Here is a 288,358-nt window from a genome sequence, read left to right as displayed (position 1 = left end):
AAGTCTTATTTCTATTGCAGGTAGTACATATGTCGCAGAGAGCCGGATCGGACCACTATATCTTAAGGCTCCCATAGGAATATTCAAACAAATATAAGAAAATTCATTGTAACTTTGTAGGAAGTAGGCGTTTTGATTCTAGACTACTTAAAAACAAAATTTAAATAAATAGAAACGCTGAGTCTGGAATCCCTGGAACTGCACCGAGTGAGCACTCTTTTATCTACAAGGGTATATAAGCTTCGGCTGGCCAAAGGTAGCTTCCTTTCTTGTGTATTTTGTATTTCATCAATAAAAGTGAAAAAAAATAACGTTTGGACTTTCCGTATTTTTTTTTTTTTTAATAATTATTTAACAACTTGGCAATTTCCACGTTCACAAGGGTTACCAAATAATCCCACGGCATCCACGGGTGTCGCAAAAACTTAAACCACAAAAAAAAAAAAAATACATTTTTTTCTTCAGTAAATTTTCGAAAAAAAACATAGCTGAACAAGCCTGGGAAAACTGCCCCAGGCGATATTGCAAAATTTTAGATGAGGATTGGTAGATAGGAACCTAATGGATAAGAATTCCAGTTTTCAAATATTTTCGCTTATGTACGATTTTAAAAATCTCAATATTTCGGAAAGGTAAAAATGCAGTTTTATTGTGTTTATTAATACCTATCGAAATGTAGAAGAAATTTTTTAAATCGGAAGTTACGGCGGATCAAAGTTTTTATCTCCATCTCCTTCGCACTCCCTTTAGCTGAGTAACGGGTATCTGATATTCGGGGCACCCGACTATAGCGTTCTCTCTTGTTTTAATGTTGGCATACTGCGAAAAGTTTTAGAAGATGATAGTTATATATGTATTATTAGATTGTTTGAGTTAGTCATTGCATAGACAAAATATTTGCGAGTTTTTATTTCCCTTAGTAAATAAACTCTATGTTAATATGATCAGAAAACCCCCCTCAATGTTGAACAAAAAACACGAACACACACAATAAATTTTTTGTGAACCGAACCGAATATCAAAAAAAAAGTTCCGGTTCGGTTCCAGTTCAATTATAAAAAAATCGGCGCTCCGGTTTACGGTTCTAAAAAAAATTGAACCGCTCCAGTTCGGAGTGGTTCAGCTCCGGAGTGGTTCACAGCCCTGATTAATTTTACTAAAAATATGTGCCCTGCAAAATCAAGCAAAATTTAAAAACGTTCTGTTCGCTTGCTGTGGCAGACTTTAATAGCTGTTAACTTAGCATTTGCAGTATGTAACTTTTCATTTTGATCCATTCTTAATAGGTTTTCATTAACGTTAAAAAAATTTGAATACTTGTAATAAAACACTTATGCCAAAAAAAACAGGCCAGTTGACTTCTAGAGAAGCTTGATTTAGTGTGTTAGGTCTCCCTCAACAGCATAAAAACAGTTTATTGGTTTGTCTTGTCTATTTAAAAATTGCTGATATCAAACAAATCAAGAGAGAACGCTATAGTCGGGCGTTAGTGGGGCGTGGCGCTCGGCGCTTTTGTAGCTTTCGAGATCTCAGCGTTCATACGGACAGTAATTCGTAAAAGAGAGTGTTGAAAGAAAAGAGTCGCGTTTTTGCAGAGCTCCCGAAACACTAGCTAAAAAGTCGAAAAATATCTAAAAACATAAACAATTTTTATCGGAAGATAAACCGCCTGGGGTCTGAGATCATTTAGCGGTCAAATCGTTCGTCTAATCTCAGCACTTTTGTATAAAAACACTTAAAACAAGAAGAAAAAAAACTTCCACACACATAAACTGCAGTGCATAAAGACTGAACAACTACCGAAAACACACACAAATCAATAACTAATACAATTACACAAATCACTCAAACTCAAACATTTTATTAAAACAACAACATTATGAGTGCATCTAAGCGACTAAGGAGTGAAAAATCGAATACCGACATCAAGGTAGCTCGCACGTCGGACACACAATTGCTGCAACAAATTGAAGAAAAATTCTCGAGTCAACGGAAGGAAATTAACATGGAACTGTTGCAGCTGATCGATGATAAATTCGCGGAGCAAAGGGAGTCACTAGGCTCAGAGTATCGAAAGAGCGAGGCCCGCTTTCTTAACACTCTACAGGCCAAATTCGATGCAATGAACACCGAAATACAGAATCTTACGAAACGAGTGCGAGAGCTGGAAACCGAGGCAAAAGAGGTGAATACACTGAAACAACAAGTGTGTGAACTGGATGCTCAACTGGCAGCGAAAAGCAATGCAGAGGAGGTCGCGGATGTTGCATGCAACCTTCGCTGGCATGGTGTGCCGCAAGTCGAGGGGGAAAATCTCACCACTCTTTTCAATCGCCTTTGTTTTTCACTACACCTGACCCCTCCTCCGCGAGTTAGGTCTATTTTTCGAGTCCGCCCGCGCCAAAGAAACTCACTTGTTGATCCAATAATAATAATAAAAATGGATCACGTGCGCGAAAAAGCTGCGCTGCTGCGGGCGATTGGAGTGCACCGACGAACAACCAAATCGCAGCTGAGCTTACAGTTGATCGGTTTTGACTCGCCGGCATTTATATATTTAAACGAGCAATTAACAAAAACAAATTATGAAATCTTTAAACATGCCATGCGACTCAAAAAACAAAAACGGGTTGCGGCCGTCTTTACTCGCCGTGGAGACGTATTTGTCAAGCCTATAGACGGAGGAGAGGCTTACTATGAGCTCTAATGAGCTTTCTGATCTGAGTAGAGATGCGGGCGAAATTATCAATCTTCTGTCAGATATTACAGTAAACTTTACTGATGTAATCCTTGCGGGCGATTTTAATAGTAATATTCTGAGGGAATCTCATCTTACCAGCAACATGGAATCGCTAGGTCTGAAACCAGTGAATCTCTCATTTCCAACCCACTTCAGCAGAACACGAAACACATTATTAGATTTGTTTGTATGATCAGCTAATCGTTCCGTCCTTTTCAAAACATGACCTTATATACCTGACCTATAAGTTTGACCTTAACTACACTGACCATACAATAGTATTTTAAGAATATTAACTATATACTGCTGAGGGAAGCATTTGACCTGTGTATATGGACAATACCCTGCAGGAAACGGAATCAGTTTTGGACTATTAAAATACTAGTTGGGTCAAGAAGGTCAACTAGTTCAAGTTATGTCCATTTCCTTGTAATGAAGTGGTCCATTTTTCATATGCTTGTCGTCGGAAACAACTAGTCCATTTGCTACTAGTTTTGAACTAGTGACTGTTAACCAATTTACGATTACAGCTGTTAAACTACACTCAAAAAAATATTTTCACGAAAAAACTAAAAATAAATCTCTAAACCATCAAGTGATTGAATTTCACTAGTACTTGACGATGCCTAACTTGACGCTCTCCTAATTTAGTATCCAATCAATAGGCGCGGTCCTTAGAGAATTTCTGATAATTATTATGTAATCAAATACAGTAAATGATAATTAAATGGAATTAAAACCAACTTACTTTTTTTGAGGCAAGTCGCCCTCTCTAGGACTTGAACCCGGGACCTTTGGATTTGCACGCATCACTTTTTGTAATGCCCTAACAAGGTTTATGAATTTTAGTGTGACATAATTCATAAACAGTGATTTTTCACATATATATTGCCTCGGACAGATTAAACAAAGTTTAAAATAAAACTAAAGCATCACCTAGCAAACAAAAATAAAAAAAAAATGTACAGAGACTGGGGATTGAACCGAGGACCTCGAGTATTTGATTTGTTTATTGTTAAATTTCCCAAGACATTTACCCTCTAGGCTATATTTTTGGATCATATGTGTTTCATTTGCAACTAGTTAAATTCCAGTTGCCTTTTAACTAGACCCTAACATGTATTTGTTCTACCAGTTAAATATTTTTAAGGTTTTTTTTGTCAGAAAGGTACTAGTCCGAGACAAGTTTATTTTTTACTAGTTTTGTATTAATCATTTTTTCGACTAGCACAAATTTTCTAGACCCTGTGTAGTCCAAATGCATTCAGACAAATTCCGGTTGCTTTATATTAGTTATTTAACTAGTAGTTTTTCAGACTAGTTCGCATTTTTCCTGCAGGGTATTTACAGTCTTCCAACAGTTGATCTTCAACTCAACCTTCTTCAACTTAATATTAGCCACTTATACGATAGTTTTGTTCCAGTCAAAAGTAAAACAATTCGACCGTCCGAAAAACCATGGTTTAGTAATAATATAAAATTGGCAATTAGAAAACGAAATGAAGCATACCAGAAGTGGAAAAGATACAAGACACCGCAACACCATAGCACGTTTGTAACGGCACGAAAAACGGTTACCAAACTAATCGATTCTGCAAAATCAAACTTTTTTAGGCAAAGATTTAAAAATGCAACCTCTTCGAGTCAAACATGGAAACAAATTAAAGCTCTAGGGATAGGTAAACAAAACACATCACAGGATCTAGATGTTGACATAGATGAACTCAACCTAAAACAAGAGAGAACGCTATAGTCGGGTGCCCCGACTATCAGATACCCGTTACTCAGCTAAAGGGAGTGCGAAGGAGTAGGGGATAAAAACTTTGATCCGCCGTAACTTTTTAACGAATGGTCCGATTTAAAAAATGTCTTCTACATTTCGATAGGTATTCATAAACACAATAAAACTGCATTTTTACTTTTCCGAAATATTGAAATTTTAAAATCGTATTTAAGCGATTGTGGGCGTTAGAGGGGCGTGGCACCCTTTTGAAACAAACTTGCGCTGATCCTGATCAAGAATATATATAGTTTATAGGGTCGGAAACGCTTCCTTCTACCTGTTACATACTTTTTCACGAATCTAATATACCCTTTTACTCTACGAGTAAGGGGTATAATTAGCAGACTGCACAGTTCCTGAATTCAGTACCTGAAAACATCTGTGATACTAGGTTTAGATTTATGTGTGTTGACCAATGTGATGTCTTAGATAATATTCTTAAAGTTAAGTCTAACGCAGTTGGGCCTGACGATATTCATCCTAAATTTATAAAAATTCTACTTCCTAATCTTATCCCCTACCTTACGCACACATTTCACACGGCCCACGGCTCACGGAAAGTGAGAAGTTGGTTTTTGTGTTCTTGAAATTCTGTTCCTTTTTGCAGGCGGCGGTGTGGGGATAGATAATTTCTGAGCGTTAAATGGGGGTGGGTTTCTGAGTAGCATCGCTATCAGGCCACTTATGCGCTGTGTGATTTCTATGGCACTACGATTATAATTCTTTTAACAAAAAAAATCACCAACTTATAATATTAAAAAATCCTATAACTTACACCAAAACCAAAAGACTTGTTCTCACATTTAGTTTTAATTTTTAGTAATTTTAAAATTCGTAGAAAAAATATTAATCATTGTTAATTAACAAAATTAAACTATATAACATTATTATCATAATGTCTATAATGATAATATTAATTTATTTTACTCAACATTTTTCAAATAATAATAAGGATGAATGTGGGATTCAACCAAATTATAGAGAAAAGCCACGGTAAGACGATTAAAATAATTGATCACATTTATCAAGGAATTACATTAAATTACAAAGAAAACTATTGTTGTTTTTTACATTTTTAAACATTTTCTGTGAAATAAAATAATTTGTTCGTCAGATCGTGGCCTAAGCCATTTTTAAGTGTTGTTAAAATATAAAAATTCGTTTTGGTGGTATTGATAACACGAAAAATGCCTAATATACCTATAATATACGTAATCTTTAATGATTACGGTCCCTGAAAAGTATTGTTTAAATATTTATTCGGCGCCAAAGTGTGACCCAACTTTACAACGAAATTTACCCCACATTTATCTGCATTTTGTATGGTATTATCAAGAATATAATGCAGGGTCACATCATTTTTAAATTTGTTGGAAAAAGTGAAAAAAAAAAAGTGAAAATAGTTAATTTTAATCTAAAAAACAATAAAAAGGTGAGTGATAAAATGAATTTTGTCTTTTTATAACCTTTATTTCAGCGTTACAAAGGTTAGTATCACAGATATTTTCGCCATTAATAAATATACGCCTCCGGATGCTATCTTCAACACAAATTCTGCATTTCAGTGACACTTGAAATGTTTTTAATCTTTATCAGTGGTAAATGGTGTGAGGTGTTCATTAAATGGTTGTATAAATAGTACTTCAGTACTAACTTAGTTGTTTAACTTAATCAAAATATTACATTTATTTCAGCCAGGCCGACTGAGACTTCTTGGGACCAGAAGTGTTGCGCCTGCGTTTGTCATATTTTATTTTTTCTTCTCATAGTTTTTGATATAGATACCCGACATATAACAACTGAACAGAGGGTAAATGATCGGCCATGGCAAACCAGTCATAATTTCTGGAGAGATCCTTTAATTTTGTGCGGAGACCTAATAATGGTAATTATTCTTATTATTATTCCTGTTCTTACATTCATATCTAAATTATTTTTGATATTTTCAGAATACAGACAAGAAATGGATATCTAAGAACTGCATTCGGCCAAGCAAAACCCGGGAATGCTTCATTAAAAATTTGTAGTTCCAATGCTTCGATAATAAATACACAAACAAATATTACAAAAAAACATGATTTTTAGTGTGGAAAATCAGATACTGCAAAGCAGTGCAAAACCAAAACTGCGAGGGTCTGGAAAAACCAAAACTGGGAGGGTGTAGAAAAACAGATATTGCAAGTGGAGGAAAACCATAACTGGGTACGTGTGGAAAATCTATAATGCGGGAAGTCGAAAAACCAGTGGATTTTGTTCTGCATTCTTCTGCCAGAGATCCAGATAGAAACCTCATTTCCCCCTTACTTTTTGAGTCACCCCCGTGTATTTTGAAACCAGAGATGGAAGAAATGTAAGGGGTGAATGAGGTTTAGTCCCTTCCGCTTCTATAGAAAAACCTCTTGAAAATATGTTATTTTCCAGAGGAATTTTCCCGGTGGGTATTTACCAGAAATCTGTATTTATGCACCGGACAAACCGCATTCACAAGTGCATATGCCAAAATAACCCCCAAATTTCTATTGCATCATTTCGTCAGTAACCGAAATTTGCTTTTGTTGCTTCTTTTTTTCTAGAAGTAGCAGCAAACGCAATCGTAGGCTAAATGAAAATTCTGACTGTTAGTAGTGCATTTTTATATTAATTTCTAACAATTTTTTTTCTTGTTTTAGATTGAGAACGTCTTTGAGATCCAGCTTCCGCAAACCACTTTTCGCACTTTTTAAAAGCGAAAGTAAGGGAATAAAACTGCTCAAATCTTTGGAAAGCCACGCTGAAGGTATGTGCTTTTTCTCTTTTTCTTTTCTCATTCAATAAATAGACTGTTTTTATTTAATAGAGATACAATCAACTTTAATTTGGCTTGCGATCCATTCAGTGTTGGTGCGACAGCAATGACAAAGAAGGACGGCGGGAGCAAGAACGCGAAGCACACCATTGCGGACACGCGAAGCCGTTTCTTGGTTTGGAAGGCTACTGTTGGGGAACTGCAAACACATCTAAAGGCATTGTCGGAAAATTGCTAATCCGGAAAGCCGAAACTGAAACCATTTAGCTGCAACGTGGGAACAAGCCCTTTTTGACCTTGGTGAATTTCCAGTTTACTTATCAGAGGTTTTTTTATAGAATGCGAACCTTATTGAAAAGTATTGATGTGTGCTTCAAAATATTTTTTGTTTTAAACCACGACATTTATCCAAAAAATGTTTTATGAAATTCATTTAGAGTCTGATAAGAAAGGTAAAGCTTTATCCGAACTCTTGAAGGATTATAAAACCTTAAAACTGTAACTATTTTAAAGAAACAATCTGTTCATTCCAAAAAAAAATATTATTTCTATGCATTCAATTAGAAGTAAAATTTGATAATCAGTACTTATTGTAATAAACCTTAAAAGACCTAAAATTCCCTCCGGCGATGTAAGGGTCTCATTTCCTATTTTTAGGGCAATTAGCTTTGAAAATAGAAAAATCGCCCTAGATCTACGAAAAATCGCCCTAAATGTGTGACAAATTCACCAGTATTTTTAGGGCAATTTGCCCTAATTTTGTTGCCTAGTCGCCATTGACCCCCGTTTTAGGGCGATTTTCCTTGTTTTTAGGGCGATTTTACCGGAAAATTTCTATGAGTGTAGTCTCTCAGTCTCTCTAGCTTCCTTTCTTGTTAAAAAAAAAAATTGTTTAAAAAAATAAAAAAAAAAATTAAAATTTAATAATTTATTTTATTTAATTAAAAAAAATATTTAAAAATGTTCAATAAATTACATAATATGAAAAAATAAGAAATAAAAAAAATTTTAAATTATAGTTTAATAAATGGACGGGTCAATAAATAACACTATGCAGCATCAAAAATTAACCTCGATGAATGCTATATTTTTTGATTCGTTACGAATTCCCAAGTTAAACTGCGTTTTCCAAAGAGTTCCCCGACGCAAGGATTCTTAGCAAAAGGACCTCAAAATTCGAAAAATGCTGAATCCCACATTCATTCTTATTATTATTTGTAAACATTTTGAGTAAAATAAATTAAAATCATCAATAAATATTATGATTATAGACATTTTGATTATCATTTTTAAAATTAATTTATTTGATTAAAAATTAATAATATTTTTTCTACGAATTTTAAAATTACTAACAATTAAAACTAAATGTGAGAACAAGTCTTTCGGTTTTGGTGTAAATCATAGGATTTCTGAATATTATAAGTTGGTAATTTTTTTTGTTAAAAAATATTATAATCATAGTGCCACAGAAATCACACAGCGCATAAGTGGCCTGATATTGATGCTACTCAAAAACCCACCCCCATTTATCGCTCAGAAATTATCTAACCCCACACCGCCGCCTGCAAAAAGGAACAGGATTTCAAGAACACAAAAACCAACTTCTCACATTCCCGCTGGGCGGCATTCTAAAAATAGACTGAATACGTGTGAGTCGCATTTGACAAAAATTACGCTGCCTCCGTACAGTTTCTTGCTCCTCGTTACACATCTTAGTGTTTATAATATCTTTGGTCCGATCATAATGAGTGATACAGCAATCGAAAAGTATTGCAAAAACTTAAAGGATTGCATACCAAGACTTTAAGAAAATCAATTGGCTTGGGATAAAGAGCGGTGAAAGTGAAAAAGTGCAAATTTCGAAATGTGGAGCTGTTGGGGCCGGTGAGGATAATTGCCCCCTCGTATTGTTTTAGTTGTGTTCCTATTGAAAATACCCGTCGAGTCATATGATAAAATCGGACGCTTCGTTCAAAAGTTATAGCCAAAATAAGATTTTCTTCGTCTTCCCAAAATGAAAATTTAATTTTGTTTGTCAGTTTGTCCAAAACATTTTATCATTTTTTGAAAATTTGATATGGCGTTCATCACATCGATATAAAAAATTTTTGTTCTATCACTTTTGGAAAAACTCGCTAGTTTAGCGGGAAAACAGCTATAAATAGCTAAAATTTGGAATACTATAATAATAACTTCTTTACTACTAAAGCTACAGACTTGTGCTGCATCTCGTTTGAAAGGTATTTTTAAATGCTATAAACGCCTTCTCTTTGCACTTTGTGTAAATGTAATAGTTAAAAAGATATAAACAAAAGACAATTTTTTAAAACTTTTTTTAAGCTTTTTTTATTTTTCTCAAAAACGGCTCTAACGATTTTATTTAAAACTGTAAAATTATTCATTATAAAATTTATTCATTCGGCACTCTACAACAGTAAACTTTCGTGTAAATATTAAATATTTGCTTAAGCGGGCCGAACGAGTAAATTTTAAGTAGCGTACTTATTTAGTCGCATCTAAAATCATTTTTCGTCACAAAAGTTGATATTAAAACTTTTGTACGTTGAAGGTGCGATCGTCACTAGTTTTTTACCTCGTTGAGTGGTGTTTTTATTTGATAAAAACTTAGTTGCACTAGGTAAAATAAATAATTTGTATACATCTTTATTGGACTTTTTGGAAACTACTTTCTTATGAATACAATATACCCTTTGCTCTACGAACACCGAGTATAACTACTTATTATTACGAACAAAACAAAATACTTTTGTTAAAAAGAAAGAACGGGAATCATTATAAAATTACGTGGATTAAAATATTCCTTAATCTTTCGGGGCAAGAGCGCAAAGCTTGAAATTTTTGAATACACTAAAATCGCTATTGCTATTAAACTCGAACAATGGCTCTTAGTCAACCGTAGAATTGCTAATGCTAACAATGTTTATTGCTAATCAAGGCCTACAATTTAAGCCGTTAGTCAAAAAATAGATGTCTTGGGAAGATGTTTATTTCAAGTTTTAAAGCGAACGACAGCGGCGATTTGCCCACATATTATTTTTTAAGTTTAAATTCGAGTATAATATTCAAGCATTTACGTTTTTATAACATACCAACAGCTTTTATACATACATACATACATACGTATTTATGCATGTGTACATTAGGGTGGACTTATTTTGTATGAAATTTCTAAGGCCATGCTCTCACCCCTTCATATATAACCTTTTTGTATCCTTAATCCATTAAAGAAAGAAAAAGTAAAAAATAATTAGTTTTAGGCGGTGCGCAACGGCTTTAAAGTTTATTACGCATATTTCAGATTCATCTAGATGCCGTAGACTTAATTTTATACTTTGACAGTATTTAAAAAAGTATCTTAATCACTTTCCCGAGCTTTTTGACAAGGGATGAAGTCGTTGATAAAATTCGAGTCCCTGGGAGGCAATTACAACTTAAAAATAACAATAATAACGAATAATCAAGGACTTTTAGAGTACAACTTATAAATATTACGGACTCTGAAAAATAAGAGTTTTCTTCTTTGACGAAAATTTTTATTGGCGAACGCAAAAGTGATAGTTAATCTTTAAAATTGTAAAATAGAATCTCTATTTCATTGTGGGTCGCAAAAAAAAAAAAATGGTGAGTCGGGGATCGAACTCGCTCCTTTTTGTTCGGAGACAGAAGCTCTACTGGCTAGGCTACGTCCAACTGTTAATATTCATGAAATACATTTCTACTTGACTCTTTTATTCGAGCGAAATTAAAAAGTTGACATGTTAAAATCTGACAAGAAATGGAATGGGGTAAATTCCTAGTTTTACACTTAATTTTTAGCGAAACTTTAAGGCCATTGCGCACCGCCTAAACGATGAAATAAAATTTTTCTGTTTTCGCATAAATTTATTGGACACAGAAACCTACCATTTAAGATGCTGAGCTCAGTTGACCTTAAAGAAGTCCACCCTAGTGTACATGTATGAAAATATTTGTTAAAACCTACCTGAGGGTGGAAAATCTGTAAATTTTTATAGAGATGTTGATTGTTGTAATTCAAGTACCTTCAAGTTATTTTTTACTTTTACCACCTGTGTTCACAATTATTTCGTTTTAACTAAACCGTTATTTCCACGAAGTCTAAAGGTTCAGACTTATAAATGTGTAAAATTCACGATAACTAAACAGAGCGAATAGGGTTGCAGCCATGTACTATGTGAATGACAATAGGAAAACATGTTATAATCAGTAAACACATCAATTTCTTTGTTTTGGGTATTAGCAAAAACACTTTGATTTATTACTCTTATCAGACAATTTATTTATTATCAACGTATGTAAAAATTCGCTTAGCTTTCTGCTCTTGAAAAATAGTTAAGTCTACAACGGTATCTTTACTACCCCTTATGAGAGTACTTATCGATTTTCGATAGTATAAGCAGCACTGACAATGGGTTATTTTTAATTTTGAAACATGTGAAAATGGCACATGTCGGAACGAAACCAATGTTTAATGGACTACCATGCAATTCCCGAACTCAGACCGAGCGCTAAAGTAGCACTGATAGCCTCTTTCCATAGAGTCCATCCGTTAGAAACGGTTGGGATTTTTGACGAATGTGAAACTCGTGTTCCCACAGAACTCCATCCACCATCTACCATCCAATAACAGCTGACTGAAGAGCAGTTGCTCAGCTCAACATTAACGAAGGGGGATTTCAACTCGGGAAAACTGTTGTAAAATTGCGCTCTCCTAATTTTACTGTAGAATAATATAATAATTAGATTAAGAAAATAGTTTAAAAACATATCTGAACGTTTATAACATATCCTACAACGAGTATGCATACATATTGCTGACAGGGGGGAGCCTAACCTCTCGTACCCCACACTCCGGTCTAACTACGCCTCTGTCTAGCCAATATTAATCTGGCACATTTGTAAAAAAAACCAAATTTGTGCTGTTTTGGTAATTTATAGCAACTTTGGAACTTTTTAGGAGTACATAGTACCCTTTTAATTAGTATTAGTTATATTTACGAAGTGCAGAACATATTTTGACACTTTGCTGCAAACATTGATATTTTCGTACGCACTTTTTGGCCCACACATAGCAACCTGCTCGCGAACGCTTTTCCGCTCATAACAAACTACAAATAATTCAAAAAGACCCAAAAAACAATGAGCTGAAGCATTATTTCATTTTCTCCCGCTCGATTTGATTTGTTCTCGCAGTCATCGTTCCAATTTTCACAGTCAAGAGGAAGAATTCAGAGTTGCACCGAGAAAACATCGCCCAACTATCGCATAAAAGAGCCCGTCAAAGTCCGTCAAAATTGGATGGCGGACTAACTGGGAAATTTTCGGAACGGCAAAACCTTACGGACCATCCGTTCAACGGATGGTAGATGGTGGATGGAGCTCTGTGGGAAGACCCTATGAGTCGACTGCGACGCCGGCAGAACCTTGGCAGAATCGACTCTCTCACGAACCCGCTTTTTCTCAATCGCTCTCTTTACGAAATTAAGCTTCTGAAATAGCAGTGAATAAGCGCCTACAAATGGTGAGGAACAGGTAAAAATTCATCACAAAATCATCCCTAGGCCGACAGTGTCGCCGAGGCGTTGTTGTTTTGGTAAGTAATTTTCAAGGGTATTTTGGGTTTCTTGTCTAAATTATTATAGCTTCTCATATTTCGAATATGTATGCTATATTATTAATATTTTTAAGTCAAGGTGCATAAGCAATATAATTTCAGATGAGATCATTTTCACCGTAGTTTGTAAAAATTGAAATTAAAAATTGAAGCCTCGGGAGTAGGAAATTTGGTCTTCTCAGTATAAGACCATATTAGAACACATTTTGAAAACATCTGGGTACAAATTATGCCTCAAAACGAGTTGGACCTTCCAACAGAATAACTATCCTAGGCATACGCCTCATATCGTGAAGGATTGGCTGCTGAATTATACTCCTTGTCAAATATTTTCACCACCACTAAGCCGGTACATAAGAATTATAGACCAGGATTGGGAAATATTGAAGCAAAAATATCGAAAGTTCTATGTAAAAAATCGTCAGTGCCATTTTTAGGTTTTTTGTTTATAACTCTTTAAGTTTTTGTTGTATAAGAATGAAATTTTGGTTTTTGAGTAATAATAGATGGCATCATTACTTTTTCTGTAAAAGCTAAAGGAGTGGTAAAACTCACAAAAAGGGGGTCGTATGTAGACTTTTGTCCGCCACTGTAACTAACATCTAACTAAAAATTAAAAAAAATACTACTCCGGAAGTATATATATATACCCTTTTCCCACAATGTCCATCTGTCGGAAACAGGTCGAATTTTTCACAAAAGTAAGTCTTTTCTTATAGTAATGTGAAACTTCGATTCCCCCAGAGCACTTCCGATAATCGCTATCTTGAAGATGAGTTGCTCATCTCAACACAAATGAAGGGGGATTTCAACTCGGCGAATATGCAATAAATTTTTTTTCCTGTCTTTGGCTAGCACATAATAACATTGAGATGTGGTGAGCAAAACTAATTGTTGACTGTTTCGATTATTTATAGATTATTTAGAATATAAAAGCAGATACCATAATTTTAATGAGTATTAATTATTACGTTTTGTAAAACACTTTCTGAGACTTGTCAGCCAAAATTTGTTTTCGGGTGCAGAACAGCCTAAATTCTGGTCCACACATATCAACCTTTCTTGCATTTTTTTTTTTGCTAGCAACAACCAAAACTTTTTGAATATCAATACATATTTGCCTCTCGCTTACTGCTATGCTAGCATTTTTTTTTTAAACTAGACTTTCTGGCTTTTGTAGTTATCGACATCTCAGCGTTCATACAGACAGAGAGACACTCTGAATTTGACAAAAATATTTTTTTATGATAGGCTTAATAAAAACGTAATCGATTAAATCAGAGAAATTAAATTATTAATTAAGCTAGAATTAAATCAATAAAAGAATAAAACTACAGCAATACATTGCATAAATGTACGTTAAATTTCTAAAGATTTCCTCTGTTTGTTTTTACTTTGTTTAATTTTTTTACACTATTCAGCAGCTTTTGCAACATCTCCGCACAGTGCATAATACAACATTTTTTAACTTCAACTCTTTAAACGTATGTGTCAAAGAGATATTATGCGAAATATATTATTATAGGGTCTTCCCACAGAGCTCCATCCACTATCCACCAATCGTTGAACGGATGGTCCGTAAGGTTTTGCCGTTCCGAAAATTTTCCAGTTAGTCCGTCATCCAATTTTGACGGACTTTGACGGGCTCTTTTATGCGATAGTTAGGCGATGTTTTCTCGGTGCAACTCTGAATTCTTCCTCTTGACTGTCAAAATTGGAACGATTACTGCGAGAACAAATCAAATCGAGCGGGAAAAAATTAAATAATGCTTCAGCTCATTGTTTTTTGGGTTTTTTTGAATTATTTGTAGTTTGTTATGAGCGGAAAAGCGTTCACAAACAGCTTGCTATGAGTGGGCCAAAATGTAAGCTGTTGTGCGACGAAAACATTAATGTTCGCAGCAAAGTCTCAGAATATGTTCTGCACTTTGTAAATAATAACTATTATTAATTAAAAGTTTACTTTGTACTCCTATAAAGTTCCAAAGTTGCTATAAATGACCAAAAACAGCACAAATTTGGTTTTGTTTACAAATTTTTCATATTAATATTGACTAGATAGAGGCATAATAAGAGCGGAGAGTGGGGTACGGGGGGTTAGGTTCTCCCCCAGTCAGCGTATGCATACTCGTTATAGGATGTGTTATAAAAGATAAGATATGTTTTTTAACTATTATCTTATGCTATTTATCGTTTTCTTCTTTAATAAGATTAGGAGAACGCAATTTTACGACAGTTTTGCTAAAGTGAAACCCCGCTTCGTTTATGTTGAGATGAGCAACTGATCTTCAGTTCAGCTGTTATGGGATGTGGATATTGATGGAAACTCTATGGGAACACGAATTTCACATTTGTCAAAAATCCCAGCCGCTTCACACAGATGGACGCTATGGAAAGAGGGTATTAGATACCAATGCTAGTTTGAGGTGGAGGTGAGCCGGATGGTATATTATACACGGTTAGGACACGGTCACATTCTGGTCTGGTACTCTTTGTTCGCTCTGAAAAATTGTGTATTCAAATATAATTGTACAACGTATATTTTTGAAATGATTAAATTTTAAAACTGAGAAATACCACTTTATGCAGAACAATAATTAAAGTTCAATGTTAAATTCATTTTTAATCTAACTGTTCGGAGTATGTGCTTAGCGGTGTGCAATTTGTGTATGTATGCATGTACATTCATATATAAAAATTCAGTGTTGACAATATTCCTAAAGTGATTTTATGATATTTTTAATATGTGACATGCATAAGAAATTACAAAGTATTAAGTTGTCATAGTTCTTGTTTTGCTAACGCTTTGCAACTGTTCGTAATAATGTGCATCTTCATAGAAAAACAATATTTTCTTAATGCTCAACTAGTAATTATATGGTTTGTTTATTTTAGCCTACGAAAATACAGTTTTAAACATATAAAACCCAAACAAAACTTGTAATGGACGACAGCTCCCTAACACCAATATAAAATTTTCGTCGGCAACGAGTGCAATAAAATGCTACCATAAAAAACAATAAAAATATAAATAAATGCATGATATGACACACATTTAAGTCAGCGCCTTTGCATTTAAAACTTAAGAAATATAATTTTAGCTGGGATATAAACTTATTTTGATGGATAGCAAGTCCATGAAGATGAAATTCTGTCAATGCTTAATAAGGGCGACGGTATGGCGAAGATAAAATATAACACATACACCTGAAAGGACAAATATTCAAACTACAAATCGATTCGTCTGAAACACTATTACATCGAGGAATTCCGAAATTATAATATAATTACGTATTACAAACGTATTTGAATTATAGAGAGCACATCGAGATAATATTTCGCTGAATATTAATGCATACATACCCTTGTGGGTCAGATTCAAAGGCTAATAAACTTAACCAAAAACTAAAGTTTCCAGTACCAATTACGTCAAAAAGGAAAAAGACAAATTAAAGTATTCTCTTTAACTAGTTTGTTCAATAACATACAATAAATCGAGTACTTTGAGTCCACCCAAAATAAGAGTAAAACTATATGTATATTGATTAAAAGGTTTTAATTTTTAAAAATTAAAACATAAATAAAATAAATAAGCATAGTCATCCCACTATGGTTGGCTCTCAGAAAAAAAAAAATCATATCGAACTATCTAAAACACAGGCATCAAGCAAAACTAGCACATATACCGGTGAAAGTAATTTGAACAGTACCCCTTTGGAGAGCATACAAATCTCAAAAGCACTTTCGCCTCCCATATCCCTACCTCAGCAAAAAATTCAGATGATTAACCAAAATTCTACTCAGACTGGCATCACACAAACTAATTCTCATAATTCAAGTAATCACCCTTGTCGGGGCAGTGGATTACAATATTTCAGTAGTAGTTATGGATCATCGGCAATGCTTCATGATAGTAAAGACGAATCAGAACCGCAGCTTTCAAATAAGTTTACCAAATTTACTGGAGATGACAAAAATTTACCCACATCCGATGGATGTGAACTTTCCGAGTCCTTTCAAGGTAACCGAAAATTTTCAAATAAATTAATTAAAATATTCTTATTACATTTTGTTAAATATTTTAGCAATTTCTCTGCCTAATGTAACGACATTTTCAAAAAAGACAGATGTTCCCGGCTTACATTTAGGTGCTATTTCAGGCAGTTCTAAATCAAAATCGGAAACGGAATGTGAATCGCTAGTGTTATTCAAAGAAACTGCAGTAATGGAAGATACTTTCTCATTTCACGAACAAATTATAATGTCTGGACAACAAAAAAGCGAGCTCCAGGAGAAACCAAAAGTTCTTGTCGTTTCCCCACAACAAGTAATGATTTTGTACATGCATAAGCTGACTCCCTACGAACGTACGGAAATACTCACTTATCCTCAGATTTATTTTATTGGTGCCAATGCAAAGAAGCGCCCAGGAGTCTACGGCCCAAATAATTCTGACTACGATAATGAGCAAGGTGCTTATATTCATGTACCGCATGACCACGTAGCATATCGATATGAAATGCTAAAGATAATCGGAAAAGGCAGCTTTGGACAGGTGATTAAGGCGTATGATCATAAGACTCACGAGCATGTTGCCTTAAAAATAGTACGCAATGAAAAGCGGTTTCATCGACAGGCCCAAGAAGAAATTCGCATACTTCATCATTTGCGTCGCCACGATAAATATAATACTATGAACATTATACATATGTTTGACTACTTTACATTTCGCAATCATACTTGCATTACATTTGAGCTGCTCAGCATTAATCTTTACGAATTAATTAAGAAAAACGGATTTAAAGGCTTCAGTTTGCAGTTGGTACGAAAGTTTGCTCACTCTCTTCTTCAATGTTTGGATGCGCTTTATAAAAATGACATTATTCATTGCGATATGAAACCAGAAAATGTGTTATTAAAACAACAGGGCCGTTCTGGTATAAAGGTGAGTTTAAATATTAAATTAGTAAAACTAATTTAAAGTTATGAAATGTGGCTACTGCACACGTTAAGCGGGTGCCGTTAATCTGTCATAACTTCCAAAATACTTTAAATTTCTTCGGGAAGCTTAAATGACATGTTGATTCGTATTACATTCTTTTCTTCACTGGGATATAGCTTTTCTTTAACATTTCAAAATTTCGAATTAAATTTAACAAAAATTCGGACGTCTGTATTATATAGGTCTAAATTTAATGTTTTTGTAAGTTAATAGGAATGATCTGCAAGGGTATATAAGCTTCGGCTGGCTGAAGCTAGCTTCCTTTCTTGTTTTTCGAGTGAATCTCACTAAAATAGAGATTCCGTTTTATATTAGCGTTCGTCAATAAAAGTTATAGTCAAAGAAATGCTGACTATTATTTTTAAGTTATATTTGTCTCCCAGGAACTTTTATTAACGACTTCATCCCTTGTTAAATAGCTCGGGAAAGTGATTTAGATACTTTTTGAAGCACTGACAAAGTATAAAATCAAGTCTAAGGCATCTATATGAATCTGAAATATGCGTAATAAACTTTAAAGCTGTTGCGCACCGCCTAAAACGATTTTTTTTACTTTTTCTTTCTTTTATGGACTAAGGATACAAAAGGGCAATATATGAAGGCGTGAGAGCATTGCCTTAAAAATTTCATACATAAACAAAAAGGAAGCTACCTTCGGCCAGCCGAAGCTTATATACCCTTGCAGATACAGTATTGCTCACTCGGTGCAGTTCCAGGGATTCCAGATTCAGCGTTTCTATTTTTGAATTTTGTTTTTAAGTAGTCAAGAATTAAAACGCCTACTTCCTACAAAGTCACAATGAATTTTCTTATATATGTTTGCATATTCCTATGGGAGCCTTAAGATATAGTGGTCCGATCCGGCTCGCTCCGACATATGTACTACCTGCAAAAGAAAGAAGACTTTCGGGAAAGTTTCATCGCGATAGCTTTAAAACTGAGAGACTAGTTCGCATAGAAACGGACAGACGGACAGATGGACAGACGGACAGACGGACATAGCTAGATAGACTCGGCTATTGGTGCTGATCAAGAATATATATACTTTATGTGGTCGGAAACGTCTCCTTCACTGCGTTGCAAACATCTGACTGAAATTATAATACCCTCTACAAGGGTATAAAAAGTCCACCCTAATGTACACCAATATATATAACTCAGGCCGACAAAATGTGACATGGGTCGATGTCCAGGCCCGCCACCATTTTATTTCGATAAATTAGGCTTTTCTAAGCATAAGTTGCCACTACGCCTATAGTCCATCAGCTCTGGTATTTGCGGTATCTTTAAATTAAGAAAATCACAAATTTTCTTCGTCTTTTGGGATATATCTTCAAGAGTGGTCAACCAATTTTGGTAATCTTTTCGGAATTATATAGTTACATGTCTCTTTTATTCGGTCGTTTTGGAAAATTCAATCTAACTCAACCACAAGAGAAGGTGGGCGCATTCAAAATTTTAAAGTCACAGCAAAATTTAAAAATCTTAATTTGTGAACAGCGTTTAAAAATTAAATAAAAATATTTTCTTCTACGATGCATTTTTGATCCAAAGATGTCCTTAATTTTTAGGTCACTCATCAGGTTTTTGTGAATTGTTTTGGAATTTTTAAAATTGTTTTTCTTACTTCCTTCACAGTGACAATTCACAAACAGTGCCCAAACCTGTCACTATTTTACGTAACGCATAACTATTTTTGAGCACAAGTGACCATTGCTTTAAAAATGTTTATACATGGGTAAAAGCTGGAGGGGGATTACAATTCAGTCATTTCAGCCCCCAAAGATTAGTAGGCTACGCTCATGTGCTTATATTCAAAGCAAAACAAGAGAGAGTCGGGTTGTTGTCCCGACTATCTAATACCCGTCACTCGGCTAAAGGGAGTGCGAGGGAGATGGAAATATACCATTTTTTTGATTGCGTATAACTTTTTATTGAATGGTCCGATTTGAAAAATGTCATTTCGATAGGTATAATTATACACAACAAAATTGCATTTATACTTCTCGGAAATCTTTAAAGGTGTGGGCGCCAGACACATTTTAAATTTGTTAGTGGGCGATTGTTGGCGTTAGAGGGGGCGTGGCGCTCGGCTCAAATAAACTTGCGCTGCGTAGGAAGCCCAAGAATATGTGTGGAAAATCTCACAGACGGACATGTCTAGATCGACTCGGCTAGTGATCCTGATCAAGAATATATATAGTTTATGGGGTCGGAAACGCTTCCTTCTACCTGTTACATACTTTTGCACGAATCTAATATACCCTTTTATTCTACGAGTAACGGGTATAACTACTTAGATCGTTTAGAAATATGTTATTTAAAATTGTGACAGGTTTGGGCACTGTTTGTGAATCGTCACTATGAAGGAAAGAAGAAAAACAATTTTAAAAATTCCAAAACAATTCACAAAAACCTGATGAGTGTCCTAAAAATTAAGGACATAAGGTGTCTTTGGATCAAAAATGCATTGTAGAAGAAAATATTTGTATTTAATTTTTAAACGCTGTTCACAAATGAAGATTTTTTAACTTTGCTGTGACTTTAAAATTTTGAATGCGCCCACCTCCTCTTGTGGTTGAGTTGGATTGAATTTTTCAAAACGACCGAATAAAAGAGACATGTAACTATTTAATTCCGAAAAGATTACCAAAATTGGTTGACCACTCTTGAATCCCAAAAGAAAATTTGTGATTTTCTTAAATTAAAGATACCGCAAATACCAGAGCTGATGGACTATAGGCGTAGTGGCAACTTATGCTTAGAAAAGCCTCATTTATCGAAATAAAATGGTGGCAGGCATGGACACCGACCCGTGTGTTGGACAGACAGACGGACAGACGGACATGGCTAGATCGACTCGTCTAGTGATGCTGATTAAGAATATATATACTTTATGGGGTCGGAAACGTGAAGGAGTGAAGGAGACCACTGCGTTACAAACTTCTGACTGAAATCATAATACCCTATGCAAGGGTATAAATATTCTGGGTATTCCATAAACTGTTGAATTGCTGAATTTTTGAACTTTGGTCAGCTGTTAATCAGCTGTTCCATACAAAGAAGACATTTCAGCAATCCAACAGCCTCGAGGCTGTTTAAAATTTTGTTGAATCGTTGAAAACCAGAGTTGTCACATTTTTTTTTATAAAAAGTCTTCGCAACTCTGTACCATTTTAGAATCACCAGTAGGGGAGAGTGGGGTAATTTCGTCACAGGGGCAATTTCGTCACCTGCAATATCTCGGAATCCATAAGTCTTACAAATATATAATTTTTTTTGTTTTAGTCCCTCAAGATGGCATGGCACAACCAATGCTTTTTTTTTTGCACAGAAGGCCAAGATAATTAAGCTATAATATTAAATGTGTTTTAACAGTTCAAAAGCTACATTTAGTTCTCGACGAAATTTTTTCTGTATGCCACAATTCAAAAGGAATAAGATACACGATTTTTTATATAATACACAGTGCTATAATGTGCATTTCTGCGTTAGTGATTTTTAACTTCGCGCCTAATTTCGGAAGAAAAATAATTATTTCTAAAAAAGTACTGTCTGGGGAAATTTCGCCACCCTATGCTTAGGGTAAATTCGCACCTATTTTAAATATATATCTTTTTATTTGAGGAGCTGGCTAACGAACAGACTACCGGCAGCAGCAACAAATATAGGACGTCAACAAAAATGGTACGCTTGATCAGTGTAGCATACTTACAGGCGTAAAGTTCCCTACATTTTTCAGGTGACGAAATTGCCCCAATGGTGTGGCGATTTTACCCCCCTATGTGGCGAGATTGCCTCAGTATATTGGTTTTACTTTTTAATTTTTTATAAATCACCCAGGTAATTCAAAAAATTGGGGAATGTCACATTTTAAAGCTTGGTGCTAACCGCATTCAACAATAAAAATAGAAATATGATAACGTGTCTCCAGATGGACAAAAAATAGCTTAGAAAAAATGCTGACGAGATTACTCCACTCTCCCCTACCCAGTATTTATTTCAAAGTCAACTTAGAAAGCATATTTTCTTTTTACCTTGGTAACAATTTAAGACAGTAACTAGCACTAATAAATCAAACTTTACATTTACATTACTTTTCAACAAATAACAGCTGTTTGAATATTCAACAGGAACCATTGGAACCATTAACTGTTGAAATTTTCTGTTGAATTTTCAACAATTCAGCCATTCAACAATTTAAGGAATATCCTGATTATCACAACTGCAAAGATTTAGTTGTGTTTTATAGTTTACAACAATATATATACAAACTCATTTTAATATTTTTGAAAAGTATCAAATGTATACATTTTTGTTTTTTTATTTTCAAAGGTTATTGACTTTGGGTCATCCTGTTTCGAGAATCAGCGTATATACACATATATACAGTCACGCTTTTATCGAGCTCCAGAAGTAATTTTGGGGGCGAAATATGGCAGAGCTATCGACATGTGGTCGTTGGGTTGTATTCTAGCAGAGCTTCTCTCAGGACACGCATTGTTTCCTGGTGAAAATGAAAGCGACCAGTTGGCTTGCATTATTGAAGTCTTGGGAATGCCAAATAAAAATATATTAGCCAGTTCGAAGAGGTCAAAATCGTTTTTTAGCCCAAAAGGGTATCCACGCTATTGTACTGTTCGAACCATGTCTGATGGAATGGTGGTCCTAATTGGTGGACAGTCACGTCGAGGTAAACCCCGTGGCCCACCATGTTCAAAGAGCCTATCTAAAGCGCTGGATGGATGCAAAGATCCACTCTTTCTAAATTTTATACGTGGCTGTTTAGAATGGGATGCAGACAAACGATTGACGCCTTCCGAGGCTTTAAAACATCCATGGCTTCGCCGTCGCCTGCCAAGACCACCAAGTAGCTCTAGTGGCTGTGGTGGGGTGAGTGGTGTTAGTGGGAACCAATCCCCAGTAACAGGTAAAAGAGATATACAGATTTAGGGTTTGTTTTATAACTTTTGTTTTCAGGACAAAATAAGAACTTGTCGAACGAAGTAACACCAGCGTCAACGTCTGCGACATCTATATCTTTAACAATTAAAAGGGATAACAGCCATTCCAGTCTTCGTCTTAAACATGGTGGTGTTACAGAAACGGACTTCAAACTTGCAAAATGCGTTCCGGAGGGATCACTTGGTGCCACAAAAGCACCCTTGATGAACACGGATATTTTAGTGGATAGCTTCAGAAAAACTACTGTTGCGTCACCCCGTTTACCTTCAACGCATTCGGCTGACTCTGGCGGAATAAGCGGTCTTAGCACTCTGGACGTCGGGGCATCTAGATATTATCCGTCTTCACTATCATATTTACCGCATATGAATAATAATGAAAATAACCGTAAATTATCAGACTGTACTCTATATATTGAACCCTTGCCAACTTTTAAATATTTTTCAGGACTATTAAAATTTTCTGGCTCGTTAAACAGCTCCGCAAACTCATTGACACAACTGGAACAAGTCACAAACTTAGATGTTTTGGGAGAATACTCAGCCTCGACCACACCAAATTTACCTGCGACAGATTCTGGCTATGCGTTTGATTCAGGTTCAATGGCCATAGATATTGCACAAGAGTCCTTGGTTAACCTAGCAAGCACGTACGCTATGGATAAATCTATTGACATTATTGGAAAAACAAATTTGTCGCTTCATTCTAATAAGATAAAAGTACAGTCTAATGATATGTAGCTAATTTTTGACAATATTCAATACGTCATGTAAGAGATTAGAAGCAGTACTTCATGTTGTTATCTGATAAATTGACAACGCACTGCCATACAAGTGATAAACTAAATATGTCTTGGCCCTGATTTCTATTGCTCTAGTATTGAAATCGCACATGGACAAAAGAGATCTCACAAAGTAAAATTAAAATTAAATTAAATTTATGCATTTTAATTACAAAAAGCGTATACCCGTTATTTGAGTAAAGCTTATTGAAAATGTTAGGAAATTTTGTTTAATGTTGCAAACTTATTTTATTTCATATAAATAAAAACCATAATACAAGATTGTATACATACATTGCCATCTATTGTGGGGTTTTCTATTGGGAATACAGAATGCCTCTTAATGGACTTTTGATGCCTCCGTAGGCGCCTTGATAAATTTATATTCAAGGTTTATGTATGTACATCACAACTAGCGACTGAATCATTTAAGTTAAAAAACAAGAGAACGCTATAGTCGGGTGCCCCGACTATCAGATACCCGTTTCTCAGCAAAAGGGAGTTCGAGGGAGGTGGAGATATAAAACATTTTAACGAATGGTCCGATTTGAAAAATTTCTTCTACATTTCGATAGGTATTGTTAACACAATATAACTGCATTTTTACTTTTCCGAAATCTTTAAAAGTGTGGGCGCCAGACACTTTTTAAAATCGTTTAAGGCGATTTTGGACGTTGGAGGGGGCGTGGCCCTCGGCTGGAACAAACCTGCACTGCGTAGGAAGCTCAAGAATATGTGTGGGTAATCTAAGACCTACCTAAAAAAGGATTTGACAACTTTCTTATTTAGCTGAAAGCTTCGTTTCTATTGAAATTTGTATGAAAATAATGCTTTTCGACGAAGTAGTTATTTGTTTGGTTATAGTATGGTCCATTTTTCATGAAAGTTAACCGATTTTTATAAGCGTTACCTTATTTTGTCGGTTGCTAAATGCACTTTTAGACCAAAGAGACATTAAAAAATAATTTTTTAATATTTTCTAAGCTTAAAATTAAACTTAAATATTAAAATACTTTGGAGTATTGGCATGCCAAACGAATACTTTTGTTAGGCATTATTTTTTGGTTTTAATCGTTTAATACAGAAATGAAGCCACTTTTGGTTCATTTTTTATTTTATATAACTTAAATATGTGTTGAAACTGATAAAATTAATAAAACTATAAATTATAAATTAATAAAATATGTTACGTTAATGTTAAGAAAACTCAATTTCTTTGTGAAATACCTTGCAACGAATACTTTTGTGACTGGCTGTATCTTGTTTTTAGTAAAATCACCTTTAATACAGACACATTTCTAGATTTAAAGGTAAATCAAGCCGTGGTTTGTACAATTGTAAAATTGTGTAAAGTAAAAGCAGAATGGAAATCCGAAATTTTTTTGGAGGAGATACAGTGGTCACCGCAAAACGTTTTTTTTTATTAGTGTTCCAGCAATCGCTTTGCCACCGATTTATTAGCCGAGAGTATCGGCTATAAAAATTAGTGGATGTTATTTAAATGACACTTTATAATATACAATTGGTTTGAATTAAATCCATCCAACCAGTTTTTATAGAAAAAATCGCAAAGATACTTGATTTTTTCATGCCATAGACCCTACCCCCCTTAAAAGATATTGCTTAAACAAAAGATTTTAATTTTTACTAATCTTTAATTAAACAAGAAAGCAAGTAAACTTTTACAAGCCGCGGTTTGTACCATTGTAGTTTTTCGTTTTTAAATTGTCAAGAATCAAAAAGATCAATTAAAACAAAAAAAAATTATAATGTCATTCTATTGCTATTCATTTTTCTGATAAAGCAGTTGATTTTGGATGCTGAGATCTCGGAAACTATAAAAGATAGAGGATTGGCATTAAGCAAGCAGGTTCCTACACAGCGCAAGTTTACTTTATCACTTTACTGAAACTTGTCAGAATTTACTTGCCATTTATTTGATTTTTTTCCTACAGTTATAGCTTTATTTTTCTTTTTACAACCTCTAAAGTCCGTTGTCCAATGGTATCGGTAAGTGTTTTTGCTTTACTTTAGTATACATTTCAACTTAAAGTCTATAGATATCTTCTATCCACAGTGCAAACAAAAGGGCAGTTGCAAAATTTGAGGTTATGATCTAAAAAAATAAATTTCTCCAAGAATCGTAAAAAATGTATTTTCTGACTACATTCATTTTGAAGAGAATTCCTTTCTCTTTAATTTGCAAAGGATTGATGGATGGACTCCCTTGGAATCGCTTTGTATCTCTATTTAAAAATTAGTTTTCTTTAAAAATATTCGTTTCCATTTATAAATTGTTATTGGCACACCGCACAAACACAGCCAAAGATCAAATTTTTTATTCTTTGGGCCGCGGCTAAAGGCGTTCATCGGAATTCATCCGCTAAATCTAGTATTTTTTGGTATTTCCTTACTGTTTCCTTTGCTCAACTGAGTACCGCGGTGGAAAAAAGTCCCAGCGTAAGGCCTTAGCCACCTATTTGCCTCTCGCTTACTCCTATGCTTAGCTAGCAGTTTTCTTCGTACTGAGTACTAGGCTTTTATCTAAAGGCGTTCATCGGAATTCATCCGCTAAATCTAGTATTTTTTGGTATTTCCTTACTGTTATCCTTAGCTGAACTGAGTACCGCGGTGGAAAAAAGTTCCAGGTAAAGGCTTTAGCTACCTATTTGCCTCTCGCTTACTCCTATGCTTAGCTAGCAGTTTTCGTCGTACTGACTACTAGGTTTAAACATTTAAAGTTTAGAATATTAAAAAATAAAAATGTCTTCCAAGCAAAGCCTAGTACTCAGTACGACGAAAACTGTACTCAGTACTTAGTGGTAACGGCTTGCAGGAATATAACATGTAAATATGCAAACTTTATTAAAAATAGAGTTAGCACCATAGCTCGCTCAACTCTAGTGAAAACTTGGACTCAAAGTCGTATATAGTTGTATCCTTTTGTATCGTGGAATAACCGAAATAACCGAATAAGAAGCTGCTATTCACGTCAGCTGTTGTCTGTAGAAGTTGGAGTTTTATAGGTTCTTCCCACATAGCTCCATCCACCTTCCACCATCCGCTGAACGGATGGTCCGTAAGGTTTTGGCTTTCCGAAAATTTCCCAGTTAGTCCGCCATCCAATTTTGACGGAATTTGACGGGCTCTTTTATGCGATAGTTAGGCGATGTTTTCTCGGTGCAACTTTGAATTCTTCCTCTTGACTGTGAAAATTGGAACAATGACTGCGAGAACAATTAAATATTGCTTCAGCTCATTGTTTTTTGGGTTTTTTGGAATTATTTGTAGTTTGTTATGAGCGGAAAAGCGTTCGCAAACAGGTTGCTATGAGTGGGCCAAAATGTAAGCTGTTCTGCGTACGAAAACATCAATGTTTGCAGCAGAGACTCAGAATATGTTCTGCACTTCGTAAATAATAACTAATACTAATTAAAAGGGTACTATGTACTCCTAAAAATTACGAAAACAGCACAAATTTGGTTTTGTTTACAAATGTGCCAGATTAATATTGGCTAGACAGAGGCGTAGTTAGACCGGAGTGTGGGGTACTGGAGGTTAGGCTCCCCCCTGTCAATAATATGTATGCATACTCGTTGTAAGATATGTTATAAACGTTCAGATATGTTTTTAAACTATTTTCTTAATCTATTTATTGTATTATTCTACAATAAAATTAGGAGAACGCAATTTTACGACAGTTTTCCCGAGTTGAAATCCCCCTTCGTTAATGTTGAGCTGAGCAGTCTCTTCAGTCAGCTGTTATTGGATGGTAGATGGTGGATAGAGTTCTGTGGGAACACGAGTTTCACATTCGTCAAAAATCCCAACCGTTTCAAACGGATGGACTCTATGGGAAGAGGCTATTAGATTTGTCAAAACTTCCAACTATTTCTCAGGGAATTGCTCAGTGGCATTAGATAGTTTCAGTTTTGTGTCTCTGTTCCATTGTTTCAAAAAAGCCCATTTTAATACTATATTTTTTGATTCTGGTATTTTATTTATAATACATTCTTTAACACCATTTTTTCTCTTTTTAAATGCAGTCTCACTAATCGAATGATTTACACGTCAATTTACTTAACGAAAAAAGCCTACAAAAAATATAGCACTCCTATATAAAAAATGGGACTAACAATATCTAGCCTTCTAACACGTCTATTTGGAAAAAAACAAATGCGTATTCTTATGGGTAGGTTGTTAAAAAAAAAGTGATGCCTGATTTTATTCGGTGCCTTTATCCAAAAACAGTCATGTAAATATTAGCTTATGATTCACGTATATGTTCTGTAGTATTTGCAAATTGTGCACAAATCTTTACATATCTTTATATACAGTTGGCTTGGATGCTGCGGGAAAAACAACTATACTGTACAAACTTAAGTTGGGAGAAATTGTAACCACCATACCAACCATCGGCTTCAACGTTGAAACTGTGGAGTATAAAAATATATGTTTCACCGTTTGGGATGTTGGTGGCCAAGACAAAATTCGTCCGTTGTGGCGTCATTATTTCCAAAATACGCAGGGGCTGATTTTTGTGGTGGATTCCAACGATCGCGATCGTATTAATGAAGCTGAAAAAGAACTACAGAACATGGTAATTGTTTAAATATAGGCAAATTTGTGTACTTATATGTTTACCAATACCATATTTTGTTCTCGGCTTCAGCTTCAAGAGGATGAGCTTAGAGATGCCGTACTGTTGGTTTTTGCTAACAAACAGGATCTACCAAACGCAATGACAGCTGCCGAGCTAACAGACAAGTTGCGCCTTAACCAATTACGGAATCGCCACGTATATATGAGTTTAAATTTCTTTTTTACTAGTATTTACTTTTATTTTTTTTCAGTGGTTTATTCAAGCTACTTGTGCTACCCAGGGTCACGGACTATATGAAGGACTTGATTGGCTTTCAGCTGAATTGGCTAAAAAATAATTCAAAAATATTCTTTAAATGTAAGATAAGAATTCGTATTGTCCTATGCTGAAAACTAGACCATAAATAAATTTGTACATGTATATAAATTCGTTTTAAATTTTGTTGTCCCATTGAGGAATTCAATTTCAATTTTTGTACAGTGCAGTTTTGGGAGGCAACTTGTGTCTGGGGCTGGACATGCCATCATAAAATATTCAGCTTGTTAAAAAATCGACCGAAAACACCTTTTTCCGAGGTAAAATGTCTTAACGGTATTGGCGTGACGATTTTTACTTCGTTTAGAGCTGTTTTTGTTTAATATCTGAAGCTTTTGCTTTAAACCAGGGAACGTAAAAATGAATATTATTTATTCTGTAAATCAGATGTGGCTCTCGGAAAGAAGTCCTCAAAAATTTGTATGGGGACAACAACGATTTTAGATGTCATTTTGGGAAGTTATTTCATTTTTTGGGAAAAATTGTTGAGGAAAAATTAGGGACCTATTTCATATGCAATAAGTCCCCAAAGAGCAGAAAATAGTGCCATCAGTTAAATTTAATCAGCTTTTCGTAATACCTGCGAAAGGTATTGATTATTGTGCTTATGCAACTTTATAAAATATTATTTATTTTGTAGGTTCCCAGAAGATACAAAAACATTGAGTTTGGCAAAATTCGACGCGACTTACAACATGTCGCCAGCCAAACCTTTCTAACTTTGTCACAACTTCCTGTGCAAGTTATAAAGACATTCAATTTGAACACGTGTGGACCTTCTTTGGTTTAACTAAGGATATCGCAAATTCACTGCTATTCCTCACGGCTTGTTTTTCGAGGAAGAAAAATCCGATATCATTAAAGGTGTGGGCGCCAAACACCTTTTAAACTGGCTTAAGGCGGTTTTGGGTGTTAAAAGAGCGTGGCCCTCGGCTGAAACGAACTTGCGCTGCGTAGGAAGCCCAAGAATGTGTGTCGGTAATTCTAGCTTTTGTAGTTTCCGAGATCTCTGCGTTTATCCGGACAAACAGACAGACAGACATGGATAGATCGACTCAGCTATTGGCCCTGATCAAGAATATATGGGCAATTCTCTCGGGATGTCAACCAAGCCAAAAAGCGTAAAACTTGAAAAAAACATATTTCTATATGATTTTGCACTGATATTTGATACTAGTTAGATGGATCCTCAACTAAGCTAAGTAATTTAAGTATCCTTGGATAATTTTCCAGGACAATACCTGTTATATGGACAAAAAAGTCATTTTTTGGTATTTTTTAAAGTGGCTCTTAAACGGTTTTTTTGACGTTAAGGTTGCAGAAAATGACGGAAAAAACTGTCGCGTGCGACATGTAGCGGGTGACAGTCACTTCGATACCAATAAAAAATTAACCACGCAATATTTTAAATTCAAACCAAATACATTTTAAAGGAGAAAGATCAAGGAACACTATGAAATTAACTGCATTAAAATATTCCTTTCCGTTTCGTTACAATCGAAAGTTGAGCAGGAAGTCAAAAAACACTGCAGGAAAAATGCGAACTAGTCTGAAAAACAACTAGTTAAATAACTAATACAAAGCAACCGGAATTTGTCTGAATGCATTTGGACTACACAGGGTCTCGAAAATTTGTGCTAGTCGAAAAAATGATTAATACAAAACTAGTAATAAATAAACTTGTCTTGGACTAGTACCTTTCTGACAAAAAAAACCTTAAAAATATTTAACTGGTAGAACAAATACATGTTAGGGTCTAGTTAAAAGGCAACTGGAATTTAACTAGTTGCAAATGAAGCACATATGATCCAAAAATATAGCCTAGAGGGTAAATGTCTTGGGAAATTTAACAATAAACAAATCAAATACTCGAGGTCCTCGGTTCAATCCCCAGTCTCTGTACACTTTTTTTTGTTTGCTAGGTGATGCTTTAGTTTTATTTTAAACTTTGTTTAATCTGTCTGAGGCAATATATAAAATCACTGTTTTTGAATTATGTCACACTAAAATTCATAAACCTTGTTAGGGCATTACAAAAAGTGATGCGTGCAAATCCAAAGGTCCCGGGTTCAAGTCCTAGAGAGGGCGACTTGCCTCAAAAAAAGTAAGTTGGTTTTAATTCCATTTAATTATCATTTACTGTATTTGATTACATAATAATTACACTATGCAGCATCAAAAATTAACCTCGATGAATGCTATATTTTTGGATTCGTTACGAATTCCCAAGTTAAACTGCGTTTTCCAAAGAGTTCCCCGACGCAAGGATTCTTAGCAAAAGGTCCTCAAAGTTCGAAAAATGCTGAAATTGACCAACTTTGCGGAGCTCTCAGAGGCAAATGGATGCATGGCTTGGTTCGAAGTTAAAGTTTTTTAAAAAATACACCCTTTTTCTTACAAACCACATAACATAACATAGTTAAAAAACTGAAAAACATACAGCTGCGGTCAAAATAGTAGCAGTGTTGCCGCCTTGTGTTTTTAAAAGTTTGATGTTGTAATTTTTTCTTATCCAATTAGTCTAATAGTAAAATTATAATCTATACAATATTACCAGGAAAAGATCAATTACAACAACAAACTTTTAAATACACAGGGCGGCAACACTACTACCATTTTGACCGCAGCTGTATACTTTTATGTTTTTTGACTATGTTTTCTAGAATTTGTTTCTGACTTAAAAAAAATCTTAAAAATTTTTTAAGTATGGGGTTTAAAAGATAAAGGGTGTATCTTTTAAAAAACTTTAACATCGAATCAAACCATGCATCCATTTGCCTCTGAGGGCTCCGCAAAGTTGGCCAATTTCAGCATTTTTCGAACTTTGAGGTCCTTTTGCTAAGAATCCTTGCGTCGGGGAACTTTTTGGAAAACGCAGTTTAACTTGGGAATTCGTAACGAATCCAAAAATATAGCATCCATCGAGGTAAATTTAAAAAGCACTAAAAATGCTGCACAGTGTTATCAGAAATTCTCTAAGGACCGCGCTTATTGATTGGATACTAAATTAGGAAAGTGTCAAGTTAGGCATCGTCAAGTACTAGTGAAATTCAATCACTTAGGGCCGGTTTCTCGAGTCCCTGTCAAAGTCCCTGATAGCTATCTGTTCGAAAAACTTAAAGACCAGATAAACTGTTCGTAAAAGCAAATCCGCTTTCTCGTGAAAATATTTTTTTTAGTGTAGTTTAACAGCTGTAACCATAAATTGTTTAACAGTCACTAGTGCAAAACTAGTAGCAAATGGACTAGTTGTTTCCGACGACAAGCATATGAAAAATGGACCACTTCGTTACAAGGAAATGGACATAACTTGAACTAGTTAACCTTCTTGACCCAACTAGTATTTTAATAGTCCAAAACTGATTCCGTTTCCTGCAGGGAAGTAACTTCTATTGGTGTCGCGTGCGAAAGTCTTGGTTTTTTTATATACCTTGAAAACGAAAAATGACCCAAAGTCAGCCCTAGCACACATTTTAGTGCTATTCAAGACTTTTAATTTGAGCCTAGTGCCAAAAGAAAAGAAGTACCGGAAGATAGTTGTTTTCACCTGCAAAGCGTACGAACGTCGCGTGCGACAGCAGAGAATTGCCCATATATCTTATATGGTCGGAAACGCTTCCTTCTCCCTGCTACATACTTTTGCACGAATACAATATACCCTTTTACTCTACGAGTAACGGCTATAACTGTTGATGGCCTGTGACAAATTTTGACATTGAGGATTTCATATTTACTTATCGGTAATCATATAGACTCTTTCTGTGGCGGATACAGAATTGCGTTGTGGGGCGTGATATCAGAAAAATTTTTTTTCCATACTTTTTAAATACCAAAATTTATTTAATTTTTTACACGAGTGGGGGTTGTATATCCCCCATCAAGAGTCATGGATCCCCGCATGGACTCTTTGCTTTTTAAAAGTTCACAGAAGTTGACAGTGTTATGACACACGCCAAGATTGATTAATTTAACATTCTTAAAGCATTTTACCTTTTCTTCTTAGGTATTTCCTCATTGCAGAAAACTTGTTTAAAATACTATGCAAGTCTTAATTTAATTTTAAATAATTAAAAAAAACGTAAATTACACAAATAAAAACACCTAACACAAATTTGGGATGTTATTTTATTTTATTTTAACACAAATTTGGGATGTTATTTTATGTTTTTGAATTAGGACTCATATTTCATATGAAATAACTTCCCAAATTGGGGGGCACTGTTTCATTTTTATTTGGTGGATTTCTTTCCAACATCCATTTTCTCTACTGACTAAAACGCAATCAATTAACACAGGTCGCCAAAAGAGCATTTGACATCAAAAAATCAACTAACTTTTCGATTTATTTAATTCATCGGCTAACATATCGATGACAAAGCGATTGCTGGAACACTTAAAGCAAGACACTAACTTCGTCCAGCCGAAGTTTATATACCCTAGCAGATCATTCCTTTTAACTTACAAAAGTATAAAACTTTGAAATGTTAAAGAAAAGCTTCACCCCATAGAAAATCAACAGAGATATGTATAATTATAACCGTTACTCGTGGAGTAAAGAAAATTTGTAATTATAAAATAATAATTATTTATTGATTTTTATAAAAAAAATTGCAAAATAAGTCTTATTCTCCAATTTTTATAATAAAAATTTAAAATATATCTTATTCTCCAATTTTTATTTTAAAAATTGAAAATAAGTCTTATTCTCCAATTTTATTATAAAAATTGATAATAAACATGTTTATTAGTTTATGCAAAAAGAGACAGAGGGACAGGTGCAATTCGACTGGGCTATTTAATCTTATCATTTAGAATTTCTGGTACTACATGGTTTTTATACCCTTGCAGAGGGTATTATGATTTCAGTCAGAAGTTTGCAACGCAGTGAAGGAGACGTTTCCGACCCCATAAAGTATATATATTCTTGATCAGCATCACTAGACGAGTCGATCTAGCCATGTCCGTCTGTCCGTCCGTTTCTACGCAAACTAGTCTGCCAGTTTTGAAGCTATCGGCTTGAAACTTTCCGAAAAGTCTTTTTTCTATTGCAGGTAGTATCAAAGAGTATAAATATATAGAGAGGACATGTCATACAAAGGAGTCTGTCGTATGGCGGGTTCTAGCGGTGGAACCCGCATTTTAACAGTAGAACCCGCACTGCTCGATTCTACTTGGAATCTAGTTGGCCCCAGCACTGCTTGCCATTTGGCCCAGTGGATAAGACATCTGACTACCAATCTAAGCGGTACGGGGATCGAATCCCGTTGTAGAATTTCGAAGTTTAAAAAAAAAAACGCTTCCCTGAGGGCGGGTTTTTTTTATGCAGAAAAATATGCGACAAATTTAAAAACGATCGGTTGAGCCGTTTAGAAATGCCGATGAACACGGACTTTAAAAAACGTGCTTTCGAGAAAAACATTTCACATGTAAAACACGTATAGAGCACTTAAAAAAAAGACGTTTTGCGGTGTTCACTGTATCTCCGCCAAAAATTGACGATTTTCCATTCTGCTTTTACATTTCGATTAAAGAATAGAAAAAACCCGCCCCCTGGGAAGTTTTATTTTTTATTTTCTTACTTTAAATATTTTATTAAGCCGTTCAAAATCAAAAATTATTTTTTTATCCTAACTTCCAAAGTTGTTTTTGATTGACTTAAAACTTTTTTGTATAATCTTAAGATGTTAATCTACAAGAAAAACTATATTAAAAATTTTTATTTTTTTTTGCAAGACCCTACACCTAAATAGATAGATATTCAAAAAATATTTTCGCGAACTAAAATGTTTTGATTTTTTAGTCCTGTTACACTCTTTTCTTATTTTAAAAATTAAACTTTTTTTTATTCATTAATTATTTTTTAGCTTAAATAAAATAAAAAATATATATTTCGAGACATAAAAAAAAAAACTATATTAGAAATCGTCTGCCCTTTGCGGGGATCGAACACGCATCGACATCGCTGATCAACGCTTTAACTAGCACGACCATAGACCGAGTTGAAAGTATTTGACAGAAAACCCTATTCGACTTTTAAAAGTTGTTGGCCCTCGATTATCAAAATTACAAAAATGAAATTTTGTCGAAAATGTGTTGCCACGTTCTCGCACACATACACACAAAGCCCACTTACACTTATGCATTGTGTACTCAATAAACGAATTCTAAAAATAGAACAAGCCCTTTCCCCCTTTTCCCCTTGCCGACAACAGTTTGAACAGAAAGTCAGAGTTATGCCCTCTCTATATAATGTATACTCTTTGGTAGTATATAAGTCAGAACCGACCGGATCGGAAAGGGTCGGAAAAAAAATCGTTAAAAAATTATAGTTTCGGTGTTTTTTGATATATTACGTTCTACTCTTGGAGATGTTCTTTTTTAAATATTTCTGAATTTCGAATTAAATATTTAAAAAATCGGACGGCTATATCATATAGCTGCCATAGGAACGATCGGAAAATTAATGGAAAAGTAATAGGAAATAAATTCTAGCTTCCTTGGTTTTTATTGTATTCTCTTCTACTCTAGGATATAACTCTTTTTAAATATTTTCGAATTTTGGGAAATTAATTGGAAAGAAAATATAGCTCCATTGATTTTTACTTCTACTCTTGGATATGATTTTTTTTTAATATTTCGGAATTTCGAATTTTGGAATTTAACAAATGTCGGATGACTATATTATATAGCTGCCATAGGGAAGGATAGAAAAATTAATGTCAAAACAATACGAAAGTTAAAATATTTGCGATTTGCAAGTTACTATGAATGATCTGCAAGGGTATATAAGCTTCGGCTGGCCGAAGCTAGCTTCCTTTCTTGTTTTGACGTCATACGAAACATATCTCATTTTTTTAGTCGTTTTATCTACTATCAAAGAAAAAATAAAAAAATTAAGAATTTAGGTTTTAACTATTTTTTTTAAATTAAAACCGCATGTAACTTTGGTTTTTCACAAGAATTTACCTCATTTTTTACGGTGTAAGTACTAAATTTTTTCCAAATCGATTTTATTTATTAAGAGTAGTATTTTTAAAGAAAATTTAGGAAATTACAAGACATACTTAAGTGTTAAAGTTCCTTTTAAGCTGCAAATCAGATTTTATCATGGATAATGACTTTGAAGTAACCAAATCCAGGCTTGGAAACTTTTTGAATCGTCAAATTGGCCCAGACTTCTTATAAACATGATGCTTACTTAAGATAAAATACTAACCGTAGCCCCATTCTAGTTTTAATATTTTAAAAAATTATAAGTTACACAAGTTTACTTATTATTTTGACCACACCAAAACCGACCTTTCGCACAAATGTATGGCTAACATGGAATACAGGTTTTACTGTATCCATTGTTTATTAAAATATTGCAGGACAGAATAACCTTTCAAAATAAAAAGGTTTGCGAGGTCTGGCCTCAATAACTATAGAGATATCTCTTAGCAAGTGAGGATGTAACGTGTGTACTTATTGTTTTGACCAGTAGTGTATATTCAATAAAACAAAAAGATAGAAGTGAATAAAGAATAGAAATAGAGTGTAAAATATTGAAGAATTTCGTCTTCAAAAGCATATTCTATTGCAGCGTGCCGAATGAGAATATTTTATATAGGTTATTAGTTACAAGTATTTTTTGTCACAAAATGTGATATCAGAACTTTTGTATGTTGATGGTGCAATCGTCACTTCTATTTTACCTCGTTAAGAGGTGTATTTGTTGTATATCAGAAGTTTTTGCTTTGCACATATATTTTCCTTATACCTTAAAAATATCTAATAAGAATTTGTTCCTATCTAATTGGTTTTTGGGCATTCAAGTAAGCATGCAGTGTTTTCCAAACTAAACTGAAACGGATTGCACTTTTCATGGCTGAATTACATCCAAACGCGCATTTTTATGACAAAAAGTGTTATATATCAAAAGTTGAGGAATCTTAGGAGCTATATAGTATCAAATTTAAAAAGAAATCGTTGGAGCCGTTTTGGAGAAAAAAGCCAAAAAATAATTTTAATACATACATAATACATTTTAAACTATTGCATTTAGATAATTTTCTAGCGGGTTTTTCCAAAAGTTGTAGAACAATGGATTTTCATATCCTGATGATAAACACAGTAAAATTTAGTTCAAGATCCTAAAACCACGATTTGATGCCCACAAACAAAGGGAAAAATTATTTCTTTTTGGGAAGAACATTTTGTTTTTGGTATAACTTTTGAATGGAGCATCGGATTTTGCGATATGACCCCTCATATTAAGCACATTTTTAGTAAGAATACAACAAGCATATTGCGAGAGTTATTCACACCGGCCCCAACAGCTCCAATTTTCTAAATTTTCACTTTCACCGCCCTGTCTCCCAAACAAGTTAAAATTGATTAAGGGCCGTTTTCTCGTCCGCCTGTTAAATTTAAAGTAGGCTTAAAACTCTGATTTCCCATACGATTTCAAGGTTTTAACCCTACTTTAGTAAAAGGCTACATGTTGCGTTTCGGAATCCAAAATGCGATGATGACTGTACTGCAACCGAAAATTTTCGACATTAAGGCGTGTCACTTTATTTAAATTTTGGTAGTACATACATACATTTTTAAAAATGTCAAAGAGAAAAAATTAAAAAAAATACATTTTTTTTGCAACTTATCACTTATTTTAATACGTAACACATTTGTCAATGCTAATACAAATATTTATCACAACAGTTTAATCGAAGTGGCTTTTTAATAGAAGAGGATGAATGCAACTAATCATAACTAAAACAACTTATTTTTTGTTTTTGAAAAAGAAAAAATAAAAGTATTAATAAATGACAACCTTGTTTTTTTGTATTATTTTGATATAGTTTTTTTTGTATTATTTTGATATATACACACTTTAGAAATCGTGGTAGGGTTTCCGTCAAGCTTAAGCTTGAATTTAAACTCAAATGGCAAAATAATTATCGCGCGGATCAGTGTAGGCACAACCAAAAACTTAACAATTTTACAAACTGGATTTTACATATCGGTATATTATGTTTATGTCTATATACCTTTTTGGAATTAAGTATTTATGTATTGTTTGTATCTTTACAGTCCACAAGTTTCCTATTTTTTAAACTTAAGTAACAAACATAATATATTTTTAGCGGTTATACCGGTTATAGATTACATTAAAGTTTAAGTTTCCATCATATAACATTTAAACTAACAAAAAATAACCGGTCTAATTATATTATTGAGCGTTTTATCTTAAAACATCCTCAGAGTCTATAGTATTTTAAAACTTTAAGACACTTGATTGAATCGTATGTATCCTTCAGAACTTACGTTTGCAAGATACTCCTACAATATGTAACAAAAATACTAAGAGCGTTCCTACATAAATTTTAAATTTTGTTAGTTTACAAATCAATATCTAAGGTGTCAGGGGTGAGAAGCATGGGCTCACTGTGGTTGTCATCTACCAAAGAGGAAAGTGAGTCGTTTATCATGACCGCAGACATATCAACAGAACTATGTTGATCTTCGTCTACTGTGCCAAGAGACCTATGGGAAGATGACAAAATTGGATCATCGCAATGTTCAAGTCTACTAAACTCAGAGTTTTGGACTGAATCGGATAAACTATGAATTCCCCTTAAACTAGGGTGTTGGCAATGATTTCGGTGACCCTCGTGTGTTGACTGGTGCTGAATATAGCATGAAGTACCGCAATTTATACTGCAACAGTCATCTGCTACTAAATTTGACTTGCCTCTAAAAAGGCCTGGATCAGCCTCCAAGACAATCTTTGGTTCAAAACTTGCACAATTTAATTGCTTTGGAGATAGTGATTCTGAAGCGGTAGGCATGTGGCTATGCGAAGACAACATCGGGTCGCCGCCTTGTACTGGGTGCTTGCAATCCTCCATGAGTTCATCTATCTGATTCATTGCCATATTTACATCAGGACTGTTCATCACCTGTATTTTTATAAATACGTTTATTTTTATAATTGGTAGAAAATACATTTTTATATCTTATAGCTTACTTTTTTTTCCACTGGGAGGTCAAAAAGTGATCGACGACTTCGAGAAACCGAAGGCGAAAGACTTGAACTTTTAAGATATGCGTTAGGTTGGGTAGGCGCCGATACTGAGGTTAAGTGGTATTCTGATAAAGAAATTCCGTGAGACTTTGCCTGTAGTTCCAACTCCTAAAAAAGGAAAATGTTAAGTAACAATACCTACTACTGAAGGTTTATTATACCCTTATCCGAGACATGAGTTTTCGATTTTGCAACTCCACTTGACGTTGACGACACTCATTTTGTCTCAAGCGGGTCACCTCGTGCTTCAAGCATTTAATGTAGTCAACAGACGACTTTAAGATTGTTCCTTTGTTTGGACGAATATCACGAACAACTTCGTAAAATGCATCACTGCCCTTTGGCAAAAGTGTACCAAGCTCTTTGATTCTGTCATTAATATTGAAACGGCGTCTTCTCTCGACTAAAATAAATGCAATATAATTATATAATAATTTCTAAATAAATATCGTTAAATGTTATATTTACTCATATTGTGGTTATCCTTCTTTTGTCTGTCTTTTGCCATGGCATTCATTTCAGCGTCAGTTAAATTTTGAGGCTCCTGTTTAATTGAAAGCTCAGAGTTGAAATTTTTATCAAAGTTAAACGAGTCATTTTGTAAAATATCATCAAAAAGGTCATCTGGCTGAAACGAAAATAATATTTAGTTTCAAATAAAAGTTAACAAGAGAGAACGCTATAGTCGGATGCCCCGACCATCAGATACCCGTTACTCAGCTGAAGGGAGTGCGAGGGAGATGGAGATATAAGACGTTGATCGGGCATAACTTTTAAACGAATGGTCCGAATTGAAAATTTGTGTGGGTAATCCCAACTTTCTAGCTTTTGCACACAAAAAAAACGGAACAATACTCGATTGATATTGTCTCCTTAATTTGTACATATCAATTTTTCCGTATAAAAGTAATACGAAATAAAGTAAAACAAGAAAGGAAGCTACCTTCGGCCAGCCGAAGCTTATATACCCTTGCAGATAAAGTAATACTCACTCGGTGCAGTTCTAGGGATTCCAGATTCAGTGTTCCTATTTTTGAATTTTGTTTTTAAGTAGTCAAGAATTAAAACGCCTACTTCCTACAAATTAACAATAATTTTCTTATATATGTTTGAATATTCCTATGGGAGCCTTAAGATATAGTGGTCCGATCCGGCTCGCTCCGACATATGTACTACCTGCAATAGAAAGAAGACTTTCGGGAAAGTTTCATCGCGATAGCTTTAAAACTGAGAGACTAGTTCGCATAGAAACGGACAGACGGACATGGCTAGATAGACTCGGCTATTGGTGCTGATCAAGAATATATATACTTTATGTGGTCGGAAACGTCTCCTTCACTGCGTTGCAAACATCTGACTGAAATTATAATACCCTCTACAAGGGTATAAAAAGTAATACCAAATCATAACAATTAAAATATTAATAAAATAATATATTAATTTGAATACTTGAAAGATTAATATGTTTTTCATATCAAATGGGACATCGAAAAGTTTTCGATAAAGTAGTGTGGCTGAGAATTCTCAATCTGTGAGTACTTATGGTATATCTTATGGTATTAAATGCATTTCTTGTGTGATTCGCCGCGGTTACACTGACATTCTACGAAAAACGTGAAACTACCCTGCAGGAAACGGAATCAGTTTTGGACTATTAAAATACTAGTTGGGTCAAGAAGGTTAACTAGTTCAAGCTGTCCGTCTGTCTGTCTGTCTGTCTGTCTGTCTGTCTGTCTGTCTGTCTGTCTGTCTGTCTGTCTGTCTGTCTGTCTGTCTGTCTGTCTGTCTGTCTGTCTGTCTGTCTGTCTGTCTGTCTGTCTGTCTGTCTGTCTGTCTGTCTGTCTGTCTGTCTGTCTGTCTGTCTGTCTGTCTGTCTGTCTGTCTGTCTGTCTGTCTGTCTGTCTGTCTGTCTGTCTGTCTGTCTGTCTGTCTGTCTGTCTGTCTGTCTGTCTGTCTGTCTGTCTGTCTGTCTGTCTGTCTGTCTGTCTGTCTGTCTGTCTGTCTGTCTGTCTGTCTGTCTGTCTGTCTGTCTGTCTGTCTGTCTGTCTGTCTGTCTGTCTGTCTGTCTGTCTGTCTGTCTGTCTGTCTGTCTGTCTGTCTGTCTGTCTGTCTGTCTGTCTGTCTGTCTGTCTGTCTGTCTGTCTGTCTGTCTGTCTGTCTGTCTGTCTGTCTGTCTGTCTGTCTGTCTGTCTGTCTGTCTGTCTGTCTGTCTGTCTGTCTGTCTGTCTGTCTGTCTGTCTGTCTGTCTGTCTGTCTGTCTGTCTGTCTGTCTGTCTGTCTGTCTGTCTGTCTGTCTGTCTGTCTGTCTGTCTGTCTGTCTGTCTGTCTGTCTGTCTGTCTGTCTGTCTGTCTGTCTGTCTGTCTGTCTGTCTGTCTGTCTGTCTGTCTGTCTGTCTGTCTGTCTGTCTGTCTGTCTGTCTGTCTGTCTGTCTGTCTGTCTGTCTGTCTGTCTGTCTGTCTGTCTGTCTGTCTGTCTGTCTGTCTGTCTGTCTGTCTGTCTGTCTGTCTGTCTGTCTGTCTGTCTGTCTGTCTGTCTGTCTGTCTGTCTGTCTGTCTGTCTGTCTGTCTGTCTGTCTGTCTGTCTGTCTGTCTGTCTGTCTGTCTGTCTGTCTGTCTGTCTGTCTGTCTGTCTGTCTGTCTGTCTGTCTGTCTGTCTGTCTGTCTGTCTGTCTGTCTGTCTGTCTGTCTGTCTGTCTGTCTGTCTGTCTGTCTGTCTGTCTGTCTGTCTGTCTGTCTGTCTGTCTGTCTGTCTGTCTGTCTGTCTGTCTGTCTGTCTGTCTGTCTGTCTGTCTGTCTGTCTGTCTGTCTGTCTGTCTGTCTGTCTGTCTGTCTGTCTGTCTGTCTGTCTGTCTGTCTGTCTGTCTGTCTGTCTGTCTGTCTGTCTGTCTGTCTGTCTGTCTGTCTGTCTGTCTGTCTGTCTGTCTGTCTGTCTGTCTGTCTGTCTGTCTGTCTGTCTGTCTGTCTGTCTGTCTGTCTGTCTGTCTGTCTGTCTGTCTGTCTGTCTGTCTGTCTGTCTGTCTGTCTGTCTGTCTGTCTGTCTGTCTGTCTGTCTGTCTGTCTGTCTGTCTGTCTGTCTGTCTGTCTGTCTGTCTGTCTGTCTGTCTGTCTGTCTGTCTGTCTGTCTGTCTGTCTGTCTGTCTGTCTGTCTGTCTGTCTGTCTGTCTGTCTGTCTGTCTGTCTGTCTGTCTGTCTGTCTGTCTGTCTGTCTGTCTGTCTGTCTGTCTGTCTGTCTGTCTGTCTGTCTGTCTGTCTGTCTGTCTGTCTGTCTGTCTGTCTGTCTGTCTGTCTGTCTGTCTGTCTGTCTGTCTGTCTGTCTGTCTGTCTGTCTGTCTGTCTGTCTGTCTGTCTGTCTGTCTGTCTGTCTGTCTGTCTGTCTGTCTGTCTGTCTGTCTGTCTGTCTGTCTGTCTGTCTGTCTGTCTGTCTGTCTGTCTGTCTGTCTGTCTGTCTGTCTGTCTGTCTGTCTGTCTGTCTGTCTGTCTGTCTGTCTGTCTGTCTGTCTGTCTGTCTGTCTGTCTGTCTGTCTGTCTGTCTGTCTGTCCGTCTGTCCGTCTGTCCGTCTGTATGAACGCTGAGATCTCAGAAACTACAAAAGCTAGAAGGTTGAGATTTCCCACACATATTCTTTGGCTTCCTACGCAGCGCAAGTTTATTTTAGCCGAGCGCCACGCCCCCTCTAACGCCCACAATCGCCCACTAACGATTTTAAAATGGGTCCTGCGCCCACATCTTTAAAGCTTTCTGAGAAGTATAAATGCAATTTTGTTGTGTATATTTATACCTATCGAAATGTAGAAGACATTTTTCAAATCGGACCATTCATTAAAAAGTTATACGCTTTATAAATTGTCAACATATATCTATCTCCTTCGCACTCCCTTTAGCTGAGTTACGATTATTAGTCGGGACACCAACCCGACACAGCGTTCGCACTCCCTTTAGCTGAGTGACGGGTATTAGATAGTCGGGACACCAACCCGACTATAGCGTTCTCTTTTGTTTTTTACTAGTTTTGTATTAATCATTTTTTCGACTAGCACAAATTTTCTAGACCCTGTGTAGTCCAAATGCATTCAGACAAATTCAGGTTGCTTTATATTAGTTATTTAACTAGTTGTTTTTCAGACTAGTTCGCATTTTTCCTGCAGGGTACAAAGTGAAAAATTGTGTGCTACGAAAAACTACGAAACTACAAAGTGAAAAATTGTGTGCTGTTTATTATATTTTGCAAATGGTTAGTATGTGTAATTCAATTCAATTTACTTGATGTTTCTTTAACTGGCATTTGTTTACTTTTTAGAAACTGGAATGCGATCTTTGGGCTCTGTAAACGCCATTGACCGAATGAGCCGGACCCCCGGGAACCTCTGTCAAATGGCAGGCCAGGATGCCAAATTGGGCAAGGTATACTGCCCGCGATTAGCTGGAAGTTATCTAAAGAAGAAGGACTCTCTGGCGCTAATCAAAACGGGATACTTGTGGAATGCGGATTCAGAGTGATAAGCGACCTTTTATAGCTAAGTTCTCGATACATGTTAATTATTCCAATATTTGTAAAATAAATCATTTATTTGAATTTACTAAAGTTTTGGACTCATTTAATTACAATAAGCTAAAAAAATCAAATAAATTTACATAATGAGATGAAAAGCCGTATCCCTCTGATATGAAAACCATATCCATCTCATATGAAAGAAAATCCTTTTGATATGAACAAATATCATTCTGGTACTACATTAAATGTAAATCAATAAATTTACATAATGAGATAAAAAGCCGTATCCCTCTGATATGAAAACCATATCCATCTCATATGAAAGAAAATCCGTTTGATATGAAAAAATATCATTCCCATAATTTTGTAGCAAAATTTGATATGTGCGGATAACAATCTATTATGAAAAATACCACATTGATATGTTCGAAAATACAATGGGACCGAAATTGATATGGAAAAATACCAATTTTGATGACCAATTTTGGTATTTTTTTCTCAGTGTAGTTTCCGAGATCCTAGCGTTCATACGGACGGACATGGCTATATCGACGGCTAATCCTGATCAATAATATATATACTTGATAGGGTCGGAAATATTTCCTTCTGGCTTGTACATACTTTTACGCGAATACAATAAACCCTTTTACTCAACGAGTAACAAGTATAAACACAATCAAGCATTTACTTAAGATGACATGGCATTTTAGTGACCCCTAATATACTTACATCGCTGTCGAATGATGGTAGCTGCAAATAATAATTGACAAGTTATCAAAATATTATCAAACAATTAAATTATTTTTAACAAAAATAAAAGAAACTGAAAAATTTAATGACAGATTTGCTTAAAAAAAGGTGAAGGTGAAGAGAATGAAAATTATTATATTACATTAAAATTTCAAAGAACATTAAAATTAAGAGAACGCTATACTCGAGAGCTTCGACTATCAGATACTCGTTACTCAGCTGAATGGAGAGCGAGGGAGATGAAGATATGCAGTCATCAAAGCCACTGGCGTCATCTAGCGGCTGTTTCAATTTTTGATGGCTCCATTTAGCGGCTGTTTCAATTTACGATCATAACTTGTTAATAAATGGTCCGATTTCTTCTATATAGTATAAGTTATTTTTAAACAAATTAAAATTGCATTTTTAATTTTCCTATATCTTTAAAAATATAAATGAGCGACAGACACATTTAAAAGTCCTTTAATGCGATTGTGGGCGTTAGTTTCCGAGATCTCAGCGTTCATACGGACGGACAGACAGACGGACATGGCTATATCGACTCGGCTAGTGACCCTGATCAAGAATATATATACTTTATATGGTCGGAAAAGCTTCCTTCTGTCTGTTACATACTTTTGCACCAATACAATATACCCTTTTACTCTACGAGTAACGAGTATAAATACTAAGTGTTAGGGAAGAAATTCCTTAAAAAGTATAATTAAAAATGTCCTTAGACGGTCAATTTCGGTTTGCATAAATGCAGGTCATGCTCCACGAGGATCCCACCAAAAATCAGTACGAATAACTTTAGCTTCTTTCAAGCTATAGTTATAAGTAAAATAATTGTTTGTGTTTTAGGGTCAAATTTTAAAAATTGTTTTGATGCAATCGGAAAGATAGCACTAGCTTACAAAAAAAAAAAAATGGGCTGCAATTTAATTGAAGACAACCTAGAAATGGACACTTATAATTATTTTTATGGTGTCCATTTTTTTTTAAATATGTAAAAAACGTTGTTGGACCTTTTTTATTTTCTGTATTTTGTTCTGGTAAACCCATTTTGGTTATCTTAGACTTATTTTACAGGTAATAGAATGTCCTTTAACTTTCTTATACACAGCATTGGGTGCGTGACATAACGCCCGTAGGTGTGTGTCATAAAGCCCGTGGGACTTATGACACTTGCGAGTGTTATAACGCACTTTCAAAAAGTCTCATTATGCCCGCTGGCGTTAAGTCACTTTTAAAAGTGTAATAACGCCCGTAACTTAAAACAGCGCATTCAGAATCAATGAGATTGCCGAGAAGAGAAGTACCGCTTCTTATGTTTAAAAATTTTAAAACTGCGTTAATTGCTCTGCCCGTACTGCAGACAGATAGTTGAAAATCATATACAAGTGTTTCAATACAGCGCAAGCAAAAAATGTTTGCCTCCTGCGCTTTAGAAGGACCCTTCCATTCTTTCTAAATCTATTTGTAAACTAGTAAAAATATAATAAAAAAAATATTACTAGGAGAAAATAATTTACAAAAACAGACCTTTAAGAGGCAACACTATTACTATTTTCACCCCTCCTGTATGCTGTTATGTACATGTCATAACGTCCGCGGGCGCTATGACGCACTCAAGTGTCATAACGCCCGCAGGGAAAATATATTTCATAACATGTATGGCTTTGATTTCTTTTAATATTTTCTCCCTTAAAAAAATCTTATTATTATTTTGAGTATGGAGTTTGAAAAATAAAGAGTAGCACTAAAAGACTTTGTAACTAATTTAAATTTATCGCATCCATTGATGAACATTTTAGATGTTATATTACAATATATTTTGTAATTAAATATATTTTCCCTGCGGGCGTTATAAGGCCCACAAAAAAGTGACAGCGCCAGCGGGCTTTATGACATCTCGTATTGCGCTAAATCAATTTAGGTGATAGTTGTCTTTAATTAAACTTTTAAGTCACCCTTTAGCTTTGATAAATTTATAGAATACACTAAATATATTGTCAGCTACAGGTCGGCAAGGTCTAACTCTATCAGGAACTATCATCATCCCTCTTGGTGTATTTTGACTGTAAACTAGTGTTATTATAGCCTCTGTTAACAATTTCGTTCTTTTAAAACTTTTTGTATCTTGCTAGAGCTTTTCTTATAGATATCTCTTTCAACGGATTTTGGTCGGAAAAAAATTTCTGTGAAAGATGGTTTTATCAAGGGAGAAAACGTTTTGGGGGCGTGGTTAGGGGTAAGAACTCTACCCGAATCCCGAACGAAAAGATTTATGTGGGAGCCCCGTATGTATACTACTTACTTACTTATACTACTCTTACTTACCTCAGACGCACTTGTTGCAACCGAGCTTAAACTCGGCGAAATAGGTGCTGAAGTAGACTGCAACGAACTTGCTGTACTAGAAATCCTTATTGAATTAACCATTCCTGAAGAAGTGCGCGTTGTGGAGGAACTAAGGCTTGAATTAGTTTTAACGTATCCCAACTGGTTGGTTTTTTGTGCCATAGGTGACTCTCCAGAAACTTGGTTAACACGCTCAGTGGTATTTAAGTTATCATTTCTTGAAAAACTGTTCCCAAATGTGGAATTGGGCATTGAGTCTTCAGAATGCATAGATCTTTTAGCACTAACAGCCGTATCACATCCGTAACTGTTTGTACGCTCCAATTGAAGGCCTTTGTCTAAAGACGAACTCTGAAGATTACCTGTCGACGCAGAGTTATTTGCCATTTTTATCTACGTTTTAAAAAAAAAATATCTTAATATATTTTTATATTTCACTCAAACAAGGCTAACGACTTACTTCGCTGTTATGACAGCCCCATATAGATGGCTTAAAGGATTCACTAAGATATTGTCTCACTTGATTCTTTTGCTTTTGAATAACGTGATATCTTGTTGGGTTTTCCAGCACTGTACTGACCTGAAATTTATTTTTGTAAAGTTCTATATTTTAAGCCGGAGAATATTTTTTTACCTGCAGCACTTGGGGTGGCACATCTACACCAATACTTTGAAGAGGAACTTTAAGTTTAACTGCACTTGACGACTCAATTAAATTATCCATTTGCACTAATTGTGACATTTGTTCTAGACTAGATGACCCGCTGCCACAAGCGCTGGTGCTACCGCTGTCGATGAATTCCGATTCCATTGATCCCTGTCCACTGCCAAACAATAGATGCAATTTTGGGTCTGGCGAGTCCAGAATCTGTTGCTGTATCATCATTTGCTGTTGTTGCTGTTGATGTTGTTCCCGTTGTAACTGAAGCTTCAGTTGGGTTCGTGACGTGGGTGTGGCAGTTTTGAATGTTGGTCTGTAAATTACATATTCATTTTTAAAGAATTTTACAAAACCAAAAAAATTGTGTATGACCGCAATAAAAGGTCAATATACCTACCCACCCGAAAGTGGAGGTAAACCCACTATGCGCGGCTCTGTAGCTTCGGCAATGCTAATATCACCCAAATCTACAATACTCGGATCCATTTCAAGAATCATTTCTAAATCTTTATCGATACCAACTGTTACTCGTATATTTGTAGTAGCCATAGGCATATAATCACATTCATTTGAACTCGGAACTGATGAAGGATTTGCTTTACCAATATTATCAGCTTCTGGTATTGTCGGCGGTTCCTCCCCGACTTCAATAGATGTGAAACTAGGCAGATTGGGCTGATGGAATATTAAGTCTTGGTTTTCGTTTGGCTCAATATGTGACATCTGTAACGTCTTAACACGTCTCAGAAAGTCTTGAAACTCTAGGACATGCTTATCTGTGGTTTGCTGAGCAATTTTATGCTTATCCATTTTTACTTCTGTTGGTAAAATATTTTCACATATAGACATGTCTTCCTCAGTCTTTTTCCTTTCAACATTGCTTGTCATATTTTTTTTGCTCCAGTAAGAAAACATTTTTTACAGTCGACAACTATTTAGAGTATTACAAAGACCTTGATCTTGGACCTAGCAGACAAATGTGAATAGAGGGCCTGTTGTACGCATGCTTTCGCAAAATAATACCAAAAAATGATCCCAAAAATGTAAGGTTCCTCAATTTTCAATCTACTTATAGCTGGCTCTCTAAGAAAATGAGCAGAGGTTATATATAAATTAAATTAATATTATTGGGCGGCTTTATTTATTGCTAAAGTTCTTACACGAGTTATAAAAAAAATATTAGTTTGTTTCTATAACTGTAAGTATAAAACATTATAGAATATGAGTTGACCGAGAGTTACCTCTAAGAATAGAAAACCACCTTACAATATTGTATTCATTCTATATATGTACACATGAACGTACTCTGCTTTTATAAGAGTAAACAACTAATATGTATACAAGTTTGTTTTATAAGAAGAATATTTAGATATAAATTTCATAATATACAATCGTACAATGTACATAAATAAATTCTAATAGGGTTAGATAGATTTATAATTATATTATTCCAGTTAGAATACATTTCTTTACAGTCGACCACTATTTAGAGTATTACAAAGACCTTGATCTTGCACCTAGCAGACAAATGTGAAAGGAGGGCCTGTTGTACGCATGCTTTCGCAAAATAATACCAAAAAATTATCCCGAAAATGTAAGGTTCCTCAATTTTTAATTTACTTATAGCTGACTCTCTAAGAAAAGGAGCAGAGGTTATATATAAATTAAATTAGTATTATTGGGCGGCTTTTAAATTATAAATTAAACAAAATAAATGATGAAAATAAACAAAAGAAGAACTCATGAGAGTGCAACATATTCATACATACATAAATACACATGCACATTCATATGTGTGTATGTTGATGATCATCATAAACTGCAACCCAGCCAGCATTTTTAACAAGAGAGGAAGCTAGCTTCGGCCAGCCGAAGCTTATATACCCTTGCAGATCACTCCTATTAATTAACAAATCGCAATAATGTTAAATTTCCTCTTATTTCTCTTTATTTTCCGATCGTTCCTATGGCAGCTATATGATATAGTAGTTCGATTTTGATAAAATTAAAATCGAAATTCGGAAATATTTAAAAAGAGTCATATCCCAGAGAAGTTTATGATGATTTCTTTTGTTTATTTTCATCAATGTTTCCGCCATCGATGTATGTATGTACGCTTACTTTTTATTTTCTTTTTATTTTATGCATGCACATATGAATGCAAATATGTACATTTGTATCCATAGCCCATCAATTTCATTTATAAAAATATAGTGATTTGTTTACGCTTTCTAATCAGAGGCAAATAATGTATCTCGTAAGAAATATATCTCTAGTATTAAATCAAGTTGTTCTTAAACATATATATGTATGTACACATATATTATTCACTTAACGTAGACGACAAACTATTAAATTTCACATTCTTATGTACATATGTACGTATGTATATACATTCACACTTTCAGTTTGTATGTACATATACATACACACATTTGTATGTCTGAATTTTGTGTTTTGGGTATTATACATATATGTATGTACATATGTCTATGCGTACACATGCATACATGTCCATATGTTTGTCTGATAAGATTATAAAACAGCGCTAATCATACTTCAAATATCAAGCTTACATACGTACAGATACATTGTACGTATGTATGTATGTATGTATGTATGCATGCATGTATGTTCACATGTACTTCAATATAATACATATATAGATACACCGATCATGAAGATATAAATTAACATGCGCTTACGCGTTGACAACGTACATACATAGATTATACATTAGTTTTCAATATAAATACATACGTATACCAATTACAAGCTACTTACATTTCATCCGACCGTAAACAGCGAGTTGATGACTTTAATTCATAGAACTCCATATTCTCAGAACTGCCTGCTACAGTAACATTTGGTAGGAAATCCATATTTTCGTTATCATTTAACAGGCTAATATTTAGATCGAACTCCATATCGAAGCCCAAATCGATTCCAGATTCCGTCATATTTGCAATGGAGGAACTCGACAAATGCTCATTTATTTTTCAAATGAAAATTTTATATTTCTAATAAGTAAAGTAGACAAATTTTATGTTTTCTTAATTTTCAAATCCACATATGCACGCGTCATTGCAGCCGAACAGGCGGATCCACTTATGAATACCTAAAATTTCATAACATGGCTAGAGCTTTCAATAGTGGTGAGAAAATGACAGTAAGTGATCGCACGTATGTACATATGTATGTATTTATATCGTGCTTTTAATAGCGGTGAGAAAAATGCCAGTTAGTAATCGAATCAATATCGTGTCATCAGGGAAATATATGTATGTATATAGGATTAGAGTCCTGCATGAGTACACTCGAATTGACAAACAAGTCCATTTTTTTTAAATAAAGTGAGTGAGTTTAAGTGAGTTAACTTGGATCACTTGATCACTGGTAAGGAAAAACAAGTGTTGCAAGCACAGAATAAAAGTGAGTGGGAGTGATAAAATTACTAAGCCTTAGTAATTAATTATTTAGGTGATTCTAAATTATTTTATATTTATTTATTTTATATTAAATAAGTTGTTTTTCCTTAAGGAAAAATCAAATAAAAAAAAGTGATCCAAGTTAACTGAAATTAAACAAGAAAGAAAGCTAGCTTCGGCCAGCCGAAGCTTATATACCCTTATATACTATGTTTATACGATAGCAATCACGATTTCTTGAAAGCGCGAAATAGAAATAACCCCTGTTTATACGACAGCCGAGAATTCATGCTTTTATTCACTCTCAGCTGATAGGGATGCCGGACCGGTAAAAATATCTAATTCTTAATACCACTGATTAGAGAAATGGCCTATAAAAGGGCCTTCAATTTCTAGCAATCTGGCAACGTTGATCATTTTTTACAGAGTTACCAGATTACTTATCACCAAATCACGCTTTTGGGCTGAAATCATATACTATGTTTATACGATGAGATTCACGATTTCTTAAAAGCGCGATCTAGAAATAACCATTGTTTATACGACAGCCGAGAATTCATGCTTTTATTCACTCTCAGCTGATAGGGATGCCGGACCGATAAAAATAGGTGATCATTTCTAGAGAAATAGCCTATGAAGGGCCTTCAATTTCTAGCGATGTGGCAACGCCGATCATTTTTTGAAGAGTTACCAGATCTGCCTATCACCAAATCACGCTTTTAGGCTGAAATCATAGTCAACTTTCGTGTGTTGCTGAATTCACGAAATGGCGTTTATACAAGCACGAATCGGCCGAAAGCGTGAAATGATAGCGTGAATTCGGCATCGTATAAACACAGTAATAGATCGTTTCTTTTAACTTACAAATCGCAAAAATTTCAAATTTCGTATTGTTTTAACATTATTTTTTCTATCCTTCCCTATTGCAGCTATAGAATATAGTCGTCCGATTTTTGTTAAATTTAATTCCAAACTCGGAAATATTAAAAACAAGAAAGGAAGCTAGCTTCGGCTTGCCGAAGCTTATATACCCTTGCAGATCATTCTATTAATTTACAAATCGCAAAAATTTAACATTTTTGCTGTTGTTTGTTATTATTTCACATTAATTTTTTTTCGATCGTTTCTATCACAGCTATATGATATAGTAGTTCGATCTTTTAAAAATTAAAATCGAAATTCGGAAATATTTCAAAATAGTCATGTCCCAGAGTAGAAGGGAATGTAATAAAAACCAACAAAGATATAATTTTTTTCCCATTAATTTCCATTTAATTTTTCGACCGTTCCTATGGCAGCTATATGATATAGTGATCCGATTTAAAAAACAAAAAAACCGAAATTCAGAAATATATAAAAAAAAATATTCCCAAGAGTAGAAGGTAAAATTTCAAAAAACAACGGAGCTAGAATTTTTTTTCGTTTTTTTTTTTGATCCTTCCTATGGGAGCTATAAGATATAGTTGTCCGATCCGGTTGGTTCCGACATATATACTACCTGCAATAGAAATACGACTTTTACGAAAGTTTCATCCCGATAGCTTTAAAACTGAGAGACTAGTTTGCGTAGAAACGGACGGACAGACGGACAGACGGACATGGCTAGATCGACTCGTCTTGTGATGCTGATCAAGAATATATATACTTTTTGGGGTCGGAAATGTCTCCTTCACTGCGTTGCAAACTTCTGACTGAAATCATAATACCCTCTGCAAGGGTATAAAAATCATATCCTAGAGTATAAGAGAATACAATAAAAACCAACGGAGCTATAATTTGTTTCCAATTAATTTCCCATTAATTTTGCGATCGTTCCTATGGCAGCTATATGATATAGTCGTCCGATTTTGATAAAATTAAAATTCGGAAATATTTAAAAAGAGTCATGACCTACAGTAGAAGAGAATAGAATAAAAACCAAAAAAGCTAAAATTTATTTCCTATTACTTTCCCATTAATTTTCCGATAAATATTTTATTCGAAATTCGGAAATATTTAAAAAATAATATTTCCGAGAGTAGAAGGTTTTATTTCAAAAAACACCGAAGCTAGAATTTTTTTAACGTTTCCTTCCTATGGGAGCTATAAGATATAGTTGTCCGATCCGGTCGGTTCCGACTTATATACGTCCTGCAATAGAAAGAAGACTTTTGGTAAAGTTTCAAGCCGATAGCTTTAAAACTGATAGACTAGTTTGCGTAGAAACGGAAAGAAAGACGGACATGGCTAGATCGACTCGTCTAGTGATGCTGATCAAGAATATATTTACTTTATGGGGTCGGAAAAGTCTCCTTCACTGCGTTGCAAACTTCTGACTGAAATCATAATACCCTCTGCAAGGGTATAAAAATGACTTTCAAGTACACTCATGCAGGAGTCTTATATAAGGTGTGTTTCAAAGTTATACGACACCATAAATTTCTTAAATATTTTTTTTATTAAAAGTCGTATTAAGGTGATTGTGTTTGAATTTAATCGGTATAACAAAACAAAGAATTTCATGTGAAAACAATATAATATTTGCCTCCGTGTCATAAGTTATAACAAAATCTTAATTTTAAGGTGTTTCATAATTATACGACACCATTGATTTTTTCCGGTTCCAATGAACAAACTTACCCGAAATTTTTTTCTGGTTAAATATAAACTAAAAGATTCGATTTTGAGAGTAATCCAGCTTTGGGCTGGATCTTTGATCCTTCTAATCTTCGGCCCATACATAAATATTGAATATTTCTCTCTATACCTTAAAAAAAGTTTTTTTTCGAAGTCATATCCCCCAATTCGTCTTAACTTATGCCTGGTCAATATTTTTAACACTTTGGAATCAAATATGAATCCTGCTCAGTGTATTACGTGCACGAAACAGACCTCAAAAATCATTTTTTAAAGAATTGCCCTTTTGGAACCAAACTGTTTTATTCTAAAAATATTTGATTTTGGGCGATACTTCCTGTCAAAATGCAAAAATTTGTTCTTCAAAACCTTAATAAACTTTCCATATTTCACGATTGGAACATTTGAAATGCGATCCCCAGTGATTTAGGGCTCTAACACTAACAGAATTGTAAGTCAATTGCTGTGAAGCACTTCAAAAATATTTTTTTGTAAACTAGTGTAATTTACCTGAGTTAATATTATTATTATCCTACATTTAAAACATGTTTGAATATTTTGGGTTACGGTTAACTGCTAGTACTCTCAAATATTTAAACTGAGGTTAAAGCAGACTGACAAATATTTTTTTTACATACGCTAACATGGGTAGAATAGATTAAGATAGATTGGCTCAGATACTCGTTACTCAGCAGTAAGTGCAAAAACTATGGAGATATGCATGCTCCAAAGCGACTGCTTCCACTGCTTGAATGCCATTGTTTGCTTATAACTTTTCAATGAAAGGTCCGATGTAGACATTTATGCCGTCGAGCCACGCCACCGCCGATTTTTGTGTTTTTTGACCTCCATGCCGCCGCCGACGATCAAGCCATCGGCGTAAACCTCTAGTCGGATTTGAAAAATTTCTACATTTCGATAGGTATTAACTCATATTATTAATTTTTTTTTGTGTTTTTTGTTTGTTTTTAATTTTGTAAGTTCTAAAAGAAGAATCATTTTGAGCAAATCTTTTAAATTCATTACTTTTGAATTAAAAGTTTATGAAATACGCATCCGAGTTTACTTTTATAATTTTATTTAATTTTTAATTTTTATTGAAGTATACAATTTAAATGCAATTCAGGGACTAAAAATAACAATAATTTTATTTTTTAAACAAAAAAGCAAGCCCACAATCCCTAGAAAGAAATGATTTACACCGAAATCATTCAATCCATTAATTGTCTTTACCTTTCTTTCAATTTAAAAAAAAAATATATTCAATGAACAATGTTGATTCAGCAATGTGAAATAGATTTGCTGAGAACATAAAGTAATAAAATATAATAATTAAATATCAATTATAAATAAATTTTCTACATTCCGTTCCTTTTCGAGCGTCTCAATTGCCTGCGTACGCCAAGCCCGATCCTCTCGGTCTTGTTATTTCAGGAAATGTCTAAAAGTTCATGAATTCGCCGATTGGTTTGCAAAATCATATTTTAAACAACTGGTCGAAATAATATAGTGATTGGACATAAATTCGTTTCACACAAAAATAAAACAATGTTTGCAAATGCTAGGAAAATACGAAAATTTAATGGAAAGGTAACCAGCTAATAGATTGTTTGGAGGACCTTTAAAAGTCTACCATTGAAATCTATGATGGTACCGTATCCCGCAAGTCCTGTCAAAAATTTGATCACGTATTGCAATCAATACTACAATCATGTATGTATAGTTTCCTCATTCCCTATTGTATAAACCTGAAAACACTAATAGTCTCTTCCCATAGAGTCCATCCGTGTGAAACGGTTGGGATTTTTGACAAATGTGAAACCATCCACCATCCAATAACAGCTGACTGAAGATCAGTTGTTCAGCTCATCCTTAACGAAGGGGGATTTCAACTCGGGGAAAAACTGTTGTAAAATTGCGTCCTCCTATTCCTTTTGTAGAATAAGTTAAAAAACAAATCTGAACGTTTATAACATAGCCTATAACGACTATGCATACATATTGCTGACTGGGGGAGAGCCTAACCGCTCTTACTACGCCTCTGTCTAGCTAATATTAATATCACAAATTTGTAAACAAACCCAAAATTGTGCTAATTTATATCAGCTTTGTAACTTTATAGGAGTCCATAGTACACTTTTAATTAATATTAGTTATTATTTATGAAGTGCATAAAATATTCTGAGACTTCTGCAAACACTGATGTTTTTGTACGCAGAGCAACTTAAATTTTGGCCCATTCATAGTAACCTGTTTGCGAATGCTTCTTCGCCAATAACAAACTACAAATTGTTTAACAATAGCCAAAAAACAATGAGATGAAGCATTATTTAATATTATCCTGCCATCGATTTGATTTGTTCTTGTAGTCAACGTTCAATTTTTCATAGTCAAGAGGAAGAAGTCAGAGTTGCACCGAAAAAACATTGCGTGACTATCGCATAAAAGACCCGTCAAAATCCGTCAAAATTGGATGGCGGACTAACTGGGAAATTTTCGGAACGGCAAAACTTACGGACCATGCGTTCTTCGCCCATAACAAACTACAAATAGTTTAACAATAGCCAAAAAACAATGAGATAAAGTATTATTTAATATTATCCTGCCATCGATTTGATTTGTTCTTGTAGTCAACGTTCAATTTTTCATAGTCAAGAGGAAGAAGTCAGAGTTGCACCGAAAAAACATTGCGTGACTATCGCATAAAAGACCCGTCAAAATCCGTCAAAATTGGATGGCGGACTAACTGGGAAATTTTCGGAACGGCAAAACCTTACGGACCATGCGTTCAACGGATGGTGAAAGGTGGATGGAGCTCTGTGCGAAGACCCTATAAATCTGCGTCTCGTTTTGGTTTCATACTTTTCTATTAGACATATTTGAAAAAATTTAAATCTTGATTACACATGTATAAAAAAAAGTTAAAGACATTATTTTTATAAGAAGTTTCTGGTTTGGGGCGGCTTCTTGGGTATGTTGATTTTGGGCTTAAAACTTTTGTTTTAGGCTTAGTACTCAACCCAACAAAAAGTCGTCCAAAACAAAAAACTTCATATGAAAAACAACGTCAAAAAATGTTGTTTCATATGAAGTTTTTGTTTTGGACGACTTTTTGTTGGGTTGAGTACTAGCCCTAAAATACAAAATTAGTAAATAGGGTTGTTTTTCTTATACTAGTGTATATAACACCTTAAGAGGCTGTGTGCAGCGGGTATTACAATGAACCAAAACCAAAAACCGGTGTGTGTATCGATAAGTGAAACACCAAATACATATCTGAATTCATCGATACAGTTTTTCGTATTATAAATTTATGTAAACTATAAATTGTTCTCTGCAGAAGCAAGAAAATACCCTATAAAAAATCGATAAAAAAATAAAATACAGTTTTTTTACCATTGTTACAAGTAAACTTAATTTATTATGAGAGCGGTGTGCTTTGAGTTTTAAGAAAATGTAATTCATACGCGTATAGTGAAGTACTATATATTGTTAATATATGTACATGCATACACTAGTAAACAAATTGCATTCGATGACATACATATGTACATTTTACATATTTTCATTCGTTAATTGGTTTTGTAAAGTTCTCTACATTTTAAGCGAATGTACTTGAACATATATATTTGTGTACATACATATGTATTCGCATGCATATATTGCGATGTTTGGGGAGTCATTTCTATGTGACTAACGTTTTTTCCAAATTTTATTTGTCTTATGTTAATGTTTAATCTATTGTATATTCTAAGCCGCATAAGCCAGCCCAAGTATGGATAAAAAGATCTCATCGACATCGCAGCCCCGCATTTTGAAAAAGAAGCACTTTAGGGTGAAGCATCAAAAGGTTAAACTATTTAGAGCCAATGAACCGATTCTAAGTGTGTTTATGTGGGGAATAAATCACACAGTACGTAAACTATTTTCAATTAAGGAAGCAAAGATCAAAAAATGTTGATTAATTTCAGATTAATGAACTAAGTCATGTAAACATTCCTGTAATGCTTCTGCCAGACGACTTCCGTGCTTATTCAAAAATTAAGGTTGATAATCACCTATTTAACAAGTAAGAAAATTAAAAATATAATACATTTTTAAAGATTAACAGTTTTTTGGTGCTATTAAATATTTTAGAGAAAACATGCCGTCACATTTTAAAGTAAAAGAATATTGCCCCCTTGTGTTTCGGAATTTGCGGGAAAGATTTGGAGTTGATGATGTTGACTACCGCGAGTCGTTAACGCGATCCCAACCTATACAAATAGACTCGTCTGGAAAGTCAGGGGCACAATTTTATCAGAGTTATGATAGGTTTTTTATAATTAAAAGTTTAACATCTGAAGAAATTGAGCGTATGCACGCATTTTTGAAGCAATATCACCCGGTGAGTTAAGACTTATTATAATGATATAAATATCTAATATCACCATTTTTAGTACGTTGTTGAAAGGCACGGAAAGACGTTGTTACCGCAATACTTGGGAATGTATCGAATCACTGTTGAAAGCGTGCAATATTACTTCGTCGTCATGAGGAATGTTTTCAGCTCGCACCTAACAATTCACAAGTATGGAATATATTGCAAATTATTCTGACGATATGTATAGCATATCATTTGTTTTATAGAAAGTTTGATTTGAAAGGTAGTACCGTGGATCGGGAAGCATCGGATAAGGAACTTGAAAAACATTTGCCGACTTTCAAGGACAATGATTTCATTAAACAAAAAGTGAAATTGGACATTGGAAAGGAAGCTAAAGAAAAGCTAATGGATACCCTTAACAACGATGTGGATGTAAGTTCAAATAAGAAAAATACTTTTTAAAAATTTCATGACAATATTCTTGATTAGGGCCACTAGCAGACTCACGTGTTCATGCTCATGATCCAAGTTTTTAGAAGTGTAAATGGAATTTTATTCTTTTTCTAACACATTTTTTAAGCTAGAGAGTTAAAACTACACATGCACATTCTACTAGTGCCTCTGAAAATAATCTTTGTTTTAACCGAGTGCCAAAAGTATGTGGCGCCCACATTTCCTTTTTTATTTTTTTTTAAATTTATTTTTAACGAAAAAAACTTTTAGAAAAAACTGTATGTATAATCCAGGCTAAACCCATATTTAAGCTGTGGCAGTCGTTTACCATTTTACAAAAAACAAGTTTTTATACCCTTGTAGCGGGTATTATAATTTCAGTCAGATGTTTGCAACGCAGTGAAGGAAAAGTTTCCGACCACATAAAGTATATATATTCTTGATTCAGCACTAATAGCCGAGTCTATCTAGCCATGTCCGTCTGTCCGTTTCTATGCGAACTAGTCCCTCAGTTTTAAAGCTATCGCGATGAAACTTTCCCGAAAGTCTTCTTTCTATTGCAGTTAGTACATATGTCGGAGCGCCGGATCGGACCACTATATCTTAGGCTCCCATAGGAATATTCAAACAAATATAAGAAAATTCATTGTAACTTTGTAGGAAGTAGGCGTTTTGATTATTGACTACTTATGTATAAACAAAATTAAAATAGAAACGCTGAATCTGGAATCCCTGGAACTGCACCGAGTGAGCATTACTTTATCTGCAAGGGTATATAAGCTTCGGCTGGCCGAAGGTAGCTTCCTGTCTTGTGTTTCTACATTTTTATACTCGTTACTCTTCTCTACGAGTATGGGCAATTCGCTGGGGATCCTTAACTTAGCTAAGTAATTTGAGTAACCTTGTTATATGGATAAAAAGTAATTTTTTTGGTATTTTTTAAAGTGGCTCTTAAACGTTTTTTTTTTGACATTAAGGTTACAGAAAAAACACCTAAGAAAATGACGGAAAAACTGTCGCGTGCAACATGTAGCGTGTAACTGTCACTTCGATGCCAATACAAAAACAAGAGAGAACGCTATAGTCGAGTGCCTCGACTATTAGATACCCGTTACTCAGCTAAACAACTTAATAGAAATATGCTTTCTTATATGTTTTTCGCCGCTCGATTTTTACCCAGGGATCTCCTTTTAGAAGAGGCTTTCTAGAACTTTCAATTCTAGAATTTTTAATTCTATAGCGCAGGTGAATGCACTTGTGAAAAACGTACACGAGCAAAAAGAGAAAATGCGCGCCCCATTTCAAATAATTTACATTTTGCATTAACATAATGTCAATTAGAGTGACCACAGAAAAAAAGGCAGCTTTTTTCCAATGCCATTTCCTAGATGGCGTTAGTGTTTATTGTATTGCGCCATCTACCGCCAGATATTGGTACTACTGGTGATGAAAGGCGGAAATGTAGGCACTGGCCCGGTTTAAGCGTTAATTGGGTTTGTGGGCGTTAGAGTGGGCGTATAAAGTTTTTACTTGGCCAATCGATAGGTATCAGATACATATCAGTTACTATTTTCATAATAGCTTCAAAACTGTGGGCGTTAGAGGGGGCGTGGCACCTTTTTGAAACAAACTTGCGCTGCGTAGGAGCTCCTACAATCTGCATGCAAAATGCCAATCTTCTAGCTTTTATAGTTTCCGAGATCTCAGCGTTCATACGGACGGACAGACAGACATGGCTAGATCGACTCGGCTAGTGATCCTGATCAAGAATATATATACTTTATGGGGTCGGAAACTCTTCCTTCTAGCTGTTACATACTTTTGCACGAATACAACATACCCTTTTACTCTACGAGTAACGGGTATAACAAGAAAGGAAGCTAGCTTCGGCCAGCCGAAGCTTATATACCCTTGCAGATAAAGTAAATACCTATATTTTAATGCTTACTCGGTGCAGTTCCAGGGATTCCAGATTCAGCGTGTTGTTTTGTTTTTAAGTTGTAAAAAATTAAAACGCCTACTTCCTACAAAGCTACAATGAATTTTCTTATATTTATATTATCAAATAAAAACACCTCTTAACGAGGTAAAAAACTAGTGACGACCGCACCTTCAACATACAAAAGTTCTGATATCAACATTTGTGACGAAAAATTATTACACTCGTCATTAAATAGACTTTCTAATCTTTTCTCATTCGGCCCGCCCTAGCAAACTATTCCAGCCTTTTTACCTTTACAGGCATTTTCTATTGCAGCGTGACGCTAAAGTAGCGGCTTTTTCCAAAAGTCGTAGAACAAAAGATTCCTATATGGAACTCTTAAGTGCAAATTTACTGATTCCATGACCCTAAAAAACAGTTCGGATACCCTCCCACAAAATTCAATACTCAGGGAGCGTTAGTTGTTCTGAGCTGGCAAAAGTGGCTATTTTTGTTTCTGAATAACTTTTAAACGCGATTTTTTACATAAACATGATATATACCAAAATTTAAGGAATCTCAAGGGCTATACAGTTTAAAGTTGTAAGAAAAATCGTTAGAGCCGTTTTTGAAAAAATAAAAAAAAAGCTAAAAAAAAAGATTAAACAAATTTTCTTTTGTTCATATCTTTATAACATTTAAAAATACCTTTCAAACGAGATGCAGCACAAGTCTGTAGCTTTAGTAGTATAGAAGTTACGGCTTTCCGAATTTTAGCTATTTATAGCTGTTTTCCCGCTAAACTATCGGGTTTTTCCAAAAGTGGTAGAACAAAAGTTTTGGTAATAGTCTAGAAGAGCGGCCTGAGCACCAAAAACCGCGAAAAAATTACCCTCGATGGACCGCGATTTCTTAGGAATTTACGTGCAGAAGATTATTTGCGGAAATGCATTGTTCTCTTGTAATTGCATTTCAAAGTTGCGTGTTTTGCTATAAAAACAAAGTAGGATTTTGTAGGATTTTGAGGTGTTTTGTGTCATTTTGCTATAAAAAACATATGGGCTTTCCGTTTGTTGTCAAAATAATAAGCGTTCGAAAAAATTCGACAAAAATGTGAAATTGTTTTTATAGCATGCCAGACCCCACAACCGCGAATTAATATCCTCGATGGACCGTGATTCCTTAAGAGCTTGGGCGACCATGGATGACCAACATATACATTTTTAAGATGTGTCTTAAGAAATCGCAATCCGAGGAGGATCAACCTTAGTCTTTATCAGTACCTCCTTATACTTGTAACTTATTTGTAATAGTAAATAAAATGCTATATAAAACTATGGTTAATGATTGGACAGTAAATATTTATTTATAAAAAATGCTGGTTAGTGGTACAGATTAAGCCTATTCTTTTTCATTGTCCGTATCGGTGGATTCCTGAAATTTAAGATAGTTAATTGTTAGTATTTAAAAAGAGATGGGAAATGCTAAAAAAGCGCCGGAGGCAAAAAAATTAAAAAAAAAAATCGCGCGATTTTTTTTTTTAATTTTTTTGCCTCCGGCGCTTTTTTAGCATTTCCCATCTCTTTTTAAATACTAACATCGCGTTCAGGATTAAACAATTCGCCCATTGCTGAGAAAATTGCAATTATACTTGCGCCGGCCAATTTTGGTTTCGTCAATTTCGACGGTTAAACCGTCTCCACCTATTATTTGTTTTGCGTTCTTCTTCGTCCAGCTAAGATAAATTTCCCGAAGAAAATTACTCCAATCAACCACCGTCTGTTGGGACCAGCCTAGTTCTTCCCGAAGGAATGAGATTGTTGAACCCTTCATCTCCCAAACCACAAAATTACAGGCCTGTTCAATGCCAACGTGGGACTTGCTGAAGAATGTCCGTTTGATGGCGGATTCCTTACAAATATAATTTAAAGCAATATTTTTTTTAAATTAAACAATTGTTACCTTAAAGGAGCATTGAACTTTTCTTAATTTTCGTTTCTGTTGATGATTACTTATCATCCTGCGGCACCTCCAAAATGGCGTACTAATCGGTCTCTTCGCATTGAAAGACAATGTTGCGGGCTTACTGCAGTTGGGACAGTCCTTGCTCTTTAGAACAACTCCATGTCTCTGCAGAAATGCAAACACTTCTTCTTCGTCCATGGCAAGAAAGTCTTTATAAGAAATAGTGCACCCGTTGCAGGAATCCATAGTAAACAAAAATCAAAAGTGCCATTTCTGATTAAGCAACAAAAGCCTACTTGTTTTTTATAGCAAACCCATAAATTCCTAGAAAATGCTACATTGTTTTTATAGCAAAATGACACAAAACACCTCAAAATCCTACTTTGTTTTTATAGCAAAACACGCAACTTTGAAATGCAATTACAAGAGAACCATGCATTTCCGCAAATAATCTTCTGCACGTAAATTCCTAAGAAATCGCGGTCCATCGAGGGTAATTTTTTCGCGGTTTTTGGTGCTCAGGCCGCTCTTCTAGACTATTACCAAAGTTTTTTATATCGATGTGATGAACGTCATATCAAATTTTCAGAACTTAAAAAACATATTTTGGACAAACTGACAAACAGAATTAAATTTTCATTTTGGGAAGAAGAAGAAAATCGTATTTTGGCTATAACTTTTGAACGGAGAGTCGGATTTTGACAAATGACCCCTCGGGTATTTTCAAAAGGAATACAACTAAAACATTGCGAGGGGGCATTTATCCCCACCGGCCCCAACAGCTCCAAATTTCTAAATTTTCACTTTTTCACTTTCACCGCTCTCTCTCCCAAGCCAATTGATTTTCTTAAAGTCTTGGTATGCAATCCTGTTAGTTTTCGCAATACCTTTCGATAGGTGTATTATTCATTATGATCGGACCATCACAGTAGATTTTCATTTCTTCGTGTATATATAGTAGTCGCCTTCGCACACTCTCCTGGTGCGCTTCGTCACTACATGGACTGCCGTCCATAGTGATACGTTTTTCGTTATGTAGTAGGCATTTTGATTTCTGACATTTTAAAAACTAAATTTAAAAAATGGCCAATATACATCTGATATACCTGAACAGGACCCATCGAGATAAAGCGTTTGAAGCTCTCAAAGAAGTATGTATTTGAACTGCATGGGTATACAAACTTCGGCCTGCCGAAGCTAACTTCCTTTCTTGTTTAGTACTTAAAACCTCTATTTTAATCAATTATTTCTAGACAAGTACAACAGATTTATATACACAGGCTGGGGTGTTTGCAGGGCTTGCTAACTAATTTGTATGGAAATTGTTGTTGAAAACGCCTACACTTTTACACTTTTTAAACGTTTGCAACGCAATTGAATACCCTAAATGATTTTAATACCCCTGCAGAGGGTATTATATTTTCAGTCATAAATTTGAAACGCTGTAAAGGTTACGTTTCCGACCACGTCAAGTATAGATATTGTTGATCAGGACCAATAGCCAAGTCCATGTCCGTCTGTCCGTTTATATGCGAAGTTTTAAGGCTATCGTTATGAAACGTCATGAAAGAATAGCCCAAAAAATGATTTGAAAAAAAATTTTAACTTTATATGAAGTAGCCGTTTTGATTTTTGACAATTTAAAACCAAACTTAAAAGGCAATTATATGTCTGGAATCGCAACAATAAAGCGAGCATTAAACTATAATTATTTATTTTAACTTCGGCTTCTGAAGTTAACTTTCATTCTTGTTGGAAATAACAAAACTGTAATGCTCAAGAAGAATCGATTTCCAAAAGCAGGAACCCGATAATAACATCTGTATTAGAGCCCTGCATGGGTATACAAAATGGGTTGTTTGGGTACCCAAACGAAATTTCAGGTCAAGTAGGTCAGGCTTTCTTTTACAAATTTACCTACCCAACACGACCCCAAAATTTTCGGGTCGTTTGTGTTTGGGTAAAATTTTACACATTTACCCAAATACCCAAACCCAAACGACCCAAGTCAAATGGGTTTCAAGTATATCAGTTCAGGTTTAAGGTTACCCAAAGAAAAAAAATTGATTTTTAAATAAGACCATGATGACAATTTTCACAGCTCATCGACCCGTCGCGAATTCTAAAGGTCAAGATTTGTTTCCACTTCTTTTGCCCATGCGAATTCTTTTGATCTTTAAATATTACAGATGTATGATCCACAGAAACATATTCTTTTGCTCTAAAGAATTCGCGGTTTTAGAAAAATAAATATGGAATATATAATTAGGTTTCTTAGTTAAGTTATGTATGATCCACACAAATAAATACTATTGTTCCTAAGAATGCGCCGTCATTGAAAAATCGATATAGAATATATCATTAGGTTTCTTTATAATATTATGTTCTATATTGATTTTTCAAAAACCGCGAATTCTTTAGAGCAAAAGAATTTGTTTTTGTGGATCATACATCATTTGAAGACCACAAGAATTCGCATGGTCGGAGGATGTGAAAACAAATGTCGATATATCGTATCCTTTTATTTTAAATATTATACACAAGTAACCATCTTGACCTTAAGAATTCGCGACGGGTCGATGAGCTGTGAAAATTGTGATCATTAGACATCGGATTATATGTTTTTCTTAATTTTTGCTTCAAATACCGCCAAATTTTGGATTTAGGCACTATATTAAATTGGTATTCGAATGACGACGACATATCGCAAATATGCATTTTTTTATGCAATGGAATATGCAAAATATGTCGAGAATATGCAAAATATGTCGAGAATATGTAAAATATGTCGAGAATATCCAAAATATGTCGAATATGTTTCTGTCTCTTACAGGCACATATAGTTCGAGCTTAATGGTAAAAATGTTTAAAATGTATTTCTGTAGCTGACAGAAGGGGTATAAATAAAAAAAGCTACAATTGCACCACCGTATCTTAAGAAAATCGGTTTCAAAAATCGTGTTAGTTTGTGAACATTTTCATCAAACTACTGCTTATTTGTATAATTTAAAAAGTTGGACCAATCAATATAATTTTTGAAAACTGTACCCGCCACATTAGCCGATCCACAGGGAAATTAAAAGTGCAAAGCCCCAATTCGGCTGGAATTGGTTTTAAACAAAAAAAAATTGTTGAAAACCACACGCAACAAATTTATATATTCGCCATTACACCAAAAAAATCAGAAAAATTACGTATTTAATATGAGTGTATTTAGTGCTTTGGGGATCACGCTAAGCAATAGTTAGGATGTTAAAGTACATTTTAGTTGTAATTTTGTTTACAATATGTGACCAAAATTTTTTCTATATTTTCAACAGTTAATTTTGTTCTTTTGTCTGTGAGTAAAAGCTTGAATGCGGAAAAGCTTCTTTCAACATCGCACGACGTCAATGGAGCATATTTATATTTATAGATTTTTTCCATGTTTAAATCGTCAATCGAATTCATTCCATCTATGCTGTTAATTGAGTCATTCAGTTTTTCAATCGTTTTAAAGTACGGGCTTTTCAATAGTACATCCTTTAATTTTTTCTTTAATATATCTCCCAAGCTTTCTGGAACGTCATTTATCATTTCTTGAGCTTTGCTCAGCAGAACCATATTTTGCTTCAGAGAATTGGACCCTTTTTCTAAATTTTCAATTATTGACGGCATGGTGCAAAAGTAATTCTGAATAGTTAGGAGTTCCCTTTTTACAGTTAAGTCCTTTATGCTCCTGAACATTTTGAATAGCTTGAGCATCGTCGCTTCCTAGAGAATTTACAACCTATAAATATATTTAGTAAATAGTTACTGTCAATAAATAAGAATAACCTACACGACTGATTCCATTAAAGTTTGTAGCATGAAAGCATGCAGCCTAAATCCAAGTTCCCCATTCAATATCTAGCATCAATTTGTATTGGGCGCAACGGTGGGGAGATTTCAGAAATATTTTTTTAACGTCCGATATGTATTTGTTGACTTTTGGGAAATGTCCTCGAATAGTTTCTGCGACACGATGCAATCCGTGGGCCAAGCATGTCACATGTATCATGTTGGGATAAAATACCTTCAAGTTTTGACCAGCCTTTATCATATAAGCAGCTGCGTCTGTAAGCATAAGCAGTACATTTTCTTCATTTAGGTCTGGCCATAGAGATCTCAATCCATTGTTTACAAATCTAGAAATTGTACTGTTGTTGACTTTTTCTATTTGACGACAAGCAATCAAATATGGACGCGTTGACTTCTTCTCATCCAGTGATCCAGTTATTAAATTTGCTATATAACGTCCATTCCTGTCGGTTGTCTCGTCTACTGATATCCAAATTGCGTTATTCCCTATATCATTTTTAATTTCTTGGAGGGCTTTTTGATAGCTTCTGTCTAGATAGTTTTTGCGTATGGTACTTTCGTCTGGTATGTTTTGATTTGTGTATTTGTGTAAAAAAGTTCTAAAAATGTTGTTGTTAATTGATTTAAATGGTAGGTTAACTGCTATCATGGCTTCACACAGATTGGAAAAAAACGGAGTTTCTTGTTCGTTTCTAGATGTTATACTATTTGGCTTTTGCTTATGTAATTCTGTTCTTATGTGTTGTATAAGTTGCGACTTACGATCACTACCAATCTAGGACATTAAATTATAAGATAGAATATAATTTAATATATTTACATTTCTTACATGTTTTTGGCAGGACTTGCAGTATAGATTGTCGTCAATTACTGTAATGGCAGACTCGTTAATGTCTTTCAACCATTCCTTAAGCCGATCACCTTTCTTTTGAGTTTTCGGCATTTTTTTAATAATCAACTCTTCACAACAAACTCTCTTTGAAATGATTTTTTGAATACTTAAACATTCTGACAAAAGCCTGCTTTGATAATATGTCGTAAAATATGTTTGATATGTTCTTGATATGCTAGATATGTCGGATATGCAAAAACAACATGGCCTTAATCTTATTATTTTAACGTGAAACGAATTTCAGTCCAATCGAAATTTGATTTCGACAAGCCGTTAAAAATATGATTTTGCATATAATCCGATGTCTAGTGATCATCGTCTTATTTAAAAATCAATTTTTTTTCTTTGGGTAACCTGAACTGTTCTACTTAAAACCCATTTGACTTGGGTCGTTTGGGTTTGGGTAAAAATTGACTCACTTACCCAAATACCCAAACCCAAACGACCCAAGTCAAATGGGTTTCAAGTAGGTCTGTCGGGTTTAAGGTTTGGCAAACAAGTCAGGTTACTTGTGCAGGGCTCAAATCTGTATATCTATTAAGTTACTTACTATTTATATATTTTTTATAGCTGCTGACCAAATTGCACATCATGGACTATTCTTTATTGGTAGGCGTGCACGATTGTGTGCGTGCTGAGGAAGAAGCCCTACAAGGAGATAATAATCCAGCTGCCGGTCGCAGTGAGAATAGTGAAAGTGAAGAATGCGATAGCGGCGAGCGGTAAATAAAAATGTTTTAGTTTAAACACTGATTTTTTAATAATATTTGTTGTTGAAGGTGGACGTATAACACGCCCCCCGATTCCCCAAGAGGTGCACAGTATAAAGAAGTTGTTTACGAAGTTGATATATATGACATTCCAAGTATTGAAGGTAAATTTAGTTTAAACATTTATTTTTCCTTTCTAATAATTACTCGTAAACCAACAAAAAATTAAAGAATTTAATGACCCTAGTAGACGATAATTTTTTTTGGTCAAAAATTGCCATTGAAAACAGTTTAAAAATGCAAATTTGGTACTAAACTAACGAATTTATGTGTTGAAATGTCTACACTTTTTTTAACGAGAGCGTGGAAAGATATGGCATCGGACGCAACGCCTCTGTGAAAATATTCCAAAAAGTCACAGAGTATTGCCAAGGCAAACTATTCAAGATACCCGAGTTCGAAGAAAAATTTTTTTATATGCACACTTAATCGATAAAGACGTCCGATCGGTTTTCTTACTACATTTTGGTATAAATATATGGTCGTAAACGTCTCCTTTTGACTGAAATTATAATACCATCTGCAAGGGTATACAAAATATAGTTATACAATATGCGCGGTTGCCTTTTTACAAGATTTTTAGTAAGGTATATAAAACACGGTTAGAATGTTTTTTTTTAATTATTTCATTTTTTCAAAAATGTCAAGAAAATGGATGGTAGACGGCGAACGGTAGATAATGACTAATTTGAATTGGCTTTTAGTTGTATTTTTTTTATAATAATTTAATTATAATTACAATTATCTAATATGTTTGGTTCAATGTTAATAAAACATGTTTAAACTATATTGCAGAAAAACGCGAAATTTACTTTATAGCAATTATTGACGTTCTCACTCAATATGGCGTAAAAAAGCAGGTATTAATAAATAAATATAATCCAATGATATCTGAACTTAACTAACAGTATTATCTATTTCAGGCAGCTAAAGCAGCCAAAACCGTTAAATATGGCAGTAATGTTGATGGTATATCGACATGTGACCCTGAACAATATGCCAAACGATTCTTGGAGTTTATGGATAAAGCTATAGAATAAAGTATTATAATCATATTGTATTTGCCACATTCAAAATGTCAAAAATGTATTTATATAAGATATATAAAATATAAGATATTATTTCGAAGCTTCTAGGGGATCCGTTTTATCCGTGAAGTACGCTTTATTTTTAGCTTTGCTTTTGGCTTCGTCGGTATAGGCCATCAGGCAATCATCGCGTTACTAAAAGAAAACGATAAGTCTAATATTTTGAATTCATTTTGAACAAAACATACAACAAAACGTTTTATTTGAGTTTTCGGCGCGTTCTCCAGTTGAGCTGCAGAATTTTTCATGTTCTCAAAGCGTTCCCGAATTCTGAAATTAAAAGCACATTATCATTAAATTTTTTTAACGCATCATCATAAAATCTCACGTTTTTGCACTTTCTATAGACTCATTTGAAATTAGCTGTGAGCTGTGTGTGTCTACACGTCCTTCGCTGAGTTCGCGTTCTATTTCGTTAATTTGCCACTTTTCAAACTTCGCTCGCAATTGTTTAGCACGTGCTGCATTTTGAGCCTGTAAAACGATAGAAACCATTACTTTTCATTACGAAAATGTATAATTGCGATCTAGCCATGTCCGTCTGTACGTCCGTCTGTTTGTTTCTACGCAAACTAGTCTCTCAGTTTTTAAGATATCGGGTTGGAACGTTCCCAAAGTCTTCTTTCTTTTGCTAAACAAACCGGATCGGACTACTGCATCATACAGCTCCCATAGGAATGATTGAGAAATTTTTTTTTTTTTATTGTTTCGGTGTTTTTTGACATTATATTCTCTTCTACTCAAGGATATGACTTTTTTTTTAATAATTCCGAATTAAATTAAAAAAAAATTGGACGACTATATTATATAGCTGACAAGGATAGAAAAAATAATGTCAAAAATAAGCCGAAGCTAGCTTCCTTTTTTGTCTTCATATATATAATATTGCTTTATGTTTTTGGTTTTAAAACTTCGGCTTTCCGAATTCAGCTATTTATTACCTCGTAAAGACATTGATCTTTGTTAGGAGGCACATTTTCAAGGCTCCTTTCGTCGTCATCACTATTCTGCTCGCTATCACTATCGTTTTCTTCTTCCGTATCTGATCTGTTAAAATTGTTACCAATTTCAGGTGGTGGAGTAAAGCATTTTAATGGTTTCGGGTTTCTTTCCTGGTTTTTATCTTTAATTTTTTGTTCTTCCATTTCCCGAAACTTGCTTAGAATTGTTGACGTTGTTTTTGTTTTCTTTAAAACGTTATCATTGAATAAAGGCGGTTGAATTGAACTCTCGTCGTCGAACTCAGGAGAGGGCATCTTTACAACACCCTCACGGGGCGGAGTAATGCGAAATTTTTTTTTTTTATTTTCGGTAGGGGCATATGTTTCGAAGAATTTAAATCGTTCTGATAATTCTTCAGTGGTGAGTTTAACTTCTTCTGCCTTTGAGTCGCATTTAATAACGTCAACATCAGTACTCTGTATTTTTTAAGATATGTTAACTATAAAACGTTAGTATATTTAAAAAAATGAACTTACCTCTTGACACAATTGATTACAGCTCACAATTTTTTTATCGGGACGTTTGATTTGCGGAAGGCTGTTGCTTACACTTGAACTTATATTTGCATCTAGCTCCATAAAGATACTTCGCGATGCTTTGCTTATTCCTGCATTAGTAATAAAGCATATGTATTAAACATATTTAATTATTATAATATAACCATACCCGATTCAAAAACATCCGCATCTGCCTGCATACCACAAGTGGATTCTTTTGATTGATCTTTATTGTCGTTAAAAACATCGCCACTCTCAAATCTATCTTTGATTAGATGAGTGGGTTTTATGACATTAATATCTGGGGTCTTTCCTACCGATGTAACGCCCTGTTCTGATTCAGCGACAGCTAACTGATACATCTCTTTTATTTTTGCTTGTTTACCCAGGAATAATCGAGAACGTATGCTCTGTATTTCCTGTTTCCTTTCTTCGCGACGTTCTTCTTTTGTCATCACATCGCCTTGTTCAAATTTTGATCTTATATCGTTCATGGCTTCTCCCAAGCCCACAGGTCTTTCCCTTTCAATATCTTTTCTGGAGCACAAAAGATCCAAATCGCTTTCGTCATCAGTACCCAACTTTTCGACATCGCTGTATTCGACATCATCTAATTTTTCCAGTTCTGAATTAAGTATCCCGAGCTTATGAAGTTTGTTTAGCGTAGACCGAATTGACTTGCTGTGGGTAATTGAAGTATCTTGTCGATCTTGTAAATGATTGACTTGTTCCTTACGACCATTTTCGAAAACCTTAAATTTTGAGCGCACATCTAGCTGTTGAAGTTCGTCTAGTCCAAGACTTGGTTTGTCGGATGCTGCAATATTAAATACTCAAGTTTTAACTATTGTCCGTTATCCACTATATCGAATTTTTAAGACGTATTACATTAGTTTACAAAATAATTTTTGAAAATTCACCAAGAAGGATGATTATAATTCCTGGTAGACTTGGATCCCTAGATCACAAAAAAAGAGTCTGCCGTTTTGAATTGAATATATATACCCGTTACTCGTAGAGTAAAAGGGTATATTGTATGCGTGCAAAAGTATGTAAGATGAACGTATGAACGCTAAGATCTCGGAAACTACAAAAGCTAGAAAGTTGGGATTACCCACACATATTTTTGGGCTTACTACGCCCGTATTCTTGGGCTTCCTACGCAACGCAAGTTTATTTCACCTAAATGGATACGGTCGATCTCCCGGAAATCATAAAAACAATAGTGTTCGTCAAACATAATTAAAAGTATAACAAGGAAAAACTGCAATGTTTTTTATTGTTTTACTAAATCAAATAAAAACACCTCTTAACGAGGTAAAAAACTAGTGACGATCGCACCTTCAACATACAAAAGTTCTGATATCAACATTTGTGACGAAAAATTATTACACTCGTCATTAAATAGACTTTCTAATATTTTCTCAATCGGCCCGCCCTAGCAAACTATTCCAGCCTTTTTCCCTTTACAGGCATTTTCTATTGCAGCGTGCCGAATGAGAAAATATTAGAAAGTCTATTTAATGACGAGTGTAATAATTTTTCGTCACAAATGTTGATATCAGAACTTTTGTATGTTGAAGGTGCGATCGTCACTAGTTTTTTACCTCGTTAAGAGGTGTTTTTTTTTGATATCAGAAGTTTTTGTTTGTTTACATTTGCTCTCATAGGAGCTAATATATACATTTAAATTTTAAATTGGTCAATCATAATTTGTAAGCCATTGTATTTAAACGAATTAAGTTAGAAAGGCGATGAAGTATATCAAAATACCTTTTAAACGAGGTATAGCACATGTCTGTACCTTTAGTAGTGTAGAACTTACTAACTAACAAAATGTAGCTATTTTTAGCTTTTTTCCCGCTAAAGTAGCGCCTTTTTCCAAAAGTCGTAGAACAAAAGATTCCATGACCCTAAAATACAGTTCGTATACCCTCACACAAAATTCAATACTCAGGGAGCGTTAGTTGTTCGAGCTGGCAAAAGTGGCTATTTTCGTATAAAAATAACTTTTAAACGTGACTTTTTACAGTAATGTTTTATATACCAAAATTTAAGGAATCTCAAGGGCTATACAGTTTAAAGTTGTAAGGAAAATCGTTAGAGCCGTTTTTGAGAAAATTAAAAAAAAGCTAAAAAGAAAGTCTAAAAAAATTTCTTTTGTTCATATCTTTTTAACTATTACATTTACACAAATTCCTAATAGATGGCGTTTATAGCATTAAAAATACCTTTCAAACGAGATGCAGCACAAGTCTGTAGCTTTAGTAGTATAGAATTTACGGCTTTCCGAATTTTAGCTATTTATAGCTGTTTTCCCGCTAAACCAGCGAGTTTTTCTAAAAGTGGTAGAACAAAAGTTTTTTATATCGATGTGATGAACGTCATATTAAATTTTCAAAACTTAAAAAACATGTTTTGGACAAACTGACAAACTGACAAACAGAATTAAATTTTCATTTTGGGAAGAAGAAGAAAATCTTATTTTGGCTATAACTTTTGAACGGAGCGTCGGATTTTGACATATGACCCCTCATTCGACGGGTATTTTCAAAAGGAATACAATTAAAACATTGCGAGGGGGCATTTATCCCCAACGGCCCCAACAGCTCCAAATTTCTAAATTTTCACTTTTTCACTTTCACCGCTCTCTCTCCCAAGCCAATTGATTTTCTTAAAGTCTTGGTATGCAATCCTGTTAGTTTTTGCAATACCTTTCGATAGGTGTATCATCATTATGATCGGACCATCACAGTGGATTTTCATTTATTCGTGTATATATAGTAGTCGCCTTCGCACACTCTCCTGGTGCGCTTCGTCACTACATGGACTGCCGTCCATAGTGATTATGCAGAAAGTAATGGAAGTCGGATAATGAAACTTTCAGGGGCCAACAAGGATTACTCTGTGTCACAAACTTATTGCTTTTTACATTTACCTCGCTGGATGCCAAAAATTTGAATTCGTTACGAATTCCCAAATTAAAAGTTCTCCGACGCAAGGATTTTGAGAAACAGGACCTCAAAGTTTGAAAAATTCATAAAATTGTCAATTTTCCAGGCGTATTACAGGCAAACGGATTCTTAGTTTGTTGTGGTGTCAAAGCATTTTAAAAGTGCAAGTGCTTATCTTTTAAACCCCATACTCAAAAAATTTTAAGTTTTTTAAGGGGGAAAAAATAAAAGAAAACATATCTATAAAACATAAAAACATACAGCTATGTTCCCTTTGTTTTTAAAGGTTTTTTGTTGGAATTTATCTTCTTATGGTAATATTTTATTGATTACACAGGAACACAAAGCTAAACTTTGTGAAATTTCTACGGACCATTTCTAGTTTTCCATGATAATTGCATGATCTTGACTAAAAGTCTCATACAAACTTATGTCCCATCACCTACAGGTTCCGCGGTATAGCTATGAATACAAAAAACTGATGTTTGCCGACTTCGAATTCGAATTATGTGGAAATATACCTTACCTTAATTATTTTCGCTGAAATCTACTCTCAATACAACTCTGCATTCCTAAAAAGTGGTTTTTCTATTATTTTTTGATTATTCCTATGGAAGCTATAAGATATAGTGGTCCGATCCGGCTCGTTCCGACATATGTAAAAGGTGTTTTTTTTAGAGGTAAAACACTTTAAGTTGGCATCACTGTTCAAGATGGAGACCGATTTGGTTTGGTTTGGTTTGGCAATTCATCATGAATAGACTCACGCCTGAACAACGCTTGCAAATAGTGCAATTTTAATCGATTTATTGAAAGACGCGTTTGGTGACCGCCTAATTTCACGTTTTGGACCTGTAAATTGGCCTCCAAGATCTTGTGACTTAACACCGCTAGACTACTTTCTGTGGGGCTATGTAAAGTCATTGGTCTATGCGGATAAGGCACAAACGCTTGACCATTTGGAAGACAACATTCGCCGTGTTATTGCCGATATACGGCCGCAAATGTTGGGAAAAGTCATCGAGAATTGGACGTCCAGATTGGACTACATCCGAGCCAGCCGTGGCGGTCATATGCCAGAAATCATATATAAAATGTAATGCCACAAGATTATATTTCGAATAAAAAAAAATTCATGTCAATCGAATAATCCATCGTTGTTTTATTGCAACTTAAAGTTCTATACCTCTAAAAAAACACCCTGCAATAGAAAGATGACTTTTGGGAAAGTTTGGACTAGTTTGCATAAAAACGGACAGACGGACATGGCTAGATGGACTCGGTTATTGATGCTGATCAAGAATATATATACTTGTGGTCGGAAACGTCTCCTTCACTGCGTTTCAAACATCTGACTGAAATTATAATACCCTCTGCAAGGGTATAAAAATTATATCTTTGTTGATTTTTATTAAATTCTTTTCTACTCTGGGATATGACTATTTTTAAATATTTCCGAATTTCAATTTTAATTTTTCAAAGTTCGAACTACTATATCATACAGCTGCCATAGGAATGATCGAAAAATTAATGTGAAATAATTGGAAATTTAACATTTAACACCACATAATTTAAAGCTATAAATGAATTAAACAAAAATATAGTATCGCCGTACCTTCGCTTCTATCAAAAAGAATTTTTTATTTGTTTAAAAATCCAATTTGGGACAGCAATTTCTTAAGAACTATCATTACCATTGATGACCACATGTTTATTTTTATTATAATATTACGTATATGTAAATTTGCATACGTTTTTTCTAAAAAATATTTTTATACATTTTTTTTAAGTCCTACATTTTTTTATAGGAACTCATATAATTTTTTAGGAACTCAATAAATTATAATTACTTTAAAAATTACTATTAAAAATTCAATTACAAGAGAACCATGGCCGAACGTAAATTTTTAAAAAATCGCAGTCTATCGAGAGTAATTTTTTTGCGAACTTCGGGGGTGAGTCCGCTAATCTAGAGTATTAACCCAAATATCACCTAAATTGGGCAAACGCAACTCTAGATATAAATGAAAACAGGTACATACCAACAAAAATTTATTAAACTATACCAGGAACTACCAGCGTCCTACTTAATGTAAGTTGACTGTAAACTGGTGTAATTCATAATAATACTTATTTTTGCTTATTTTATTTATTTATTTATTTTGTTTATTTTATTAGTAGTACAACGACACCTTCTTTAAAATGCGATCGAAATGCCTTGCGTCAGGCTAATCGACTTCTTCATTATAATTTAAACAAGAGAGGAAGCTAGCTTCGGCCAGCCGAAGCTTATATACCCTTGCAGATAAAATATGTACCTATAGTTTTATGCTCACTCGATCGGTACAGTTCCAGGTATTCCAGATATATTATGACTATTTAAAATATTGTTTATAAATTCTCAAAAATCAGAACGCCTACTATCTACAAAGTTAATGTATTTTGTTATATTTGCTTGATTATTCCTATGGGAGCCATAGGATATAGTGGTCCGATCCGGCTCGTTCCTACATATAGAAGGAAGACTGCCATAGAAGGAAGACTTTTGGGATAGTTTCATCACGATAGATTTAAAACTGAGAGACTAATTCGCATAGAAACGGACAGACGGACTTGGCCAGATGGACTGGCTATTGGTGCTGATCGACAATATATGTATATACTTTTCACTGCGTTGCAAACTTCGGACTAAAAAAGAGAGAACGCTATAGTCGAGTTCCTCGACTACTAAATACCCGTTACTCAGCTTAACAACTTTAATATAAATATGCCTTCTTGTATGTTTTTCGCGCGCCCCATTTCAAATAATTTACATTTTGCATTCACATATTCCAAATTAGAGTGACCAGCTTTTTTCCAGCACCAGCAGGAGGTGTTGAACACGCGGCGACGGCGCTATCTATGGCACCGAATTGGTACTGTTTGTAAACAAAACTGTGGGCGCCACGGCTTTTTGCGGTTTGTGGGCGTTAGAGGGGGCGTAGCACCATGATAAAATAAACTTGCGCTGCGTAGGAAGCTCAAGAATATGTGTAGGAAATCCCAACCTTCTGGCTTTTGTAGTTTCCGAGATCTCAGCTTTCATACAGACAGACAGACGGACAGACAGACGGACATGGCTAGATCGACTTGGCTAGTGATCCTGATCAAGAATATATATACGTTATGGGGTCGGAAACGCCTCCTTCTAGCTGTTACATACTTTTGCACGAATACAATATACCCTTTTACTCTACGAGTAACGGGTATAAATATAAATACCCTCTGCAAGGGTATAAAAAATCGTCGAGTAAATTCGACTGTGGATGGCCTCTTAACTCTTCTCATGTAGGTTGCCAACTAGTCGCAAGATGGTGAGGGCCACTTTCTCGTACGCCTTTTAAATTCCAAATATGCTTTGAACTCTTATTTCCTATACGACTTCAAGACCATCACTCCTTTATTTGGGGATAAATTGTATCCTTCATTTCGTGAACTTCAACTTTAAAGGACGGGTGAGAAAACAGCCCTTAATCTGTGCGAAAGTTTTATTCTTATAGATACCATAGGAACAATATGGTCAAATATGCAAAAATTATATATTTTACCTCTTGCGACATCTGGTGGAAGTTCTATTGGTTGATTTTCACGTATTATGAGCTCTGGTTTTCGTGGAGTAAATTCTTCATAAACTATCTTTGGTGCGAAGATTAATTTGAAGTGCATAGAACAGTATAGACTTCCATCATGAACGTTATAGCTATCAGGCCTATAGGAATGTAACAACAGATATAAAAAGTCACGAACGGTATTTTTGAATAGGACATTTTTTTGGTTAGAAGTTCAAAATATCAAAATATTTAAACGTAAAGCTAGAAAGTTGGTCGAAAGGATACAACTTAATTGTTATTAGCTTCCCAAGTCCGTCCTAGTTTTCAAAATTGTCCACCTGTTTAAAAGCGTAGACCTTATTCGGGGGTGTCACACAAATCTATTTAAGCCCTCTTTTTAAAATAGAACCTTAACATGGCTTTGAGAAATCGGCTTTGAGTCGCCTATTAAAAAATTTATTTTCTTGCCCTACGACCTGTGATTTAAATGTAATTTGCCCTTTTATTATAGTTGCCTTCCAGGGCTTTTTGTCAAAAACATTCCAAATTTTAAGAAAAAAAATTGAACTATTTTTTTAATATTTTACTTACAACCCGTTTTATTTCTGAACAAGAATCAACTACAGAGTGCTGTTAACGCACAGAATTGTGCTGTAAAGCGCAAAAAATGGCGTGCTTCGATAATTTCAAAATCATACAATACAATACAATATTAGCTGTCATTCTATCGAGCCGAAAACGCTTAACAGGGACTCCGAGTCCCTGTCAAAGTTAACTCTCACATTTATGCTCGAGAAAGCCAAAATGCCTTAGCAGGGACTTTATCTGTTCGAGAAATGTTAGCCGGCACTCGAGAAACCGGCCCTAAGAAAAACTAAAAATATCGGTTTTTAATTTTTACCAAATTATGCTGCCTACATTTTTTTTGTAAAGAATCCTAAAATTTTCCTTATTATATTACCTAAAAACGTGGCATTTTAGAGACAGCCATATTTGTAAAAGTTATACATAAAAAACCAGATCGGAAAAGTAAATCGGTTCTCTCGTTCAAAAGTTGTAGCTACTCAAAAAATTGCTACCCAAAAACTATGCCCAATTTTAATGTGGCTATCTTACATGCAATAACCTTTAAATAACCCTTTTTGTGTTTGGTTTGACGAGCACTACCACGTAAAAAAACAACAAAAACATGTCATTAAATTAAATTATTGGTGGTCGGTTTTTTTTTATCTCATCAGTATCTTTAAAATTAGAGTTTATGTCAAAAAAAAAACATTCATCCCAACGTGCGTGGGTGCCACAAAAATCGGGTAGAGCTTTATTCGACCAGGCAAAAAATTTTTGTTACAAGAAGCTCAGTAGAGTGGGTATCTTATATTCAAAATTTGACTGGTGTTTTTTTATTACTTAGAAAACTAATATTTATATTGTTCACAAATTCCTGTGTTCTAGTCTTTAAATCAGAGAAAGTATTAGAGCAAATATTATTAATTATAATAATTTTTGTTAGTACCCACTTAAGTTGTTTGGCGCAGTCCTTGCAACGTAAGCACGTTTTATGAAAAATAGTCGTTCCAGTCTTTAATTGAAGAATGACTTCCTCCATTTTGTATACCGGTTTTTTGCATTGACGGCAGTTGTCAAGCTGCTCAGCAGTAGTAGACTAATAAAATTAATAATTCAAAATTTAATGTGCAATATAAAAATAGAATGAAACTTTGTTATTTTGAAAATGTAATGAGTTAATTTCATGGTACATAGCTTACTCGAAATAGTTCTTGAGCTTTTTTAGAATCTCGTGAACGTACATGGATTAAATTACGTTTTTGAAGATCATCGAATTTGGTAAAACTTTTTTTCTAGAAATAAAAAAGCAGAAAGGTTTAACGAAACAAATTATTAAGTGTGAAAGAAAGAGAAATTGTGTTTTAGCTTTGGTATCTTTGTCTGTTTGAATGCTATTCGGTTTGAATCACCTTTTCACATGTGGGTAAGAATTTCTCAACTGCGCATATGAAATTTTCGATTTTCTTCAAACTCGGGTACTTTGAAGAGTTTGCCTTGGTTATCATCTGTGATTTTTTTAAAATGTGTTGGTGTTCATTTGGGGGCGCTATGCATTTTTGAAGTTAAGAACTTAAAAAATGTTCTCAAACTTCAAATTAGTATATTTCGAGAACACGTTTTTAAATGTGTACTGGGGGAGTTAGAAATTATTTTCTTAAATTTTTTGTTGTACAAAAAGTATGAAAAAGTTTTTGAAAGTCTTCATCCTATACATTAAACTCAACTATCCAAGATTGTCCATCTCATAACCAACTCAATTTACCCGAAGAAACATTTTTATTCCTTTTCATCATTTCCAAGATATATCATTTTTTATGCGAATTTAGAAAAGCCCTACTTATATTTCCAATGAGTACAATTCTTACATGTTTAAGCTGAAAGTTTGCACAACTCAATTACTCACTGATATTATTCACATATTTTAAGGGGGTCTTTGGTACCAAAAAATCGACTAACTTTGAGATTTTTTCTATAAAAACTGGTTGGATGGATTTAATTCAAACCTTTAATATATTTTTAAGTGCCATTTTAATAACATGCACTAATTTTTACAGCCGATACTATCGGCTAATATATTGGTTGCAAAGCGATTGCTGGAACACTATTAAAAACAAGAAAGGAAGCTAGCTTCGGCCAGCCGAAGCTTATATACCCTTGCAGATAATTCCTATTAATTTACAAATCGCAAAAATGTAAATTTTCCTATTATTATACCCGTTACTCGTAGAGTAAAAGGGTATACTAGATTCGTGCAAAAGTATGTAACAGCTGGAAGGAAGCGTTTCCGACCCCATAAAGTATATATATTCTTGATCAGGGTCACTAGCCGAGTCGATCTAGCCATGTCCGTCTGTCCGTCTGTCCGTCTGTCCGTCTGTCCGTCTGTATGAACGCTGAGATCTCAGAAACTACAAAAGCTAGAAGGTTGAGATTTCCCACACATATTCTTTGGCTTCCTACGCAGCGCAAGTTTATTTTAGCCGAGCGCCACGCCCCCTCTAACGCCCACAATCGCCCACTAACGATTTTAAAATGGGTCCTGCGCCCACATCTTTAAAGATTTCTGAGAAGTGTAAATGCAATTTTGTTGTGTATATTTATACCTATCGAAATGTAGAAGACATTTTTCAAATCGGACCATTCATTAAAAAGTTATACGCTTTATAAATTGTCAGCATATATCTATCTCCCTCGCACTCCCTTTAGCTGAGTTACGATTATTAGTCGGGACACCAACCCGACACAGCGTTTGCACTCCCTTTAGCTGAGTGACGGGTATTAGATAGTCGGGACACCAACCCGACTATAGCGTTCTCTCTTGTTTTTCATTAATTTTGCGTTCGTTTCAATGGCAGCTATATGATATAGTAGTTCGATTTTGATAAAATTAAAATCGAAATTCGAAAATACTTGAAAATAGTTATATCCTAGAGTAGAACAGAATACAATAAAAACCAACGAAGCAATAATTTATTTCCTATTATATTCCCATTAATTTTCCGATCGTTCCTATGGCAGCTATATGATATAGTCGTCCGATTTTGAAAAAATTTTATTCGAAATTCAGAATTAGATAAAAAATGACATTTCCAAAAGTAGGATGTTATAGGTTCAAAACCACCCAAGATATAATTTTTTTACATTTTTTTTTCCCGATTGTTCCTATGAGAGCTATATGATATAGTTGTCCGATCCGGCTCGTTCCGACTTATATACTACCTGCAATAGAAAGAAGACTTTTGGGAAAGTTTTATCCCGATAGCTTGAAAACTGAGAGACTAGTTTGCGTAGAAACGGACGGACAGACGGGCAGACGGACATGGCTAGATCTACTCGTCTAGTGATGCTGATCAAGAATATGGGGAATATGGGAATATGGGGTCGGAAACTTCTCCTTCACTGCGTTGCAAACTTCTGACTGAAATCATAATACCCTCTGCAAGGGTATAAAAAAGGCGTTTTGCGGTGTTCACTGTACCTCCGCTAATAATGATCGGACTTCCATTTTGTTTTTACATTTCGCTTAAGAATTGAAAAAACCCGCCCCTGGGAAGCCCTTTTTTTAATTTTAACAATTTTTTTCGAAAGTCCAAAGTCAAAAATGCGTTTTTTCACCTAAAAAATTTGACTTTCGGCTTAAAAGTAAAATATTTAAAGTTAAAAAATAAAAAAACGCTTTCCGGGCGGGTTTTTTATGCAGAAAAATATGCGACAAATTTGAAAACGATCGGTTGAGCCGTTTAGAAATGCCGATGAACACAGACTTTCGAAACGTGGTTTCGAGAAAAACGCTCTTAAAGATGCACTTACGTACCTAAAGTCTTAGAGGTTAAAAGTTTTTTGTATAATCTTAAGATGTTATTCTACAGAAAAAAAAAATGCTAAAAAAAATCGATATTTTTTTTTTGAAGACCCTACCCCCTCCTTAATATCATATGTTAAGAAGGTAGGCTTTGAAAAATTAAAATTACAGTCTGAAACAATAAGAAAATCCATCGATTTGTATGGCAGCTATATAAAAAATTATTAAAATTATGATATTAATATATGTGCGAGGGAGATGAAGACAGGTAGTAGTCAGAGCCAACGTCCGACTTTACATTTATTACATTTTAATAAGTATTAAAAAACACAACAAAATGGCTTAGCACTTTTACAAAATTCGTAAAGTTGTGGCCGCCAGGCTTTTTTTAAAGTCATTTAAGGTGATTGTGGGCATTAGGGAAACAAACTTGCGCTGCGTAGGAAGTCCAATATGTGTATTTAATCCCAACTTAATAGCTTTTGTAGTTTCCGAGATCTCAGCGTTTATTCGGACAGACAGACAGACGGCTATATCGACTCGGGTAGTGATCTTGATCAAGAATATATATACTTTATGGCTACCTTCTACCTGTTCTATACTTTTGCACGTATACAATATACCCTTTTACTATACGAGTTATGCTGTTGTGATGGTCCGATCATATCACTATGGACGGCAGTCCATGTAGTGACGAAGCGCACCAGGAGAGTGTGCGAAGGCGACTACTATTATATAGCCGCAAAATTGAAAATCGGCAGTGATAGTCCGATCGTAATGAGTAATACACCAATCGAAAGGTATTGCAAAAACTTAAAGGATTGCATACCAAGACTTTAAGAAAATCAATTGGCTTGGGAGAGAGAGCGGTGAAAGTAAAAAATTGAAAATTTCGAAATTTGGAGCTGTTGGGGCCGGTGGGGATAAATGCCCCCTCGCAATGTTTTAGTTGTATTCCTCTTGAAAATACCCGTCGAATGAGGGATCATTTGTCAAAATCCGACTCTCCGTTCAAAAGTTATAGCCAAAATAAGATTTTCTTCTTCTTCCCAAAATGAAAATTAATTTCTGTTTGTCCACTTGTCCACTTGTCCAAAACATGTTTTTTAAGTTTTGAAAATTTTATATGACGTTCATCACATCGATATAAAAAACTTTTGTTCTACCACTTTTGGAAAAACTCGCTAGTTTAGCGGGAAAACAGCTATAAATAGCTAAAAATCGGAAAGCCGTAACTTCTATACTACTAAAGCTACAGACTTGTGCTGCATCTCGTTTGAAAGGTATTTTTAAATGCTATAAACGCCTTCTATATGCAATTTGTGTAAATGTAATAATTAAAAAAATATGAACAAAAGACAATTTTTTAAAACTTTTTTTTTAGCTTTTTTTTATTTTTCTCAAAAACGGCTCTAACGATTTTCTTTAAAACCTTAAACTGTATAGCCCTTGAGATTCCTTAAATTTTGGTATATAACACATTACTGTAAAAAGTCACGTTTAAAAGTTATTTTTATACGAAAATAGCCACTTTTGCCAGCTGGAACAATTAACGCTCCCTGAGTATTGAATTTTGTGGGAGGGTATCCGAACTGTATTTTAGGGTCATGGAATCAGTAAATTTGCACTTAAGAGTTCCATATAGGAATCTTTTGTTCTACGACTTTTGGAAAAAGCCGCTACTTTAGCGGGAAAATAGCTAAAAATGGCTAAATTTCGTTAGTTTTTAAGTTCTACACTACTAAAGGTACAGACATGTGCTATACCTCGTTTAAAAGGTATTTTGAAATACTTCAACGCCTTTTTAACTTAATTCGTTAAAATACAATAGTTTAAGAATTATGATTTATGACCAATTTAAATTTAAATGTTTATATTAGCACCTATGAGAGCAAAAGTAAACAAACAAAAACTTCTGATATCAAATAAAAACACCTCTTAACGAGGTAAAAAACTAGTGACGATCGCACCTTCAACGTACAAAAGTTCTGATATCAACTTTTGTGACGAAAAATAATTTTAGATGCGACTAAATAAGTACGCTACCTAAAATTTATTCATTCGGCACGCTAAAACAGAAAAACATTCGTGTAGATATTAAATATTTGCCAAAGCGGGCCGAACGAGTAAATTTTAGGTAGCGTACTTATTTAGTCGCATCTAAAATTATTTTTCGTCACAAAAGTTGATATCAGAACTTTTGTACGTTGAAGGTGCGATCGTCACTAGTTTTTTACCTCGTTAAGAGGTGTTTTTATTTGATTATACATTAATCGAAATGTATCCGTATAACTAAAAGGTGTGAAATGAATTCGTTTAGAAGCAAAATCGGGGGAATTCAAATTTAGAAAATAGGAGCGTCTGGGGACGGTAGAAATGGAAGCCCCAGTTTTTTTTAGCATGGTTATAGTCTTTCTAAAAATACGCGTGTTATACCGTGAATGCCCCCTTATTTATTATCACTATGGACGGCAGTCCATGTAGTGACGAAGCGCACCAGGAGAGTGTGCGAAGGCGACTACTATTATATAGCCGCAAAATTGAAAATCGGCAGTGATAGTCCGATCGTAATGAGTAATACACCAATCGAAAGGTATTGCAAAAACTTAAAGGATTGCATACCAAGACTTTAAGAAAATCAATTGGCTTGGGAGAGAGAGCGGTGAAAGTAAAAAATTGAAAATTTCGAAATTTGGAGCTGTTGGGGCCGGTGGGGATAAATGCCCCCTCGCAATGTTTTAGTTGTATTCCTCTTGAAAATACCCGTCGAATGAGGGATCATTTGTCAAAATCCGACTCTCCGTTCAAAAGTTATAGCCAAAATAAGATTTTCTTCTTCTTCCCAAAATGAAAATTAATTTCTGTTTGTCCACTTGTCCACTTGTCCAAAACATGTTTTTTAAGTTTTGAAAATTTTATATGACGTTCATCACATCGATATAAAAAACTTTTGTTCTACCACTTTTGGAAAAACTCGCTAGTTTAGCGGGAAAACAGCTATAAATAGCTAAAAATCGGAAAGCCGTAACTTCTATACTACTAAAGCTACAGACTTGTGCTGCATCTCGTTTGAAAGGTATTTTTAAATGCTATAAACGCCTTCTATATGCAATTTGTGTAAATGTAATAATTAAAAAAATATGAACAAAAGACAATTTTTTAAAACTTTTTTTTTAGCTTTTTTTTATTTTTCTCAAAAACGGCTCTAACGATTTTCTTTAAAACCTTAAACTGTATAGCCCTTGAGATTCCTTAAATTTTGGTATATAACACATTACTGTAAAAAGTCACGTTTAAAAGTTATTTTTATACGAAAATAGCCACTTTTGCCAGCTGGAACAATTAACGCTCCCTGAGTATTGAATTTTGTGGGAGGGTATCCGAACTGTATTTTAGGGTCATGGAATCAGTAAATTTGCACTTAAGAGTTCCATATAGGAATCTTTTGTTCTACGACTTTTGGAAAAAGCCGCTACTTTAGCGGGAAAATAGCTAAAAATGGCTAAATTTCGTTAGTTTTTAAGTTCTACACTACTAAAGGTACAGACATGTGCTATACCTCGTTTAAAAGGTATTTTGAAATACTTCAACGCCTTTTTAACTTAATTCGTTAAAATACAATAGTTTAAGAATTATGATTTATGACCAATTTAAATTTAAATGTTTATATTAGCACCTATGAGAGCAAAAGTAAACAAACAAAAACTTCTGATATCAAATAAAAACACCTCTTAACGAGGTAAAAAACTAGTGACGATCGCACCTTCAACGTACAAAAGTTCTGATATCAACTTTTGTGACGAAAAATAATTTTAGATGCGACTAAATAAGTACGCTACCTAAAATTTATTCATTCGGCACGCTAAAACAGAAAAACATTCGTGTAGATATTAAATATTTGCCAAAGCGGGCCGAACGAGTAAATTTTAGGTAGCGTACTTATTTAGTCGCATCTAAAATTATTTTTCGTCACAAAAGTTGATATCAGAACTTTTGTACGTTGAAGGTGCGATCGTCACTAGTTTTTTACCTCGTTAAGAGGTGTTTTTATTTGATAATTAATTAATTCGTATTTTACTTTTTTTCTGTCCGTTATTATTGCGTATTCATTCGTTGTTTATGGGGGAGATACATGTACAACTGCCATTTTATCGTGATTTTTTTTTAACTGATTACATTGTTCTTATATAATTTTAACAAATTTGTATTTTTTTATATTTTAAAATGGCGGCCGTGGGAATTTTTTTGTCAGGCTATATAAAAAGTAGGCCAGCTGTGGATCGTCCACAGGTCGCTGTGTAGATCCGATTTTTATAAAACCAAATGTATTTTGTTAAGAAATAATGTAGAAACTGTCTAAGCCTAACTTACATAGAACATCTCAAAAACTCTGGTTGTTGCACTCTTTCAAAGTCAAAAATCTATTTTTTTCATATTTATCTTGTTGTTTTTGCTTTAAAAAAAATACACAAACGTACAAATTTATACATGAAGTAAATAAGTAAATGAATTGATTTTTTTTTCTATATGTATCTCTCCCCTTTAGGGTCCTGTATTATTTTGGGTGAACTTCCGCTTAGCTGTCACGTTCGATCTCGTCCAAATTATCAATATCAACGTTATTTGGGGTCTTGATTACGGGAAAAATAGTCAAAGTTGACGCATGTAACAGGATTATAAAAAATAACGGTAAACTTATTTTTCGTAAATATCTTCGAATACCTACATTAAGTCAGGGGGAAATGTAAGCTATTTAATAAATGAGTAATTACTGTAATTCGTGCAAAAGTATGTAACAGGGAGAAGGGAGCGTTTTCGACCCTATAAAGTATATATATTCTTGATTAGGGTCACTAGCCGAGTCGATATAGCCATGTCTGTCTGTCTGTATGAACGCTGAGATCTCGGAAACTATAAAAGCCAGAAGATTGAGATTTCCCACACATATTCCTACGCAGCGCAATTTCAGCCAAGCGCCACGCCCCCTCTAACGCTGACAATCGCCCACTAAGGATTTTAAAATGTGGGTGGCGCCCACACCTTTAAAGATTTCCGAGAACTATAAATGCAATTTTGTTGTGTATATTTATACCTATCGAAATGTAGAACACATTTTTCAAATCGGACCATTCATTATTATTATCTCTCGCACTTCCTTTGGCTGAGTGACGGGTATTAGATAGTCGGGACACCAACTCGACTACAGCGTTCTCTCCTGTTTTTTTCTGAAAAGTAATATTTTTCGTTAAAAACGCTGAATAAGATTACTTTTTCGCAATGTCTAAAAACACTAACTTTTATAGTAATACGTGAGAGTTAATATATAAATTTATAAAGATTGAAAGCTAATAGGTTTATTTTATAATTACAAAGGAAGAATATTGGTCCTAAAATATACAGACTTCACTTGAGCTGTAAGAAGGCCCTTACGTATAAATATACCGTTGTCTTACCATGTTTATGTTCTGAGTATCATATTCATACGTTTTTGATCTTTTTGACTTGTTTTTTTTCGAGGTCAAACCATTTCCAGAAGGCTCCTTTAAAATATTCGAGTTTAAAGTATCCATGTCTTTTTGGTTGTCCTTTTGGTCCATTCTTGTTTTCCGACTTGAATACCTAGTTAAACGATTTAACGAAAAGAATGGACATTTTTTCACTAATTTTTTGTTTCACTTGTATTGCAAAAAATAGTTCATTTCTGGGATGTTTTTTAAATAAAATAATAATTTAGGTTATGTCTTAAAGTACCTGTCTACGCCCCTGAATAATACTAGAGATGAATGTATGTATGTAAGCAAAATATTAAATTGTTTATATTTCTTCTTAATATTATTTTAGTTCACTTTTTGTAAACCAAAAACTTTGCAGTTTTACTAAAGTTTGAATGCACTATATTTATAAAATGAAATTAACATAATAATAATAATACAATTTCTACAATTTAAAAAGCATGTTGGGTAAGAATGCGAGAGTATTTACATTCGTGTATTTATGATACTCTCCACCTAAAATGTTTATATAATTAGGAAGCTTTTGTGTAGATTCATGCATATGCATGCATTTTTTAGTGTACATATGGATACACACTCGACTGAAACAAAATCATCAGCATCTGATAGTACAAATAAGTGTCTATAGTTACAAGAAGAAAATATATTTTTATATGATCCTCGTAATACAAATAAAATATTTTTAGTTTCTTGATTAAAAATAAATATTTGAAGAAACATACATACCTTTCTGCTTTTTATAGTTTTTATGTTTTCAATTGAACCAAAATGCGCACACAATTTGTATATTTTTACACAGTTTAGGTAAATAAAATGATTTTGTGATTTAATTGTATTAGGCTTGAAATTGTGATAGCCAAATGTAGATCTTAAAAGTTTACTTTTCTTTTTCTTAATTAGCACATCACATATTTCATATATGTAAATGTACTAAGGATCGACGTTCAGAAGTTGAAGAGCGAACAATATAGACTGCTTTCTTATGAGTTTTTTAGCATTGTCAGATTTTGTGCGTGTAGATATAATATTCAAAGTTGAGTTAATTTTAAATGAGTAAAAGCTTTTTTCGAACAGTATTTGAGAGCTTTTTAAACAAATGAAAGACTTAAGTATTTAGATATGCGGAATCCAAGCAACTAAAAAGACCCTCTATTTATCAAGTTGCAGTATATTATTTCGGCTGATTATGACCATGTAAGGGCCGGTTTCTCGAGTCCCTGTTAAAGTCCCTGATAGCTATCTGTCCGAAAAACTTAAAGACCAGATAAACTGTTCGTAAAAGCAAATCGGTTTTCTCGGCCAGCCGAAGCTTATCCTTGCAGATCATTTTTATTAACTTACAAATCGCAAAAATGTTCAATTTCGTACTTTTTGGACACTATTTATACCCGTTACTCGTAGAGTAAAAGGGTCACTAGCCCAAGAATATGTGTGGGAAATCTCAACCTTCTAGCTTTTGTAGTTTCCGAGATCTCAGCGTTCATACGGACAGACAGACGGACATGGCTAGATCGACTCGGCTAGTGACCCTGATCAAGAATATATATACTTTATGGGGTCGGAAACGCTTCCTTCTAGCTGTTACACACTTTTGCACGAATACAATATACCCTTTTACTCTACGAGTAATAATATCACCAAGAGTAAAAGGTAATATTTAAAAAACAAGATAGTACGCTATAGTCGGGTTGGTGTCCCGACTATAATCGTAACTCAGCTAAAGGGAGTGCGAGGGAGATGGATATATATAGATATTTTGATTGCGTATAACTTTTTAATGAATGGTCCGATTTGAAAAATGTCTTCTACATTTCGATAGGTATAAATATACACAAAAAAATTGCATTTATACTCCTCGGAAATCTTTAAAGATGTGGGCGCAGGGCACATTTTACATACTTTTGCACGAATACAATATACCTTTTTACTCTACGAGTAACGGGTATAAACACCGAAGCTAGAATTTTTTTTGGCGTTTTTTTTCCGATCCTTCCTATGGGAGCTATAAGATATAGTTGTCCGATCCGGTCGGTTCCGACTTATATACTACCTGCCATAGAAAGAAGACTTTTGGGAAAGTTTCAAGCCGATAGCTTTAAAACTGAGAGACTAGTTTGCGTAGAAACGGACAGACAGACGGACAGACGGACATGGCTAGATCGACTCGTCTAGTGATGCTGATCAAGAATATATATACTTTATAGGGTCGGAAACGTCTCCTTCACTGCGTTGCAAACTTCTGACTGAAATCATAATACCCTCTGCAAGGCTATAAAAATCACGCACTTAGAAGGGTCCTAATTTTTTATATACACCACTATTTTTATTAGCCATTGTAGTTTAGTAGTCGTCTACTATCAAATAAAAAATAAAAAAATTAAGAATTTAAGTTTTAACTATTTTTTTGTAAATTAAAACCGCATGTAACTTTGGTTTTTCACAAGAATTTACCTCATTTTTTACGGTGTAAGTACTAATTTTTTTCCAAATCGATTTTATTTATTAAGAGTAGTATTTTTAAAGAAAATTTAGGAAATTACAAGACATACTTAAGTGTTAAAGTTCCTTTTAAGCTGCAAATCAGATTTTAACATGGATAATGGCTTTGAAGTAACCAAATCCAGGCTTGGAAACTTTTTGGATCGTCCAATTGGCCCAGACTTCTTATAAACATGATCCTAACTTGAGATAAAATACTAACCGTAGCCCCATTCTAGTTTTAATATTTTAAAAAATTATAAGTTACACAAGTGTACTTATTATTTTGACCACACCTAAACCGACCTTTCGCACAAATGTATGGCTAACATGGAATAGACGGGTTTTACTGTATCCATTGTTTATTAAAATATTGCAGAACAGAATACCCTTTCAAAATAAAAAGGTTTGGGAGGTCTGGCCTCATTAACTTTAGAGATATCTCTTAGCAAGTGAGGATGTAACGTGTGTACCTATTAATATGATCAGGTGTGTATATGCCATAAACCACGTTTGCAAGAGAAAAATAGTGGTATTTCGTTTTACTATTGAGATAAATAGCATAGTAGCCGTGAAATATTTGTAAATTTTAAATTCTCCCCTTTGTTAAAAATGTTTTGTTCTCTTTAAAGCATTTTTTCAATACTGTTATTTTGTATATTAGTAACGGCTACTATGATATATTTCTTAAAAATAAAGTGAAATACCAATATTTTCCTTTTGAAAATGCGGAGGATCAAACGTGGTTTAAGGCATATAGTTTCTTGGCCAATATGTCTTAGGGGCTGTCCATATATTACATAATCACAATTTTAGTGATTTTTGACCCCCTCCCCCCCTTGTAATCATTTCTTCATCAAAAAAAAAAAATTTTTTGCACTGGAGTAATCATTTGGTTGCCCCCCCCCCCCCCCCCCCCCCATTAGATGATTACGTAATATATGGACAGACCCTTAACCCTTAATAATCCATTGAATATGTTCCGCCCAAACGATTTATATCGTTTTCTGCGTACATACAAATGTTCCAAAGTCAAGGCTACTAAGATATTTTTAATGAAAAACCAGTATTTTTCTCTTGCAAATGCGGAGGGTCAAAAGTGGTTTCCATTGCATTTTTTTTTTGGTAATGTTGCTTAGAATTGTCAATTGCATAAAAAGGTGCGAACTAATACCGTGTACACAAGGAGGATGTTTCTGCAACAGCGACCAAATTCCGCTACAGCGACCTCATATAAAAAGTATGAGTGCTAGAAAAAAACGTCGAAGAGATGCTACAACTTCGCTTCAGCGGAATCTGGGACCACATAAGAAAATAAATGTGGTATATCAATATTATACATCGATTCGACTGTTCCACCAAACGCAAATAAACGGATTTCTACTGATTCCTAAATAATTCAATATAAAAAGCTTTCTACAGGCACATTCATTTCCCAAAACTGGCCAAATCAAAGAATCCAATGCGACGAAGGAGTTATAAATTCTTTAAAGAGTACAATCGCAATTAAATTGACAAAATGTAGAAGGGTGCCTCCCTTTTCCTAGGAGATTGTTGACCTGCACAAGTTTTTATCACACATCATTTGAGAAATCATTTGCAGCGCATAACAAAAATCGTGCTAGTGTCGAAACTGTATTTAGTTTTGCTTTCTAATCTTATTTACGGGAAAACACAATTTGCACGTCTTTTCTTCGGTTTCGATTTAAACAGCTAACATCGCTAAACATCACAGCAGCGTTAGTAAGTCGGGGAAAGTTTCGAAAAGGCAAATGCTCATAATATATTAGAATTCTTAAGCCTAGTACTCAGTACGACGAAAGCTGCTAGATAAGCATAGGAGTAAGTGAGAGGCAAATAGGTAGCCGACGTCTTTACCCGGGGACTTTTTCCCACCTCGGTACTCAGTTGAGCTAAGGAAATAATAAGAAAATAACACAAAAATACTAGATTTAGCGGATGATCTCCGATAAACGCCTTTAGCCGCGGCCCAAAGAATAAAAAATTTAATCTTTGGCTGTGCTTGTGCAGAAGCGGCCCAGGACGGCTCAACATTTTGGCTTAAAGCCTAGTACTCAGTTCGGCTAAGAGTTTCACTAGTCGAAAAATAGTATTCTTTTGTAGTGTCACCGAAGTTTTCAGAGTTCACCCGCTTGCATGTAGCATGGTCTTATTGTAAACCAGCTGGGTTCACAAATAACAAACAAATCAACTGGCGCCAATTATAAAATATTACATAATGTTGAGCCGACCTGGGCCGCAATCTTTAAATTTGCTGTTGGCATGGCGATATGTATTGCCGCAAATCCTACAGGCAGTTTTCCATTGGTTTTTGAAGTTTTCTGAAGTTTGAAAACTGCCTGTAGGAGTTGCTGCAATACATATCGCCATTCCAACAGCGAATTAATAAAAGAATTAATATTTTAAAATTGGCGCCAGTTGATTTGTTTGCTGAGAGTAAGACCATGCTACATGCATTGCGGATAAACTCCGAAAACTTCGGTCACACTAAAAGATTAATATTTTTCGACTAGTAAAACTCTTAGCCGAACTGAGTACTAGGCTTTACATTTTTTAAGCCTAGTACTCAGTACGACGAAAACTGCTAGCTAAGCATAGGAGTAAGCGAGAGGCAAATAGGTAGCTAACGCCTTTAGCCGGGGACTTTTTCCCACCTCGGTACTCAGTTGAGCTAAGGAAATAGTAAGAAAATACCACAAAAATACTAGATTTAGCGGATGAATTCCGATGAACGCCTTTAGCCGCGGCCCAAAGAATAAAAAATTTAATCTTTGGCTCTTTATGTGCAGAAGCGATGAGCCAATAACAATTTATAAATGGAAGGAAAACCAGAAAAACCAATGGCCAATGCCTGTAGGAGCTGCTGCAATACATATCGCCATTCCAACAGCGAATTGAGAGCTTGCGACCCAGGTCGGCTCAACGTATTGTAATATTTTAAAATTGGCGCCAGTTGATTTGTTTGTTGAGAGTAAGACCATGCTACATGCATTGCGGATGAACTCCGAAAATTTCGGTCTCACTAAAAGATTAATATTTTTCGACTAGTAAAACTCTTAGCTGAACTAAGTACTAGGCTTTATTCTTTGGCCCGCGGCTAAAAGCGTTCATCGGAGTTCATCCGCTAAATCTGGTATTTTTTCGGTATTTCCGTACCATTTCGTTAGCTTATCTGAGTACCGCGGTGAAAAAAGTTCCCGGCTAAAGGCTTTAGCTACCGTTTTGCCTCTCGCTTACTCCTATGCTTAGCTAGCAGTTTTCGTCGTACTAAGTACTAGACTTTACTTTAAAAATTGTGATGTGTTTTGAGTTTGTGAGAACTAGTCATTTTCTTATGCCCTTTCCTCACCAGAGCTGAATGTAGCATTTTGACATTTTTTGGTATATGTTACATTTTTCCCATATAAGCCTAGTACTCAGTTCGGCTAAGAGTTTCACTAGTCGAAAAATATTAATCATTTAGTGTGACCGAAGTTTTCCGAGTTCATCCGCAATGCATGTAGCATGGTCTTACTCTCAGCAAACAAATCAACTGGCGCCAATTTTAAAATATTACAAAACGTTGAGCCGACCTGGGTCGCAAGCTTTAAATTCCCTGTTGGAATGGCAATATGTATTGCAGCAACTTCTACAGGCAGCTTTCCATTGGTTTTTGTGGTTTTCCTTCCATTTATACATTGTTATTGGCAAACCGCTTCTGCACAAACACAGCCAAAGATCAAATTTTTTATTCTTTGGGCCGCGGCTAAAGGCGTTCATCGGAATTCATCCGCTAAATATAGTATTTTTTTGGTATTTCCTCACTGTTTTCTTAGCTCAACTGAGTACCGAGGTGGAAAAAGTCCCCGGCTAAAGGCGTTAGCTACCTATTTGCCTCTCGCTTACTCCTATGCTTAGCTAGCAGTTTTCGTCGTACTGAGTACTAGGCTATATTTTCAAGTGGTTCTAGAGGTGGGAGAAAAGAGCATTCGACAATAAATGCTATTACATTTTGATATTTTCGTGCCTAAAATACCAAATATCTGAGTATTTTTTGACTATCGACAAAACGGCCATCGCAAAATTTTCGAAATTATCAAGGCCCACTATAGATGATTTCTCTGCAGAAAAAAAAATTACGAGTAACTGCAGTTAACAAAACCTAACCAATCTTTTGCCGCTCAAGCCTAGTACTCAGTTCGGCTAAGAGTTTCACTAGTCGAAAAATATTAATCATTTAGTGTGACCGAAGTTTTCGGAGTTCATCCGCAATGCATGTAGCATGGTCTTACTCTCAACAAACAAATCAACTGGCGCCAATTTTAAAATATTACAAAACGTTGAGCCGACCTGGGTCGCAAGCTTTAAATTCCCTGTTGGAATGGCGATATGTATTGCAGCAACTCCTACAGGCAGTTTTCCAATGGTTTTTTGTGGTTTTCCTTCCATTTATACATTGTTATTGGCAAACCGCTTCTGCACAAACACAGCCAAAGATCAAATTTTTTATTCTTTGGGCCGCGGCTAAAGGCGTTCATCGGAATTCATCCGCTAAATCTAGTATTTTTTTGGTATTTCCTTACCATTTCCTTAGCTCAACTGAGTACCGCGGTGAAAAAAGTCCCCGGCTAAAGGCTTTAGCTACCTATTTGCCTCTCGCTTACTCCTATGCTTAGCTAGCAGTTTTCGTCGTACTGAGTACTAGGCTTCAGGTTTGTCACAGGAAGTAAGAGGCAACAAATCACCATATCGATAAGACCACCGAAGGATTGCAAAATCAACATCTAATGTATGCATATATAATGCAAACAAAAGCTTAATAAAACATTCAAATCTTTTTTGTCCATGGTCAATACATTTGATTGTTTAAATAACCTGCTTGCGGCTTAGTATTTGAGAAATTATGCCCATATCTTAGGTTTTGAAATATGTCTTCCTCATGAAAAGCTTTCAACGCATTCCTTTGTGTTTCCGTGCTTGCGCTGTTTCTCTAGCTGTTTCTGAATTTTCAGCAGAAAACACAGGACAAAAATAAGATCATTTTTGTTAGCATTGAATATTTTGAATTTAAATACAAAGCACATCTGTTTTCGAAATAATAAATGCTGAATGCTAAATGCTTTCCCGTGCGGACAGGAAATAGCATTTTTTTGAATACCGAAAAAATACTACAGTATGTACATCAGTGAGGAAACGGCATTAGTTTCATGAAAATACTAAAGCTTAGTATTTTGTAGAAATACGGATTTTTGTGAATCGAATACCCATTCCAAACAACCTGAATACCATTATCAATATTTTACGGCATCTGTTATCGGTTTTATAAAAATTGCTTACATTTTTTTTGGTTTTATTTTGTTTTTAGTACAAAAACTAGATAAACATTTCATTTATTGGACAGTTCACAAATAATTTACGAAATTTAAAACAGATTTGTACATATGAATAAGGTGAATTTCCTTAACTTGATGTTCGGCAACCTATCTTTAATGCTAGTTGCTGTGTTCTCTAGTTTCATTTGAAAAATATAAATCCTAGGTAAGTAAACACAAAGTAATTTCGTACTTACAGTTTTGATTTGTCTTGCTCGAAGAGCATGCTATGAGCATACATATGTATACCTGCGTACTCGTTAAGTTTATGCACTTACATATGTACGTACGTACATAAGTACTTCCTAAGCCTCAGCGTTATTTTCATGGACACAAATTTCTGTCTTTTCAGATCCAATAAATAGACTCAGGGAATACAACGCTCGTGAAATAAACAAAATAAACGTAACACATGTGCCTGCATTTATGCAAGCATATGAAATGCTTTTATACTACCTGTAAATGTAAACTAAACCTTTCGATGGATCAAAACATTGTAAATATGGCATACGAACGTTATGGCATACTTCTTCAAAATGAGCAATACGAAGAAGATATAGTCAACGCAAAAGGTATTCAAAAATCAAATGTGCAAAGTGTCAGCAACGGTGAGTTTGGCTTTTACTAGCAGAGAAATATACATAAATATATCAAATCCGCAGGAAATACAAGACATTGAAATTCTTTTAAATATGCATACATACGTATGTATGTTCATATGAATATATGTACGTAATCTTTATAAAAGTTACTTTATATTAATATTTTCCAAAAAGTCAATCTAATAAATACAATATAGATTTTTAACACGAGTAGATCCCATAAAGAAAGATGCATATGGGTTGACATCGAATGTATGTAAGTATATTGATGCAGGTACAAATTGCGCCCGAATTCAGCGATTAGCGATATCCGTGCCACCCTTTTGATCAGGATTAGGGATGTCGAAATATTTAAAAATATCGTATCGATGATATTTTTTATTTAAACAAAAAATCAAAATGATATTTGATATATCAGAAAAAAAATATCTATATATCAGATATTTTTGATATTTTTGTTTTATTATTTTTTTTTAATTTTAAGCTGCATAAGCATTAACCACTAAACATTAACCCACATACGATCTTAAATTATATTTTTATAATTTTTAGTTTATATTTATTAATAAATGAAAGAAAACAATATTTATTTTTGCTTTCTTTTGTTTTTATTTATAATATTCAAGTCAAGTATTTCCCGCGCATTTTTTTTAGCGCGTTTTCTTGAATTCTGAATGCTATGCTATGCATTTTCACTTGCCGAAAAATAAATTTTAGCGGCGCTCATCTTTCACATATGTATTTTTTCTTGTCCCGATGAAAAGTGAGACCACTTAAAATTATCAAAAAAAAATGTGAAAAAAAATCGATGATATATGATAATTATTCAAAAAAAATATCACGATAAAAATATTTATTTTTTCGTAAAAAATATCGATATATTGATATTTTGATATATTTTCGACATCCCTAATCAGGATGAACAGCGCAACAGATTTTAACGTGTACTCATAGATACAGTGGCGGACTAAAGTATACGGACGACCCCCTTTTTGGGAGTTCACACACTTCTATTGATTTTACAGGAAAAGTAATGATGCAGTTTTGTTTTGAATGTTAGTAATATACAAAAACCGAAATGTTATTCTTATTCATAAAAAACTTTAAAAGTTAAACACGAAAAAATTAATAATGGCATTGACAAAAGTCTACGGACGATTTTTACATAGAACTTTCAAAATTTTCGCTCCAAAATTACCCAAACCTGCTTTATAATTTGTATGCCCAGGACTTATGGTGGTGAAAACAATTGCCGGGAAGCATAAAACAGTAGCCAATTCTTCAGGATGCCGTATGCTTAGGATCATTATCCTGTTTGTGGATCGAGATGGTTCCGAGGCGTTATTTGTCCACATATGTAAGCCTTAAAATTATGTTAAAATATGGTCTTATACTGAGAACGAACCATAATACCCTCGACGATGACAAAATTTCCTACTCCCGATGCTTCAACTGTAAAGTTTTTATACAATAAAATTTCGGTTTTTGTATATTAATAACATTAAAAACATAACTACATCATTACTTTTCCCGTATAAGCAATAGGAGTGGGTGAACTCCCAAAAAGGAGTCGTCTGTAGACTTTTGTCCGTCACTGTAGTTCATATCTAAACTTAAGACGTGTATACTTATACCTTTGAATAAATTATGAATGATTAAGGCATCAAATGAAAGATACTATTTTTTAGCACAAGATCTCTTACATAATAAGTGACATTCGAATCCTGTTTAACACTGGGTTAAACAAAACAACTGATTTTTTTTTCGCGCGGAGTCCCACGGCCACACCTCCCGCCCAACCGACCGAGGGGCGCTGCCGTGTATCGTACGGCACGATTCGCGAGATGATAGACGCGATTTAGAAAATAAAAATATAGTTCGAGGAAAAAAAAGTAGGATCTAATTCTGTGCTAGGAAATTTAATATTAATCGTTTTAGGAGAGGCAGAGAGTCAGAATTTGATATAATAGGATAAAGTCTATTATAGTCAGAACATAGTACTCTGAAAGGTTCATGCATGTCATAGTGGTTTAAAATTAAGGGAATGTAATTTCTAGTTAATCTACTTGGAACAAAAAAGTTAAGTCGTCCAACCAAGTCGGGGCTATCAATTTCACCTCGAATAAGCTTATAAATGAAGACAGTTCCAAGCATCGTTTTACGGTTGGTTAGGGAGGGTAAGTTAATTAGGAGTAATCTACTAGAATAAGAAGGTAAAATGCAGTTTGCATCCCAGTTTAGGCGCCTTAACGCAAAAAGTAAAAAGTTCTTTTGTACGGATTCGATACGGTCAATATGAATTCCGTATTGGGGACTCCAGACGGGTGATCCATACTCAAGTATCGGCCGGACGAGCGAGATGAATAAGGTCTTAGTAATATAAGGATCATCAAATTCCTTAGACCACCTTTTAATAAAGCCAAGCGCACCGCAAGCTTTATTTACCATGGATGAAATGTGATCAGTGAACTTTAGTCTTGGGTCCAAAAGAACACCAAGATCATTGACTAGGTCTAATCTGTCCAGAGTGCTCTTACTCAGCGTGTAAATCGCATATTGAGGAGTAACACGACAAAAAGTCATCACCTTACACTTAGAGCCATTTAAATTCAGCGAACTGTCGGAGCACCATGTTTGGAAACTATTTAAATCGGATTGTAAATCAGACTGGCAAAAAGTATCCTTGTACTGCAGGCATAATTTCACATTATCAGCGTACATAAGTACACGAGAATGACTTATAACTAATGGAAGGTCGTTTATGAATAAAGTAAAAAGTAGCGGCCCCAAGTGACTCCCTTGTGGGAAACCGAGGTAACCTGGAGTGTACAAGAAAGAGAATTTTTAAAAAGTACCCTTTGCGTTCTGCCTTTTAAATAATTTAAGATTCATCTCAAAAGATCAACTGGGAACCCAATTAAATCGAGTTTTCTAACCAGAAGTAGGTGGTTTACGGAGTCAAATGCTTTACTAAAGTCAGTGTAGATGACGTCTGTTTGAAAATTGTTTTTGAATCTCTTTATCACAAATGAAGTGAGCTCCAAAAGGTTAGTAATTGTTGATCTACGTTTCATAAAGCCATGTTGACATGGAGATATAACTGACCTACATAGGTGCTGCAAATGAGGTGTAATAATATTTTCAAAAAGCCTCGGGATAGCTGACAATTTAGATATGCCTCTATAATTGTTTGCTTCCAATTTATTACCTTTCTTGTGGAGGGGAATCACAAACGATTCTTTCCACATAGAAAGAGGTGCTATCTTGGATAGAAATACGCGGTCCGGATTTGAAACGAAACATAGGTCCAATAAACGACCTAGTGAATTTTTAATATTGTTAATTTGAGACAATGATAAATCTAGCAAGCCTTCAATAAAGTCATGCTGGGCTAGTGGAAGTAAAACATTTGATTGTTCATCTGTTGACCACGATGTTCCCGGGATATTAAAATCTCCTAGAACTAAAAGTTGGTCTCTATCTCTCTATATACGAGCAGGTGATATATATAAAACTACCGGGAAACGACAGCCTTACACATATGAACTCTATATTATAGAATTCTTCAAATGTGACCACTTCTGACGTGAGAGTTGAGTTCACGGCAATTAAAACACCACCGCCTCGTTCTGATGGACGGTCATGCCTATAGGTGGTGTACTTACCAGGAAAAATTTCGGAGTTTTAGATCTCCTCTTTTAGCCAGGTCTCTGTAAATACAATAATATAGGAAGCAAAAGAAAGACTATCCGAATACAATTTAGATAGCTTACTGCGCAAGCCTCTCGTATTCTGATAGGAAAGAATTAAGCTAGTTTTTAGTTTTTTGAAGACGAAGATAGGGTAGAAGATGAAGATGAAGATGCCGCACTACTCTGGCCTTGATTGGGGAGTCTAGTCTGCACGGGTCTTTTTATACAATATATTATTATATATGGCCACTTCCAAAATGTCGCTCGGGACATTTGCACACCTTTAAAGTTGAAAAAAAATTGTAAAACAATGGATTTTAATTTTAATTATGGGATTTTCTTTTCACTCTTCCCAAGCTCAATTTTTGGTAAAAATCTTGATTTTGTACCACTTTCAGTTTTTAAGATATCGGTAAAAAACTGCCGTATTCGCTCGGGACAAAAATGGAAGTGGATTTCGGGGAAGTTCATACAACACCAGAAATTAGCGAATTCTGATGGAATATTTGAATGCGATTTTTTTTAGAATGTTGTTCTAACATGTCGCTGTGAAATGCTTTTGGTTTTACTCAAAAATTCTTTGACGTTTTTATACCCGTTACTCGTAGAGTAAAAGGGTATATTGTATTCGTGCAAAAGTATGTAACAGCTAGAAGGAAGCGTTTCCGACCCCATAAAGTATATATATTCTTGATCAGGATCACTAGCCGAGTCGATCTAGCCATGTCCGTCTGTCCGTCTGTCTGTCCGTCTGCCTGTCTGTCTGTCTGTCTGTCTGTCTATCTGTCTGTCTGTCCGTACGAACGCTGAGATCTCGGAAACTATAAAAGCTAGAAGATTGGCATTTTGCATGCAGATTCTAGGAGCTCCTACGCAGCGCAAGTTTGTTTCAAAAGGGTGCCACGCCCTCTCTAACGCCCACAAGCCCCCTCTAACGCCCACAGTTTTGAAGCTATTATGAAAATAGTAACTGATATGTATTCGCTTCGTCAATACCTATCGATTGGCCAAGTAAAAAATTGCCACGCCCACTCTAACGCCCACAAACCCAATAAACGCTTAAACCTGGCCAGCGCCTACATTTCCGCCTTTCATAACCAGTAGTACCAATATCTGGCGGTAGATGGCGCAATACAATATACACTAGCGCCATCTAGGAAATGGCATTGGAAAAAATCTGCCTTTTTTTCTGTGGTCACTCTAATTCACATTATGTTAATGCAAATTTTAAATTATTTGAAATGCGGCGCGCATTTTGTCTCTTTTTCTCGTATACGTTTTTCACAAGTGCATTCACCTGCGCTAGAGAGAGACGGAAGATGTGCTAGGCAGAATTGAAAGTTCTAGAAAGCCTCTTCTAGAAAGAGATCCCTGGGTAAAAATCGAGCGGCGAAAAACATATAAGAAGGTATATTTCTATTAAGTTGTTTAGCTGAGTAACGGGTATCTAATAGTCGAGGCACTCGACTAAAGCGTTCTCTCTTGTTTTTTTATGCAGTTTCAACCACATTCGCTCGGGACATGTCGCTCGGGACATGTCGCTTGGGACATTTTTTCCGACTGTTTTGTAAAGCGGATTTCTTTACCTCTATCTCTCAATTGCTGGATGTTTTGCTTTTAACTTAATAGTTTAGTATGTGAATGAAACATTCAGTACAGAAAAATGTCACATATTAGCATTCCTATAGGATAAATTAACAACAGAAGACAGGTCCAAAAAATAACAAAAAAATAGCCAAAAACTGATTTTTGCGTATATTGGGGGGGTTTGTCATAAAAATAATCAAACTATACTCCAAATTTGTAGTTAAGCTCAGTATCCAACTAATTAGAAACTAATATCGGCGCAAAATCATGTGGAAATATGTTTTATTCAAGTTTCAAGGTTTTTGGCTTGGTGGACTTTTTTTTGGAAGTGCCCATATATTATACAAAGCTTATTTGATGCAGTTTAAAAAAAATGCAATACCTACAACATTTGTACTACGAGAAATGATAGCCCTAGTGTATAGTTTAAAGTATATATGTATTCTTGATCAGTAGGCGAGTTGATATAGCCATGTCCGTCTGACTGTCTATTTTAATACCGTTGACGAGCTAAATTTATTTGCGATCTTGTAAAAAATAATCTTGTATTATTGTATAGCCCTTTATTTTATTCTAAAATTTTTAAACTTTAAAATTACATTTTCCAAGCATCAAGTTTATATAAAACTTCGATTAAGGAGCCAAAAACATGAAAATACCACGCAAATGCCACCCGATGGCATTTCGTTCGTCGTTCGTATGTCGGAAAGTATGTAACAGGGACAAGAAAGCTTTTCCGTCACTATAAAAGTTATACATACACTAGTCGGCATAATTATTTTGACAAATTTTAAAGTTAAATCTTCTCATATTGTGAACTTATAATAGAAACATTTTGGCACCTATAGAAAGAGCAATTCAATTCCGTTTAAATGACACAAAAATGTTCTTAACCCATTAAGCACCCTTTGAAAAGTGAGCAAATTAGAACATTTTTTGTGAAGGTCAAATTTTCCACTTTTTTCCTGGGGCTTAAAAACAAAATGTTTTGATGCAAAGTTTTTCCCCAATCAAAATTAATAATAACTGCAAAAAAAATCTCAAAATATTTTTCCTTGTATTTTATATGATTTTTTGAAAATAGCTAAAAATGACAATTTTAGCCGCTTTTTCTTCCTTTTCATACAAAATTTTACTGAGATGTCTCCAAGTAAAAAAATCATAAAAAATAGAAGGAAAAATATTTGGAAATTTTTTTTTTGCAGTTATTAATTTTTATTGGGGAACAACTTTGCATCAAAACATTTTAGTTTTAAGCCCCAGGAAAAAAGTTGAAAATTTTCAAAGGGGTCTTAATGGGTTAAGAACATTTTTGTGTCATTTAAACGGAATTGAAGTGCTCTTTCTATAGGTGCCAAAAGTTTATATTATAAGTTCAAAATGTGACTACAGTTAACATTCAAATCTGTCAAAATAATTATGCCGACTAGTGTATATTCTAATCAGGATCCTAGCCGAGTCGAACTAAACATGTCCGTTTGTCTACCTTTTTGTATGTACGCTGAAATCTCGAAAACTACAAAAGATAGAAAGTTGGGATCAACCAAACAGTTTCAAGCAGGGATCGAAAATAATCGTTATTGAAAAATAACAATCGCCAAGAAGGATTTGAGCTACAAAACTTTTTCCTCCAGGTTCTAAAAATAAAATAAACTTATATATCAGGATTTTTATGATAAAAATCAAAAGTAATCTGTATTTAGGATTTTGTTTTAACTGCTATTTGGTCTAAGTCAATTAAAAATGGACGGGAATTAAATTAAAACGAACTAAAATTTATTAAATGAACATCAATAAATAGTTTTTAAAAGTTTGAAGTATATTTAGTGTGAGTTTTATTGACTTTTAAAGGTGTCCCAACTTACGGACCTCTTTTTCAAAATGTTATTTTTCGGTACTTTTTAAAAATAGTTATTTTTTAGTTTTCACTAAGGAAAACAAATATTTTGTTGTTTCTTCCGATCGTTCCTATGGCAGCTATATGATATAGTAGTTCAATGTTGATAAAATTAAAATGAAATTAGGAAATATTTAAAAAGAGTCATATCCTAGAGTAGAAGAGAATACAATAAAAACCAATGAAGCAATAATTTATTTCCTATTATATTCCCATTAGTTTTCCGATCTTTCCTATGGCAGCTATATGATATAGTTGTCTGATTTTGAAATAAATTAATTCGAAATTCAGAATTCAATATTCAAGATATCATTTTTTTGCATTTTTTTTCGGCGTTTATACCTATGGGAGCTATATGATATAGTTGTCCGATCCGGCTCGTTCCGACATATATACTACCTACAAAAGAAAGAAGACTTTTGGGAAAGTTGTAGTCCATTAGACTAGTTTGCGTAGAAACAGACGGACGGACATGGCTAGATCGACTCGTCTAGTGATGCTGATCAAGAATTTATATACTTTATGGGATACACGGAAACGTCTCCTTCACTGCGTTGCAATCTTCTGACTAAAACATAATACCCTCTGCAAGGGTATAATTATACAAATTTTAAAAACAAAACTAAAGTATTTCTGCCATAGAACTATCAGTTGATCCTAAAATCTATTTTTGATCGGAGCAGCGGTTTAGATTTTTATAATCCAAAATCGGACTACTTTAACATATACATGGGACGTTCCATGTCAACCTGGCCACCCCACTTTTTTATACCCTTGCAGAGGGTATTATGATTTCAGTCAGAAGTTTGCAACGCAGTGAAGGAGACGTTTCCGACCCCATAAAGTATATATATTCTTGATCAGCATCACAAGACGAGTCGATCTAGCCATGTCCGTCTGTCCGTCTGTCCGTCCGTCTGTCCGTCTGTCTGTCTGTCCGTCTGTCCGTCTGTCCGTCTGTCTGTTTCTACGCAAACTAGTCTCTCAGTTTTTGAGCTATCGGGACGAAACTTTCGCAAAAGTCTTCTTTCTATTGCAGGTAGTATATATGTCGGAGCCGACCGGATCGGACAACTATATCTTATAGCTCCCATAGGAAGGATCGGAAGAAAAAAACTTTAAAAAATTCTAGCTTCGGTGTTTTTTGAAATATTACCTTCTACTTTTGGGGATGTTATTTTTTAAATATTTCTGAATTTCGAATTAATTATTTAAAAAATCGGACTACTATATCATATAGCTGCCATAGGAACGATCGGAAAATTAATGGAAAAGTAATAGGAAATAAATTCTAGCTTCTTTGATTTTTATTGTATTATCTTCTACTCTAGGATATGACTCTTTTTAAATATTTCCGAATTTCAATTTTAATTTGATCAAAATCGGACGACTATATCATATAGCTGCCATAGGAACGATCGGAAAATTAATGAGAAATATTAGAAAATTAACATTTTTGCGATTTGTTAATTAATAGGAATGATCTGCAAGGGTATATAAGCTTCGGCTGGCCGAAGCTAGCTTCCTTTCTTGTTTTTCTTTTTTTTGTATGTGGACAGTACCACATTGATTGCAAAGCCACTTGCTTACAGTAGTTTACCTCATACCTATTTTGTCAATGCTACCACTCTTTCGCCGTATAATCGCGTTGAAAAGAAAACACAATCATTTTTTTCCTGCGAACGGAAGAAACTATTGGCATGGTTCAAAAGCAGAAAAATCTGTCTTTCCATAGCCGATTACGAGATAAAAAATAGATTTTATTGGACCGTAGACGAGCAAGCGATAGCGTTTTAAAAGTCTAAAAGTACGATTTCGTCCAAAGGGCCAGTCTGCAAAAATACCATTATATTTTTCTCAGAAAGCCCCATACTTAACGGATTTTTTGCCACTGGTTTCAAAGTGGGATCTCTCTTGAGGAATTATCATTTATCAAATCTAATAATATGACTAAAAAATTTATTTAGGGAAAAAAATAGTTACTAATAATTTGCGCTGTACAATTGAGGGCAAATTTTGTTTTAATTTTTTAGTTAATAAAAACGTACAGACTGTTTTTTGACTTTGCTTTATTGACACTTTAAAAAGTTCCCCAAAAAGAGAACAATTTTATGTTTTCGTTTGTTGGCGTTATCAAGGTGAAAGATCAATTTTTGTAATGGTATTTTGCTCCCAATAGATCTCTTCCTTACTCTTAGCTAGAAAATAATCTTAAATTTATGCTTTCAAAAGTTCTTTATAAAAAAAAGTTTTTATTACAGATGGTGGCCACCTTAGCAATCCCGTCAACTTACATCGAAATAAAGTATTTGAATCAGTTATTCAGTCAGAACCGAAAGATAGTAGTAACGCAAATAAGTCTAATGTACATGAAAAAGCATTAAAAGCATCTGAAAATATATTTTCCTCAAAAATGTAAGTACGTTTGAAAAATATTTTTAAAAGGAACATGTGTTAATCGCTAATCATTTACAGAAGAAGGAATTCCAATATTGGATATCAAATGAATATCAATTGTTATAAAAATATCGGTTATGGGGAAAATCTAGATATTCCAGAGGATGTGACCAATAGCCTGCCAAACCATTGCACAGCTACAAGAGAGTCCAGTAATGTCGACAGAAATTCACCTTTCCTTGCCTCAGATACAACTATACTAGCTCCAACTGGAAAATCAAGACGGTGGGAGCAAAAGCTAGTTCAAATTAAAACTATGGAAGGAGAGTTTAGTGTTACAATGTGGGCATCCGGAATATCCGATGATGAATACTCCGGGTCAGACCAAAATGTTGGAGATTCGGATTTTTTTAAAGGAAAAGACATTGATTTTGATCGAGTCACGTCCCAACGAACCAAAGACTTGGAGCAGGTCGAATCTATATTACACCAAGAGGTATTTACTCAAGAGCCACAGGCACTTGACATGCATCCACCTTTAAGCTCAGTTCCAATAATAGAACAGTTAACGAAAGAGAAGGACATTTTATCTCATGAAAATAGTGTTTCCACAAAGATTCTATCTAAATCAACCTTAAGTTTTGAAGATCCAATTTTGATTTCGGAGTCCACAAGTATACAGTTAGTGAACGAAACTGCTGCCATGACAATTGATAATCATAGAATATTAGGTACTGATAATACTGGCGATCTGCATACATTGACTAGCTCAATGCCATTTGGTCTTGGCTTACAGGAAAGGCAACAAACTGATTGCCTATCGACAGCATCACAATTATCGTACCATGACAATACAGGTAAAAGTTAAGTTAAGTTAAGTTATTTAATTTTTGTTTTAATATACATTTTTGATTTTTTAATATAGGATCAACTGGAAGCACTGATTTAAGTTTTAATCTTTCCGAAGTCACCGTGGCCTACCCAAATGATAAAAAAATAGCTTGCCCTCATAAAGGTTGCCATAAAAATTTCAGAGATTCGTCGGCGATGCGCAAACACTTGCACACTCACGGTCCTCGTGTTCATGTATGTGCAGAATGTGGAAAAGCTTTTGTAGAAAGTTCTAAGCTTAAAAGACATCAGTTGGTTCACACAGGAGAAAAACCATTTCAGTGTACGTTCGAGGGATGTGGGAAACGTTTTTCACTGGATTTTAACTTAAGGTACAGTACAGAAAATATCTAAATGTTGTTGAGTTAAAGAAAAGCTCTAGGCACTTGTTATTCTATTAACCAACTATCAAAAAAGTATTTGAACAGATATTAATAGAGCTATGTGTAATTTTAATTCTGAAAAAAAAACAATCGATTTTTTTTTCTTGTAGATTAACATCTTAAGATAATAGGGGAGAGGACTGTAGGTTGGTAAACCTTTTGTTTTTAATCTGCCATTTCGACATTCACTTGTAAAACTTCACGTATTTGGTACTGATCGAAAGGTTAGGTTTAATTCTGAAAAAAAAACAATCGATTTTTTTTTCTTGTAGATTAACATCTTAAGATAATAGGGGAGAGGACTGTAGGTTGGTAAACCTTTTGTTTTTAATCTGCCATTTCGACATTCACTTGTGAAACTTCACGTATTTGGTACTGATCGAAAGGTTAGTCTATTAGCTTTAAAAAAAGCAAAAAAAAAATTTTTTTTTCGTTAGGGAAAACTAAAAAATAATTTTTTTTGAAAAGTGTCAAAAAACGACATTTTGAAAAAGAGGTCTGTAAGTTGGGACACTTTTATAAGTCAATAATACACACACCAAAAGTACTCCAAACTTTAAATTATTCAATTATTTTCCATCCATTTTTTAAAAACTTAGACCAAATAACAATTAAAACCAAAAGGCTCATTGAACATTCACTTTTCCCCTAATATCAAAGAAATGTACTAGGCAGAAAGCGATCTCTGTCGGGCTAAGGCCTTATTATATAAAAAACGGGTGTCTCAACTTACACGCTCAAAGTGTCTCAACTTACACAAATGTTTCGGGAAAAAAATAATAACTTTTTTTCTGACTGTCACATTAAGCTGATTCTTTTTTTAATTTGTTAACAGTTAAATTACTCATGTTTTAATTCTCTTACCAAGTTTATTTTAGCACGTTATTAATTTTTAATTGAATTTTGAAAAAAGTGGACAAAAACTTTTTTGGTGAAAAATGGTACACGACTCTCACAGCTTAAATCTGGCTAGAGCCTGGCTTATAATGTTTTCCCCAAAAGTTTTGTCACTAAAAAGGACTACAAAAAAAATAAAAAATTTTTTAGTGGAAAAGTTTTGAGAAAATTGAGTGTCTCAACTTACAGACCGTCCCAACCTACAGAAAAATAATACAAAAAAAAGGAAGCTACCTTCGGCCAGCCGAAGCTTATATACCCTTGTAGATAAAAGAATGCTCACTCGGTGCAGTTCCAGGGATTCCAGATTCAGCGTTTCTATTTATTTAAATTTTTTTTTTTTAATAATACAAAATTAGTACCCCAACCTCTTAAACTTTAGGTACATAAGTGCATCCTTAAGTGCGTTTTTCTCGAAACCACGTTTGGAAAGTCCGTGGTCATCGGCATTTCTAAACGGCTCAACCGATCGTTTTCAAATTTGTCGCATATTTTTTTGCACAAAAAAAAACACCCGCCCTCTGGGAAGCGCTTTTTTTTATTTTTTAACTTTAAGTATGGTTTTTAAGCCCAAAGTCGAATTTTTTAAGGTGAAAAACGCATTTTTGACTTTGGAAGGGCAAAAAAAATTCTTTACAAATAAATTAAAAATTTTTTCTTTTCTTAAGCAAAATGTAAATGCAAAATGGAAATCCAATAATTTTTGGAGGAGATACAGTGGTCAACGCGAAACTCCTTTTTTTAATAGTGTTCCAGCAATCGCTTTGCCACCGATATATTAGCCTATAGTATCGGCTATAAAAATTAGTGGATGTTATTTAAATTACACTTTATAATATACAATTGGTTTGAATTAAATCCATCCAACCAGTTTATATAGAAAAAATCGCAAAGTTACTTGATTTTTTGATGCCAAAACCGCAGCTGTTTGCTTTAATGTTTTTTGACTATGTTTTATTAGACTGGTTTCTCCCTTAAAAAAAATCCTAAAATTATAAGTATGGGGTTTGAAAGATAAGATCTTTTAAAAAACTGCATAGTTGTCGATATATAAAACTAGAACATAATATCGGGGTTAAGTATATACAAAGTTTAAAGGTTCTTGACTTGGTTGACTTTTTAGCGGAAATGTTCGTTTACTAATCAGGATGTTGGCCACACCCCAATCATTAACCCTTACCATTAAGTGACTTTATCCTGCTATGACTTACTAAAAAACAATACAATTTAATTAAACTTATCCTTTTTTATTTGCAGAACACATGTTAGAATACATACTGGAGATAGGCCATTTGTTTGTCCGTTTGATGCCTGCAATAAAAAGTTTGCTCAATCCACAAATTTAAAATCTCACATATTGACTCATGCGAAAGCAAAGTAAGTTCTTAAATGATATTAAATTAAATATTTTAAGATCAATTTCATTTAAGGAGGAATACCAACATTTCACGGAAAAGTAGTTGTCCAAACGTTGAGTCAAACAGCCAAAGTGAAGATAATTCTACAAATTATGTTAAGGTTGAACTACGTGATAGTGTCTCAGAAAACCATGTTCCCTTTGTGGTGTATGCAGACTGAAAATGTATATCGACCCATCTCAAACTCCTCGATCATGTTTGAAATATACATAAATCTTAATTCCTTTTTCATAATTATGTTTTTTAAGACCCTCTAATAGATTGTAGATTTTTTGTACAAATGAAATAAAAGTCATTTCATCTTTTTTGATTTCGGAAAATTTAATTGAGATTGAAAACCGGAATAAAAGGGTGTATGTTATGATATTTATTATATTTAAAATTAATAATACCTTTGTAATGTAGCATGTAAATTAAAATACAATTTTTTCAACCATAAATGTTCTTTTAAAACCCTGTGTGGATTTATTTACTGCTAGCAAATAGTCCACTATTATTATCAAAGCACATAACATTTTTTAAACTCCAAAATCTAGTTGAAGCTCTGCAAAATTTCTTGTTAATTACTAGAGTGAAACACAATCATATCCCGCCCGACAAAGAATGAGCAGAACAATTCCCTATGCTCATTTAATAGGACGCTGCCGACCGCTGCATTAGAGCATTCATTAGAGGCTTAGAAAAGGACAAATATATATGTTTTTTTTTGGCATTTCTTTGGATAAGATCACTTAGAATTTAGACGTTAAATTTAAGTTTTATACTTCAAATAACATTAACTTGTTTAATCGCACAGTGCAACATGAAAAATGTAACCGCAATTCTGATTTCATGGGCAGAAAGTACTCATCGAAATAAGCTAAAACCCATTTGGGTTTCTCTGGCTTAGCTCGCGTTTACCTATTATAGCGAGTTAAAGTTTTAAATACTAAATTTATTTGTAACGGCCATATCTTGTGAACCGATTAAAATTTCACTATCAAGTCTTTAGTGATTATGTAGCTATGAACCCAAGGAACTAAATTGACAAAGGGCTCTTGCGATGGAGTGCACTTAGCGCGCTAAAAATCTAAAAATGAGCGAACATTTTCGATATTTTACCCACCTTTAAACGGCCATATTTCGCGAATTAAAGCCATCTAAGCACAAATATGAAATTTTTTATAATATTCAAGCAGCAGGCTTACCAACAATTTTAAGTTTGAATTGAATTGCCCGCAAATTATAGTTTCTAGACTGGTGCAGTATTTTTTCAAAGGTGATATGATTTTAGAAAAGTTTCCTAACAAATACATATTTTGTTTTGTATGCGTCTATATAATGCTTCAGACTGAACTGAAATCGAAAAACCAGTAATCCACATCAAAAAATATTCCGTTTAATGATGGGCCACTTTTTAGCCAACATTTTTTATTTTACCTTTGAATGGCCATATTTCGCGAATAAAGCCATCTAAACACAAATATGAAATTTTATATAATATAGTAAGCTCAACATAAAATGTCTTTAAAAGGAAATTGTCCAGAGATTACAGGTTTCAGTTCTGTGTCGTATTTCCTTAAGGAATGAATTTAGAAAACATCGTATGTGGCCATGTAGTCTTTCAAACTAAAAGAAAAGAATTCAAACATATGGATAGCCCGGATTTTCTGCTTGCATATAGGCTATACTTTAATATTTACGCGGAGTTTATTGACCATGACTCAACACCCTATAAGGTACTTGCTATTCTAGTCTGTTTCATTGGTTGCATGGCCGGAGAAAACGTTATCGATATGTTAAGCCTATAATCTGGAAAAAAGACCCAAACGGACATAGTGAAGAGAGGTGCTATGCATGTGTTAATGTTAGTGCTGGTATCAATAAAAGACAAATAAAAAAGAAGAAATATGAGGCAGCTCTTACTGCTGAACTTCCAGTGGCAAACTCAGATGCTTCTCATCCACCAACCGCTCCTAATTGGGAAAATTATTCTAACCAAACAAGCAATGGACCTAATTTTGAAGATACCGACTGGTTGCCTGATGAAGAGAAGGACCGTGATAAACCACAACCGTTGGTACAATACGAAATGGATTACATTGTTGCGAAATGTGGGTTATCCCAGCGAAACTCTGAAATGCTCACTTCGTTTTTGAAGACCAGAGGACTTACTCGGCAGAACGTTAACGCCACAGAATACCGGAAACGACAAGCTGAGTTCCAGAATTTTTTCCTCGTCGACGAAGAAAATAGCTTTTCATTCTGCAACGACATTAAGGGCTTAGTGACAAAAATGGGAATTGAGTACATCGCTAGCGACTGGCGATTATTCATCGACGGTTCAGTATCCAGTTTAAAGGCTGTGTTACTGCACAAAATGAACAAAAAGCCTAGTATTCCGCTGGCTCTGAGTACCAATTTGAAGGAGACGTACGAAACTTTGGAAAATATTTTGGATAAAGTCAAGTACAAGGTCCACAAATGGAAGATTTGTTGCGACTTAAAAGTTGTAAACATTTTGCAGGGTGTCATATCCAAAGTCGGTTTTCCGAAATACTTCTGTTTCCTATGCAACTGGGATTCAAGAGGCAAAGTGGATAAATATACCTGTAAGCACTGGGAAAAAAAGAACAGCCGAAAACGAAAAGCTGCTTAAACTGAGGAATAAGCCTTTAATACAAAATGTTGAAGATATATTACTTCCACCGCTTCACATAAAATTAGGAATTGCCAAGAAATTCATTGAGGTGGCTGTCAAAAACAATGATGGTGTCTTTGAGTGTTTAAAAACCATATTTCCTAGACTCAGCAACGAAAAAATTAAAAACGTACGGTACTGTATGGTTTTTATAAATTAATATATCTTGTCGAAGTTCCAAATTTTAATTTTCTCCCTATAGGTGTACTTAACGGACCGGACATCAGAAAATTAATGAAGAGCCAGTTTCGCAAACGTTTTGTCAGATTCGCACCTTGGGAAAAATAGAGTTAATCTACAAAAGGCTCAAGATTTAATAACATCAGTGCTGGGATCCTTCAAAAACATTAATGCATCAAAGACGCTAAAAATTCACTTTCACATCACCACTTGGATCACTTTTTAAAACAATTGCCTACAGAATCGGACGAGCAAGAAGAGCAATTCCACCAAAGAAAAAAACTCGATGCCTTACTTGCCGAAGTATGTTGGTGGAGTCAAAAAATTACACAATATGACGTGGCCGCGGAATCTACCGATGACAACGATCCAGGCATACCATTAAACATATTACTTGCACACAAACAAAAAAATTCAGAGCAAATACTTTTAGCACCAACAGAAATAAACCAAAGTGTAAATTCAGAAGAGTAAAAAAATGTTGGCTAAAAAGTGGCCCATCATTAAACGGAATATTTTTTATGTGGATTACTGGTTTTTGCGATTTCAGTTCAGTCTGAAGCACTATATAGACGCATACGAAACAAAATATATATTTGTTAGGAAACTTTTCTAAAATCATATCACCTTTGGAAAAATACTGCACCAGTCTAGAAACTATAATTTGCGGGCAATTCAATTTAAACTTAAAATTGTTGGTAAGCCTGCTGCTTGAATATTATAAAAAATTTCATATTTGTGCTTTTTTTCAATATGGCCGTTTAAAGGTGGGTAAAATATCGAAAATGTTCGCTCATTTTTAGATTTTTAACGCGCTAAGTGCACTCCATCGCAAGAGCCCTTTGTCAATTTAGTTCCTTGGGTTCATAGCTACATAATCACTAAAGACTTGATAGTGAAATTTTAATCGGTTCACAAGATATGGCCGTTACAAATAAATTTAGTATTTAAAACTTTAACTCGCTATAATAGGTAAACGCGAGCTAAGCCAGAGAAACCCAAATGGGTTTTGGCTTATTTCGATGAGTACTTTCTGCCCATGAAATCAGAATTGCGGTTACATTTTATAACCCTAAAAATGTTGCACAGTGTCATTAAGGTTGAATGCTGTAAAATTAATAGGGTGTATTGCCACGAAATTAGACATTTTTACTACGTTTTTAAAATGTTTTGGGCTGTTTAAAGTACATATGTAATTGTTTTTAAATTTATCATATCCGGCATTAATTTTTAGAAAGGCAATTTTATATATGGGACGTTCCATATCAACCCGGCCACCCCCTTTTTTGATTTTTTTTGTATGTGGACAGTACCACATTGATTGCAAAGCCCCTTGCTTCCAATGTTTTACCTCATACCCATTTTTTTTAATGTTACCACTCTTTCGCCGTATATTCGCGCTGAAAAGAAAACACAAAATCATTTTTAACCTGCGAACGAAAGGCACAATCAGCATAGTTCAAAAGCAGAAAAATCTGTCTTTTGATGGCCGATTACGAGAAAAATAATGGATTTTATTAGACCGTAGATGACCAAACGATAGCGTTTTTAAAGTCTAAAAGTAGGATTTCGTCTAAAGGGCCAGTCTGCAAAAATACCATTATATTTTTCTCAAAACGCCCGAGTTTTAACGGATTTTATGCCACTGGTTTCAAAGTGGGATCTCTCTTGAGGAATTAGCTATGAATTCTTTTCATTGATTTGTTAATTTTTTCCAAAGCATATACGATTATTTTATATTACTTATTAGCTTTTTCTGACAGGTAACTACTACAAAAACGTACAAAAGAATTCATAGCTAATTCCTCAAGAGAGATCCCACTTTGAAATCAGTGGCATTAAATCCGTTAAATATGGGGCTTTCTGAGAAAAATATAATGGTATTTTTGCAGACTGGCCCTTTGGACGAAATCCTACTTTTAGACTTTAAAAACGCTATCGCTTGGTCATCTACGGTCCAATAAAATCTATTTTTTTTCTCGTAATCGGCTTTGGAAAGACAGGTTTTTTTGATTTTGAACCATGCCAATTGTTTCTTCCGTTCGCAGGATAAAAATGATTTTGTGTTTTCTTTTTAACGTGATTATACGGCGAAAGAGTGGTAACATTGAAAAAATGGGTATGAGGTAAAATATTAGAAGCAAGGGGCTTTGCAATCAATGTGGTACTGTCCACATAGAAAATTAAAAAAAAAGGGGGGTGGCCGGGTTGATATGGAGCGTCCCATATGTATATATTTGCGTGTATTTTATATACGCAGTTATGTCTTCATTTAGAAATATGAGCGTTATTTTTAGTTGGCAACGGTGTAATAAAGACTCTAAAATAAGTTTTGTATTGTTCTTATTTGTTTAAAGCACCTTATTAGTCGCAAAAGGTTTGACAATTCAACCACAAAGAAAAATATAATGGTATTTTTTCAGACTGGCCCTTTAGACGAAATCCTACTTTTAGACTTTAAAAACGCTATGGTTTGGTCATCTACGGTCTAAAAAAATCCATTATTCTTCTCGTAATCGGCCATGGAAAGACAATTCAAACAAGAGAGAACGCTATAGTCGGGTTGGTGTCCCGACAATCTAAAACCCGTCACTCAGCTAAAGGGAGTGCGAACGCTGTACTCGGGTTGGTGTAACGACTATTTAATAAACGTAACTCAGCTAAAGGAAGTGCGAGGGAGATAGATATACCTACAATTCTTATTGCGTATAACTTTTTAATGAATGGTCCGATTTGTAAAATGTCTTCTACATTTCGATAGGTATAAATATACACAACAAAATTGCATTTATATTTCTCGGAAATCTTTAAAGATGTGGACGCAGGACACATTTTAAAATCGTTAGTGGTAGAGCTGGAAAAACCTCGATAGTGACTGTATCGATGTTTTCGAGGTTTTTTTCGGAAACCATCGATACTATCGCGATAGTATCGAATTAAACAAATTTGGTCATATAGAGGCTATTCCTTTCTTAGAAAGCTAAAACAATAAGGCCATTCTTTATAAATTAGTTTACAATTGTTACATTTACCAAGTGTGACAGCATCATCCGATGAAGACAACAATTAATTATGTAATTGATCATGCAGACAGCATGTGCAAAAACAATAAGGTCACGTGTCAACCACTGTTGTCAATTACGTAAGAATATCTAACCCCACCTGCTAAGTTACGTAATTGCCGTGGAAGACGCTTAGCATGCAGAAAAGTTTCACGTGGCCGTCAGCACGCGCCGAATGCAAAAACAAGAAGATGACACCTATGGTGAACAGGTGGATGCACTTGCGTGGCCTGATTTAAATACCGCTGACACAAGGAAATTGGACACTTTGCAGGTGGATGCACCGGCGTTGCACTCTAACTTCACCATGGGGGAGTTCAAGCTGGGTGCATTGATGAGAAGGGATTCTGGATGGAACGGGAATTTTAATAGGAACGATGGAATTCACCTCTTTCCGATCTTAGTCCCGGAAAACCTTTATAAAGAGCCACACCTGAAAAGGGAGGAGCAGAAAAAGAATCGGGCTAAAAGTGAACCGTGAACCAAAAAGGACTAAAGGATCCAGGAACAAAGCAATATATAGTTGGTCCTGGCTAAAACATATGCAATATGGGAGGAAAGACCTCCAAGGCCAACAACGACTCAGCTAACGTTGTCAACAATGTTCAAGTAGTCGATCACTCAGAACAGATTGATAAACTATACAACGTCCTGATCATTATTGCTGTCCTTTTGCTCCTTAATGTGGCTATGAATGCATATGTAATGCACAAGCGCAATTTTAGGAAGAAATACACAGTGAACAACAGTGATATCGAACGCGCTCTGGGCTTAAATACCATTTAGCAGCAATAAGGTGAAATCAAAAAAAAAAAAAAAAAAAACAATTATACCATAACATTAACAAAACCATGGGAGGAACGAACTCCAAGGACATAGATCCTAATTGCCAAATACAAATAATAGACCACAATCAACAAATCGCGGAAGTGTTCTATATTCTCATTTTTATTGCCGTGCTCCATTTAATCCGAATCGCGATGAACATACGAGCATTGCGAAAAGTACAACACAATCATCAGTTTGCAGTATAAGTGTGCCGAGAAGATAAGTGCATGAAATAGTAAACCGCCAACGGCGCCAAAGTATAAATCCATTGGAGTGGAGTGGAATCGGAGTGGAGTGAAGACCCGTCTACCCGCGACAGTCGTGTGCCACGAAAAACGCTCGATCGGCGAAATTATATATTATTATTTTTGTTGTGCGAACTTAATCTCAACCATATGTATAACTTAGTGTAATAAGTGAAGTATAACCACATATTGGTACCTCAAAAGAGTTTAGACATGCACAAATATATATTTAACAATTCTTCAGGGTTACAGCCTGTACAACAGTAAGGAGAGCTCTCTTCGCTGGAGATATTAGAGGGTGAGTTTTACGGAACCCAAGTTCCACTCTCTATATATTATTTCTTATTTATATATATTTGTGCATATACAAAAAAATACATAATGTTAACTACGAAAGTTATTGCTAAAACTTATGAGAAGGATTCAGATTTTAATAGTCGATCCGAATATGTTTTAATGAAATGTTCACTTCCAATATCTGTTAATGAATTCGAACAAAAATATATGGTAGAGACGAAACAGACAATCTATATTATTTTTCCCAAGCACTTTTAATAATTCTTTCTGGTTATGCGGGAGAGGTGAGATGCTTACCAAGAACCCACCCCATCCGTCGAGCTCAGCCGGCAAAATGGTGCCTAAAGATCGGACTCATCTCCCTCGGCCCATGTCCTCAGGACAGGGCACTAATATGCCTACGTAACACAATTTTAATAAATTTAGAATTATAGTTTTTGTGTTATTTATTTTTCCATTTCGTTTTTCTTTTGTCAAACTTAATCAATTTAAAAGTAAATAAAAATAAAAAGAATATTCAAAAAACATAAAAACATAGTAACGGTCCAGCCGCTATAATTGAGATTAACCTTAAATTTAAACATTATAATCGGAAATCCACAAATTTTTGTTAAAGAAAATAAGTAAAAGCTTTAATATACTTGAACATCCTTACTGATTAAGGTGTTCCTGACGGGTACCGCTGTAGAACCACAAATCACTTTCCACTGTCTAAAGAAAACCAAGGTTTAATGTAAATATTATAATACAAATATTAAAATTTTTCTCACCGTTTAGCTGTAGCGAAAACACAAAAAAAGTAGTGGTGTGTATATGACGGCGATAATATCGTGATAGTTTTCAAAACATCGATGGAGCAAGCTGGCTGCTAACCATCGATATTATCGATAGTGCCATCGATAGTTTGCCAGCTCTAGTTAGTGGGCGATTGTGGGCGTTAAAGGGGGCGTGGCGCTCGGCTGAAATAAACTTGCGCTGCGTAAGAAGCCCAAGAATATGTGTATGAAATCTCAACCTTCTAGCTTTTGTAGTTTCCGAGATCTCAGCGTTCATACAGACGGACAGACAGACAGACAGATAGACGGACAGACGGACATGGCTAGATCGACTCGGCTAGTGACCCTGATCAAGAATATATATACTTTATGGGGTCGGAAACGCTTCCTTCTAGCTGTTACATACTTTTGCACGAATACAATATACCTTTTTACTCTACACACAAAAAAAAAACTTGGTAAAATCAACTGTAATAATTGTCAAACAGGCCCCAACCAGCAAAATTGTCAATTCTACTAAGTAAATAGTTATTCCACAACAACAAAATACACACAATTAGCAAAGACACAAACCATAGCATATCTGCACACAACAAAATTTGCTTGGTAAAATTGACCAACAAATATAGTTACGTAACTACGTGTATTTTGTTTTTGCTTTGGGTGTGTGTCTTTGCTAATTGTGTGTATTTTGTTGTTGTGGAATAACTATTTACTTAGTAGAATTGACAATTTTGCTGGTTGGGGCCTGTTTGACAATTATTACAGTTGATTTTACCAAGTTTTTTTTTTTTTTGTGTGGAATCCCTGGAACTGCACCGATCGAGTCAGCACTAATATACAGGTATTTATTTTATCTGCAAGGGTATATAAGCTTCAGCTGGCCGAAGCTATCTTTCTTTCATGTTTCTTATTAAACTGTTCAATACCTAATTCACAAAGAAAACAAGAGAGAACGCTATAGTCGGGTTGGTGTCCCGAATATCTAATACCCGTCACTCGGCTAAGGGGAGTGCGAGGGAGATGGATAACTTTTTAATGAATGGTCCGATTTGAAAAATGTCTTCTTCATTTCGATTGATACCGTTTTTAAACAAATTTCTCATCATTTCCTAACTAGCGTTTTTTATACCCGTTACTCGTAGAGTAAAAGGTATAAACACATTATAAATTTAATGAAAAAATTTAAACATTTCACAAAGTTTATTAAACACATATCTTGAATATAAAATCTGAGCTAAGAAGATCTTTCTGTGGCACAAATGTGCACAAATTATACTTTAACTACCAGTTGTATCATATAAGCCTTTAAGTCGTTGTGAAGTGATTCCAAGTTCTCCGAATTCTTTATATTTGGGTCGACTGGTTCCGAAATAGTTTTGTTGTACATTAATGTTGTATTTTTCTTTAGATAGGTTTCCATTTTTCTCCTTAAAGGAAGAATAAAGTTATTTATAAATAGATTTTTACGTAGTTATAATATAGTGGTTTAAAAAAAGAAAAGTTAAATAAATGAATAGAATTTACGAAAATCAAATAGGAACAATTTAGTTTACTAATTAATAAATGGTAGAAACTTTCAAAAAACATTTTTTTAAATCGACAATAGGATTGTAACTGGCGACTTTTTATTTTACTACGGTCATTTTTGCCAATTGTTTGCCCCTATAAAGCCGTGGAGTTTTATTAGATGTAAACGGAGTACACACAAAAAAAATTTGCTTGGTAAAATTGACCAACAAAGATAGTTAAGTAACTATTAAAATAGTTACGTGTATTTTGTTTTTGCTTTGGGTGTGTGTCTTTGCTAATTGTATGTATTTTGTTGTTGTGAAATAACTATTTACTTAGTAGAATTGACAATTTTGCTGGTTGGGGCCTGTTTGACAATTATTACTGTTGATTTTACCAATTTTTTTTTTTGTGTGTAGTAACAGAGGAAACAAAAAGTTTTGTGATTAGAAATCATGAGGAAGTAAGAATAATAATTCTTATTAGTACTTACATTTATTTCAGTTGCCTTCGAATCTCTATTATATTTAAAGTTAGTACTATCGGTCACTGAACTATGAATGCGATGAAGCCCAGATTTTAGAGTAGCTGGGGGAAGTTTAAATGAATCGATCTCTGGGATTCTCCAAATTTTAAGGTCATCGTTCCAAAAAGAATTTTGCAATACAGTGTCCGGGGTCCTGGTTTTAAATTGTAATTATTAAGTAGCTTTAAAATCGAATTTGCAAAGAAACAAACAATTGGACAAGCTGCAGATTGATATACAGCAGGGGTGCTCAGTCCTATGGCACGCGGGCATACGCAGCACTCGCTATGCTTGCCCATGGCACACGCCGAGTCCTCTTTGTGTCGCTGTCCGGATCGAGGCAAGCCAACAACAATTCTATTAAACTCTTTTCTCCTCTAATCACAATGCAAAGTGTTGTTGTCTTTTTCATGACTGTGTGTGAGTCGCTGCTCGCGTGCGTGTGATTATACCCGTTACTCGTAGAGTAAAAGGGTATATTAGATTCGTGCAAAAGTATGTAACAGCTAGAAGGAAGCGTTTCCGACCCCATAAAGTATATATATTCTTGATCAGGGCCACTAGCCGAGTCGATCTAGCAATGTCAGTCCGTCCGTCTGTATGAACGCTGAGATCTCGGAAACTACAAAAGCTAGAAGGTTGAGATTTCCCACACATATTCTTTGGCTTCCTACGCAGCGCAAGTTTTTAGCCGAGCGCCACGCCCCCTCTAACGCCCACAATCGCCCACTAACGATTTTAAAATGGGTCCTGCGCCCACATCTTTAAAGATTTCCGAGAAAAATAAATGCAATTTTGTTGTGTATATTTATACCTATCGAAATGTAGAAGACATTTTTCAAATCGGACCATTCATTAAAAAGTTATACGCAATCAAAATTTATATATCTATCTCCCTCGCACTCCCTTTAGCTGAGTTACGATTATTAGTCGGGACACCAAACCGAGTACAGCGTTCGCACTCCCTTTAGCTGAGTGACGGGTATTAGATAGTCGGGACACCAACCCGACTTTAGCGTTCTCTCTTGTTTTCTTTTAATTGTGTTTGAAAATGCACTGCCATAAGGCAGTTTTGAGCACCATTGATATACAGACATAAATATAAGAATACATGTATCAAGTAAAAACACCTCTTAACGAGGTAAAAAACTAGTGACGATCGCACCTTCAACATACAAAAGTTCTGATATCAACATTTGTGACGAAAAATTATTACACTCGTCATTAAATAGACTTTCTAATATTTTCTCATTTCACTTTTATCGCTCTCTCTCCCAATCCAATTAATTTTCTTAAAGTCTTGGTATGCAATCCTTTATATTTTTGCAATACCTTTCGATTGGTGTATTACTCATTACGATCGGACTATCACAGCAGATTTTCATTTCTTCGTGTATATATAGTAGTCGCCTTCGCACACTCTCCTGGTGCGCTTCGTCACTACATGGACTGCCGTCCATAGTGATATGGTCTAACAGCCTCACTTGGCAAAGATCTTCCGTGATGCAGAAGTATTCGCAAAGTGATAAATAAACCTTTTGGGGCCGGTTTCTCGAGTGCCGGCTAACATTTCTCGAACAGATAAAGTCCCTGCTAAGGCATTTTGGCTTCCTCGAGCATCAATGTGAGAGCTAACTTTAACAGGAACTCGGACTCCCTGTTAAGGGGGGAGATACATATAGAACTGCAAACTTGTCAAGTTTTTCATGATTTTTTTTAAACAATAAGGGTTTGTGCTGGAAGTTTGCAACCTGGCATGTTGATTACATAGCAGGGACCGAAAATAACTGTTATTGTAAATTTTTCTTACCAAAAAAATCACGCACTTAGAGGGGTCATAAAATTTTTTTAAATACACCACTATTTTTATTAGCCATTGTAGTTTACAAATCCGTAATGATTTTTATTGGTAATACTATACATTAGCGAGCTCACCCCCGAAATTCGCGAAAAAATTATCCTCGATGGACCGCGATTTCTTAAGAATTTACGTGCAAAAAGAATTTGGCGGTCGGCCATGGTTCTCTTGTAATTGAATTTCAAAGTTCCCGGGTTTGCTATAAAAAACAAGGGTGCTTTTCTCATATTTTCAATCAAAGTAATTAAGTTTTAATGAGTTCCTATAAAATTAATATATTGTTTAAATGAGTTCCTATAAAATTATTTAATTGTTTAAATGAGTTCCTATAAAAAAAATGTAGAATTTTTTTTAAATTAAAAGTTTTAATGAACACTTTTCCGCACCACCATTGAGGTAAAGTTCCAGGTTTTTTCTTTAATAACCTTTTATGGCCTAGATATCTCTCTGCTGAAGTATTCCCGAATAAGAAGTATTTGAAAGAAGTGCGTTTAAAAAAGAAATTTAAAAAAAGACTGCGCCGCAGGCAAACAAAATTTAAGAAAAAATCGCGCGATTTTTTCTTACATTTTTTTGGCCTGCGGCGCAGTTTTTTTTCTCAATATTAAGATAGTAGTTTTAGCTGAATTAGGGTTGGTGTGTCGCTCAGAAAATACAAATTCAATCTTTAAGTTTAGTTTTGGGTGGAAAAGACTAAAAGAAAGGTTAAAATATATAATCCTCCTTGGACCGCGATTTCTTCTGATTATCATAATAAAAATACACATGTGCTCATCCATGGTTATGAGAGTTCTTAAGAACTCGCTGTCCATCGAGGATAGTTTTTAGGCGGTTGTGAGGACTAGTTCCCTATAATACCAATTACTCAGATGTTTGGAATTTTAAATTAGTCTTATTTTGACAAAAAAGGAAAAGGGTACATATATACATATATGATTTTTATAGCAAACGTTAGAAAAGCATACTTGTTTTTATAGCAAACCCGGGAACTTTGAAATTCAATTACAAGAGAACCATGGCCGACCGCCGAATTCTTTTTGCACGTAAATTCTTAAGAAATCGCGGTCCATTGAGGATAATTTTTTCGCGAATTTCGGGGGTGAGCCCGCTAATGTATAGTATTACCTTTTTATTTTTTGATTTTTATAATATAACTCATAAAAGAACTGTTATTTGTTGATTTTTATGAATAACAGTTATTCCCTTGACATTTTTGAAAAAATGAAATAATTAAAAAAAACATGCTAACCTAACATGCTATATAACTTACTAAAAATTTGTTAAAAAAGGCAACCGCGCATATTTTATAACTATATTTTTTTTAAATTTATTTTACCCACAAATCCGTTATAAATCAAGTTTGAGTTTTATTTTTGATCACGACGAATAACTGTTATTTGTCAACTTTTATTTTAAAACTTAAAAAATAACAGTTATTCTTTGAGTTTTACTTTACAAATCAGAAAATAACTGTTAAGGCTTAGTACTCAACCCAACAAAAAGTCGTCCGAAACAAAAAACTTCATATGAAAATCAACGTCAAAAAATTTTGTTTCATATGAAGTTTTTGTTTTAAACGACTTTTTGTTGGGTTGAGTACTAGCCCTAAAGTGTGATTTTTTAAATAAAACCTATAACAGTTACGGTCCCTGTTACATAGTTTTTATATAATTTAAACCAATTTTAATTTCTTTTGTATCTTTTAAAATGGCGGCCGTGGAAATTTTTTTGTCAGGCCTTTTTTAAAAAAAGTAGGCCAGCTGCGGATCGTCTACAGGTCGCTGTGTAGATCCGACTTTTGTGAAACCAAATTTTGTTTTATTTTACATAGAATATCTCAAAAACTCTGGTTCTCTCTTTTAAAGTCAAATAAAAATTTTTTTCTTATTTTTCTTGTTGTTTCTGGAATAAGAATAATAAATAGTTCGAATTTCTTCTTGAAACTTTCATGACACATTCTTAAAGAGTTACCAATTTAAATAATAAAAAAAAAAATTTTTTTTTTGTTTTCTATATGTATCTCCCCTTTTAAGCGTTTTCGGCTCGATAGAATGACAGCTGATTTCCCAAAGACAAGTAAGAAGAAGAAACGAAATCTCTCTCTCTGACTTTGCCTTTAAATTATACCCAAACAGCTGATGAAATAATCAAAGCACGCCATTTTTGCGCTTTACAGCACAATTCTGTGCGTTCACAGCACTCTGTAATTGTTTCTCGTTCAGATAAAATAGCGCAGTCGAAAAAGTGGATTTCCTTTTACTAACAGTTTATTTGGTCTTTAAGTTTTTTGGACAGATATCTATCAGGGACAGGGGCTCGAGAAACCAGCCCTGGGTGAGCATGAAAATCGAGAGAGACGAAGTGAAAAGAAGTCCGAAATGAACGACGAGTAAAATTAATGCAATAAAATTAACCGGAATCCGATTTTAGGTTTTTGTTTGTGGTGTGAGAAATCTACAATTTTGTAAATCCCCTTCAGTTCCAGATGTCACTTTTCCCTCAGTAATCACCAAAGGAAAGCCCGAGGACATGTCATTTGTACCTCAGGACGAACCGAGGATGCCACATAGAGAAAATTGTATGGGAGTTCCGCTTTTTCCTTCAGTACAACAACAAATTATAAGACAAGGAAAGAGAGCGCAATATATAAATACCGACTGCTCTGCTGACGTCGACAGCGGCCGAGCGTTTGGCCTAAGGAATTGTCCCCGACATGGGACGCCAGAACTGAAGGGTCACTGTTGACGGCAGACGACGTAGTGACGTTTCACACCGGAAGTGTGCGCGAGGAGACTTCTAAGTAAAGCCGCAGAATTGAAAATCTGGTACTATAGTCCGATTGAAACAAGTGTTACGCCGAACGAAAGCTATTATTATTTAATTTAATTTAATTTATTTGTTTGAGCCCGATCCGACAAGACTAGGTCTTAAAAATTACTATAATAAATATTATAGTTATTCCCTTTAAATTTTGATTCTAAAACTTTTTAAATTTTAAAAATATACGGGGGTGTCACAGAAAACCATTCCAACCAGATTTCCCCCGAATAGCAAATCTAGGTGTTCTGATTTCATATTTTGTAGAGAATGCGAATGATAAATATGTAGAAAGTGTAACGGGTTGTCATAGAGTAAAAGGGTATATTGTACTCGTGCAATTGTATGTAACAGGTAGAAGTACGCGTTTTCGACCCTATAAAGTATATACATATATTTTTGATCATATCACTAGCCAAGTCTGTCCGTACGAACGCTGAAATCTCGGAAACTATAAAAGCTGGAAAGTTGGGGATTCATCATGCAGATTCTTGGGGTTTCCATGCAGTCATAACGCGAATAAGCGCCTTAAACGATTTTAAAACGTGTCTTGCACCCACGTCTTTAAAGATTTCGAAAAAGAAAAATGCTATGTTGTTGGGTTTATTAATAGCTAAAGAAATATAGAAGACATTTTTCAAATAGGACCATTCATCCGTCTGTCTATCTACATATCTGCCTGTCTGTCCTTATGAACGCTGAGTACTCGGAAAGCTAGAAGAATTCAGCAAACAGATTTTTGGGGTTCCCATGCAGTGCAAAGTTGTTTCGTCAGTGTGCCACGCCTCCTCTAACACCCGCTATCGCCTTAAACGATTTTAAAAGGGAACTGGCGCCCACATCTTTAAAGATTTCGCAACAAAAAAATGCAATTTTTTATGTTTGTTAAATCATAATTAAATCTAGAATACTATATACTTTTTATATTTATAAGTATATATATACTTTTTTTATACTTTTCTATTATATATTTATTTTCTATTTATGTATATATCGGAACAATCATTAAAACGCTATTAGCATTCCATTCCAAGTTCCCATGCAGTGCAAAGTTGTTTCGTCAGTGTGCCACGCCTCCTCTAACACCCGCTATCGCCTTAAACGATTTTAAAAGGGAACTGGCGCCCACATCTTTAAAGATTTCGCAACAAAAAAATGCAATTTTTTATGTTTGTTAAATCATAATTAAATCTAGAATACTATATACTTTTTATATTTATAAGTATATATATACTTTTTTTATACTTTTCTATTATATATTTATTTTCTATTTATGTATATATCGGAACAATCATTAAAACGCTATTAGCATTCCAAGCAGTCCAAGAAATCGCTTTGATGCATGTACACCTCTATCTCCATCGAGCTTTCTTTATAGCAGCGGTCGGCACACACATGTTGACATTTTGTTTTATATTTGTGTGAGTAATTTGCACTGGGCAGCTCATCGATGTGTCTGTGCAGACCGCTGTTCTACAGTGTACCAGCGAGCAGCGGCTGGGCAGAACCAAACCCTATGCTCTTTTAATAGGACCCTGCCGACCGCTGTTTTATAGCCTATTCACATTAGCATTGTTGCTAGATGAAAATTCAGCTTTCCGCCTAAAAAATCTTAAACATTCGATATTTCCCCCTAAAAAATTCATACGCATCAAGTTAGCAGAACAACTTTGGAAATTGCAATTTTTTTCTTATTGACAATTTGCCGTTATTTATCCGTAAATTATTTGTGAAACAATTAATTTTGCCGCTCAACTATTTTAAAAGTTATAGGATGTTCTGCTAACTTGATATCAAGCAGTACAACACCTTAAATGTTAACTTTTCCAAAATGTTTTTAAATGGGATTTTGCCGTTATTTATCCGTAAATTATTCGTGAAAGAAAAAATTTTGTCGCTCTTAATTTAAGATTTATTTTAAAAAAAACATAGTTGTTCTGCTAAGTTGATATCAAGTTAGCAGTACAACTTTTCAAATGTTAACTTTTTCGAAATGTTTTTAGCTGACATTTTGCCGTTATTTATCCGTAGATTATTCGTGAAAGAAAAATGTCAGCTAAAAACATTTCGAAAAAGTTAACATTTGAAAAGTTGTACTGCTAACTTGATATCAACTTAGCAGAACAACTATGTTTTTTTAAAAATAAATCTTAAATTAAGAGCGACAAAATTTTTTCTTTCACGAATAATCTACGGATAAATAACGGCAAAATGTCAGCTAAAAACATTTCGAAAAAGTTAACATTTGAAAAGTTGTACTGCTAACTTGATATCAACTTAGCAGAACAACTATGTTTTTTTTAAAAATAAATCTTAAATTAAGAGCGACAAAATTTTTTCTTTCACAAATAAATTAACGGATAAATAACGGCAAAATCCCATTTAAAAACATTTTGGAAAAGTTAACATTTAAGGTGTTGTACTGCTAACTTGATATCAAGAACATCCTATAACTTTTAAAATAGTTGAGCGGCAAAATTAATTGTTTCACGAATAATTTACGGATAAATAACGGCAAATTGTCAATAAGAAAAAAATTGCAATTTCCAAAGTTGTTCTGCTAACTTGATGCGTATAAAAAATTCAGTTTTCCCCCTAAATTCAAAAAATTAGTTCATTTTAAAAACATGTACAATCCGGCCTGTTCCAGTTTTCACACGAAAGTGAATTTGATTTTATGCTGGCGGATTTAGGTCCGTCTGTCAAATGCTTGGCGGAAAGTTTCCGTGTGAATTTTGCAATTGTATGTAACAGGTAGAAGTACGCGTTTTCGACCCTATAAAGTATATACATATATTTTTTTCGATATTTCCCCCTAAAAAATTCAGTTTTCCCCTTAAATTCAAAAAATTAGTTCATTTTAAAAACATGTACAATCCGGCCTGTTCCAGTTTTCACACGAAAGTAAATTTGATTTTATGCTGGCGGATTTAGGTCCGTCTGTCAAATGCTTGGCGGAAAGTTTCCGTGTGAATTTTGCTGAATTTAACAGAGTAACAGCGAGGGGTATTTAAATCCGTGCAGTTCTTTCGGAAGTGAGCCTTGGAACAGGTCTGGGAAATTCGATTCCGTGTGAACCTTTCGGAAGTGAAAACTAGAACAGGGCCGAATAAATTAGAAATGTTAGGATTGGAAAAATCTGTGTACTCGAAAGGAAAGTCGTGTGTAGTATTTTTTTTTTTTTTGATAGTTTTGAAATGTTTAAGAAAGTCACAATATTTAGTGTTTTTTCGAAACATTTGGGTAATAAAATATCCGGAAAAAACCCCTAAACTTTCACTCTAAAAATTGTTCCCCCTAAAATTCTCCCTAGCACGTCAAAAACCCCTAGATCTTGGGGGAACCCCCCTGATCTGGGAGCACTGCACATTAGTCAACATCTACCGTCTCATAGCCTCTTCCCATAGAGTCCATCCGTGTGAAACGGTTGGGATTTTTGACAAATGTGAAATTCGTGTTCCCATAGAGTTTCTATCCACATCCACATCCAATAACAGCTGACATGAAGAGCAGTTGCTCAACTCAAAATAAACGAAGGGGGAATTCTACTCGACCAAACTGTCGTAAAATTTCGTTCTCTTAATCTTACTGTAGAATAATACAATAAATAGCATAAGATAATAGTTTAAAACATATCTGAGCTTTTATAACATATCCTATAGCGAGTATGCATATGTACATATTGCTGACTGAGGGAGGGCCTAACCTCCCGTACCACACACTCCGCTCTTACTACGCCTCTGTCTAGCCAATATTCACCAGGTGTGTCCCAGAAAACACTAGAGTTTTTTCGGAGAGTTGCTTTCAAAAACAACAAACAGCCAAGAAACTTTCTTGTTATACCCTTGCAGAGGGTATTATGATTTCAGTCAGAAGTTTGCAACGCAGTGAAGGAGACGTTTCCGACCCCATAAAGTATATATATTCTTGATCAGCATCACAAGACGAGTCGATCTAGCCATGTCCGTCTGTCCGTCTGTCCGTCTGTCCGTCTGTCCGTCCGTCCGTCTGTCCTTCTGTCCGTCTGTCTGTTTCTACGCAAACTAGTCTCTCAGTTTTTGAGCTATCGGGACAAAACTTTCGCAAAAGTCTTCTTTCTATTGCAGGTAGTATATATGTCGGAGCCGACCGGATCGGACAACTATATCTTATAGCTCCCATAGGAACAATCGGAAAAAAAAACTTTAAAAAATTCTAGCTTCGGTGTTTTTTGAATTGTTACCTTCTACTTTTGGGGATGTTATTTTTTAAATATTTCTGAATTTCGAATTAATTATTTAAAAAATCGGACTACTATATCATATAGCTGCCATAGGAACGATCGGAAAATTAATGGAAAAGTAATAGGAAATAAATTCTAGCTTCTTTGGTTTTTATTGTATTATCTTCTACTCTAGGATATGACTCTTTTTAAATATTTCCGAATTTCAATTTTAATTTGATCAAAATCGGACGACTATATCATATAGCTGCCATAGGAACGATCGAAAAATTAATGAGAAATATTAGAAAATTGAACATTTTTGCGATTTGTTAATTAATAGGAATGATCTGCAAGGGTATATAAGCTTCGGCTGGCCGAAGCTAGCTTCCTTTCTTGTTTTCCTTATTTACTCAATCAAAAGCAACACAAAAACAATTGTCGGGTTCCCTCGAACCTGAATTTGATGCTTTCAAATGTCATTTTTTTTCGTCCTACATTTGGTTTACTTTGTGAGGCTTCGTTTCTCGCAGTCATCGTTCCAATTTTCACAGTCAAGAGGAAGAATTCAGAGTTGCACTGAGAAAACATCGCCTAACTATCGCATAAAAGAGCCCATCAAAGTCCGTAAAAATTGGATGGCGGACTAACTGGGAAATTTTCGGAACGGCAAAACCTTACGGACCATCCGTTCAATGGATGGTAAATGGTAGATGGAGCTCTGTGGGAAGACCCTATCAGACGGTCATACAAATATGACGACCTAAAAGGCTGAAAATATTTCACAGTCAACCCTTTGATGTTCCTATCCCATCTGTTTCACCTAGTATTTTTATAGCCTATTTACACTAGGGTAGAGTTATGGGGGATATTGTCAACTTATTAACATAATCCTTTTTTTTGTTACATAGGTTGTGTATAGGAAACTAGATGTGGGCAAAAGTGAGGTACTTTTACGGTCTTTGGTATTTTTGAGTATTATTTTGTATTTCTCGGTATTTTTTGTAATCATTTTCTATCGTTGAAGGTCTATCCCTAGTAAAATAAACAACAAACACTACTGTCAATAGTCGATATTTGGAGCTAACCCAGTGAAAACACTTTTTTGGAGTAATGTTAACTTTTCCAAAATGTTTTTAAATGGGATTTTGCCGTTATTTATCCGTAAATTATTCGTGAAAGAAAAAATTTTGTCGCTCTTAATTTAAGATTTATTTAAAAAAAAACATAGTTGTTCTGCTAAGTTGATATCAAGTTAGCAGTACAACTTTTCAAATGTTAACTTTTTCGAAATGTTTTTAGCTGACATTTTGCCGTTATTTATCCGTAGATTATTCGTGAAAGAAAAATGTCAGCTAAAAACATTTCGAAAAAGTTAACATTTGAAAAGTTGTACTGCTAACTTGATATCAACTTAGCAGAACAACTATGTTTTTTTAAAAATAAATCTTAAATTAAGAGCGACAAAATTTTTTCTTTCACGAATAATCTACGGATAAATAACGGCAAAATGTCAGCTAAAAACATTTCGAAAAAGTTAACATTTGAAAAGTTGTACTGCTAACTTGATATCAACTTAGCAGAACAACTATGTTTTTTTTAAAAATAAATCTTAAATTAAGAGCGACAAAATTTTTTCTTTCACAAATAAATTAACGGATAAATAACGGCAAAATCCCATTTAAAAACATTTTGGAAAAGTTAACATTTAAGGTGTTGTACTGCTAACTTGATATCAAGAACATCCTATAACTTTTAAAATAGTTGAGCGGCAAAATTAATTGTTTCACGAATAATTTACGGATAAATAACGGCAAATTGTCAATAAGAAAAAAATTGCAATTTCCAAAGTTGTTCTGCTAACTTGATGCGTATAAAAAATTCAGTTTTCCCCCTAAATTCAAAAAATTAGTTCATTTTAAAAACATGTACAATCCGGCCTGTTCCAGTTTTCACACGAAAGTGAATTTGATTTTATGCTGGCGGATTTAGGTCCGTCTGTCAAATGCTTGGCGGAAAGTTTCCGTGTGAATTTTGCAATTGTATGTAACAGGTAGAAGTACGCGTTTTCGACCCTATAAAGTATATACATATATTTTTTTCGATATTTCCCCCTAAAAAATTCAGTTTTCCCCTTAAATTCAAAAAATTAGTTCATTTTAAAAACATGTACAATCCGGCCTGTTCCAGTTTTCACACGAAAGTAAATTTGATTTTATGCTGGCGGATTTAGGTCCGTCTGTCAAATGCTTGGCGGAAAGTTTCCGTGTGAATTTTGCTGAATTTAACAGAGTAACAGCGAGGGGTATTTAAATCCGTGCAGTTCTTTCGGAAGTGAGCCTTGGAACAGGTCTGGGAAATTCGATTCCGTGTGAACCTTTCGGAAGTGAAAACTAGAACAGGGCCGAATAAATTAGAAATGTTAGGATTGGAAAAATCTGTGTACTCGAAAGGAAAGTCGTGTGTAGTATTTTTTTTTTTTTTGATAGTTTTGAAATGTTTAAGAAAGTCACAATATTTAGTGTTTTTTCGAAACATTTGGGTAATAAAATATCCGGAAAAAACCCCTAAACTTTCACTCTAAAAATTGTTCCCCCTAAAATTCTCCCTAGCACGTCAAAAACCCCTAGATCTTGGGGGAACCCCCCTGATCTGGGAGCACTGCACATTAGTCAACATCTACCGTCTCATAGCCTCTTCCCATAGAGTCCATCCGTGTGAAACGGTTGGGATTTTTGACAAATGTGAAATTCGTGTTCCCATAGAGTTTCTATCCACATCCACATCCAATAACAGCTGACATGAAGAGCAGTTGCTCAACTCAAAATAAACGAAGGGGGAATTCTACTCGACCAAACTGTCGTAAAATTTCGTTCTCTTAATCTTACTGTAGAATAATACAATAAATAGCATAAGATAATAGTTTAAAACATATCTGAGCTTTTATAACATATCCTATAGCGAGTATGCATATGTACATATTGCTGACTGAGGGAGGGCCTAACCTCCCGTACCACACACTCCGCTCTTACTACGCCTCTGTCTAGCCAATATTCACCAGGTGTGTCCCAGAAAACACTAGAGTTTTTTCGGAGAGTTGCTTTCAAAAACAACAAACAGCCAAGAAACTTTCTTGTTATACCCTTGCAGAGGGTATTATGATTTCAGTCAGAAGTTTGCAACGCAGTGAAGGAGACGTTTCCGACCCCATAAAGTATACAGTGAGTCACATTAATATTCGGTTTTTTTTTTTTGTCAACTTCAAACGTGAATAAAAAGTTTGAAACTAATAAAACAAAAAATCAAATAATGCAGAAATAAAGCTTATTTTATTACCTTTTCATAGATATATATATGTTATTACTTTTTTTAAAATTTAACTGAGAAACATGCATAAACGAAAGAAAAGCCGAATATTGGGGCCACATTAATATTCGGTTTTCCCTTTTTGTACTAAAAATCAAAAAAATTATTTAGGAAATAAACTAAATTTGACATTTGAAATGCTAGCCATTATTGTCTATGGTATCGTTAAAATATTTTGGCACACTTTAAAATTTTTTTTTTGCCTATTGTGGGCCAGTTTTTCCAACCTAAAAAAAGGATGTACGGGATAATGTCAAAAAAGTTTGCAAAGGTACAACAAATTCTCGATTTTTTTTTTTTAATTTATGGTTAAACCCTTAGCCTTTAACTAGAAATCAGTTTCAGCGCAATCCATTAATCACACCAAAAAAAATGGATGGGTACAAAAGCAGAGTCGCTCAGAAGAAGCGTTTTGCTGCTTGATTCCATACAAAACTTAAGGAAAAATGAATTTTCGAGCGACTCTGCTTTTGTACCCATCCATTTTTTTTGGTGTGATTAATGGATTGCGCTGAAACTGATTTCTGGTTAAAGGCTAAGGGTTTAACCATAAATTAAAAAAAAAAAATCGAGAATTTGTTGTACCTTTGCAAACTTTTTTGACATTATCCCGTACATCCTTTTTTTAGGTTGGAAAAACTGGCCCACAATAGGCAAAAAAAAAATTTTAAAGTGTGCCAAAATATTTTAACGATACCATAGACAATAATGGCTAGCATTTCAAATGTCAAATTTAGTTTATTTCCTAAATAATTTTTTTGATTTTTAGTACAAAAAGGGAAAACCGAATATTAATGTGGCCCCAATATTCGGCTTTTCTTTCGTTTATGCATGTTTCTCAGTTAAATTTTAAAAAAAGTAATAACATATATATATCTATGAAAAGGTAATAAAATAAGCTTTATTTCTGCATTATTTGATTTTTTGTTTTATTAGTTTCAAACTTTTTATTCACGTTTGAAGTTGACAAAAAAAAAAAACCGAATATTAATGTGACTCACTGTATATATTCTTGATCAGCATCACAAGACGAGTCGATCTAGCCATGTCCGTCTGTCCGTCTGTCCGTCTGTCCGTCCGTCCGTCTGTCCTTCTGTCCGTCTGTCCGTCTGTCTGTTTCTACGCAAACTAGTCTCTCAGTTTTTGAGCTATCGGGACAAAACTTTTGCAAAAGTCTTCTTTCTATTGCAGGTAGTATATATGTCGGAGCCGACCGGATCGGACAACTATATCTTATAGCTCCCATAGGAACAATCGGAAAAAAAAACTTTAAAAAATTCTAGCTTCGGTGTTTTTTGAATTATTACCTTCTACTTTTGGGGATGTTATTTTTTAAATATTTCTGAATTTCGAATTAATTATTTAAAAAATCGGACTACTATATCATATAGCTGCCATAGGAACGATCGGAAAATTAATGGAAAAGTAATAGGAAATAAATTCTAGCTTCTTTGGTTTTTATTGTATTATCTTCTACTCTAGGATATGACTCTTTTTAAATATTTCCGAATTTCAATTTTAATTTGATCAAAATCGGACGACTATATCATATAGCTGCCATAGGAACGATCGAAAAATTAATGAGAAATATTAGAAAATTGAACATTTTTGCGATTTGTTAATTAATAGGAATGATCTGCAAGGGTATATAAGCTTCGGCTGGCCGAAGCTAGCTTCCTTTCTTGTTTTCCTTATTTACTCAATCAAAAGCAACACAAAAACAATTGTCGGGTTCCCTCGAACCTGAATTTGATGCTTTCAAATGTCATTTTTTTTCGTCCTACATTTGGTTTACTTTGTGAGGCTTCGTTTCTCGCAGTCATCGTTCCAATTTTCACAGTCAAGAGGAAGAATTCAGAGTTGCACTGAGAAAACATCGCCTAACTATCGCATAAAAGAGCCCATCAAAGTCCGTAAAAATTGGATGGCGGACTAACTGGGAAATTTTCGGAACGGCAAAACCTTACGGACCATCCGTTCAATGGATGGTAAATGGTAGATGGAGCTCTGTGGGAAGACCCTATCAGACGGTCATACAAATATGACGACCTAAAAGGCTGAAAATATTTCACAGTCAACCCTTTGATGTTCCTATCCCATCTGTTTCACCTAGTATTTTTATAGCCTATTTACACTAGGGTAGAGTTATGGGGGATATTGTCAACTTATTAACATAATCCTTTTTTTTGTTACATAGGTTGTGTATAGGAAACTAGATGTGGGCAAAAGTGAGGTACTTTTACGGTCTTTGGTATTTTTGAGTATTATTTTGTATATTTCGGTATTTTTTGTAATCATTTTCTATCGTTGAAGGTCTATCCCTAGTAAAATAAACAACAAACACTACTGTCAATAGTCGATATTTGGAGCTAACCCAGTGAAAACACTTTTTTGGAGTAATCAGGTTACTGGCTCACTCAATAGGTTACCCACATAGTGTGTCTAGACTATTAGTATATTTTGTACCCAACACCATATCACCATATCATATCAAATCAGAAATTCAAAACGAAAAGACTTTAATGTCAATGCAAATAAAATTATAAAGTAAAAAATTCCAGGTGGTAGAGCAAGTAAACAATTAATTAATTGGGCTGATTGGGCCAGTTTTCGTTTTATTTTAAAGTCAATAGATCAGAGTTTAACTTTGCCATAAAGATCAATATGATTGGTTAAGTAATGGCAGCGCAGCAGCTCGACAAAGATGAAAAATGTGTTAAGTCATCTTTTCATCTTGGTTATCAGTGGTAACACAATAAATCTGTTTTTTATACCCTTGCAACGCAGTGAAGGAGACGTTTCCGACCCCATAAAGTAGATATATTCTTGATCAGCATCACTAGACGAGTCGATCTAGCCATGTCCGTCTGTCCGTCCGTTTCTACGCAAACTAGTCTCTCAGTTTTCAAGCTATCGGGATAAAACTTTCCCAAAAGTCTTCTTTCTATTGCAGGTAGTATATAAGTCGGAACGAGCCGGATCGGACAACTATATCATATAGCTCTCATAGGAACAATCGGGAAAAATATGTAAAAAAATTATATCTTGGGTGTTTTTGAACCTATAACATCCTACTTTTGGAAATGTCATTTTTTTATCTAATTCTGAATTTCGAATAAAATTTTTACAAAATCGGACGACTATATCATATAGCTGCCATAGGAACGATCGGAAAATTAATGGAAATATAATAGGAAATAAATTATTGCTTCGTTGGTTTTTATTGTATTCTCTTCTACTCTAGGATATAACTCTTTTCAAATATTTTCGAATTTCGATTTTAATTTTATCAAAACCGAACTACTATATCATATAGCTGCCATTGAAACGAACGCAAAATTAATGAGAAATAATAGGAAAATTAACATTTTTGCGATTTGTAAATTAATAGGAATTATCTGCAAGGGTATATAAGCTTCGGCTGGCCGAAGCTAGCTTCCTTTCTTGTTTTTATCTACGTTGTAGTCTTGCAGAACACTTTCAATAGTTTGGCTGAGGTTTATTCCGGTATGCCTACTGGTTAGCTCTATCATTGCGAGGGTTAATACTTTAAGTTTTTTTTCTGAATGCTCCGGTTTATTTTAGTGGCAGAATCAATCTTCCAATTAATGATTTTGTCCTTCATTGAGGTGCACATATTTTTCTTTAACAATTGGAACTTTCCCGTTATAAGATTCATTATATTGGTCGACGTTATTGGAAGCATATTTAGACCCCGAAGATCTGTCTGGTTAATATTTTAAAGGATCCCGAGTCAAAGAGCGAGAATGGAACTTTTTCTACTGTTACCAATTGCACGCAATCCTTTTTTAATTCTTGTTCGTCCATATTCAAAACAATTTCTTTCTATTTTGGTTCTGAAAGTTCAATGTCGCCGTTTGAAATATTTTTCTTCCAAATTTCATTATGATGGGTCTTCAGATGACGTTCTAGGCGCTAGGTTGTGCTCAAAATACTCCCGGACTAAACGATTTCGCGTCTGGGGTAAAACGTCATTTTAGACCCTAAGTTTGTCCGCTAATGTTGTTTAGAATCCTTTAAAGATTACGTTCCCCATGTACGCTTTATCATTTTTTTTGGCCCCATACAAATTGACCCGCCCTAATGTATATGCTTTATATAGTATGAAATATTTTCACCATGAGTAGCAAACTTATAAAAAAAACAAGAAAGGAAGCTAGCTTCGGCCAGCCGAAGCTTATATACCCTTGCAGATAAAGTAAATACCTATAGTTTAATGCTCACTCGGTGCAGTTCCAGGGATTCCAGACTCAGCGTGCACATTAAATTTTGTTTTTAAGTTGTCAATCAAAAACGCCTCTTTCCCACAAAGTAACAATGAATTTTCTTATATTTGTTTGAATATTCCTATGGGAGCCTTAAGGTATACTGGTGAGAGACTGAGAGACTAGTTCGCATAGAAACGGACAGACGGACATGGCTAGATAGACTCGGCTATTGGTGCTGATCAAGAATATATACACTTTATGTGGTCGGAAACGTCTCCTTCACTGCGTTGCAAACATCTGACTGAAATTATATAACCCTCTGCAAGGGTATAACAAGAAAGGAAGCTAGCTTCGGCCAGTCGAAGTTTATATAGCCTTTAAGAACATTTTCTATGAAATTACAAGAACATTAAATTTAGATTTACTTGCGTATATGTTACAACAATCTACATTTTAGCTGCTTTCGTATCACTTTGTCATTAATTTTTTGATCCTTCCTATGGCAGCTATATAACATAGCTGCTTTTTTATTATATTGGAATTAATTTGCTGATCCTTTCTATGGCAGCTTTATAATATAGCCGTCCGAATTTTGTTAAACTTAATTCGAAATTGTGAAATGTTAAAGAAAAGCTATATCCCAGAGAAGAAGGGAATGTAATAAAAATCAACAAAAATATTATTTATTTCCTATTAATTTCCATTTAATTTTCCGACCGTTCCTATGGCAGCTATATGATACAGTGATTGGTTTTTTTTTAAAATTTAATTCGAAATTCAAAAATATTTATAAAAATTATTCCCAAGAGTGGAGGGCAATATTTCAATAAACACTGAAGCTAGAATTTTTTCAGGCTTTTTTATCCGATTCTTTCTATTGGAGCTATAAGATATAGTTGTCCGATCCGGCCGGATCCTAGTTACACACTACCTATACTATATACCTACCTATACCCATAGCATATACGGACGGACAGACGGACATGGCTAGATCGACTCGTCTAGTAAAGTTGATCAAGAATTTATACCCCTTTTGGGATTGGAAACGTCTCCTTCACTGCGTTGCAAACTTTTGACTGAAATAATATTTTAAGGGCAGTCATATTTTAAGGTCATTCAAGCACATTGTGGGAGCTCAGCTGAACCAAACTTGCGTTGCGTAGGAAGCCCAAGAATATATGTGGTTAATCCCAACTTTCTAGCTTTTGTAGTTTCCGATATCTTAGCAGAAAGATGGACATGGCTAGATTGACTAGGCTAGTGATCTGATCAAGAATATATTCTTTACGAAAACACTTCCTTCTACTTGTTACAAACTTTCCGACGAATACAATATACCCCATCAATCTATGAGTAACGGGTATAAATATATGCCCTCTTAATGTAACCTCCGTATTGATCGCTGGTAATGTAATAGATATGATTATGTCTTACCAGTTTCTCCCATTTTTTCGAAAATTTGGATGAAATTTATAAACCCATTGTTGATAAAACTTTATATGACGTCCAAGATTTCGAATTTCGTCCAAATAATCCTCTCTATCCAGCTGAAACTCTGAATTTAAATCGGAAACCTCCATTTCAAGCATTTTAATTTTTTCTTCACACTTTTTAATGTAATCATTTTTTATATTTATTTCTTGGGTAATATTAGCATAATGTCCCTGCAAGAGATCGCGATCCTCACATTTAACTCTGCTTAATGCATAGGCTATTGCACTTAAGTGACGTTGTGCTGCAAATTTTCGGGCTTTGTGCTGTTCCTTCAGTTTTAAATCATCAACACGTTCACCTCCAATTAATGTGTGTTTAATGAAGTCGATGCGACTTCGTGCTTGCAGTTGTACCTCTTCTTTTGATTGGTCAGATGAGAGACTTGGTTTTGTTGATATTGAATTTTTTGCCGTAAACGGTACATCTGGATCTTTATCGAAATCAATTATTTTAGCCTCTGTTTTTGAATTTAGATTTTGAACATCTATACTTTCTATCGGTAATTCAGATGATTTAATCTTGTCGTCACTTCTGTTAAGAATTTTTTGTTGAGTCTCTTCAAGCATTCTTTTCAAATTTAATATTTCATTTTGGTACTGGCGAAGTTTTGCATCTTTTGGATCTTCATTAATTGTGGGTTTGTTTGAAATGTTCTTTGCTCTACTGGCATAACGAAGAGTTGATATAGTTTCATCATAATTTATGTCTGATGGTGATATGCAGGATATCATTAAAGTTTTCGTATTACCTCCTAAAGAATCCTAAATAAAAAATTCAGGGTTATAACTAAATATGTATTAATTTTTCTTATACAGTTACCTGGAGCAGACGTGTAAGTTTTGAGTCTCTAAACGGTACATGCTTTGCTTTACCATCAACCAAAGACGAAATAACGTTTCCCAAGGCAGAAAGCGATAAATTAATTTTTGACGCTTCTTTAAGCCGATCTCCTTGAGCTCCAGTCTTACGTTGTCTCTCGGAACCCGCTAGGTCAACTAAGCTTAACTTTCCTCGACGTATTCCTCTTAAGTCATTCTCAGTCCCAATACTATTAAAAAATGGGGATTGTTCCAAAGTGATACTAAATATAGTATGCGAGCGTGAGCTTTTTTCATTCATTAACGTCGCTGCAGTAACACGGTTTTTATTGCCCAACTTTAACCAATCGTAACATTGGCTTGCATTTATAACGGGATGCGTGGACAACGTTGGAACGGAGACACCAATACCTGCTATTTCTTTAAGGGGATGATTTATTATGCTAGTATTTTCATTTGTATTGAGCAAGTCTCGTATATTTTCATTGTAAATTTCCAAGTAGCTTACTAAGACCAAATATCTGACATTTGTTGCCATTGATATTGTTTCGAAAATGTGATCAAAACACTTAGGAATTATTCCACTGCTTTTGCTGAAGCTTTCGCCGCCCTTATGTTAAAATGGAGAAAGAATAAACAATAATTTAATCACAGTAGAAGGTAATTATAAATATTTGAGGATAAGCTATAACATGGTAACACTCTAGTTTACAGTTCGCATCCCCAAAAATCTTACGAACAAAAAACAAATATGCTCGTACTGTCATGGTACTCTTGTAATCGAATTTCCGTGTGCTTTGATATAAAAATAAGGTCAGCTTTTTTACGACATAAAATGAATAAAACGATGGTAAAATAATAAGCATTTTAAAAAATTGCTTTTATAGGAGAGCGAATCAATTGTCCTTGGTGGCCAGCGATTCCTTAAGAATTTATCTGACCATCGAGACCAATATATTACTTTTTAAGACGAAATGAAGAAGAAATCGCGGTCCAACGAGAATAATTTATGTTTATCTTAATCCAAACATTAAATTGCATGCACATCTCAATAAAAGGCAGCGCAAGTAAAAAAAATATATAAAAGATCGTGAGTTTATACACACAAAAAAAAATATGTAAAATTAACATAAAAAATAGGTATTTCACTATTTTCTGAATTTTTCATGTATTTTGTTGTTTTGTTTTTTGGGTCATTGAATAGTATTTAACAATTAAAATAGTAGAAAACCTATTTACGAAATTTGCATGTATTTTGTTGTTTTATTCATTTGGCAAGTTAATAGTAACGTCCCAATTAATATCGTAGCAAAACTATTTTATTTGTTTGCGTGTATTTTGTTGTTTTATTTTTTGGGGTGGTATTAAATAGTAACACCACAATTAATATCGTAACACAACTATTTTTTTCCTTCATATATTTTGTTGTTTTAAAAATACGATTATAAATTCGATGTCAACTATTTTTTTGGACTTAGGGTGGTTTGAGTATCCAACTCATAGCCTCTGGGTCGTGAGTTCAAATCTCGCTTTTGCAGATGATATTTTTCTTTTCTTTTTTTTGTTAAATGTTGATTTCAAGTCTATAGATTTTCCTCTACAAAAAGCATTCTTCTGTGGCCGATGGTTGCGGCCCCGGTTCGATTCCCAGCGGAGGCAAAAAACCTGATTTGTAAGTTTATGTATCTGTGAAATGTAAGTGTCTATAAATAACTTCCATATAAATTAATATAACAAATTAAATTAAAAATAAAAAAAGTTAAAAACATAATTAAAAAAAACAACAATTTTTTTCGGGTTAAATACTATTTTGTAGGTCATCTACTATTTTATAGGTAATCTACTATTTTTTGGGCCATTTTCTATTTTTTATGGGTTGGGCAGTTTTCACTATTAAATAGTTGATTTTACATAGTTTTTTTTTTGTGTGTAAAGTTAATATACGTAATTTAATGTAAATTTTTAAAAGGGTATACAATGAGTATTTCATAGTATAGAATGATAGTGATTTTTATTTAGTAGTAGTAGTAGTAGTTAGCTTTTATTATAAATATAAACTTACGTACTTAACACGAAACATAACTACATATTTTAAGACTATTACCTGCATTGTATGTGTTTTTCCACAACCCGTTTGTCCGTAAGCAAAAATTGTTCCATTATATCCCTCGATAGTACTCTCTACTAATGAATAGCACATTTCGTTATAAATCACTTCAGTTTTCGTAATCATATCATAAACACTATCAAATATAAACATTTTCTTTTGAGCGAGGCGAGCTGATGGATTTGTGACGGAAACTGCATATTCATTAATTTCGACGATTTTCTGAAGAAAAAAAGGTATATAGAATGAGTAAAGTATTTAATATTTTACACTAGCTTACAAAATATTATTTATAAAGCGTTTCCCAACAATTGATGATCAGAGTTTATTTTTACCATGCAGATCAATATGATTGGTGCAAGCAGGAGCTTGACAAAGATGAAAAATGGGAATTTTGGTCGACTGAAAATCTAACAAGAGAGAACGCTATAGTCGGGTTGATGTCCCGGGGGGGGGGATTTTTTTTTAGGCATATTAACCCCTTAAAACTATAATTTTGCTATGAAAGGCACATTTTTACGAATGTGTCAGATATTTATGTAAAATGGGATTTAAAAATACTTGTTACTTTTCACGTTCTTACGGAAAAAATTCTATAAATTCCATCCTCCGAAGTACAATGGTCTTATTTGTCTTAAAAATTCGGTGAAGACGCCTCTAGATACCTGTAAAATATTTTGGGTATATATGTCGGAACCGACCGGATCGGACAACTATATCTAATAGCTTCCATAGGAAGGATCGAAAAAAATCGAAAAAAAAACAAAGATAGTTACGTAAATATTAAAATAGTTACGTGTATTTTGTTTTTGCTTTGGGTTTGTGTCTTTGCTAATTGTGTGTATTTTGTTGTTGTGAAATGACTATTTACTAAGTAGAATTGACAATTTTGCTGGTTGGGGCCTGTTTGACAATTATTACAGTTGATTTTACCAAGTTTTTTTTTTGTGTGTAGGAACGGTCGAAAAATTAAATGGAAAGTAATAGGGAAAAAAATTATATCTTTGTTGAATTTTTTTACATTTTCTTCTACTCTGGGGTATGACTATTTTTAAATTTTAAGTTTAAAAAGATCGAAATACTAAATGTATTAATTTTCCACACGCTGGAGAATCTTTGTCTAAAGAATTTGCGATTTGTTTTTAAGTTCTAACATAATAAAAGTTAGTCAATATCTTAACTCATGTAGCGATTTAACAATATGGTGTATTAATAATAGAGCCCTGCAAAAGTTAACTTTAAAGTGTGAACTTATAAGTTACCTTGTAATCTTGACTCACTTCAACATAAACAAGAAAGGAAGCTAGCTTCGGCCAGCCGAAGCTTATATACCCTTGCAGATCATTTCTATTAACTTACAAATCGCAAAAATGTTTAATTTATTATTATTTTGACATTATTTTTTCTATCCTTCCCTATGGCAGCTATATAATTCCGATTTTTGTTGAATTTTATTAAAAATTCGGAAATATAAAAAAATCATATCCTAGAGTAGAAGAGAATACAACTAAAACCAACGGAGCTATAATTTGTTTCCAATTAATTTTTCGATCGGTTCTATGGCAGCTATATATATTCTAGAGTAGAAGAGAATACAATAAAAACCAAATAAGCTTACATTTATTTCCTATTACTTTTCCATTAATTTTCCGATCGTTCCTATGAACGGATGTCTTAGACGTCAGCACGCACCAAGACATAGCAACTGGCGAAGAACGCTCCCAAACAATCTAATAACAACTACGAAAATCAACTGGGCCATAGACTCCTTTGCGGGCTACAAGGAATATAAAAGAATATTTCCAGCCATGTTACAGGCGGCCAAAGAAAGGACCACTTCTATATATATATGAAATATACTCTGCATGTCTAAGCACGGGCTATATCCCAATCCAATGGAAGACCTCTCGGATTGTCTTCCTCCCAAAAGCGGGAAAGTGCAGACACGCGAGCCCCAAGGATCACAGGCCGATAAGCCTTACCTCTTTCATACTCAAGACACTGGAAAAGCTGCTGGATCTACACATCAGGAACGATGTAGGGATCATCATCCAACCAGCACGCCTACATCAAGAGGCACTGCTTCCATGGTAAAGGGGGCACACAGAGGCACACCACAAGGTGGGGTCCTCTCGCCTCTCCTATGGAATTTGGTGGTCGACGATCTTATCAAGAGATCCGAGAGGAGAGCCCCAAAAATAACAGCCTATGCGGACGACATAGGCATAATTATTCCGGGAGTTTGTCTATCGACCCTTAGCTTCATAATGGAAGCAACCAGGCTGACCCCAAAAACACACGTCAAGTACCTAGGCACAGTACTGGACTGCAAGCTGGCATGTAGACCCAATGTAGTGGAAAGGGTGAAAAAGGCCACCATTGCGCGATATGCATCCAAGAAGATGCTTAGCAGCACATGGGGCCTGTCACCTACTCTGATGCACTGGATCTACATCTCGGTGGTGCGTCCGACTCTGCTGTATGGAGCCTTAGTGTGGTGGCAAGCCACTGAAAAGACGACGTACACCGAGCTTATGGATTAAATTTAGCGGCAGGCATTCGTCTGCATAACGGGGGCGCTGAAGTCAACCCCAACTAAAGCTCTAGAAACGATCCTCGCTTGTCGTAGTCGACCCCATAGACAAGCACAACTGACTGCAGGAAAGGCAGCACAACGTCTAGTTGCATCAGGTAACATGACGGCGCTAAGCTTCGGGCATAGTTCAATCGGCCGAAGCATGATCAACAAAACGGACCATATGACCCCCAGAATGTGCCCGGAGGTTAAAACAACCTCGTTCATGGGCCCAGATGACTGGAAAACGGGTCGGGACCAGACTCAACACCTCAATATATACACGGACGGCTCCAAGATGGAAGAAGGAGTAGAAGCGGGCTTTTACTGTACGGACCCTGAAATAAGGCTGTCCTTTAAGCTACCCAATGACTGCAGCATATTCCAGGAGGAAGTCTTCGTCATAAGGAAAGCTGCTAAATCGACCACACGATGTGGACAACTCGTTCGTGGACAGCCAAGCGGCGATAAGATCCATGCAGTCGTCAACAGTCAGTTCCCTAGCACGACAAAGTCAGTGCGGATCTATTGGGTTTCCAGTCACCAGGGCATCGATGGCAACGAGACATCTGACGTTCTTGCAAAGGAGGGCGTAGAGGTGGCGAACGACAGAACGGAGAACGTGCCTGTTTCCCTCCGAACGCTCCAAAGCGCCCTGGAGAAACAGGCGGACACGCGAGCAAAAAGCAGGTGGAGGAATCCCAAGACCTGCCGAATCTCAAGAACTATGTGCAAAGACCGCAACGACAAACTCAGCCAGTATGTACTGCGTAACAGACTGCAGACTGTTAGTGGGAATCCTTACAGGCCACTGTCTGGCCGCATCACACGCAACCACACTCGGAATACTCAACAGTCGCACCTGCAGGAAATGTGATGAATCGAGGGCTATCGAAACCCTGGAACATCTTATCTGCAATTGCCCGGCTCTCTCGAGAGCGAGAAGAAGATACCTCGCCTTCGCCAAAAACACCTCGATCCTTATGGACATAAAAACCTCTTAACTTATCTCAAGGTTCATGCGCATCGACCGGACAACTAAGGGCCATATTGGCCTATGCGTGACCCCGTGAGGGCCGTCCGGGTTAACCTATCCTATGGCAGCTATATGATATAGTCGTCCGATATTTTAAATATTTAATTTGAAATTCAGAAATATTAAAAAAATAATATTCCTAAGAGTAGAAGGTAATATTTAAAACAAGAGAGAACGCTATAGTCGGGTTGGTGTCCCGACTATCTAATACCCGTCACTCAGCTAAAGGGAGTGCGAACGCTGTACTCGGGTTGGTGTCCCGACTAATAATCGTAACTCAGCTAAAGGGAGTGCGAGGGACATAGATATATAAATTTTGATTGCGTATAACTTTTTAATGAATGGTCCGATTTGAAAAATGTCTTCTACATTTTGATAGGTATAAATATAGACACAGAAAAAACAATTGATATGAAATTGCACTCAAGTTAACATTATTTCATATCAAATTTGGGCCGATATCAATTAATGCAACATTGATATTTCCAACATATCAAGTTGATATTTTCGAGAATATCAAGTTGATATTTTTAAATCAATCTTAAGAAAGATTAATTTTTAAAATAAAAATTGAATAAGAAAAAGAAAATAAAAATTGGGGAATCGGGAATTATCCCTGTTGCACCCTTTCCTGTCAGTCGGTGTTGTTGTTGGTTCCTGTTTCTCAACTTATTTTTATGTTCGTACATAAACAACTTTTAGTTACAGATTTTATCTGAAATAATAACTGAATTTATTGTACAATTAACAAATTTAAATATAAAAATCAAATAACTCACTAACTTGAGAAAAACATCTTGGTCGCTCGTGGGAATCGAACCCCTTGCATCACAGTTTGCAGTCAAACACTCTACTAGCTGCGCCATGTACAAAGTACATTCATATTTTGTTCTCTTGGGTTCGAGGTTTTTACTCTTACTTAGCCATTTATGTGTGTGTTACATAAACTAAATCTCAATTTGTATTAAATATGAATATTATTGAGTAAAAAAAAAATTAAAAGACGCAAAGAACTTCCGCTTCGACGTGGGACTGAACACACACTTCCGACTATACGCTTACATAACATATAATCCGCACGCTTTAGTCCCCTAGGCTACCGATTTGGGCAATACCTAAACATTTTTGATATTTTATCATATTTATGTTAGAATGATATGACAAAACTTGATCTTAAAAAAGATCAAAATAACCAACACTTATCAATTTGATATTTTGTCATATTTTTTTCTGTGTATATAAGCATATCTGCATACTTAGTTTTCGCGTTTAACGGGTGGTATTTGTGCAATCGCGGTTTGAATAAAATATCTTTGATTTAAGATATCTTCGAGGATCTGTGATTAATTGTATTAAAACCTATGCCAAAAAATGGTTTAGATGCCCTTCTAAATAATTGCAATTAATGTTCCATCATTATTTGAGTCAATCAAAACCTATGAGCCATTGAAGTAATTTGTTCACCTCTATTCACAACCAACTTGATGCAGTGAACAGGCTTAAAAAAGTACAAGGAAAAATATGTGCCCCAAAATATTTTACAGGCATCTATAAACATATATAAACTTCGGCTGGCCGAAGTTTACTTCCTTTCTTACTCCTATATTCAAAGGCTGGCCGATTAAAAAGATAAATTTCTAAATCTAGAAACAAATTTTTATGAGTGTAAGCTTAGAATCATGTCGCAGCAAGTTGCACTACTTCCTGCAAAATCGATAATTTCCAAAAGAAATGCAATATTATGATAAGATTTAAAAACCAAAAATACTTTAGCATACACATAATTAAACGCCTTACATCACAGTTTTTTTCTTTTTCACTTCGGTTCATAGGACGACATCGAACTACAACTTTAATATTTTCACTCATTTTTCTTCGTTATCCAAAACATGTATAATAGTGTGTACAAAATAAAGGAAACTAAGTATTTTTAAAAGCTACTGGAAGCTTTGAAGACACTTATAAATCAAATTTGTAAAGCTCTGAGTTGGAATTATTATTTATATTTCATGCGAGAACCTAATTGGGGGTATCCTTAAAATCTGTTAGACTCTCATTTTCCTGTGCCTGATTTTAATAACGTACGAGTTAATCTGCGTTTCTTGCCTTTTATTGGTCTTCTACTTCCTTGGTAACATGGAATGTTAAAAAAAAAGAAATGCAATTGTCTTCGTTTTTATACCCGCGTATTTGTAACGCAGTAAAGGAGGCGTTTCCGACCACATAAAGTAAATACATTCTTGATCAGCAGCAATAGCCGAGTCCATGTCCGTCTGTCCGTTTCTATGCGAACTAGTCTCTCAGTTTTAAAGCTATCGCGATGAAACTTTCCCAAAAGTGTTCTTTATATTGCAGGTAGTGCATGCGTCAGAGCGAGCCGGATCGGACTACTAAATCTTAAGGTTCCCATAGGAATAATAAAACAATATAATTCATTGAAACTTTGTAACTTTGTAGGAAGTAGGCGTTTTGATTTTTGACAACTTAAAAACAACATTTTAAATAATGCCTTAAGTGTCGTATGGGTAATTTTTAAGGAAACTTTAAGCACATTCTCGTAGAGTAAAATGTACACATTGTATTTGTCGGAAAGTATGTAACAGGGAAAAGGATGCGTTTCCAACCATACACAGTATATATATATTCTCAGAATCAATAAGTCAATCTAGACATGACCGTCTGTCTGTCCGTCCGTACGGAGATCTCGGAAAAACTAGAAGGTTGCGATTTCTAGGGGTTTCTGTGCAGCGAAGAGCTTTGTGGCGCCCACATTTGCAAATTCCTTTTTTTTTGCAGTGTAGATTTTATTTTATTTGCTTTGTCAATAGCTATCAGCATGTCAAAAACTTTTTTGATCGGACCATTCATTAAACAATAATAAGAGATCCGCAAGGTGGCTCGATTTCAAACAGTCGATTTGCTGCTTGCTCATCTCCAACTCTCTCGCACTCCCTTAGCTGAGTACTGGGTTTTGTATAGTCGAGGCACTCGACTATAGCGTTCCCCCTTGTTTTATTGTACACTTATAGCCATAGCCATTGATGAGAATTAAATTTGTATTTTTCGATCACCCTAATGTACATACAACAATTCAACCAGTGTGAGGTTAAAGCAGACGTGGCTTACACTTTCCCATTTAAATGGACACAAGTGAAACAACCTTTTAGATCGACTGTTATCATTAAAGAATTTTTTAGATGTTAGAACACATAAGCTTTAAGCTTTTAGTCCGGAAGGCTCAACTTTATTGTCGAATATGGTGAACTTAAAAGAGAGTCATGAGCTTCACAACTTCGCGCACGCGTTAATTTAGAATGCAAGTTGCATACGGTACAAGACAATATTCATTTAGTTAAATTACCACTGAGCGTTGGAGAAGTCGTAGTAAAATTTCTTGATTGCAGGTACACGATAACAATTCTTTCAATAAAACGCGCTTGTTGAGTGTTCGGTGGATGTTTCGAAATTTTAGAAGGTTTTTTTTTAATTTGTATTTCATATCCCAAGGACAAAGTTAAATTTATATTTGGTATTTGTTATAGTTTCTAATTTAAAAATTAATATTGACATTTATTTTATTGTTGTGGACAGTACACTTTTTAAAGAATAATATGTAAGTTCTCTTCCCAGCTTCAATGGAGCTTTAACCATGTCGGGAATATTTGTTTCTGCGCATGACTTTATTTGATATTTTCTCAAGAAAACGGTATATACAAGAACAAAAGCATACGCTTTTCATTTCATTCATAAAATACTTATAGTCTTCTTCACGTTCTTAAATAATGGAAAGCTTTTAAAAATTATCGCAAAGAATAAATATTTCAACATCCACATAAACAAACGAAGTAACGAAAACACATTCATCAAAGTCAAAGTATTAGTCGGCGGGGCTTCAAAAGAACCTGAAAGTAAAGGTAAAATACATTTATTATCATTCAAATTGTGCTAAGAAGTCTTCGTTTAAAGATTTATGACCAACACCTTATTTTATTTCGTATGTATCCTTGTAAGTTATTTTTAAAATACGGTTCTTTTCAGCAGGATGAGATCTGACTTGTGGATCTTCTATAAAACTTGGCATCAAAAGTGCATTCCTTTTTTTTGTTCTTGGACGATGAATCGCATCTTTCTTAAAATGCATAATTGCATAATTGGAAAATACCAAAAATGCAGGAAAAAGTAAATTAAACATTTATGCTGAAATACATGCATTTGCACCTTTTTCAAGCTAATTGCACTATTAATAAATTCTTTACTGAGCACCGCACCTGCACTTTGAAATGCACATAAATAAGTTTAATTGCAAAAGAATTGCCATGCCATTTAATGTAAATAAATGCTATACATTATTTATAAGACTTTAATAAGTTGATCCCTTGTTAGGTACGTGACCATTTGTAAATAACTTTAATGACGTTGAAACTATGTGTAGCGAAAAGTAAATATACATAGGTTGGTTAGGAAAGGACCGAAATCGACTAGAGTAATGTACAAATGTACTTTTAGCGTTTCCCATTATTGATGATTTATTCCTTTTGTTTGTCGTCAAAATAAGGAATGGATTACACATGCGACAAAATTGTCATGTGTCGGTGTCCAGGCCTGCCATCATATTATATCGATAAATGAGGCTATTCTAAGCATAAGTTGCCACTACGCCTATAGTCCATCAGCTCTGGTATTTGCCGTATCTTTAATTTAATAAAATCACAATTTTTCTTGGTATTTCAAGAGTGGTTAACCCATTTTGGTAATCTTTTCGGAATTAAATAGTTACACGTCTCTTTTATGTGGTCGTTTTTGAAAATTAATTACAACTTAACCACAAAAAAAGGCACAGTTTGTGAATCGTCACTGGGAATGTGGTCAGAAAAACAATTAGAATGAATGAATGAACACTACCGCAGAAAAGAGATATGTAACAATTTAATTTCGAAAAGATTACCAAAATGGGTTGACCATTCTTAAAGACATATCCCAAAAGACGAAGAAAAATTGTGATTTTCTTAAATTAAAGATACCGCAAATACCAAAGCTGATGGACTATAGGCGTAGTGGCAACTTATGATAAAAAATCCCCATTTATCGAAATAAAATGGTGGCAGGCCTGGAAACCGACAAGGTACATTTTGTCGGCCTATGTTATATAAGTTTGGAGTTACACTTTTTATACCCTTGCATTGGGTAATATGATTTCAGTCAGAAGTTTGCAACGCAGTGAAGGAGACGTTTCCGACCCCATACAGTATATATATTCTTGATCAGCATCACTAGACGAGTCGTCTGGATCGGACAACTATATCTTATAGCTCCCATAGGAAGGATCGAAAAAAAAACGATAAAAAAAATTCTATCTTCGGTGTTTGTTAAAATATTACCTTCTACTCTTGGGAATATTATTATTTAAATATTTCTGAGTTTCGAATTAAATATTTAAAAAATTGGACGACTGTATCATATAGCTGCCATTGGAGCGATCGGAAAATTAATGGGAAAGTAAGAGGAAATAAATTTTAGCTTCTTTGGTTTTTATTGTATTCTCTTCTACTCTAGCACATGACTCTTTAAGTATTTCCGAATTTCAATTTTAATTTTATCAAAATCGGACGACTATATCATAAAGCTGCCATAGGGAAGGATAGAAAAAATAATGTCAAAATAATACAAAATTAAAATTTGTTGCTATTTGTAAATTAATGATCTGCAAGGGTATATAAGCTTCGGCTGGCCGAAGCTAGCTTCCTTCTTGTTTTTTTTTTTTTAGTCGGCAAGAAGTGAATCTGACAATTTTTAAATAAACAGTCACATAAAACAATGTTTGTTGTCCAGTGTTATACAGGGACGTATTTTCTGAGGTTGTAGGGGACCATCACTGGCTACCCAAAGCCACGATTAAAAATGTTAATCAAAAATTAAATGGATATATTTAGCAAGTAATTTAACGGAAGAATGAGTGAAATTGATGTTGATCTTTCACTTATACTTATAATCCTTTTTTTAACAAAAATGTATGTCGGTATTCAGTAACTATGTATACGGTCACTGCAATTTGAGGAATTTGAGAATTTTATTTATTATTATTTCAGTAAAGTGTGCTAACAACATTATTATTTCTTTTAAATTCTATAAAATTCGGATATCTACCAAATCTCTTAGTAAGACGACGAGCAAAAAGGATCTATAGCAGCGGTCGGCTGCACCCTATTAAGTGAGCATAGGGTTTTGTTCTGCCGACGCGCTGTTCGCACACGTATAACGTAGAACACCGGTCTGCACACACACATCGATGAGCTGCCCAGTGCAAATTACTCACACAAATATAAAACAAAATGTCAACGTATGTGTGTGCCGACCGCAGATCTATAGTCAATTTAGTAACTAAACCTAGCGGTACATGTAAATATGTCTTTATACAGCAGCTAAAACTATTTTTATACCCGTTATTCGTAGAGTAAATGTGTGTATTGCATTAGTTGGAAAATATGTAACAGGTAGAAGAAAGACTATAAAGTAGCTACATACTCGTGTAAGGTCTATTTTATCGGATTTGTCAATAGTTATCGCCACACCAAAAAATATTCAAGTCAGTCTATGCATTTAAGTGTTACAGGCTAAAAATTAATTTCCTCTAATGATGCGATGATAGGCCAGCGCTTTGCTGGATACATATTCCATTTCTCTCGCAATCCTTAAGCTATGTAACGGGAATTTGATAGTCTAGGCACTTATTCTATCTTGGTAAAATTAAGCTGTACTCAATATATGGCAATGCTTTAGGTATTTAGAACAAAAACAAGAGAGAACGCTATAGTCGGGTGCCCCGACTATCAGATACCCGTTACTCAGCTAAAGGGAGTGCGAAGGATTATACATGGAGATAAAAACTTTGATCCGCCGTAACTTTTTAACGAATGGTCCGATTTAAAAAATTTCTTCTACATTTCGATAAGTATTGATAAACACAATAAAACTGCATTTTTATTTTTCCAAAATATTGAAATTTTCAATATCGTATATATGCGATTGTGGGCGTTAGAGGGGGCGTGGCACCCTTTTGAAACAAACTTGCGCTGCGTAGGAACTCCTAGAATCTACATGCAAAATGTCAGTCTTCTAGCTTTTATAGTTTCCGAGATCTCAGCGTTCATACGGACAGACAGACAGACAGACGGACAGACGGACATGGCTAGATCGACTCGGCTAGTGACCCTGATCAAGAATATATATACTTTATGGGGTCGGAAACGCTTCCTTCTATCTGTTACATACTTTTGCACGAATACAATATACATTTTTACTCTACGAGTAACGGGTATAAAAATAGACGTCACCCTAATTAAAGACAACCGTATTTTTCTGGTAAAGAAAATATCCGTGATTAAGAAATGGGTACTTAAAATTTTTTGTATGGTGTCAATTTTTTTTTAAAGTGTAAAAAAGTTTTTGCTTTTGAATATCCTTTAACTTTCTTATTAATACACCGCATTGAGTTCCAGTCATTAGTTTGGAAGATACACTGCGTCAAAAAAGTTGAAAAAAATGCAACAGCTCTAACATAAATGGCTTCCTTAAAAATACACGCCTAAAAACCGAAATTTACCAAAAAAAGACCAGGTAATGATCATTAGAATCCACCAAAAAATTAATTTTATATTTACAGCTGTTAACTGAGACAACAGGGCTCTAACAGGGCTGTAATACCCGCTTTTCCCAACTTAAAAAATCGATTTATGCCACAGTTTTTGCATATTTGATTTCACTTTTTTAACTTTGACGAGGTGTAGCTTCTAAACTATTGTCTTGAACTCAACGACATGACTAATAAAGTTAGCCCGAAATCAGATTATCAGAACTCAAGATAAAAAATAAAAAACCAAAAGTGTTTTTTACACTTCCTACGCAGCGCAAGTTTATTTAATCAAGGTGCCACGCCCGTCTAACTCCGTCTGCAAAAAGCCGTGTCGCCCACAGTTTTGTGTATAAATATTACCAATTCCGTGCCACAGATGGCGCGTCGCCGCGTGCTCAACACTCCTGCTGAAAAAAGCTGGTCACTCTAATTTGGAATATGTGAATGCAAAATGTAAATTATTTGAAATGGGGCGCGCGAAAAACATACAAGAAGGCATATTTATATTAAAGTTGTTAAGCTGAGTAACGGGTATTAAATAGTCGAGGAACTCGACTATAGCGTTCTCTCTTGTTTTTGTAAACTGGTGTATTTTGGATTAGTTAACATTGAAATTTTTCTGTGTTTGCATGATTATTTGTCTAACATCAATTATTCCTTGAAATTTATTGATATCTTATCAACATTTTTTCAAAATGACAGAGACTACCACGAATTTAAGTATATATCAATCCGATGCAATTTAGAGAAGCGATAATAAATTTGGTGACCAGTCCGGAGTTCTAATATAACAACACAAAAATGCATTGCAGCCGCATATTGGTACGTATACAAATCAGGGACCGTAAATAATCATTATTAGAGATTTTTTTTTTAAAAAGACTACTGTGATATTTTGTTTTAAACGTCAAAAATAACGTTCTTTTTACTCTTATCCACAAAGTATATGCATTTCAACAAATCTGGAAAGCAAATTAGCTGTTATTTGTTCATGTCTATAAAGTGCATAAAAACCAGTTAAATTGTTGATTGAAACTTGTAAAAACCTCAGTAGGCCTTTTAAAACAAAAATCTCAAATAATGATTATTTACGGTCCCTGATACAAATCAAGTTAATGGTATGCATATTCTATGTTTTTTTTGCCTATATGAGAAACTATTAAACCCTTTTGACCCCGACATTATTCCTTTGCTGTTAGTATTATACCCTTGCAAAGGTTGTTATGATTTCAGTTTGAAGTTTGCTCGATCAGTTTTACTACACAGAGAAAAAATACCAAAACTGATCATCATTCGGGTATTTTTTCATATAAATTTCGGTCCCACAGAACATATTAATAAGGTATTTTTCGTACAAGATTGTTATGCGCTCATATCAAATTTTGCTATAAAATTTTGTATTGCATTTTCGCTAACTCAGATAAGCATTCTGCCACGAAAAAAAAATGTGGGCATGGTTCAGAGGCCAAGGTGCTAGGTCCTGATATTATTTTGTGCTCGGGGGAACGATGTTCAAATCCTGCTCACAACACAACACAACTTGTTTTTTTTATTAGTAATCTTATCATATTAACTCTTTACCACAGTTTGGTTCTTAATATTTTTAAGGAAATGTTAATTATGCGTCTTATAGCCTCTTACCGTAGAGTCCATCCGTTTGAAATGGTTGGGATTTTTGACGAATGTGAAACTCGTGTTCCCACAGAACTCCATCCACCATCTACCATCCAATAACAGCTGACTGAAGAGCAGTTGCTCAGCTCAACATTAACGAAGGGGGATTTCAACTCGGGAAAACTGTCGTAAAATTGAGTTCTCCTAATTTTATTGTAGAATAATAAAATAAATAGATTTAGAAAATAGTTTAAAAACATATTTGAACGTTTATAACATATCCTACAACAAGTATGCATACATATTGCTGACTGGAAGGAGCCTAACCTCCCGTACCCCACGCTCCGCTCTTACTACGCCTCTGCCTAGCCAATATTAATATGAAAAATTTGTAAACAAGACCAAATTCATGCTGTTTTTGGTAAATTATAGCAACTTTGGAACTTTATAGGAGTACAAAGTAATTTTTTAATTAATATTAGTTATATTTACGAAGTGCAGAACATATTTTGACACTTTGCTGCAAACATTGATGTTTTCGTACGCACAACATCTTACATTTTGGCCCACACATACATAGCTACTTGCAAACGCTTTGCCGCTCATAACAAACTACAAATAATAGGGGGATTCCCTAAACTGTTGAATTGCTGAATTGTTGAATTTTGGTCAGCTGTTAATCAGCTGTTCCATACAAAGTCAACTTTCAGAAATTTCAGCAATTCAACAGCCTCGGGGCTGTTGAAAATTTTGTTGAATTGCTGAAAAGCCAGAGTTGTCACCTTTTTTTAAAGTCGTGGCAACTCTGTAACATTTTAGGATCACCAGTACGCATTATTTATTTTAAAATCAACTTAGAAAGCATATTTGTGGTTTTTTTTACCTTGGTAACACTTTTAGATAGTAACTAGCAATAATAAATCAAATTTTACATGCTTTAAGTTCCGTGAAATTTTTCAACAAATAACAGCTGCTTGAAAATTCAACAGGAACCATTTTGGGTCGTTCCCTTAATTGCTGAAATTTTTTGTTGAATTTTCAACAATTCAGCAATTCAACAGATTAGGGAGTTTCCTAATTAAAAAAAACCCAAAAAACAATGAGCTGAAGCATTATTTAATTTTTTTCCGACATCGATTTGATTTGTTCTCGCAGTCATTGTTCCAATTTTCACAGTCAAGAGGAAGAATTTAGGGTTGCACCGAGAAAACATTGCCTTACTATCGCATAAAACCTTACGGACCATCCGGAACAATACAAAAACGGAACAATACCCGATTGATATTGTCTCCTCAATTTAACATATCAATTTTTCCATATTAAAATAATACGAATTCATACTTCAAAGATTGATATGTTTTTCATATCAAATGGGGCATTGAAAAGTCTTCGAAAAAATAGTATGGCTGTAAAGTTGTATTTTTGTTGTATTTCTGGTATATAATGGTATTATAACGCTTTATATGCGGTGGTCACAGTTGCATTTACTTCGTAGTGAGTAAATAAATTTTTACAATGCATAAGTAATTTAAAAAACACTAACGTTTTAAAATATTTTGGTCAAGTAAACATTGGAATATAAATATTTCCCTATAGATAATATCCAAAGTTGCATTTTAAAGTTAAGCATGCTTGAACCAGCTAATTTTACATTCAAGTTTAGCTAATATACTCGCGTGTAACTTGTCGCTATGGCCCAATAGGTAACGCATCTGACGCTGATGCGAGAGGACCCCGGTTCAAAAATCGGCTAAGGCAGAGTAAGTAAAAAGTTTTTAAGACGCATAATTATTATTTTCCTAACAATGTTAAGAACAAAACTGGTAAAAAGTTAATATGATAAGATTACTAATAAAAATAAAAAGTTGTGTTGTGTTGTGAGCGGGATTTGAACCTCGTTCCCCCTAGCACAAAATAATATCAGGACCTAGCACCTTGACCTCTGAGCCATGCCCACATTTTTTTTTCGTGGCAGAATGCTTTTCCGAGTTATTTTGTAGCTAAATTTGATATGAGCGCATAACAATCTTGTTTGAAAAATACCTTATTAATATGTTAGAAAATACCAATCTGGTATGTTCGAAAATATAATTTATTTTTTTTCTCTGTGTATTTTATTTAGCAGCGCCAAGTCTACAATTTTTAAAACGTAGGGCGGGAGTTTGACAATTATTTTGACGGCAACTGTATGTGGATGGTTATGTTTTCTTTCGCTTATTCTAATCTTTTAAATTATTTTGATTATGGGATTCGAAAGATAAAAAGTGTCACTTTTGAATTGCTTGGATGCCTTACAAAAATCCGTACGCCTTTTATAACTCTAAAAATCCGGGAAACACAAAATTTTTTCCAACTTTGGGGCAAAACACATTTAAAAAGGTGATTCAAAGCGAAAAAGATTATAAGGCATCCATATAGGTAAGTTTTTTATATTAAGAAGTGTGATAAATTTATTACAACAATTGTTAGTTGTCGTCCACTTCTTTCTAAGTCTAAGATGCCATTTATGCCAGCAATTTTGCGTTTTAAGTGTAACTTCTAAACTAATAATTAAAAATTAAAAAGAGTCAAAAACATTTTTTACACTTAAAAAAAATTTGACTATAAAAAAATTGTAAGTGCCCTTTTCTTAATCAGAAAAGACCTACCTTACCGGAAATCAAAGGTTTTCTTTAAGGTATATTTTATCGATTTTTTTTGTAAGCTGGTGTTATAAAACTTGTCATTGAATACACATTCTAAAATGGAAAGAATTCCAAAATCTTGAGTATGCAATCCTTTTCGAGCCCAGACTTATAATAAGCGCTTATTCTGGTTTTAAAGTTGGTTAGCGGGAGTAGTGGGTATCTACCCACAAAAAAATTTGATTGGTAATATTGACCTATACGCAGGGGCGGATTAAGACAATTCGCCGCCCAAGGCATTTTTGATTTTGCCGCCCTAGACTGCAGCCTAATTTTCGCAAAGTATTTTTATGTAGGGTTAAGGGGGGAGATACATAAAAACTGCAATTTTTCATGTTTTTCCTCTTTTTAACTAATAAGGGATTATGTTAATTACACATGTATTTCTTTTATCCTACACCCAGAAAAAAAATTACCTTGATGTAAGTCCACGTTCCTTAAATTAATGAACGATGGACTAAAAATGGCTAAATAAGACTATACATGGACTTAAAAGTTTTCATCCCATATACATTTTCAGTCTACATGGCCTAAGGCCATATGGACTGTTACATGGACTTAAGTCCATTTTTAGGCCATGTAGACTTAAAATTTATATGGGATGAACATTTTTAAGTCCACGTATAGACTTGTTAGCCATTTTAAAACCATTATTCCTTAAATCAAGGTCAATGGACTTAAATTAAGGAATTTTTCTTTTCTGAGTGTACAAAATGCCTGCTGTGGGAATTTTTCTGTCAGGCTAGATTTAAAAAAGTGGGCCACCTGCGGATCTACAAGTCTACAGGTCGCTGTGTAGATCTGATTTTTATGAAACCAAGTTTGTTTTGGTAAAAAATAATGTAGAAACTTTTTGAACCTAACTTACAGAAAAAATCTTAAAAATTCTTGTTGTGACACTCATTTAAAGTTAAATCACTTTTTGTAATATTTTTTGTTCTTTTTCTTTTACACAAAATATGTAAATGTACAAATTTCACATTTCTATAAAAGCTTCATGATGATCGAAGCATTACTTTTTGAGATACATGATCCGCAGCAGAGAAAACATTTAGGGTATTCAATTGCATTGAAACTGTTTGAAAAGTGTTAGCAGTTCCAACAACATTTTCCGTACAGGGTAATTTTTTCGGTGTGTAACTTTGCTAATTGTGTGTATTTCTTGTTGTAAAAGTAACTATTTAACTAGTAGAATTGACAAACTTTGTGGTTGGGGACTGTTTCACAATCATATTGGTTAATTTTACCAAGTTTTTTATACCCTTGCAGAGGGTATTATGATTTCAGTCAGAAGTTTGCAACGCAGTGAAGGAGACGTTTCCGACCCAATAAAGTAGATATATTCTTGATCAGCATCACTAGACGAGTCGATCTAGCCATGTCCGTCTGTCCGTCTGTCCGTCCGTTTCTACGCAAACTAGTCTCTCAGTTTTCAAGCTATCGGGATAAAACTTTCCTAAAAGTCTTCTTTCTATTGCAGGTAGTATATAAGTCGGAACGAGCCGGATCGGACAACTATATCATATAGCTCTCATAGGAACAATCGGGGAAAAAAATGTAAAAAAATTATATCTTGGGTGTTTTTGAACCTATAACATCCTACTTTTGGAAATTTCATTTTTTATCTAATTCTGAATTTCGAATAAATTTTTTTTTAAAATCGGACGACTATAACATATAGCTGCCATAGAAACGATCGGAAAATTAATGGGAATATAATAGGAAATAAATTATTGCTTCGTTGGTTTTTATTGTATTCTCTTCTAATCTAGGATATAACACTTTTCAAATATTTTCGAATTTCGATTTTAATTTTATCAAAATTGAACTACTATATCATATAGCTGCCATTGAAACGAACGCAAAATTAATGAGAAATAATAGGAAAATTAATATTTTTGCGATTTGTAAATTAATAGGAATTATCTGCAAGGGTATATAAGCTTCGGCTGGCCGAAGCTAGCTTCCTTTCTTGTTTTTTTTTTGTGTAATAGTCTTGCTTTGATAAATGTAGCACAAGGTACTTAAATGTGCATATAAAATTTAATTAAGTTAAACCAAAAATATTTAACTTAAATTATATCATTGCAGATCAAATATATACAATTTGATGTATTGGTAATTTTGGCAACTATTAGGATTGGAAATGCCAATTATCTAGGTGCTCGTAGCCGAGAGAGAAATTTAAATAATAACAACGGAGTTAAAACTGAAGAATCAGCACATATCGTAAATTCCGGTGATGTAAGGACAGTAGGGGAAGTTTTTGTGCCAAAAACATTTTCCCTTAACTCACAGGAGCCAACATGCGAACAGCTTCGCGCCATGTGGATGTAGGTTTTAAAATATATATATATTTAAAATATAAAACTTTTTAGAAAATAAATTAAAATACATTTTTTTATACGCTTCTTAGCTTTTCCAAAAGGCAATCCCGAGCTGCGGAAATCACGAATGAAATACCAACCTATCGGGATCCCTTTACTTATAATGTTTGGGAACCTCTTTTATTGAACTCACGAATGCTCGGATCGTAAGTCTCTTTTAGGGCCGACAAAAAATGATTTTTATTGATTTTATTAAGACGAATTTTTTTGGTATGTCCGTTTTTTACATTTAAAATGAATTAACATGAAGTTATTAAAGTTTTGGTATTTCATTCATTTAGTTTTTGATTCGATTTGTGTGTCCTAATTCGAGTTGTTATATATTTAATTTTCTAACAATATTATTTTTCTTCTTTTCCTATAACGGTTATTAGACTAAGGATGAGTGCGAGGGAAAGAGCTAGGTCACCCGTTTTTGGCCGTGTTGTCAACCGAGAGCCAAATACACCACATCGCATTCCATTTGAGCACCATCAACGATTGGTCGAATTTGGATCCAGTAGTCCTGGTTCAAGTCAATCTCGTTATTACGGAGCTGAAACGCGACCGCAAACCGGAGCTTCTTCCTCATCACGTAGATCAAGTAAAAATCGCTACATGGGAGTCCCAAACGGTACCGGCAATAATGCTAAAGAAAGTCAAAACTCAGTTGCTATACAAGGCAGTTTTCAAAAGCTCAAAGAGCTAATATGGACTGAAAGGGCTAAGGAATTAACAGAGCAACGTAGAGACGAGGAGTTGGCTGCCCGTGCTGCTGCTCTCAAAGAAATAGCTAACGGGAAAAAGTATGTTTAAATTTCAATTATTAAACAAACATTTTTAATTTAAATATTTATAATTAACAGCGTTCTAGCGAACTATAATCCTCAAGCGGGTAGCTCTTCTGATTCGATATTAATGGATGAAAACAGAAGCCCTGACGGAAATAGTTACCAATATAGCGATGTAAATCGCATGTCAATTCTTAATGAGCAAAATTTTCAAAGCGATAAAGGTAATAAAAATGGGCAAAGGACTGGCGCCAGAGCAACCACACGCCGCATCGGCAATTCCGCTTCTTACAATAAAAAAGAAAGTCAAGCTAATAAAGAACTAAAAACCTTATTTCCTGGAAATAATCGAGCAGCCCGCATTAAAATTCCAGCAACAGAACTTTTTGCAAGTGATTCCACCGAAAGAGATCATTCCGTTATTGGTATTCCGAGGACATACCCAATAAGAAAATCACACTTCAGGGAACGAAATCGATCACTTTTGAATGAGGTAAATAGTTACTTTTAAAATCAATTTTTTTATTTATAAAAAAAATTAAAAATTGTATTTTGGTGTTTATTTGATTATACTGACTTATTTTACTATACACTTTCAAAAAGCATACAAAATGAAAATCTCCATACAACATTTTGTATATAAAATTTTCCGTCTGGTCATTTTTTATGCAAGTTGAAAAGCTTTAAACTTGATTAAAACATATTTCTTTATTTCTAACATATATGTTAGTTTCTAATAAGTGAATGCGTAAGAAATTTGTCAGTGTAAAAGCTATCAACCTAAAAACTTTCAGAATATAATTAAAACTGATCTTATATCTATGGCTACCTGGACACAAAAGGTTATACAAATATTTTTACTCTGAGGTGAAAATGGAATATAATGTATGCGAAAATACTTAAAACTAAATCGAAATATTTTGATGATATCGAATTCGAGCCAAAACATTTAGTCATCCAAATCTTAAAATTTACAAGGGTAAATTTGGATCTTTGGGTCTTTGGCATCAAAAAATGAAGTAAATTTGCGATTTTTTCTATATAAGCTGGTTGGATGGATTTAATTCAAACCAATTGTATATTATAAAGTGTCATTTAAATAACATCCACTAATTTTTATAGCCGATAGATGGCTATTGACCCTGATCAAGAATATATATACTTTATGGGGTCGGAAACGCTTCCTTCTTACTGTAACATACTTTTGCACGAATGCAATATACACTTTAACTCTACGATTAACGGGAATAAACATATTAATCTTTCAAGTATTCATATTAATATTTTACGGATTCATATCAACATTTGTAACTGTTATGATTTGGTATCGTATTGGTATGAAATTGTATTACATTTATATGGAAAAATTTATGGGTGCGGAGACAATATCAAACGGGTATTGTTCCGTTTTTTCTCTGTGTAGGTAAAGCTAAAGATATCAGGGGAATAAATAAGAACGCAAGAGGAACTTGCTATCGTTTTTTCGTAGTAAATTACCAATTTTCGTTAAAACAACGAACGAACCTATTTAAATTACTAAGGTAAAAGTGAAAGTTCAATCGACAAGCGAGATATACCGATTATAAATTATTATTTGTAGTCTAAACTTTAATTTGCATTATTATTCCTATAAATTATTACCTATACACATAATTAATTACTTGACTTATTCTACATTAAAGCCGCAAGTTAATAATCACTTCCATCGCTTCCTGAGAGGAATAACGACATGGCCTTTTAAAAAGTCAACACAAGAAATAGACCAAAGTAAATTGACTTCTAAAGGAAACGTGCTAAGCCGCCAACTTAATATACTCGGGCATTACAATAAGCCGAAAGATGACAATTATTATGCATCTTTAGAGAATTACGATCAATTAAAAGCGTTGAATGAAGCAAAACCAGAAACTGAGGATTTTGAGCTGGGATTATACGAATACGATAATTATTAAATAATTTGTGGTACCTCCTAAGTCCCTATTATGATTGTGAAAACAATGAGTCTCTTTATTATAAATTGAATGTCATCTAAGTTAATTTAAATCTAAATTGTAAATACATTTGAATGTTAATCAGAGTGTAGATGCATACATAACTGACAATTTTTGCCACTTTGATTAATGCATTTTAGAAACTTACTAGTTTACGACGAATTTAAATTAAATGTCTTTAAATTGGTTTTACGTGGTATCAAAAGTCCAATAGATGACAGTGACTATCAGCATACTATTTTCGGATTAAACGACGAATGATTAAGCATCATTATTGATATTATGTAACAAATTTACAGAAATTTGAAAAAAATTCACATATCAGAATGTGTATGGCCTGGGGAAGTATTCAAATCGTGCGTCTTTATAATTTTCGATATAACCCAATTAAATATTTTCAACTATCTATTTCAATATCAAACAAAAAATTGAAGGTTTAATAATTTAACAAATTTTTGAAAGTTTATATAATCACTTTTTCATATATAGTCCAGACTTTTATTTACAAAGCCTGGCGTGTGTCTCGGATGTTAAATCTAAATTATTTCCACTGTTAGAGATAGATTTGGAAACACATCAGATTTAAAAAAATCAGTCGGATATTTTTTATTTCTTTAATTTTGAGTAAATATTAAAAAAATAAAGATGCACACAACAACTCAAGCAGACCTACGGATATCTGATAGGTTTTTATGAAATGTGCAAAATGACTGTCGCACGGTGTAAAAACTTTGGTCATATAGCATACATATATTTTTCGAGAGATAGCATGTTTACGTACCTAGGTAATGTTACGTTTGGAATTCAACTTACAAAATGCTTCCAACCAATAACAATCAATTGCATATAAGATATTATGGGCGTATTCAGTCAATATCATGCTAAAGAATTCCAATTTCACGGAAGTACCTACTTAAAAGTTACGTAAAACTAAAGTTTACTAATCATTAACTGAAAACATATCACGATCTATAAGTAGACATTACTTTTCAGATACATAAAGAAATAATATAAACCTATTTCAACAAGAAACCAAAACTGGATGTCATTCAAATTCATCTTATTCAGATTTTTGTACTTATTTACTAAAACAAATGTTAGCCGATGAATGCAATACAATCAGCATTAAACTATTTAAACTGACAGTTATGGTTTGCGAATACGGCATTGTGCGCATAATATAAATTACCATGCCTTTTTCTTTTACATACATAACTATTTTCAAATTGTGCCAACAATCGTTAAGAATAATAACTTATGTAACTTTAATGTCTATAACTTGGAGATCGCTGCAAATTGATGCTAATCATATTTATTCAATGAAAGTTTTTGAATTGTCGAGTTTAGTTTGGCTAGGGGTTTAAGCTAGCTTACTAGAAAAGATCTATGCAAAAATGCATGTAAAATTTAACATATCGAACTATTATACAAACTTTTAATAAAAATATGTACTATATTGGCTTATTACAAACTATTGTATATGTATATACAGAAAATCATAGTAAAAAAAATTGTGTATGATGATAATACTTGGTGATGCGTTAATTAGATCACACCGCGTACCAGTGCTAGCTTTGATCAATCTGAAATCACCTGGTGTTCAAATCCAATAACATTATTAAGTACCCTTATAATAATTCACAATATTATTCCTACAGAATGCCCGCGTTCACCAGCACGACATAACAAAAGGCAACTTATAAAGAGTAAACCGTTTTAATCATTATGAACATAATTTTTAAAAACAAGTTTTAAAATAAATAAATTTGATTGTTACCATTTTTTGTTAAACTAAGCACATTTAAGGAAATGTATGTCAAAATTAAGAAACGCATTATTTTTTTGAAGACAGTGTGTAACAAAATGAACCTTTATTTACCTCAATGGATGCTCAAAAATCTTATTCGCTGTGAGTCACAATTTTTGAACCATTTTGAGACAACTTTTTGATGTAACACAGTGTAGTCATTCGAATACTAATACTGGTTAAAAAGGTATGGGTATGAATAGTTAATAATCAACAGACACCGGATTATAGGAAAAACAGTATAGGAAAAACAGTATTCTTTTCATTCGAAATCATCGAAATAGTCACTATTATTTTCTGATACAGTTTGACCCCCTGAATTAGGAAATGAAAATCTAATATATTATTTAGTTTGGTTTGATTCTAGCTATATCGACTTCATTCATCTGAATTTTTAAGCCAATCCTTAAATTCTCATGTATGTTTTCCAAAAACTAAAAATATCTAAATTACAAAAAAGTCCCAATTTAGGTACACCGATTTAACCAGAACTCAACATATAAAATAATAATAACTGGTCATGTCATAAAAAAAATAAAAAATATAGATTTATGTGTGCTGGTAAACGCATGCAATATTAATATTACACTTGTAAATGTTGTAGTGCTTGTAATAAATACATAGAAAATTTATGTGTAAGTTCCGCGACAATAATTAGAATTTTATAACATTAAAGTATACAAACAGACAATAAAATACTTTACAACAATAAAAAAATAAAATGTATTTACGACATGTATAAGTCAGAAATCAACATTACTAAAAATGTCCTGAAGTTGTCTACGCATGGTTGGTGTTAGTAAATCGAAAATTGAATACATAATTAATTCAGGAAAAACGTTTATTGTAAAATATGCTGTACATTATAAATTTTAACAAAATAAAACGATACAAATATTATATTGTAATTCTGTTCTATTTCTGTTTTGCTAATTGCATTTTTGATTAGAAAGGGCAACCCTTGCTAAAATCGGTGTCCGACAAGTTTGCGATATTGGCGATGTTTCCTAGTCAACACTACAGTTTTTAAGTTACATTAAACTTAAGTAGTGAATAAAAGTAAATTTTGCGACAAATCGAATCCCATCGCAAAATTTTTTATCCGATTTGTTGTTGCTCGAATATCTTAGAGATAAATTCCCCGAGTAGGATCGAAGTGACAATGACAGAATGCATAATATTGAAATACATGGGTATTTCTACATGTTCCTAAATAATGGGATCTCAAGCTTTATAGACGTTTTAGCAAGAGGCTCCACTAAAAATTGTGTTATTTTTTTCAGAAACCTCTGACCATAACAAATCAAATACAGTAAATTCTGTTCTATTTCTGTTTTGCTAATTGCATTTTTGATTAGAAAGGGCAGCCCTTGCTAAAATCGGTGTCCGACAAGTTTGCGATATTGGCGATGTTTCCTAGTCAACACTACAGTTTTTAAGTTACATTAAACTTAAGTAGTGAATAAAAGTAAATTTTGCGACAAATCGAATCCCATCGCAAAATTTTTTTTCCGATTTGTTGTTGCTCGAATATCTTAGAGATAAATTCCCCGAGTAGGATCGAAGTGACAATGACAGAATGCATAATATTGAAATACATGGGTATTTCTACATGTTCCTAAATAATGGGATCTCAAGCTTTATAGACGTTTTAGCAAGAGGCTCCACTAAAAATTGTGTTATTTTTTTCAGAAACCTCTGACCATAACAAATCAAATACAGTAAATTCCAAGGTGAGGACATGTGTAAACATCCAAACATTACGAACAACGTCCCTGTCGATTTACCACTTCAAATGTTGGTCGTCCACGACGGCGATACAGAACTTTTATAAACGTGGATGCCAGAACAACAACATTAGAGAGTGTCTTGTAATATATGTATATATACAATGTACAGGGTCGCGAACCTCATACGATTTGATTATAGCACAAAGATGAATGGCCACAAAAGGTTTGCTGCTGCTATTTACAGTTAACCGCATGACTGCCATCTGCATGTTCTGAAAGAAAAATTGGACAAGACCCACAAATTTGTAGGAGTTAAATAATGAATGACGTTTCGAATTTATCCGTAAGGTTCATTTTATTTTAAATTGTATAAATAAAAAAATAATTTATTTTCCCTATTTAGTTGAATAAATGTGTATCAGCAGAATACAACTTAATTAAAATAATTATAGTGAACGCCCACATTGGGCGTACTCATATTACTCGGAACGTATGTTGGTCCAGAAGAGCATTTTAAGCAATTCCGTTTTCGTGGTCTATGCTTTGATTTTGATCCATGGCAGTGCATAGCAAAACGAAGTTCTTGTGCCATTTCTGAGCACAGTGATTGATTTTCGGTATTCAAATTTTTTCTGGAGTTCCAGCAAAACTCAAATATAGCCACGACAACGGCAAGCGCAAGTCCACAGAGAAGAACAACAAACACGCCACCTGAAATACGACATTAAACACTGCTTTAAATATAGGATTGTGACAAATTTTACCAATATTTTCCACTCCAAGTGCATTGGCTTTGGACTCTTTGCTTTTATCATCTCTGTTGCATACGTCACCCGTATTTTTCCACCATTTATCATATAGTATCTGAATAATGCCTTTTTCTTGTAGCTCTAAAATGGCAAGTGATATTTTATCTCTCCAAGGAGAGCCTTTGGGTGTGGCGATACCGTATCCCTTAGAGTCCAGCAAGCCACCTATTTGGGTTAGATTACAGTCACGTTGAACTGCATAGTCCAGCATGGTTGATTCCATTAAAAATGCATAGCTTCCTTCCATTACTCGTTTAATCCCATCTTCGTAGGTTTTAACAAATACAGCTGCTTTCCGATTCTCCATGTAACGCCACATTTTTTGATATATACCAATTTTAGAATCCTAAAATAGAAACGAGAGAGAACGCTATACTCAGGTGCCCCGACTATCAGATACCCGCGCTCAGGGAGCGCGAGGGAGATAGAGATATACAACTTTCATCGCGCATAACTTTTTAACGAATGGTCCGATTTGATTTCTACATTTCGAAAGGTATTGATAAACACCATAAAACTGCATTTTTACTTTTCCGAAATCTTTAAAGGTGTGGGCGCCAGACACCTTTTAAAATCCTTTGTGGGCGATTGTGGGCGTTAGACAGACAGACACCCAGCGGAAAGATTCCTCTGGAAAATATGATATTTTTCTCCATACAAGCGGAAGGGACAAAACCTCATTTACCCCTTACATTTCTTCAAAATACACGGGGGTGACACAAAAAGTAAGGGGTAAATGAGGTTTCTATGTGGTATTCCATGGGAATTTACGTTTTCCCTACACCGTCGCCTGCTAGGAGATACAGGATTTGTAACACTTTCTGCTAAAAGGAACAGGATTTTCAACACATAAAGAACCACCTTCTCAATTTCCCGGTGGGCAGACGGACAGACAGACGGACATGGCTAGATCGGCTCGACTAGTGATCCTGTTCAGGAATATATATACTTTATAGGGTCGGAAATGCTTCCTTCTAGCTGTTACATACGTTTGCACTAATACAATATACCCTTTTACCAGGGATGGTAATTCTTATGATTTTTAAAATAAAAACAAGAGAGAACGCTATTGTCGGGTTCGTGTCCCGACTATCAAATACCCATCACTCGGCTAAAGGGAGTGCGAGGGAGATGGATACATAACATTTTTATACCCTTGCAGAGGGTACTATGATTTCAGTCAGAAGTTTGCAACGCAGTGAAGGAGACGTTTCCGACCCCATAAAGTATATATATTCTTGATCAGCATCACAAGACGAGTCGATCTAGCCATGTCCGTCTGTCCGTCTGTCCGTCCGTCTGTCTGTTTCTACGCAAACTAGTCTCTCAGTTTTTGAGCTATCGGGACGAAACTTTCGCAAAAGTCTTCTTTCTATTGCAGGTAGTGTATATGTCGGAGCCGACCGGATCGGACAACTATATCTTATAGCTCCCATAGGAAGGATCGGAAAAAAAAAACTTTAAAAAATTCTAGCTTCGGTGTGTTATGTTATTTTTTAAATATTTCTGAATTTCGAATTAATTATTTCATAAATCGGGCTACTATATCATATAGCTGCCATAGAAACGATCGGAAAATTAATGGAAAAGTAATAGGAAATAAATTCTAGTTTCTTTGATTTTTATTGTATTATCTTCTACTCTAGGATATGACTCTTTTTAAATATTTCCGAATTTCAATTTTAATTTGATAAAATCGGACGACTATATCATATAGCTGCCATAGGAACGATCGGAAAGTTAATGAGAAATATTAGAAAATTGAACATTTTTGCGATTTGTTAATTAATAGGAATGATATGCAAGGGTATATAAGCTTCGGCTGGCCGAAGCTAGCTTCCTTTCTTGTTTTGATTGCGTATAACCTTATAATGAATGGTCCGATTTAAAAAATGTCTTCTACATTTTGATACACAACAAAATTGCATTTATACTTCTCGGAAATCTTTAAAGGTGTGGCCGCCAGACGTGGCGCTCGTAGGAAGCCTAAGAATATGTGTGGAAAATCTCAACCTTCTAGCTTTTGTAGTTTCCGAGATCTCAGCGTTCATACTGTCTTATGTATGTTGTTCATGTTGTCATACTGTCAATGTCTGTCCGTTTCTACGCAAACTATTCTCTCAGTTTTGGAGCTATCGGCTTGAAACTTTCCCAAAAGTCTTCTTTCTATTGCAGGTAGTATATAAGTCGGAACCGACCGGATCGGACAACTATATCTTATAGCTCTTACCTTCAACTCTTGGGGATATTATTTTTTAAATATTTCTGAATTTCTAATTTAATGTTTAAAAAAATCGGACGACTATATCGTATAGCTGCCATAGGAACAAACGGAAAACTAATGGGAAAGTAATAGGAAATAAATTTTAGCCTTTTTGGTTTTTATTGTATTCTCTTCTACTCTAGGAAATAACTCTTTTTAAATATTTCCGAATTCCAATTTTAATTTGATCAAAATCGGACGACTTTATCATAGCTGCCATAGGAACGATCGAAAAATTAATGGGAAATTAAATGGAAACAAATTATGGCTACGTTGGTTTTTATTGTATTATCTTCTACTGTAGTATATGTATTTTTCGAATATTTCCGAATTAAATTTAACAAGAAGCGGACGACTATATTATATTGCTGCCATAGGGAAGGATAGAACAAATAATGTCAAAATAAATCCAAATTTAAAATTTTTGCGATTTGTAAGTTAAAAGGAACGATTTGCAAGGGTATATAAGCTTCGGCTGGCCGAAGCTACCTTCCTTTCTTGTTTTTGTGTGTATTTAAAATGCAGTATCTAATAATATATATTATTTTAAATTGCTTTTATTTATTTCAAAAGTTATGAGTAACTAAGTTTAAATGCATGGGATGATGTGAAGCCATTAGTGTGTGCCGCTCTAATAGAATTGGCCTTAAATGGCGCTTGGCATTTATATATATGTACGTATACCCACGCCAGCTCAATTTATTAGTGTAGGGGAGAGTGGGGTAATTTCGTCACAGGGGCAATTTCGTCACCTGCAATATCTCGGAATCCATAAGTCTTAAAAATATATAATTTTTTTTGTTTTAGTCCCTTAAGACGGCATGACACAACCCATGCATTTTTTTTGCACAGAAGGCCAAGATAATTAAGCTATAATATTAAATGTGTTTTAACAGTTCAAAAGCTTCATTTAGTTCTCGACGAAATTTTTTCTGTATGCCACAATTCAAAAGGAATAAGATACACGATTTTTTATATAATACACAGTGCTATAATGTGCATTTCTGCGTTAGTGATTTTTAACTTCGCGCCTAATTTCGGAAGAAAAATAATTATTTCTAAAAAAGTACTGTCTGGGGAAATTTCGCCACCCTATGCTTAGGGTAAATTCGCACCTATTTTAAATACATATTTTTTTATTTGAGCTGGCTAACGAACAGACTACCGGCAGCAGCAACAAATATAGGACGTCAACAAAAATGGTACGCTTGGTCAGTGTAGCATACTTACAGGCGTAAAGTTCCCTACATTTTTCAGGTGACGAAATTGCCCCTGTGGTGTGGCGATTTTACCCCCCTATGGGGTTTTACTTTTTAATTTTTTATAAATCACCAAGGTAATTAAAAAAATAGGGGAATGTCACATTTTAAAGCTTGGTGCTAACCGCATTCAACAATAAAAATAGAAATATGATAACGTGTCTCAAGATGGACAAAAAAAGCTTTGAAAAAATGCTGACGAAATTACCCCACTCTCCCCTATTTAATTTTTAAATTAGTGAGCAGAGTAACAAGGATTTGATAGTTGAGGCAATAATAGTGTGCTTAAGAGATTTAATACTTAAATAAGGTGTTCAAAATAATTACCCTAAAGAACGTCATTGTTGATCCGCCTTCCAAAGTTCCATATGATATTTCTGTTTGTTCCGCCAAGTCAGAAGCGCTTTCTATAGGCGAAATCATCCGTTCCACAGTTAAAAATGCGGCTAAGTTGGCAGTGTACGACGATATAATTATAAGGCAAAAAAAAAACCAGCATCCACCAACAATACGAGTCGAGGTTGCCTAAAAAGAAAATCAAATTTTCGTTTTGGAATCATATGTATTTCATACGTATGAATAGTCAAGAAAAAAAATGTTAGACATTTGAACCCCATTTAACTAGAGCAAGTAAATAAATTTTCTGAAGGTGAAAACAATGGGTTCAATTGAAATCGGAGGACTATATTACAGAGCTTCCTTTGAAATGCCATGTAAATAAAACAGTGTACAACATTCAAATAACAATTTAATCCAGAATCGTCAGGGAAGTCACCTGCACCACAATATCAACCTATAACACTAGTTTACAGCCAAACTGCTCCAAGGCAATTGATGGCAAATTCTGTTAGTGTTCGACCCCCAAATCACGAAAATACCACTAATTTTTTTTCGATGGCACAGTTTTTTTTTAAAGATTTTTTAAAGTTCAAAATGTTAAATACCGGACTTTTTCGAATTTCTTCCTATATCTCGGCAAATATCCACCCAATTGGGCCAGTTTTTGTTTCATTATAAAGTCAATAGATCAGAGCTTAACTTTGCCATACAGATCAATATGATTGGATAAGTAATGGCAGCGCAGCAGCTCGACAAAGATGAAAAACGTGTTTTTTGGTCCTCTGTAGGTCGGCTGTATGTATCGTAAAAACTCGAAAGAAATCCGTTGAAAAATTATAATGGGTACAAACTTGTAAGTATGGCCCAAATTCATAAAAAATTGGATTTATGGTGAATTTTTAAAGTTCGGATTTTTCAACTTTTTTCGGTTGACAAAGTTCAAATTTTAGTTTTATCCTAGGCGGCGACATGTAAACAAAAATGAGTGGTGATGGCAGCCGGGTCAAAAAATAGCTAAATCAGATATTTAAAATCTAGAAAATTATAAAAATGAATTTAATTTTTAAAAATTCCTTAAAAAATATAAAATTGCTTGCGTAATGACTGTAAGTATTTTTAATAAGTAATATCCATTTGAATAAATCATTCTTATGAAATAACCATACTTTTAAAAAAAGCATGCTTTTTTTAATAAGTACTGCAGTATCAAAAAACGAAAATAAGACTACGAATAAAAAAAGAGGATTGTGCTTGTGATTGTGTGTAATAATGAATCAAATAAAAACACCTCTTAACGAGGTAAAAAACTAGTGACGATCGCGCCTTCAACATACAAAAGTTCTGATATCAACATTTGTGACGAAAAATTATTACACTCGTCATTAAATAGACTTTCTAATATTTTCTCATTCGGCCCGCCCTAGCAAACTATTCCAGCCTTTTTCCCTTTACAGGCATTTTCTATTGCAGCGTGCGATCGTCACTAGTTTTTTACCTCGTTAAGAGGTGTTTTTATTTGATATCAGAAGTTTTTGTTTGTTTACATTTGCTCTCATAGGAGCTAATATATACATTTAAATTTAAATTGGTAAGCCATTGTATTAAACGAATTAAGTTAAAAAGTCGATGAAGTATATCAAAATACCTTTTAAACGAGTTATAGCACATGTCTGTAGCTTCAGTAGTTTAGAACTTACAAACTAACGAAATTTAGCTATTTTTAGCTTTTTTCCCGCTAAAGTAGCGGCTTTTTCCAAAAGTCGTAGAACAAAAGATTCCTATATGGAACTCTTAAGTGCAAATTTACTGATTCCATGACCCTAAAATACAGTTCGTATACCCTCACACAAAATTCAATACTCAGGGAGCGTTAGTTGTTCGAGCTGGCAAAAGTGGCTATTTTCGTATAAAAATAACTTTTAAACGTGACTTTTTACAGTAATGTGTTATATACCAAAATTTAAGGAATCTCAAGGGCTATACAGTTTAAAGTTGTAAGGAAAATCGTTAGAGCCGTTTTTGAGAAAATTAAAAAAAAGCTAAAAAGAAAGTTTAAAAAAAAATTCTTTTGTTCATATCTTTTTAACTATTACATTTACACAAATTGCATATGGAGGGCGTTTATAGCATTTAAAAATACCTTTCAAACGAGATGCAGCACAAGTCTGTAGCTTTAGTAGTATAGAAGTTACGGAATTCCGAATTTTAGCTATTTATAGCTGTTTTCCCGCTAAACTAGCGAGTTTTTCCAAAAGTGGTGGAACAAAAGTTTTTTATATCGATGTGATGAACGTCATATCAAATTTTCAAAACTTAAAAAACATGTTTTGGACAAACTGACAAACTGACAAACAGAATTAAATTTTCATTTTGGGAAGACGAAGAAAATCTTATTTTGGCTATAACTTTTTAACGGAGCGTCGGATTTTGACATATGACCCCTCATTCGACGGGTATACAACTAAAACATTGCGAGGGGGTATTTATCCCAACCGGCCCCAACAGCTCCAAATTTCTAAATTTTCACTTTTTCACTTTCACCGCTCTCTCCCCCAAGCCAATTGATTTTCTTAAAGTCTTGGTATGCAATCCTGTTAGTTTTCGCTATACCTTTCGATAGGTGTATCATTCATTATGATCGGACCATCACAGTAGATTTTCATTTCTTCGTGTATATATAGTAGTCGCCTTCGCACACTCTCCTGGTGCGCTTCGTCACTACATGGACTGCCGTCCATAGTGATAAAATTAAGGAATACAATTGCTTAAATGGTCCAGACACTTTTTGCAATGTGTGTGGTAAATTTATTATGAGCAATACATTTCGACCCTTTGACAGTGAGGTACACACAAAAAAATTTGCTTGGTAAAATTGACCAACGAAGATAGTTACGTAACTATTAAAATAGTTACGTGTATTTTGTTTTTGCTTTGGATTTGTGTCTTTGCTAATTGTGTGTATTTTGTTGTTGTGAAATGACAATTTACTTAGTAGAATTGACAATTTTGCTGGTTGGGGCCTGTTTGACAATTATTACAGTTGATTTTACCAAGTTTTTTTTTTGTGTGTAGAAGATCGATATTTCCTCTACTTTCGCATTAAACCAAATCTTGAAGAGGCTTGGACACCGAGGAGAATTTGCGAATATTGCCGCTTGACATTACTTAAATGGAGCGAAGGCAAACGGTATGTATTGGTCATAATAAATTTACCACACACATTGCAAAAAGTGTCTGGACCATTTAAGCAATTGTATTCCTTAATTTTATTCATTATCACACACAATCACAAGCACAATCCTCTTTTTTTATTCGTAGTCTTATTTTCGTTTTTTGATACTGCACTACTTATTAAAAAAAGCATGCTTTTTTTGAAAGTATGGTTATTTCATAAAAATGATTTATTATCCATTAAAAATACTCACATAACGCAAGCAATTTTATATTTTTTAAAAAATTTTTAAAAATTAAATTCATTTTTATAATTTTCTAGCTTTTAAATATCTGATTTAGCTATTTTTTGACCCGGCTGCCATCACCACTCATTTTTGTTTACATGTCGCCGCCTAGGATAAAACTAAAATTTGAACATTGTCAACCGAAAAAAGTTGAAAAATCCGAACTTTAAAAATCCACCATAAATACAATTTTTTATGAATTTGGGCCATACTTGGCTTGTTTTGTGCGGTGGGATGTAAACTTTAAGTTTGTACCCATTATAATTTTTCAACGGATCTATTTCGAGTTTTTACGATACATACAGCCGACCTACAGAGGACTAAAAAACACATTTTTCATCTTTGTCGAGCTGCTGCGCTGCCATTACTTATCCAATCATATTGATCTGTATGGCAAAGTTAAGCTCTGATCTATTTACTTTATAATGAAACAAAAACTGGCCCAATTGGGTGGATATTTGCCGAGATATAGGAAGAAATTCGAAAAAAGTCCGGTATTTAACATTTTGAACTTTAAAAAATCTTTAAAAAAAAACTGTGCCATCGAAAAAAAATAAGTGGTATTTTCGTGATTTGGGGGTCGAACACTAACAGAATTTGCCATCAATTGCTTTGTAGCTCTCCAAGAATATTATTTTGTAAACTAGTGTAATTTATAGTATATTGTTCTTTTAATCTTTTATAACCGAAACTTGTAAAGTTATAATATTAATAAACAAAATCGTAATGGTGTAAAAAGCAAGTGGCCGTCGCGAAAATTATTTCGTTCTTTACTTTACAATAGCTTAATTCCAACTCATATAACAAACTGCCATAAAAACAAGTTATATTTATGGAGATTTCGAGGGAAGCAGACTTTTAAAAATATTCTTAATCATTTAAAGCGCCCAAGAAAATCGAACTACTAATTTTTTAGTTCTTCCCTTTATTTTGTCCGCCAAAATTGGTTCAAATTTTGTTCACCAAATGTATTTTCTCCCCCCTTTATGAACTGATTTTTAGGAATATATTGATTGTCGTACCCTAGGATATAAGTCAGAGCCTTGTTGCATAAGAGCGCCAATGGCAAACCAAAAACTATTTTTTAAAGTGAAATTGTTTTGTATTCGAACTAAATCCACTGTATTATCGTCCGAGACATCTTCATCAGCATCAGATAGTTGTAAATTTAATGTACCATGTCCACAAGTATCATCACTTTCAATATAATTATTGGATTTGCTTATTTTGTTGTCTGAATTTAAATATACTTCTTCATCATGTTCTGACATTGCTTTTCTGTTCGTTAATTCCAATTGTTCGTCATAGCAATTTTCTTTTTGAATTTCGCGCAGTATATGGTCACAAGCCATTGAACAGGGAGGCTTTGAATTAACCCATTCTATCGGTGATAATCGAGCGACAATCCAAATGCAAATTGATACAAAAATATATCCAAATGCAATATAAAACCAAATTTCAAAAGCAAGTGGAGATAAAAACGAGAAGAATTTAGTTTGGGCTCGATCTGAAATCTGAAATACAACAACAATTAATATAATTATCTTTTTAAATTGCGATCAAGCTGAAAAAATCGCGAAAGAAAGTTATATACGAATAAATACACCTTATAATTAATGAACCTTAAAATATATCGGAGGTGCCACAGAAATCACTTGGCGCTGACCTCGGGTATTATTAATACTGAAGTACATTAGAATTCAGTACAAATTCAGCAAAACGTGATCTGTGGCACCCCCATGTAACTTTGTTTGGGTATACCTTTGGATTAAGTCCAGATCCTTGGCGTAAGAATGTTCCTGTTATAAACCAAAAACTGTTTGATATGGAAAACTGATTTTCCACTATATCCGTTTCCTTGTAGCATGGGTGGGGGTTTTTCCACTCATACGGAGAAAATCGAGCCATCACAAAGAGCGCGAAAGATACTAATATATAAGCAGCTAGCACATAAAGCCATATCTCGATTGCCAAAGGATTCATAAAGGAGAACAGTCGTGTGGGTTGACTTGTCGGTACCTATTAAATTTGGCCACATATGTGAAGGGAATTTTAAAATTTGAATCTACTCTTTTACAATTTGCGTAACTACACACATTAAAAAGTTTAAAAAAAGGCGGTATTGAAATGTCAATAGGTTTACCTTAAAAAGTATACCAATGCCCAAATTCATAAACGGTTTTGTAAAGTCAATAACACTCTCCCGGGCATAGTTAATTGTCATTGAGGCTACGGCAAGATCAGCACGCTGAAAAGAAATCATTTATTGACAATAAAATTTAGACCAATATTAGAGTTACTGTATTTTGAAGTAAAAACTTGCCCTTTCCATTAACTCTTGCACAATTCCATTCCATGAATTAGTCTCAGGTATGTAAACACCATACATATTATCGGGAACTAATTCAATCTTGTATTGAAATCCAACTTGTTGCGCGATCGCTTTAAGAAGGTCTATACAAAATCCTTCAAACCTTATATTTCCGGTGAGATTTGTATCTTCTTTAACCATAACATACGGACGCTCCTAAAAAAATAAAAAAGTCAAGACATTTAGTTTTAACTAAGACTGTACTAAATGTATAGAACAATATGAGAGAATGCTATAGTGGAGTGCCCCGACCTTCAGATACTTGTTACTCAGCTAACGGGATTGCAAGGGAGATATGGAAGCATAAAAGCGACACCAAAATGTTTATTGCTCATAACTTTTTAATGACAGACTTCAACTTTTTTTAAATGGGAATTTCAATACCCGAATCGGCAAGTCGAAGTTTATTTACCCTTGCAAATCCTTCCTATAACACAAAATTGAACTTTGTGAAATTTCCACGAACCATTTCTATGATATTTGGGAGCTCCTGAGTAAAAGTCTAATACAAACTTATGTTCCATCACTTACACGTTCCGCGGTAAGCTAATGATACTAAAAACCGATGTTTGGCGACAATTGGAATTAAGTGGCCTATATAATTGGGCTTGCTTTAATTATTTTTTCTGAACTTTCCAAAGAAAAAATAGTCCCCCACTGTAAACCATTGTCCATATAATTGGACGTCAAAGTTAAAAATCCCAAAAGGTTCACGATTTCTTTGATGGAAAACCAATTCTAAAATTTAATCTTAAATGGCTCTCATTTTTTTTATTCATTGAATTATGTTAACTATATGCCTTTATTTCGGTTTAAAGCGTTTTTATGAGGATTTTTTTGGATTTATTATACCAATAAAACGAAAACACCTCTTAACGAAGTAAAAGGTCCTGACGATCGCACCATCCACATACAAAAGTTCTGATATCAAATTTTGTGATATTGTATATTGTATTCGTGCAAAAATATTGTAACCGGTAGAAAGACGCGTTTCCGACCCTATAAAATATTTATATTCTTGATCAGGATCACTAGACGAGTCGATCCAGCCATGTCCGTCTGTCTGTCCGTCCGTATGAACGCTGAGATTTTGGAAACTGTGGAAAGCTGGAAAGTTGGGATTAACCATGCAGATTTTTAAGGTTCCTTCTTACTGCAAGTTTGTTAAACTAAAACTAAACAAAACTAAAACTTAAATTAAAACTAATTGTCTGAACTAAATAAAAAAACTTTTCATTGAAATCGTATTCTAATTCTATCTAAAAGAAATGTTTGGCATTTTCAACAATTAAATATTTTCCTAAAAACCCACCTCTCTAGTCATAACGACCAATGTTATATTTGCAATATTGGAATCGTAGAAAGCCGTTGGGTCCGAGATGTTAACACCGCCTTCGGGCTGCCAGTATCCAACCTTTTGAATTTTTTCTTGCTTCAATTTTAAAATATCAAGTTTGAATTTGTTTCGGCGACCTTCAACAAAATTTATGTTTCCAGTTAACCCGTCTGTAATAGCCTAGAATACAAAATTTAAAAATATTTAATTAATGATTTTTATTAAGAGTATATGGCAGGGTCGCTGTCAAGTAGTAAGAAATAAGAATTTTGCTTTGGTAATTTTTAGTTTTCACTTGCAATGATTTTAAAATGTACTTGTTTCGTGTCACAAAAATTAGTTGCATACTCACTGCATTTATTTGGTTATACAATGAAATTCCATCATCCCAGGTTTGGTCAGAGGTGCAGGAGAGGTTTTTGACAGAAAAATTTGGACGACTATCTAAATTGAAAAAGTGTAACCCAGAGGCAAAGGCGTACACCGAATCAAACATTAAAGCGGACTCTGTCTAAAGAAAATGGGGGATATTAAACAATTTTGTTTTTAAAGGGGTCGTTTTCTATTTTACCTGTATATAGGGAATTCCATTTATGTTTTGTAACCCATTGTGTTGTAATTTCTGCATTTGATCTATAACTTCGAGATATCTTCTGCTATCAACATCGACCAATCGAAAGGCAGTTATATTTACGCTGTTATATCTAAAATCCTCTAGATCATACGTTTCCAAGTCCTGTTAAAAATATTTGGTTTAATAATTGTTGATTAATATTGATTAATATACCAGCTCTTAGAGATTGTACTAGTACAAAATTTCTTGACGTTATTTTCATATTAAGTTTTTTGCTTTGAACGACTTTTTATTAGGTTGAATACTAGCCCTGAAGTAATATTACACCTAGTTCGTAAACATTATTTTAAATTTCTTTAATTCTTTGAGGGCTGTTTCATGTCCGCTTGTTAAAGTAGGCTTTAAACCTTGAAAAGGTTAAGCATTCTTTAATTTAACATGCGAACTAGAAAACAGCCCTTTATGTTATTAAATCAAATTAAATCTTCATGGGGTGAAAAACTAGTGACACGATTGCACCTTTTTTTTTGCTTTTATTGCAACAACGAATGTGGAAAGTGATGGTTGGTCGCACGACTAGCGCATATGACCAGATAATCCGGCCTGTTCCAGTTTTCACTCGGAAGTGAATTTGATTTCATGCTAGCGTATTTAAGTCCGCCTGTCAAATGCTTGGCGAAACAACGAGGGATATTTAAATCCTTGCCATTCTTTCGGAGGTGATTCCTGGAACTGGTCTAAGAAATTCGATTCCGTGTGAATCTTTCGGAAGTGAAAACTAGAACAGGTCCGTATATGTCGTGTTTGTCTGTGTTTTAAAAGTGAATCCGCACCACGAGGTCCCTTGCCCTACCCTGCGTGAGCTGTGCGTGTTTCTTCAAAGGCCTGTGAGTGTGGTCTGACGATTGCATCACTGGACGAGTCGATCTAGCCATGTCCGTCCGTCTGTCCGTCCGTCCGTCCGTCAGTCCGTCCGTCCGTCTGTCTGTCCGCTTCTAAGCAAACTAGCCTCTCCGTTTTAAAGCTATCGGCTCTTTCTATTGCAGGTAGTATATATGACGGAACCGACCGGATCGGACAACTATATCTTATAGCTCCCTTAGGAAACTTTGGAAAACAAGAAAGGAAACTAGCTTCGGCCAGCCGAAGCTTATATACGCTTGCAGATCATTCTTATTAACTTACAAAAACATTAAATTTTGATTTACTTTTGTATATGTAACATCAAACTAAATTTTAGCTGCTTTCTTATTATTTTGGCATTAGTTTGCTGATCCTTTCTATAACAGCTTTATAATAAAGCCTAAGCTATAATTTTTTTAAAGTTTTTTTCCGATCTTTCCTTTGGGAACTATAAGATATATATGGCCGATTCGGACCGTTCCAACTTATATACAACCTGCAATATAAAGAAGACTTTTGGGAAAGTTTCATCCCGTTAGCTTAAAAACTGGGAGACTAGTTTGCATAGAAACGGACAGACAGACGGACGGACAGACTGACATGGCTAGATCGACACGTCTAGTAATGCTGATCAAGAATATATATACTTTATGGGGTCGAAAACGTCTCCTTCACTGCGTTGCAAACATCTGACTAAAATCTTTATAAGCTCTGCAAGGGTTGTTTCACTTAAAAATGCATATCTCTTAGAATTTGCACTTCATTTTCAAATATTTGGCATTAACTTGTTAACAACAAAACGCCCCTTAGATCTGAAAGATCAAAATAATTTATAAAGTTTGTTTGTATTTTTTTGAAGTAAATGAAAAATAGCTATAACAAAAAAACGGAAGAAACGAAACTTTTTTAGCCTTTTAGTTTTAACTGCTATTTGGTCTAATTTAGTTCAAAATGGACGGGAAAAAGTTAAAACAAACTAAAATTGATTAAAAAAACATAAATAAATATTTTCTGAAAGTTTGGAGTACTTTTGGCGTGAGTCCCAGCTTACAATGTCGTTTTTTGGCACTTAAAAAAAAATATTTTTTAGTTTTCCTTAAGGAAAAAAATATTTGTTGTTTTTTCTAAAGCTAATAGACTAGCCTTTTGATCAGAACCTAATGCGTGAATTTTCATAAGTGAATGTAGAAATGGCAGATCGATAACAAAAGGTGTACCAACCTACAGACCTCTCAAATATTCTCTTCTACTGTAGGATATGATTTTTTTTAATATTTCCGAATTTCGAATTAAATTTAACAAAAATCGGACGAATTTATTATATACCTGCCATAGGGAAGGACAGAAAAAATAATGTCAAAATAATACGAAATTTAATATTTGTGCGATTTGTAAGTTAATAGGAATGATCTGCAAGGGTATATAAGCTTCGGCTGTCGGAGCTAGCTTCCTCTCTTGTTTTTTGTATTTTCATCGGAATAGCAGTCTCGTCGCGCACCCTCCCGAAAATGTGATATTCAAAAAGAATACAACAAAAAAATGGTTTTAAAATCTTCTTCGACAACTAAATTAAAAAAATGTCTCTAAGTGTAAAGCAAAGACATGTTAAATTTTTAGAAAATGCTCTGTTTTATTCTTCACATTGACCCCGACCCTTGTTTTAATGGAGAGGTAAACTTTTTATGAGTGTTAATTTAAACTTAAAATGGAAAATTCGTATAGAAAATAATGGTAAATTTATTTATAATTTTATTAATTATCTACTTACGAATGTTGTAAACATATAGTGGTATCGGTGATCATTCATTTGCAGTTGTAATATCTAAAAATAAAAAATATTTAAATATTAAATATAACTATTTATTTATTAAACACTGTTTTCGTTTTCGCGTCATAAAAAATCACCATAAACAGCCGAATTTAACCATGTCCGTTTCTACTCAGTTTTTAAACTATCGCAATGAAACATTTCCAAAAGTGGACTACTATATCTATTCTTTATAATTCCTATTGGAGTTGTCGGAAAATAATATAAACAAATTACACTAGTTTACGACTTTAAATTTTTTTCGTAATAATCGCAGAGCCCAATTTTTATACCCTTGCAGAGGGTATTATGATTTCAGTCAGAAGTTTGTAACGCAGTGAAGGAGACGTTTCCGACCCCATAAAGTATATATATTCTTGATCAGCATCACTAGACGAGTCGATCTAGCCATGACCGTCTGTCTGTTCGTGTCTACGCAAACCAGTCTCTCAGTTTTGAAGCTATCGGCTTGGAACTTTCCAAAAAGTCTTCTTTCTATTGCAGGTAGTATATAAGTCGGAACCGACCGGATCGGACAACTATATCTTATAGCTCCTATAGGAAAGATCGGAAAAAAAAAACTTTAAAAAAATGCTAGCTTTGGTGTTTTTTGAAATATTAACTTCTTCTCTTGGGAATGTTATTTTTTAAATATTTAGGAATTTCGAATACAATTTAGAAAAAATCGGGACACCATATCATATAGCTGTTATAGGAATGATCGGAAAATTAATGGGAATATAATAGGAAATAAATTACTGCTTCGATGGTTTTTATTGTATTCTCTTCTACTCTGGGATATGACTCATTTTAAATATTTTCAAACTTCGATTTTAATTTTATTAATATCGAACTACTATATCATATAGCTGCCATAGGAACGATTGGAAAATTAGTGAGAAATAATAGGAAATTTAACATTTTTGAGATTTGTAAATTAATAGGATTTATCTGCAAGGGTATATAAGCTTCGGCTGGCCGAATCTAGCTTCCTTTCTTGTTTTTTATGAATTGGAGCTGGTGTTATAGCGTCAGCTGCTTTTTGGCGCCAAAACACATTTTAAAATCGATAGTGGGCGATTGTAAGCAATTGTGGGCGTTAGAGGGGGCGTGGTGCTGCGTAGGTAGCGTAGGTATACTTTATGGGGTCGGAAGCGCTTCCTTTTAGCTGTTACATACTTTTGCACGAATACAATATACCCTTTTACTCTACGAGTAACGGGTATAATTATAAAAAAAAATAGCCGTTAATTTGTTAGTCTAATGGTTTTCGATATGTTAGGTTTTACAAAAGAAGTGCCGAGAATCTGGATTTTTGCGAATATTTTTAAAACGGTTCATTGGATTTTTTGAATTTGATTAGCATTTTCAACGACTCAAAACTAAACGGACAAAATTGGTCCCAAGTTTTATCTTTTTTTGCTATAAACTAGTGTTATAGCTTCGTTGGTTCTCTGGAAAATGCGTAATTTGTTTAATATAAATTTTAATATGCTGTTTCGATTAAAATTAAATCTGTTTGTTAAGCTCTAACAATTTAAATTTAAATTATGTGAATTCATTTTTATATTTTAAAGATAAATTACACTAGTTTACAGCAAAAAAAGATAAACATTGTGACCAATTTTGTTCGATTAGTTTTGAGTTGCTGATCACGCTTAACAAATAAAAAAAATTCTCAAAGAACCGTTCTGAAGATATTCCCAAAAATCCAGATTTTCGGAACTTCTTTTATAAAACCTAACAGATCTCAAAAACCCTTAAACCAATAAACGTGTAACTTGTGATCGGATCGTAGGTACAACCCGTGAAAGTTCAAAAAAAATGTAATTTCTGGCGTTTTTTGTTATAGCTAGTTTTCATTTACTTAAAAAAAATACAAAATTTTTTTGGAAATGGGTTGTTTCACTAAAAAATGCATATCTCCTAGAATTTGCACTCCATTTGCATATATATGGCCTTAACTTGTTAACAACAAAAGAGCCTTTAGATCTGAAAGCTCAAAATAATTTATACATTTTTACTTGTATTTTTTTAAAGCAAAAAAACGCCAGAAATTAAACTTTTTTTGAACTTTCACAGGTTGTACCTACATTAATTGCAACCCGATCACAACGAGTAGTAGCTTTTCGGAAAGGTGCATCTATTGCCTTTTAAATGGTGTAAGTTAAAAGTTTATTGGTTTAAGGGTTTTTGAGATCTGTAAGGTTCTATACAAGAAGTGCCGAAAATCTGGATTTTTGCGAATATCTTCAGAACGGTTCTTTGGGAATTTTTTTTAATACATTTTTTAATTTTTTGAATAAAAAAAAAGAATGGTCTCTGCGTTTATCTCGAAAAAAAATTTAAAGTTGTAAACTAGTGTTATTTTCGAAATTTAGTTATCAAGAAAGGATTTCTGCCTGGCCGATTAAAAAGCGAGATTTCTATTTTATACATAAGAACATTTTCAACAGGATTACGTATGTATTGCCTTGAATGTGGAACCCTTGCATGTTTATAAGCATTTGAATAATAAATTCTTCTTACGGATCTAAAAAACGTTTTTATGTGTGATGGATTTGTATCCACTATTATTTTGTAAATTTCCTTTTGTCGGATTGCTCTTAGGACTTGACGATAGGAGTCCGGACTGGCTTGCCTTATATACATTTCCGTTTTCGTCTCAGTAGATGAGTGCATCAAATTAAATAGTCCTAAAAGAGAATGTAAAATTTTTTTATTTTTATAAACTACTTCTTTAAAAATTATTGCTGGGTCTAAACACACTAATGATTAACATTAAGAGTATACTTCAGAGATAAAAGTTTAAGGTTTCAGGGCAAAACCGGTAATGTTACGAGATTCAAGGTGAATAGATCAGATTGGCGAAAGGTCCTACAGTTTTTAGACGGTTGTGAGGCTCTGAGGAGTTTTATTTTGATCGACATTTTTTTTTATGGATCAATTTTTTTAAAAGAGTTTTAAAATACATTTTTTTTGTATGTTCGTGCTTTTACTTATTTCTCGAGTTACACTTAAACAATTTAGGTGATATTTGTACCCTTGCAGAGGGTATTATGATTTCAGTCAAAAGTTTGCAACGCAGTGAAGGAGATGTTTCCGACCCCATAAAGTATATATATTCTTGATCAGCATCACTAGACGAGTCGATCTAGACATGTCGGTCTGTCCGTCCGTCTGTCCGTCTGTCTGTTTCTACGCAAACTAGTCTCTCAGTTTTGAGCTAGGAGGAGGTATATATGTCGGAACCGACCGGATCGGACAACTATATCTTATAGCTCCCATAGGAAGAAACGTTAAAAAAATCCTAGCTTCGGTGTTTTCTCAAATAATATCTTCTACTCTTGGGAATATTATTTTTTATATGTTTCTAAATTTCGAATTAAATATTTAAAAAATCGGATCACAATATCATATAGCTGCCATAGGAACGGTCGAAAAATTAAATGTAAATTTATAGGAAAAAAATTATATCTTTGGGATATAATTATTTTTAAATACTTCCGAATTTCGATTGTAATTTTAAAAAGATCGAACTACTATATCATATAGCTCACATAGAAACGATTGAAAAATTAATGTGAAATAATAGGAATTTTAAAGATACATCTTTAAGTCAACTAACAAGACCAACAACAAAAAAATCAATCAATAGTTCGATTTTATATTGATTTTTTACCTTTGGAAAAACGGGTATTACAGCCCTGTTAGAGCCCTGTTGTGTCAATTAACAGCTGTAAACGGCCAAAAAAACACCGTTGTCGCAAGCTTCAAAAATGCATATCAAATTAATTTGCTGGTGGATTGTAATGATCAATAGCTTGTTTTTTTGTCAAAGCACATTCTACCAGTAGAAGCTATAAAAATAATTTCGGTTTTTAGGCGTGTATTTTTAACGAAGCCATTTATGCCAGCATTTTTGCATTTTTTCTAACTTTTTCAACTTTGACAAAATGTAGCTTCTAAACTAACGAATGCAGTGTATTAGAAAGTTGGAGGGCACTATATTACCTGTAAAATGAGTCATTTATGGTTGAAATCGGTTAACCACAACTCAAGTTAGAAATTAAAAAAGTGTCAAAAACGTTTTTTACACTTTAAAAAAAATTTTATCCATAAAAAAAATTTTAAGTGCCATTTTTATAATCAGGAAGACGTACCTTACCGGAAAACAAAGGTTTCATTCATGGTATATTTCATCGATTTTTTTTTGTAAACTGGTGTTACAGTCAAAAATGGTGAAAAAAATTTACATTTTCGAAGTTTGCTGACTTGAAGCTCTCAAAATTTCTGAACGTATCTTATTATAGCTGTAATTTAAAACAAATATTACCTAAATTGATTGAGGGCAACACGCGATATATATAAAAACAAGGACATACTTAACAAAACCAATTCCTTAAAAACAATAATTATACTGTGCTACACAAATAAAGCTTTTTAAATTTACACCAATGGAGGTTATATTGTTGAATTCATTACGAATTCCCAAGATAAACTGCGTTTTCCAAAAAGTTCCCCGACGCAAGGATTCTTAGCACAAGGAACTCAAATTTGAAAAATGCTGAAATTCGCCAACTTTCCGGAGGTATCACCGGCAAGCGGATTCATGATTCACGCCCCCTCTAACGCTGACAATCGCCTTAAACGATTTTAAAAAATCTTTTAAAAAGTGCAGCTTTATGGTGTAAATGTAAAAATGTAAAAAAGATTTTTGAAATCGGACCATTCGTTAAAAAGTTATGCGCGATAAAAATTTAATATCTCTATCTCCCTCGCACTCCCTTTAGCTGAGTAACGGGTATCTGATAATCGGGACAACCGAATATAGCGTTTCACTATTGTTTTTATTTAGATCGGAATGAATTTTTTGAAAGTATCAATCAATCAATCACAACTAACTCATCAAACAGCTCCAAAATTCGAAATTTTCACTTTTTTGGTATGCAATCCTGTTAGTTTTTGCGATACCTTTCGATTGGTGTATCACTCATTATGATCGGATCATAGCAGATTTTCATTTCTTCCTGTATATACATATAGTAGTCGCCTTCGCACACTCTCGTTGTGCGCTTCGTCACTACATGGACTGCCGTCCATAGCGATAACTTTAAACTGATTTGCTAAGATTTTTTGGGGCTCCCCAAGTGGCCCCAATGGCTTTCAATTGGAGAAAAGATCAATTTTTTTAATGAAAAGACATTATACATATTTAAAAAATTTGACCGCTTAGATTTAAGGCTTTTTACTATTTTTTACACCCGTTCTAAAATTACAATTTAGTTAAAAATCTCTTCAAACGTCGAAAAATGACACTTCTAAACTGTGTATAAAAAATTCCTTTGGTAAAGTTTTTCCTTAAGCTTTAACGATCCATTGGATAAACAAAGAAACTAACCAAGAAGTCGATCTATTATCGAATTTAAATGTCTCCATAAGCATCATACGTTTTCTGCCTGCATATTGCTATACCTCTCTGCGTTTTCATACAAATTGTTAACAAATGATTCCGTCTCCCTCCCCTCCCTCTGCCATGCATTTCCCTGTGACTCCTTTAAAATATAAAATAAGCTTTAATTCGGTTTTAATTTCCACTGTTGAGATTTCAGATGCATCAGCTTAGCAGTGAAATTGTCCGCATCCACAGATAGTGTTACATATTAGGTCAATGAGCAGTAAAATGGTATCAACTATAAAAATTAATTTGATGGTTTTTGGTTGAATTTTCAAACTTTTTGTGACTATATAGGTGCTATAAACAAATAAGAACAATAAATGAAAAATTTTAGTGGCCTAATTACTCCGTCGCGAACTAAAACTAACGTCTATGAATGAATATATATCTGATTTCATAGCAGGTGGCACTATTAGTTTTTACAGCTTTGAACCTTATTGATTCAACCACCTAAAGTTATTTGAATTATAAAGTTTAAATTTAACGTTTTAATTCTAAGTGATCATGCCATCTTACCCAAACAAATCCCAGTAAATTTTTTAAGCCCTTTCTAATTGCCTCCATTCGTGTGAAACGGTTGGGATTTTTGACAAATGTGAAATTCGCATTAGGCTAACCTAAGGTTTAGAAAACTTAACACGAAAATATACAACATTAGTATTTATCATATCATAAAGCATATATAAGCGGTTTTAACTTAAGCATAAAACACCTCCAAATCTGGACGAATTTCGAGATAGACTGTTTTCAAAATAAATTTGAAAAACAATTTTATATAAGCTCGCCCCAAAATATACGACATAAACTCGCTTGCGATATTATTTCGCTCTGAAGCGACATAAACTCGCTTGCGGCAAATGACACAAACTAACGACACTAAGGGCTGTATCCAATCCTACAAAAAGTCGTCTTAAATCAAAAAAGTCACAACATTTTTCTGTCAAAATTTTGGTTGAAGTTTTTGGACGGCTTTACTCATGCCTCACAAAAAAAACTAAAACACCGTTCAAGAAATAACTCATTATATATATTTATTGAGCTATCAAGCAATTTCGATAACAACCTAGTGAAACGCTCAACGAAAATCGCTAAGATACACTCTCAACAAGAAACATACCCTTGCAGATCATTAAATATAGATTACCTTGCGTTTATGTTCCAAAAATCAAAATTTTAGCTGCTTTCGTATTATTTGGGCATTAATTTTTTGATCTTTCCCATTACAGCTGCATAACATATCCGTCCGAATTTGGTTAAATTTAATTCGAAATTTTGAATGTTAAAGCAAAGCTATATCCCAGAGAAGAAGATAATGTGATAAAAATCAGCAAAGATATGCTTTTTTCCGATTAATTTCCATTTAATTTTCCGACCGTTCCTATGGCACCTATCTGATATAAAGATCCAATTCTTTAAAAATTTAATTCAAAATTCAGAAATATTTAAAAAGTATATTTAAAAAAAAAATTTTTTACGTTTTTTTTTCGAACTTTCCTGTGGGAGCTATAAGATATAGTTGTCCTATCCGGACTGTTCCGACTGATATACTACCTGCAACAGAAAGAAGACTTTTGGGAAAGTTTAATCCCGATAGGTTAAAAGCTGAGAGACTAGTTTGCTAGTAGAAACGGACAGACGGACATGGCTAGATCGACTCGTCTAGTGACGCTGATCAAGAATAAATGTATATCCGTCTGTCCTTCCGTCTCTCTGTTTCTAGTCTCTCAGTTTTTGAGCTATCGGGATGAAACTTTCCCAAAAGTCTTCTTTTTATTGCAGGTAGTATCTTATAGCTCCCATAGGAAGAAAACGTTACAAAAATTCTAGCTTCGGTGTTTTTTTTAAATATTACCTTCTACTTTTGGGAATATTATTTTTTATATATTTCTGAATTTCGAATTAAATATTTAAAAATCGGATCACTATATCATATAGCTGCCATAGGAACCGTCAAAAAATTAAATGGAAATTATTAGGAAAAATTATATCTTTGTTGATTTTTATTACATTCTCTTCTACTCTGGGTTATGACTATTTTTAAATATTTTCAAACTACGATTTTAATTTTAAAAAGATCATATATCATATAGCTGCCATAGAAAGGACCGAAAAATTAAAGTGAAATAATAGGAAATTTAACATTTTTGCGATAAGTCGGAATAGTCGACTACCTATTTGTATACCCTTACAGAGAGTAATATAATGTCAGTCAGATGTTTGCATCGCAGTGAAGGAGACGTTTCCGACCACATAAAGTATATATATTCTTGATCAGCATCAATAGCCGATTCCTTTCTTGTTTTAATATTGTTAGCGAACGCTTACTTCAAAATATACTTAGTAAAATGATTTGTTTGAAGGGATTTAAAAATAAACATACCATAATCTTCTTCATATATAATTGCCACCTTTGTCCAGTTCAAGTACACCATTATATCTCTATATGCTAGAGTTAAGAGAGTGTGCGACGGATACAAATTGATTGAAAATTCTTTAGAATGTTCTTGATCCAGATCAATTCGAACTTCAATGTGGGGTATGTCGAAAGCTTCGCATATGGATTGTACATGTCCAGCAAGTAGAGCATCTGTTGGCCCAAAGATTGCTTGTACACCTGCTTCCAACTGGCGGCAAACTTTCTTGGTGGTGCGAAACGAGTCATCTCGAGGCACATACTCAATATCGTATACAAGTTGTGTATTGGGAAGAAGATTTTTTTCTTTGTTGATTCGGTATATTGCATACTTAAACGCCGACTCGATACTGCTTTCACGTTCATCTTCGGTAAATATAGCACCTATTAAAAACGAATTGTGAGTATAAGTAGTTTTTCATAACTTAAAAAATTACTTTAAGCTTACCTACGCGTATTACGGGTGGCAAGGCATTCGCAATTATGAGTATTGAAAATATTATGTATGAGAAACATATCCTGTTAAGGGTGCTTTGGTCTATTAAGTTGTTCTTTTCTATGGTATCTCGTTTTTTACGTATCTAAGAACATACAAATATTATATGTAATATATATTATACAAAGGGTCTGAACGATGTCTTACCATTATTCGATATGAATTATGTTGCTAAATTACATTTCTTGACTCTTGATCATAATTTGTTAACGTTAACACAGGAAATGTAAACAGTTACAGGTAAAGGCAAAACCACCACTAAAAACACAGCAAAACCAACCCTAATACTTGGAGCTTTAAGCTTAAAGAAGCCAAAAAATGCGTTCCCTTATACGTATATAAGTATATGTACATTTTCTTATACATGAACATTTCATTTAGGCAAATTTTTGTGTTTAAATTAAGCTAAATTAAGTTTAATGCTACTGTAATTTGCTAGCTGTCCGGTTTTTTTTTAACGCACTAAAAACAATTGCCAAAGTTTGGCTATTTCAGAAAATCTTCTATCGGGTCTTAAACTAGTTGATCCCAATGAGAGATTAATGTGTTTTAATGATAATGTCATTTTAAGATATCAAAGAAAAAGGTTTAACATTATATGATTTTATGTACTTAGTTCTTAGTACATGAATAGGCTACATGAACTATATTGTGAACCACAAGTCGGCCAAATTGGAAAATGTATAATTTTTTCAAGCAGTTTAGTGACTGTAAGACGCCTGCTGATATGGTAAAAACTTGAAAAAATATGACAAAAATCCGTCCAAAATACCGTCCAAACCAAAGCCAAACAAGCCATACTTGGATAAAATCCATGGTACAAAATATTTTATATTAATTTTTGAAATTGGCAGTTAATCTTAGGTAGTCCGCCATCCATTTTTTGACGGGCTCTTTCTTGCGATAGTTTGGCGATGTTTTTGCGGTGCAACTTTGAATTCTTCTACTTATAGCCTCTTCCCATAGAGTCCATCCGTTTAAAACGGTTCGGATTTTTGACGAATAAAATTGCGTTCTCCTAATTTTATTGTAGAATAATAAAATAAATAGATTAAGAAAATAGTTTAAAAACATATCTGAACGTTTATAACATATCCTACAACGAGTATGCATACATATTGCTGACTGGGGGGAGCCTAACCTCCCGTACCCCACACTCCGCTCTTACTACGCCTCTGCCTAGCCAATATTGATATGAAAAATTTGTAAGCAAAACCAAATTTATGCTGTTTTTGGTCAATTATACCAAGTTTGAAACTTTATAGAAGTACAAAGTACACTTTTAATTAATATTGGTTTTATTTACGAAGTGCAGAACATATTTTGACACTTTGCTGCAAGCATTGATGTTTTCGTATGCACAACAGCTTACATTTTGGCCCACATATAGCAACCTGGTTGCGAACGCTTTTCCGCTCATAACAAACTACAAATAATTCAAAAAAAAACAAAAAACAATAAGCTGAAGCATTATTTAATTTTTTCCCGCCATCGATTTGATTTGTTCTTGTAGTCATCGTTTCAATTTTTACAGTCAAGAAGAAGAATTCAGAGTTGCACCGAGAAAACATCGCCTAACTATCGAAAAAAAGAGCCCGTCAAAGTCCGTCAAAATTGGATGGCGGACTAACTGGGAAATTTTCGGAACGGCAAAACCGTACGAACCATCCGTTCAACGGATGGTAGATGGTGGATAGAGCTCTCTGGGAAGACCCTATTAACTGCAAAAATTGAAAGAATGACGACGAAAACAAATCAAATCGATGGCGGGAAAAAATTAAATATTGCTTAAGTTCATTTGCAGTTTGTTATGAGTGGAAAAGCAAGCAAGCAAACAGGTTGCTATAAGTGGGCCACAATGTAAGATGTTCTGTGTACGAAAACTATTAATTAAAAATGTAATGTGTACTCCTATAAAGTCCCAAAGTGGCTATAAATTACCAAAATAAAACAAATTTGGTTTTGTTTACAAAATTTTCATATTTATATTGGCTAGACAGAGGCGTAGTAGGAGCGGAGTGTGGGGAACGGGAGGTTAGGTAATACTCGTTAAAGGATATGTCATTAAACGTGAGAACGCCATTTTACGACAGTTTTACCGAGCTGAAATCCCCCTTCGTTAATGTTGGGATGAGAAACTGCTTTTCAAGTCAGCTGTTATCGGATGGTGGATGTGCTCTGTGGAAACACGAGTTTCACATCTGTCAAAAATCCCAACCGTTTCACACGGATGGACTCTATGGGAAGAGGCTATTAAGTGAAAAATGCGTGCTGGTAACACTAAAATGATTTGCAATTACTTTTAACAAAACAAGGTGACACTCTGGCTTCCAACGATTCAACAAAGTTTTCAATAGCCTCGGGATTGTATTGAACAGCTGAATAACTGAACTCCACTGGTGTAGACTAAAACATGTTATTTATATTTTGAATTTAGATAAACCTTTTGTACTACACATTATAATTTAGTATAAAATGTATTCCAGGAATGTGTTTTAATATAATCCTTGACTTTAAAAATTTGTTTTGGTGTGACATAGTTTTATTTTTATTTTTGTCATTTACCTTACCTTTCTATTTATTAATGGGAAGCACCTTATACAGAAAATAAAATCGGTTGGTAGCTCCACAGGTGTAGAAAATCGGTTGGCAGCCCAAAAGATTTGAATTGTTGGTATTTTTTAGTCCATTTTAAGCGTTAATCTTTTCTACACAAGTATCTAAAAATGTCGGATAAACATTACCAATATATTGAGAAAAACTGTATTTAAACTTAGCATTGCGTTTCTATACGTTACAAGTCGCCTTTTAATTGACAAAAAAGTAAGAAACTTCACAAAGATACATAATATCGATTTTTTCTGGCCTACTGTTTAAGTGCACCAACTTAATTTTTTTCTTGGATCTGGACTGTTACAGTAAAATTATTTTATCTGCAGATGTTGCAATTATCCTTTTCTGTATTATTAGGATAAAACATGCACCGACTTAATTAAAAGAATCGGTGTTGTACTATTCATAACACAAGATTATTAAAAACTGAATATATCCATTACAGAATGTGTATCTCATGGATACAAACACATACAAAGAAGATTTTTACAAACATATCAAATACATATGTGTGTACATACCTATAAATGAATATTTGCGCCCTAGCATGCAGTTTATCTAAACATGTAAAATAATATGAGTTTCGACACAAAAAAAATTCTTTCATGAACAGAATTTAGTTTAGAGTTTTACCTATTTACATGGTTTATGGCCATTTTAATCCATATCAAACATCAATGAAAAAAGTTTATAGCAAAATAAACGTTTACAGTTTAAATAATTTTCTATTTTGAAAAAAAAAACTGTTGTGCTTTTTATACGGTATAAATGTTATTAAAGGATGTAATTAAACCCAGGGCAAAAACCACTAAATACATACGTTATGGACCTAGTTATGGTTCTATGAGATTTGCTTAAGTTTTGAGTTAGTGGAAGTAGGTTCCATTTACTATGCATTCGTTTGATTTTACACAAATAAATTGCCATGAAACCAAAGATGTTTTTGCATTGATGTACGTATACACATACAGCTGCGGCCAGAAAACTAGCACCATTAAATGGGTATTCTTTGAAATATTTTCATTCTGTTTTTATGAGTTAGTAGGGTTACATATCTAGTAACTAAAATAAGGTAGGCACATTAGGTACAGTTACCTAAAAAGTAGCAAATTTAGGCGGCATCAAAAATATCACTTTTTTTTGGAAAAAAGCTTAAAAACCTTTAAAAATTGAGATCGTAAAATATTGTTTGTTGGAATATTTTATTTTATATATCTTAGGGTGAAAAAAATTGTTTTGAAGCTTTGACAACAACAAAAACAACAGGAAAGGAAGCTAGCTTCGTCCATCCGAATCTTATATACCCTTGCAGATCATTCCTATTAACTTACAAAAACATTAAATTTAGCTTTATTTGCTTATATGTTAAAACAATCACCTGCTTATATGTTAAAACAATCATAATTTTAGCTGCTTTCGTATTATTTCGTATTCCAATGGGAGCTATGTAATATAGACGTCCGAATTTTGTTGAATTTAATTCGAGATTTTGAAATGTTAAAGAAAAGCTATATCTCAGAGAAGAAGAGAATGTAATAAAAATAAAAAAAGATATAATTTTTTCCTTTTCATTTCGATTTAAGTTTCTGACCGTTCCTTTGGCAGCTATATGATATAGTGATCTGATTTTTTAAAAATTTAATTATAAAATCTGAAATATTATAATATAATATAATGTACCCAAAAGTAGAAGGTAATATTTCAAAAACTCCGAAACTAGAATTATTTTAACGTTTTTTTTCCGATCTTTCCTATGGGAGCTATAAGATATAGTTGTCCGAAAGAAAGAAGACTTTTGGAGGCTTATAGTTTCTAAACGACTAAAGCTACAGACTCGTGCTATACATCGTTAAAAAGATAAATGCAATAGTTTAAAATTTATGGCTACAAGTTTTTGTTTCAAATCACTTTTTGCCTATTTTCTCCAAAACGGCTCTAACGATTTCATTTTAAATTTGATACTATATAGCCCTTGAGATTCCTCAATCAATGCAATGCACCAACCCGACTCTAGCGTTCCCTCTTGTTATACCCGTTACTCGTAGAGTAATTATACCCGTTACTCGTAGAGTAAAAGGGTATATTAGATTCGTGCAAAAGTATGTAACAGGTAGAAGAAAGCGTTTCCGACCCTATAAACTATATATATTCTTGATCGGGATCACTAGCCGAGTCGATCTAGCTATGTCCGTCTGTCCGTCTGTCTGTCTGTCCGTCTGTCTGTCCGTCTGTCTGTCTGTCCGTCTGTCTGTCCGTCTGTCTGTCTGTATGAACGCTGAGATCTCGGAAACTATAAAAGCTAGAAGATTGACATTTTGCATGCAGATTCTAGGAGTTCCTACGCAGCGCAAGTTTGTTTCAAAAGGGGGCCACGCCCCCTTTAACGCCCACAATCGCTTATATACGATTTTAAAAATTTCAATATTTTGAAAAGGTAAAAATGCAGTTTTATTGTGTTTATCAATACTTATCGAAATGTAGAAAAAATTTTTTAAATCGGACCATTTGTTAAAAAGTTACGGCCGAGTCCTTCGCACTCGCTTTAGCTGAGTAACGGGTATCTGATAGTCGGGGCACCCGACTATAGCGTTCTCTCTTGTTTTAGGTTATAATCGTGGTAAAGCTTTGAAAATAAATGCATTTTGTATTCCGCATAAAATAGCATATCTAATTCTGGGTTATCAACGTGAAAATCAACTTTGTTTATTCCTTTCAAATGTATTTTGGGTTCACATTTTATTTTTCTTGGTTGTCTGAAGTGAAATTTAATGCTTTTTAATCAAAACAAGAAAGGAAGCTAACTTCGGCAAGCCGAAGCTTATATACCCTTGCAGATCATTCTATTAATTTACAAATCGCAAAAATGTTAAATTTCCTATTATTTCACTTTAATTTTTCGATCGTTTCTATGGCAGCTATATGATATAGTAGTTCGATCTTTTTAAATAAATAAAAATTCCCATTAAAAACGATTTTGAACTTTATTGTGGGTGTTCTGCTAAGTTGATATCAACTTAGTAGAACATCTCATAATTTTAAAAATAATTGAGCGGCAAATTTTTTTCTTTCACGAATAATTTACGGATAAATACCGGCAAATTGTCGATAGAAAAAAATTTGCATTTTTAAAAGTTGCATTGCAACTTTATGCACATTAGCACTTTGTCCAACATTTTTGTTCAACAGTAATTAGTTATGACGTTAGTCACATAAACATTTATCGCTCAGGCATATCTACCAGCTTAGAGTGAATAAAATCATGATTTTGTCTGCGTCGCATAAACAGCGGATTTTTTATTTCACGCTTTCAAGAAATCATGATTTTCTGAAAACTATATTATTCACTTTTTTAATTGAATCATTAAAAAGTACTCATTCTTAATAAATCAAACAGAACAGAATAAACAGAATGCAAATATTGCAAAAAATAGACATTGGTGCATCCCTTAAAAAAAACAAATTTATTCTATGTATGGGGTTTGAAAGATAAAGGGGATATCTTTTAAAAAATGTTAACATCAAAACAAACCATGAATCCGTTTGCCTGCCTTTTTCGAACTTTGAGGTCCCCGTACTAAGAATTCTTGTGTTGGAGAACTTTTTGGAAAACGCAGTTTAACTTGGAATTCGTAACGAATTCAACAATTTAGCATCCATCGAGGTAAATTGAAAAAGCATTAATTTTGTTGCACAATGTGATCCTTGAAGAACAGTTATACAGTAATATACATTTATTAAAAATGCTGCTCAAGTTGAATAACAAAATGTGATATATGATTACTTTCAAAAATATAACTAAATCTTGAACTTGAGGACAAGTGATTTCACCAACATTTTCATAAAGAATGTCAGTTACCTTTTTGGTGATATTTTTTTGAAGAACTTTTACATAAAAATTATGATAAGGCTTCGATGGTCCATGCTAATTAAACCAAAAATAATGTTATATTCTGCATTGTTTTTTATTCTTGTTTTAAACCCACATTTAAAAACTATTTTCTATTTCAGAAAATCTTAAATAATAGGCCTTTGTTTTTCATCTATAACCATGACTGTACACAAATGCTTAGGCTGCATTTACATTGCAGTGATGTTGTCTGCACATCTAGCTGCTGGAATTGTAACGTCAAGTGAAAATGATGATGAATATTTAACTCAAAAAGGTATTGTAATCCTCTTACTTTATAATAAACACTTAAACTTAAAACGTTTAGGAAGTACTCCTTTTAAATCTTTTATTCCAAATATAAATATTGTTAGTTTATCGTGAGCAAGATAAGTGTTGTATTTCCGAGTTGACCTTAAAATACCATAAGATTATGTCTATACGGTGTTATAAAATATTATAAATGTTATTATACAAATACACAGTACAGTAGTTTTATTCGTTTTATTCATTCAATGTCAAAACAATAAGACTTCGAAATAATTCGAAAACAATATGTCATTGTTTTTATGAACGCTGAATGAAAGCTGCGGTCTCAGAAACTAAATCTAGAAATGTAGAATAAATATTGTTAGTTTATCGTGAACAAGATAAGTGTTGTATTTCCAAGTTGACCTTAAAATACCATAAGATTATGTCTATACGGTGTTATAAAATATTATAAATGTTATTATACAAATACACAGTACAGTAGTTTTATTCGTTTTATTCATTCAATGTCAAAACAATAAGACTTCGAAATAATTCGAAAACAATATGTCATTGTTTTTATGAATGTTGAATGAAAGCTGCGGTCTCAGAAACTAAATCTAGAAATGTAGAATGCCTCGTGTAGGTTTTAAAGGTTCAAGTTTTATCAAACAAGATGCAACGCCTAATTTAACGACCACATAAAATATAAATATAAGAAACAATATTAAAAGTAAAACGCTTTGTCCTACTTTTTGAAATGTTTTGATCCTGTTTTTGCACCTAAAACGCGAAATTTTACTCCTTTAGCTAAGTAAAATTATTTATTATAAATTTTTTTTATATTGGTCAACAGAGTAACGGGGTACTGATGGTAAAGGCACTCGGATATTGCATTTCTTCTTGTTAATTATATTATCAAGAAATATAAGAACTTCATCTAATTTCGTGTTATTCTTTATTTTACGTATTTATTTCTTTTAGAGATCATATTAGAAAAGTCGTATCATGGGTTGATTCGAGAAAACGAAACACTTGTGGAAATAACTCCATTAATTAAAGTGGATGAAGAAAAAATTTGTAACTTTCATATTCTCAAAAAGCCATATCATGAGATTCCTTTTGAGGTAAGTTTACGCTTTTTATACCCTTGCAGAGGGTATATCGTTTTTAGTCAGAAGTTTGCATCAGCATCACTAGACGAGTCGATCTAGCCATGTCCGTCTGTCCGTCCGTTTCTACGCAAACTAGTCTCTTAGTTTTTAAGCTATCGGGATGAAACTTTCCAAAAAGTCTTCTTTCTATTACAGGTAGTATATAAAGTCGAAACCGGGCGGATCGAAAACTATACCTTCTAGCTCTCATAGGAAAGATCGGGGAAAAAACACTAAAAAATTCTAGCTTCGGTGTTTTTGAAACATAACCTTCTAATTAATAGGAAAAAATGTTATTTTTTCTTCTTCTCTGGGATATAGCTTTTCTTTAACATTTTAAAATTTCGAATTAAATGTAAGAAAATTCAGTCGTCTATATTATATAGCTCCCATAGGAAGGATCAAAATAAATAATGCTAATATAATACGAAAGCAGATAAAAATTTAGATTGTTTTAACATATAAGCAAGTTAATCTAAATGTTATGTTTTTGTAAGTTAATAGGAATGATCTGCAAGGGTATATAAGTTTCGGCTGGCCAAAGCTAGCTTCATTTCTCGTTAACTTTTGAAATTACTACAAATTTTTTTTCAGATTGAATTGGCTAATAACCTAGGAATTTTAAAAGCACGTCGGACGTTGAATTGCGAAAAACGAAAGAGTTATCATTTTGAAATCGTTGCAGTATATTGCGATGGAACACCTTCAAATACAGCCAATGTTCACATTACAGTTATTGACATAAATGAGTATGCACCAACATTCTTAGAACCGTCTTACGTAACAGAAGTAGACGAAGGTCGACTTTATAACGAAATCTTAAGAGTCGAAGCTACCGATAAGGACTGCACTCCCCTTTTTGGCGATGTTTGCAAATATGAGATACTTAACAATGACGAACCATTTTCAATAGATAACGAGGGATCAATCAAAAACACTGAACCTCTTTCCCATAAGGCATCACATAACCACATACTATCCGTTGTTGCCTACGATTGTGCCATGAAAGAATCTGCCGCAATAATGGTCAGCATTAAAGTTCGACGCGTGTGTGAAACAAAGTTTTTAGGCATGCCAGAACGCATTGATTATACGGTATGTATACTCTATAAACGTAATAAATTAAACAATTAAAGTATGCCACTTTTATTCGCCGTTCCTAGTCCGGTAGCACTGAAAGCCTACAATTGTTTCCCAATGCCCGCCTGGATTTGTGTGATATTTCTTGCAAGAGTGAAGACCTGAGTATTCATGCATCGATAGCTCTTAAGGTAAGCCGATTTATTCCTATACCCTGAGCGTTTTAATTTCAGTCATAAGTTTGCACACAGTTTTAATTATCGATTGACCTACAAAAAAGTTCACCACGCCCACCCAGAAAATTGAAGGCATCTAAGAATTTTGTGGGTTGATCGCTTAGCTAACCTAAACGTAAGAGCACTCCAAAAATGCTCAATCATTATACCCTTGCAGAGGGTATTATAATTTCAGTCAAAAATTGCAACGCAGTGAAGGAGACGTTTCCGACCACATAAAGTATATATATTTTTGATCAGCACCAATAGCCGAGTCTATCTAGTCACGTCCGCCTGTCCGTTTCTAGCGAACTGGTATCCGAGCCGGATCGGACCACTATATCTTATGGCTCCCATAGGAAAAATCAAACAAATATAAGAAAATTCATTGTTACTTTGTAGAAAAGAGGCGTATTGATTTTTGACAACTTAAAAACAAAATTTAAATAGGCACGCTGAATCTAAAATCCTTGAAACTGCACCGAGTGAGCATTAAACTATAGGTACTTACTTTATCTGCAAGGGTATATAAGCTTCGGCTGGCCGAAGCTAGCTTCCTTTCTTGTTACCCTATAGGGTAATTCCACGTGAAACGTGACAGGCTAATTGGGTCAAATCTCAGAATCAATCCGACCCCATAAAGTATTCTTGATCAGCATCACTAGACGAGTCGATCTAGCCATGTCCGTCTGTCCGCCTGTCCGTCGGTCCGTCTGTCCGTCCGTTTCTACGCAAACTAGTCTCTCTGTTTTGACGCTATCGGCTTGAAACTTCCCAAAAGTCTTCTTTCTATTGCAGGTAGTATATAAGTCGGAACCGACCGGATCGGACAACTATATCTTATAGTTCCCATAGGAAGGATCGAAAAAAAAACGTTAAAAAAATTCTAGCTTCGGTGTTTTTTAAAATATTACCTTCTACTCTTGGGAATATTATTTTTTAAATATTTCTAAATTTTGAATTAATTATTTAATAAATCGGGCTACTATATCATATAGCTGCCATAGAAACGATCGGAAAATTAATGGAAAAGTAATAGGAAATAAATTCTAGTTTCTTTGATTTTTATTGTATTATCTTCTACTCTAGGATATGACTCTTTTTATATATTTCCGAATTTCAATTTTAATTTGATAAAATCGGACGACTATATCATATAGCTGCCATAGGAACGATCGGAAAGTTAATGAGAAATATTAGAAAATTGAACATTTTTGCGATTTGTTAATTAATAGGAATGATATGCAAGGGTATATAAGCTTCGGCTGGCCGAAGCTAGCTTCCTTTCTTGTTTTGATTGCGTATAACCTTATAATGAATGGTCCGATTTAAAAAATGTCTTCTACATTTTGATACACAACAAAATTGCATTTATACTTCTCGGAAATCTTTAAAGGTGTGGCCGCCAGACGTGGCGCTCGTAGGAAGCCTAAGAATATGTGTGGAAAATCTCAACCTTCTAGCTTTTGTAGTTTCCGAGATCTCAGCGTTCATACTGTCTTATGTATGTTGTTCATGTTGTCATACTGTCAATGTCTGTCCGTTTCTACGCAAACTATTCTCTCAGTTTTGGAGCTATCGGCTTGAAACTTTCCCAAAAGTCTTCTTTCTATTGCAGGTAGTATATAAGTCGGAACCGACCGGATCGGACAACTATATCTTATAGCTCTTACCTTCAACTCTTGGGGATATTATTTTTTAAATATTTCTGAATTTCTAATTTAATGTTTAAAAAAATCGGACGACTATATCGTATAGCTGCCATAGGAACAAACGGAAAACTAATGGGAAAGTAATAGGAAATAAATTTTAGCCTTTTTGGTTTTTATTGTATTCTCTTCTACTCTAGGAAATAACTCTTTTTAAATATTTCCGAATTCCAATTTTAATTTGATCAAAATCGGACGACTTTATCATAGCTGCCATAGGAACGATCGAAAAATTAATGGGAAATTAAATGGAAACAAATTATGGCTACGTTGGTTTTTATTGTATTATCTTCTACTGTAGTATATGTATTTTTCGAATATTTCCGAATTTCGAATTAAATTTAACAAGAAGCGGACGACTATATTATATTGCTGCCATAGGGAAGGATAGAAAAAATAATGTCAAAATAATACGAAATTAAAAGTTTTTGCTATTTGTAAGTTAATAGGAATGATCTGCAAGGGTATATAAGCTTCGGCTGGCTGAAGCTAGCTTTCTTTCTTGTTTTTTTTTAATCTTACAGTTTATTTAAAAAAAAATATTTTTCTTATTAAGCTCCGATTTTTAAGTTCTGCAGCACTTGAGACTCGTTTGAGATATTTAAATATTTGGTATGCAACTTTGTGGGACATCTTAATATCTTAATAATATCTAATATCTTTTTAAAAAATTTGTAAATTAGGTATTTTTTAAGGGAATTTAAAATTAATACACGCCGGAATACACGCCATATTGTATTGCCTCATCAATTCTTAACGAAGTGGTAAAATAAAATTATTGTAACTTTGCATCAAGCAACAACAGCGCAAGGTGTAAGAAAGGGAAAGCAATATTCGCGCTCACCGGTACTCGTACCGCAATTCGAAATACGGACATCGCGTGAATTCCGGCGTACAGAATTTTTTTACTTTAAAATTCTTTTAAAAAATACCTAATTTAAAAATTAAAAATATTTTTCTGAAAGATATAAGGGACATCTTATAAAAAAGTTGCATACCAAATATTTAAATAACTCAAACGAGTCTCAAGTGCTGCATAATTTAAAAATCGGAGCTATATTAGAAAAATATTTTTTAAAAATAAACGGTAAGAATTAAAAAAAAAATACCGATCCGTATATTTCAAACCTCTATCGAAAAAAAAGTTTCGATTGATTCTGAGATTTGACCCAAATTAGCCTGTCATGTTTCACGTGGAATTACCCTATAGACTCTGATCAGAAAAGCAAAGACAATTTGTTTTGTTTTACTTTGTTAGGTGTCTTTAACCAACTAGATGAGAAACACATGAAAGTGTCTCAAAATAACAGTTAGGGAAGTTAATGTAACGTTCTGTAAGTGAGCATTATTATATCCGTTACTCGTAGAGTAAAAGGGTATATTGTATTCGTGCAAAAGTATGTAACAGGTAGAAGGAAGCATTTCCGACCCCATAAAGTATATATATTCTTGATCAGGGTCACTAGCCGAGTCGATATAGCCATGTCCGTCTGTCTGTCCGTCCGTATGAACGCTGAGATCTTGGAAACTACTAAAGCTAGAAGGTTGACATTTTCCACACATATTTTTGGGCCTCCTACGCAGCGCAAGTTTATTTCAGCCGAGCGCCACGCCCCTTCTAACGCCCACAATCGCTCACTAACGATTTTCTCATCGTTGTTCTCTTCCTTTGTTTTTTTTTTGTGACTCACAATAAAATAGATATTCTATATTACAATTTTGTAGATTAACTATCACTTTTCGCCAATACAAATTATGGTCAAAGAGATGCTGGCTTAGGTTACAACGATATTGACTATTATTTTTTATGGACCGTAACAGTTATAAGTTTTACTTTAAAAGTCATTGATTATCGTTATTATTGTTAAAATTATATTTTTAAGTTGTTTTTGTCTCCCAGGGACTCAAATTTTATCAACGACTTCATTCTTTGTTAAAAAGCTCGGGAAAGTGATTAATAGTCTATTTACACTGGGGTGGAGCTATGGAGTTATGGGGTTATTGACATACCCCTGTTTTTATACCCGTTACTCGTAGAGTAAAAGGGTATACTAGATTCGTGCAAAAGTATGTAACAGCCAGAAGGAAGCGTTTCCGACCCCATAAAGTATATATATTCTTGATCAGGGTCACTAGCCGAGTCGATCTAGCCATGTCCGTCTGTCCGTCTGTCCGTCTGTCCGTCTGTCTGTCTGTCCGTCTGTCCGTCTGTATGAACGCTGAGATCTCAGAAACTACAAAAGCTAGAAGGTTGAGATTTCCCACACATATTCTTTGGCTTCCTACGCAGCGCAAGTTTATTTTAGCCGAGCGCCACGCCCCCTCTAACGCCCACAATCGCCCACTAACGATTTTAAAATGGGTCCTGCGCCCACATCTTTAACGATTTCCGAGAAGTATAAATGCAATTTTGTTGTGTATATTTATACCTATCGAAATGTAGAAGACATTTTTCAAATCGGACCATTCATTAAAAAGTTATACGCAATCAAAAATTATATATCTATCTCCCTCGCACTCCCTTTAGCTGAGTTACGATTATTAGTCGGGACACCAACCCGACACAGCGTTCGCACTCCCTTTAGCTGAGTGACGGGTATTAGATAGTCGGGACAACAACCCGACTATAGCGTTCTCTCTTGTTTTTACATAGGCTGTGTATAGGGAACTAGATGTGGGCAAAAGTGAGGTCCTTTTTTCTTTGGTATTTCGGAGTATTTTTTTTTATTTTTCAGTATATTTTGTATTAATTTCCTATCGTTGAAGGTTCATCCCTAGTCAAATAAACAAAACAAACAACAAACACTAGAGGGGGATTCCCTAAACTGTTAAATTGCTGAATTGTTGAAAATTCAACAAAAAATTTCAGCAACTAAGGGAACGACCCAAAATGGTTCCTGTTGAATTTTCAAACAGCTGTTATTTGTTGAAAAGTTTCACGGAACTTAAAGCATGTAAAATTTGATTTATTATTGCTAGTTACTGTCTAAAAGTGTTACCAAGGTAAAAAGAACCACAAATATGCTTTCTAAGTTGATTTTAAAATAAATAATGTGTACTGGTGATACTAAAATGTTACAGAGTTGCCACGACTTTTAAAAAAAGGTGACAACTCTGGCTTTTCAGCAATTCAACAAAATTTTCAGCAGCCTCGAGGCTGTTGAATTGCTGAAATTTCTGAAAGTTGACTTTGTATGGAACAGCTGATTAACAGCTGACCAAAATTCAACAATTCAGCAATTCAACAGTTTAGGGAATCCCCCTTAGATGTCATTACTCGATATTTGGAGTTAACCCAGTGGAAACACTTTTCTGGAGTAATCGGGTTACTGGCTCACTCGATAGGTTACCCCACATAGTGTGACTAGACTATAAGATACTGTTTAAAATACTGTTAAAGTATAAACTGTATCTAGATGAATCTGAAAAACTTTAAAGCCGTTGCACACAGGGGAATTATTTTTTACTTTTTCTTTCTTTTATGGATTAAGGATACAAAAAGGCTATATATGAAGGGGTGAGAGCATGGCCTTGGAAATTTCATACAAAAAAAGTCCACCCTAATGTACATATGAGGGTTGCGGGGGTTGCTGGGGGCCTTTTTGGCAGCACGTTGTTTTTGTTTTTTGTATGCTTCGGCTGTTCGCAGCTCTCACAAAAAAAACGTGGGCAGAAGCAGAGCGAGAGAGCAGAGAGAGTCATTTGAAGCAAAAGAGAGGTGGCCAATGTTTATACCCTTGCAGAGGGTATTATGATTTCAGTCAGAAGTTTGCAACGCAGTGAAGGAGACGTTTCCGACCCCATAAAGTATATATATTCTTGATCAGCATCACAAGACGAGTCGATCTAGCCATGTCCGTCTGTCCGTCTGTCCGTCTGTCCGTCTGTCCGTCCGTCTGTCCGTCTGTCTGTTTCTACGCAATTTAGTCTCTCAGTTTTTGAGCTATCGGAACGAAACTTTCGCAAAAGTCTTCTTTCTATTGCAGGTAGTATATATGTCGGAGCCGACCGGATCGGACAACTATATCTTATAGCTCCCATAGGAAGGATCGGAAAAAAAAAACTTTAAAAAATTCTAGCTTCGGTGTTTTTTGAAATATTACCTTCTACTTTTGGGGATGTTATTTTTAAATATTTCTGAATTTCGAATTAATTATTTAAAAAATCGGACTACTATATCATATAGCTGCCATAGGAACGATCGGAAAATTAATGGAAAAGTAATAGGAAATAAATTCTAGTTTATTTGATTTTTATTGTATTATCTTCTACTCTAGGATATGACTCTTTTTAAATATTTCCGAATTTCAATTTTAATTTGATCAAAATCGGACGACTATATCATATAGCTGCCATAGGAACGATCGGAAAATTAATGAGAAATATTAGAAAATTGAACATTTTTGCGATTTGTTAATTAATAGGAATGATCTGCAAGGGTATATAAGCTTCGGCTGGCCGAAGCTAGCTTCCTTTCTTGTTTTTTTCTGGTTTGGAAACACCTGATCAAAATATTACTATTTGGATACCAGGACGTATAATTTAATAGATGCATTTCTAAGTCAAAGCGTGAAGCTAGCCCGTAAAATGCATAGGGAGTTTTTGTTTTGATTTAAAAAAAAAATTTGATTGGTTTTCACATTTGAATGTAAGAAACGCAATGACACATAAGTAATTTGAGTATCCTTGGACAATTTTACAGGACAATACCTGTTATATGAACAAAAAAGTAATATTTTGGTATTTTTCGGTATTTTTAAAGTTGCTCCTAAACGGTTTTTTTGACGTTAAGGTTGCAGAAAAACCACCTAAGAAAATGACGGAAAAAACTGTCGCATGCGACATGTAGCGTGCAACAGTCACTTCGATGCCAATAAAAAATTAACCACTTAATATTTTGAATTCAAACCAAATACATTTTAAAGAAAAAAGAACAAGGAACACTATGAAATTAACTGCATTAAATTATTCCTTCACGTTTCGTTACAATCGAAATTTAAGCAGAAAGTCAAAAAAGTCACTTCTATTGGTGTCGCGTGCGAAAGTCTTGGTTTTTTTATATGTCTTAAAAACGAAGAATGTCCAAAGAGCAATTATTTTTAATGTTTGGTTTAGTTTTAAAATACTCACAAACAGTGTTAGAATATCGTAATAAATGGATCGCAATCAATTTGGGACACAACGGTAGAATTTGTACTATTTATGATAAGCTTAATCAAACGATTTTAATTGCAATCTAATTGTAATACAGTGCCTAGATTTACTTTTTTGATTTAATGTATTTTTAGACTAAACACATCTCATTTGGATGCGATCGGGACATATCAAATTGCACTTCAAGCCAAAAAATGAAAGACCTTTTGCCACATGGAGCAGAATGGACTAAAGAGCTGAGCTATGACGAGGGTGTAGAACCTATATTTCACTTTGATGGGTCCACAGGAGTAGTGGTTCCTGACACTGTTGTCGACCACTACGATTTTTCAACACGTGCATTTAGCATTCTTACCATGTTTCGACATAATAGTCAAGGTGTGACTAATAAACATGTTAAAGAGCATATTGTCTGTAGCGCTGACGACCATAAAATGAACCGACACCATATGGCTTTGTTTGTTCGCAATTGTCGGCTTATTCTTTTATTAAGAAAAAACTTTAACGAAGGTGATCTAAATATCTTTAGTCCGGCTGAATGGCGTTGGAAAATACCTGAGGTATGCGACAACGAATGGCATCATTATGTTGTTAATGTTGAAGACCCGGCCAAGGTTGATTTATTTATTGATGGCGTACGTTTTGAAAATTCTATTGAGGATCGTCATAGCAACCCGGAGGTAATTGACGATTGGCCCTTACACGCGGCACATGGAGTAAATACATCTTTAGCTATCGGTGCTTGTTACCAAAGTTTGGAAAATAGATTGAAACATGGCTTTAATGGAGATATTTCTGAGGTTAAAGTAACCCTCAATGGTGTTTTGACGACTGAAGACATTAAATGTGGAACCACATGTGCTGAGCACTTGTTATCCCCTAACCAATCGCCAACAAAAAATAAGAATACGGACTCCGTAGGCGCGCAGATTCAATCCAACATTCAACTAAACGAAATCTATATTGAAGCCCAAACTAAACACGATATTGAACAATTGATGCGTAAAATACAATATATCAATATTAAACAAAACCCCACAGTAGGACGACGAAACATAGAAGTGCGTACAGCTCTGACATGTAGTAATGCAAGTTCTCTTCGCTTGCCGCCAATTGAGACTTATATTATGGTTAACGAACCGGTAGCACCACTCGGCATCGATATTGATGTCGGTTCAGCGTCGGTAAATGAATATATTAATGCCTCTTTGACAGATACTATTACAAAATTCAAATCAATCTTACAGCTGGAGACCTCTGATCAAGATCCACAATCGGATTCCATTAAAATAACAATATCTGGTAAGTTGATCGCAGTTATTATAAGGAAAAAGAAAATTAAAGCTGAACTGGGAAGTGCTTTAAATAGGATTTAATGAGGATAGGGTCTATATCATCAAAAAATTAGCTAACTTTGCGATTATTTGTATATTACACAGGTACACAGCCAATAACTACCACAAACCATATCTAGTTTTCCATGATGCTTCTGAGTAGAAGTCCCATACTAACTTACACACAAAAAAATTTGCGTGGTAAAATTGACCAACAAAGATAGTTACGTAACTATTAAAATAGTTACGTGTATTTTGTTTTTGCTTTGGGTTTGTGTCTTTGCTAATTGTGTGTATTTTGTTGTTGTGAAATGACTATTTACTTAGTAGAATTGACTATTTTTCTGGTTGGGGCCTGTTTGACAATTATTACAGTTGATTTTACCAAGTTTTTTTTTTGTGTGTATGTCCCATCACCTACAGGTTCCGCGGTATAGCTAAAAATAAAAAAACCCGATGTCTGCTGACATTTCGAATTATGTGGCCTATATAATTGGACTTACCTTAATTATTTTCGCTAAAATCTACTCTATACATCAGGGCATTCCTAAAAAATTGTCCCCATTGTGAACCATTGCCCATGTCTTTGGAATTCGACTCCAAAGTAGAAAATCCCAAAGTGTTGAAGATTTCTCTGATGAAAAAACAAATCTGAGAATTAAATCTTAAATGGAACCAATTTTAATTATACGTTAAATCTATTGTTCATTGTATGCTTTAATTTCGGTTTAAAGCGATTTAATGAGGACATTTTATTGGATTTATTAAACGAATAAAACCGCTTTTTTGATTTAATCATATGCTCCTAAATGTTGTCAAATTTTAAATAAGTCAAGGCATTCTATAGAACGCGAGTAAACATGTATGCTTCTCTATGTATGTATGTTCACTGAACATTTTTAATTTCTTAGTTCTAGAGGTTGCCCTGACTTATTCAAAATTTGACAACATTTAGGAGTAGATAATAAAATCAAAAATTCGGTTTTATTAGTATAAGAAATCCAATAAAATATCCTCATGAAAATGCTTTATGCATACAATGAACAATAGATTCAATGAATAACACAGGCCGACAAAATGTGACATGGGTCGGTGTCCAGGCCTGCCACCATTTTATTTCGATAAATGAGGCTTTTCTAAGCATAAGTTGCCACTACGCCTATAGTCCATCAGCTCTGGTATTTGCGGTATCTTTAATTTAAGAAAATCACAAATTTTCTTCGTCTTTTGGGATATATCTTCAAGAGTGGTCAACCAATTTTGGAAATCTTTTCGGAATTAAATAGTTACATGTCTGTTTTATACGGTCGTTTTGGAAAATTCAATTTAACTCAACCACAAGAGGAGGTGGGCGCATTCAAAATTTTAAAGTCACAGCAAAGTTTAAAAATCTTCATTTGTGAACAGCGTTCAAAAATTAAATAAAAATATTTTCTTAAACAATGCATTTTTGATCCAAAGACACCTTGTGTCCTTACTGTTTAGGACACTCATCAGGTTTTTGTGAATTGTTTTGGAATTTTTAAAATTGTTTTTCTTACTTCCTTCACAGTGACGATTCACAAACAGTGCCCAAACCTGTCACTATTTTACGTAACGCATAACTATTTTTGAGCACAAGTGACCCTTGCTTTAAAAATATTTATACATGGGCGTAAGTTAAAAGCTGGAGGGGGATAACACTTCAGGCATTTCAGCCCCCAAAGATTAGTAGGCTACGCTCATGTGCTTATATTCAAAGCAAAACTACTTAGATCGTTTAGAAATATGTGATTTAAAATTGTGACAGGTTTGGGCACTGTTTGTGAATCGTCACTGTGAAGGAAGTAAGAAAAACAATTTTAAAAATTCCAAAACAATTCACAAAAACCTGATGAGTGTCCTAAACAGTAAGGACACAAGGTGTCTTTGGATCAAAAATGCATTGTTGAAGAAAATATTTTTATTTAATTTTTAAACGCTGTTCATAAATGAAGATTTTTAAACTTTGCTGTGACTTTAAAATTTTGAATGCGCCCACCTCCTCTTGTGGTTGAGTTCAATTGAATTTTCCAAAACGACCGTATAAAACAGACATGTAACTATTTAATTCCGAAAAGATTTCCAAAATTGGTTGACCACTCTTGAAGATATATCCCAAAAGACGAAGAAAATTTGTGATTTTCTTAAATTAAAGATACCGCAAATACCAGAGCTGATGGACTATAGGCGTAGTGGCAACTTATGCTTAGAAAAGCCTCACTTATCGAAATAAAATGGTGGCAGGCCTGGACACCAACCCATGTAACATTTTGTCGGCCTGTGTAATTAATATTAGATTTAATTCTCAGAATTGCTTTTTCTTCAGAGAAATCGCGAACATTTTGGGATTTTTAAATTTTTGTACTCAGGAGCACTTAATTATCATGGAAAACTAGAACTGCTTCGTGGAAATTTCACAAAGTTCAGTTTTGTGTCATTTGAATAACGTCCACTAATTTTTATTTATTTATTTATTTCTTTATTCGCCAACAGTAAAAAACCTTAACTGGCTACTAACTAATACTAAATTAAATACTAAGTGAGGCAAAATAATTATACAAGTTTTTCTTGATTAAATCTCTGGGGGAGCATGGATCCAACCGCATGTGAGATGGCAACTTATTATAAAAATGCAGGGCTCTACACAACGGCTCATTGTGGGCATAATTGGCTCTGTAAGCCGGTACAAAAAATGGTTCAAACGTTCTTAACGATCTACCAGGCACCGATAACCCTATGCTGCCCAGCAGTGCAGGGCAGTCGATTTCAGAGGTCAGCAAATCACATATGAAAACTAATGAACTGGTAGTTCTCCGATCTTCTAGGGAAGAAAGGTGAACAAGCCGACATTTGGCAGAATAGGACGGGACCGGGTCATTGAAATTTAAAGCTAGAAGGGCAAAACGTAGAAACTGTTTCTGTACACGCTCAAGCCGATTTATGTGAATAGTACCCGTCGGGTTCCAGATGAACGAGGCATATTCCAGTTTTGACCTAATGAAGGCTGAATATAAGCTTAGCTTCGTGTAGGGATCTTTAAATTGCGCGGCATTTCTTTTTACAAACCCATACATAGCGTAGGCCTTGGGAATAATATAGTTAATATGTTCAATGAACATAAATTTACTGTCAAACATGACTCCTAGGTCCAGGGATTCATTTCTCAGGGACAGAATATGGGAGTCAATGGAATACGAGAAAAGGATATTAATTATTCGTTTACTGTACCTAACGAAGAAACATTTTGATAAATTGAGAGGCAAATTATTACGAGAACACCAATTTCCCACCCTTTCTAGGTCATTTTGAAGAAGGTCACTATCGGAGATACAATTCACAGCTCTAAATATTTTAAGATCGTCAGCGAACAACAGAAATTCCGAGTTCTTTATGCAATAGCTAATATCATTTATGAAGACGATGAACAGCAACGGACCCAAAGCACTTCCCTGAGGAAGGCCAGAAGTTGCAACATATGAGTTAGAGTAAACAGCATTGCATTCAACTCTGTAAATCCGATCATCTAAATAAGATTTGAACCAGCTAAGTAATAGTGAGTGAAATCCCATTTTCTGCAGTTTAGCTAATAAAGCATTATGGGAGACTTTATCAAATGCTTTAGCGAAATCGGTGTAGACCACATCAACTTGATGATGACTGAGAAACGAGTGGGTGCAAAAATGATTGAACGTAGCTAAGTTTGTGGTAGTAGACCGTCGAGGCATAAAACCATGTTGGTTAGGACTGATGATCCGACCAACAAGAAAAGTTAGCTGCTTGGCTACAATTCGTTCGAACATTTTTGAGACATTGCTGAGCTTTGCAATTGGCCTATAATTTGAAACAATGTTTTTTGCACCCGACTTGAATATAGGAGTAACAGTGGCCAGTTTCCATCTATGCGTAAAAACACCAGTGGAAAGAGATAAATTAAAGATGATTTTAAGGGGCTCACAAAGAACACCTATACAATTTTTCAAAATAAATGGAGAAAGGCCATCACAATCTAATTTTGCTGACTCATTAAAGCATTCAGCCGCCAGATGGCAGTCAGAATCGGTGACATCTAAGCAACCAATATTTAACATAGTAGGAATGGCATTGAGCGAATCTTCGTCATTCCACAGCGAGCCCGGCTCAAAGTTAGATGCAAAGAACTTAGCAAATAGATTAGCGACCCCAATATCCGAGGAGGCTGAATGATCTTCAAATGACATATGGGAAGGAAAGTAAGAAGATGTTCGTTTAGAATTGATAAAGTGCCAGAATGATTTAGGATTGGTAGTTAATTTACGCTCTATATCAGCAATATATTGGTTGTATAAGAATTTATTGAGGAACTCAAACTCACGCTTATGCTGTTTGTAACGGTCAAAGTCACCAGCATCACCGCTTTCTAAGTAGCGCTTATAGAATTTATTTCTAAGGTTTTTATATTTCTTTAGTCCTTGCGTGTACCATGGCAGTCTGTAACAACTTTGAACCCTAGTTTTAGTATATCTGCCCACAATAGTAGAGAGAAAAGATAAAAAAACTTCATAGCTTGTATTCACATCTGCATGCGAGAGGACCTCCGCCCATCTAATATTAGAAATATCGTTACGGATAGAATCTAAACTGCTAGAATTAATATAAGTAAAAGGCAAGCGAGAATTAATTGGGCGAAAAATATAACAAGTAATAGAGATTAACAAAGGCTTGTGATGAGCATCACACGCGGCAAGTGGATTATCGCTGCAACATAAATTAATGCTTAAATCAGGATGTACAAAAATTAAGTCTAGAAGCTTATTTAAATTATTAAATACATGGTTAATCTGGACTAATGCCATACTAAGAAGCTCATCAATGACTAAGATTTCGTAGGGAAGATGCAAGTTACTGGGAACCATTGCTGAGGACTCTGAATCATGAGCCCACACGAGCGAAGATAGGTTGAAGTCGCCCAAAACACATATGTACTGGCCCTCCTCCAGCTCCTGGTGTAGGTGGGCAATGTTATCAACGTGCGCTTTATAAAGATCAAAACTGCTGCTAGGGGGTATATATGAGACTGTCAGGAAAATTGTTTCTGTAGGACCAGAGAGAGATACACAGATTTGATCGAGCAGAGAATCCTCATTCTGGAGACGAATAGCAGTGCAACGAAGTCCACGCCGCACAGCAATTAAAACGCCGCCACCTCTGGAGCATCTTGTTTTAACGGCATCACGATCCTTACGGAATACATGGTAAAGATTCGTATCGAAGAATTCATTATCAAAGAAATCCATGTTGAGCCAGGTTTCAACAAAAATGATGACGTCATGATCGCATTGAGACGTTGCCAAGAAAAGCGATGGAGCTTTTGTACGCATACCACCGACATTTTGAAAATAAATATTGAAAGTTATATTATTTGTGCATGTACGGTCATCCCTGGTCATGCTATCAATACTTGGTCCAGCGTCATGGCCCGAATCCATAAGAGGCCTTGCTGGGATCTTATCATAAGTATTAGAATTATTAATAAGAACCTTCAGTAAAGTAGTTGTGCGGATACGAATAGGCTGGTGATCATCACTCCCAATATTTCGTGGGCGGTCATTATTAGCATTCTGAATATGACTGCACGCAGGTGAATCCGCTCCTGTTAATAGTGCGCGAGAGCCCCCTCCAGCTGCCACAGCCCATTGTAGTTGTTGATGGGGAGAGCAACTCCAGAGAGCACCGGAAAAAAATCCGAGGAGCGCGCCGATGTTAGAGCTTGGCGGACGGCGAATGTCGCAGAAAGCGGACAACAACAGCTCCGGCTGATGTTGTTGACGATGCGACGGGAGAGAGGCGGAATATAATGAGAGCGCAACTCCAAGGAGCGCGCCGATATTAGAGCTTGGCGGACGGAGAATGTCGCACAAAGCGGACAACAACAGCTCCGGCTGATGTTGTTGACGATGCGACGGGAGAGAGGCGGAAGATGATGAGGGCGCAACTCCGAGGAGCGCGCCGATGTTAGAGCTTGGCGGATGGCGAAAGTCGCACAAAGCGGACAGCAACAGCTCCAGCTGATGTTGTTGACGATGCGACGGGAAAGAGGCGGAAGATGATGAGAGCGCAACTCCGAGGAGCGCGCCGATGTTAGAGCTTGGCGGACGGCGAATGTCGCAGAAAGCGGACAACAACAGCTCCGGCTGATGTTGTTGATGATGCGACGGGAGAGAGGCGGAAGATGATGAGAGCGCAACTCCGAGGAGCGCGCCGATGTTAGAGCTTGGCGGACGGCGAATGTCGCAGAAAGTGGACAACAACAGCTCCGGCTGATGTTGTTGACGATGCGACGGGAGAGAGGCGGAAGATGATATAATTTAAAGCCGATACTATCGGCTGCTATATCAGTGGGAGTGCGATTGCTGGAAAACTTAAAGAAAAGGCGTTTTGCGGTGTTCAATGCATCTCAACAAAAAATGATCAGATTTCCATTTTGTTTTTACATTTGTTTTTTTTGGTTTTAGGATTAACGCGTTTAAAAGTTCAATTTTTACCTTATTGCTTCTCAGCGCTAATTTTTTATTCTTTTGTCTGTGCGATTAATTTGTATCAATATTATTATTATATATTATTTATCAATTTTTTCCAGGAACTTCAAATAAATTAGTGTCCTATCAGGAAATTAAACTTGGCGTACACATATTGGACAAAATTTACATTGACTCGCTATCTAAGAACAGTGGAAAAATGGAAGGAAAAAATTATCTTGACTCCTGCAGTGTTGTGGTATTTCCCTCTCTAAATCCGGATCATGAAGACATTCAAATAGATGGTGATGAATCATTATCATCTAGCATGGATATAAAAACCAATATAAATAAAGATGGGGTGGAAATGATAGGAAAGGATACCATTCTTAATTACCTAAATGTGTTAAGATCCCTTGTCTACAGTAATAAGAAACCAGCTTATTATCTAAATCGAGTCTTTAAGCTTTCTTGTGCTCAGCTAAGCTCTCAGTACAAAAGCGCTGAGTATACACTCACACTCACAGTATTGCATCCCAAGCAGACATTGTTCAAGTCGACCAATATACCACCTTCGTCGTCTTTATCCAACGTAAATGCAATCGGAAATACGAACACTGAAACCACTTATCACCTAAATACTGGTTCGATAAGTGACAATGACAATCAGGCAACTGGTGGGTTTCGATACGTTCGTAATATTAAACATAAAATATTAAATCTTTTTCTTTGTGCTGCAGATTCTAAGGTATATTCCTATTCTCAATTGCACACAAATGATGTGCAAGAACCGAAATCTCACGTTCATTCTTTCGTGCATAAAGGTAAATGGAAATGAATTTGAAACACATTTTTAAAGCATTTTTATAATAATGTACTCAAATATTTTTTAGCTGAAGGCTCCCACCTTACAATGCTTATAGTTCTTGTGAGTGTTTTTTTGGCTGTTTTGCTTTGTGGTGTTTCGATTGCACGATTAAAAAACAACCAAAAGTATACAGATCGCCACCAACCTTGTCCAAAAGTAAGTATATTTATAATCCCACAAATCCCAATAGTCATAGCAGAGTATATGGGCGGTTCTTTTACAAACCAAACGAATTTGGCCAAAAAAAAAATTTCACATTTTTGATTTGCCTGAAACTTTTTTTACGCGTTCAAAAAATAAGTAAACACGTGTATCAGGATTTGGCCGAAAAAAATTTTTTTTTTTTTTATCTTTTTAGTTTGCCAAAAAACGTGAATTTTGGAAAAAGTACACTCTCATTGAAAATCTGAATCTCCGGTTGTAGTAATCCGATTGACTTCGTGTCTTTTGCATTAATTTCTCTAAAACCTCCACTTAAAAAAAAAAAATTAAAAAAAAATTAGGTTTTATTTTCTTAAAAAAAAAAAAAACAAATTAAGATTTAAAAAATTTTTTTAACGTGTTCCCCAGAAAAAAAAAATGAATGGTCCGATTTTAAAAATGTCTTCTATATTTCGATAGGTATAAATATACACAACAAAATTGCATTTATACTTCTCAGAAATCTTTAAAGGTGTGGGCGCCAGACACATCTTTTTTAGTGGGCGTTAAAGGGGGCGTAGCGCTCGGATGAAATAAACTTGCGCTGCGTAGAAAGCTTAAGAATATGTGTGGAAAATCTCAACCTTCTAGCTTTTGTAGTTTCCGAGATCTCTGCGTTCATACAGACAGACAGACGGACAGACGGACATGGTTAGATCGACTCGGCTAGTAACCTTGATCAAGAATATATATACTTTATGGGTTCGGAAACGCCTGCTTCTCCCTGTTACATACTTTTGCAAGAATACAATATACCCTTTTACTCTACGAGTACCGGGTATAAAAATGTTTAGTCTTGTTTATGGAACTTCATTCTATTATATTAAAGAAATTAATAAATTAATATGAATATTTAATTTTTAGATTGTTGATGATGGCTTAGTTTGGGATGATTCAGCTTTGACTATAACTATAAATCCAATGCAAACAGATGCTGTATCTGAGGATAGTTCAGAATCAGAAAATTCGGACTCTGAAGACGAAGAAGGTAAAGTACTTTTTAAAAAATATACCATTACTTTTTGTAATAAGGATTATTTTTATCAGCTTTAAAGGACGGATTTGCTCACATCAATCAGCTTGAATGGGATAACACCAATATTTTCCAACAGTGAATTACGTAATGTCATGAATTTTTTCTCAAAACTGGAACTAAAATATGTAAATGTGCTTTTAAAATATAAACTACTAAATCAACAATTATCCAACAGTTAAATCAGTTCAAATGAGAGTCCGCATATATGCATGCACACATAATTGTAAAGACGCGCATTTAAATATGATTTTGCGAAAAATGTTTATGTTGCAATTGTATGATTGTAAAAACTAAGTCAGTGGACGTGCGTAATACATATTTGCATGTACATGTAATATTAGCGCGAACACAAATTATAGCTAAGGTATAGTACAATTATTATATAACCAGCGTCGCTAGATCCATAATAAAAGCATATAGGCATACAAATATATATAAATAAGACCTAATTTAATTTATTGTTTGTCAACCTTCACTTAAGAATGTAACATGCACACAAACAAACTTCAACTGCATTCTGTCGCTAATGCATAGAAGGAGGTTTCTCCGTCCCCATAATTTAAGCTTAATTAATGATTACGGAATATTCCAAAAGGAATCGAAATAGCCAAATCATTTGAGTTACTTAATAAAGCAGAAGTTGTTATTGATTTATTATTTTACAAGTTTAAAACTTAGATTAAGAGACATATCGAAATATGTAAACATTTTATTTTTAAATCGACCATATAAGCTCTAAATTTGTGAACTTGGAAATGTACTATTAAAAACATACTTTTTATTTGTTCATTTAAATTTTTTTAATTTTGTAATAGATTTAGACCGTTTATGCTTTAGTGGAGACGGTTTCGGGTAAAGCTAAAATTGAGTAACAGGAAATGATAATTTCCACTAAACACTCTGTATTTTCAGGATGTAACGTCAACGGAACTTAAATCACTATAAAATACGATAAATAATTTTGTGCTTTATGCAAATTTGAAAAATAAACAACTGTAATAGACGAAATCTTTCGAATTCTATTCTGTTGTCTTATAACTACAAACAAGTTCTGTCATCCATGCATTTTTAGACTTCTTCACGTGTATGTAATATAAGCTTATTAGAAGTTTTTTCGAATGTCGGCGAAACGAACGTGGTTAAGCGATTTTTTGGAAGCGACTGTGTAGGGACATCTGAACACCAGTAACTTCGACAGAGTTGTCCCTTAAAAATGTTTTTATCTTTTTGCGGACAAAATATTCAAAATTGGAAGTAAAGGTAATTAAGGTTATGTTGTGTTTGTAGTATACAATACAATGCAATTCTAAGCTGTCCTTTCGAACACTATGCTGCGCTCTGCGCTCAGCTCGCCGGATGGGAGCGGGCTTCTTCCTATCCCTTCGAGGTTCCCTTGGCACATTACTCACAAAATAAAGTTAAGTGCACTAGTTATAGAAATTAGTCGAAATTAAATCGTAGCAAATCAAATAAAAAAAATTATAATTAAACAATAAGTCCCGCTTTTCGGTCAGTACATCAGGATAGTAATCAGGTTTTAATATTTTATACGAACATGGTGTTTTGGTTCGTACGCTCTCTGTACCCTCCCTACCATGGCAATTAATAAGCGTTATTAAAATTTATTATATAATTATTATTATTATAAATTATTAAGCTCGGTGTTCTTTAATATTGCGGTGCTTATGGCGATACACAATATATTAGCAATTCATGGTTTTCAATTCAAATTTAAATTAAATAAAAACAAGAAAACAAGCTAGCTTCGGTCAGCCGAAGCTTATAACCCTGGCAGATCAACCCTATTAATTTACAAGTCGCAAAAATGTTAAATTTCGTATTATTTTGACATTATTATACCCGTTACTCGTAGAGTAAAAGGGTATATTGTTTTCGTGCAAAAGTATGTAACCGGGAGAAGGAAGCGTTTCCGACTAGAAGGACTAGAAGCTAGGAGGTTAAGGGGTTATATACCTTTTTTGAGCGAAAAAATTGAGGGAACTTTGAATTTTTTTTTGGTGTGTAGCAATTATTTTATGACAGTGAAGTTATTATTTATTGATAGTACATGTTTTTATCGAAACAACAAGCCTTTGATCTTGAAAAAATATGAATAATTTACGAAGTTATGGCAATTCTTTCGGAACCCTTTTTTTTTATAGCGGCTTGCGGCGACCACGATGGAAGTCCAGCAGGTCAACTTATATCAAAAAACCAAAAATTTTTAGTTAGTATAGTATTATTTTCAGTTCGTGAACGATTATTTTTAAGAATATTTGCTTTTTTCTGCATACAGTAAAAATTTTTCCAAAAAGTTAATTTTTCGAGTTCTAAAAATTTTATTAAAAAATTCTGATCTGCGAAATTAAAATTGGCGCATAAAATCTGAATCGTTCACGAACTCGGCACAATCATTACGAATAATTAAAAAAAAAATTGAAGAAGATCGATCAAATAGTTCTTGCGCAATCGTGGTCACAGCGAAGGCACTTTTGGAAAAACACGACTTTGAGATAATCGCATTCAAAGTTTTACGTTGACGTTGCAACTATTGAAGTCGAGCGCGGCAAAACGCTGTTTTCCTATCGAACTATTATTCGGATCTGTATGAAAATTCTCTAGGGGATATACTTTAGGATTCGGCAAAAAAAAAATTTAGTTTTTTTGAAAAAAAAAAGGTATATAACCCCTTAAGATTTCCCACACATATTCTTGGGCATCCTAATAATTTTTCGTCACAAATGTTGATATCAGAACTTTTGTATGTTGAAGGTGCGATCGTCACTAGTTTTTTACCTCGTTAAGAGGTGTTTTTATTTGATATCAGAAGTTTTTGTTTGTTTATATTTGCTCTCATAGGAGCTAGTATATACATTTAAATTTAAATTGGTCAGTCATAATTTGTAAACCATTGTATTTAAACAAATTAAGTTAAAAAGGCGTTTAAGTATTTCAAAATACCTTTTAAACGAGGTATAGCACATGTCTGTAGCTTCAGTAGTGTAGAACTTACAAACTAACAAAATTGAGCTATTTCTAGCTTTTTTTCCGCTAAAGCAGCGGGTTTTTCCAAAAGTTGCATATAGCATTTAAAAATACCTTTCAAACGAGATGCAACACAAGTCTGTAGCTTTAGTAGTATAGAAGTTACGGCTTTCCGAATTTTAGCTATTTATAGCTGTTTTCCCGCTAAATTAGCGGGTTTTTCCAAAAGTGGTAGAACAAAAGTTTTTTATATCGATGTAATGAGCGTCATATCAAATTTTCAGAACTTAAAAAACATATTTTGGACAAGTGGACAAACTGACAAACAGAATTAAATTTTTATTTTGGGAAGAAGAAGAAAATCTTATTTTGGCAATAACTTTTGAACGGAGCGTCGGAATTTATCATATGACCCCTCATTCGACGGGTATTTTCAATAGGAACACAACTAAAACATTTATCCCCACCGGCCCCAACAGCTCCAAAATTCGAAATTTTCACTTTTTCACTTTCACCTCTCTCTCTCCCAAACCAATTGATTTTCTTGAGGTCTTGGTATGCAATCCTTTAAGTTTTTGCAATACCTTTTGATTGGTGTATTACTCATTACGATCGGACTATCACAGCAGATTTTCAATTTTGCGGCTATATAATAGTAGTCGCCTTCGCACACTCTCCTGGTGCGCTTCGTCACTACATGGACTGCCGTCCATAGTGATAGTCGTTCGATTTTTTTAAATTTTAATCCAAATATATAAAATATATAAATATATAAAAAAATAATATTCCCAAGACAAGAATGTTTTAATTGTAAAATGAGCCAATGATGGCCGAAATGGGTTCACCACAACTCGAGATAGAAATTAAGATAGCATCAAAAACGTTTTTTACACTTAAAAAAAATGGTTCCACACAAAAATTGTAAATGTCATTTTCTTAATCAGAAAGACGTACCTTACCGGAAAAGAAATGTTTTCTTCATCGATTTTTATACGTAGAGTAAAAGGGTATATTGTATTCGTGCAAAAGTATGTAACAGCTAAAAGAAAGCCATTCCGACCCCATAAAGTAAATATATTCTTCATCAGGGTCACTAGCCGATTCGATCTAGCCATGACCGTCTGTCCGTCTGTCTGTCTGTATGAACGCTGAGATCACGGAAACTTCTAAAGCTAGAAGGTTGGAATTTTCCACACATATTATTGGACTTCCTACGCAGCGCAAGTTGCGTCCTCTCTTGTTTTTTGTAAACTGGTGTTATTCGGGTCCCAGAATAACTGTCTGTGGAAAACAGATACACATTTGAAACAAAACAAACTGTTTTCTGTCGAGCGAAGATAGAAAAAACTGAGAACAGAAATTAACCTGTTTCGTTCTGACAAATTCCTCAATTTGGCAGGGACCAAAAATAGCAGATATTTCAAATTTTCTTGACTGAAAAAATCATCCACTTAGAAATGTGCTAAAAAAAATTGAGAACCCCAATGAGTTCCAAATTGGCCAAGCTATCCAAATCTGCAATGATTTTTATTTTGTGATTTTTTTTTTTAAATCAATGGTAAAAATTATTTTTTAAGTTTTATTATAAAACTCAGGCAGTAATCGTTATTGATGAGAAAAATCGTCAATATCGATTATGTGTGAGTTTTATTTTATAAAACTCAAAATAAAACTCAATTCGCTCTTGCGGCCATTGTATTGGGAGTTTAAATATTGTTTAAATTGGTTCTTGTTCGTTCGTCCGTGTAGTTTCAGTACATATAATACAAAAATTATATTTAACATTAAGCTTTTATAAAAATCGAATTAAGGTGGAAAATGTGTCTTTTGTACGTCTGAAGAATTCGCGGATTATTTGACCTGCAGAATTCGTGAATAAATTGACCTAAAGAATTCGTGGATTCTCTTGACTTAAAGAATTTGTGAATAATTTGATCTTAAGAATTCGTGGATTCTCTTGATCTGAAGAATTCGCGGATTATTCGACTTAAGCAATATCGTAATCATATGACTTGAAGTATGAAGTATAATCCGCGAATTCTATCGGTAAAAATATATCAAAAGTGCTAGTACTGAAATTATATTCACTTTCTATGCAAATCTGCAATATTTCCCGCGTAGACCAACATTGGTTTTGGCGGATTGAAATTCATTTGGTTTATTTTCTTTAGTCAAATGATTCTCGAATTCTAGTCACATAACTGAAATATTGCTTCATTTGTAAGTATATCTCAATTATGATATATTGCCGTCATGATTTTATAAAAGAACGGATCAAAGTAAATTCGTGAATTGTTCCGGCTTAACTTTGTATTGCGAACGACTTCAAAGATCTTGCAACTTAATCGAAAGTTATCAGATCCATAAAAACCCAAATTTGTCCTGCTTACACAAAAAAGTTGAACAAAAGGCCCATTTTCCACCGTAAATCAATTTTTAAAAAAGCTAAATGTTAAAATTTAATTTTTTTAGTATATGTATTGAAACTATAAGGCCAAACGAACAAGATCAAATTTAAACCTTATTAAAATTTCTAATACAATGGCCGCCAAAGCGAATTGAGTTTTATTTTAAGTTTTATAAAATAAAACTCACATTTGTCGAACGGATTGAAAGTGTCGACAGTTATTTACGAGCTCTGCAAAAAAACATTTTCAGGTGTGTCCCTGAAAACTTTAACAATGAAAAAACGTTCAAAAACAATTGTTGGATTCCTGAAAAAATTTTCCGGCACTTCCATAAAATTTTTTGCCTTGTAGCAGGTGTGTCCCAGAAATCACTAGGGATTTTTCGGAGAGTTGCTTTTAAATTTAATAAAAAACAAAATAACTCCTTTGGTTTCCTTGTTTACTCAATCAAAAGCAACACAAAAACAATTCTCGAGTTGCCTTAAATCTGAATTTGATGCTTTTAAATGTAAATTGGTTTCGTCCTACAATTGGTTCAGTTTGTGAATTTAAAAATATATGTATAATTTTCATCAATGTCCAAGGCTTCGATAAGCTTTTTTCGAATTATTTGTGAACAATATTTACTAAATGCATTGGATTATGTGTTCAGGGGCTTAACTTAAAATGCTAATCAAAAGAAACCCAAATGTATCGGATTAAAGTAAGTAGATCTTATATTGTTTTTCATACAAGATGTTGTTTTTAGCAACACAAATGTCAGGTTTTTTATGTCAAAAAGATTTTGAATATTGGTAAAAAAGCAAGAAATTGTTAAAAGCCTACTCAAATCTTTTTCAAAACGCCCCTGGCTATGGAAATGTCGGAAAATTTTTGAAGGAACGCAACAATTGCTTTTGGGTTGCTTTTTGATTGTTAGAGTTTTCCGGGAAACTCCTGACTATTCGAAATCTTTTTGAGATAAAAAACCGACATTTGTGTTGCAAAAAGAAACTCCTGAAATGTCGGTGGTAATAGAGGTTAAAGCTTGCACATGTAGGGGAGTGTAGGGTAATGTGACGAGTAGGGTAATGTGACGAACTCTGCGAATCTCACATATGACGTCACGACAAAAATTCCAAATAAATGTAGTCGTCTCCCCTTATCGTGTCGACAATGTATGTACAGTAATATTACTATGAAGTCCCGTAATTTCTTCGTGAGGTTTTTATACCCGTTATTCGTAGAGTAAAAGGGTATATTAGATTCGTGCAAAAGTATGTAACAGGTAGAAGGAAGCGTTTCCGACCCTATAAACTATATATATTCTTGATCAGGATCACTAGCCGAGTCGATCTAGCCATGTCCGTCTGTCTGTCTGTATGAACGCTGAGATCTCGGAAACTACAAAAGCTAGAAGGTTGAGATTTTCCACACATATTCTTGGGCTTCCTACGCAGCGCAAGTTTATTTCAGCCGAGTGCCACGCCCCCTCTAACGGTCACAATCGCCCACTAACGATTTTAAAATGTGTCTGGCGCCCACACCTTTAAAGATTTCCCAGAAGTATAAATGCAATATTGTTGTGCATATGGGCGGTTCTTTTACAAACCGAACACATTTTATTGGGTCACATTTTTGATTGGCTTGAAACTTTTTTTACACATACTATTCGGAAAATAAGTAAACACGTGTATCAGGATTTGACCGAAAAAAAATTATTTTAATTTAATTTAGATGAAAAAATTTTTTTAACCATTGCCCCCACAAAAAAAATAATTTTTTTTTATTTTTTTATACTTGCGCCATATTGTTAGTTACAATCGGTTTTTGTAAAAAGTTGGAGCCACTTTTAGTTTTTAAAATATCGAATTTGTTTTAACAAGGCCTCGGCTTCATGGTTCCTGTAGAATTTTCAAACAGCTGTTATTTCTTAAAAAATTTCCCGGAACTTAAAGCATGTAAAATTTGATTTAATTTTGCTAGTACTGTCTAAAAGTGTTAAAAGAACCACACATATGCTTTCTAAAGGGGGATTCCCTAAACTGTTGAATTGCTGAATTGTTGAAAATTCAACAAACATTTCAGCAATAAAGGGAACGACCCAAAATGGTTCCTGTTGAATTTTCAAACAGCTGTTATTTGTTGAAAAGTTTCACGGAACTTAAAGCATGTACAATTTGATTTATTATTGCTAGTTTCTGTCTAAAAGTGTTACCAAGGTAAAAATAACCACAAATATGCTTTCTAAGTTGATTTTAAAACTTCTGGTGATACTTAAATGTAACTGAGTTGCCACGACTTTTAAAAAAAGGTGTCAACTCTGGCTTTTCAGCAGTTCAACAAAATTGCTGAAATTTCTGAAAGTTGTCTTTGTATGAAACAGCTGATTAACAGCTGACCAAAATTCAACAATTCAGCAATTCAACAGTTTAGGGAATCCCCCTTAAGTTGATTTTAAAATAAATAATGCGTACTGGTGATACTAAAAGGTTACGGAGTTGCCACGATTTTCAAAAAAAGGTGACAACTCTGGCTTTTCAGCAATTCAACAATATTTTCAACAGCCCCGAGGCTGTTGAATTGCTGAAAAATTTTTGAAAGTTGACTTTGTATGGAACAGCTGATTAACAGCTGTTCAAAATTCAACAATTCAGCAATTCAACAGTTTAGGGAATCCCCCTAATGAATATAAAACATTTGGTATTAAAATACAATAAATGCAATCTGGTATTTTCCCCGACATTTTAAAGCAGCGGTCGGCACACACATACGTTGACATTTTGTTTTATATTTGTGTGAGTAATTTTCACTGGGCAGCTCATCGATGTGTGTGTGTAGACCGCTGTTCTACGTTATACATGTGCGAGCAGCACGCCGGCAGAACAAAACCCTATGCTCACTTAATAGGGCGCTGCCGACCGCTGTTTTAAAGCCTATCTCACGATAGCTGCACCTTTTCTATAAACGTTGTTCAGCATTTTTAATCCTAAAGTCAATAATAATCCTGAAAATATGCAAATAAAATTTGTCTTTTACTCTTCCTTTCCTTTCTAGTCAGTCTATTCCGTTTCTCGTCTATCAAGATTGTTTTTCTTTGACCTTAAGATCGTTCCAACATAGGCTTTAACGTGATTCCAGGCCGCCTCACTGCTTATCATTCGTTCAACCATGCTTTCAGGCGATATATCTCCAATGGCATCCGTTAGTCCTTTGAGTTCTGATCGAAACCGATCACAATGGAATATAATCTTCATAAATGCACGTATGTTGCTTGAGCGCTTTTCCCGATAGTGTGCAAAAAGGCCCCCATCTATTTTGCCACAAGTGGGTCCCTTCCCTACACAGCTCTTTTGTTTGTTTTGTCGCTACTCCACTTTTCTTTAGCTCGTAGACTTTTTGGGGTTCTCTTGCTAGAAGGATCAATCGGTATTACACAGTGACTAAAGCTGCTGGTCCTGATACCGTTCTATAGGCGCTGATTACACTCATAAAAAAAAATCGAAGAATTTCCTTAAAATCTAGAAAATTCTTTCTTGAATTTTTGCCAAAGGCGACCTCACCTTTGTTTCAAGAAATGGTTTTTTTGAAAGGCACCATTAAAACAAGAAAAAATATTTCTTGTTTTAAGAAATTAAATTTCTTAAAACAAGAAAGGGTTTTTTAGAAAGCCACCATAAAAACAAGAAAAAATATTTCTTAAAACAAGAAAGGCGATTCTTGTTTCAAAGGTGGTTTGTTTCTTGTTTCAAGAAATTAAATTTCTTAAAACAAGAAAGGGTTTTTTAGAAAGGCACCTTTTAAACAAGAAAAATTCTTTCTTGTTTAAATTTCCTTTCAAGAAATTTTATTTCTTGATTTAAGAAATAATATTTCTTGAAAGGAAGTTTGATATTAACACTGAAACCCTAAAAATAAAATGTAACTTGGTTTTTTCTTTTGCATATTATATTTATTTACATTTAAAACATTTAACACTTAACATTTAAACATTTTTAAATAACACATTTTTGACTCAAGAAAACATTATTATTACCCAAGGTCTGTTGAACTTCATATGACCTAAGGTGATCCATTTTCTTCGCCTTTTCTCATCTATAAAAAAAGAGTTATTGGGATATCAATGATTTGTTTTTAGATAAACAACTTTTTTGAAATAATGTTATGTTAATAATAGCCAAAATACAAACACGTTGGACAGACGACCGAGAGAGATGAGCAAGACAGGTAGAAAATGAAGGGTTGAAAATCGAATTTCAGAGAGAGGGAGAGGCACGGGAGAGACACGTATATACATACATATATATTTACATACAGTCCTTTGCGCGAAGGGAGACCGAATGTAAGCAGGGCAGATCGTGTCAGTTTTAAGAAGGTGAAGAGAGAAACGTCGCGACGCGTAGGTCAAGCGAGCGAGAGAGAGGAGCAGAATATGAAAGGGTTGAAAATCGGGTTTCAGATCGGGTGAGCCGCGTACATGCATAGATATTTACATGCATACATAAGTATGTCAAACAAATACAACATATTTTTCTTACCTTAGAAGGTTTTAAAACAAAATTACAGCTTCGACAAACAAATTATTTGGCTGATGCAACTGCAGGTATTTTCACTCTGAAAAATAAATAAAATGCGAGTAATAAGATAAAGTTATTATAGAACTGTACACCCACAAATTTATGTACAAATGTATGTATGTACGTAGCTCTTAGCTAAAAAACAATTCACCTAAATTGGTATACGCTTGGTAAAGAGATTTGAAATGTATCCTTTAATTACATACACACAATTGTACGCCCGCTATACAAAAAATTATATACATATTTACATACCTTTGAATATTCGGAAAAAGGCTTCACCTCTTATCCGCTTGAAAATCACGTCCATCACTCACGAATTTTTTTCACAACTGACGCTCGGGGGATCAGAGAAGTCGGTAGCCGGGTAGTGGTCGGGCCGAGTAGGCCCTTCGTCCCACTTCGTTTTTCTTGTCGTTAACATTCGGCAGCCGAAGGAAGTCAATGGCTACTTTCCTATATTCTAGGGTCATTTCATTCATATATTCAAAGGTGATTTTGTCCTTAAATACGTACAAAAATGTTTTGGCTGCGACGGCAAAACAAACATATGAGATTTTCATTTTTCTATTTTTAAGAAAAATTCTTTCTTGAATTTTTTCCATCAAGAAAGGTTTTCTGTATTCAAAGGCCAATTTTCTAAAAACAAGAAATTTTTTTTCTATTTTCAAAGGTAGGCCGATTCAATGGCGAGATTTCCAAAATTTAGAAATTAATTTTTATGAGTGTATCCGCAATTCTATTGTCCTTTGAACATCGAGCAAGGGTTTTAGTCTGCACTTTACGCGCAGTGTTCTAGCCCAAACCTCACATTTATAAAGCCGGGTTGCTTGGTTCACTTCCATAAGGAGTTTGGTCCACCTATGTTCGCTCGGCTTTTAGCGTGCTGAGTTTGAGCCTTAAACGTCAGTTTGGGCTCAAGACGAACTCCTAGATATTTTATCACTTTCTGCGTCCTAATGATATTTTCTCTCATATCTTTTTCTAGTGGGTTGTGCTTCGGTTTTTTCCGTGGCAAGCTGCAAACCGTTATTGTCTATCCATCCTTTAAGCCGGAGCATCACCTGGCTAAGCTTACGCTGTACGTTTTTGGGGTTACGAGCTGAGATAACTACGACTATATCGTCTGCATATCCTACTAAGGTCGTCTTAAATTAAAAATTTTAATGGGAAATGACATCACAGGAGGCTCATTTAAAATTTACAGCGCACATTTACCTTGATATGTTTTTTTAACAAACAAGACATGAAGAAATTCAAGAAATCTAACAATTTTATCAAATCAATTTCACGTTTTTTATTAATCACTATGGACGGCAGTCCATGTAGTGACGAAGCGCACGAGGAGAGTGTGCGAAGGCGACTACTATTATATAGCCGCAAAATTGAAAATCTGCTGTGGGAGAGAGAGCAGTGAAAGTGGAAAAGTGCAAATTTCGAAATTTGGAGCTGTTGGGGCCGGTGGGGATAATTGCCCCCTCGCAATGGCTTAGTTGTGTTCCTATTGAAAATACCCGTCGAATGAGGGGTCATATGATAAAATCCGACGCTCCGTTCAAAAGTTATAGCCAAAATAAGATTTTCTACGTCTTCCCAAAATGAAAATTTAATTCTGTTTGTCAGTTTGTCAGTTTGTCAGTTTGTCCAAAACATATTTTTTAAGTTTTGAAAATTTGATATGACGTTCATCACATCGATATAAAAAACTTTTGTTCTACCACTTTTGGAAAAACTCGCTAGTTTAGCGGGAAAACAGCTATAAATAGCTAAAATTCGGAAAACCGTAACTTCTATACTACTAAAGCTACAGACTTGTGCTGCATCTCGTTTGAAAGGTATTTTTAAATGCTATAAACGCCTTCTATTAGGAATTTGTGTAAATGTAATAGTTAAAAAGATATGAACAAAAGACAATTTTTTAAAACTTTTTTTTTTTAGCTTTTTTTTTTTTTTTTTAAAACGGCTCTAACGATTTTCTTGAAAACTTTAAACTGCATAGCCCTTGAGATTCCTTAAATTTTGGTATATAACACATTACTGTAAAAAGTCACGTTTAAAAGTTATTTTTATACAAAAATAGCCACTTTTGCCAGCTTGAACAACTAACGCTCCCTGAGTATTGAATTTTGTGTGAGGGTATCCGAACTGTATTTTAGGGTCATGGAATCAGTAAATTTGCACTTAAGAGTTCCATATAGGAATCTTTTGTTCTACGACTTTTGGGAAAAGCCGCTACTTTAGCGGGAAAAAGCTAAAAATAGCTACATTTCGTTAGTTTGTAAGTTCTACACTTCTAAAGGTACAGACATGTGCTATACCTCGTTTAAAAGGTATTTTGAAATACTTCAACGCCTTTTTAACTGAATTCGTTAAAATACAATAGTTTAAAAATTATGATTTATGACCAATTTAAATTTAAATGTTTATATTAGCACCTATGAGAGCAAAAGTAAACAAACAAAAACTTCTGATATCAAATAAAAACACCTCTAAACGAGGTAAAAAACTAGTGACGATCGCACCTTCAACGTACAAAAGTTCTGATATCAACTTTTGTGACGAAAAATGATTTTAGATGCGACTAAATAAGTACGCTACCTAAAATTTATTCATTCGGCACGCTACAACAGAAAACTTTCGTGTAGATATTAAATATTTGCTAAAGCGGGCCGAACGAGTAAATTTTAGGTAGCGTACTTATTTAGTCGCATCTAAAATCATTTTTCGTCACAAAAGTTGATATCAGAACTTTTGTACGTTGAAGGTGCGATCGTCACTAGTTTTTTACCTCGTTTAGAGGTGTTTTTATTTGATAATACAAGAGTGCTAAAATGAAAGCTTAGGTTCTTTATATATTTTGATGCACTAATAACAAATTCGGCCAGGTAAACGGATTGAAAAACCAGAAAGAAAGCTGGCTTCGGCCAACCGAAGCTTATATACCCTTGCAGATAAAATAAATACCTTTTGTTTAATGCTCACTCGATCGCTGCAGTTCTAGGGATTCCAGATTCTGCGTGCCTATTTAATATTTTGTTTTTAAGTTGTCAAAAATCAAAACGCCTACTTCCTAAAAAGTTACACTGAATTTTCTTATATTTGTTTGATTATACTATGGGAGCCTTAAGATATAGTGGTCCGACACGGCTCGCTCCGACATATGTACTACCTGCAATAGAAAGAAGACTTTTGGGAAAGTTTTATCGCGATAGCTTTAATACTGAGAGACTACACTCAGAAAATGAATCGCCCTGAATTTTAGAAAATCGCCTATGGATTTGCTTCACTGGCGATTTTTTTCTTTAAAATAAAAAAATTTTCTACTGGTAAAGAAAATTTTCTTCCAATTAATCAAAATTCATTAAATTCAAGAAATATTCCAGAAATATAGAAAAAAATCGCCAGTAAAGCAAATCCATAGGCGATTTTCTAAAATTTTTTTTTGAGTGTAGTTCGCATAGAAAGGGACAGACGGACATGGCTAGATGGACTCGGCTAATGGTGCTGATCAAGAATATATATACTTTATGTGGTCGAAAACGTCTCCTTCACTGCGTTACAAACATCTGACTGAAATTATAATATCCTCTGCAAGGCTATAAAAATGTCCTATTGATAATAAAAATTGTGTTTTTTTGGGTTTCCTTAGACTTATAGGGGTTCAAAACTCATTTTTTCGAGTCTCAAGGTGAAATTTTCAAAATCCTTATCTTGGAGACCGTTTTCCTCGCCCGACTCGTTATTAAATATATAAAGAATCTAAGCTTTCATTTGCTACTACTTTCAAGATAATAGGATAAAAAAATTCGTGTAAATCATTCAGTATCTTAAAATCTTCGCAAAATTTATAGGTCGTTTGGGTGAAATGTGTTGCAAGTAGATCAGATCAAAACACTCATGCTAATAATTTCTTTCTGGATTTTATAAAAAAAGTCGATTTTTAAATAAGACGATGATCACAATACTTACAGTTCATCTCCTCGTGGCGAATTCTTAAGACCCGAACCGACCTATAATCAAGCACCATCAGTGAATAAAAGATTACGTGTACCAGGATTTGGCCGAAAAAAAATAATTTTTTTAGTTAAAATTTTTTTAAGTTTGCCAAAAATTGTCAAATTTGAAAAAGTACCCTCTCATTGAAAATCTGTATCTCCGGTTATGTGACTCCGATTGACTTTATGTCTTTTGCATTAATTCCTCTAAAACCTCTTCTTTCAAAATAAAATTTCTAAAAAAAAATAATAATAAAAAAATAAAAAATGACCTAATCTACTTCACCTGTTTTTGTATTGGATATGGGTAAAAGTTGACTCATTTACCCAAATACCCGACCTAATCAAAAGGGTTTCAAGTTTGTAAGTCAGTTGGGTTTATGGTTTGACAAGCAAGTCTGTTTACTTATGCAGGCCTTTGATTACACTGTGTTACAAGATTTTTATTTCCCTCGCTGTATGCGATACATTTGAATACGCTTTAAATTCCCACTATGAACTGCGTTTTCCAAAAAAATTTTTTTGTGCATTATTTGAAATTAAACAAAATTTTGAATTTTGTTTTTTTTTTCAATTTGTTCCCGCACAGTAGTTAAAAATTATTTTTTTTATTAAGTAATTGTTAAAAATTACACATGCCAACAGCATGGCCACCATTTCATTTCGATAAATGAGGCTTTTCTAAGCATAATTTGCCACTACGCCCATACTCTATCAGCTCTGGTATTTCCGATATCTTTAATTTAAGAACATCTTCATATTTCTACGTCCTTTGTGATATTTGTATATAGTTATCAACCAATTTTGTTACTCTTAAATAGTTACACGTCTTTTCTATATGATCCTTTTTGAAAATGTAATCTAACTTAACCACTTTGTTTTTCTACCCTCCATTTTTTTTTGGCGGATTGAAACGGATTTCTAGTGGTAGGCTAAGGGTTTAGCAGTCCATTCTACAAAAAAAATCGAGAAGTTTTTTTTTGTACCCTTGCTAACTTTTTTGACGTTATCCTGCACATCCTTTTTTTGAGTAGGTAAAGCTGGCCCAGAATATGCAAAAAAAAAATTTTAAAGTATGCCAACATATTTAAAGGACACGATAGACAATAATGGCTAGCATTTAAAATGCGAAATTAAGTTTATTTCCTTAATAAATTTTGCGATTTGTAGTACAAAATGGAAAAACCGAATATTAATGTTGCCTTAATTTTCGGCTTTTTTTTCGTTTTGTGCATGTCTCTCAGTTAAATTAAAAAACAAGAGAGAACGCTATAGTGGGGTGCCCCGACTATCAGATACCCGTTACTCAACTAAAGAGAGTGCGAAGGAGATAAAAACTTTGATCCGCCGTAACTTTTTAACGAATGGTCTGATTTAAAAACTTTCTTCTACATTTCGATAGGTATTCATAAACACAATAAAACTGCATTTTTACTTTTCCGAAATATTGAAATTTTAAAATTCGTATATAAGCGATTGTGGGCGTTAAAGGGGGGGGCGTTAAACAAACTTGCGCTGCGTAGGAACTCCTAGAATCTGCATGCAAAATGTCAATCTTCTAGCTTTTATAGTTTCCGAGATCTCAGCGTTCATACAGACAGACAGACGGACAGACAGACGGACAGACGGACAGACGCACATGGCTAGATCGACTCGGCTAGTGATCCTGATCAAGAATATATATAGTTTATAGGGTCGGAAACGCTTCCTTCTACCTGATACATACTTTTGCACGAATCTAATATACCCTTTTACTCTACGAGTAACGGGTATAAAAAGTAATAACATATATATATTTATGAAAATGTAATAAAACAAGCTTTAATCCTGCATCATGAAATATTTTGATTTTATAAGTTTCATACCTTTTATTCACGTTTGAAGTTGCAAAAAAAAAACCGAATATTAATGGGACTCACTGTACATCTGATATACCTAAACGGGACCCATCAAGATAATGCGTTCGAAACTCTCTTCGACATGCCGAAGTGAACTTCCTTTCTTGTTAAATATCCAATTAGGCCATAGTGTCATTATAATCAATAAAGTATTACCATGGGAATACAATTAAAGTTAAAGGCGATTTTGATTTTTTATCATTTATTTAGATACACAGATATTTATTTCTAAATACATTTAAATTTGGTTTGTGCTTTCTTATTCTAAGCGGTTACTTAAAACTTATTTAAGCCTAAATACAGCTCAACGAATCCAGCTACAATTGAAATTTGGTTTCGAAATCTACTAGAGTATTTGAAAATAGTATATAAGCAGCTTAATAACATAAACATAAAATTATTTCTCAAAAATTATTGCTGGGGCATTCTGCCACAACACAATATTACAAGTTTTTAATTTTAGATATGTATATTACAAAGGCCAAGAGAAATAGGCGTTGTGCATTGTTAGCCTATTGGCATTTTAGTATACTTTTTTGTTATAGCCCAGCAGACATTTTTAGTTTTTTTACGATAACACTGTGCAGCATTTTTAATGAATTTTAAATTTACCTCGATGGTTGCTATATTTTTGGATTCGTTATGAATTCCGAAGCTAAACTGCGTTTTCCAAAAAGTTCCCCTTGCAATAACAAGTTTAGCGCGAAAAATTCGGTTGGCCTGTGTAATTTATGAATCTATTTAAACAGTCAAAGTATTTCATTATGCCGATGAAATACTGCAAATCAATAATTTAAAAATATTAACCAATAAAATATGTGTGTCCCCAAACACATAGTTGAATTGCTGCTCGGGTAAGATTATAAATTATATTAGAATTAATTTAATGCAGTCCGCGGCTTAATGCGCTCTGCTTGAACATTTGTAGTCTTTAATAACACTACGCAACATTTGTAGGCATGTGCACCGTGTTGTTGTCGTCCACATACAGATGTACTTAAAAGCTAAGTGCTTTTACTTAGCTTAATAATATTTTATAAGAGTCATTAATTATATACATTTTTACATAAATTATTAATGAAAAATATGAGTCATGAAAAATTAATGGAAATAAATATTTTAAAAGTTTTTAAAACTTTTGTTTTAATGTTTTTGGTTGAATATCGCCCTAATGGACATTTTGGTTTCGTATGTATGTGATTAGTTAACTATTTTTTTAATATTTCAAATACTTCACTTTTTTAATATTTTTGTAAGCCTCCTTAAATTATAACTTAAATTGATCAATAAATGCAAGTTTGTATGAAAAGTTGTGTTATATGTATATACAAAAATAAATAATCAATTGAAATCATTAATTTTATCTGGTCGAGATTTCGTTTTACATACGTACGTTAGCATGTATATATAAACTTTTATAATTATTGCAAGGACCCGTCCTTATCGTTATACGGAGAGCAAAGAACGCAGGATATTAAGTTTTGAAAATGTTCTAGTTATAATTCTCATTATAAGTGCCAGTTTTTGAAAAAATTATTCCATGAATCAGGTCTGTTTTTGAGACTACACACAAAAAGAAACTTGGTAAAATCAACTGTTATAATTGTCAATCAGTCCCCAACCACAAAAAATAGTCAATTCTACTAAGTAAATAGTTACTTTCACAACAACAAATACACACAATTAGCAAGGACAAAAACCTATATCCCTGACAAAATTGACAATTTTTTGTGGAGTCTTTTTGACAATTTGTGGTTGTGGTTTGTTTTAAAGCTGGTGGTGTTTCTAAGAAATTTAAAAAGAACAAACGCTAAATGCATTTACAAAAAGTTAAAATTCTTTTAAACAAGAAAACATTATACTTCAAATGCCTGTATAATTAAATTATGCTGCGAGTACTTAAAGCACGGGCAGTAAAGTCTACATTAAACAAGAAAAATGTCAGAGGATTCTGATTTTGTGCACGCACTTCCGCTTCCTGGCGATGCAGCGGATGCTAGAGAGTTCGCGCGTGTTGCAGCTAAAGGTGACCTGACCAGGTCTTGCGTTAATGCCGACTGAGTTTGTCCGCTTTCGTAGTAGTAGGATGAATCTGGAATATTTATACATATTTTTAATGTCAACTTTAGAAGATTTTATGAAAAAATGTTTTTTAACGGCAAATCTTATGCAAATGTAATTTTGAAAAAATTTACATTTTAGTTGCGAAATTAAACATTATTTGATATAATATTAATAACTTACTTATCAGGCCGCCGCCAGCCCCATACGGGGCATACGATCCGTATGCGCCTCCATATTGTGTATAGGCGGGGTTGTAGGCATAATCTGTGCTGGGCACAACTGAGCTACAGCCTGTAAGTAAATAAAAAATACTTTAGAGCTTGTCTTGTAATAAATAAAATATATGTATGCATAAGGGAAGGAAAGTAAATTAACAAGATATTAAATAAAAGAAAATAAAATATAATAAAATAACAAATATATATCCTGCAATACAGACTGATAATGCTTGAGGGCTAAAGGTCTGGTTCGATTTCATTAGTTAAATATAAAAAATAATCTCAAATTTGCTTCTATATACATTTATACAATACTAATACGCGATACAAATATTACATTTAAGAAGGAATTTCAAAAATACATACATACAAAAATACAACTACATTTTATGTACATCAATTTATAGGTACACATGTGTTTAACTATATACTTTTTAGATCGGGACTAATTTAACAAAATCACATTCATATCTTTGGGGGCAACCAAATAATTACTCCAGTAATTTTTTTTGTATGAAAATGAGGTATATGGTCGCGCAAGGAAAAAAATCTTGACGATCACCCCTTTAACACAATACCTATTAAAAAAATTTTGGATACCTATTACAAATATTTACTTCGATCGATGCGATAAATTTGAATTCGTTACAAATTCCCAAGTTAAACTGAGTTTTCCAAAAAGTTTCCCGACTCAAGGATTCTTAGCAGAAGGACGGCAAAGTTGGAAAAATGATGAAATTGGCCAACTTTCCGGGGGTATCACAGGCAAACAGATTATTGGTTTGTTTTGCTGTTAAAATATTTTGAAAGTGACACTCTTTATCTTTCAAACCCCATACTTAATTTTATTTTTTTTAAGAGAGACAAAAAAAAAACAAACCCATAAAACATACAATTATACAGCGCACACTGGGCCAGAAAGTTAATTTTTTGGCCAAAAATCTGTAATTTCCTTTCTAGGACAGTTAGAAGGATGCAGTTTATTGCGTTTTTTTTACGAAAAGATTGAATTTTTCAACGAACTAAAAGTAAAATTTCTTGAAATTTTATCTTAACATCAATAAGAACATTATGTCGTTTAAGATTTATGAACCGTTAAAAACTGCAACTTTCGGAGGCTCCCACATCAACGTTTATCAAACAATCGATTTAAAAAAATTTATATTTTTGTTTTCTTGGTTTCTCTTAAGATTTTTATAATCAAATTATTAAAAAGAATTGTTTTAAAAATATGTTATTCTTAATTTGTTTAATATTAATTTCACATATTCTAAAGTCATCAAAAAAGTATGCTACATTTATATTTGCATAGTTCAGATTAGTCATATTTTAGTTCTCATGTGCAGAAAGTACGAGAAATTCTGCATCGAGTCGGCGGTATGCGCTCTAACTGTCTGTCCGTATGAACGCTGAGATCTCTGAAACTACAAAAGCTAAAAAGTTGGGATTACCCACACATATTCTTGGGCTTCATACGCAGCGAAAGCTTATTTCAGCCGAGCGCCACGCGCCCTCTACCGCCCAAAATCGCCCGCAAACGATTTTAAAAGGTGTCTAGCACCCACATTTTTAAAGATTTCGGAGAAGTATAAACTAAATTTAGTTTTGTTTGTTTACACCTATCGAAATGTAGAAGGCATTGTTCAGATCGGACCATTCGTTATAAAGTTATGCCCCATCACTCCCTTTAGCTGAGTAACGGGTATCTGATAGTCGGGGCACCTTAGAACACAATGAAAAAAGTTATGTGTTTTTGTTTCTGAGTGTCTTGCTCAGAAACTGAGCATTAGGAACTCGTTTTCCCGAGACTCTTTGACTTTCAGAATCTGGCAAAAGCGTCTTTCTATATTAAATGTGATTTGCTAGCATAGGGGTGACACAGAATCTCTTCGGGCGGAATTCGGTTGGAATCTGCTGTTGTCAAAACAACATAATTTAAGTAACCGCAGATTTATAATATATGTATGTATTGCAGGGACCGTAACAGTTATAAGTTATAACTCGCCCTGAAAAACTTATTTTTGATTTTTATTTTTTTGCTCAAAAATTATTATTATTTTTTGAGTTTTATTTTAAAACTAATGAGCATGAGTGAGTTTTCTTTAAAAAAAATTAAAATAAAATTCATTTTGCTTTGGCAGCCATTGTATTATAAATTTTAATATGGATTAAATTTGTTATTGTTCATTTGGCCTTATAGTTTCAATACATATACTAGAAAAATAATTAAATTTTAACATTTGGCTATTTTTTTTTAACGTTTTTGTTGTTTGGCGACCTGTTTTGTACTTTATGTTTTGTTTGGCTGGCTCAAGGTCATGGATCCATGTAATAAAACACAGTTTTGTTTCAAATTTCTTCCCAATATATTTCGGTCCCGCATCGGAGTCCGTCTTCAGGGGCTAGCAACAACACACAAATTATAAACAACGTATAAAACTAATGTTACAAAAATTTAGCTATTTTAAAAAATGATTTACGGTGGAAAATGGGCCTTTTTGTTTAAATTTTTTGTGTAAGCAGGACAAATTTTTATGGATCTGATAAGTTTCGATTACGTTGCAAGATCTTTAAAGTCGTTCGCAATACAAAGTTAAGCCGGAACAATTCAAGAATTTAATTTGATCCGTTCTTTTATAAAATCATGACAGCAATATAATATGACCATGATATATCTACAAATGAAGCAATACTTCAGTTATGTGACTATTTTCACCATTCGCGATTTAACTTAAAGAGTTTGCGGATATTTGACCTGAAGAATTATCCGGTTATTTTATTTGAAGAATTCGAGAATCATTTGACTAAAGAAAATAAATCATAAATAAATTTCTTAAGTCGAATAATCCGTGAATTCTTCAGGTCAAGAGAATCCACGAATTCTTAAGATCAAATGATTCACAAATTCTTTAATCTGTTATCCACGAATTCTTCTGGTCAATTTATTCACGAATTCTTCAGGTCAATAGAATCCACAATAATAGTGGTACAAAAGCCTAATTTTCCACCTTAATTCAATTTTTATAAAAGCTTAATGTTAAAATACAATTTTTTTGAAACTACATGGCCAAACGAACAAGAACTAATTTAAACAATATTTAAACTCCCAATACAGTGGCCGCAAAAGCGAATTGAGTTTTATTTTGAGGTACAGGTACACAGCCAAAAATTTCCACGAACCATTTCTAGTTTTCCATGATAATTGGGTGCTCCTGAGTAAAAGTTGTTGTTATGGAATAACTATTTACTTAGTAGAATTGACAATTTTGCTGGTTGGGGCCAGTTTGACAATTATTACAGTTGATTTTACCAAGTTTTTGTTTTGTGTGCAGGTTCCGCGGTATAGCTAAGAATACAAAAAACCGATGTTTGCAGACATTTTGAATTACGTGCCCTATATAATTGGACTAACCTTTATTATTTTCGGTAGGACCTACTATCAATACATCACGGCATTCCTAAAAAATGGTCCCCATTGTGAACATGTCTTTGGAATTCGACGACAAAGTTGAAAATCCCAAAATTGTAGAGATTTTTTTGATGGAAAAACAATTCTGAGGATTAAATCTTGAATGGAAGTAATTTTAACTATTCATTGTATCTATTGTTTATTGTATTCTTTAATTTCGGTTTAAAGCGTTTTCATGAGGACATTTTATTGGATTTCTTTTACTACACACAAAAAAATGTGCTTGGTAAAATTGACCAACAAAGATAGTTACGTAACTATTAAAATAGTAACGTGTATTTTGTTTTTGCTTTGGGTTTGTGTCTTTGCTAATTGTGTGTATTTTGTTGTTGCGGAATGACTATTTACTTAGTAGAATTGACAATTTTGCTGGTTAACAAGTTTTTTTTTTGTGTGTAATAAAACCGATTTTTTGATTTCATTATCTACTCCTAAATGTTGTCAACCCGAAATTGAGAGTAGTTCCTACCGAAAATAATAAAGATTAGTCCAATTATATAGGGCACGTAATTCAAAATGTCGGCAAACATCGGTTTTTTGTATTCTTAGCTATACCGCGGAACCTGTAGGTGATGGAAAATAATTTTGTATGGGACTTTTACTCAGGAGCACCCAAATATCATGGAAAACTTGAAATGGTTCGTGGAAATTTCACAAAGTTTAATTTGTGTTCCTGTGTAATCGAAATTGACGATTTTTCTCATCAATAACGATTACTGCCTGAGTTTTATAATAAAACTTAAAAAATAATTTTTACCATTGATTTTTAAAAATAAAACTGACAAAATAAAAATAATTGCAGATTTGTATAGCTTGGCCAATTTGGAACTCATTGGTGTTCTCAATTTTTTTGTACCACTTTTCTAAGTGGATGATTTTTTTAGTCAGGAAAATTGGAAATACGTGTTATTTTCGGTCCCTGATGTATTGTATTAATTTCTTGTTCAGTTGCTTATAGCAATATAAGAATATGTATATGTTAAAAGATAACAGGACACTTTTTTTATGTACTTAAGAATTCCAGCCAAATTGTCATCGAAAATATTTTCGTGACACAACCATAAGTAACCTTTAGATTTTATGGCCGTTATTACGGTTAACTATGGGCACTGGACTTTAAATGCTGATCAAGAGTACTTGTAGTTTATAGATTTATATAGGGGTTACTTAGGGTTACTTTCACCTGTTTTCGATCACTTTGAATTTAGGTTACCCAACACCAGTTTAGTGCAATAGATGAAAGTGCAAGTATGACAAATTGTGGGATACCCTTCTCATGTGCGTTGTACGCCTATATTTTAAACTTGCCTGCGGAGTAGTGATTAAAACTTGGTAGCACTGTAGGCGTTGAATAAAGGCCTACATTATTACGCAGATTGGGTTCAACGTCTGATCGATCGTCGTGGACACTAAGTGACGAGGCTGACGGCTGCAGAAGTATAAGGGAAGATGGGTGCGTAATAGTGTTTAAATGGGGGCGTCGGTTTCCTCTTATCAACTGTTCTTCTGCTATATGATGTAGATGTGGCAAAGGAATATGATCACTGGCATCCGAATTGGTATTTTGTTTGACAGATTCCTTACTGGTTTCTTCTCTGCCCCCCTCACTGTGCGACTGAGCCACCTTAACACTGTTACTATTAGTTTCCGAGTGGTTTTGCACAATCCTAGTGCTAATTGTGCAAGGATCGGCCGGATCGGAGCTTTCTGGCACATTAATGTTTCCTTGTCCGACTGATGAGGTGCCGTTTTCCATAGATGAATAGTTTCCGTCAAATGCTAGAGGTAATATATATGCAATAAAATATCGGGCTAATTTCTAAATGATCATTTGCTAAAATCCCATTACCACAAAATGCTCATATGTGTGCACCTTCTGGTTATACGCTAGAAATCGTTTTTCGCTAGTGAAGATTTTTTTAAAAGTTAAGTATTGTCACCTCATTATCGGTTCCAAAGCGACCTTCCAAGTTACCTAACGACATGACAAATATATTCCTCAAACCATTTTCAGTATTTATAATGTGTTTCTGTGTCACCCACGATAGCGTTGCAGCTTGTAATATCAAATTGGTAAACTTCGGTTACAGACAATACCTTTAAAAGAAGTGTCTACATAAACTTTAAATAAACTTTTTCTCATTAACCGATTTACGATTCCTATAACTCAAATAGGAACTACAACATACCTTTATATTTTGATGTACAATGGGTCCTGTTTTAACAGCATATACTTGAATTCAATTTCAACGAAATTGAAATATATGTGCTGGCAATGGAGCGATGGTCTATATACTGTCGATATACTATACCATACGATATAATATCTATTTAGAAAACGGATCCGGCTAAATACCTCCACAGAATGTTATCATAGACAACAAATATCGAAGAAATTTCGTTAAACAAAAGTCAAACAAAACAAGTTTGGGGTTCCAAATCGACCCACCCTTATGTACATATATAAGTAAGAAAAAGAAAAAAAGCTAGCTTTGGCCAGCCGAAGCTTTTATACCCTGCAGATCATTCCTATTAACTTACAAATCGCATAAATTTCAAATTTCGTATTGTTTTGACATTAATTTTTCTATCCTTCCCTATGGCAGCTATATAATATAGTCATCTGATTTTTGTTAAATTCCGAAATATTAAAAAAAATCATATCCTAGAGTAGAAGAGAATACAATAAAAATCAACGGAGCTATAATTTGTTTCCAATTAATTTCCCATTAATTTTTCGATCGTGGCAGCTATATGATATAGTCGTCCGATTTTGATCAAAATAAAAAAAATTAAAAATTCGGAAATATTTAAAAAGAGTCATATCCTAGAGTAGAAGAGAACACAATAAAAACCAAAGAAGCTAGAATTTATTTCCTATTACTTTTCCATTAATTTTCCGATCGTTCCTATGGCAGCTATATGATATGGTGATCCGATTTTATAAATATTTAATTCGAAACTCAGAAATATATAAAAAATAACATTGCCAAGAGTAAAAGGTAATATTTGAAAAAACACCGAGGCTAGAGTTTTTTTACATTTTTTTCCGATCCTTCCTATGGGAGCTATAAGATATAGTTGTCAAGTCCGGTCGGTTCCGACTTATATACTAGCTGCAATAGAAAGAAGACTTTTGGCAAGTTTCAAGCCGATAGCGTCAAAACTGAGAGACTAGTTTGCGTAGAAACGGACGGACAGACGGACCGACGCACAGGCGGACAGACGGACATGGCTAGATCGACTCGTCTAGTGATGCTGATCAAGAATACACACAAAAAATTTGATTTTACCAAGTTTTTTTTTTTGTGTGTATGTATACTTTATGGGGTCGGAAACGTCTCCTTCACTGCTTTGTAAACTTCTGACTGAAATCATAAACTTTTTCAAAAATCTTCTTTCTATTGCAGGTAATATATATGTCGGAACCGACCGGATCGGACAACTGTATCTTATAGCTCCCATAGGAAGGATCGGAAAAAAAAACGTTAAAAAAATTCTAGCTTCGGTGTTTTTTCAAATATTACCTTCTACTCTTGGGAATATTTTTTTTATATATTTCTGAATTTCGAATTAAATATTTAAAAAATCGGATCACCATATCATATAGCTGCCATAGGAACGGTCGAAAAATTAAATGGAAATTAATAGGAAAAAAATTATATCTTTGTTGATTTTTATTACACACTCTTCTACTCTGGAATTTGACTATTTTTGAATATTTCCGAATTAGTATTTTAATTTTAAAAAGATCGAAGTACCTTATCATATAGCTGCCATAGAAACGATCGAATTTTCGATTAATTTTAATTAATTTGAAATAATAACATTTTTAACATTTTTGCGATTTGTAAATTAATAGAATGATCTGCACACAAAAAAAATTGCTTGGTAAAATTTACCAACAAAGATAGTTACGTAACTATTAAAATAGTAACGTGTATTTTGTTTTTGCTTTGGGTTTGTGTCTTTGCTAATTGTGTGTATTTTGTTGTTGCGGAATGACTATTTACATAGTAGAATTGACAATTTTGCTGGTTGGGGCCTGTTTGACAATTATTACAGTTGATTTTACCAAGTTTTTTTTTGTGTGTGCAAGGGTATATAAGCTTCGGCTTGCCGAAGCCAGCTTCCTCTCTTGTTTTTTGTTTTATTCACAGAAATCGTAAATCGACCAATGTGGCCTAGTGTGACGATTATAAAAAATGGAAAGTTACTAAGAAACATAAATCGGTTGAAGAGAACAACGATGTATTTTAATTATATGTACTTTTCTTCAGTTAACGTTAGGGTCAATAAAAAAGTCGGATACAATAAAAAAAATCGATCGAAAAAATAAATTAATAACACTATGCAACATCAAAAATTAACCTCGATGGATGCGTTCGTTACGAATTCTCAAGTAAAACTGCGTTTTCCAAAAAGTTCACCGACGCCAGGATTTTTAGCAAAAGGACCTCAAAGTTCGAAAACAGCTGAAATTGGCCAACTTTCTGTAGGTATCACAGGCAAACGGATTAATGGTTCGTTTTGATGTTAAAGTTTTAAAAACACAGGGCGGCAACACTACACACAAAAAAATTTGCTTGGTAAAATTGACCAACAAAGATAGTTACGTAACTATTAAAATAGTTACGTGTGTTTTGTATTGCTTTGGGTTTGTGTCTTTGCTAATTGTGTGTATTTTGTTGTTGTGAAATGACTATTTACTTAGTAGAATTGACTATTTTGCTGGTTGGGGCCTGTTTGACAATTATTATTGTGTGTACTACTATTTTGACCGCTGCTGTATTTTTATACCCTTGTAGAGGGTATTATAATTTCAGTCAGATGTTTGCAACGCAGTGAAGGAGACGTTTCCGACCACATAAAGTATATATATTCTTGATCAGTACCAATAGCCTAGTCTATCTAGCCATGTCCGTCTGTCCGTCTGTCCGTCTGTCCGTCTGTCCGTTTCTATGCGAACTAGTCTCTCAGTTTTAAAGCTATCGCGATGAAACTTTCCCGAAGGTCTTCTTTCTATTGCAGGTAGTACATATGTCGGAGCAAGCCGGATCGGACCACTATATCTTAAGGCTCCCAAACAAATATAAGAAAATTCATTGTAACTTTGTAGGAAGTAGGCGTTTTGATTCTTGACTACTTAAAAACAAAATTGAAATAAATCGAAACGCTGAATCTGGAATCCCTGGAACTGCACCGAGTGAGTATTCTTTTATCTACAAGGGTATATAAGCTTCGGCTGGCCGAAGGTAGCTTCCTTTCTTGTTTTATTTTAAATATGGGGTTTGAAAGGTAAAGAGTGTACCTTTTAAAAAACTTTAACATTAAAACAAACCATGAATCCGTTTGCCTGTGATACCTCCGGAAAGATAGCCAATTTCAGCATTTTTAAACTTTGAGGTACTTGTTCTAAGCATTTTTGCGTCAGGGAACTTTTTGGAAAACACAGTTTAACTTGGGAATTCGCAACCAATATAGCATCCATCGAGGTAAATTAAAAAACAATAATTGTGTTGCACAGTAAAATTTACGAATATTTTAGAAACATTTGGATTTATGTGCATATCTTTAAGAACCCAGTGTAACAATCTGTCTTTCCTTACCTGTGTAAAAGGGAGCGATTGTCTGTTCCTGCATTGAATTCGCACTAAGCTTCATTTCATGCATGCTTATAGGGACTAAAGGTGTAAGCGAACTGCCTCCTACATCGGTTAAGTTTACGATGGAAAATAAATTCAAGGAAAAATAAATAGATATACCATATTTAAAGAAAATGTTACAAATAATAATAAATAAAACATACCAAATAAACTATTAAATTTAAAAATACTTTATAATTTAGTGGGGTGGATGACTTACCAATTGAAGGTCCTATTGTCGGTGTATACAGTGAGCTTTGGGTTTGCGAAATCGTTGCAATACTATCGTACAACATAGACGCATCACTGCTAGATGGTGTCGGGCCAGCTCCTGATATTGAGTTTGTTGCAAATCCGTTTGGAGCCTCATAATATGATGCTGCGCAGTTTCCGCTGCCTGTTGTCAAATTGCCTAATTCGGCAAGCAGTTTGTGTTCATCCTTAATACACCATTTTCCTGACCAAATCTTTAAAAAACAAACATTTTTATATTTTTGACTTGGTATTGGTATTGTACTTCTAAAAAAAGACAACGCAAAGGCATCTACACCCTTTGATACTAATTTATATTTGTATAATTTTTAAGAGCAATAAAAACAAGAAAGGAAGCTAGCTTCGGCCAGCCGAAGCTTATATACCCTTGCTCACTCGGTGCAGTTCCAGGGATTCCATATTCAGCGTGCCTATTTAAATTTTGTTTTTAAGTTGTCAAAAATCAAAACGCCTACTTCCTACAAAGTTACAATGAATTTTCTTATATTTGTTTGAATATTCCTATGGGGGCCTAAGATATAGTGGTCCTATCCGGCTCGCTCCGACATATGTACTACCTGCAATAGAAAGAAGACTTTCGGGAAAGTTTCATCCCGATAGCTTTAAAACTGAGAGACTAGTTCGCATAGAAACGGACAGACGGACAGAAGGACAGACGGTGCTGATCAAGAATATATATACTTTATGTGGTCGGAAACGTCTCCTTCACTGCGTTGCAAACATCTGACTGAAATTATAATACCCTCTGCAAGGGTATAAAAATATAATCCGATTATGTTTGGCAGGGATTCGGTGAACATAGTAAAAACCATTTTTTGAAAGTGTTCTATAACCATGCGCGGATCCACGGGGGGTGATTTGGGTGATATATCACCCCCCCACTTGGGTAAAAAAAATTCTAGATCCGCTACTATCTAGCACACTTTTAGTCTCCGATAAATTAGCCGATAGTAACGAATATAAAATTTACTTGAAATCCTAAAAATCCTAAAGTAAGGCCTAAAATCTAACGCCCTTAAGAGCTTATTCCTTTCTGAAGGTTTGTAATCACAGTTTCTAGGACCGTATTGAACAATCTCTGATTTCGTTTCCTTCTTTGAATTAGTGTGACTGGGAAAGCCACAGAAATCTTTTAGCACTTTATCTTTTAGTACACTTACATTTGGGTAAAGTTGATCGCCACTGTATCCCATTCGTTGCCGTTTGCCATCATCTTCGGAATGTATATTTGTGTCACGGTTCTCATCTAAAAAGTAAATTGGTTAAACATTAATCAGTTAATTTTATTTATATTACGGTTCAAGTTTGTCACGTGCCGCCTAAGTGCGTTCGTGAGTTAATAGTCACATTGCCGTCGGCGGTAATGTAAATATAAGTACACCGACACCCTTTCAAGATATTTTTGACATTTCATTCTTTTCTATTATTATTATAGGTTTTAGTCGGACTTTGAAGTTTAACGGCCATCCAAACAAGGGAAAATTCATGTCAAAGGCGGCTAGGGGCTGATTCGCTGACATCCCCCGCACACTAAAATGATTTCGTTATATACGGACTTATAACGAAATTTTACTGTAGCGTTATTTCTTCTGTTAAAGCCATAGAGAAAGATTTTTTTTAATGTTGAATAAGATTTTGTTTCCATTACACTAGTTTACAAAAAAAATCGATGAAATATACCATGAAAGAAACCTTTGTTTTCTGGTAAGTTACGTCTTCCTGATTAAGAAAATGGCTTTTAATTTATTTTTTTTATGGAACCAAATTTTTTTTAAGTTTAAAAAAGTTTTTGACGTTTTTTTATTTCTAACTCGAGTTCTTAATCAGGAAGACATACCTTACCGGAAAACAAAGGTTTCCATCATGGTATATTTCGTCGATTTTTTTTGTGAACTGGTGTTATTAATACTCAAATGGTTGGGTATCCAATCCTTTCAGCTGAGTAATGGAATCCGAACAAATTGTTATAATTATATAATAGTTAAAAATTAAATTTTGTGTGCTCTGTTAAAAGTGAAAGCTGAATAAATTTGAAATGGGTTTGATTGTGAAATTTGCCCACATGGCCACACATTGGTCACTTGGTAAGCAACCCTTTGTCGCATTTCATGGTACTTTTCCTGCATCGATCTGTTTTACTTGAACAAATTTGCCACAAGTGAACAGTTAATTCCCCAAGCGACTGAAATAGCAATTTTAGGGAAGCTTAAAAAAAATGGGCCATGAGTCGATTTTTGATTTTATATGGCTTTTTATTATCCATTCAATGATACAACTTTGCAGACCTGCTAGGATCTGATAACCTCTATGGATAATGGTATCTAGCACTCAAAAATAAAATAAAAAAATCAAACAGTGCCAGTATGTTACGATTGAATCGAAATCTCTTCATCTAGGGTGCGATTGCTCGCTTGCTGTTATACATTATTGGGTTTTTATTGAAACGGACAGGCACTTTCTGAGGAAAAGGTAATTTGGACAGATTGGAATTATTATCAAATTTCATCTACTCTAGCAACCCTCACAATCAATTAAGATAATATCTACTTACTCTGCCCGACATGTGGTAAAGGATATCTGATTTAAAGACACCACAAGACTATTCGCTTTTGCACGCAATAATTTCTGATTTAATCTTATCTGTTCTTCGGTTAGCTTTCAGATATGTAAATAAGCCGACGGGATTTGTCGAATATTAAGTAATTAAAAATTTAGGTATGTACATTTCCTGACTTTACAGAGCGCATCTTCATATCTTCATCTTAGGAATTGTAAGAGCAAACTTTAGATTTCAAACCCTTTTGGCTGATTAATTTATTTATCGAGTATTTATCGCTTTAATATTTATATGAGCTTGTTAATGTTTTTGTCGACTTCGCATTAAATGCGATAACTCAAAGTATACTTACCATGGGCTTCGATTCTTTTACGTTTACAATTGGTGGGATCTGCATTATTGTTGTTGTTGACGCTACTGTTGTTATTATTGTTGTGAGAATGGTGTCCATGTTGTATACCTAATATTCCATTAATGCTATATCCAGTCGTTCGTTGTTCAGTCGTTGAGTTGATATTTCCATTGCTGGTGTCATTGGTGTTGGCATTGATTTGACCGACTGGAACTTGGACAGAATCAGTGCCCGACGTCGGAATTGAAGCGTGAGGCGCAATCGCCGCCGCAGAAACGTTTGTGTTTGCCGAATTAGCACTGCTATTGCTAGTTCCATTACTCGGTGGCTGCGGCTCGCCGTTCGTTCCAGTGCTGCTATCAAGACTTTCTGTGGCTATGTGTCCTCCACCGAGACCCTGGGGCACATGATGCTGTTGGTGATGATGGACATGTTTGGCTTTCTCTGCGGCTTTATTCCTCACAATGCTGAAATTTGGAAATGTAAGAAATTTGCGTTTATAATTGGCTTGCAATTATTCTGTAGGATTTTACTACTTCTTGAACATAAGTATTTAGAGCACGCTATTAATTTGACCGAAAGTGAAACAAATTATACATTAAGGTAAGTTTTTTCGTCCGCATGTCAAATTAAAAGTAGGGTTAAAACCTTGAAAATGTATGGGAACTAAGAGCTAAGCATTTTTAAAAAAACAGCATGCGGTTGAGGAAACCTTGGGCGACCTAATACGCCTTTGAGGAATTATTTAACCTGGAGTCCCCTAATGCGCGATGTAAGTACATTTGACATGATGCTTTTTAGATTGTTAAGGAAACCATATGCCTCAGAGGGTTGCAAAAACAGAAGTCAATTCTGGCCAAATCATGCCCTGATGACAACAGTCTCAGATTTACTTTTTTTTGAGTACCAGTTTGGAGACGGGATGAGCAATTGGATATTTGGACAGTGCACACAATTGAGACATATGTTTGGGATGCGAGAAAAATACAACCCGCTGCATGTTCTGTTGTATACGTCTGTAGATACATTTAAATGTACTTCGGCGGAGGGCTGAAAACTAAAATTGGTTGAGTGCTATGAAAGTCACTTTATTAAGTGTCAGTCTCCTGGGAATCAGTGTATGGGGAGTCCTGCTGCCCTCGTACGCACAATTTTGATTCGATTGAATAACCACCACCCTAATCATCGCTCAAGTGCCATCACATCACACATTGTCGCATTATGAAATGTTCTTACTGATTATACTGTGAATTACCCCTGTTCGCCGCGACTTTGGCATTATCATCGGTCACATGTCAACTCTGGCGTTCGTTCAGAGTTGCAGGACCTAGTAGTAACACAAATCGAATTGATTATGAATGGTTGCACGTGTCGTGTGAGGTTGAAAACTCCAATTCTAATTTAATTTGATTAGGTATAAGCTTGCTGTAAATCGGTATGGAAAAAAGAACTAAGCAAGTGCGGTGCAACATGTTCGTCGCAAGCCATATATACTCTGTTATTAGTTTATAATTTGCATGGATTCATCTGAAATTGTAATGTCAAATCAATGCTTACTGAAATTAAAATATTCTCGCGTCGGCAACTAAAAGCGTCTCCCTATGGATTATCTGCTTGTCTTTCATATTGTTTTTTTCAATAGTCATTGAGATATAAATGTAGGACAGATCACTGCGTCGAATGTATAATAACACAGGCCAGCAGAAATGTTAAAAAGGCCTGACACAATTACGAACTTGATTTGCCAAAGTAAAAGACAAGGGGGGATCATATACTAAAATTCGACGCTCCGTTAAAAAGTTATAGCCAAAAGAAGATTTTCTTCTTCTTTCCAAAATGAAAATTTAATTCTGGTTGTCAGTTTGAGTTTGTGCACTTCTGTCCCAAAACATTGGTTTAAAGTCCTGGAAATTCTAAGAAATAAGAAACATTAGTGTTACCACTTCTGGAAAAACTCGCTAGTTTAGCGGGAAAACAGCTATAAATAGCTAAGTTTCGAAGGCCCATAATTTGCGAAATATTAGTATTTTGAAGTACAATAAACGCCTTCTTAACACTATTTATGTAAGTATATGCAATAGTTAAAAACTTCTGCAAAAATAAACATTTTTTTAACTTTATTTTTATTTTTCTCAAAAACGGCTCTAACGATTTTCTTTAAAAAATTAAACTGTATAGCCCTTGAGATTTCTTAAATTTTGGTATATATCATTTTGGTATTACAATAATTGTAAAAACTCACGGTTAAAAATTATTAAGAAACGAAAATAGCCACTTTTGCCAGCTTATAACAATTAATGCCTGCCTAAGCATTAAATTTTGTATGTGCGTCTCCTGTCAGTCTATCCCAAATCGTTGGTTTAAGGTCCTGGAAATGTTATATGGCGTTAAACAGCTCGATATAAGAAACATTAGTTCTACCACTTTTGGAAAAACTAGCTAGTTTAGCGAGAAAACAGCTATAAATGGGGAAATTTCTAAAGGCACGCTGCAATAGAGAATGCCTGTGAAGGGAAAAAGGCTGGAATGGTGTGCTAGGGCGGGCCGAATCAGAAAATGTTAGAAAGTGTATTTAAATAATTTTTCGTCACAATTGTTGATATCAGAATTTTTGCATGTTGAAGGTGCGATCGTCACTAGTTTTTTATCTCGTTAAGAGGTGTTTTTATTTGATATATAGTAGTCGCCTTCGCACACTCTCCTGGTGCGCTTCGTCACTGCGTGGACTGCCGTCCACAGCGATTTATAGGGTCGGAAACGTTTTTGACCTGTTCCATACATTCTTACGAGTACCCTTTCACTCTACGTGTTAATGGTATATAACGGTTGCATGCCCATTTTAACGGTCACAATTTCAAAGATTTAATACAGTGTAAATTGTTTTTTATTTTATTTGTTAATAGCTATTGACGCTTGATGGAGCTGTTATACCATCTCTAAAATATACTTTATATCCTTATTACTCACTCACTCTCAGAAACGTTTATCTGATAGCACCAGTTTACAACATAAAATCGACCTCTTCCTCATCGAAGACAACCTAGGTGTTCCGGTAAAGTACATCTCACTTATTAAGAAATGGGAAATGATCTGCGTTAACATGTTTTAGGACGACTATGAAAGTTTCAGACCGCCAGCATTTAAACTGAGCTTGCAAACGGTATTGAAACAGACAGACAGATGGACATGGCTACATCGACTCCCTTATTATTACAAATAAAAGACAGATGGACATGACTATATCGACTGATCCTGATCAAGAATATATATATTTTATGGGTTACAAACTTCTGACAAAAATTATAATACCCTCTACAAGGGTATTAAAATATTTTAGTAGATGACGCCAAAATGGTAAAAGTATTTGACAAGGTTTTAATTCTGAATAATGATTAATTATTGCACCGGGGAAATATGCAAATTAAAACAGGGTGCAGCTAATTTTTACTAGGCAGTCGTTTGAAGGTTTTTGCAGCTGCTTTTCGGTGGCTTCTTTGAATGCTACCAACATAATTTATGCTCTAAAAGGAAGTGCGTAAATAAAAGCAATGTGGGGCAGTGTCGACGTCGGAACCGCCACGTGGCGTGGCCAAGACTCTACGATGATGCTGTCGGCAATAAAGCCACACCGGATGCTCGAGAGGAAAGTGGCTTTTGTTGTGGTCGTGTGTCAAGCATTGTGCCACAATTATGAACGCTAAAAACTACTTAGATATATTTATTAGATGAAAGGTTTGGTAAAATATAAAGTCACAGAGCAGTATGATGTTAGGCTCTATCCGAGTCTAGCTTTAAGGAAACGGATACGGATGTTAACAGCATGACAGCAAACAAACTTCGGAGCACCAACATAGCGCGTAGCGGACGTGCGTATATCCGTTCTAATCCACGTTTGGGTTTCAGGCTTGATTGGGACTTCAATTTGTATACCCTTGCAGAGTGTATTATAATTTCAGTCAAAAGTTTGCAACGCAGTAAAGGAGACTTTTGGCTAGACGAGGGACATGGCTAGATGGACTCGGCTATTAGTGCTGATCAAGAAAATATATATATGATCAAGAAATATATATTTATGGGGTCTGAAACGTCTTGTATTTCCTTACCGGTTTATAGAAGAAACACTGGGAACATTATCCTGAGAGCATATAGCTTCTGCCAAAAGCCGATCTCGTATCTCCCAAGCGAACATCGTGGGGTTTTCGCGTTTATAGTTGGCTATTGCATCTACCACTGGCGGGGTGGCCACTTTTGGTTTGGAGCCGCCAATAACACCGGCCTTAAAACTACCAGTCTCGTAATATCTGAAATGAAAATGAATTACCGGTATAGACGGTATAAGCAATTTAAAAATAAAAATGCGTCCAGATAGCGCTGAGCATGAATTACGCATTCATTTTTAATAAAAACTTTTCAAACTTTGAGGTCCTGTTTCATAGTTTCCTTGCGTCGGAGAACTCTTTGGAGAACACGGTTTAGTTTGGGAATTCGTTTCAAATTCAAATTTATCACATCCAGCTAGGTAAATTTTAGACGTAACGTAGTGTTATTTTAAGTGCTTAATTACCTTGATAGTATCTTGGAAACACAACCATGGCTCACGCGTAACTGGCGTGATATGTCACATGGGCGGACACCATTGTGCGCGAGCTCCACAATACGCTGACGAACGACATCGGGTAGAGGACGCCCATTAACAAATACGCCTCCAAGTTGATTAACTCCTCCATGACCTATTTAAAATAAACAAACAGTTATTTTAACTAAAACATTTCGATTTATTTGAAAGTATAGTTTTGCTAGAGGGTACAGAGTGTATCAAATAAAATTCGATAAAGAATTCATGTAAAACCAATTTTTAAAATCGGAACACTTTTTATACTCTTGCAGGAGGTTTAATGATTTCAGTCAGAAGTTTGCAACGCAGTGAAGGAGACGTTTCCGACCCCATAATATAAGTATATATATTCTTCATCAGCATCACTAGACGAGTCGATTTAGCCATCTCCGTCTGTTCGTCGATCCGTTTGTCCGTTTCTACGCAAACTAGTCTCTCAATTTTAAAGTTATTGCGGTGAAACTTTCCCAAAAGTTTTTTTATTGCAGGTAGTACAGGGTGGCCCACAAAAGAATTACATTTTAAAATCGCTATAAAAAAACAACGAGTATATATTTTTCAAAAATGTATTTTTTATTGGATAGCCTTAACATTGCGGTTTATGTATGAAACATTACCTTGTTCATCCGGCTGCCTCAGCAGCTTTGCAGTAGCCCAAATTTGGTTACGGCGTCTCCTTCTTCGTATTCTAAGAAAAACGGGACTACTTCTCCAAGAAAAATTTACCAACAAAAAAATTTTATTCCGACAAAAAAATTTTAAAAAGTTGTTTTTTGCTTTGTTTATTTTTAATGCATTAATTTTGAAAAAATAATTAAAATGTTTATTTATGTTTTGTTTTATTTGTTCTTTCCTTCCTATGGAGGCTATAAATTATTGTCGTCCGAATGTTTTTAAATTTAATTCAAAATTCTGAAATACTAAAAAGGAGCCGTGTCCCTAAGTAGAAGAGAATACAATAATAACCAACGGAGCTATAATTTCTTTCCTAATAATTTCCCAATAATTTTTTCGATCGTTCCTATATAATCGTCTGATTTTTATAAAATTAAATTCGAAAGGCAGAATTGATCAAAATAATGTTATACCCAAAAATAGGCCCAAGAAAGGCATCCTGTTCATAGTTCTCTGCTTTAACTCCGTGATACGTATCCACCACCACCCAAAGGAAGTGTGCTGTGATATCAATGATACCAAAGCCAGGTAAACCGGAGAACCTTGTTGCCTTAGTCTGCTGCCCACATTTTCTAAAATAACTGAGAGAATATTTCTTAGCAGAATAATGGCAGGAAGAGGAGTTCAGGATGCCATTCCAGACCACCAGTTTGGCTTTCGAAGGCACCAAGGTACCCCCGAACAAGCTCATCGGTAACCCAGCACATCATTCAATTCGGCAATCTTTCTTGACGTCAAGGAAGCTTTTCATCGAGTATGGCACGATGGCTTGCTTTTCAAGCTAAAAACTCTCTTCCCAACTGGCCAATATCTTGTCGTCCCAAACTTTAAAAGCTGAACTGGATGCTTAGAGGAAGAATAGCCTCAGCAAGAAGGTTTTATAGAGGTCAATTGTAGTTCCTTTACTAACATACTGCATCCAAATATGGGGCACTGCTTCGGATTCCAACATCATGCGGATTCAAAGACTACAAAACAAGGCCCTGCGCACCATAGCGAATGAACTGTGGTACGTGAGAAATGATGTCCTGGCCACGTCATCAGACCTGAGTCCTGACACAATAATATAGAATTGTCAATGTTATAAAAAATATATTTTTTATAACCATTTATTTGGTTGATTAACTTTTATTTAAAATTTTATAGTAACAAAAACCCAACAAGAAAGGAAGCTAGCTTCGGCAAGCCAAGGCTTATATACCCTTGCAGACCATTACAAATCGCAAAAATGTTAAATTTCTTATTATTTCACATTAATTTTTCGATCGTTTCTAATAAAAACTTTCTATCACAGCTATATGATATAGTAGTTCGATCTTTTAAAAATTAAAATCAAAATTCGGAAATATTTCAGAAAAGTCATATCCCAGAGTAGAAGGGAATGTAATAAAAACCAACTAAGATATAATTTTTTTCCCATTAATTTCCATTTAATTTTTCGACCGTTCCTATGGCACCTATATGATTTAAAAAACAAAAAAACCGAAGTTCAGAAATATATAAAAAAAAATATTCCCAAGAGTAGAAGGTAAAATTTCAAAAAACACCGGAGCTAGAATTTTTTTACGTTTTTTTTTTTAACCTTCCTATGGGAGCTATAAGATATAGTTGTCCGATCCGGTTGGTTTCGACTTATATACTACCTGCAATAGAAAAAAGACTTTTGGGAAAGTTTTATCCCGATAGCTCAAGAACTGAGAGACTAGTTTGCGTAGAAACAGACAGACGGACAGACGGACGGACAGACGGACGGACAGACGGACGGACAGACGGACATGGCTAGATCGACTCGTCTTGTGATGCTGATCAAGAATATATATACTTTATGGGGTCGGAAACGTCTCCTTCACTGCGTTGCAAACTTCTGACTGAAATCATAATACCCTCTGCAAGGGTATAAAAATAGGAGGTTATATGTCAAAAAACATGGAAGCTATAAATGTGCGAAATGTTATGATCAAAAATTAAAACAGCCACTAGACGGAGCTGACGACTGCGTATCTTCATCTTCCTCGCACTCTCTTTAGCTGAGTAACGGGTATCCGATTTCGACTATAGCGTTCTCTCTTGTTATACCCGTTACTCGTAGAGTAAAAGGGTATACTAGATTCGTGCAAAAGTATGTAACAGCTAGAAGGAAGCGTTTCCGACCCCATAAAGTATATATATTCTTGATCAGGGTCACTAGCCGAGTCGATCTAGCCATGTCCGTCTGTCCGTCTGTCCGTCTGTCTGTCTGTATGAACGCTGAGATCTCAGAAACTACAAAAGCTAGAAGGTTGAGATTTCCCACACATATTCTTTGGCTTCCTACGCAGCGCAAGTTTATTTTAGCCGAGCGCCACGCCCCCTCTAACGCCCACAATCGCCCACTAACGATTTTAAAATGGGTCCTGCGCCCACATCTTTAAAGATTTCCGAGAAGTATAAATGCAATTTTGTTGTGTATATTTATACCTATCGAAATGTAGAAGACATTTTTCAAATCGGACCATTCATTAAAAAGTTATACGATTTATAAATTGTCAACATATATCTATCTCCCTCGCACTCCCTTTAGCTGAGTTACGATTATTAGTCGGGACACCAACCCGACACAGCGTTCGAACTCCCTTTAGCGGAGTGACGGGTATTAGATAGTCGGGACACCAACCCGACTATAGCGTTCTCTCTTGTTTCTAACTCGAGTTGTGATAAACCGATTTCGTTAAAAATACACGCCTAAAAACCGAAAATAGTTTTATAACTTCTACACACAAAAAAATTTGCTTGGTAAAATTGACCAACAAAGATAGTTACGCTTTACTATTAAAATAGTTACGTGTATTTTGTTTTTGCTTTGGGTTTGTGTCTTTGCTAATTGTGTGTATTTTGTTGTTGTGAAATGACTATTTACTTAGTAGAATTGACAATTTTGCTGGTTGGGGCCTGTTTGACAATTATTACAGTTGATTTTACCAAGTTTTTTCTTTGTGTGTAGTTTTTATTGATTGCATAATAAAGTAAAAAGCTTAGGCCATTAACGTTAGAGATTATTAGGCATAACTTAATAAAATATGCTCCGCGATGAAAACATATTAAAAACTACTTTGCCGAAAAGCACGATTTATTTATACCTTATTTTTTAGGTAGGGAGCCTGAGCCTGCGGTTGGTGCAACATGAATGTTTGTCATGGCTTTCGATCACATGTTATGGTTTGATTTCATTGATGGGTGGTGTTTGTTTTGTTGGTTGGGAGGTGCATACGACACATTCACATTGGATGTAGACAGACAGATAGAATATGTTGGAGATAGAGATTGACAGAAGAACTCAGTTAGAGGGCGTTAAGAGAAGGTTAAGTTTTGAGTTAGGTATTGCTTAAGTTTTGTGCGCAGTTTACAGCTAAAAGTCGCAGAGAAAGGAGCAAAAGCAGTATAACCTACACACAAAAAAAAACTTGGTAAAATCAACTGTAATAATTGTCAAACAGGCCCCAACCAGCAAAATTGTCAATTCTACTAAGTAAATAGTCATTCCGCAACAACAAAATACACACAATTAGCAAAGACACAAACCCAAAGCAAAAACAAAATACACGTTACTATTTTAATAGTTACGTGGCTATCTTTGTTGGTCAATTTTACCAAGCAAATTTTTTTGTGTGTAGTAATTGAGGAAGTATTTGAATATAAACAGCATAAACATCAGTGCTGCCATTTTGTCCTCTTTCCGGACAGATCTGTCCTTTTTTTAACGACTTTATCCGGAAAAAAATTCAAACATCCCCTATCCGGAAATCTGTCCTTTTTTCAAAGATAAGGTTTTGAGTGTTCTTTTTGCTAGTCGAAAGTGTATAAACCTGCTTTTATATGCTAAAACGCCGTTTTAACCATTATTCTTAAGTTCGGCAATTTAAAAATAATTCTTTTTACAAATTATCAAAGAGATGTAATGCAGTCGATTTTTTCTGTAGCAAAAAAAAAGAGGAAAACACTTTAAAAAGTTCTAAATTTTTACTCTCAGCCTTTTTGTCAGAAAAAAATTTCATATTTGAACGACTCTTATTCGGGTTTGACGCAGATATTGAATTTTTTTGTATTACCAATATAGTTACTTGAAATGCTTTTATTATTTTAATATTTTAGATTATTACGTATACGCACAAAAATTGACCATGGTAAAATGATCAAACGAAGAAGGTTGTGAGTCGGGCGCAATAGATCATTACATAATTGAATTTAATATAAAATCCATTTATATTAAGTAAATATATCACCCATTGGTAAAAACAGAAAAATGGAGGCGCATTAACTTTTGTCCTTTTTTTGTCCTTTTTTAAATTTTTTTGTCCTCTTTTTCCCTGTTTTTTTGGCTTTTCTGTCCGGTTTTTCAAGCTGAGTGATGGCAGCACTGATAAACATGAAAGAATAAACAACATAATATTTTATATATGAAAATAAATAAAATTTAAAAATGTTCACATTCTATTGTTCCTATATAGCGTATAGACGTGCGCTTTTACCCTGATCAACATATTCGTAAAAAAGTAAGATTTAGAAAGAAGCATGTCAAAAGCTTTTACACTTCGCGAAATATTTTTAACTTTCGCGAGATATATCCAATTGTTCCTATAGGAGCTCTTGGAAATATACGTACAGATGTTTTAAGACGACTGTAAGAGTTTTAGATCGCTAGCTTTCAAACTGAGCTTCTAAACGGTATTGAAACAGACGGACAGACGGTCACGGCTATATCGACTCCCCTATTGATCCTGAGATCCTGATTAGGAATATATATACTTTATGGGGTCGGAATGGTCCTTCACTGCGTTACAACATTCTGACCAAGATTATGCTACCCTCAGCAAGGGTATAAAACAATTTCAAAACAAGAGAGAACGCTATAGTCGGGTGCCCCGACTATCAGATACCCGTTACTCAGCTAAAGGGAGTGCGAAAGAGATGGAGAAAAACTTTGATCCGCCGTAACTTTTTAACGAATGGTCCGATTTAAAAAATTTCTTCTACATTTCGATAGGTATTGATAAACACAATAAAACTGCATTTTTACTTTTCCAAAATATTGAAATTTTTAAAATCGTATATAAACGATTGTGGGCGTTAGAGGGGGCGTGGCACCCTTTTGAAACAAACTTGCGCTGCGTAGGAACTCCTAGAATTTGCATGCAAAATGTCAATCTTCTAGCTTTTATAGTTTCCGAGATCTCAGCGTTCATACAGACAGACAGACGGACAGACAGACGGACAGACGGACATGGCTAGATCGACTCGGCTAGTGATCCCGATCAAGAATATATATAGTTTATAGGGTCGGAAACGCTTCCTTCTACCTGTTACATACTTTTGCACGAATCTAATATACCCTTTTACTCTACGAGTAACGGGTATAATTACAATAAATTTGGGAGCTTAGCCCATATAACACTGCTTATTATACCCGTTACTCGTAGAGTAAAAGGGTATATTAGATTCGTGCAAAAGTATGTAACAGGTAGAAGGAAGCGTTTCCGACCCTATAAACTATATATATTCTTGATCAGGATCACTAGCCGAGTCGATCTAGCCATGTCCGTCTGTCCGTCTGTCCGTCTGTCCGTCTGTCTGTCCGTCTGTCTGTCCGTCTGTCTGTCCGTCTGTCTGTCTGTATGAACGCTGAGATCTCGGAAACTATAAAAGCTAGAAGATTGACATTTTGCATGCAGATTCTAGGAGTTCCTACGCAGCGCAAGTTTGTTTCAAAAGGGTGCCACGCCCCCTCTAACGCCCACAATCGCTTATATACGATTTTAAAAATTTCAATATTTTGGAAAAGTAAAAACGCAATTTTATTGTGTTTATCAATACCTATCGAAATGTAGAAGAAATTTTTTAAATCGGACCATTCGTTAAAAAGTTACGGCGGATCAAAGTTTTTCTCCATCTCCTTCGCACTCCCTTTAGCTGAGTAACGGGTATCTGATAGTCGGGGCACCCGACTATAGCGTTCTCTCTTGTTTTCATTCTTAAATATATCTTTGGAGCTGTTTGGGGCTATTGGGGGGACATGTAAGATCTTAGTGGGAGTACTGTGTAAAAATTTTACTGGTCTAGCTTCTAAGGTTGGGGTTGTGGGCGTATCCCCGTAATTATCGCTCTTTCCATTTATAAATCTTAAGGGATACAAACAATTTGGTACCAATCCAAAGAGACAAAGAGACCGCGCATCATATAACCATTGAGGACAGAATAACTAATGACAAACATGCTGCGAAGGCACAGAGCACTTGCCACACTTCATTTACAATACTGCGGGATTCTCAATTATTTCACTAATTTGAAATTTCTGTGCTAACTGCTCCCTTTTACTCCGAGTTTATCATTCCCGAGTTTAATGAGTACAAATTCACTTTGAGTATATGAATCCAACATACATATTTATTAAAATCTTAACTTAACCAGATACTAAGATAAACAAGAGAGATTGTTATAGTTGGGTGCTCCGACTGGCGTATGTTTTTTCATGACAATTGCATGTGAAGTTTCTAGTTAATATTTTAGCCAAACTGGAATTAAATTCATGACATCAATAACACAGGCCGACAAAATGTGACAAGGGTCGATGTCCAGGCCTGCCACCATTTTATTTCGATAAATGAGGCTTCTCTAAGCATAAGTTCACTCAACAAATTTTTTTTCCTAAATTTTAGAAAATCGCCATAAAATGAAATTTTTAATGAAAATTTTCTGAATTGTAGAAATTGTTTTCTTGAATCTAGGAAAGAAGACCATAAAAACAGAATTTTATGAAAAACCTTTCTAAGATTTAGAAAAATGATTTATTTTCTTAAATCAATGGTGTTTTTTCCTAGTTTGCTCTCCAAAAGTTTTCTTAAATTAATGGCGATTTAGCCATTAAATTAACAAAAAATGTACTTCAGCCCCTCCTAGAATCTAGAAAGTCGCCATAAAATTTACGGTAAATTTTTCTAAATTTTAAGAAATTTCCTGAATTAAAAACAATTTTTTCTTGAAAACAGAAAAGTAGAATTAGAAAATCACCACAGATTTAAGAAAAACTTTTTGTATTTCTTTTATGCTTCTCATTCTTTCTTCGAATCGAAAAAGAAGAAGACAGGGGGTTGGTCGGCGGCGCGTTGCGACGACAGTTTTTGGCGTATGTGTGTATATGCTTATGTGTGTTTGTGCGTATGATCGAGAATTTTCTTGTGCGTAGCTGTAACTTTTATTGCGTTGTTTTGGAAATGCAGTCTCTCGCGAGAGAGTTGCTTGCGTTGCGCTGCATCTTGAACCCTTGTGCTCAGTTTTAGATGAGCATTCAAAGTAATAAGTTTGTGTTGAGCCTATTTAAGAAAGTTAAAGTGCGATCCCTCTAAGAGGCAATTAATGGGTAAGCAATTTAAATAAATTTAAATATAAATAAATTTAAATATAAATTTGGTGTGTGAAAATTTATGGTAAGCAAAGGGCATACTATTTTAATAGATTTGGCTATTAATAATATTGCAGGCCGCAAATACCATCCTTCTCTAATATTAATTTTTATTTTCAATTGCAGGAATAATTTCAATTTTAGGTATTGTTGATAATTTGGCAGTAAGAAAGTAAATTTTAATAATAGGTAATATGTTAAATACCAACTTAATATAAATATTAATAATTTTTTATCTTTTTTGTTTTTTTTTTCTCTTTTTTGTTTAGGAAATATTTATAATGTTATTTTTATCTTTTTTTGTTTTCTTTTTTCTTTAGGAAATATTTATTATCCTATTTTTATCTTTTTTGTTTTGTTTTCCCTTTTTGTTTAGGAAATATTAATAATTTTCTTTTCATCTTTTTTATTTTCTTTTATCTTTCTTGTTCAGAAAATAAAATAGTAAAATAAATATGTATACATTTGATTAAAATAAAGAAAATTTTCTGAAAATAAAAAAAGTCCTTTCTTATTTTAAGAAAAAAATTCTATTTTCAAGAAAAGTACTTTCTGGATTTTAGGAAATTTTCTCAATTTTATGGCAATTTTTCTTGATTTTAGAAAAGTATTTCTGCTTTTCAGTATTTTTTTTCTAAATTTTAGAAAATTCCTTTCTAAAAAATACGGTAAATCGCCATCGACTGAAATTCATGGCGAATTTCTTGATTTAATGGCGATTTCGGGCTCTTTTTTTTTGAGTGTTGCCACTACTATACAAATTTCCTTCGTCTTTTGGAATTTATATCTATCTGTTTGGGATATACTTATCTTTAAGAGTGGTCAACCAATTTTGGTAATCTTTTCGAAATTAAATAGTTACATGTCTCTTTTATACGGTCGTTTTGGAAAAATAAATCTAACTGAACCACAAGAGAAGGTGGGAGCATTCAAAATTTTAAAGTCACAGCAAAGTTTAAAAATCTTCATTTGTGAACAGCGTTTAAGAATTAAATAAATATATTTTCTTCTACAATGCATTTTTGATCCAAAGACACCTTATGTTCTTACTGTTTAGGACACTCATCAGTTTTTTGTGAATTGTTTTGGAATTTTTAAAATTATTTTTCTTACTTCATTCCCAGTGACGATTCACAAACTGTGCCCAAACCTGTCACTAAAATAAAATGGCCGCTAGATGGAGCCAATAGCTTTGACAACTGCATATCTCCATCATCACTCCCTTTAACTGAGTAACGGGTATCTGATAGTCGAAGTACTCGACTATAGCGTTCCCTCTTGTGTTAAATTATTCTGTCTTATACAATGCACTATGGGGTAAAAGTCCACTTTTACTGACATTAAATATTATAATAAGATAAGTATACTTAAAAAGACGTTACATTTCAAAGTTTTTTTTTTTTTAATTTTGTTTATAATATTTAAACGAATTCTTAAAAAAAAAAGAAAATAAAAGAACAACATTTTTTTTAAAGAATTTGCACAACAAAATAATTTTTTTCGATTTTTATCGGAAAAAAAAACAAAAAAAAAAATTCCAGCTTCGGTTTTTTTAAAATATTTTAAATATTAATATTAAAATATTACTATATAATACTAAAAGAACAACATTTTTTTTAAAGCATTTGCACAACAAAATAATTTTTTTCGATTTTTATCGGAAGACAACCAAAAAAAAAAATTTCCCGCTGCGGGTTTTTTAAAATATTTTAAATTTTATTATTAAAATATTACTACTCTTGGGAATATTATTTTTTATATATTTCTGAATTTTTAATTAAATATTTCATATCATATAGCTGCCATAGGAGCGGTCGAAAAATTAAATGGAAAAAAATTAATAGGAAAAAAATTAATAGGAAAAAAATTATATCTTTGTTGATTTTTATTACATTCTCTTCTACTCTGGGATATGACTATTTTTAAATATTTCCGAATTTCGATTTTAATTTTGAAAAGATCGAACTACTATCACTATGGACGGCACTCCATGTAGTGACGAAGCGCACAAGGAGAGTGTGCGAAGGCGACTACTATTATATATCCGCAAAATTGAAAATCTGCTGTGATAGTCCGATCGTAATGAGTAATACGCCAAATTAAAGGTATTTCTAAAACTTAAAGGATTACATACTAAGACCTCTAGAAAATCAATTGTTTTGGAAGAGAAAAAGCCTGTGAAAAGTGAAGAAGAACGAGGTCGGAAGCTAACTTCGGCAAGCCGAAGTTTAAATACCCTTGCAGATTTTACGAATGAAAACTTGACTAGAATAGCAACATGAATTAAAAAACAACTAAATATTTTATAATTGAAAAAAAATAAAATTTTAAAATTTTTTACCCTGTTGTTCCTATGGGAGCTATAAGATATAGACGTCCGATCGGCACGCGCTTTTACCCTGATCAAGGTATGCGTAAAATAATAAGATTTAGAAAGATTCTTGTCAATAGCACTTACACTGAGCGAAATATCTTCATTTTTTGAAAGCTATATCCGATTGTTCCTATGGGAGCTATAGCATATAGACGTCCGATCGGGTCGGTTTTTAAACTTGATCTGCGTACACAAGTCTTAGGACGACTGCGAAAGTTTTAAGTCGCTAGCTTTTAAACTGAGCTCGCAAACGGTGTTGAAACAGACATACACACAAAAAAATTTGCTTGGAAAAATTGACCAACAAAGATAGTTACGTAACTATTAAAATAGTTACGTGTATTTTGTTTTTGCTTTGGGTGTGTGTCTTTGCTAATTGTGTGTATTTTGTTGTTGTGGAATGACTATTTACTTAGTAGAATTGACAATTTTGCTGGTTGGGGCCTGTTTGACAATTATTACAGTTGATTTTACCAAGTTTTTTTTTGTGTGTACAAACGGACAGACGGACGGACGGACAGACGGACATGGCTAGATCGACTCGTCTAGTGATGCTGATCAAGAATATATATACTTTATGGGGTCTGAAACGTCTCCTTCACTGCGTTACAAACTTCTGACCAATTCTGTATTCATTCTGGCCGAATGATAAAATTTTAGAAAGTGTATTTAATGACGACTGTAATAATTTTTCGTCACAAATGTTGATATCAAAACTTTTGTATGTTGAAGGTGCGATCGTCACTAGTTTTTTACCTTCTTAAGAGATGTTTTTATTTAATATCATATAGCTGCCATAGAAACTATCAGAAAAACTAATGTGAAATAATTAAAAATTATACATTTTTGCGATTTGTTAATTAATAGGAATGATCTTCGGCCAGCCGAAGCTAGCTTCCTTTCTTGGTTTCCGATCTTTCCTATTGTAGATATAAGATATAGTTGTCCGATCCGGTCGGTTCCGACTTATATACTACCTGCAATAGAAAGAAGACTTTTGGGAAAGTTTCAATCTGATAGCTTCAAAACTGAGAGCCTAGTTTGCGTAGAAACGGACGGACAGACGGACCGACAGACAGACGGACATGGCCAGCTCGACTCGTTTAGTGATGCTGATCAAGAATATATATACTTAATGGGGTCGGAAACATCTCCTTCACTGCGTTTCGAACTTCTGACTGAAATCATAATACCTCTGCAAGGGTACACACAAAAAAATTTGCTGGGTAAAATTGACCAACAAAGATAGTTACGTAATTATGCAAATTTTGTTTTTGCTTTGGGTGTTGGGGCCTGATTGACAATTATTACAGTTGATTTTACCAAGTTTTTTTTTGTGTGTATAAAAATCAGACGCTATAGGAATTTAACATTTTTCTAATTAGCCGAGTCCGTGTGTCTGTCTGTATGAACGCTGGGATCTCGGAAACTACAAAACCTAGACAGTTGGGATTACCCACACATATTCTTTGGCTTCCTACGCAGTTTCAGCCGAGCGCAGTTTCAGGTGTCTGACGACCACGCCTTTAAAGATTTCGAAAAAGTAAAAGTGCAGTTTTATTCGAAAAATCTCCCTCGCACTACCTTCAGCTGAGTAACGGGTATCTCTTTTGTTCATATTTAAATTAAAACTTTTTTTGATTGACATTATGTCCGAGAAAATACTTGACATTCCATCCAAATCAAGTAAGTTTAGTAACTTTCGGTAATATTATTAAGATGTCTAAGAAATTTTAAACAATATGCCTATTTAAAATTACAATTTTAGGTAGAAAAAAATTGCAGCTGAAAATTTGGAAATGTTTTCCCCCACATACTCGTCTTTGACCTATGCTGCTGGAAGCACTCAGCAGGATATCGGCTGCAGTATTACTGAGAACAAAGGACCATTGTTGGTGGCTCAATTGTCATTTAATAATGTACCTATTGAATCTCAAGAACGTGGAAAGTGATATTGTTGCAACTTACTCGAAAATATATAGGTACCCGATAAATCAAGGACTTTAACAATATATAATTAGTTGAAAAACAAAAACACTTTAAAATATAGATTTATACCCTTGTAGAGTGACATTTCCGAGCCTATATAGCAGCGGTCGGCACACACATACGTTGACATTTTGTTTTATATTTGTGTGAGTAATTTGCACTGGGCAGCTCATCGATGTGTGTGTGCAGACCGCTGTTCTACGTTATACATGTGCGAGCAGCGCGTCGGCAGAACAAAACCCTATGCTCACTTAATAGGGCGCTGCCGACCGCTGTTATATAGTAATCAGCATCAACAGATGCAAAGGATATGTAAGTCCGTTATTACCTAATAGTCAAAATGCTAACGGCTGAACAAAAAGAAAAGTACTTATGCGAATAAAGTCTCAGTCAAATGCAAAGATGGATTAAGTAATTGTAGAAGAACATTTCGTTCTCGAAAAACATTTTTTGTTGCATACTTTTTGAATATCACTGATTATACCACGGCACTACACAAAAGTAGTTCCCGCCATGAACCATTCCCCATGCCCTCGGAACTGACAGTATTGGACAATAATATATAGTAATAGATATTACCAAAAGAAGTGTGATGATCAAACCCAACAATATGTCCCCATAAAAACCTTTAAGCTGAAAATTTTTTCAACAAACATTTAAATTGTTCATTGTCCACTCAAGTAGTATTTCTTACAGGCGGTTTTTGATCGAAGAAATTGTAAAAATCTTTGATTTTCAACTTTATGGTCCAATCGATATGGAAAATGCTTTAAGCAGAAGACTTTTTTATGAAATTCTGTGGGTTTGTGATTCAGCATTAATTCCAAAATTCTATTCTATTCTATTTTTAGGTGAACATGTAGGTTACGGATCATTTTAGAAATAAATAAATAATTTAATGTTCGTGAGTTATTAAAGAATGTTTATATTTAACTAATTTTTTAAGTGTAGAGAATTACATGTATAATATTCCATCATATTCTGGTTGTAGCGATAGGCTGTAGATAGGTCCATTTTACAGAAGATAGGTATTGATGAAGTAGTTGTATTATATTCCCTTTTTGGACCAAAATCAGAATTTAGACACAATCACTATATTGTATTCACTTCGATCACCATTTTATTAAAATTTTGTCGAAGGGTGAGCTTTAACTGTAAGCGTGACATACGTATCGCACCGCAACCGCAAACCGTAACGGTAAACCGAACCTGTAATCGATGCCGATACAGCTAGAAGTCCTCCGATTGCAACAACGAAGTTCTGATTGACGTTCTGGAAAAGCACTGGCCATCGGCTGGCTGCTGGAGATGAAGTTTGATTTTCGTTGGGAGCTTCTTTGCATAAGTAAAGTAGACCGAGCACTCGCGTTGCTGTGGCTTATTCAGTTGCCCTGGCTGGGCTTCTTTTTCACCGTTTCAACCGTTGACATTACTTTTTCTTCTTTTATTTAAAAGTGTGTTTTCTCTTTCGTTTTGTATACCGTAAAATATTGCTAACCATTTTTTCCGGACTGTTTGCTGCCAGCCGCAGAGATTCTGCGCACGGTTTCCTTATTCTTATCTACTTCTACTATTTTTGCTTATCCCTATCTGTACTCAGTGTGGGATGGCGCGGGCGTTTGCATGTCCTTGGAAATACGTGGTCCTTTTTACGCTTACAACGCCACCGCGCCGCCCACCCGTAACGGTTGGCGTTGACTCCGGGACAGCCGTTTTCATCTTACTGCAGTCAGCCAATGAAGACAGTCCAAAGCCGAAAGACAGGCAAAGGCGTAGCATCGCAGCAAACGGCAATTTTGGGTGGCTGCTCTTGTGGTGGCCAATCCAATTGCTGAGGACTGCGACAGTATTTGGGGGATGTAATGGCAGAAGTGTTTATTTTTAGGCAGTTTCTGTTTTTGTTTCTGTGTTTTTGCGGCTAGTGTCAGCCGGCAAGGGGCCAAGATACGGATTCGATCAGACTTATCGCCATGTGTGCCGTGCATAGCGTAGGAAAAATTGGCTTTCGTGGTTAAAAACATGGTTCATGGGTAGTACGACTTTAATACATTAATGAATCTCTCGCTTCAAATTAATAACAGCATTAATAGAACATTTATACTTCAGCATGTGATTCCAGTCCGCCTTGGACTATTGTAAACAGGAGCTTAAAAGTTCTCAGATTTCAGATCGGAATAGGCGGCCTCGAAATCCACCAATAGCCACAAAGAAGGCCAGGCATCAGTGTGCAACGGCACCAATCACAGCACACCTTCCTGCCCACCACTCAAGTGTTGCCTCTGCGTATTTCGACATCTCTCTCACACACTTGAATGACTCGGCTGCCGTTGCTTCGCACAAGCACGTCGGCACTGGCCCGTTGGAATTTAATAAATGATTTCATGTAGCCAAATATTAAAAAATTAAGTCTAATATTTTCAACAACGTGATGAGAGGTAATAGACGGCACTCTATGCAAAATTAAACGTGTTCTTCTAATACGAGCAATTAAACTACTATTTAATACATTGTCGTACACAAAAATTATTCATGATCGTCTACGTTCATTAAGTAAAAACACCTTAGGAAAATTTGCCTTATGTACCAAAAGTTCTTGCAAAACAAAAGGGCCTATCATCGACCAATAAAATGTTTTTTTTCCATTAGTATGAATATTCAACCTAACAAAAATTCGTCCAAAACCAAAATAATTCGTATAAAAATAATTTCTTGACTTTTTTATATGAATTTTTTTTTTTGCCGACTTTTTGTTGGCTTGAATACCAGCCCTACTGATCAGGATTAGTAGACAAGTCGATCTAGCTACGTCCGTATGATCTTCGAGATCTCAGGAGTATTAAAGACTTAAAGTGCTCTTTAAAAAGACTTTTTTTTTTTTGCCCGAATGGGGGAGATCTATCACCCATATAACCCGCCTTGTATCCGCACATGTCCTGCTGCAAAGCAACAGCTTTCACGCCCTTTACTTAGTGGCCATTCCATAATTCGCTTATATCTTTTTAGTAAATGGTTCAAACATTTCAACAAAAAAAAAATTTTCTAAAATGTAAAAGAGAGTTATGATCGCTCATAACTTTTTTTTAACGAATAATCCGATTTGCTTGCACTGGATAGGTATTGATAAACACAATAAAACTGCATTTTTACTTTTCCTAAATCTTTAAAGGCGAGGGCGTCAGGCACCTTTTTAAAATCATTTAAGGCGATTGTGAGCGTTAGAGGGGGCGTGGCCCTCAGCTGAAATAAACTTGCGCTGCGTAGGAAGTCCAAGAATATGTGTGGATAATCCCAACTGTATAGCTTTTGTAGTTTCCAAAATCGCAGCGTTCATACAGACAGACATGGCTAGATCGACTCGGCTAGTGACTCTGATAAAGAATATATATACTATATGGGGTCGGAAACGCTTTTTTCTACCTCTTACATACTTTTTCTTGAATTTAATATACCCTATTACTCTACAAGTAACGGGTATAAAAAGTAGCGAACAAACTATTTGTTGCATACTTTTTGAATACCCAATTTCCATTCATTTTCCACTCGAGTGGGGGCGATTAATCTCCATATCCCTAACCCCCTGCGGATCCGCGCATGCCCTTTGCAAGGGTAAAAATACAAATATTTTGTTAAAACTTAACAATCTTATGAAATTTTCTAGAGTTAAATGACAGCTCGCCATTCACCAACATGGCCATGTAAATTACATACTTCGAGAAAGCGATTGCATACTTTTTGCTGTTCAGTACACAGGTAGCAGCATAAATCTCAGAAAGGTTTACATTTTGGAATGTAGGCAAATGTATTAATTATAATAATTATAATTACGGATAATAAATTGTTCTTTAACTTTCTTAAGCACGTCGTTGCGTTTCAGTCTTTAGTTTAAAAACTACACCTCGTCAAAGTTAAAAAAATGTTGGAAAATATAAATAAACCATTGCATAAAATGCTCCTTTAAAAATACACGCCTAAAACACGGTTTATCACACCTCAAGTTAGAAAATAAAAAAGTGTCAAGTTTACACTAAGAAACAAATTGGTACCAAACAAAAAATGTTAAATGCCCTTTTATTAATCAGGGATATGAACTTTACCGGAAAAGCAAGGTCGCCTTCATGGCGTATTTCATCGATTTTTTTGTAAACTGGTGTTGTTTACATTTTTTTGGATCCTATAATACCACATTTTTTAGGGAAATATTTCGTAATAATTTTGTTTTTTAATATATAAGAATTTGCCAACAAAAATAATTAGTTAAATCGGACACTATGTCTTTATTAGAAAGATTCGCGCAAAAATAATAGAAACAAATTTGTCTTCGTGGTTTTGAAGTAGGCCAGTTGATATTTGACAAATTAAAATTTAAATCAAGGCAATATTTTATCTGATATCAAAAAAAACACCGATCCCAATTAAACAGGGATATTTCTATATGGTTTTCAATTTACAACCAAGTTTACACCATTTTTACACAAAATTAAATGCACTTTTGCCACATTTGTAAATATCATTTCCAATAATACTAAAGCTATACTAAAGTTACTAAGTTAAAGTTAACCTCATGCTAGAATGCGCGGGGGATATATCTCCCACCTCGGGTGATAAATGAAAGAAAATTTGTATTTCAAAAAGGATGCAGAAACAATTTGTTCTGAATTTATTTATTTTACTGTTGAAACTTGTTACAAACTAAATCGCTAGAAATGTGAAGTTTAAAGGACCTCGGTACTCACACCATTTTCCCGTGTCATAGGCCACATTACAACAATATTTACCACTCCGTACAAGGGTTTAACAATTTATTAAATCACGAGCGAAAGTATTCAGAATAGTTGCCGATATTAGCCGATAGTGTCAGATACTGGATTTCTGAAACCTTAGCCGGTTTTGTATTGAGCACACCAAAAGCTACACAGTGTAATTAACTACTAGAACATTTGTCAAACAGCACATCAGCAGTCATCATTTGAAGAATAAGAAACACAGCTGTTACTTTTCTGAAAAGGGACAGCTACTATGAGATTGGGTCACATTTAATTCCCAATTGTGTATTCAACTGGCTGTTATGGACGCTTTTTGTGTCTATTATTTGGCTATATTAAACCAACCCTCCCGACAACGCCTTTAAGCATATATTAACTTATGTTTTGGGAATTGTTTAATTATAATTAGATTTATGTACGGATTGAGATGATAAATCTTAAATCTGGAAACACACTCCAATTTAACTTACTACTAGTCAGGGTTCGTAAAATATCCCTCACAATCTGTCATTTTGCTCAAACAAAATAATTTCAACATAGGGCGGTGAAATTTGTCACAATAAAATGAGGAGTAACCAAGCAGGGCTGATGAATATTTTTCTGACAAAAATCACAACTTCTTTATACTGCCTTCTCCTCAAAACATTTTCCTCATTTTTGACATGAGGACATGAGAAAAATATTAACCAAAATAAGGCTTCTAACACCAAGTTTTATACAAGTTTTTCTTTGTATTATCTAGACTTTAATAAGCAATTTATATGTTTTTAAGCGCAGGTTACATCTTTTGAATCTTCTGCTAAGTCTACCACCGACTATGGATCAAATACTTTATTTCTTCACACTGTAAATTGGACATGCTTTTGAGTTGTCGGTGCTATTTGTCTTTGACTATATTGTCAATGATCATTTCATCACTTGTGAAGGATATTTTTTTCTGTCACTTTTTCATCATTTTATTTTCCTCACTCATTATGGGTATTTTTCGATCAGTGAGCGATATGTATTTGAATGAGCAAAGATGACAATTTGTTTGTATCGTGATTGATATATATTTATTTTCATCACAGTCATCTTGTTTTTGAGGGATATTTAAAATGCTACTGTACGAATGTACGAATGAAATGTGGCAAATCCATAATTTTCATATTACCAGGGGTGTCACAGAAATCGGAGGCTGATTTGGGGACGGTTAGCTTGGAAAAGCGTAGGTGGCGCAGAATCTGTAGTTTTTTGGAGTTTCGTAGTAAATTTGCTCTGATTTAGGAACATTTGCTTCAAAGCCTTCTATTTTGGTTTAAAACCGTGTACTTTATTTTAAAACGGTTCTTGTGACACCGATATTTTAATTTGGAGGGAAATTTGGTTGGAAAAGGTTTCTATCGATCTAGCCATGTCCGACTGTCTGTCGATTTTAAAATGTGCCTTTAAAGATTTCCGAGAAGTATAAATGCAATTGTGTTGTGTATATTTATACCTCTCGAAATGTAAAAGAAATTGTTCAAATCGGACCATTCGTTAAAAAGTTATGCCCGATCAAAGTTGTATATCTACATCATCTCCGCACTCCCTTTAGCTGAGTGACGGGTATCAGATAATCGGTTTAGTAGTGCCGTGATGTATTGAGCACCAATTTTAAAAGTCATTTTTAAGTCTAGTACTCACTTCAATCAAAAAGGTAGCGAAACGAAAATTTCTATGCAAAAATGACAGGCGAAAAATTTCGTAAGCCAAATTTTGTATGGAGATTTTTATTTAGTAGGCTTTTTGATTGAAGTGAGTACTAGGTTAGTACTCAACCCAACAAAATGTCGTACAAAACAAAAAACTTCATATGAAAATAACGTCAAAAAATTTTGTTTCATTTGTAGTTTTTTGTTTTGGACGACTTTTTGTTGGGTTGAGTACTAGCCCTTAAAAACAAAAACTTCTGATATCAAAGAAAAGCACCTCTTAGCACGGCACGCTGCAATAGATATTGCCTGTTTAGGCAGAACATTTTAGAAAGTGTATTTATTTAGTCGAATGTATACTAATTTTTTGTCACAAAACTTGATATCAGAACTTTTGTGTTTTAAAGGTGCGACATATTAGAATTTTCGAGAAATGTATAATATTGATATAGACTGATTTTTCAAGAATGAATGAATTTAAAATAAAGTAATAAAGTAGTAATAATAATAATAAAATACGTAGGACAGCTATATTAATCTATCCTTCACTATGTTGCAAAGTTCTGACTGAAATTGTAACACCCTATGCAAGGGTGTTCAATTTAGCTTGCTTGTTTTTTTTTTCATTTATTTAAATGTCCTCTGGAAACCGGAAGTGTACCTATGTTACCTGAAAACGATTTGATTTGTGGTTTCTGTCTATATTTGATTTTAGTTATAATGATGATGTAATTTGTATTCCCTTATATTTGCGGTTATGGGATCGGAACTGAGTTGCTATCCCGACGTCTTCTTATAAAGCCTGATAATGCAACGTTGTAATTGTACACCGCATTGTGTATGATGGTGCCTTAATCTAAATGTGAATCAGAACTTGAGGTGGTTCGATCGTCACCTGAGTGAGTAGTGACGGACAGCGTCCAGTCTCATGACTATCTCCACTGACCAAACCAAATAAATACAAGAAACAAAAAGAACTCTGTCATAGTCAGGAAACAGCTTTGTGGTCAAGGTATTTTTTTCAATTAGGCACCAAGATACTTGAGACAATTCCTACAAAGCCACAGAAAATTGATCGGATGGCGGTCACTTAGCTTTGTGAGAGAATGTTACTGAAGCAAAAATCAGTGTGGATAGCTACATGGGTATGAATACTAGTCGCTCCCACGATATTCGGTACTACATATTGAGTTGAATATGGAAAACTATAAACTAAAGCATCACTTACCATCGCCAGAAATACTGCCTTGCGAACTGTGTGAGTCTTCTGAAAAAAAAAATTGAAAATATTTTGCTTTTAAATATAGGCTTTAAAGTGAAACGCGTATAAATGTGGTACCTGCCCCGTTTTGCACATCATTCATTGCTGTCATCCATTCGACGCCTTGGGCCTGTGACATGAAATTATTAGCGGATGGTGGCGTATTTGTGTCCGATATGGTGCCTAATATTCTGTTTGAATATTCGTCAAACTTGTTCACTGTATTTGCAGTAAAAAGGGAAAATAGGTAATTACTTTGTAACAGAAAAAATAGGAGAAAAGCTAAAATTACACTTTAAATAAAAACAAAAACAAGAAAGGAAGCTAGCTTCGGCAAGCCGAAGCTTATATACCCTTGCAGATCATTCTATTAATTTACAAATCGCAAAAATTTTAAATTTCCTTTTATTTCACATTAATTAAAATTAATCGAAAATTCGTTTCTATGGCAGCTATATGATAAAGTAGTTCGATCTTTTTAAAATTAAAATCGAAATTCCGAAATATTTAACAAGAAAGGAAGCTAGCTTCGGCCGGCCGAAGCTTATATACCCTTGCTTGATAATACAATAAAAACCAAAGAAGCTAGAATTTATTTCCTATTACTTTTCCATTAATTTTCCGATCGTTCCTATGGCAGCTATATGATATAGTAGTCCGATTTTTTAAATAACACTATGCAGCATCAAAAATTAACCTCGATAAATGCTATATTTTTGGATTCGTTACGAATTCCCAAGTTAAACTGCGTTTTCTAAAGAGTTCCCCGACGCAAGGATTCTTAGCAAAAGGACCTCAAAGTTCGAAAAATGCTGAAATTGGCCAACTTTGCGGAGCTCTCAGAGGCAAATGGATGCATGGCTTGGTTTGAAGTTAAAGTTTTTAAAAAGATACACCCTTTATCTTTCAAACCCCATACATAAAATAATTTTAGGATTTTTTTTAAGGCAGAAATAAATTTCAAAAAACATAGTCAAAAAACTGAAAAACATACAGCTGCGGTCAAAATAGTAGTAGTGTCGCCGCCTTGTGTATTTTAAAAGTTTGATGTTGTAATTTTTTCTTATCCAATTAGTCTAATAGGAAAATTATAATCAATACAATATTACCAGGAAAAGATCAATTACAACAACAAACTTTTAAATACACAGGGCGGCAACACTACTACCATTTTGACCGCAGCTGTATACTTTTATGTTTTTTGACTATGTTTTCTAGAACTTGTTTCTGCCTTAAAAAAAATCTTAAAAATTTTGTAAGTATGGGGTTTAAAAGATAAAGAGTGTATCTTTTATAAAACTTTAGCATCTAACCAAACCATGAATCCGTTTGCCTCTGAGAGCTTTAGAAAGTTGGCCAATTTCTGAATTTTTCGAACTTTGAGGTCCTTTTGCTAAGAATCCTTGCGTCGGGGAACTTTTTGGAAAACGCAGTTTAACTTGGGAATTCGTAACGAATCCAAAAATATAGCATCCATCGAGGTAAATTTAAAAAGCACTAAAAATGCTGCACAGTGTAATTAAATCGAAATTCAGAAATATTTAAAAAAAAACATCCCCAAAAGTAGAAGGTAATATTTCAAAAAACACCGAAGCTAGAATTTTTTAAAGTTTTTTTTTCCGATCCTTCCTATGGGAGCTATAAGATATAGTTGTCCGATCCGGTCGGCTCCGACATATATACTACCTGCAATAGAAAGAAGACTTTTGCGAACGTTTCGTCCCGATAGCTCAAAAACTGAGAGACTAGTTTGCGTAGAAACAGACAGACGGACAGACGGACGGACAGACGGACGGACAGACGGACGGACAGACGGACGGACAGACGGACATGGCTAGATCGACTCGTCTTGTGATGCTGATCAAGAATATATATATACTTTATGGGGTCGGAAACGTCTCCTTCACTGCGTTGCAAACTTCTGACTGAATAGTCATATTCCAGAGTAGAAAAAAATTTAATAAAAATCAACAAAGATATAATTTTTTTCCTATTAATTTCCATTTAAGGTATAAGGAACGTAATATTTGAAAAAACACCGTAGCTAGAATTTTTGTAACTTTCCCAAAAGTCTTCTTTCTATTGCAGGTAGTATATAAGTCGGAACCAACCGGATCGGACAACTATATCTTATAGTTCCCATTGGAAAGATCGGAAAAAAACGTGTTTTTATACCCTTGCAGAGGGTATTATGATTTCAGTCAGAAGTTTGCAACGCAGTGGAGGAGACGTTTCCGACCCCATAAAGTATATTCTTGATCAGCATCACAAGACGAGTCGATCTAGCCATGTCCGTCTGTCCGTCTGTCCGTCTGTCCGTCCGTCTGTCCGTCTGTCTGTTTCTACGCAAACTAGTCTCTCAGTTTTTGAGCTATCGGGACGAAACTTTCGCAAAAGTCTTCTTTCTATTGCAGGTAGTATATATGTCGGAGCCGACCGGATCGGACAACTATATCTTATAGCTCCCAAGGGAAGGATCGGAAAAAAAAAACTTTAAAAAATTCTAGCTTCGGTGTTTTTTGAAATATTACCTTCTACTTTTGGGGATGTTATTTTTTAAATATTTCTGAATTTCGAATTATTTATTTAAAAAATCGGACTACTATATCATATAGCTGCCATAGGAACGATCGGAGAATTAATGGAAAAGTAATAGGAAATAAATTCTAGCTTCTTTGGTTTTTATTGTATTATCTTCTACTCTAGGATATGACTCTTTTTACATATTTCCGAATTTCAATTTTAAGTTGATCAAAATCGGACGACTATATCATATAGCTGCCATAGGAACGATCGGAAAATTAATGAGAAATATTAGAAAATTGAACATTTTTGCGATTTGTTAATTAATAGGAATGATCTGCAAGGGTATATAAGCTTCGGCTGGCCGAAGCTAGCTTCCTTTCTTGTTTTAAGTATTACCTTCTACACACAAAAAAAAAACTTGGTAAAATCAACTGTAATAATTGTCAAACAGGCCCCAACCAGCAAAATTGTCAATTCTACTAAGTAAATAGTCACTTTCACAACAACAAATACACACAATTAGCAAGGACACAAACCCAAAGCAAAAACAAAATACACGTAACTATTTTAATAGTTACGCAACTATCTTTGTTGGTCAATTTTACCAAGCAAATTTTTTTGTGTGTACTCTTGGGAATATTATTTTTTAAATTTTTCTGAATTTCGAATACAATTTTTAATAAATCGGATCACTATATCATATAGCTGCCATAGGAACGGTAGAAAAATTAAATGGAAATTATTTGGAAAAAAATTATATCTTTGTTGATTTTTATAGGAAGGATCAAAAAAATAATGATCTGCAAGGATATATACACTCAAAATAAAATTAACCCTTAAGTCAAGGAAATCGCCTTACTTTTGTCTTTAAGACAAGCTTGCCTTAAATTTTAGGGTCACATTTTTCTATATTTTTGATTTTTTTTGACGTCATATTTCTAAATTTTAGGGTAATTTTACTAAATTTAAGGGCAAAAATTTCTAAAAAGTAGGAAATTTTTCTAAAAAATAGAAATTAAAAACAAAACAAAAAAACATGTTCAATCATGATTTTTTTTTGTATATACGTTTATATTTTGTACTCCTCCCTATATCCGTATGCAGGCGTTGTGTGTCTTGTATATTGTGAATGTTAAAGGTTATGTATTTATTATTATCGCAATTTATATTATGTGTAGTATATAGTAAATAGCTGAATATAAACCAAATTATTTTCGGTTTACCGCTTGCCATCAATAAAAAAAAAGGAATAAAAAAAAGAGTAAAAAAACAAATTTAAATAAAATACAAAAAAAAACAAGAAAGGAAGCTAGCTTCGGCAAGCCAAAGCTTATATACCCTTGCAGATCATTCTATTAATTTACAAATCACAAAAATGTTAAATTTCTTATTATTTCACATTAATTTTTCGATCTTTTCTATCACAGCTATATGATATAGTAGTTCGATCTTTTAAAAATTAAAATCGAAATTCGGAAATATTTCAAAATAGTCATATCCCAGAGTAGAAGGAACTGTAATAAAAACCAACAAAGATATAATTTTTTTCCCATTAATTTACATTTAATTTTCCGACCGTTCCTATGGCAGCTATATGATATAGTGATCCGATTTAAAAGACAAAAAAAACGAAATTCAGAAATATATAAAAAAAAATGTTCCCAAGAGTAGAAGGTAAAATTTAAAAAAACACCGGAGCTAGAATTTTTTTACGTTTTTTTTTTATCCTTCCTATGGGAGCTATAAGATATAGTTGTACGATCCGTTTGGTTCCGACATATATACTACCTGCAATAGAAATACGACTTTTACGAAAGTTTCATCCCGATAGCTTTAAAACTGAGAGACTAGTTTGCGTAGAAACGGACGGACAGACGGACAGACGGACATGGCTAGATCGACTCGTCTAGTGATGCTGATCAAGAATATATATACTTTATGGGGTCGGAAACGTCTCCTTCACTGCGTTGCAAACTTCTGACTGAAATCATAATACCCTCTGCAAGGGTATAAAAAAAATAAAAAAAACTTAAAAAAAAAGGTAAAAAATAGTTTGCTCTGGAACTCGAACCAGGGTCGTTTCGATTTCTAACCAAGCGCTTTAACCGTCTGCGCTACGAGTACAGCCGCCCGGCAGCTGACAAGTTCTGGCATTGAACATTTTGGTGTGAAAACAACTATTTCTATTTTTTAGAAAAACTTTCTACTTTTTAGAAAATGTTTCTATTATTTAGGGCTAGCTTAATTTTAGGGTTAGGGCACTCATTTCTAGAAAAGGTGTTGCCAAAATATTTTATTATTTTCGTTTGCCTTTCTATTTTTCAGAAAATAATTTCTAATTTTAAGGGCATTTTTTCTAGATTTTAGGGTGATTTTAGTTCATTGTAACCATTTTCTACATTTAAGAAAAACTTCCTGGATTTAAGGAAAACTTTCTTGACTTAAGAAAAATTTCCTTAGATTTAGAAATAACTTTCTTGTATTTAGAAAAAAAAAATTTTAATGGCGATTTTCTAAAATTTAGGGTTAAATTTATTTTGAGTGTAATCTTCGGCTGGCCGAAGCTAGCTTCCTTTCTTGTTTTAATTTATTCCTGTTAATCAGAAAGTAAAAGTGTATACTGTACTCGTCGCAAAGTATGTAGCGGGTAGGAGGAAGCGTTTCCGATCGTAGTCGCAGTTGTTTAGCTGCTTGCGTATATCCATCTTCATCGCCCCCCTTTAGCTAAATAACGGGTATTTGATAGTCGAGGTTCTCGACTATAGTGTTCTATCTTGTTTATAGTGGATGGACAGACAATATAAATGATTCATATAAAGGAATTCGCTGATAAAAATCGTGGAACATTCCAATGTGAAGACATGTGAAATTTTCCTATACCAAAAATTCCGTGACTTGGAGGAAACACCTTTCATTTAATTTCTGGTTTCTAAAGCATTCAGACAACTCAAACATGAATCCAAGAAGAATCGATTTCTGCGACTACTGGTCGCACTGCCAAAACTTGGGAGGGGAAATAAAATCGCGTCCCGAGTGCATTGCTCTTGCGAGCTTGGTTAACTATTCCCCATCTCTTCTGCCAGCAAAAGCTATTGTTCTTTAGTTCCGGACGTTTGTAACTTGGATTAACATCCTATTCTCCGACGGTCAACATTTTTCCACTTGAAATTTTAATAGAATGAAATTTAATCTTTTGTTTAACTCTTTTTACTCCTTTATGTAATCGTGAATATATCAATTGACTTATTTCATTTGTCATTATCTAAGAATAAACGGTATTCAAAGTCAATTTTTTTAGCATGAGGGGTACAAACAAATTTCTATTCTGTTTCTGTCCCGTATTTTAACCAATCTATGCCATTTGATCAAAGTAACATAAAATGTATTAACATTTTACTTACCTTTTGACTTATCTTCCATGTGTGGTGAGGTATACACGTTACTACTACCGGCATGATGTTGATGATCATGCTGATTTTGATTGGGGTTAATAGCACTGCTTAGGCTATCACCTGTCGACGTGCTCTGCAAAGTGTGTAAAGTCGGTGAAACGCCCTGATGCTGTTGAGACAGGATATGGTGTTGCAAATGTTGGTGATCGTGCTCATGCTGGCCTGTACTTGTATTCAGTGTTTGGTCTTGTGTACTGTGAAGAATCTGCGGCTGGTGTATAATACGGTGTTGAAGCTGATGAGAGAGTGTCCCGAGCCCATGGCTAAGATGTGACGATGTCTGCATATCCATTATGAGCATCAGAGCTGCCAAAAATGTGAAAGTAACTGGAATATAAAAACAAGTTAATGTTTTTTATTTAAAATAAACTAGCATAAAAAATAATTCGGCAAGCCGATATTAAAGTATAATATCCGAATGTGGTTCAAGTTCTGATAAAAAATTTTCGGTCGTCAAAACTTTTGTATACACAATATAGAGTTCAAGTCGACAGACAGACAGACGGACAGACGGACATGGCTAGATCGACTCGGCTTGTGACCCTGATCAAGAATATATATACTTTATGGGGTCGGAAACGCTTCCTTCTAGCTGTTACATACTTTTGCACGAATACAATATACCCTTTTACTTTACGAGTAACGGGTATAACAAGAAAGGTAGCTAGCTTCGGCCAGCCGAAGCTTATATACGCTTGCAGATTATTCCTACTAACTTACAAAAACATTAAATTTAGATTTAATTGCTTATATGTTAAAAAAATTAACATTTTAGCTGCTTTCGTATATTTTGGCATTATTTTTTGATCCTTCCTATTCGAAATTTTGAAATTTTAAAGAAAAACTATATCCCAGAGAAGAAAAAAATTAAATAAAAATCAACAAGGACATAATTTTTTTCCTATTAATTTTTTATTTAATTTTCTGACCGTCCCTATGGCAGCTATATGATATAGTGATCCGAATTTTCAAAAATTTTATTCGAAATTCAAAAATATTTAAAAAGTAATATTCCCAAAAGTAGAAGGTAATATTCAAAAAAGACCGAAGCTAGAATTTTTTGATCGTTCATTTTTCCGATCTTTCCTATGGGAGTTATAAGATATAGATGTCCGATCCGGGCGTATATACTATTTTTGGGAAAGTTTCATCCCGATAGCTAAAAAACTGAGAGACTAGTTTGCGAAGAAACGGTCGGACAGACTGACGGACAGGCGGGCATGGCTAGATCGACTCGTCTAGTGATGCTGATCAAGAATATATGTACTTTATGGGGTCGGAAAGGTCTCCTTCACTGCGTTGCACACTTCTGACTGAAATCATTATACCCTCTGCAAGGCTATACAAATTTCCGTTTTTCCAAGCTTTAAAAATTCATGAAAAACTAATTTCTTGCTGGATCGTAAGAATCTTTGGCTTGTTATATTTTTCAAAGTGCCATCTTCCAGTAGATGCATTAAAATGTATCTAGATATTTTTCACTGTACATATTATGTCAGACTTTTAGCAACCCTATTTTTTTTTATTTGAGTATTTTTTTTTTCCTGAGTAACGGATATCTGATAGATACGTTTTATCTTGTGCAATGCTGATTTAAGATAGTTTTTTTTTGTGCAACGCCGTATGCAATTGACAGATTTTGAAATTTTATTAACTTAAAGTTATCTTCATATATCAAATAAATGTATTTATTTTATTCATTTTCCGTAGTTTGCATTAAAATAGACATATCATCATTGATACAAATCAAGAATATACACAGTTTAGGTTCAAGAGAGGTCTCCAATAATATTTGTGTCCTTTGGTTATCAAAATGCAATCAAACATTTATTTCTTTACGGCTTTGAAATGCGCGACAGAAGGCAATTGCATTTCCCGCTCATTTAATTGTGGCTCGTCGTAGTAGCCAGTCCCCTGCCCTGCAAGGTGCACTGTCTACCCGCCAGATGAAGGTTGAACCCGCGCAAACGTGTTTGCTAGCACTCATTCACCTGTTGTTAATTGACCTTTTTGGGACTATCACTCCCCTAAGGGTCTCTGCAGTTGAAGTATCTGAGCCACTTAAGGGTATGGTCTAGGCCATCTGTTTTTCCTTTACACTTTTCATTCTTACATTAGAAGTTGGCACCCCATTGGGCTATTCGCCTTTTTATGTAAAGTCAAACTAATTTTTTAGTAAATTTGCTACCAATTCATATTTTGTATTTGCACCGATTTCCTACAAAAATGTAAATGATCATTAATTTGACAACAAACATACATATTGTAGAGGAAAACGGATTAATTTGTTACCTCGAAAATTCCTACACCTCCTATGTTACTATCAGAATGAACCAGTCTTTCAATGTGCAGGGTTTGGCTCTGTTGTTCACCTCTTACCACCACCATCAACCCTTTTTAATTCATTCTTTACCTGGTGGGCTTACAGAAGCGCGGGAAAATAAAGTTGATGTCTAGCAGAGGGATGAAATAATACAAACACCGACTTTTTAACACTTCTTCTGCTCTTATAATAGATACAAATGAAAACTAGTACGAAACATATATAAACAAATACATATGTATATGTACGTGTCTGTATTAATTCACTTAATAATAATCAATTAATTTAAACAATTTAAATTGATGTATTAACATAAACAATAATATAATAAAAGATTGATACAATTTTTCAAAGTTTTTAGGTTTTTCAAAAAACGTTTTAAATCCGTAATTGTTATGCACCGACAGGTAAACGGTAAAGTTTCAAGTACGTTGAATCGCGATATCATTGGTACCATAAAACAAAAGTCACGGTCGGGCATGTGGTCCTGCTTCGAGGTCATTCGGGTTTCTACACTTTGTTCTTTTCAATACCAACTCACTTTTATGCATTACACCCCATACTACAATCAATTCAACAAAATTAAAAGTGGGAAAAATAGTCGAATTTTCACACACTCCAGCCAAATAATGGCGAGTCAGAAAACTTAGCTAAGGCAGTCTATGAAAACAGAGAAAATAAGCAGCTCAAGGTCAGGAGCGTGGGTAAAACTAAGATATTTAAGTTCGCTTCACCATAGAAGTCAGGAAAACGGTTGGCAGCACAAATCGTACGTGTAGAATTATGTGTAATATCTCATTTACGATGGTAAATATGTTCACTTTAGTATGTATAAATAAAGCACCTTAACGTACAGCTCACTTACTGAATTTCTTATGTCCGCTTTTTGTATTTTTTAACGTTTTAAAGCATTGAAAGTAGTATAATATAATATAATATAATATAAAGGACTAAACTTTCTTAGTATTGAAAGCTTTGAAAAACGAATTCCAAATCACTTTTCTGGATATCACTCAAATTACGAATCTTAGACACTTTCAGTCAATACGATACTTGACAGGTAAAAAAGACAGCGCGTTCCACCTGTTGGCTATGAGTCCACGAAACAACGCGAGTTTCAGGTGGATCTTGAAGCGTACGCCAAGAGATCTCGAGCGAAACTAAATTGTTGAATGGCAATGGACGGCGGAAGCCGTTCACACTCAAGCGACCACTTTCCTGAGTGCGTTCATAGTGGCTTATATATTTTTTGAGTCGCGCTCAAAACTTGGCCCAAGACGGCTATACGGTTGGTCGGTTTCATTCGCGCTCAAACTGGCAGTCGACTAATCGGGAGACATAGCGTGTTGGTCGAACGCAAAAGCTGGGCTTGAAATATGATCACAGCGCAGAATGAGTAATAGAGAGAGAGAGAAGAAATGATTCAGCGCCAGTCTGTGAAAGAGAAGGTATGAGAGACATCTCCCGTTTTCGCTTTGTACGGTCTTTATACTCAAAATTTTGAAGTATTTAAGTAGTTTTTTATAGTAATTTACACTTGGCCATTAACATATGTGTATGCGTGAATGTGTTCATGACTATGAACGCACTTCTACAACCAATGTAATGCTTATGTACTCTTGAGTAAATAAGCAGTTCAAAAATCGGGCAAAACCTTTCTCCTTTCTACATACATACATGCATATATATGTATATGCATATACATGCATATATATGTATATAGCAGCGACTAAAAAGCTTTCTTTGATTGCTGAAACTGGAGTAGCCTTGTGCGTCCATTTTTCGAAAATACTACATTTTTGGTTAGAAGTTGCAGCGCAGTACTTTCCGACCCTAAAGAGTGTATATGTATGTATGTAAGTTCTTGATCGGCTTTAACAGGAGAGTCGATATAAGCATAACCGTCTGTTTAGCCTTGCGTCCGCTTCTAAGCACACAAATATCTTAATTTTATATTCCTTTGGATAAAACAAAAAAACACTTTTTGAAACGACTTTTTTAAAAAATTTTAATGTTAGTTGTGAACTTTGACTTGTCCAAGGAGGCTTCCGGTCCCGCATTTAAACAAAAAACGGAATATCCTTATGATTCAATTTAAACGAACTACATTTACCGATAATTTGGGTTCTTTAACATGTATGCAAATAAAAATGTTTGTCAAACAACAACTGAATATTGTATCAATCATTGGTTTCTCAGCCCAACAAACATATTCGGGGGTGTCACAGAAATTATTATCCAACGGACTCCAAATATTGCATACCCGAATGTGTATAACTTTTGAGTAAATTGTGTCGAACGGAAGCTAAGTCTGTTTACGTGAATAATCAACCCCCTTTTTGCTTACTCGATCGAGTTGTGTTTTAACTTTGAGTGACCTGCATTCTACAGGTTGACAAGAGCGACCAAATATACATATATAAATGTGTGATAGTAGTGAGCCATATGAAGATCGTCATAATTAGGAGTACAGTCGACCCTTCTTCAAAATAAAATGTGATTCAGTATAACCGCAGGCGAGTACTCAGATTTGCAGGTTTAGGTTAGACAAAGAAAAAGTTAACTTGGTATCACTAGAAGGCGACCTAACTTATGTTGCTGGTATACAGCTATTAAAGCGAAAACGGCGCGTGCCGAGCAATCTTCGACTACCGTTGCAAACTACACGGAAGGGAGAAGAGAGATCACTCAACCGTCGCAAAATCTAGAGCTTGTTGCTGCTAGTGTAATAAAATAGAAACTTGGAAAACTGGCTAGAAGGCCTTTGATATTGTTATGTGTATCATAATTCAAATTCAATACTACCTATGTACATCAGCTACAGCTTTTAAGTTTTAATATTTCAATTCAAATTGTCTCTGTGCAGTTCAAATATGTGGGTAATATTCGTGATCAGGATCGTCGGTCAAGTTTATCTTGCCCTGTTTGTCTAGCTGTCCGTATGAAAGTCGAAATCTCTCAAACTTAGAGATAGATAAACAGGATGCCGTGCTTTTTTACGCACCAAAGTGTTATTTTAATTGGCGTATATTTTAAATGTGATTACTTGTAAGAAAGTTATTGATCGTGGGTTTTGTATGGAAATAGTACGCCTTCGTGTATGCATCATTTTTTTGTACGGTTAGCTCATTGTCGGGGATTTCGTTATTAGCGGTATTTTCGTTTAATATAATAATTTGGATATTGCCTAAAACAAAGTGGTATCTTTGCAATCGCAAGAAAGTACCTAGAAAGTAAAGCTGTTTTGATCGTAAAACTGTTTTATAATTACCTAGTTCATATATATAAATTTTAACGTATTCATCCCTTACCTTTTTCCTGAAGAAAATTCCGTGACACTCACGATGCCCGCGCTTTATATATGGAACACCTGTTAGACCGGACCGCAGTGGTGGTGCTGGAAATAAAAACCAACCCTCCGATCGGGTTCTTTGTTCATTTTTCCGGTCCTCTTATGTGTACATGTGTAATGTGGCTGATGTGCCTTAATGTTAATACCACTCGCAAAAAGTTCAATGATCTCAAAAGTTATGAATCAATTGCCTTTTTATATAAGAATACATATAAAAATTTAAAATCTAAATATGTTATCTAAATAATTTTATTTAGCAGCTTTCCTTTCGAGGTGCTCATTCATTACACATAAGAAACTGGAAACAAAAGTTTGTGTATGCATACATATGTAGTCCGAACGCAACTATAATTTGAGCACATGGTTATGTATACATATTTATAAAGTTATGTACAAACATTTTTTGTAGAATTGCGCTTGATAGCTCTTGATATGAACAATCGGTATTCATATGTTTTTGGTATGAAATTCGGTATTTCAATCGTGGCTCGTGGCTTTTCACGGTCTGCAGGCCAACCGAGACAGCTTTTCCGCCGTTTCTTTTGGTTGTTGTTGACTGCTAGCTTTAGGTACTGGATCGGATCTGCCATTGTTGTTTCTGTTATGTTATGTACTGCTTATTTATACTACTAACTATATTTGTTGTTATACCCTTGCAAAGAGCATTTTAATTCTTACCAGAAGTTTTCAAGATCTCGAAGCTTATGCGGACAGACGGTTATGATTATCGGCTAGTATTCCTGATTACAATATATATATATATATATATATATACCAACGGTCGGCAGCGACCTATTAAGTGAGCATGGGGTTTTGTTCTGCCCAGCCGCTGCTCGCTCACGTACACTGTAGAACAGCGGTCTGCACACACACATCGATGAGCTGCCCAGTGCAAATTACTCACACAAATATAAAACAAAAAACAAAAAAACAAAATTTCTCCTAAACTTTTGAACAAAAAAGGGTAAACTACAGAGTAAAAGGGTATATTGTAGTCCTCGGAATGTATGGAACAGGTAAAAGGATAACTAGCCGAGCCGATCTCGGAAACTACAAAAGTTAGAAAGTTGGGATTCACTATACAGATTCTGTTATAATTGTCAATCAGTCCCCAACCACAAAAAATAGTCAATTCTACTAAGTAAATAGTTACTTTCACAACAACAAATACACACAATTAGCAAAGACACACACCTTTATCCTTGACAAAATTCTCAATTTTTTGTGGTTGGGGTCTTTTTTGACAATTTTTTTGTGTGTTCGCAGCGCAAGATCCAGCCAGTTCGTAATATATGACTGGTTGTTGTATTAAATCTTATCCAATTCGTACAATAGTACACTCAAAAAAATTGACTAAAATCGCCCTTGGTTTTAGAAAATCGCCTATGAATTTGCTTTACTGGCGATTTTGTCTACACACAAAAAAAAAACTATGTAAAATTAACATAGAAAAATAGTATTTCACTATTTTCTGAATTTTTCATGTATTTTGTTGTTTTATTTTTTGGGTCATTGAATAGTATTTAACAATTAAAATAATAGAAAACATATTTACGAAACTTGCATGTATTTTGTTGTTTTATTCATTTGGCAAGTTAATAGTAACGTCTCAATTAATAAGCGTAGCAAAACTATTTTATTTGTTTGCGTGTATTTTGTTGTTTTATTTTTTGGGGCATTAAATAGTAACACCACAATTAATATCGTAACACAACTATTTTTTTCCTTCATATATTTTGTTGTTTTAAAAATACGATTATAAATTGTATGTCAACTATTTTTCTGGACTTAGGGTGGTTAGAGTATCCGACTCATAATCTCTGGGTCGTGAGTTCAAATCCCGCTTTTGCAGATGATATTTTTCTTTTCTTTTTTTTTTGTTAAATGTTGATTGATATATATATATATATGATGATATATGATGATATATGATGATATATAGACTTGATATAGATTTTCCTCTACAAAAAGCATTCTTCTGTGACCTAGTGGTTAGAGTGCTTGACTCCGATGGTTGCGGCCCTCGTTCGATTCCCAGCGGAGGCAAAAAACCTGGTTTGTAAGTTTAAGTATCTGTGAAATGTAAATGTCTATAAATAACTTCCATATAAATTAATATAACAAATTAAATTAAAAATAAAAAAAGTTAAAAACATAATTAAAAAAAACAACAATTTTTTTCGGGTTAAATACTATTTTGTAGGTAATCTACTATTTTATAGGTAATCTACTATTTTTTGGGGCATTTTCTATTTTTTATGGGTTGGGGCAGTTTTCACTATTAAATAGTTGATTTTACATTTTTTTTTGTGTGTATATTAAAGAAAGTAAGTTTTTAAAATCAAAGGCGTTTTTTCTAAAAATCAAAAAGAAAAAGACTGAAATTTAGTCAGTTTTGGCTAGAAAATAAACAAAATTTTTTCTTACAATTTAGAAATAAAGGTTTGATGAAAAAAAAAAAGAAATACGGTTTTTTTAAATATAGACAAATATTTTTTAAATAACAAAATCAAATTCCTTAAATCCAGAAAATACTGAAATCTGTTTTCGGGCTTCGGAATTATGCCGGTTGTTTCTGTGACGCCACGGCTCTTGTGTTGTTTTTTACTTCTTGCTTGTGATCTTATTTGAATTTCCGTTGAGCACATGGGTGGGTGATGTATATATTTATGTATTTTCATTTGTTGTTTTAAATTGGAACTGTAATAATAACTGAAATGAGTATACAAATTACCAATTATAAATATAAAATCAAATAACTTACTATTTTGAGAAAAACATCTTGGTCTCCGCACATACACAGTTTGTTTTCCTATTTTGTCAAATTGATCTGGCTCTCTTCTATTTATTTCCCTTAGTTGTTCATTTAATTTTGATCGTAAATATTTATAATTTTTTTTTTTTTATTAATATGTAAATATTAGGGATGAAAGGGAAAGACACCATGAGTGTTTTGCTCGACGTGGGATTGAGCCCACACTTGCGGCTATAAGCTTGAATAACATATTCATGCACGCGCGCGTTAGACACCTAACCTTCCTAAAGGAAACTTTTTTTTTCTAAAAAGTGTATAAGAAGGGAAATTGATACAATAAGGTTACATTTTTCATTTTCTAGAAAAATATTTCATAAAAACACACATTTCTTTCTGAATGTTAGAAAAATCTTCAAACATTTTTTCTTTTTTTTTAGAAAAACAATATTTTTATTTTGTAGGAATATTAATAACTCCTGTGGACTTAATTTTTGAACCATGCACTTTGTAAGCAATCTGAGCCTTACTGCTCCTGCTATATTTCTTACAAAATAATGATGCAGGACTTTTCGTTGGACATTCCTTTAGGGAAATTGCCAAAAATAGCATTACATTTTGTCGATTTTACCGCTCAAAACGGAAGAAAACTGCCTCAAAAATGCCAACACCATACCAAACACCTTCAAAAGTTTTCTTGGAAGAAAATCCTTAAAAAGTATAATTAAAAATGCCCTTAGACGGTCAATTCCGGGTCGTTTAAATGCTGGGCAGGCACCACGAGGACCAAAAATTAGTACAATAACTTTAGCAGTTTTTAAGCTATAGCTATAGCAAACCATTAATTGCAATTTTTTAGTTTTTCTTGTTTTTATACGGACAGACGGACGGACAGCCGGACATGGCTAGATCGACTCGTCTAATGATGCTGATCAAGAATATATATACTTTATGGGGTCGGAAACATCTCCTTCACTGCGTTGCAAACTTATGACTGAAATCATAATACCGTCTGCAAGGGTATACAAATTTACAAATGTGTAATGTATTTGCTTGTACATTTCCTATCTAAAAACGAATTTCAATGCCATTTTCCCTTTTGCAAACACTTACTTGACAAACTGTTTATATATTCTAAATCAGCATCAATAGCCGAGACCATCAAGCCGTCAGTCCGTTTCTGTGCGAACTAGTCTCTCAGTTTTAAAGCTATCGCAACGAAACTTTCCTAAAAGTCCACTCTATCTTATGGCTCCCATAAAAAATAAAAAATAATAGAAAAAACATTGTAACCTTGTAGAAAGTAGGCGTTTTGATTTTTGACATTGTAAAAACAACATTTTAAGTACGCATTCCTGCAAGGGTAGGGGAGTGTAGGGTTTTTTGAATGTAACTTTTCTAAAAATCAATATTTTTCAAAAGTGTAAACGCAGAAAGTTGCTTACATCTACTGAGCATATCCCTGAAAAATTCGAAATTTGAAATTCCAATGCAGCTAAATCCCACAGCGTTTGGCGTGTACCCTTCTTTTTTTGCACTTTCAAAAGTTGTAGGGTAATGTGAGGAACGATTTGTTCTTTAATGTAACTTCTCCAAAAATCAATATTTTTTAAAAGTGTAAAAGCAGAAAGTTACTTACATTTACTGAGCATATTTCTAAAAAAATTTGGATTCGAAATTTCAACGTAGCCAAATCCCACAGCGTTTGGTGTAAACCATCCTTTTTACAAACAAAAAAATACATTTTTTTATATATTATTTACGGAAAGGTTATTTTCGATACGGAAAAGAAAGAAGTAATAAGATAATACCCAAACTTACAAAAACAAAAAAATGGTCAAAGTGCAAATTTTTTTAAAGTTAAATTAAACTGACGTCACTATTAAAAACAACAATAAAACTGCAGCAGTAAATGTTATCTGGTATTATTATATTTTTTTTACAAATAATCAACGATAACAGTTAAAATTCTTGAATAAAAAAAGTTCGTCACGATACCCTACAAAAAGTTCGTCACGATACCCTACAAGGTAGACTTGGAGCAAAAACGGTGTCACTCTCAAACGGCGCAAAAGAAAAAAAAGCGAGGTACCAAAAACTGTTGATAAAGATCTCATGTATACGTGCATATATTTGCCTGATTTTATTTTCCACTCATCTTTGCTCTGGCACTGCTGAAACACAAGTAAATTGAATGGGTTTGCTAGTTTGCGCACCACATTTTTAGCGAAAATTACCTCACGAACAAATAACGGGACTTCTTATTAATATTACTGTTAATACATTGTCGACACGATAAGGGGAGACGACTACATTTATTTGGAATTTTTGTCGTGACGTCATATATGAGATTCGACGAGTTCGTCACATTACCCTACTCGTCAAATTACCCTACACTCCCCTATATAAACTTCGGCTGGCCGAAGTTAACTTCCTTTCTTGTTTTTTTAGAATTTCAGAATTACGAAATAAATTTCATTGAAATCGGAGGACTATTTTTTATTGCTGGAGTGACACAATGCCTGACGTAGGAACGATCTGAAAGATTATATGACTTTCTTCTATCATGTAGTTAACATTTTGCAGTTTATTTTTCGACTAGTTGCTCCTAATCGTAAGCAAAAGAAAAATCCTGCAAAATTGATACAATTCAATTAACATTTAAGCTTTTTTATCCTCGCATACAATATTTGTTATATTAATCGTTCAGTTAAAAAAAAAAAGTTTTCTTATATAATGTTAAATTAGTCATTTTATTAAATATTAGGTTTTTTATTTCATTTAAATAGGAATCTTTGCATGCATTATATAAACATAATTTCATTTACAAGAATCCTTTAAGTCCATATATAGCTATATAAAAAATGCCAACTTTGAATTTGCGCGCCATTCATTCTTCCAGGTCTGGTAGCTCCCATCTCTCCCATATTTGTTCGGTCTGGTAGCACCAATCTCTCTCTGTTCGTATACGACGAGTCAGCATTTTTAGGGTCTGGCATCACTCTCCCTTTTAGTCTGGCAACGCCCGCGGTCGTGAATTAAATATAGATGGCGCTGTCAGATAGTTAAAAAGTCAACTCCATAGAAACCATAACGCCACCTGCTGTAAGCTTTCCAAATGCAAGGCAAATTGTGTGTCAACAATATATCCTGGGCAAGAACCATTTAACATTTTAGTTTTAAGCCGAAAGTCAAATTTTTTAGGTGAAAAACGCATTTTTGACTTTGGACTAATAAAAAAATTCTTAAAAATAAAAAATTAAAAAAAAGGCTTCATAAGGTTTTTTTAATTCTTAAGCGAAATGTAAAAAAAAAATGGATCTACGATCATTTTTAGCGGAGGTACAGTGAACACCACAAAACGCCTTTTTTTAATAATGTTCCAGCAATCGCTTTGCCACCGATATCTTAGCCGATAGTTTCGGCTTAAATTAAATCCATAACCATAACGATTGAGAAAATATTAGAAAGTCTATTTAATGACGAGTGTAATAATTTTTCGTCACAAATGTTGATATCAGAACATTTGTATGTTGAAGGCGCGATCGTCACTAGTTTTTTACCTCGTTAAGAGGTGTTTTTATTTGATATCAGAAGTTTTTGTTTGTTTACATTTGCTCTCATAGGAGCTAATATATACATTTAAATTTAAATTGGTAAGCCATTGTATTAAACGAATTAAGTTAAAAAGGCGATGAAGTATATCAAAATACCTTTTAAACGAGTTATAGCACATGTCTGTACCTTTAGTAGTTTAGAACTTACAAACTAACGAAATTTAGCTATTTTTAGCTTTTTTTCCGCTAAAGTAGCGGCTTTTTCCAAAAGTCGTAGAACAAAAGATTTTTATATGGAATTCTTAAGTGCAAATTTACTGATTCCATGACCCTAAAATACAGTTCGTATACCCTCACACAAAATTCAATACTAAGGGAGCGTTAGTTGCTCGAGCTGGCAAAAGTGGCTATTATCGTATAAAAATAACTTTTAAACGTGACTTTTTACAGTAATGTGTTATATACCAAAATTTAAGGAATCTCAAGGGCTATACAGTTTAAAGTTGTAAGGAAAATCGTTAGAGCCGTTTTAGAGAAAAAAAAAAGCTAAAAAGAAGTTTAAAAAAAATCTTTTGTTCATATCTTTTTAACTATTACATTTACACAAATTGCATATAGAGGGCGTTTATAGCATTTAAAATTACCTTTCAAACGAGATGCAGCACAAGTCTGTAGCTTTAGTAGTATAGAAGTTACGGAATTCCGAATTTTAGCTATTTATAGCTGTTTTCCCGCTAAACTAGCGAGTTTTTCAAAAGTGGTAGAACAAAAGTTTTTTATATCGATGTGATGAACGTCATATCAAATTTTCAAAACTTAAAAAACATGTTTTGGACAAACTGACAAACAGAATTAAAGTTTCATTTTGGGAAGACGAAGAAAATCTTATTTTGGCTATAACGGAGCGTCGGATTTTGACAAATGACCCCTCATTCGACGGGTATTTTCAAAAGGAATACAACTAAAACATTACGAGGGGGAATTTATCCCCACCGGCCCCAACAGCTCAAAATTTCGAAATTTTCACTTTTTCACTTTCACCGCTCTCTCTCCCAAGCCAATTGATTTTCTTAAAGTCTTGGTATGCAATCCTGTTAGTTTTCGCAATACCTTTCGATAGGTGTATCATTCATTATGATCGGACCATCACAGTAGATTTTCATTTCTTCGTGTATATATAGTAGTCGCCTTCGCACAGTCTCCTGGTGCGCTTCGTCACTACATGGACTGCCGTCCATAATGATAAATGAATGTGATCTAAGTATAAGTACTAAATTTGTATACCTTCTATCGGTTACAATGTTATCAATGCAATTTTAATTTGCGCACAAATGTACACTTGTTTGTAAATTGGAATTTGTTGTTTTTAAATTTGATGTTTTGAATAAAACGAAAACATTTGTACACACACGAAAAGAAAAGACGGGATAAGAAAAATAAATGTTAAGCAAGAGTGCATACACATATTTGGTTATAAAAATATTCTGGGGATATATGGCATATCAACAGAAAGGTATTCAAGCGTAGATTTTATAGATATAAATTTTAAACCAATGCACCCCTCAGTTCAAGAGTTATTTCAATTCAATCTTTATTTTCAATTTTTATTATAAAAGTTGACAAATAACTCTTATTTGTTGATTTTTATAATAAAAATTGAAGCGTAAGAGTTATTTGTCAACTTTAATAATAACAAGAAAGGAAGCTACCTTCGGCCAGCCGAAGCTTATATACCCTTGCAGATAAAGTAATGCTCACTCCGTGCAGTTCCAGGGATTCCAGATTCAGCGTTTCTATTTTTGAATTTTGTTTATAAAGAGTCAAGAATTAAAACGCCTACTTCCTACAAAGTAACAATGAATTTTCTTATATATCGTTTTCCTATGGGAGCCTTAAGATATAGTGGTCCGATTCGGCTCGCTCCGACATATGTACTACCTGCAATAGAAAGAAGACTTTCGGGAAAGTTTCATCGCGATATCTTTAAAACTGAGAGACTAGTTTGCATAGAAACGGACAGACGGAAAAACGGACAGACGGACCGACGGACAGACGGACATGGCTAGATCGACTCGTCTAGTGATGCTGATCAAGAATATATATACTTTATGTGGTCGGAAACGTCTCCTTCACTGCGTTGCAAACATCTGACTGAAATTATAATACCCTCTACAAGGGTATAAAAATTGGAGAATAAGAGTTATATAATGTATAATATACATATGCAAATTTTTTTGAATAGGTTAACTCTTATTAACGATACCTAAGATAATAAGAGTTATATGTCATTTTTATACCCGTTACTCGTAGAGTAAAAGGGTATATTAGATTCGTGCAAAAGTATGTAACAGGTAGAAGGAAGCGTTTCCGACCCTATAAACTATAAATATTCTTGATCAGGATCACTAGCCGAGTCGATCTAGCCATGTCCGTCTGTCTGTCTGCATGAACGCTGAGATCTCAGAAACTACACAAGCTAGAAGGTTGAGATTTTCCACGCATATTCTTGGGCTTCCTACGCAGCGCAAGTTTATTTTAGCCGAGTGCCACGCCCCCTCTAACGCCCACAATCGCCCACTAACGATTTGAAATGTGTCGTAGAGTAAAAGGGTATATTAGATTCGTGCAAAAGTATGTAACAGGTAGAAGGAAGCGT

The 288,358-nt window shown here is 34.4% G+C and overlaps 11 protein-coding genes and 2 long non-coding RNA genes across 51 annotated transcripts in view; 7 read left to right on the top strand and 6 right to left on the bottom strand.

Annotated features, from left to right (window-relative positions):
• Cadps (calcium-dependent secretion activator 1) overlaps positions 1-11,707 on the bottom strand; it is a 126,112-nt gene extending 114,405 nt beyond the window's left edge. For 7 of the 9 annotated variants that reach the window (XR_011419543.1, XM_070218032.1, XM_070218033.1 and 4 more), the window contains exon 1: positions 11,370-11,707. The gene's annotated coding sequence lies outside the window, so the exon portion shown is untranslated. Of the gene's footprint in view, positions 1-11,311 lie in introns of all 9 variants that reach the window. The other 2 variants (XM_044395410.1, XM_070218030.1) reach the window with 2 other exon arrangements.
• On the top strand, positions 5,879-6,523 carry LOC138913751 (uncharacterized). The gene is made up of 3 exons (XR_011419579.1): positions 5,879-5,955; positions 6,218-6,408; positions 6,473-6,523. It is a non-coding gene; the product is annotated as an uncharacterized lncRNA (long non-coding RNA).
• A 3,698-nt stretch (positions 11,708-15,405) lies between the features above and the next one.
• Positions 15,406-23,996, top strand: Dyrk3 (Dual-specificity tyrosine phosphorylation-regulated kinase 3). Its single transcript, XM_044395359.2, has 6 exons — positions 15,406-15,628; positions 15,857-16,982; positions 17,047-17,906; positions 22,299-22,893; positions 22,944-23,315; positions 23,376-23,996. Exons 2-6 carry the CDS (start codon positions 16,571-16,573, stop codon positions 23,666-23,668), a joined length of 2,532 nt encoding a protein of 843 aa, XP_044251294.1. The 5' UTR covers positions 15,406-15,628; positions 15,857-16,570; the 3' UTR covers positions 23,669-23,996.
• Positions 23,997-27,739: 3,743 nt separating this feature from the next.
• On the top strand, positions 27,740-28,738 carry Arf4 (ADP-ribosylation factor 2). The gene is made up of 4 exons (XM_017147205.3): positions 27,740-27,901; positions 28,047-28,309; positions 28,382-28,507; positions 28,563-28,738. The coding sequence occupies exons 1-4, from the start codon at positions 27,835-27,837 to the stop codon at positions 28,647-28,649; spliced, it is 543 nt and encodes a 180-aa protein (XP_017002694.2). The 5' UTR covers positions 27,740-27,834; the 3' UTR covers positions 28,650-28,738.
• Positions 28,739-37,158: 8,420 nt separating this feature from the next.
• Positions 37,159-50,052, bottom strand: Mitf (transcription factor Mitf). 6 transcript variants are annotated; one of them, XM_017147284.3, is made up of 9 exons: positions 49,725-50,052; positions 46,914-47,253; positions 46,740-46,859; positions 46,259-46,672; positions 43,916-43,936; positions 39,162-39,321; positions 38,855-39,096; positions 38,637-38,801; positions 37,159-38,568 (listed from the first exon to the last, which is right to left on the bottom strand). In XM_017147284.3, exons 1-9 carry the CDS (start codon positions 49,898-49,900, stop codon positions 38,008-38,010), a joined length of 2,199 nt encoding a protein of 732 aa, XP_017002773.2. In that variant the 5' UTR covers positions 49,901-50,052; the 3' UTR covers positions 37,159-38,007. The 6 variants fall into 6 exon arrangements, 4 of the variants coding, with proteins under 4 accessions (XP_017002773.2, XP_017002757.2, XP_017002792.2 ...); XM_017147268.3 differs by lacking the exon at positions 49,725-50,052 and adding an exon at positions 47,338-47,886; XM_017147303.3 differs by lacking the exon at positions 43,916-43,936.
• Positions 50,053-56,274: 6,222 nt separating this feature from the next.
• PIP4K (phosphatidylinositol 5-phosphate 4-kinase) lies at positions 56,275-68,414 on the top strand. Its single transcript, XM_017147238.3, has 10 exons — positions 56,275-56,440; positions 56,740-56,897; positions 56,956-57,053; positions 57,122-57,371; positions 57,424-57,554; positions 57,614-57,782; positions 66,992-67,143; positions 67,201-67,295; positions 67,987-68,051; positions 68,115-68,414. Exons 2-10 carry the CDS (start codon positions 56,760-56,762, stop codon positions 68,229-68,231), a joined length of 1,215 nt encoding a protein of 404 aa, XP_017002727.1. The 5' UTR covers positions 56,275-56,440; positions 56,740-56,759; the 3' UTR covers positions 68,232-68,414.
• On the bottom strand, positions 68,229-138,922 carry LOC108061154 (osmotic avoidance abnormal protein 3). 3 transcript variants are annotated; one of them, XM_070218037.1, is made up of 13 exons: positions 138,812-138,922; positions 136,709-137,317; positions 135,830-136,650; positions 86,145-86,310; positions 78,131-78,181; positions 77,840-77,985; positions 76,320-76,480; positions 69,948-70,595; positions 69,758-69,888; positions 69,221-69,697; positions 68,608-68,753; positions 68,468-68,549; positions 68,229-68,414 (listed from the first exon to the last, which is right to left on the bottom strand). In XM_070218037.1, the coding sequence occupies exons 1-13, from the start codon at positions 138,905-138,907 to the stop codon at positions 68,412-68,414; spliced, it is 3,537 nt and encodes a 1,178-aa protein (XP_070074138.1). In that variant the 5' UTR covers positions 138,908-138,922; the 3' UTR covers positions 68,229-68,411. The 3 variants fall into 3 exon arrangements, with proteins under 3 accessions (XP_070074138.1, XP_070074140.1, XP_044251250.1); XM_070218039.1 differs by lacking the exon at positions 69,221-69,697 and having other exon boundaries at positions 78,089-78,181; XM_044395315.1 differs by lacking the exons at positions 135,830-136,650; positions 136,709-137,317; positions 138,812-138,922 and adding an exon at positions 86,931-87,176 and having other exon boundaries at positions 78,089-78,181.
• On the top strand, positions 93,969-108,123 carry pho (pleiohomeotic). 2 transcript variants are annotated; one of them, XM_017157581.3, is made up of 7 exons: positions 93,969-94,220; positions 94,407-94,626; positions 104,094-104,247; positions 104,308-105,086; positions 105,155-105,452; positions 107,658-107,777; positions 107,831-108,123. In XM_017157581.3, exons 2-7 carry the CDS (start codon positions 94,467-94,469, stop codon positions 107,976-107,978), a joined length of 1,659 nt encoding a protein of 552 aa, XP_017013070.2. In that variant the 5' UTR covers positions 93,969-94,220; positions 94,407-94,466; the 3' UTR covers positions 107,979-108,123. The 2 variants fall into 2 exon arrangements, with proteins under 2 accessions (XP_017013070.2, XP_017013063.2); XM_017157574.3 differs by having other exon boundaries at positions 93,970-94,220; positions 94,407-94,662.
• On the top strand, positions 115,097-163,332 carry LOC108069564 (uncharacterized). 9 transcript variants are annotated; one of them, XM_044395338.2, is made up of 9 exons: positions 145,784-145,829; positions 146,187-146,339; positions 146,464-146,604; positions 150,758-150,877; positions 156,445-156,686; positions 156,770-156,886; positions 157,115-157,525; positions 157,586-158,003; positions 159,193-162,210. In XM_044395338.2, the coding sequence occupies exons 4-9, from the start codon at positions 150,857-150,859 to the stop codon at positions 159,460-159,462; spliced, it is 1,479 nt and encodes a 492-aa protein (XP_044251273.1). In that variant the 5' UTR covers positions 145,784-145,829; positions 146,187-146,339; positions 146,464-146,604; positions 150,758-150,856; the 3' UTR covers positions 159,463-162,210. The 9 variants fall into 9 exon arrangements, with proteins under 9 accessions (XP_070074147.1, XP_044251273.1, XP_070074148.1 ...); XM_070218049.1 differs by lacking the exons at positions 145,784-145,829; positions 159,193-162,210 and adding an exon at positions 163,001-163,332 and having other exon boundaries at positions 146,150-146,339; XM_044395341.2 differs by lacking the exon at positions 145,784-145,829 and having other exon boundaries at positions 146,152-146,339; positions 146,467-146,604.
• Positions 163,333-163,369: 37 nt separating this feature from the next.
• On the bottom strand, positions 163,370-189,230 carry LOC108054916 (glutamate receptor ionotropic, kainate 2). 10 transcript variants are annotated; one of them, XM_070218040.1, is made up of 15 exons: positions 189,095-189,230; positions 186,481-186,609; positions 185,996-186,412; positions 180,687-180,853; positions 178,119-178,172; positions 175,445-175,609; positions 175,226-175,384; positions 174,850-175,053; positions 173,490-173,693; positions 173,310-173,414; positions 172,928-173,185; positions 172,189-172,680; positions 167,697-167,894; positions 163,803-164,193; positions 163,370-163,749 (listed from the first exon to the last, which is right to left on the bottom strand). In XM_070218040.1, the coding sequence occupies exons 2-15, from the start codon at positions 186,542-186,544 to the stop codon at positions 163,472-163,474; spliced, it is 3,156 nt and encodes a 1,051-aa protein (XP_070074141.1). In that variant the 5' UTR covers positions 186,545-186,609; positions 189,095-189,230; the 3' UTR covers positions 163,370-163,471. The 10 variants fall into 10 exon arrangements, with proteins under 10 accessions (XP_070074141.1, XP_044251333.1, XP_044251335.1 ...); XM_044395398.2 differs by lacking the exon at positions 189,095-189,230 and adding an exon at positions 186,672-186,802 and having other exon boundaries at positions 186,477-186,609; XM_044395400.2 differs by lacking the exon at positions 189,095-189,230 and adding an exon at positions 186,672-186,802.
• On the top strand, positions 189,213-213,327 carry Cals (calsyntenin 1). Its single transcript, XM_017136854.3, has 12 exons — positions 189,213-189,347; positions 193,146-193,300; positions 194,257-194,399; positions 195,021-195,521; positions 195,590-195,697; positions 202,719-203,768; positions 203,832-203,886; positions 210,556-211,110; positions 211,174-211,257; positions 211,327-211,457; positions 212,367-212,490; positions 212,550-213,327. Exons 2-12 carry the CDS (start codon positions 193,186-193,188, stop codon positions 212,615-212,617), a joined length of 2,934 nt encoding a protein of 977 aa, XP_016992343.2. The 5' UTR covers positions 189,213-189,347; positions 193,146-193,185; the 3' UTR covers positions 212,618-213,327.
• An 8,504-nt stretch (positions 213,328-221,831) lies between these two features.
• On the bottom strand, positions 221,832-222,831 carry LOC138913746 (uncharacterized). Its single transcript, XR_011419570.1, has 3 exons — positions 222,743-222,831; positions 222,449-222,524; positions 221,832-222,005 (listed from the first exon to the last, which is right to left on the bottom strand). It is a non-coding gene; the product is annotated as an uncharacterized lncRNA (long non-coding RNA).
• Positions 222,832-228,574: 5,743 nt separating this feature from the next.
• On the bottom strand, positions 228,575-277,181 carry sv (paired box protein shaven). Of its 6 annotated transcripts, XM_070218097.1 has the most exons (14): positions 276,907-277,181; positions 273,668-274,045; positions 267,819-267,959; positions 267,708-267,746; positions 247,523-247,688; positions 247,062-247,259; positions 242,959-243,425; positions 241,210-241,295; positions 239,997-240,243; positions 239,741-239,839; positions 235,716-235,910; positions 235,440-235,640; positions 230,625-230,735; positions 228,575-230,472 (listed from the first exon to the last, which is right to left on the bottom strand). In XM_070218097.1, exons 2-14 carry the CDS (start codon positions 274,017-274,019, stop codon positions 230,306-230,308), a joined length of 2,469 nt encoding a protein of 822 aa, XP_070074198.1. In that variant the 5' UTR covers positions 274,020-274,045; positions 276,907-277,181; the 3' UTR covers positions 228,575-230,305. The 6 variants fall into 6 exon arrangements, with proteins under 6 accessions (XP_070074198.1, XP_017015439.2, XP_017015440.2 ...); XM_017159950.3 differs by having other exon boundaries at positions 235,440-235,910; XM_017159951.3 differs by lacking the exons at positions 235,440-235,640; positions 235,716-235,910 and having other exon boundaries at positions 228,576-230,472.
• Between the last annotated feature and the right edge of the window lie 11,177 nt (positions 277,182-288,358).

This window comes from Drosophila takahashii, chromosome 4 (genome assembly GCF_030179915.1).
Source record: "Drosophila takahashii strain IR98-3 E-12201 chromosome 4, DtakHiC1v2, whole genome shotgun sequence".
NCBI lineage: Eukaryota > Metazoa > Arthropoda > Insecta > Diptera > Drosophilidae > Drosophila > Drosophila takahashii.
The sequence above is the reverse complement of the archived record's forward strand: the minus strand, read 5'-3'. Positions and strand labels throughout refer to the sequence as shown.

Coding starts and splice junctions, on each gene's coding strand:
- LOC108069564 (XM_070218046.1), top strand. CDS start 150,857: ATGCATTGCAGCCGCATATTG. Junction 150,878..156,444: donor TGCATTGCAGCCGCATATTG/GTACGTATACAA, acceptor ATATCATTGCAG/ATCAAATATATACAATTTGA. Junction 158,004..159,192: donor ATCGATCACTTTTGAATGAG/GTAAATAGTTAC, acceptor TCTACATTAAAG/CCGCAAGTTAATAATCACTT.
- LOC108061154 (XM_070218037.1), bottom strand. CDS start 138,907: ATGTGCTATTCATTAGTAGAGAGTACTATCGAGGGATATAATGGAACA. Junction 77,986..78,130: donor AAAAACGTAATTTAATCCAT/GTACGTTCACGA, acceptor TAATTTTATTAG/TCTACTACTGCTGAGCAGCT. Junction 68,550..68,607: donor TCTATAGAAAGTGCAAAAAC/GTGAGATTTTAT, acceptor TTTTAATTTCAG/AATTCGGGAACGCTTTGAGA.
- Cals (XM_017136854.3), top strand. CDS start 193,186: ATGACTGTACACAAATGCTTAGGCTGCATTTACATTGCAGTGATGTTG. Junction 195,522..195,589: donor CAGAACGCATTGATTATACG/GTATGTATACTC, acceptor CGCCGTTCCTAG/TCCGGTAGCACTGAAAGCCT. Junction 212,491..212,549: donor GGACTCTGAAGACGAAGAAG/GTAAAGTACTTT, acceptor TATTTTTATCAG/CTTTAAAGGACGGATTTGCT.
- Mitf (XM_017147268.3), bottom strand. CDS start 47,855: ATGTTTTCTTACTGGAGCAAAAAAAATATGACAAGCAATGTTGAAAGG. Junction 47,254..47,337: donor TTACCTCCACTTTCGGGTGG/GTAGGTATATTG, acceptor TGTAATTTACAG/ACCAACATTCAAAACTGCCA. Junction 46,673..46,739: donor GGGGCTGTCATAACAGCGAA/GTAAGTCGTTAG, acceptor TTTAAAACGTAG/ATAAAAATGGCAAATAACTC.
- Arf4 (XM_017147205.3), top strand. CDS start 27,835: ATGGGACTAACAATATCTAGCCTTCTAACACGTCTATTTGGAAAAAAA. Junction 27,902..28,046: donor ACAAATGCGTATTCTTATGG/GTAGGTTGTTAA, acceptor CTTTATATACAG/TTGGCTTGGATGCTGCGGGA. Junction 28,310..28,381: donor AAAAAGAACTACAGAACATG/GTAATTGTTTAA, acceptor TCTCGGCTTCAG/CTTCAAGAGGATGAGCTTAG.
- PIP4K (XM_017147238.3), top strand. CDS start 56,760: ATGGATAAAAAGATCTCATCGACATCGCAGCCCCGCATTTTGAAAAAG. Junction 56,898..56,955: donor TGTGGGGAATAAATCACACA/GTACGTAAACTA, acceptor GATTAATTTCAG/ATTAATGAACTAAGTCATGT. Junction 57,054..57,121: donor GATAATCACCTATTTAACAA/GTAAGAAAATTA, acceptor TAAATATTTTAG/AGAAAACATGCCGTCACATT.
- Dyrk3 (XM_044395359.2), top strand. CDS start 16,571: ATGGTTGGCTCTCAGAAAAAAAAAAATCATATCGAACTATCTAAAACA. Junction 22,894..22,943: donor GAACCAATCCCCAGTAACAG/GTAAAAGAGATA, acceptor TTTTGTTTTCAG/GACAAAATAAGAACTTGTCG. Junction 23,316..23,375: donor GAATAATAATGAAAATAACC/GTAAATTATCAG, acceptor AATATTTTTCAG/GACTATTAAAATTTTCTGGC.
- LOC108054916 (XM_044395398.2), bottom strand. Junction 175,610..178,118: donor ACTATATGTTTACAACATTC/GTAAGTAGATAA, acceptor TATTTTTAACAG/GACTTGGAAACGTATGATCT. Junction 173,186..173,309: donor GCATTGGTATACTTTTTAAG/GTAAACCTATTG, acceptor CAAATTTAATAG/GTACCGACAAGTCAACCCAC.
- pho (XM_017157574.3), top strand. CDS start 94,467: ATGTGCCTGCATTTATGCAAGCATATGAAATGCTTTTATACTACCTGT. Junction 104,248..104,307: donor AATATATTTTCCTCAAAAAT/GTAAGTACGTTT, acceptor AATCATTTACAG/AAGAAGGAATTCCAATATTG. Junction 105,453..107,657: donor TCACTGGATTTTAACTTAAG/GTACAGTACAGA, acceptor TTTTATTTGCAG/AACACATGTTAGAATACATA.
- sv (XM_017159950.3), bottom strand. CDS start 274,019: ATGCTCATAATGGATATGCAGACATCGTCACATCTTAGCCATGGGCTC. Junction 230,736..235,439: donor TTTTAATCACTACTCCGCAG/GCAAGTTTAAAA, acceptor ATTTACTTACAG/GCTGTAGCTCAGTTGTGCCC. Junction 230,473..230,624: donor GGCTGGCGGCGGCCTGATAA/GTAAGTTATTAA, acceptor TAAATATTCCAG/ATTCATCCTACTACTACGAA.